At 38.3% G+C, this 265,196-nt stretch overlaps 6 protein-coding genes, 16 long non-coding RNA genes and 3 other non-coding genes across 40 annotated transcripts; 15 read left to right on the top strand and 10 right to left on the bottom strand.

Moving 5' to 3' along the window:
- Positions 1 to 11,767: 11,767 nt before the first annotated feature.
- On the bottom strand, positions 11,768 to 13,024 carry LOC124208774. 2 transcript variants are annotated; one of them, XR_006880588.1, is made up of 5 exons: positions 12,833 to 13,024; positions 12,409 to 12,649; positions 12,092 to 12,334; positions 11,953 to 12,016; positions 11,768 to 11,885 (listed from the first exon to the last, which is right to left on the bottom strand). It is a non-coding gene; the product is annotated as an uncharacterized LOC124208774 (long non-coding RNA). The 2 variants fall into 2 exon arrangements; XR_006880587.1 differs by having other exon boundaries at positions 11,768 to 12,016; positions 12,833 to 12,995.
- A 2,054-nt stretch (positions 13,025 to 15,078) lies between these two features.
- On the top strand, positions 15,079 to 16,679 carry LOC124203288. Of its 2 annotated transcripts, XR_006878495.1 has the most exons (4): positions 15,079 to 15,190; positions 15,379 to 15,615; positions 15,689 to 16,442; positions 16,515 to 16,679. It is a non-coding gene; the product is annotated as an uncharacterized LOC124203288 (long non-coding RNA). The 2 variants fall into 2 exon arrangements; XR_006878490.1 differs by lacking the exon at positions 16,515 to 16,679 and having other exon boundaries at positions 15,689 to 16,494.
- A 6,457-nt stretch (positions 16,680 to 23,136) lies between these two features.
- On the top strand, positions 23,137 to 23,983 carry LOC124209625. The gene is made up of 3 exons (XR_006881007.1): positions 23,137 to 23,374; positions 23,445 to 23,653; positions 23,715 to 23,983. It is a non-coding gene; the product is annotated as an uncharacterized LOC124209625 (long non-coding RNA).
- A 994-nt stretch (positions 23,984 to 24,977) lies between these two features.
- LOC124206195 lies at positions 24,978 to 27,676 on the bottom strand. Of its 2 annotated transcripts, XR_006879610.1 has the most exons (7): positions 27,438 to 27,676; positions 27,021 to 27,359; positions 26,736 to 26,958; positions 26,455 to 26,640; positions 26,257 to 26,347; positions 25,743 to 26,193; positions 24,978 to 25,679 (listed from the first exon to the last, which is right to left on the bottom strand). It is a non-coding gene; the product is annotated as an uncharacterized LOC124206195 (long non-coding RNA). The 2 variants fall into 2 exon arrangements; XR_006879605.1 differs by having other exon boundaries at positions 26,257 to 26,640.
- Positions 27,677 to 31,302: 3,626 nt separating this feature from the next.
- LOC124205310 lies at positions 31,303 to 32,606 on the top strand. The gene is made up of 3 exons (XR_006879283.1): positions 31,303 to 31,472; positions 32,124 to 32,219; positions 32,284 to 32,606. It is a non-coding gene; the product is annotated as an uncharacterized LOC124205310 (long non-coding RNA).
- A 49,887-nt stretch (positions 32,607 to 82,493) lies between these two features.
- LOC124188983 lies at positions 82,494 to 84,800 on the bottom strand. Its single transcript, XR_006872557.1, has 2 exons — positions 84,256 to 84,800; positions 82,494 to 84,173 (listed from the first exon to the last, which is right to left on the bottom strand). It is a non-coding gene; the product is annotated as an uncharacterized LOC124188983 (long non-coding RNA).
- A 32,885-nt stretch (positions 84,801 to 117,685) lies between these two features.
- Positions 117,686 to 118,839, top strand: LOC124188982. The gene is made up of 3 exons (XR_006872556.1): positions 117,686 to 118,210; positions 118,281 to 118,501; positions 118,574 to 118,839. It is a non-coding gene; the product is annotated as an uncharacterized LOC124188982 (long non-coding RNA).
- A 904-nt stretch (positions 118,840 to 119,743) lies between these two features.
- LOC124188981 lies at positions 119,744 to 120,729 on the bottom strand. The gene is made up of 3 exons (XR_006872555.1): positions 120,373 to 120,729; positions 120,082 to 120,302; positions 119,744 to 120,009 (listed from the first exon to the last, which is right to left on the bottom strand). It is a non-coding gene; the product is annotated as an uncharacterized LOC124188981 (long non-coding RNA).
- A 4,874-nt stretch (positions 120,730 to 125,603) lies between these two features.
- Positions 125,604 to 127,852, top strand: LOC124188980 (N-acetylneuraminate 9-O-acetyltransferase-like). Its single transcript, XM_046581918.1, has 4 exons — positions 125,604 to 126,534; positions 126,641 to 126,839; positions 127,008 to 127,236; positions 127,312 to 127,852. Exons 1-4 carry the CDS (start codon positions 126,034 to 126,036, stop codon positions 127,541 to 127,543), a joined length of 1,161 nt encoding a protein of 386 aa, XP_046437874.1. The 5' UTR covers positions 125,604 to 126,033; the 3' UTR covers positions 127,544 to 127,852.
- A 2,233-nt stretch (positions 127,853 to 130,085) lies between these two features.
- Positions 130,086 to 131,368, bottom strand: LOC124188979. Of its 2 annotated transcripts, none has more exons than XR_006872554.1 (4): positions 131,048 to 131,368; positions 130,859 to 131,001; positions 130,566 to 130,777; positions 130,086 to 130,468 (listed from the first exon to the last, which is right to left on the bottom strand). It is a non-coding gene; the product is annotated as an uncharacterized LOC124188979 (long non-coding RNA). The 2 variants fall into 2 exon arrangements; XR_006872553.1 differs by having other exon boundaries at positions 130,859 to 130,987.
- Positions 131,353 to 138,408, top strand: LOC124188977 (dual oxidase-like). 2 transcript variants are annotated; one of them, XM_046581916.1, is made up of 9 exons: positions 131,353 to 131,791; positions 131,857 to 132,106; positions 132,517 to 132,597; positions 132,822 to 132,983; positions 133,349 to 133,536; positions 133,932 to 134,136; positions 134,213 to 134,379; positions 134,456 to 136,190; positions 136,267 to 138,408. In XM_046581916.1, the coding sequence occupies exons 2-9, from the start codon at positions 131,947 to 131,949 to the stop codon at positions 138,144 to 138,146; spliced, it is 4,578 nt and encodes a 1,525-aa protein (XP_046437872.1). In that variant the 5' UTR covers positions 131,353 to 131,791; positions 131,857 to 131,946; the 3' UTR covers positions 138,147 to 138,408. The 2 variants fall into 2 exon arrangements, with proteins under 2 accessions (XP_046437872.1, XP_046437873.1); XM_046581917.1 differs by having other exon boundaries at positions 131,465 to 131,791; positions 131,862 to 132,106.
- A 1,993-nt stretch (positions 138,409 to 140,401) lies between these two features.
- LOC124188976 (N-acetylneuraminate 9-O-acetyltransferase-like) lies at positions 140,402 to 142,252 on the top strand. Its single transcript, XM_046581915.1, has 4 exons — positions 140,402 to 141,219; positions 141,332 to 141,533; positions 141,660 to 141,888; positions 141,963 to 142,252. Exons 1-4 carry the CDS (start codon positions 140,776 to 140,778, stop codon positions 142,180 to 142,182), a joined length of 1,095 nt encoding a protein of 364 aa, XP_046437871.1. The 5' UTR covers positions 140,402 to 140,775; the 3' UTR covers positions 142,183 to 142,252.
- A 2,276-nt stretch (positions 142,253 to 144,528) lies between these two features.
- Positions 144,529 to 144,601, top strand: Trnar-ccu. The gene has a single exon. It is a non-coding gene; the product is annotated as a tRNA-Arg (tRNA).
- A 643-nt stretch (positions 144,602 to 145,244) lies between these two features.
- On the top strand, positions 145,245 to 147,320 carry LOC124188975 (glutamate receptor ionotropic, kainate glr-3-like). Its single transcript, XM_046581914.1, has 9 exons — positions 145,245 to 145,414; positions 145,495 to 145,601; positions 145,672 to 145,759; positions 145,823 to 145,981; positions 146,039 to 146,186; positions 146,279 to 146,499; positions 146,562 to 146,690; positions 146,766 to 146,908; positions 147,002 to 147,320. The coding sequence occupies exons 1-9, from the start codon at positions 145,247 to 145,249 to the stop codon at positions 147,213 to 147,215; spliced, it is 1,377 nt and encodes a 458-aa protein (XP_046437870.1). The 5' UTR covers positions 145,245 to 145,246; the 3' UTR covers positions 147,216 to 147,320.
- A 1,530-nt stretch (positions 147,321 to 148,850) lies between these two features.
- Trnar-ccu lies at positions 148,851 to 148,923 on the bottom strand. The gene has a single exon. It is a non-coding gene; the product is annotated as a tRNA-Arg (tRNA).
- A 1,188-nt stretch (positions 148,924 to 150,111) lies between these two features.
- On the top strand, positions 150,112 to 150,196 carry Trnar-ucu. The gene is given in 2 exon segments: positions 150,112 to 150,148; positions 150,161 to 150,196. It is a non-coding gene; the product is annotated as a tRNA-Arg (tRNA).
- A 5,939-nt stretch (positions 150,197 to 156,135) lies between these two features.
- On the top strand, positions 156,136 to 156,582 carry LOC124208728 (segment polarity protein dishevelled-like). The gene is made up of 3 exons (XM_046606617.1): positions 156,136 to 156,191; positions 156,262 to 156,389; positions 156,450 to 156,582. Exons 1-3 carry the CDS (start codon positions 156,139 to 156,141, stop codon positions 156,497 to 156,499), a joined length of 231 nt encoding a protein of 76 aa, XP_046462573.1. The 5' UTR covers positions 156,136 to 156,138; the 3' UTR covers positions 156,500 to 156,582.
- Positions 156,583 to 157,715: 1,133 nt separating this feature from the next.
- On the bottom strand, positions 157,716 to 158,919 carry LOC124204224. Its single transcript, XR_006878792.1, has 3 exons — positions 158,140 to 158,919; positions 157,965 to 158,077; positions 157,716 to 157,897 (listed from the first exon to the last, which is right to left on the bottom strand). It is a non-coding gene; the product is annotated as an uncharacterized LOC124204224 (long non-coding RNA).
- Positions 158,920 to 160,506: 1,587 nt separating this feature from the next.
- Positions 160,507 to 189,419, bottom strand: LOC124188991 (protein O-mannosyl-transferase TMTC2-like). 2 transcript variants are annotated; one of them, XR_006872558.1, is made up of 11 exons: positions 189,126 to 189,419; positions 172,647 to 173,484; positions 167,876 to 168,944; positions 167,675 to 167,789; positions 167,501 to 167,586; positions 167,173 to 167,417; positions 166,627 to 166,767; positions 166,206 to 166,287; positions 163,137 to 163,315; positions 160,931 to 163,004; positions 160,507 to 160,857 (listed from the first exon to the last, which is right to left on the bottom strand). XR_006872558.1 is itself a non-coding variant. In XM_046581932.1 (10 exons), exons 1-10 carry the CDS (start codon positions 189,209 to 189,211, stop codon positions 162,810 to 162,812), a joined length of 3,036 nt encoding a protein of 1,011 aa, XP_046437888.1. In that variant the 5' UTR covers positions 189,212 to 189,419; the 3' UTR covers positions 160,507 to 162,809. The 2 variants fall into 2 exon arrangements, 1 of the variants encoding a protein (XP_046437888.1); XM_046581932.1 differs by having other exon boundaries at positions 160,507 to 163,004.
- LOC124188992 lies at positions 178,454 to 180,409 on the top strand. Of its 7 annotated transcripts, none has more exons than XR_006872563.1 (7): positions 178,454 to 178,846; positions 178,911 to 179,096; positions 179,158 to 179,210; positions 179,292 to 179,413; positions 179,483 to 179,652; positions 179,718 to 179,909; positions 179,981 to 180,409. It is a non-coding gene; the product is annotated as an uncharacterized LOC124188992 (long non-coding RNA). The 7 variants fall into 7 exon arrangements; XR_006872564.1 differs by having other exon boundaries at positions 178,459 to 178,846; positions 179,158 to 179,201; positions 179,311 to 179,413; XR_006872561.1 differs by having other exon boundaries at positions 178,459 to 178,846; positions 179,311 to 179,413.
- Positions 189,420 to 205,767: 16,348 nt separating the features above from the next.
- LOC124208764 lies at positions 205,768 to 207,024 on the bottom strand. Of its 2 annotated transcripts, XR_006880584.1 has the most exons (5): positions 206,833 to 207,024; positions 206,409 to 206,649; positions 206,092 to 206,334; positions 205,953 to 206,016; positions 205,768 to 205,885 (listed from the first exon to the last, which is right to left on the bottom strand). It is a non-coding gene; the product is annotated as an uncharacterized LOC124208764 (long non-coding RNA). The 2 variants fall into 2 exon arrangements; XR_006880582.1 differs by having other exon boundaries at positions 205,768 to 206,016; positions 206,833 to 206,995.
- Positions 207,025 to 209,078: 2,054 nt separating this feature from the next.
- LOC124203089 lies at positions 209,079 to 210,679 on the top strand. Of its 2 annotated transcripts, XR_006878428.1 has the most exons (4): positions 209,079 to 209,190; positions 209,379 to 209,615; positions 209,689 to 210,442; positions 210,515 to 210,679. It is a non-coding gene; the product is annotated as an uncharacterized LOC124203089 (long non-coding RNA). The 2 variants fall into 2 exon arrangements; XR_006878427.1 differs by lacking the exon at positions 210,515 to 210,679 and having other exon boundaries at positions 209,689 to 210,494.
- A 6,457-nt stretch (positions 210,680 to 217,136) lies between these two features.
- On the top strand, positions 217,137 to 217,983 carry LOC124209621. The gene is made up of 3 exons (XR_006881001.1): positions 217,137 to 217,374; positions 217,445 to 217,653; positions 217,715 to 217,983. It is a non-coding gene; the product is annotated as an uncharacterized LOC124209621 (long non-coding RNA).
- A 994-nt stretch (positions 217,984 to 218,977) lies between these two features.
- Positions 218,978 to 221,676, bottom strand: LOC124206202. Of its 2 annotated transcripts, XR_006879631.1 has the most exons (7): positions 221,438 to 221,676; positions 221,021 to 221,359; positions 220,736 to 220,958; positions 220,455 to 220,640; positions 220,257 to 220,347; positions 219,743 to 220,193; positions 218,978 to 219,679 (listed from the first exon to the last, which is right to left on the bottom strand). It is a non-coding gene; the product is annotated as an uncharacterized LOC124206202 (long non-coding RNA). The 2 variants fall into 2 exon arrangements; XR_006879628.1 differs by having other exon boundaries at positions 220,257 to 220,640.
- A 3,626-nt stretch (positions 221,677 to 225,302) lies between these two features.
- LOC124205344 lies at positions 225,303 to 226,606 on the top strand. Its single transcript, XR_006879288.1, has 3 exons — positions 225,303 to 225,472; positions 226,124 to 226,219; positions 226,284 to 226,606. It is a non-coding gene; the product is annotated as an uncharacterized LOC124205344 (long non-coding RNA).
- Positions 226,607 to 265,196: the final 38,590 nt, after the last annotated feature.

Below are 265,196 nucleotides of genomic sequence, written 5' to 3'. Positions count from 1 at the left end.
AAAGTTGTTATTCACTAGACTTTTTCCTCAGAAGTCAGAACTCCATCTGCGCTTCGACCAGTCAGAGGTATAAAAAGCCGTGTGCAGCGGCGCAACTGAAATCACAACATAATTCAGCATCATTAAAAGAAATTGGAAGATTATTTATACTACAGTAGCTGGTAAGAATACTAGCTCTTCCACACACTTTAATTTTCAGGCTATATTTCCGTCGTTATTTTATCAGAGGATTGCGACATCTATAGTCTACCATGTGCACGACTCGCACGTCTCCTATGCCCAAGTAAATTATAAAAATAAACAAAACACACATGGAATTTTTCCATCATAAATTCCAGTCAATCAAAAAGTTGATCAATCATAACATTATATTCCTAAGCGAATACAATTTTTCATATTTTATAAAAGCAGATGTTGAAGATTTAAAAATTCGTCAGTAAGAACCATTTTGTGTTTAAACTTTAAGCTAAGGTGTCTAATTTAGTGGTATCGTTCAACAGCCATTTTGAGCGTTATTTTTAACGTGCTTTGGTTTAAGTAGCCGTAGTGTGGAAGGTAACTGTTTTTTTTTAGGTGAAAAACCTTTGCTTAAACCCTAAAACGTTATGGCCTACGTAACGGCTTCAAAAGGCTGTAGTATGAGGTATGAACACAGCTCCCGCCGCCCGGTCCCGGTACGTAACGTGGTTGGAGGGGCGCGATCTTCAGAGTGTTGTGGGAAGTAGTACAAGGGGGTTGGAGAGGGGTGCAGAAAAAGTGTTACGTAAAAATAAGAAGTCAAGGCCAATGAAGACCAATAGGCCTGCAATAACAAATAGTTTTGTGCATAATAAAAGTGTTTTTTAGTTTATGGGAAATTGACAAGGTAATATTTTTTTATTTATGACAAAGTCGATGCCATTACATTTCAACTTCATATATTTCATATGGATTCGGGGTTGACGGTTGATGCAGAGGAAATGTTAAATCCCATAAACGCCCATAAAGGTTACTACAGACGTAAGGGAACAGAGTTGGATGGAGAAGACTGGCTCTTTTGGGGGAGAAAATTACTTTGTCCGTTTTCACAGAAAAACCGCACACGTAGTTTTTAAAAAACCATTAGATATCAATTTCCCTTAACCACCACGTCCTGTTTACTTGAGTTTTCTTCCCTAGGCCTCTTTTCGCAGGTTTCAAAATGATGATTAGGTTAAGTGCACCAATGCAATATTATTTTACCTTTGCGAAAAAAGAAAATTATAGTCATAGACCATACATCGTGGTCGAGAACGATGAACAACGGATTTCCGTAACAGTTTAGGGTAGCAATAAGGCGGCATCTGCTTTCGCGATGCCACCGTAATTTTCTATTCTCCTCTTTCTCTTTACTGATTACTGTGCGTGGTTTTGAGACTTGTTTCATTCTATAAAATTCAGCAGCATATCTGTTTGACCGAAAACTATTTTTAGATATAGATATATGGTTTAAAATATTGCGATGAAGTTATTTATAGCGCATAGCCTAAATGTCCTTTCTATGACTAAGTTAAAATGATTTTAACGGAAATTACTTACGTAAAAATAGAAAAAAGTAAAATCCATACCTATTAAGAATTTGTACTCCAATCTATTTGGCATCAATCACATGATAAACAGATTAATTGAGCGATTCTCGTCATCTCGTTACGGAAGCTTCAATTCCTTTTTAAAGATGACAAGCCTTCTTGTAAAAATTTTTGGCGTCGGTTATTTAATAACTAGAAAAAAAAACATATAATAATTGAATGGGAGACCTTTCATAATTTAATGATAAATGAAAAAATAATGATAGAAAAAAAAATTAAATAACTCTCGACCCAGACGGAAGTCTGTAGCTCCATCATGGTTTTCAGCTTGGTTTCCCAGTTCATGTACGGCTACAGCTACACGGACCCGTCGGATCGTGATATATTAGTTCCAGCAGATTGTTGTATACAGTTATATGTTTCAAACTATCGTCACATAGCAGTCTAATATCGTCCTTAACTCAAATAGTCGCGCAGTAAAAAAAAAAAAAAATCCTTAAATAATGAGAGCTTATTCTTTAATCAAACCAACAGTTTGGTTATGCGTTTAATTCATCCCGGCATTTTATTGCATTTGATCTGGCACCCGCATTTTATTTTTCTGCGCGTTTGAGTCTTGCTCTTAAACTACGTATTTAACACATTTTTCTTTTTTTATCGAGATTTTATTCAAAACAATGCTTTGGTTTTCTCCCACCACGAAAATAGCCCAAAACCGTAGCCACAACCTACCCAGATTTGCTTTCATACGCAAATTGTTAAGTAGCTAACCTAGGCTAAAGTGTTAAAGTGAGTTGCTAAAAAGTGGCTAAAGTAAGTTCAGTCAAAATCGGTCAAAATTCAGATTCTGTGGCACATATTTTTATAAACATTCGGAAATCAGGATCGATAACCCACTATCAGCAGTTGAGAAAAACTTGTATGAAATTGAACTGTGTTACTTTTAGAAAGCAAAATATTAATACCAATAAAAAATTATTTAGACAAAGGTTGAGTGTAAGATGAATTTGCCTGATTGCTGGTCTGCGTTGGATTAATGCCCAGCAAGAGACATCCCTGTCGAGGTAATATAGGTTTGCATGTAATAGAAAGTAGCTTAAAATAGGAGAGCATTGCGGGTGGTGGTTTATTATCTTTTCTACATGAGATGATTCGTTAATAGAAAATTATAACGAGTTCTCTGTTGATGACTACATTTTGACGAAAGGTTTTCAAATTGGATGTTGCCTAACCGGTTTGATTCATTTGATACGCTCGTTCTTCACGTTTCCTAGTGACCTAGCTAAATTACTGTTGGCTGAACTACTGCTAACTCTTTTGAGCTGATTCTCATTCAAGCTGAAATAGTCTATTTGTTTTCGAAAGATTGTGAAACAAGAATAGTGAATAAATGCTTCGTGTAATAGCTTGAATTGTATGAAATAGAAAATATGGTTCATCTGATAAGTCTATCGATAAGTAAAAGTTCTGAAATGCGTGTTTGGTTAAGTGGATTACCAGTTAATTGTAAAGACTAACCTTTGTGACTAACACACTTAGCAAAGAAATCCCCAAAGGAAAAGATTTTTACAATATATTCATACCACCTTCAAATTGAAATGAACATTCGGCTTTGGAGTTTTGTTCTAATTGTTCCCAGGCGTTCCCAGGACCTAGAAAAAATATCAGCAATTCTCTTTCTGTCTTATAATATAACTATATTTAAACAGAGTTGTGTACGATGTTTGATCGGACTTTTTAGAATAGCCTACCTAAAAATACTAAAATTCAAAAAACAAGTATAAATAAAAGTAATTTAGCTTATAGGCCTAGGCTTCCCGTGTGAATTCTAAAGTGAAAAACAATTTGGTAATTTTTTTAGGCCCAATACGTCTAGACAGCTGGATTTTTTTTACCCTCTTTTAAACATAGTAAGTTACGCACTTGCCATATATACAGCAGCGCACACTTTATCAGTTAATAATTGGTGGGCTAGTAAGCACTTGGTATGAGGTATCCCAGTATGTCTTCGGATTGGTCAATCTTAGCTAATAAGCGACTGGTATTGTGTGATTGTGTGCCTTGGGTGTTTTTTTTTTCGAATCTCGAGGCCAACAGTAGCCTTCACCAAAGTATAGTCGAGAATAAGCACAGAGAGTGCCAACGGTTAAGCGATAATAAATTGGACCCAGTCACGGAAATCACAGCAGCAGCTACAGACGTCCACACGTACAATTGTACATGCCACTATCTCATTCATAAGTGAAATATAAAGATTGGTCCTGAATAGGCCGGCAGTGCTCATGTCTGTCGGAGCCATTGAGAGTTCATCCGCTGCTAGTTATGATTGGCAGTTGAGAATGATGAGGAGTGCTACCTATGTAGGTGCATGTGCTGTTGCATGAGCGCATGCAACACACGAACTCGTAGTGGAAGATCCGCCAGTGGGAGTAAAATTATGATTTGAAAGGTGGTGCTGATGGAGGCCTTTCGACCGACAAGCTGGCTCCAAGCTTCTCTTTTGAGGAACGGAAAATTCTTGTTTTTTCTTGTCAATTACTAGCAGGCTATGGCAGACAGACCTTGAATCATGACGTGGTTTCTTCTGGAATGACATGATGAGGCTTTGATCAAGCCAGCAGCCAAATTTCACTATACTTTTGACATCATTAAAGTAGACAAAGTTAACCATATCCCTGAAAAAGGCGTGCTGATGCCATGCCCAGAAGCTTGCAGTACCCCTCATAAGTCACACACACAACACACAAAATAAAATAAAAGTATAAAAAACAAAACAAGACAATAGGCAATAACATCAAATAATTTCATGTCTAATGAAACAAGGTACTTATTGGAAGATGAAGTGTGTCTTTTGCAGTCAAGAAGTCGTAACTCGTAATAAGCAACATTATATCATCCGGCGATCACGATTTGTCTGCTTAAAAATTATTAGCTAAATTATTTTTATAAGGAACAAATTTTAAGAAAATCATTTAAGCCCCACTAAACTTCAAGATATATCTTGAAGTTTGGTTTATAAACCAAAATTTATTCGCAAAGGAACATATTCAGCACAACATTTTCATTTTGAAAATACTAACGGATTCTGTTAATTAAATAATTTATATTTAAATAGTTTAGGACCATTTATACCACTTATGACTGATGTTTAGGGTAAACCGGTACTACAGTTCGTAAATAATTTTTTTTTATTGCAGCTATTTTGTCACAGTTGGTAGAAGTTGATAACCCAACAGGATTTGATAGCAAGTGGGAACAGTGATATGCAGGATTTGAGCACACGCAGCTGGACTGCTGGATGGAAATTTTATAAACGTTTTTTATACTTTCTACTTGACATTATAAGACGACCGGTTTTTGTTCTTACGTTATTTTATCAAATATATATTTTAAAATATAAAACGACCATATCTGGTTGATATACTGTCGTGCTGCTATGGGGTGCCGTTGTACCTTTTTACCAACAAAGAAATATTAAGCAATAAATTAAACATTACAATAACTTAAATCAATCGTGATCTTGTATTCTAACAGAAATCTAACATTCATTACACAATTCTAACATTCATTTAACATTAATTAAATACCAATAACGCCGAGGTAACACTCTTTTAATTCAAATAAAACATACAAAATGAAATGTAAAATTAATCAAACCATCTATCGATTAACATTAGAGAAAACAATCAATCTTTCGGGTAAACTATTATTTAAAAAACCATGTATTGGCAAACCTAACATTAAATCAAAAATCATTCGCAATCTAACAGATCAATTAATTGCGATAAATTAATCAATCATGTAATCAAACAGTTTATTTTAATAACAATATAAAGGAAATGGATATGGTAAACATTTTGAAAATGAATATTTAATTCTATTCCATGAATCAACCAATTAACAAATGAAGTGTAGAGGCTAAGCTAAAAATTATAAATAAAGAATCATTAAAATTGTAATGTAGCCTAATTGAAGTTTGAAAAACAATTAAGGAATCAGCAAAGCGTTTATTTGTTGGGTAATTGACTCATTGGCTTTGTAGAATTCTTCTCTGTCAGGCCACTAGAGGCATCATAAAATAACAGAAGTCCGCAGAAGTACTCATACGCACGTAGTAGCCTACTCGTATTATATATACGCGACCGTACGCAACAAGCAAAATTTGTCCCGCTCATATATATGGCGAATTAAAATAAACGTGGAAACTCAGCGAGAGGACTCCAACAACAACAACAACAAAAAACGAACGAACATGGCAGGATTTCTAGATAGTTTCACAAAATTGTAGGAAAATGCATTCATGCATTTTTGCCGTGCCGATATCGAAAGCTATCACCGGAAATCTGGAGAAATTGTCCCATCACAGTTGCGCATATTGGTTGTATTTATTCGTTTTTATATCACGCTCATTTTCTGATACAAAATTGAGTACAAAATATATTTGGGAACGTGGATTTAAAATTTTTATTCGTTATCAGAAAATAATTTTCATATTAAAACAAATGTGAACCAACACGCGCGAATCCCGGGACACGTTCCACCAGTGCATTTTTTAAAATAAAAAATTTTGTTTGATGACTGACGCACCTTGTTTGCTACTTTAAAAGTTGTCCCTGATCTCTGCGTGAAGCCAGTCAATTTCCCGATTCCTTATTTCTGGTACATGTATACGATCTGAAATAATTTTTCGTAAAAATGATGGGGGCGAATGGGGATGATGGTAGATCGCCATTCTAGATATAACGAAGAAATATAATGAAAATCAAGTACAGAAATTAAATTACAAAATTAGAAGTGCAACAGCATCATAATTGGTGATTTGTGTTGCGTGATTCTGACCGCTAGATGACAAAGTTTAAAAAAGGGGCGGGGAGAAAAGAATGGAGGCAATACCATTTGCCATATCCCATATGAGTTGTTAATGCTCCGGGGTTAGTATAGGCTACATTATATCTGAATTTTTGTTTTATTTTTTTATTTGCCCGATTGAATAATAGATAATAGGTTTGATGCAGGTTTACGGAGCTATTATTTTACATTTGATTTTAAGGTTAGGTTTGATTGCAAGTTTGATTTGATAAATCTAATATCCCAGGTTTGACGCTATGTTACCCTTTGATGTTTGTTTAGATAAGTGTTTTATATAATGTTGTTTGTTTAATTCTAGATTGATGTTAAATGATAGGTTTGTTGTTAAAAAGGTACAACGGCACCCCATACCCCATATATGGGGTGCCGTTTTTCCCTTCTATCAGCATACACACGAATAGAAAAATATTTAAACAAAAATCAATCATTGATCAAATGGATAAAACATGAATCAAACCAAATCAAACACGGATTAAACAAAAATCAATGTTTTTAACAGCGATCAAACCACATCTAAGAGAGATCAAACACAATTAATCGATTAACAATTAATGAAATAGAGATGACGTCAATGGTAAGGTTATACTAAATAGCAGTTGCTGATATAAATTTGTAAAAACATAAGAAATCATTTCAAAAAGAGGAAATTGATCAGAAATGCTGGAATCAAACGGGAAATCCAAGAAAAATAATTGAATAAAGATGCGAATAAAATTATTTGTTATTATTAAACTACAATGATGTGGGTTATGTTCCATGAAAGAACGAATGACATTTAAAATTTTTAATCAAACAAAAATATATTTTGAAATTGTAAAAGGAAAAATAAATGAAATAAATAGTACGAGTAACTATAAAACCATTAAATCAAATGGACAATGTTTATTATAAGAAATTTTTGTACACTAAATCTCATAAGAATCGAATATTCAAGTAATCAATTAATAAATAGCGTAAAATAATGCAGTGACCTATAAGCCTGAAATCTCTCTCAGTTTGTCGGAAAATGAAATATGATCGCCAAATTTGGCACGGCTCGCCTTTCTCGTACAATCACCGTCTGTCTAGGCGCTACAACTATATTTGAAAAAAGCTGTCGACATCCAAACCGGTCTTCAGTAAGGTAGCCAGTGTAATTACGTAATATCAATATGAATACCAACTAATAAAACCCTCACAAGGAAATTCCCGAAGCCTTGCCCGGCTGATAAGATTTTAATTAGCCAGCCACTTATCTAGCAATTTTGGGACTAGAACGGGACTATAGAATATGACACGATGAAATTTAGCATGAGGGTTGTCGACAAAAGTCTCCAGCACCAACGAATGACCGTTTCAGTTTCTCGATAATTGGATGAAAGGTGGAGGGGATCGAAATTTGTTGCTTGGTGATTTTATTTACCCGGTATTTACCCATGCAATTTATGTTTTTCATCTAATCGTTGACAGCACCACAGAGCACTGCATTTTTTACGGATTGTTTGTATTGTTTCGTTCGTTCGTTTGTGTGTTTCTTTAAAAAAAAATTTCATATAAGCAGCAAGCATTGACATCAAGGCAGTGACATCGTAGGCTCGAACTAGATGTCCATTTTCGAAGCACCGATCCGTCTTCCTCTTGCGAAAAAAAGTAACCGTCTAAAAGCGGAGAAAAAAAAAACACAAGCTCATTCAAAACCATCGAATGGTTGTTTATATGAACATAAAAAAGGGGACAAATTTCGGTCGTTTATACATATATATACATTTCCCGTACGTAAATTTTTTATTATTATGCTGCTTCTGTTCGTTTATCGTCGACTCGACGAGCATCAAATCGGTGTCCTACTTCTTGACTAAGCCCTTATCCTTTCCGTTCTGTTGAAATCCGTGCCGAACGTTTCGGTCCATGTTTTGGCAGTAAATGCATAGAGAACGTGTCGCTGTGTATCTCGCCCACTGAGCTGACGCTGCGGGACAAGTTCCAGTTGGCCGTGTTGCAGGAGAGAAAATATTTAGCGCATTTGCATCGCACTAAATTTAACTAAAGGGGAACACTTCTTGCAAATTTTAGGCTGAAATTAATTGCGCTAATATATCGGGAAAATCAGTGTATACAGGCCTATGTGAGCGGATGGATATCGGACGGAAGGAAAAAGGCGGACAAGCTTCTATTGAGCTGTGTATAATCGGCATGATACTGTATTAGCCGCAAAAAGGTGACATGAAGCTAAAGGTGACATGACCTAGCGCTAAATATTTACAATGCGTGTTTTATAAATTATATGATAAAATGAATTGCACTAAATTTAGCGCATCGTGTGAATTTTAAAGTAAATGATAAGCGACATGCGCGCTTACATAGCGCTAGATCTATAGCGCGAAAAATTTGACTTAATTATTTTTCGCGCAGTGAGCGGCCTAAAAAAAGCAAATGGGCGACGCTTAGCACTAAAATCGCGAACGGACGCGCGGTAAGCGCTAAAATAACGGACGGGCAAGCGCTACTCTTCCGACCAGTCACCGCAATCGTTTTCATTGTTACGCCTGTTAATAAAATTTGATGCGATGCGTGTTAAGTAGGCCTAGCTTTAAATATATTTTAGCGCTTGCACGTTTCGTAAATAATACGATAAAATGAATTGCTTATTCCAAGATGATGGCGCTATCGCACCGCTCGCTCTCCGCTCCCGTTCCCTGGCTATAAAGGGGGTGAGCGAATGAAGCATTTATAAACCGCTAGGTTGCTGTCTTTTTTAACAACTTGAATTCGAAGTTAAATTATTAATTTTATGGAATCGGTAGAATCATTTAATATTATTCCTTTTTCCACTTAAATAATAAATGTTTCCCATTTTCACGTTAATGATTCTTTCCCTCGATTATTTTGTTAAATTGATTTGATTCATGTTTGATATGAATTTTATTGATTTATTAATGTTTGATTCATGTTTGAAATGTATTTAATTAATTAATTAATGTTTAATCAATTTATACAAATAGTATGGTTGATTTCTTGATATCAAAGTATGAATTGGTAGGTTTAATAATATATCAATGCAAATTTATATGTTTAATGATGACACGGAGTTGAAATAAATTAAACGATAGATATGTTGTATAAAGGGAAAAACGGCACCCCATACCCATACCATATGCTGCTAGCGTATGAGGTAACGTTATACCTTTTTACTAACAAAGAAATATTAAACTATAAATTAAACATTATAATAACTTAAATCAATCGTGATCTTATATTTTAACAGAAATCTAACATTCATTAAACAATTCTAACATTAATTTAACATTCATTAAACACCAATAACGCCGAGGTACTCTCTAAGAAACGCTGTGTTGAAAAAGGGAAACATGACCATGCTTTGAAAATATTCTAAATTCTATGTTTTCAAAACGGAAACACAAAGTTTAAAAAATGGAGTAAATTTCTTTTTCTCATTTTTACCTTCGCGCCACTTTTGACATTAAACCTAATAAACGCCCCTCATTAAACGACACATGATTTAACTAAACATTGCGTTAAGAAAAGGTAAAAATGTTAACTTTTTGCATCTCTTTGGCGGGATGTAAAAAACAAACATTTTGAAACATCAACAAATGAAATAAGTATATATCGCGTGAATTGGTTTGATAATCAAGTTTATTGCAAACCTTATCTTTAGTTTGAATACATCCTAGCAGAAAATTATCAACGGCTTGTTTCCTCCAAATTTCACACAGCGGCGGTAGAATAATTATTCAACATATTTAATAAAAGGCCCATGCCACTCATTTGATATGGCTGCGATGGGTATTGAACTCGGGACTCCCGGGTCCCAGTCCGATGCTGATCCACTGTGCTATTCTAGATGTATATATAGTCCTTCACAATCATGGCATATTAGACGATGGGCGTTGGGACCATTGAAAATTTTTCCGAATATCCAAACATCACTTCCAATTCGCTTCGTAGCACCCATCACACACACCACACAAATGAATTAAAAAACATTATGTGAGCCATTTGGCGACACACTCGATGCATAGATATGCTTAGTCAACTATATCGACGGACAAACTAGATGTATAGGCCATTTCACGCACCGTGCCTATGCACGTTACGTATGTTTAGGCAATACGCATACATATAGCATACGAAAGAAACAGTACCTAATGAAAAGCTTTTTTTACACTAATTGTATTAAAGTATGTTGACTGATAGTACTTTTGGGACTTAAAGTACTTAATCTCTTGAATCGTAGTTATTTGAAAAAGTTGTTTATGGCTTTCTTGAAACTATGTTTGGAATTGTCCCCTCAATGAATTTTTTTTATCTAATAAAATGAATATAAAGAGGATGCAGAGGATTAGATTTTTACCAAATTAAGTATAAATGCATTAGCTGCAAATTAAGGTATTCAACTTTAAAGTTAATTCATTTATTTATGTAGATAAAATTTTGTAAGAATTTCGAGAAATATGCAAATAAGGGGAGGGATAACAAGGCCATGGCTTCCAGCATAGCCTGGGGTTCTTTCGGGGCGGTTAGGTTAAAAACAAAAAGAAAACAAATGTGTTTGGTTGGGGGGAATCATTTTTGTTTCGAAAAAAATTTCTAAACATCGTGTGTCGGAGGAGGTGACAAACAAGTCATGTTTAGATATAGCAAAACATTAGTTTCCTTTTAGAACACAGCGTTTCTTAGAGAGTAACACTCTTTTAATTCAAATAAAACATACAAAATGAAATGTAAAATTAAACAAACCATCTATCGATTAACATTAGAGAAAACAATCAATCTTTCGGGTAAGCTATTATTTAATAAACCATGTATTGGCAAACCTAACATTAAATCAAACATCATTCGCAATCTAACAGATAAATTAATTGCGATAAATTAATCAATCATGTAATCAAACAGTTTATTTTAATAACAATTTAAAGGAAATGGATATGGTTAACATTTTTAAAATGAATATTTAATTCTATTCCTTGAATCAATCAATTAACAAATGAAGTGTAGAGGCTAAGCTAAAAATTAGAAATAAAGAATCATTAAAATTGTAATGTAATTGAAGTTTGAAAAACAAATAAGGAATCAGCAAAGCGTTTATTTGTTGGGTAATAGACTCATTGGCTTTGTAGAATACTTCTCTGTCAGGCCACTAGAGGCATCATAAAATAACAGAAGTCCGCAGAAGTACTCATACGCACGTAGTAGCCTAGGGGGAGACCGGGGCTAGTAGGCCATTTTTTTACACACCCGCTCCTGTGAGTCGTAATTTTCATTGAAATGATAACATTTTTAGCTTAAATGAAACCTTATCATCTTAACTAAAAAGTAGCGTCAAAAAAATTATTAGAAAAGGAAAAATACTTGCCGAAAAATACGTTTTATTGCGACACCTTCAATGGGCAACTTGCCCCAAGGGGCAAGTTGCCCAATGAATTGGGGTAAGTTGGCATTGCATTTTTACACAGCATTTGCGACATTCTACACATACAAAATGTTTTTGCAAAAATCGAATCAGGAACCCATAAACCAACTTTTAAATACATACACTTAATTGAATCTTCTTTTTTAATGCAAAACACTTTAGGTGTCACTTTCCTATCTGTGAAAACCTGTTCGACAAAAGGTTTTCAATTATTATAGCTCAATTTAGTAGGCCACCAGACTGCTCTTTATTTCACTGTTACCTGGCATTAAATGATTTTTCTGTGTGGTTTAAATGAGACACTACAACTTCTGGATGAAATCTCTTGAGTCAACAATTATGGGATGGCCTAGCTAAAGTTTTGTCGATCTTGGTTGGGGGAAAAATTTGGAGATTCATTGTGGACGTAAATTGAAAACTTTCTTACACAGGACAGGAAAACATAAATGTCTGCTGATCGATGGAAATAATGAACTAGTACAGCCATTCCTTCATCCGTGAAAACCTGCCCGATAAAATGTTTGTAGACTCATTAGCTCAATTTAATATTCTGAAGACTGCATTTAGTTTCTTTGTTACCTGGTATAACCTGGAGAAAACACATTTCAGTTTGCAGGCACTTTTTTCTAGACATCTGTTCCAATAATTGAAAAAAATGTCCTTCTTTCTGTCAATGTAGCTTTAGTCTTTACACTTTTACAAACTTCTTCTTGGTAGATAAAATGGGATTCCCACATGTTTACTTCTTTTAAAACCATTTCAATGGCTCTTTAAATTGTAACACTTAAAGTCTTTCCTCTTCAACATAGTTTTTGGTAATCTAAAAAGAAAAAGAAAGGAAATTTTGACAGAGCAACAGACTATAAAAACTGGCCAACTTGCCCCCGAAAAAAACGGCCTACCTACCCCATGGGTAGGTGTCATAGCATCTTTTCAAATTACTTACATTAATGAACACTAAATTGATAAAACTATTTGATTAACAGTTTGCTAAATGTATTACCTTTCTGAAAAAGCAAATCTCTTGCTTGCACACTCAATACCTAATTGATGAAAAGGATATCACTCCGGGAAAAAAAAATTACTGACGGGTGATGAAAAACGTTTTTGGGCTTTAAAAACGTCACGGTTTAAGTGCAGACGAGAAAAATTTTGGTACACACCATCTATCGCTAAAACTGAACACTTTGGCTATTCTGAAAAATTATAAATTTCATGTGGCGCCAAATTAAAGGGAAAAGAGCGACTTACCCCTGGGCCAGCTAACCCCGGTCTCCCCTACTCATATTATATACACGCAACCGTCCGCAACAAGCAAAATTTGTCCCGCTCATATATAGGGCGAATTAAAATAAACGTGGAAACTCAGCGAGAGGACTCCAACAACAACAAAAAAACGAACGAACATGGCAGGATTTCTAGATAAATCCACAAAATTGTAGGAAAATGCATTCATACATTTTTGCCGTGCCGATATCGAAAGCTATCACCGAATATCTGGAGAAATTGTCCCATCACAGTTGCGCATATTGGTTGGATTTATTCGTTTTTATATCACGCTCATTTTCTGATACAAAATATATTTGGGAACGTGGATTTAAAATTTTTATTCGTTATCAAAAAATAATTTTCATATTAAAACGAATGTGAACCAACACACGAATCCCGGGACACGTTCCACCAGTGCATTTTCAAAAATAAAAAAAATTTGTTTGATGTCTGACACACCTTGTTTGCTACTTTAAAAGTTGTCCCTGATCTCTGCGTGAAGCCAGTCAATTTCCCGATTCCTTATTTCTGGTACATGTATACGATCTGAAATAATTTTTCGTAAAAATCATGGGGGCGAATGGGGATGATGGTAGATAACGATTTCTACATTCTAGATATAACGAAATGGCATGAAATATAATGAAAATCAAGTACAGAAATTAAATTACAAAATTAGAAGTGCAACAGCATCATAATTGGTGTTTTGTGTTGCGTGATTCTGACCGCTAGATGACAAAGTTTAAAAAAGAGGCGGGGAGAAAAGAATGGAGACAAAATCATTTGACATATCCCATATGAGTTTTTAATGCTCCGGGGTTAGTAGGGGAGACCGGGGCTAGTTGGCCTAGGGGTAAGTCGCTCTTTTCCCTTTAATTTGGCGCCACTTGCAATCCACAATTTTTCAAAATAGCCAAATTGTTCAGTTTTATCAATAGATGGTGTGTACCAATTTTTTTTTCGTCTGCACTTAAACCGTGACGTTTTAACAAGCAATCCACCACTCAAGTGCACCAAATCCATGGACACCACTTTTTTTCCCATTCCGCTATGGGACCTAAAAATCTGAAATAATTCAGGCATATCCAGTTTTTTACTTCGGATTCACCTGTTGTTGCAGAATTTAAATATTCTCTGTCGTTCGGGAGATATTTATTGTTAAAGTTTGGGTTTTTTCAAATTTTAACAATTTTGGGGGGGTCTTTGGTATCGCTTTATGGGTAAATGCTAACCTTTAAAAAAAAACAAATTCTCTCAAAAGTTTGCTCGTCCATCCCTCAATACGAATCCAAAAGGAATTTACATTCTAGATTAGATTGGCCGAGTTATTCTCAATCTAGTAAAGTGTAATTTTTACAAGTTTCCCACCCAGCCCAGTCGCCATTTTTTATCACTCTCCCTCGCGTTCCTGGTGGATGACAGCCGAAGCATACGAGTTCTCTGCACCTCGGGCTTCATATTGCCGGCCACTAGACTATTTGAAAGGGCCTACAGTATGTCCCCCGGTCTAAAGTGAAGGCCAGAAAAGCGTAGCTTCGGCTGTCATCCGCCAGGAACGCGAGGGAGATTGATAAAAAATGGCGATTGGGCTGGGTGGGAAACTTGTAAAAATTACACTTTACTAGATTGGGAATAACTCGGCCAATCTAATCTAGAATGTAAATTCTTTTTGGATTCGTATTGAGGGATGGACGAGCAAACTTTTGGGAGAATTTGTTTTTTTTAAAGGTTAGCATTTACCCATAAAGCGATACCAAAGACCCCCCAAAATTGTTAAAATTTGAAAAAACCCAAAATTTAACATTAAATATCTCCCGAACGGCAGAGAATATTTAAATTCTGCAACAACAGGTGAATCCGGAGTAAAAAACTGGATATGCCTGAATTGTTTCAGATTTTTAGGTCCCATAGCGGAATGGAAAAAAAAGTGGGGTCCATGGATTTGGTGCACTTGAGTGGTGGATTGCTTGTTAAAGCCCAAAAACGTTTTTCGTCACCCGCCACCCGCCAGTAACTTTTTTTTCCCGGAGTGATTACCTTTTCATCAATTAGGTATTGAGTGTACAAGCAAGAGATTTGCTTTTTTAGAAAGGTAATTCATTTAGCCAACTGGTAATCAAATAGTTTTTTCCAATTTTGTGTTCATTTATGTAAGTAATTTGAAAAGATGCTATGACACCTACCCATGGGGTAGGTCGGCCGTTTTTTTTTCGGGGGCAAGTTGGCCTGTTTTTTATAGTCCTGTGGCTCTGTCAAAATTTCCTTTCTTTTTCTTTTTAGATTACCAAAAACTGTGTTGAAGAGGAAAGACTTTATGTGTTACAATTGAAAGAGCCATTGAAATGGTTTTAAAAGAAGTAAGAAGAGTTACCAATGTGTGAATCCCATTTTATATACCAAGAAGAAGTCTGTAAAGCTACATTGACAGAAAGAAGAAGGGAATTTCTTCAATTATTGGAACAGATATCTAGAAAAAGTGCCTGCAAACTTAAATGTGGTTTCTCCAGGTTTTACCAGGTAACAAAGAAACTAAATGTAGTTTTTAGAATAATAAATTGAGCTAATGAGTCCACAAAAATTTTATCGGCAGGTTTTCATAGATGAAGAAAGGACTATACTAGTTCATTGTTTCCATCGATCAGCAGACATTTATGTTTTCCTGTCCTGTGTAAGAAAGCTTTCAATTTACGCCCACAATGAATCTCCAATTACCACTAACCAACATCGACAAAACTTTAGCTAGGGTAGACTTGTTGACTCAGGAGGTTTTAACCAGAAGTTGGAGTACAGTGTCTCATTTACACACCACAGAAGAATCGTGTTATGCTTAAAAACAAGATTAATTCAGTGTATGTTTTTAAAAGTTGGTTTATTGGTTCATGGGTTTTGTGAAAACATTTTGTGTGTGTGTGTAGCATGTCCCAAATGCTGTGTAAAAATGCAATGCCAACTTGCCCCAATTCATTAGGCAACTTACCCCGTAGTTGGGGCAAGTTGCCCATTTTAGGTGTCGCATTAAAACGAATTTTTTGGCATAAATTTTTCCTTTTCTTAGAATTTTTTGACGCTTATTTTTAGTTAAGATAATAAGGTTTCATTTAAGCTAAAACTTTTATCATTACAATGAAAATTACGACTCCCAGGAGCGGGTGTGTGAAAAATGGCCTACTAGCCCCGGTCTCCCCTATAAGCTACATTATATCTGAATTTTTGTTTTATTTTTTAATTTGCCCGATTGAATAATAGATAATAGGTTTGATGCAGGTTTACGGAGCTATTATTTTACATTTGGTTTTAAGGTTAGGTTTGATTGCAAGTTAGATTTGATAAATCTAATATCCCAGGTTTGACGCTATGTTACCCTTTGATGTTTGTTTAGATAAGTGTTTTATATAATATTGTTTGTTTAATTATAGATTGATGTTAAATGATAGGTTTGTTGTTAAAAAGGTACAACGGCACCCCATAATAGGCCTACATGCGAATGGAAAATTTTACAAAAACCATGAATGACAATAAGAAAAATATAGGCTAAAATAAAAATATGCATTGCGACGACATCAGATTGATTTAAACATTTATCGCAAATACAATGTGATTTTCTGTCAAACAATTATCGGCGCGCACACTGTGAATTAATTATTTCAGAATAATTAAGATCGAGATTAAGATCTATTTTTCTCAGCTCTTATTCAATTACTGTTTATGGCTAGAGCAGAGCTGTTGCACTTCACTAAATGTCACTAATTCCGCTCATCTACTGAAATTCATTCTAACACGAACAGTAAAAGAATCAGATTAACAATAAGTGATCTAATTCATGATAACAAATCAGATTAATATGTAGGCTAATATCGCAGCAAATATTCATTGTGCAACGTAAACCGTAGTACCGCAGTGTCCGCTCTATAGGCGCGCCGCAATCTACATGCTTCTGCCTTGACGTCATGGATCGATATTGGAACTTACACCATCGATTGGCATGTTAACTATGTTATAAAGATTTTGCTCACACTTTCTGAATATTACAACTTACAGCGTTGCTTGGTTACAAGATTCCTTCGGTAATGTCGTTCGGGAATGTTTTTAAACGTTAAGGAGACAGAAAATCAAGGTTAAATAGTAGATAAATACATACTATTATGTTTGGAAAATTTTGTTTACCTTTATTCTCTTAAATTAATTGATTCTTATTAACTAATTGACTAATAATCTGTCAATATTATCATAATATTCGTAATATTCGAAGTCGCACCACTCATAATATTATGAGTGGTGCGACTTAGGTGTGGCGGAGGCTTCGCCCCGCCACCCCACGTCGCACTTCATGTTTAGATTAAGTTAAAGTAACACCTATTACTATAGTAACAATACAATTATATCATGCGGTCACATGTTGCATTACATGAGTCTTGGCTAATAGATAGCGAACTACCATCATACCCATTTTTTCCCTTCTATTAATGTAACAATGATGGTCTAATGGTCATCAACCGCATGGTTCGGGGTTCGAATCTCGATCAAGTCGGAAAAGAAAACTAAATTTTTGAAAAATTTCTCTTAATAAGCTTTCGGAGGTAAATGGAAGGGGAAGATCGGTGGTAACTCTTCACGACCGCAAGAAGATCTTGATGACCGAGGAGAGGACAGAGGAAGAAGGGAGAGATGACCCAGAGCTTCAAAATGAATATAATCTAACATTTTAAAAGTGTTCCTCAACTTCTTGGTTGATGACTAACTGTTAAAAAAGGAGGCATAGACATTTTACTGACAACCAAATTTATTAAAATCAAGATAAAAAATAGTAAACAAAAAGAGTTAATTATAAAACTAAAAGGGTTAAAAAAATAAAAGTGGGAAAATACAAAGTAAAAAGAAGAATAAAGACGAAATCGAAATCGAACATAAAAACCAAATCAAATAATTAATACTCTCCACTCCCATAGCAGAAAACTTGTCTTGCTAGGGAAGATCCAAACTTTTTTTTCTTTTTGTTTACACTGCTGAGCATGCACTGACAGTTGGAAGGTTACGCAAAAAAGCGAATTCACTGCCTAGGATTCGGCAACCAGCTAGGTAACAAGTACGCAAATTAAATTTTTAAAACAGTAATGAAAACAAATGAAACCCCGTTAGGACATGTATCAAATTTTGACAGAATTATGTACAAAATTTGGTGACGATTGGTCATTCAGGGAAGAAACGTATAAAGGATAACTAAATGGACATTAAACCCTCTGAATTTCACTACTAGCTACTACTACCCTACCCCCTATACCCCACACCCTATATTGTTAAGGACCTTCGTATATAAATATACCTCAGGGATAATTTAAATGCCTTACTGGCCAGCTTGTTAGGGTCAAAACTTTAGATTTCTATGATGTTGCCCTGTAAAATTGATCGAAATGGTACTAGGGAAATGGGTAACCCAGCGGAAAAAGTCGCATAAAATCTGATATGATTTCACAATGATCTCACTTACAAAAATCATATGATCCCATATGGAATTCATGTTCCAAATTTCAGGTTTTTGGCGGAAGCGTAGCGCGGAATTTTAATAAAACGTAAATAAAACGGCGGCGGATTGAGCAATTAAGATCGAACAAAAACAGAAAAAAAAGAGAAAAAAATGCAATTTTTTATTTCTTGTCTGAGTTTGATTAGTCATTAGCAAGATTACCCATCTTCATTTAAACAAAAAAAAACCTTAAATTGCTAATATCTCCGTTCTCGAACGGCGAAGCGGGTCGCGACTTGCGTCAATCCGATCCCTTGCTGCGCGCGCAAGTTTCCCGATAGGAGTGGTCCAACAATTAGAAAATAGTTTTCCTCAAGTCTATATTTTTTATTTTATTAAGTCTATTATTTTTTTCTATATTTATTTTCCGATTTTCCCTTTATGGTAAAATTTATTGCACTCCGGAGAACTCTAGTGTCAAAAGAGGCTGTTGGTTTATATTACAGATGAATCTGTTCAAGTACAACCATTTGAGGAAAATGGTTACTTGGTTAGAATAGATTTCAATCCTACAGTTCCTCATTGTTCACTTGCCAGCCTTATTGCCCTCTGCCTGAGAGGCAAGATTCAGAAAAATGTGGTGGAAAGGATCAAATTGGACATAGTAATTGCAGAGGGTAAACATAGCACAGAAGAAGAGAGTAAGTCCTAATACCATATTTAAATGTTCAAAAAAGCTTTCATAAAATATTCTTTTACTTTATTCCCATCCAGTCAATAAACAAATCAACGATAAGGAAAGAGTCGCCGCCGCCGATAGTTGATAGTTGCATAAGAGATGAAGAATAAGAATTTTTTTTGAGAAGAAAAAAAAAAAATACAATAAATTTCCTCAGAGTATTTTGTATTCCATTCCATGAGATCAACTCACAAGTATGAAAGGCACTGCAGAGACAATTTCATCGCACATATACACCCTGGATTGATTTTAGTATAATGTATGTATGTATGTATATTAACATTTATATACCGCACTTTCTCATATAATAACAATACGTTCAAATGACGGTTTAAAAGTGAGCTGTGCTTTAGTGACGGGCAGTTAAAAAGGGGTATGACAAGGTAAAAAAGTGTGTCTTAAGGAGTTTCTTGAAATCTTGGCGACTAGAAGTTGACCGGATAGCTGGTGGAAGTTCGTTCCAGTAGTGCGGTGCATAAGAGATAAACGACCGCTTTTGGTAGGCTGGCTTTGGTGGAGCGTTCTTCTTCCCCCGAGTTCTAGTGGAGGCCACCACACGAAGACTCCTCGCCTCCGCGCGTAAACCTGCACGGCCGGGTACGTGGAGAGCAACGCATTCTTGTAGGTAGACTGGTGCAGTTCCTTGCAGACAGTCGAAGACAAGAAGTAGGACCTTAAAGAGAATCCTGTAGTGGATAGGGAGCCAGTGCAGTCGAAATCTTGACTCTTCAGTGGAAAAAACGCCTCGGTGAATTAGGCGGGCGGCTGAGTCCTGCACCGATTGAAGAGGTCTTAATTTCTCCTTTGAAAGTCCAGCCAGTAAGGAGTTGGCGTAGTCAAGATGTGATATGACAAGCGAGTGCACAAGAATCTTCGTGGCTTCCGTTGTCAGATGACTTCTTATTTTGCCGAGCCGATATAAATTAAAATTTGCGGCTCTTGATATGGCCGAAATTTGACGGTCCATCGTCAGATCAGAGCTTAGGTGAACACCGAGAACTTTCGCTGATGTAGTAGGTGTGACAAGGTTGTCACCAACACGAAATGGCAGTGGAGCTAATTTTCCAGCCAGCTCGGAGGGGGCAAAGTAAAGAACCTCACTTTTTGAGGGATTCAACTTGACCCAGTTGAATGAGAACCAGTCGATTAAATCGCCGGCGCACTCGGACAAGATCCTAAGGGCGTCGAATTGGTCGAGACAGTCACGTGAGAAACCGAACTCGAGGTAGATGGCTGTATCGTCGGAGTACTGCTCGATGCTGATGCCGTACCGCTCAGCCACCAGCCGTAAACAGTTCACATAAATGGTATAGAGTTTAGGACCAAGGACAGATCCTTGGGGGACTCCATACTTAACTTGAACCGGATCCGATTCAACACCATCCACGATCACCGATTGAGTCCGGTTTCTTAGATATGAAGCGATCCAGGCAAGAGGCTTTCCATCAATGCCACAGTGGGAAGAGATTCGATCAAGAAGAATTTCATGATCGATCGTGTCAAAAGCGGCGGTCAGATCGAGAAGAAGAACGACACAGCCATGTCCCTGACTAGCAGCTTGAAGTAAGTCATTCTGAAGTGCCAGTAGCGCGGTCTCGGTCGAGTGATTAGGGCGATAGGCATACTGAGTCGGTGAAAGGATCTCATGGCTGGCCAGATGAGCATCAAGCTGGTGGGCTGCTAGTCGCTCAAGAACTTTAGACAAGAACGAGAGATTAGTTACTGGTCGATAATTAGAGAAAACTTCTTTATCGAGTGCTGGCTTCTTAAGAAGAGGCGTAATGAGACCGTGCTTGAAGATCTGAGGGAAAACGCCGGTCTGGAAAGATAGGTTGACTATGGAAGTGATCGCTGGAACGAGCAGTGGGGCCACCTTCTTAAGGATACCAGTGGGAATAGGATCCAATCCGCAGGATTTTGTGGGGGAGGCAACGATCACACGATGGACTTCCTCGATACTGACGATGGAGAACTCAGTGAGCAGATCAGTCTGTTCGAGTGTCCAAAAAGTGGACCGAGCCAATGACACTGGTTGGATCAATCCTAGCTCTAGAACCAATAAGTTCATCCTTGATTGCGTCTACCTTGTCGCTGTAAAAGGAAGAAAAGGCGTTGGCCAAATTAGCTGAAGACTGATGAGTCGGGAGTGATCGCTCTTTAGAACGACCAAGCCATGAGTCAACAATCTTGTATAGTTTCTTCTGGTCGCCAGAGCAGTCGGCAATAGTAGAACACAGATAGTCGACCTTCACCTTAAATAAAAGTCTTCGATACTCAGAGCGAAGGCACTTGTATGATTCAAAATGGCCTTGGAGGTATCCACCACCACGCCAGATTCTCTCAGCTCTTCGAAGTTTGTGCCGAAACACAAGAATGTCGGAGTTTATCCACGGGGCAGGGTCACGAAGCACCGCGACACTAGTCTTCAGCGGGGCGTGCGACTCCACGACGCCACGAATCTCCTGAAACAGGTCGACAAGCGAATCCAGAGTCGCTACTTGGTCTTGATGAACGAACGCCGGAGCAGTAATTAATGGTAGTTGGGACAGGTCAGCTCGCAGAGAATCCAAGTCGATGGAATTGTAGGTACGGAAAGAAAATGACTTTCTCTCCGTCACCGGACGGCGAAGCCCGACGGAACAGATCACGAGGTGGTGGTCGCTGACGAGGCCAGCTATCTGGACGTCGGAGACAAATTTGCTTCCACTGCGAGTGAGAATGAGATCGAGTGTATGAGCCGCACTATGAGTACGACCCAAGACAAGCTGATTCCAGCCCAACTCTTCGACTAGCTGGTTAAAGGAACGAGCCTTGTTGCAGTTAGAGTCGTCAACATGAATGTTGAAATCGCCGACGATAACTGGCTCCTCGTTGTTGTCGACCGCAAACTCAATTAGAGTACGAAACTCTGATAGAAAAGTCGAAAATGTTGGAAAACCAGGGCGCTCTGGCGGACGGTAGATGACGTAGAGTCGGATAGTTTTGGTAGATGAACTGATCTGGACGCAGAGGAGCTCAAAACTAGTCAGGGAGATGTCAAGGTAGACTGCCCTCACATTAAAAGACGCCCTGAAGACTAGACCGACACCACCACCCCTCTTCTTCTTCGCGATCAGACGAGGAACGTGTAATGACATGTAGCCAGGAGGACATGCCGATTTCAAAATGTGATCACCATGGGTGACATTGAGCCACGTCTCGGTAATCGCAAGGAAGTCGAGCCCTGAGGAGATGATTAGATCGGCTATGTCGTGTTTTCTCTTGCAAACCGAGCGGGCATTAAGTAAGCCGAGCCTGGGAACCGAGACGCGGGGAGGGATCTTCTTCTCTTTAGAGGTAGCGGGCCGAGCAAACTGGTAAGGATTCACGGAGTAGAGAGCACATCTAGCCTCGAATCTGACGACAGCAGCTCTTCCCCCCCCCCGGTAGCTTCTTCTTGTTCGTGGAAAAGAAGATCTGAGAAGGTTGTGCTGCCATAACGAATGATGATTTTTGCAAGGGGTCCAGCTAAGAAGTTCCAGCTGCTCACCAACTGATTTGAGAGCAAGTAATAAATCGCGGTCGATAGGAGGACACATTTGCTGATTGATGTAAACAGTGTGTTCAAGTGGCTCCACTGGCGGTGGAAAAAAGAACCAGAGTGACAGATTCAGGGAGGATTTGAGAACGAAAATTCAGTTGCACTTAGATGGACAGGAATCCAATTAATTGGGCCAAGAAGTGTACGAGATGAAACTGTACAGTAAACCTTGTAAAACACACACGGTAAATATAGGTTAAAAAAGCTAAATCACTAAAACAGGGAGCTACTGGATTGTGCAGCCTTCTCATGGCGCGACTAGCAGACGACGACAATAATAAGACTAGAACAATTACCAAAAAGCTCCCTGGTATATTTATAAATTTTGCAAGTGTTATCTCTGGTAAGAAGAAAAGCATAACCAAAAGCGACAAGCAAGTTTGTTTCCTGAAAGACTTGTAAACTTAAAAAAAGATTACGTGGACATCAACAAGACAATGAAGAGCTTGTGTTGAGTGGTTTACTCAGAGAAGCTTCGGAAGCAGCAGTTTGTCTTGTAAGTTCCTTCTCAACTTCACATAAACATTTAAGAACTTCTTTACGTTAATACAAAATTCTTTTTCCAGACACCAATACCCAAGCTCTTCTGGTTTGATTGTTGATTGATTGTGGTTTGTGCAGTGACAGTTTGCCACAACTTTCCATTGAGTATTGCTTAACTTAACCATTCACTTTGGTTAAAGGAAACTGTATAGCTCGTAATGGAGCTATGTATATGTAATGAAGGGGGAAAAGTTGATTTGAGAAGAACAGACACGCTTCAGTTTGCCCACAAGTAAATATATTTCCTTTTTATTGTTTTTTTTACTAATACATAATTTTTTTTAAATTCATAGTCCCCTTCCTTCCTCATTCTGATCCAAGAGGACCGTCTCTTCATCATCATTCTCTTCGTTAACCTCGTCATTGTAATCCGCCTCATCCTCTGAAAACCAGATTTGGGATCCGTCGATCCCGTCAATCGAAGGATCCCACCCGCCTTCCTCTTCTTCATCTTCACCTTCTCCGTCCTTTCTCTCCTCAGCTTCATCTTCACCTTCTCTGTCCTTTCTCTCCTCAGCTTCATCTTCACTTTCTCCGTCCTTTCTCTCCTCAACTTCATCTTCACCTTCTCCTTCCTTTTTCTCCTCTTCTTCATTCTCTATAGTTAAAATGTTTAAAAATAAATGACTATATTGCTATATAAATAAAAATAAATTTAAAAATGTACCTTTGTAAGTGACTGTGCTGTCCCTCTCGTTGCATAATCTTTTATTCATCGTAGACTCCTCCTCGTCCCTCTTCCTTTTGCGTTGTTCCACTGTAAAATGTGTAAAATAAATGGGAATTAATATAATACAAAAATGTAGGAAAAAAACACAAATTAACTTACCTAAAATGGAGTCTACAACTCCTGCAAAAGGCTCCAATGGTGTAGAAGATGCAGCAGGTAAATCATCGGAAAAAACAGGGAATTCGTCCAGTGAGAGACTCAATTTTTTAGACATGTTGCCTTTGAGTATATCCCATAACTAATCTTGTTACAATTCCGCTTCCCATAAGTAAACTGTTTTAATGTAGAAAACTGCCGCTATGTGCGTGATTGTCTAAATTAAAAATGTGTAATTCCATACATTATTCTCCAGCGATTGTTAAATTTGGTATATAAGTTATTTCATTACAATAATAACATTAAAACCGAAATAATACAAGTTTATGAAGCACGTGTATAGTTTGGCCCACACGAGCGTAGGATTATAGACTTATGGATTATAGACTTATGGATTATGGATTATAGACGCACACTTTTGATTCAGGATGTTGGGGATTAAGTCTTATAGAGGCACGTGCTTGGACGTACAGGAAGTTTAGGAAATGTTGGGATTACTGGGGATTAGGGATTATGGTGGCACGAGCCTATACCCAACCCATACACATTTCTTGGTATGGCATGAACCTATATAAGAGGTGCAGTAGGAAAAGGTTCTTTAATAGAGTTCACCCTTTCGTTCAAGAATGTCGCTTCTCGCTTCTCTCACCAAGTGCAGTGTATTTGAAAGTTATGACGAAATCTTATTGTTGATAAGACAGTTTAAAGAGGAGAACAATGTGTATTTACGTTTAGACAAACCATTACAGACAGTTAAGAGTTGGAATAAGAGTGTTAAAAGTGAAGACAAGAAAATTGATGAAAAATATGTTTATAAAGAATGTACTTACGTGTGTCCCCATTCCGTGTCCCGGAAACCAAGGCAAACCAAAAATATGCGTGTTGAACAAAATATCATGTACTGTGAATGTCCAGTGCGAATTCATTTCAGATTTAATTTGTTTAAGAAAAATTTTGAAATTGTGAAAATGGAACTTGATCATAAAAACCACCCGGTCTCAGAATTGCATATACAAACTTATGCAAGGAAAAGTAAGTAAATCAGAATTTTTAAATTAAATTTTTAAATTACAATATTTATTAAATTTTTAATAATTTTTTATAGGAACATGGGTCCTGAGGCGCTTGAATTCGCAAAGGACACCCTCACCGCTGGAGCTCAACCCACCATCCTCAGGAAAATCCTTCAGGACAAGTACGGAACAAATCTCTTGGGAAAGGACATTACGAACATTAAGCAATCATTACTAGGTAATTTCATTAAATTTGCTTATACTTAAGTTTTAAAAAATAATAATCTCATTTTGTAGGAAATTCCCGAGAGGAATGGCAGGAAACAGCGAAATATCTAAAAGAACTCCAATCAAATCCCAACCACGTAATTAAGGTGCTGCAGAATTCCGATGATGAAGTCAACGCGATTTTCATCCAGCTAGAGCCACAACGAAAAATGTATAAAAATTACGGAACTGTTATAGAAATGGACGGGACTCACGGATCGAACAAATCTGGCTTTGCGCTTTACCACTTGATGATTCACGATAACAATGGAGCTAGTCAACCCGTCGCGTTCTTTTTTATCAAGGAAGAGACAAAGGAAGCTATATCTGAATGTCTGCAGATTTTCACTGAGGTATTACCTTAAAAAGTAAACTATTATAACAAAATAATAATTAATATTTTTAAATTTCAGAACAACGACGTTAAGCCAACGAAAGTCACTGTTACAGATAAAGACTGCGCAGAGATTGCGGCTTTAGCCAATTTTTTTACTGCAGCTACCGGCATTCTTTGTCACTTTCACGTATTGAAGGCGATCGACACTCAACTACAGTAATGGATATTTCTTAGCCTCGAGCAAAAGAATGAAATAAGGCAATGGTTCCGTGCGGCACTTTATGCAGTAACGGAAGAAGATTTCGCCGAAGCCAAGTCGAAACTGCTGACTAAATACGGTATTAAAATTAAAAGTTGTAATCTAAATGAAATGTAATAACTTAATTATGTACTTTATAGGTAAAGTGGTTGCGGCATACTTTGAAGAAAATTGGTTCAACATTTCGGATAAGTGGAGCTATCTCGGACGTCGACACCTACCTACTTTTGGAAACAACACAACAAATCGCATTGAACGGTATATACTTTATAATCTCCATATTACCAAAGTGGGATTAAAATTAAAAAATATTTTCTAGCTATCACCGTACTCTCAAAGAGGTTCTTAAAAAAACAAGCGTCTGCCAGAAGTCATCAGAAGATTGGTAAACCTCGTATTACTTCGCCTGAGTGATAGACAACTTAAACAATCTATTCGAGAAGTACGGTTTAACACAAAGGAGAGGCACCCGCTGCTGGAGAAATTTGCTGAATCAATATCGACTTATGCCTGGAAACTAGTTGAACGAGAAACGGAGATTACGACTGCGAAAACTTATGACTTTATCCTGAATGAGGTAAGTCACTTAAGAAATTTGTATCTTTAAATTACCTAAGAACTTTTATTCATTGCAGGAATTGGCCACATACAGCATTGCTTCTAGTAAAACCACATACTTTTTGAAACAAGATTTAACTGGCTGTACTTGCAAGTTCTTCATGGATTTCGGTCTTCCTTGTCGTCACATAATTAGCTTCCATGTTACAAACAACATGGAAATTCCTGTCGGGGCCTTTGCTGAACATTGGGCTAATCAGTGTCTAGAGGTATTGAACTATTCAAAATTCTTTTGTAAGATTTTAAAATGAAATTCGACTACTTATATACTACTATTACCAAATTTTGTTAAACAGACTGATGATACCGTCCCAGCAAGTGTTTCTTCACCGACTGGAATGCATCACTCCAAGAAGCTTACCAAAAAGCCCATAACTGACAGGGACCAGTACAATATTGCGATGGCTTTTTTTAGGAAGATGGCAGACACACTGAGTTCATTAGCTGAATCAGATTTTGACGAAAAATTACAACTACTACAAAAGATCAATGAAGTAATCAAAGAAGGCAAGTCAGTTGAGTTGATGCACGCTGCGGCTCCTTCTGAACATATTACTCATGTTGAACAGATTTTGGTGCTGGATCCTATTCCGGTTGTGGAAGAAGTCAATAACAATTCTACAAAAGAGAACACGGTAAATAATATATATATATATATTTTTTTGTTACTCCAAATTAATATGTGGTTTTACGTACAGTTATTAGCACCATCTTGGAATGCCCTACATCTTCCAGCAGCTCATCAAAAGAGAGGTCGTCCAAGGAACAACAATGGATACTTCACCCCGGAAATCGGGGGCCAATAAGCCCAACCTTTAAAAAACGTAAATAAACAAATTCTGTTGTCTGCACCCACGCCACCCAGACTTACTATCAATACTTAGAAATTGATAGTAAATAACTAAATACATCTCACTTTTAATTAGATAGAACGATAAAAAGGTTTAATAAAATTAAAAGGGAAACGAAATAATGTATTTAAACCGCTATTTGTGAGGATTCAATCGTTAATTTCATTGCAAATTGCAATCCATGTGCGGAGGCTTGTCAAGCTTCGTTGTGCACTAGGGTCTTTACTATAGCCTACGTAAGTTACGGCCAGCGAACGTACGTTCGCCCCTGCAAAAGTTGGGGAAGTTTCCACCCACCCACCCAACCTAGCCAGAAGGCATCCTGTCCTTCTGGCACAGCATTGCCAGTTTTGAAAGGGGATAGCCAAGGAAAGATTCGAATTCATACTTTAGCAATTTTTACAGTCTGCGAAAATAATTAGTAGCCTAGTGGGAAAAGCGGTGGATTCCCATTAGAGTAGTATTAGGTTCAAACCTGTGCAGGTCTTTATCCATTTTTAATCATTTTTCCTTGTTTTTCCTATATTTTTAAAATGAAATGATGGAATGCCTAGATTCTGTAAAAAATTCAAGTTTTTTCTCATTTTTTAAACAAAATCTGAATTTGTTTTTTTTTCTAAGTCCTTTCCAAAGAAAAGTCCTTGGTTAAAATGAAAAAAAATTTCTCATTTTTTACAGAATCTAGGCATTCCATCATTTCATTTTAAAAATATAGGAAAAACAAGGAAAAATGATTAAAATAGGATAAAGACCTTCACAGGTTTGAACCTAATACTACTCTAATGGGAATCCACCGCTATTCCCACTAGGCTACTAATTATTTACGCAGACTGTAAAAATTGCTAAAGTATGAATTCGAATCTTTCCTTGGCTATCCCCTTTCAAAACTGGCAATGCTGTGCCAGAAGGACAGGATGCCTTCTGGCTAGGTTGGGTGGGTGGGTGGAAACTTCCCCAACTTTTGCAGGGGCGAACGTACGTTCGCTGGCCGTAACTTACGTAGGCTATGGTCTTTACACAGGGTGGTACGGAGAATTTCAACAAAAGGGTGGTACGGAGAACTTCAAAAACTGGGGTGGTACGGAGAAGGGTGTATTTCGAACCCGTAATAAACCCTTCTCCGTACACCCCACCAGACTATGTTGCGTGCTACATAAAATAAATTTTTATCATCATTGGGATCGCCATTGGGAGTGACAAATCCAATCAAATCTAGCTATTTTGGGGTAAGGTAATCGAATTGAGGTTTCGATTGTATTTTAGAAATTTCAAGAATTTATATTTATATTCTATCACACAAGGGACATTCCGCACCAAAACGACAAAACATTGCCGTGCTCACATATCTTAATTAATTTTTTATGATAATTCTTTAATAGGCTTTAAGGTTAAAATAATATTTTTTGCCGAGGGTTTTGAAAAAAAGGATGGGTGGGCGTAGTATCGATTTATATTTTTCGTACCTTGCTGATACCATATTCATTTTAATTGTAATTTTTGGTATTTTAAAGTAAAACAAAAAAAGAAATACTGATCAGAAAGCGTTACCGGAATGATAAATTAATTTTAGAAAAAAATCGCGTCGGTTTTGGTTTGGACGACCCATGTGGCAGTACGATCGATCTTTCCGAACGCTAAAACCCCTAGCTACTTTGAACTATGCGCTAGGTAGGACTCTTAAATTTTGGCTTCGGTTCATTAGTGATTTTTGACTTGCGAGATTTCAATCAGTTTAACAACAGCAAAAAGAAAAAGTGAAGCTGTAACTGTTAAGTCAAAAACCAGACAGGAAGCCGAAGCACCATATAAAATCCAGACGTTTTCTTTGTACTGAAAACTGGGATTTGCTTTATGGTGATTTATCTCGTGACTTTGTTATCGTGACGACCCAGACGAGTAATCACGGGCTGAACGGAGCCCGGTCAACGCTCGTGTCTATTCACTGCAGCTGGCTGAGACTATAAGCTTCTCATCACTGTTAACTGCATCACTGCTTTTCACTTGCAGGACAGTTCAGAGGTCTCTTTTGGGTGCTCTCGACTGATCAGTGATCATTGAGTGTAGCTATCAAGCTTTTCCTCGCTTTTCCTATCCTGTTTACGATGATTTGTACCCGCCATCGCTATATATATCGAATGCTATAGCCGCTAGGCTTATATTGCACTACGACTTCCTTCGTTGGTCGATAAGAACCTAGCCATCTAGTAGTCCTTTTGTTTGTTTCAGTCTGTTTTAGTTTTGTTTTACTGTAAAAGAAAATCCTTGAGCAATTACTGTATACAGTAATTTCTTGCATAAAGACCTATAAGTGTGATTAAGTTGAAATCACTTTCAACTTAACTTTGTTTAAATCTTAAATTTCCATTAAGAATTGATGGAGATATCCGAGTCCGAAGATGCAATAACAATTTGTATGGAGAAATGTGCATATAAGCATTAAAAAATTTTGACAGCGCTTGTTGTTTAACAGTTTTACGCTAATGTAATTGACCAAAATGTCCTATGACGGCTTAATAATGTATGGCGCTGGCGAAGAAACTATTTATACTCGATATCGTCGTTTTGAAGGTTATCCGATGCCAGCAAGAGCACGGTCCTTCCTATCGATAATGCTATAATTTCAATCAAGCCGTTTATATTTTAAAAATGTTGTTGTTTAACAGAATTCTCGTGCCAGTCAACCCGCGCGCCAGCCTTGAAATAGACAAAAATACGTCACGCGTGCTGATCGATAGCGAATGGAGGGGCGTTATAAAATCAAGGAAAAAATCTATACTCAACAAGTTACTGCACTTGTAGTAAAATACAGTTGTATACTTCCGCGTAATAATTAGCCGCAGGATCGATCTCAGCAGACTTCGAGTTTCTGTGTAATGATCGTATTGAGCAATTCAAGCTTTGTCAACTGTCCAACGTCAGATTAAATGGCTGAAGTCTGAGCATGATGTATAGAGTAATTTACTTTGCGAGAAGCTTGTATGGACCTTATTTTTCTTCTTCTTTTCGACGCATATGTGTAGTACAGCTGGGTTATCGCAACTGCGATATTTCTTCACTTTTTAAAATATAAGGCTCCAGATAGCCTCTACACATAAGTAAAATTCCAAGAATGCCAACGGATAAGGACTATATTCTTGTTAGGGTTATTGCACTTGATATATAATTCAACATCACGTAATTTCTTTTTTATGTTGGACCATCCGCCATTTCATAATAAGTTCTATTATTAATTCTTGTAAAGTTCATTTTCTTGTACACTATGGACAATGGAGCCGATGATGAAGAAAAGAATTGAAATGATCTTTGAGACGACAAGAGTCCAGCACACTTTGTACGTCTTACGGAGTGGACCCGCGGGCGGCGGGGCACTTGGGCTGTTGCTGATGCTGCTTGTTGCTGCTGCTGGACATCAAATGAAACCGGCGACCTTTGACTTTATCACAGAGTCTCTCTTATTTCTCTCTCTGTTTCTCTTGGCTGGCCAAAGGACTCATTGGCTGGGAGTCATCCTGATGTTGGCCGGGGAGGGTGATGGACAAGGAGGAGGGCGTTAACGTCTTCTCGAGGCTGCCCCCCCTCCAACCACATTGACCGAAGAAGGAAAAAATGGGGGGCGAAAAGGAAGAAGGAGGATTCAAGGATTTTTTTTCGATTTCGGCGCTGGGATATAAAACGGGGTGGTAGGTCAACTGGTCCCATCCATTATAGCCTGTACAAATGTGCGCGGTGCGTTAGACTCGTTCGTGTTGTTGATGCGAGTGAACCACCCGTCTTAGTAGAGATCTCTGCTACTAATTGATTTTAGTTCAAAGTTAATTCCCATCAGTTATGCGTTCGGCCATCTTTTTGGTCACGGCGCTGGTCGCAGCCTCAACAGCCAGTAAGTTACACGCAAACGTTATAACCGCATCGAATCTTCTTAATCTCTATTATTTTTAAGTTTATTTTTCTGTGAGTTTTTTATAATTTTACATTTTTTGGAAGTGATTAGATCATTTTTTAAATTGTATTCCCACTCGGTTTTAAAAGAGGGTCCGGGAGTGTGTTATTGAAGCGGTTTCGTGATGAGATGAAAATGAATACTTACATAATCTCGATCCGTTCGGTGGATGTCAATCGCGGGCGAGAAAACCGTTTTTATTGTTCTTGGATTTAGAGGTGGGGGCGGTATTTATTGGTTACGAATTTGGATTGAAAAGTTTCGTCTGCTTCATAGTTTTGTTTCAAAGCTTATTTTGATTGAAGCAAATATGACATTCGAAATTTATCTGAAGGTAAAATTCAATTTTGAATTTGAATTATGAATCATTTTTTCAAAGTTTTTTAAACACAATTTTGACTTAAAGATACAGTCAGGCAGAATTCTAAAACACATAGAGCCATTTTCCTGCTCAAGAAATTAACAAGCGTGACTGTATATATCTTGAAACGCATAAATTTATAAAACTTACTTTACTGTTATGATAAAATTTTCATATTTGGTAAATCTAAGCAATTAATTATTTCTAAAAAAATATTTTCGCCCGAAAAGGAACTTGAACCCTTAATATCCGGATTAAAAAGTCTCGTATCATTTAATCTGTTTAAGAAAATATTGTCGTCATCATCAAGGCATGGATCAAGAATGGTAAAAATGGAAAGAAAACAAATTTTGAGCTGAAATGGTTTTCTAACTTTGGTCCTAATGACAGTATTCGTAGCAACTAGCAAGACTATTCCAATTTACGCTACTACTACTACGCCAATGAAAAATATGGACACCATTTCGAAAATTGTACAGCCGTTTATTGTTAAGACAGCCTAATGAATAAACGTGAATAAATCACCGGCCTACTATACAGAGGATTGTGTCTCGTCATAAAACAGGTATACCAAATCATAGCATTGCAATTTCTGTAGAGAATTAATGAGGCTGAAGCGGGTAACTGCAACAATTTTTCTAAGTTTTTCAAGGGTCATTTAATATGAATAGCTAAAAATAATAAAAGAAAAATACATCAATTGGAAATATTAATTGCAGACTTTTCAGCAAATCGTCGCGTTTTCTGTATAAAAGCCTATTGGATAAAAACACTGGCCTCCTGACCGCCCGGGGGTATTGTTGGAAAAATAATTCACTTCAGCATAGGCAAAGGCAATAGCAATAGTATCCATCAACGTAATACTTGCGTAATTCCCATCGCGATTGTACCGTCGACATTACTTTTGTGGACGAATACAACATAAGGAGAAACAACACGAATAGAAGCTGTAAAAATAAAACGTTAAGGCACGGTTTTAGTGCCATGTGTAGAACCTCAAACCAGAACCTCAACTCTAAACCTCAACCCTCAATCTCAACCTCAACCCAGCACCTGGCTATTTTCCGGCGCTATTTTTTCAAAATATTTTGTCAAGAGAGAATTTTCTCCGCTAGATGTCCGCGATGTTGTTGCTTATGTCTTGCAGATGTTGTCGTCGTTCACGAACTTGGATAGACCGAAATCAGTAATCTATAATTAAAAAAAGATAAAAAATTACATTACGTTAAAAAACAATTCTATTGAAGTCTAGTACCTTTAAGAGTACATTCTTGCTTTGCCTAGACAACATTTTGCAGTGGATTCGTCAAGTTGTCCCTCGTGAATTAAAAATTCCCGCATATCGCCTCCACATATCAATTCTAACATTAGGTAGATGGAATTGCGCTTACAGATGCTGGCTTCCAACTAATGATGTGAAATATTAATAGATTGGTCAATATGTAATAATAATAATAATATATTGCATTTCTATGAGGCGCACTTTTACATAAGCACAGATGATCAAAGGCGCCTTTTGGCTCACGACTGAAGCAGGGAAGTAATTATTTATACGCAATACAGAAAAAGTGAGTTTTAAGTGCAGTACGGAAGCGAGGAAGAGAAGAGGCTGAGCGAACAGACACAGGGAGTTTGTTCCAAACAGTAGGTGCATAATTAGAAAATGCTCTATTGCCGTAAGATTTTACATGAATCGAAGGCGGAACAAGATCATAAAGAGCAGAGGGGGCAACGGAGGACCTCAGAACACGACCACCTCGACCGTCGACTACACGGCGAGATATTAGGCTGGACAAGTAGGAAGGAGCACAACGATTGAGGCAGCGGTACGTCAGCACCGCGATCTTAAAGTCAACCCGATAAGGGACTGGCAGCCAGTGAAGCTCCCGCAGATGAGGGGTCATGGCATCGCGTTGTCGGGCTCCGGTGACGACTCGAGCAGCAGCATACAAGACCTTCTTTATAGGTTCCAACCGAGATGACGGGAGTCCGGCGAGAAGAGAATTCCCATAGTCAATGTGAGACAGGACAAATGCGGAGACCAGTTGGACGGCAGCCGATCGTGAGAGGAATTTTCGAATTCTTGCAATCCTGCGGAGGTGGAATAAGGCACTTCTACACGTCTTGTTGATCTGAAGATGCATAGTCAAGTGCTTATCAATGGTGATCCCAAGGTTTCGAACAGAATCGGACGGAGTGATGGACGCATCACCAATGGCAAGAGGAAAATCAGCAGGTTTACATCGGCTGGTCTCCCGAGTACACGACGATTGCATCAGACTTTAAGTCATTGAACTTTATCCGATTTTCTGCCATCCACTGCTTTGTTTCACCAACGCAGGCGGAGAGTGTGGAGAAAGCCCGACGCTGCTCGGAGTAGTCAGGGGTAAGGTGGAATGAAACATACTTCTGGTCGTCGTCGGCATAGTAGTGATCCGTCACACCGTGCTTTAGCGAAATGGAATGGATAGGGCTTTTATACAGAGTAAAAAGGACGGGGCCAAGTACTGATCCTTGAGGCACGCAAAATGAAAGATAAACAGCAGCAGAAGTTACTCCAGAGATAGAAAAAGATTGACAGCGATCGTAAAGATATGACCGAAACCAGGTAAGTACAGAGCCAGTAATCCCGAATCGACACGTGAGTATGCTCAAAAGGATTGAGTGGTCAATGGTATCAAAGGCTGCGCTCTGGTCCAGCAGGGCCAAAACAGCCGCATCACCACTATCCACACTCAGCAAGAGATCATTAAAAACCTTGAGCAATGCCGTCTCCGTTGAATGATTCGGCCTGTATGCCGACTGGACAGGGACGTAGAGATCACCGGCCAGTAAGTGACTTGAAAGTTGCTTGGCAACCACACGCTCGACAAGTTTAGATAGAAAAGAGAGCAGAGATACAGGTCGATAGTTATTAAGATCATCCACACAGAGGCTCGGTTTCTTCAGGAGAGGAGAGACAAAAGCAAGTTTCATTTCACCAGGCAAAATACCGGAGGACAGCGACAGATTCACAATAGAGGCAATAGGAACAGCAAGTACATCTGCAAATTTCTTTAGAAGAGAGGTGGGAATCGGATCACGAGAGGAGGATTTGGAAGGACATTCTTTAATTAGAGCAGAAATTTCACACACCGAAACACATTCAAACGAAGAGAAAGAGGGGACGTCGATGGACACAACAGCATCAGCAGTGGCAGTGGCAGAGGAGCAAAAAGCAACGTCGTCAAGGCTGGCCCTGATATCGGTCACCTTCTTCAGAAAGTGATCACTGAAACGGCTGACAAGATCAGGAAGGGAGTCATGGCGAGGAAGCTTAAGACCCGGCTTCTTAAGAAGAAACGAGTCGACGATATTGAAAAGTGACTTTTTTCCCTCAGCCTCCGCGATCTTTTCGTTGAGGAACGACGACTTCTCTTTCTTGAGCAGATGGCGTTTTTCTTTTAACAGGTTACGGACGATCTCCCTGTCAAACTCGAGTGCTAGACCCTTTTTCTTCCGATTTCTCCATCGACGTTCCGATGCTCTGCACCTTCTTCTGATAGCCAAGACATCTGTAGACACCCAAGGATTTGCCGGCCGGACAGTTATCACCTTCGAACGCTCAGGCGCATGTTTGTCGAGTAGCAGCGAAAGGTCGGCGTTGTATTGTTCAAGCAGTATGTTGAGGTCATCAGATGGATCAGTAAAAAGAGAGAGACTGAGCAAATCAGACATGAAGCAGTCGGCATCAATGCGGTCTAGCTCACGATACGTAATTCTTTTCTGTGGGCGCACAGGCCGATGGGCACGAATGAGCGTATGAATGGCAAAGTGATCTTCTATTAAAGCAGATATCATGCATTCACAGACGACGTTGTCGGAGATACGCGAGATAACGAGATCGAGAGTGTGGCCATCAAGATGAGTGATGCCTTGGATGTGTTGGGAGAGGCCAAAAGAGTCAAGAAGGGTGAGAAACTTACAGCCAGTGGAGTTTCCCGCCACGTCGACGTGAATACTACGACGTGAGTACTAGTAAAAAAATTACGAAAAAAGTACCTTTACAACACCAGGATGATTTAGTATTCTTAACAAATCTAACTCCTTATTTAGTTTCTCGACGAGTTTCTTTTTTTGGAAATTGTTTAAATTCTGAGATTCCCTGGTCAGGCATTTAATGGCATTTTTCCTATTGGTTGTTTTGTTCACAGACAACCACACTTCGCCATATGAACTGCAATAATAACATTTGTTAATAAAAAGTAAATTTGTGCATAAAAGAAAATCTTACCCTTTTCCAAGTTTGCGAACAATAAAAAAATCACGATTCATTTATGTTGGAGAGTTGGTATCGACATGATTTGAGTCTAGGAATGTGAAAGTGTGCCCGTACGGACAGGCTATAGCTATAACATCCCCATTTCCAAGACATGTTATTTTTGCCTTATTGATTCTGACACCACTAATAAATGTTCCATTTGCAGAACAATCTTCTATAAATGTCTGTTGTTCACGTTTGGACTTTTCATCTCTTCGTATAATGCAATGATGGCGACTAAGGTTGTCAACATTGACGTTATAGTCTTGCCTTGTTATATGACAACGTCACAATTCAAACCACGACCAACAGTGTAATAATCTTTACCCTGTCTGATGAAATAAGAACTTTTCCAAAATCTAATATCCTCCGCTAATTTTTTTTAACTTTTGTATGATATTTGTTGTGATAAACTGGTTATTTGATTATGTACTGTTTCTTCAGATACTTTTCTTTTTTACACACCGTTCTAGAAATAGAAAGTGAATCAAGCGAACGAAAATCTATCAATTTGTTGCAGATGAAAAGTTGGATATGTTATAGTCATCGCGGGCCTTTTATAATATTAATATTGCAACAAAGCAATATTGGCTTCAATGATGGACGAAAACAAGAATCTTTGGATGGTAAGCTCATGCAAAATTTTTTAGTTTTGCACATTGCCCATGCCCACGAAAACGAGCATGTAGATAATAAGCTCCTGCCAAAGATTTTCTAGTTTTGCCCATCCTACTGACAAGTCTTGCTAAGAAACAGCGCCAATTATATAACCAAATTATATAGCCTCGCCAATTGACTAATTGACCTTGACGTTCCGCAAGCAGACGGCCTATAAAAAATAACACTGTCATCTGTTAGTGGATCGAGCTTTAAAAACAACTAGGGTGTCTATACAAAAAATCTCCCGAATAGGGAAATTTGAGTCTCCAAATATTACATATGAGAGAAAGAAAAAGTTTTCCTTTAAATTAGAATCAATCGTATCTTCTAATTTCAGAAGCAAACGTTTTCTTCAATTTTAGAAGTTTTCCCTTTTGTTGCTTTTTTGTTACCAATTTCCCCGTAAATAAAAATGATAGTTAAAAAAATTAGTTAACTCACATGTAAAAAGTAATTCTACGTCGAATGGGATAAGTCACGTTGGGATCCGAGGATCATGAGAGCGTCTCACGGTCCCCAAACCTGTTTGCGACACCCCTCGCCCAATTCCTCAGGGACATATAAGCCTAATAGTATTTCAAGGCTGCCAGAAATTTTGCTTCTTCAAATATCTCATTCTTCAAGCGCTGTAAGCCTTCATTGCGTAAAATATATTCAGAAATTTGGTTTTGCTTTTATTCTTTTTTTCCAAAAGGGAAACGTTCCAAGCACGTCCGACTCCGCAGTACATTTCATTTTGATGGTCCTGGGTCGTCTTAAATTTGTTGTAACCAATAAATCCACATCGTAACTTCCAGTTAATGAAAATGAAAACGTTGCAAGCACGTCAAAGCAGTACATTTCATTTTGGTGATCGCGGATCGTCTTAAATCTGTTGTTATCAAACAAATCCACATAGTAACTTCCAGTTAATTTAGTGAATCATCATTCATTACTTCCTCGTCATATTTCGTGACAATTTCTCATTGGAATTCTTTAAAAGAAGTAATTTTTTTCCCTCAAATAGCCGATTGCCTGACCATTAGTTATTGATCAATTATTGCCAATTTTTTCTCGATTATTTGTAACGTTTCAAATTTAGTATAAAGCTTACTTTTAGCTTAATAATATAATTTGTTTTCCATCTAAAGGTTATAATTATTTCGCAAAAAAAAAACAATATTAATGCTGTTTATAGCGCTGCGGAACAAAATTTCTGTCCTGTCTTAAGATTTTTTTACGGATAATTAAAACTAAATCTTTATAAATTTTTAATAATGTTCAACTTTGCCTAGCATCAACTTAACATGATAAAATGAATTACAAGCATCCTTATTAAATTAATTTTTCTACTAAAAAATCATATTCTAGAATCAAGAGAGGCAGCCTTCCCGAAAAAATGAATTTTTTATCTTTCATTTTTTTTTGTGGGATTGACAATCGACGCGGATTCTATTTTCTGTTTCGTTTCGGTTAAAATTTTGATTGAAAATACCGTGTTTTGCTCTATCTCTTCTTAGAGGGCCAGAAAAAGCAATTTTTACCCATCTTTCGGTTGAATCAACATATTTCAAACAACCATTCATTTATCTCTCAAAACCACCCCACACAAAATCTGACGTCTTCCCTATTTACTACTTCCAAATGCCATCCACCTAACAAAAAAGGACTTTCCTGCTTTTGTGATCGAGTTATCTGCTGTCAGCGACTACGGTACAGGATTCCTGCATTCCTGATTTAGAAATCGTCAATTGACGTTCGGTTTACATCACCAAAGTAACTAATCAAATGGCATCATAAATTGCAGATTCCATTTGCTCAACTACAGGACAAAATGTAAAGGAACAAGGTCCAGCCTACAATCCATAGCTGGCCAAGAGAATTTCTGTACTACTCTCTCGACCAACTACAGAAAGTTGACAGAAGAAGAAACGTTGCATGGCCAGCCTTTTAAATGAAATATGAATGAAATATGTTTTGTTCTTAGAATCTGTGTATTACCTTGATTGTAGTGGGGAAAAAGAATTGGAACGAGAGAAGGTGAGAGTGCTTCTTCACTACAGTAGAGTAGGGAGAAAAAAGAGAGAGGAACTAGACTTCTTTTTCTGTACATGAAAACACAAGACAACCTTTGATAGGACATATAGTAAATAGTACACACACAAACGTCTGCAGCCAAAATAAGGTCAAAGTGATGGTTAAAAACAACAAATATGAAGGCAAATTATGAAGGCAAATTAAATTAACCAAGGGTAATCTCAAGGCCTTAAAACCTGTGGAAGAAAATTATTTAAGTTCAAAGGGGCGTAAATTGAGATTTCAGGGTAAGCTTGTGATTGGCAGTGATTGGGATTTCAGGGGGAATGTGCAAAGAATTCCAGGGGGACAGTTTTCCGAAAAAGGACAACTTAACTCCATGAAACGAAGTGGCCTATCGCCTATCAGGAAATTCGCGTAAGCAGCAAGGTATCGAATCATTTACTTTAATAGGTTGTATCTATTTTCAAAAAGGATATATTAATTTAAAGTGGGGTGTTTATGGTTGGTCGGAAAAAATTTGAAGTAATCCACTTTTTCAGAAATATTTGAAGTGGTTTTACTTCAAAATAAAACTGATATTCATAGTCAAAATAGAAAAAAAAATTAAATAAAAAATAAAGTAAAGTAAATTAAATTTATCTGGATAGTGACATCCATTAGTATTTACAACTATTGGCTATTATTAGGTAGCCGAAAAATCATATTGCTTTTCTGACTTTGGATTTCTTGTTTTTTCAGTTTTCAAGAGCAAGAAGTAATACTAAAGGAGTAACGCAGTTTGCAATTAGTAAGCTAGGTAGTGCTTACTGCAAAAATTCTTACTCCACACCCTTTGTAAATACATGCCGCATCTGCTTCGCCACTGTGTGCATCTTCAAAAATTCTAAATTTGATTAATTTCATTAGGCAAACAATTCAAATCAACAAGGGACAAATACGCTAGCAAATATTAATTTGGTAATGCAAAATTCAAATTTTATATGAGATCTTTTACTTGATAAACTGGCTCCGTGGATTTTTCGTTCACTGCATAACACCTAGCTTCATTCAGACATTCTAGATTCTACTAAACAAATTGCCTCAAAGGCACACTCGCAACCTGGTAAACATAATTTTATACACGTAGCGACCGAGAAAAGATTGCTTAGAATCCACGAACATAACGATTTGAAATAAAGTATTAAGCGTTACCATTTGGTTTACACGTCAAACGTGAAAAGATCTTATTCGGATACTATAAATTTCGAAATAGTACAACCAATGGGAAAAAATCAGTCAAGGGGACTAAAGGTTTGATAAAGAGAATTTGGAGTTATATTTAAGAAAAAATAAAGAGTTGAGAAAATAACGTCACTGGTGAGTTCAAAACTTGACAAAACGAGAAAATTTCTGAAAAGTGTCACGAATTTTGAATCGAGGCTTTATGTCATCACAGTTGGTTATAAGTAGGTCAGGTACGTACTCGTGCATTTACACAGGAGGGATAGTCGTACGAAATCATATCCGCTGTTCGACTGCTTGCAGTATTTTGCCACCCTGCATGAATTCTTTCTTCGTCGTCGTCTTCCTCTGAGTACAAAACACTTTAAACGCCCAATAACGTTGGTAAAAAAATATGATTCAATTTCATGTTCGATAAGGAAACAATACTTGCTTGTATAGCCTTCGCTTTATTTCGATCACCAGTCTCCTATATTCAGCTCAATCAACTCTCCGCGTCGAGTCTACGGTCGTGTCATTGACGGAAAATCCTCAAGTTTAGGCCAACCGATTCTTAGATGGAGAGTAATTGTAATCGGAATATTCTTTATGGTTATAACGGCTTGTGCTATGAAATCCGCATGTAGACGGCACGTTTGCAACAGGACAACTAGAGCTGCCACGCTGGAAAAATTGGGTTCAATTTGGGTTGAGATTAAAACTATGGGTTCCTGGCCTGCGACACATTACAAAAAAACTTTTCCATGAGATGACTGAAATTGTGAGAATCTACTTTTTCCGAAGATCTAGCCGTAGCGTAAAGAGCTGAAGAGTCGTAATTGTTGTGTCAGCTAGCGCAGGAGTTCCAAATTTAGACGGTACGTTGGGGAACAGGAAAAGTAGAGCTGCCATGCCAGCTGCAATTGTGGAGCCTGACGGGCATGGGATGCATTTCACTGAATTTGGTGAAGCTGACAGGGGCGCATGCGTTCCCACCTTTCGCGGTCATTGGGGATTGCCTGCGTGAAAGCGGAGAGGGAAGAAGCTTTTATTCTGTTGATCTGTCCACTTTGGCGGCTCAGCCGTGGTTACCAACGCTAATGAGCATGGCATGCGATACCCCTTGGGTCCTTAGGCCAAGCCAAAGGCTTCTGAAGTCGGTCAAGGAGGAGATGAACCCATTATGCAGCGTCCCCGGCTTCCGGTTAGTCTCCTGGAAGTTGTCAGGGCGGTCTATGGATAGCAGGGTTTTTCGTGAGAGGTGGTCGAGCTATTCGTGGGGGCCATAATGGAAAATACGACCAGCGCGTAAGAAAGTGCCTGGCGAAGTTGGTCAGATTAGTGTATGGGAAGGGGTTCAGATCCCACGTCTAATGATTTAATCGTGATAGAAGCTATTTTGTCGGAACAATTCAGATCAAAATCATACAGTACAGTCAATATCGATAGATCCGCCCTGTCCTCCACAATAGAAAGGGTAGAAGGCTTCCAAGTGGGCCAACACACAAAAATGTTATTGTTAATGAAAGGAATTTATAATAAGAAACCACAAGCGGCCAAGTATGACTCAGTTTGGGATGTTGATACAGTTCTGTCATACGGCAAAAGCAAAGAAAATGCGTCTCTCTCACTATGCGCATTGGCGTCAAAATTAGAGACACTCTTGGCTCCGGCAAATTTGTTTCGAGAGTCGGACTTGGCTTCAGTAAATTAAAAATCCATAGTATTCGCGGGAAATAGGATCTCCTTCACTCTCAGTAGACTCCGCAAGGCCAAGAAATCAGGCCAATGCAGTCCTTTTCATTGCGACGGATGTCTGGATGACGAGCTAATTCTTGAAACTTCTTGAAGAAGCAAATTTTTTTCTCCTGGCCTCGTTTTTGTTCCTAGAATGAGAAATCATGAGAATTAATAAAGGACAATGAACATTTTTTCAAAAAATTAAATACGAATTGGTGAGAGTAGTTTGATTTATCTGATAAAGCGCCTTAGAGTAGTTTGCTGTAATATTGTTTCGTTTTTCATGACACGCTCTCAGATGATGGTGTACTGCTGGATAATTTTGGCGAATCTAGAAACGTAATGATTTTTCTCTCCTGATACAATTTTGATGCAGAGACGGGAGCATATTGCTTCTACTAGATGGCTCTTTCTTGGCAATAAATGGGAAGGGGCACCTCCGGATAGAAAACACCGTTTCATATTTTCCACGTTGACATGGCTACTATTCCTCTTTGGAACGTTCAAAACGACCATTTGAAGGTTTTTAATTTTTTTCAAATTGAAGCGGCCGTTTGTCGTACTCTACTAGATCTTTGTACAGACGAACCACATCATCCAATTCCGATTGCTTAAGACATAGTCCGGAATTTCTATTCACCGATGCCGAAGCAAGTTTGTCCACTTCATCCCATCCAGCGATCGAGTTGGAGTCTGTTGCAATATCTTCAATGACGGAAGAATTTTTGGGAGTCAAAAATGCATTAATGGAAGATCCAGTTCCATATTGTTATGATCGTCACCGACTTGCCGACGTTCACACCTCGACGGATTTCCCGGAATTACCTCCCTTTCTGCTTCCCTATTATATTTGTATTTGCTTCACCTTGTTCGACGGAACTCGACGATATAGGATCGTCGAGTGAGTCCTACTTGCTTTTCACCTCTCTTTGACGTTGAGTTAGAGTTCTTTTTTTTTTTCGTTCCTTTGGATTGATAAGGCCACTCTTGTGTACCATCTTGAACTAAGACGACGTCGCCAACAGCTCGGTACTCTTTCTAATAGCCAGGCTATCTTGTTTGACTTTCGTATGTGAGTACCTTACCTTTTTTTGTCTGTCTACATTCTGTTTATTGTGTTGAATCGCATATGTGTAATGGAGCCGGAATACCACAAGTATGGCCGGTGGGACGAGTCCAGGCAGATATGGTGTAGTATGTGCTGGTATAGGACTCGTCGGCGAGTCCAGGCAGACACGGCGTAGTGTGGCCGGTACAGGACTCGCCAGTATTCTGGTTATGTGTAAGTAGTCGGAATACCACAAGTATGGCCGACGGGGCGAGTACAGGTAGACACGGTGTAGTGTGGCCGGTACAGTACTCGCTAGGTTTATGTCAGGAAATAAAGACCGAGCTACAGAGACTATGTTTGTGTTATTTTCTATGTCCTTGTCCCCCGATTTCATAAAAATATTATCATCAATGTCAACTTGAAAAGGCGGTCACTGGGGATAATTTCTTTATCCTCATCCCTTCTTCTATCTTGAAATCCATTTCGTCGACGGAAAGTACTTCCTGGATTGTTTTTCCAGATTCAGAATACAGTTTCTCGATTCCGACCAACTCTCTTATGTACGTTGTAGGTGGATGATAAAGCGGATCTATTGGAGATCCAGTCCTTCCAAGATATCTTTGGAAAGGCTGTAAAATGTTTATTGAATCCTTATATCGAATGGTCGGAACTGTGATTGTGTATCACAGGAAGCCAGACGACACAATAAAATAACCGTTAGCGTTGTATCATTCGCCCCACTTACCGTTGTCATTATATAATAAGTAGATCCCAAGGTAGATTGATTCTGATTATTCCCAGATTCAAATATTTCAAGTATCAATTGCTGGATTTAGAAATGTCCGATGAGATTGACATTCTCGATCGTCGTGGTGGAGAGTTTGGTGTAATTTGGCTCGCTGCTAACAACAATTTGAGACTTCAAGGAAAGGGCTCATTACAAGCTACTTGCATCTTCTGCTCCCAGTGCGAATCGACCGAATTTGGTAGGAAGATGATTTCAGATTTAAAACTTCTTTTACAGTCTTGATTTGAATTAATCAGACTCTGTTTGCAATCAAGAACTTATTTGATATGGAGGAACAGGAATAAACCCAGAACTGAAGGATCTGAAGGATGATTTGAAAATTTATTTGTCAAAAAATAGATTTGTACAGGGTGGTATACACACACCACGGAAAGGGGAAAAAAAGGTTAAACGTGGAAGCGTTTGAAACGCGTGATAAGAGGGGCTGGGTGGGAGGAAACATATAATTTTTGAATGGAAAAGCTTTTTGCGGTAACCCGAAAGAGGGGGGTGAGAGAAAAAGTTTATCCCTTGTGTTATTACATCATCATCATCACATAATTATCATCATCTACATAAGTCTTGTATCAGTTATTTGACTTGTGGTGGATTTCCCTCCCCACTCCACCTTGTCCACCGGTACAACAGAAGCCATTTTCCGATTTTCGGTTCCAACGGCAGGTCGATATGCGTCCATAACTCCATAATAACTCTTTTGCTGGCCGAAAAAGCTTACAAAGTCCAGTATAGACAAGGCCAGGGTGAAATGACGACTGCAGATTGATGTTTCGCATTTAAAATGAAAGAGAAAGAAAAAAAAACAAAATTCGACAGATCAAAGTGACGTTGCTTCCTTAAAACACCGGGTCGTCAACTTCTCCAACTTTTAGTGAACTCCAACCCTATATTTACATTTTTCAGATATTATCGTCATTGCGATGAATTCACAAGAACCCTAGAGCGAAATACCTTTGACGTAGATATCGAATGTTTCTTATCAGTTATCAGTGATGTTGTCCATCGTGCCAATACACTGGAAATTGCCAGTGTCGCTGACTTTAGAATTCTTCAATGTTAGTCCACGATCATATTTAAGCAGCTATTTAGAATTGGTCTCAGATAACAAATCGTGTCTTTATTATTCCGTTGGAACTATCCCTTTTGCGGTGATTTCACTACCGCAAAAGACGGAGATGTTGAGCTTGGGATGGGTCGGTTTGCACGGAATATCAAAGAGAAGCTATACTTGCTGGGCTAGATAGCCAGTATAGTATGGGTCCATCAGAAAGTAAGGTAAAACTGTCCGAGGAGTAGGTACACGTCTTTTGTCATGTCTAATCCGTTTTTCTTATCTGTCTAATCATATTCCGATGAAAATTTGAATAAAACTAAAGGGAATATTTAAAATTTTCAAATTACCGGGTTCTTTCCAACACGAAAATTGCACGAAATTTGTGTCATATTCATCCCAGTACTGATAGATGCAAGTCAATATAATATTTGATCCGGCTTTGATCAACATCCGAAATCATAGGTGGACATTTTGGACAACAAGCCAGATGATGTCATCTGAATGCAATTATCTGACAAGCGAAATAAAGCCAATGAAATATTCCAACGGATACACATCGAGGTCGACTTTTAAACTGTCTCTATACACACACAAATTCCTTCTCCTTTTCACCCCACCAACACCCAAAAAATGAATTTATAATTTATTACGAGTTCACAACCAACTTCAAACTATTTGAATATTATGTGTTAAAAAATAAACTGTGCCTACATAGATTAACATAAATTTGTCAAAGGAGAAAAATGATTGGAAATGAAAGAAATACATTGTTGCAAAATGGCTCATGCGAGTCGAGATTTCTCTTGGGAAGGTTATATAAGATTTATATAAGAGGCTTACGATAGTTATCCTCGATCCTCGATCAACTACAAAAATTATCAACACAGTTAAAACCCTCTGCGTCACCATTTCATTTCTACTGATTTTCGGGTATTGTCTTCTGACAAAGTTTTGGGAGAACGTTTTCATGCTAATGACTCATCCAATCCAACCATGGATCACACTATTTTTTTTTGTATTGCCATTCAATTTACCCACCTTCAACCCCACTGTTTCATCACATGTTCGATGTAATTCACTACTAACTGCAAGACTAGTATGGAAAAATAGCGAGCCAGTAAAGTAAATTAATCTAATTGGCCGAACAGACTGTTTGCGATACCTCCTCACTACAGCGTTTAGTCAATAACTTTTTTTTGTTTAGGATTGATAACGTCGCCCTCAGTTACACGACGACAGATACCACGTGTGATTTTGTAGTGACGTGAACATCAATGGGAAATGGATGACATTCCTGAGTTGGATTTCTTTTTGTCTATTAACAAAACAAAGTGGACCCAGAATTCCAACAAGAGTGAAATGATAAACATTTTGGATGCCAATTCACATAGGGTTGCGTAGGTTTTTATTTTTGGATCTACGCTATAGTTTTGAAATGTTACCGTGTAACATATGCTTTGGTATGTGTCATTATAAATCTGAAAAATTACCAATCAAAGTCATTGCAAGAGCTGGCTACCGCAGTCACAGGTTGAAGAAGAACCAACACTACAACCTCAAGTCGTCATTCACAACCGCAAGTGAGATTTCTCAACTATCAAACTGTACTCCAAGTTACAAAATTGCTTTAGGTTGGCTAACTTAGGAAATAGTTGTTTCGTCTTCGCGACACTTCAAGCACTACTTTCGCTACACGATGTTTGCCGAGACATGGAAAAAATTGCGGACGTGATACCGGACGGTAGCGAAGAAGTTATGTTTAACTTTTTTATCCGTATTGTGAGCGCAGGTGGTGCTTGTAAGGAAGACATCGTTAAATATGCGCATAGATAAGATACCTTCATTTCGGTCGAGGTTCATTTGGCAATGTTGCCAATAGAGTACGCTTGTGTTTCGTTAAAGTATGAAATTGTACATTGGTTGCAATCTTTGTTTCGCACGTTGTAGGGAATTCCTGGATAACATCACATTAGTGCATGACAGTTACGCGGAGCCACTTCAGCATGATGCAATAGAATTCTACCAGCGCTTAATGAATCACTTTCAAAAGGAATTGCCCGCTAAAATGACATCACTAATCGAAAATAATTTATTAACAGTGATTTGTAGAACATACATTTGTGAAAAGTAACTACCAAAGATCCTTGCTAACTAAATTTGTATATGTTAATAGTCTTTCCATTGCTTGTTGACTTAATGTGATATTCCAGGTGATGAAAACCATCATATATCGTGGCAAAAGAGTCGCTGTGGCACTTTTGTATTGAAGAGACTGCGCATTCTTGGGATTGCTGCTTTCAAAATTACTTCAAAAACCAAGTTGTCAGAAAAAATTGTGCAGAGTGCACTCATGAATTTGCTCTAGAACGTAACTAAATTCATCACTTGCCTCCGTAAGTAGCATTAATTACAACGATTCTTGAACTTTGAAAACCACAATTTATAACACCCTGAAAAACGCAGTGTGTTGGTTGTGTCCGTAAAACGTTTTGACGTACAAGGGAAAATCACTCGCCCGATTTCAATTCCAGAAATTTGGCAAATACCGTTGCCTGAAACAACCGATGCCACTTCACCGTCGCGAAGCCGAAGCGTCGGAGGAGAAAGGGTAAGTCAACTATCTTCGTGGAGTTCGAGAGGAAAGAAGACGGCACCAGATTTTTGGAGCATTGCGGAGCTCATCAAGTCAATTTATTCCAGTTACGTGAGATCCACGATCTTAAAGTTGATATTCCACGTCATCGCAGAGGCTACTCGAGGAAATATCTTTCTTAGGGGTTCGAGTTCAGAGCAGTCTTCAAGTCCGGCAGTCTTCAAGTCTGTTTTTTTTTAAATTACTAATTCCTATTCTGTTTTTTAGGTGGCCTCTAGATGACCTCTAATCAACTGAATTTGTATTAATCCAGATTTCCTTTTAGCTTTGTTGCAGCCAGCTCGTCTGTGTCCCACCTTACCATGACTGTCCCTCACCCTATCTATGTGTGTGTGTATTAACCCTGTTGTGTTATAGTTCAAAGGATACTAACAATCAACACCAACATCAAAATGGCCACAGCTACTGCCAGAGGGGATTAGGTAATAAATTTAACCTTTAGCGTAAAATAAATAATAAAAAAGTTCAAATTTAGGTAGTATGTGGGTTCATCAATAAGGAGGGGGAGATTTTCTGCATAGCATTTGGGATTGGGGATGAAGTGAGGGAGAAGATGAGAATACACTGGCTCCAGGAGCATAAGAGGTAAATACGTAAACGGTGTGCTACTTGCCATCGTTTCGTACTTTTTTTTAAAGGATCCAATGCGAGAGTCAAATCGACAACGAATTATTTTTAACACTACGCTAATCGTTCCAGTCACAATAAACATTTAAGACTCGTTCATGAGGAAGAGGGCGTTAAGTCGAAGAGGAAGCAGAGCGTAGGTTTCAGCGTAGAGACGCCATTCTTTTAGTTTTTTCTACGGTGTTACATCCTTCTTTGTTTTCTTGAAAAACGCGATTATTGTTAGCTTGTTGATTTATCTCCAAACAAAATGTCGAATAGAAAAATCACACATAGCCATAGGCTGTTTGTGTTCGTTACACATCATCTCGGAACGTGTTTCAGATTTCATCAGCGGTACGAAAACGGCCAATGTCAGGCGATACTGCAAATATATGGCGATGAATTAAGGAATCAGTCCGCCATTAGTGATACCATCGAACAGGCGAAAGAAGTGTGCCTCCGTTGGTACATTATCTTTCTGTTCAAGGAGGATATCATGACTTGGAACTATCTTCCGGGACCCAATTTTTTCCCCTCTGGCTGACGTGAAAGAAAGGTCTCAAATGTTAAGTATTTTCTTTTTTTACGCGTTATAATCTGTTCATGTTGTAAGTAAATAGTAAGAAAGTTTAAATTTAGGTAGTATGTGGGATTCTGCAAGAAGGGAGAAATTGCCAAGTAAAATTCGAGAACGGGCTCGCGGGAAAGGAAAAAATGAGGATCCATCGATGCGCTGCTAAACAGACATTCCTGAAAAGACAACACTTCTCAGGGATAGAAGTGTCCCTACCATTAAGCTCTTATACCGTGCTTTAATTATCAATTAATCATGCCATCTCTTAAACTGTTGTTTTTTTAACTAGATATCAATGAAAATGAAATATATTTATTTTTTAATGAAGGTTTTCCTTGCGTTTTACAGTAAAATTTACTAAAAAAAATAACCTGACTCTGATGGCACTCATAGAGGTTAACTCGTAACCAGTGTAAGATTGAGTAGAATATTCAAAATCTAAATCAGGTCCTCCAGGACAGTACACACATATGTTTCCAGTCATATTAATGTGAGGACATTGGTGAGGCTTACACATAACAGCGACAACAGTAATCTAAAAAACAATTGTGTGGATCTCATTAAAATTGTAGAAATTGTGTTTTAGAAATGACCTGTATCCCACTAGCTATTTGAATTGGTTTGCCTTCTTGTTTTGGAACCAACATTTTCCTGTGTTGAAGGGGTACTGCAGCGAAAATGTCAACCAACTTGAGAATGGAGAAACACGTAAAATTACCACACATACTTGCAAATTTTGTTGACATACCTTTCTATCTCTCCTTATTCGAGTTTTTTTTACAAATTAAAACACCTTTGCTAAGGTCCACCGTTTTGACATTCGTTTTTTGCAGTCCAATTTGGGTGACCTTAGTCATCGTTCAATAGTATGACTGTATGAACCACATTCTGTTTTTCTTGGAAGGCGAAACTAAGAAAACAAATTTTTGTTTTGGAGAGGTTGTACTACTTTTTCTACGCTGTGAAAGAGAGAGCTTGTTGCAGCAGACGACGAATGGAAACGAATTTTTGATTGTGGCTTTGGTTTTAACTCAGGAGATGGAAGCACTGCTCTTTTTGATTATTATTGGCGATTTGTCTTGTTTTTTTTTATGTTCACGGAAACTGTGTCTGGATCGTTCGACAGCCATCAATTGGCAGCCGAGAATGGTTAACGCTTATTTATTTGATTTCCGTTCTTAATGTCAACGGGATCAGGAAGATAAATGACAGGTAAATGGTTCCGCCCGGCGTCAACATGAATGTGCTGAATCCGCATGAATGCTGAATCGACTGAACTCTGGCAATGTTGGTGGTGGTGGCGGTGGCTCTGCTTCATCACGCGGCGAGGTTAATCCGAGTGTCAAATACCGCATCAGTGGAAGGATATCATTGGCAGCGCATAGCACTGGTATTAGGAGCTATTCTAGCCAAACCGGAATGTCATTCAAGGATGTTGTGGTTCTCTCTTTGATGGCGCGTGTTTGCATGCGGTTTTTTAATTCCGAAAAGCAAAAAAGACGGAAAGAATATCCTCTTCGAATGTGTTCGACAAAAGCAAACCGATTCGTCATATTCGCGCTTCTTCTTATAGTTTTCAAATTATTTAAAGTACTGAAGGGAATTTAATGGAAACTATTATTATTTGAAAACTTGAGTGTGACCTTCATATTTGTTCGGCGTATAACTTATCCCCCAACTCCATCATTCGCATTTTAATTTTTTTTGGGAGAGTTAAAGTCCCCGGAGGTTGTGGTGCTGGTGGTGATGGGCCTGACCTGCTCTTCCCGGGACAATTTGTGAATTTTTTTGGTCGCATTTTTTATTTGATTACAGCGCGGCTTTGACTGAAGAGGGCCAAAAAGGGAAAACATTTAAAAAAACTCTTTGGCCAAAGTTAGAAGCGCGCGGTGGCTCCTTCTATTCGCTTTTTTGATGGCTTCATATTTTGTTTTTTTTCTTCTCCAAAGAGAAACAAAATCGCCGAGAAAAAAAATCGCTGGATTATAGGTGGGTGTGTGTGTCCAGCTTCTAGCTGAACGGCCCACAGTAGTAGATGAAGGGAACACCTGGCCAGGTGTCACTAAATTTCTCCGACTACCAGAACACACCACCATCGTCTTTTGTCTCTCCTCTTTTCTTGTCTACCCGAAAACGTTCCAATAGGGGATGGCGCAAAAAAATAAAAAAATAATAAAACATACTATAAATAAGAGAAAAAAAATAAAAAATATCTTCCAATCATACTATAGTTGGGAATAATTTACTTTACGAGTTATTCACGTCTAAAGTTTCGACTCCGTGGCCCACCTCTAAAACGCAGGAGGTGGCCTATTTATCACGTGATTCTTGGTGCATTAGCGCTGGTCAGTTTTAACCAATGAGAATAGATCACGTGATCGGGGGAACCAATAGAAGCGGGGAACATCTTCATTTCGTCTGTGTCCACAAGGTGTCGCGTCAAGCTTGTAGCAACCTAGTTTTTTTACCGCCATGCGGTAAAAGAATGAAAAGTTGCTTTCAAGGATACGCATTCTATTGGCTGTTGCCGGTCACGTGATCTGCTCCCATTGGTTAAAAACTGACCAGAGCTAATGCACCAAGAATCACGTGACTTTAGGCCCCTCCTGCGTTTTAGAGGTGGGCCACGGAGTCGAAACTTTAAACGTGAATAACTCGTAAAGTAAATTTTTCCCAGCTATAGTATGATTGGGTGATATTTTTTATTTTTTTTTCTCTTATTTTTAATATATTTTATTATTTTTTTTAATTTTTTGCGCCATCCCCTATTCTCTGGCTATTTTGTTTTGTTCTCTTCGTTTGTTTCACGCTGTTATTTCGGCCATCATCGCGTCAATAATGACGTTGTAATCAGGCCCGCCGTTTACATCGGCAATTTCCGTCGGTGGTCACGCGATTTCGACAAAAAATTTCAAAGCTGCTGATGCTAACTACTGCCTCTACAATTTGTCCCTTTTTAGCCGCTCTTTTTTTCTATTTCTCATTTGTTATTAATTCGTTTCGTTGATATAATCCAAGGGGCGATTACAACACAAATCAACAACACAAGGTAAGGACGGGTTATGATATCTTTCCGTTTTGTCTATCCGATATAAAAAAAAGGAGGGAAAAAGAACAAGTTTCTCTTGGGTGTGTAGTTGACGTCGCTGGCGTTTGCCTAATAAAGTTAATCAACGGCCCGCTCCTACCTCCCGTGTGTCTTTTTAGAGAGGACAACGAAGCCATTTTCTGATCAGAGCATCTGAGGGGTGATGCTTTAGATATATCCTTCATCTTGTGCGAGCAGTAAAGAGTCGACGGCCGGGTTCACACAGAGAAATATGCTGCCGTCCAGCAGCAGCAGCTGCGATAGATTTCACTTTGAACTGAGCAGATTCGTTGATTTCACGTTGCCATCGAAACGTGAGAGGCAAAAGAAAAAAAACAAAAGAAAAAAGTGCCCGGTCACTCTCTCTCTATCGGCTCCAGGAGAGATTGACAGAGCGTTTTCATTTCGTCTGCCCAACCGAACAGGATGTGTCGACATAGAATAACGTGCGCGTCCAGCACAGCAAAGCACAACCGGACTCCTTGCACAATGTAATCCACGGAAGTGGGTGGGTGGATCAAGGAGAAGATTTTTTTCTCTTCCTGCTCAATGTAGATGTTTCCACTTCCTGCCTACCAATCTCTCTCTCTCTCTCTAAGCTTCGCCCGTTCCTCTGTCTGCTTTTCTTTGCGCTGGATATGAATGTCGTATGATATCTTTGTCAATATTTAGCTTGGCTTTTCCATGGACCCTTTGATCCTTCCACCGAGTCTCGGGCCACTCACAATTGCCGCGTGGCGGATGATTTCTTGTCCGGCAGGATCGAACACGGTGCAATAAGAGATGGGAGGAATTGAATTGCTCTGATATAAAAGGAGGCATGATTACAACCTTTAAAAATTTCTTTTTTTTTTATTGTTATTAAGGAGAAAAACAAAATTGAGACGCTATTGAATCGAGGCCCGATAAAAAATTACATTTTGGATCGCCTTAACGCTTTTCTCTCAACTCAACTATCTTCGGACGGTATAGCGCCGAACTAATGATGTCGTGTCGAGCGTCGGAATCTCTTATAGATTTCGTTGAAGTGAAAGTATAGAGTCGGGAGCCAACCTCGTTTCGGGGTTTTTCTTTTTTTTCATTCCGAGAGATTTTTTTCTATTTACAAAAAACCAAACATGTTTCCAGAGTCATGATTCTTCCATTACTGTGGACACGCCAATGGCGAGTTTACCCAATGGTTATTTCGATAACAACAAAAACACTAGAAAGAGAGAGAGAAAAAAATTGGCATTAAGAGGTCCGTCAGAAAAGATATTCTCACGTCTTTTTTTCCTTTGTTGTCTCCCGTTTGAAAGAGACTGGACCGGCCAGCGTGAATGTCCTCCCAACAACGGAGCGAGTCAGACAAAAATCTGAGGTATTTAGCCTTAGTCAAATAGCTCGAGTCCTTTAGAGAGTGTACATCAGTTGTTGTGTTTGGGTAGATGCTGATTGGAAAAAATGTTTTGCTCGCTCACGACAGGTGTTGTTGTTGAGTGAGTCTTTTTCTCGGCAGGCGATTAGATCGAAGAGTTTAAAATAATAATTGCCCGTTTTTTCTTCTTCTTCTTCGTGGGCCGTCGCTGCTGCTTCCTATGTCTCTCCGAGACTAATAATAGGGACACACTCCATTACTTGGCCCGTCTCATTGTTGTGCATTTTGTGAGAATTAATTTTATTCTTTTTTTTCGCCCATGGGGCCGCCGTGGCCGGTCGATTCAATAAGAAAATTTTCACCCCTTGTGTGACGTCTTTTGGCCAACGGAGCGAGTTGCTTTTGATTGTTTGAATTGTGAGATGAGGCCGGTTGTTGTTTGAAAGTCCGCGCAAATCTCTGGCCGTCGCTTTGTAAATTCTAAACATAACTGCTGGAAAAAAACTTGCTTCCCCACCCCTTCATTTTTCGTAGTTATTTTTGAATTTGTTTGTTTGCAAGAAAGTCGGCCCGTCCTATTGTGAGAGTTTAACAAGTGACCGTATCTAATGCACAACGGTGCTGTGGATAATAATTATTAAAACCTCGTGTGCGTACGTCAAGCTGCTGGCCGGAGCAGCATGATTTGTTTTGTGTGTGAAGTTTCATTTTTCGTTTTTCGTTGGTTTAAAAATAAAAATTATAGAATTGAATCAACTCGTCGTCGTGGCTATAAGGTCAGTTTGAGATCTGATGATAGCCCAGCAATCTGAGCCCCTTCAACTTTTCTTTGATTATTTTGGTCGTACGTTGGCTGTGTGGGAACAGTCGTCGCAATCAGACGGGCAGTAACGCTGGAGACACTTTGGTGGGGGGGGGGGGGACTCGACACTTTTTGGCTTTTTGACTTTTTATAAATGTGACAATCACTAACCAACACATTGATGGCTTTTCCCCCCCATTTTCATTCGAGTCTCTTTTTTGTATTTGTCTTATATTTTCCCTTCCCCTGGCACTCATCGCTTAATCTTGAACGTCTCGTGTGCACTTGTCTGAGCCCTCTCGAAAGAGAGAGAGAGAGAGAGAGAGAAATTGGTTTCCATAGAGATGGTGCCGGCCCGTCATTACATCTTCACCAGGAGCAGCAGCAGCCGAGATGTAGAGGGGTTGATTGCGTCTGTTTGTGGATTAGGAACTCGTTGGGTCAGGCCATTGCGTGTCTCATTGATGAGAACAAAGTCATTCGATGAGAACTGAAGAAGACGAATAGGACGGAGGCAGGGCAGGGAGCTATAAAAAAAGTATAGAAAGAAAAAAAAAAATATACATAACTCTTTTAGTTTGCGTTATATAATGAGTTCTCATCACGGGGTTTCCATTTTGGTTGCATTTCCAATTTTTGTTTTTTCTTTTTTCACCCGGATTACTTTGGCTCGTTTTTTTTGGGGGGGGGGGATTAGATTTCCTGATCATGGCGTCATCATTTACTGCCGACCAGGTATAGACAGAAGAGTTTGGTCGTTATTGTTTTTTCTGGAACTAAATGTAATTATTACGTTCAGTAGGTGAAATTGCATACCGATTTTATTATTCATATTTTTAATTCTTCTTCTTCGGAGAAGAAAAAAACCAAATTCTTATTTGTTTATTGATTTTCATTTGGCAAAGGGAAAACAAGAAAGAAAAAGAAAATTTTGAAAAAATCCAGTCGTGTCATTGGGACCTGCCCGTTTTTATTTTTTTTCCCTGGTGGGGTCTGAGCTGAAGGTCCGTCGTCGTTGTGTTTCTTTTTTCTTTTTCTTCTTTGTTGTTGACATTGGATGTAAGCATTTCTCAACTGCCACCTGCTGATGGCCAGGTGGCAAGGACGCGGGAAAAGGAAGGTTGTGTGTCCAGTCGGTCCATGTTGTGCTGGTGTAGGTCAGTGTGTGTGTGTGTGCCCCCTAAAATATTGATGAAATCAAATTCCTGAGTGAAAGCGCATCACCGTGACACAAGAAATAAAGCAAACACAATGGAACTGTGAGAAGAACTGCACCATCGGGGCCAGGTCTCTTTACTTATAAATTAATCAGTTTCTTCTATAATAGGCTTCTTTCTTTCTTGCATTTTTGTTTCTCCTGCTGGAATTTTTTACCGAAATCATTACGAAACGTGATTTTTGAATGGGAAAAAAAATTTGATTTTCCCGAACCTTTTTTTTCTTTTTTAACTTTGTAACTGCGCACAAATATAAGAAACAAAAACGAAAAATTCAAGAGTCTGAGTGCCTCATTGGAGTCGTATTGTTTTGTGACGGTTGCTGTTGTTGTTGCCCGGTAATTTTTGTTGTTTGTATTTTTCTAACGGAAGAAAAAATAAATAAAAATGAAGTCTCGTAAACTCTCCTCAGCAAGACGAGACTGTCGAATAAGAAGGGAAAGATATGTTGTTGTTTTTTGGCTTGTTTTTTCCCGATCAGCGGCCAGCAGGTACTGACCCAATAACAGCTTAAATTACATCTGCTAATCCACTGCACATGTACACATATATAAGTGCGACGAGGAACGGGCCAAAGAACAGGAGTAACAACATTTCTTCTTTTTCGCTGGAAACATATGTTTTTGTGTTTTTTTTTAGCGGGCCAGCGGACGAACAGATCCTGTCGCCCAACAAGTCCCCGGGTGATGTGTAGTTTTGCACCGCTGATTATATAAACGAGGCCAGCGTACGTTTTTTGAACGCGATTCCGTTTAGACCACTTCAATTTAGCCGGGCCGCTTTTGGTTTTTTTCTCTACATTTTCAATTTCAACCAAAAGAGAAAAGGAGTCAGACGGACGGTCGGCGTTGGCCATGCGTCACCATGTCAGCAGCTAGCATGTCTTATCTTTTGGTCGAAAAACGGGCACACGGGGGGACAGAGACTTTTCGATCGCCTTAATGAAACGGTCAGAAATTCGTCCCCAAATGAAAAGAATAAAATGAAGGAAAAGGATGGAAGAAAAATCTGGTAAATCCGGTCGAGTCTCTCATTAACTGGAGGCGCTTGCCGAACTCGTGCCTCCCGACGGACGCTTGTTAATTCAAATAGATTTTTCTACTACATACTCTTCTTCCTAGTTGCAAGTGAGTGTGAAGGTGGACCAGAGCCGGCCAGAAAGTTAAAAGAAAAAGAGATAGAGACCTGTCACTGCTTAATTGAGCGAGATATTCCGTTGTTGCTTTAGTGACATGGCTGCCCCAATTGCTTCAGCTGGAAGCTTATAAATAAGTGATTTATTGTTCTAAAGAGAAAAAGAGGGTCTTCCAGAAATCTAATCTGCGTCGGAAAGCAATCGGGCATTAGAAACTACCAGCCTGGGCTATCTTCTCACCTTAATTTAATTAGACAAAACTATCGAAAATGTACATCATGTCAAATGTGGGTGACGTCAAAAAATTTCTGGCGGTGTGTTTTCAACGCGGAAGTTAAATTATTTCAATGCGACGATTGGCTTACCATTTCAATCTTATACAATAACGAATATACAATGTTTTTGTATGTCTCCCTTATATATTCTTTTTTTTATTTATTTTTCAATGTGTAACTTTAGGTGTAAAGCGGAATCGGCGGCGGTCAACAAAGAAAAATAATGACGCAAAAAAGAAAACAGAGAAGACGAATAGGATGCCTGAAAAACGACCCTGTACGTGTTTTTTCTGTAAAGCCGGACAGCACTCCTGGCAAGTCTGTCCAGTTCGAAAGGAATGGTTGGCTTCTAGAGAGAAGATGTCTCATCGGGATTGGATTGCCCGTGAGTAACATTTACATCTTTGTGTTTTCAATTTACATGTCTCTATGTAATGTGGCATATTTTGTGTTTTCGTGATATTGATATATATCTGGTCCAGTCATGTTGCTCTAGCAGCAATTTTTTTAAAAATAATCACATTAATAGATGTTGCTCTTGAAGCAATTTTTTAAAATGTGTGTATTTCAGTGATGTTGCTCTATTAGCAATTTTTAAAAATCTTTTATATGTATAATAGCTGTCTGTGATCACGACGCCGTGACCTACAGGCCATCAGTTGACGAGATGGGGACTCTGCAAAACTTCATAAGCGATACTATGAAAAAACAAGGACCTGAGACGGGTGCTATTTTGGTCATCCCCCCCTACAAAACACCAAACACTTTCGGAACCCATATTTTTAAGCCTGCAATACATCCATGGAGGCAGGAGTACAAAAAGCAGGAAGAGGGAGTCTACAGGAGCGAATATGTTCCAATAAGGGGTTTGGGGCTGGACAAGTTTTTGGCCAAAAATTACCTGGCATCTCTCAACAAATCGGGATTCGGCAGTTTGGGGCCAACCAATCAAAATTGGAAAGGAATTTTCAATCTTTTCGACGAAGTTGAAAAGGAAAATGGCTTGACTCCCAATAAGCGAATTCCCGAGTACATGGTCGACAAGAATGCTTCGATATTTGAAGAAGGAGATAGTTCTTGGTGAGTTTTTATGTTTTATTTTTTTACTTTTATATAACATGACTAATTTTCTTTTGATATTACTTTTTTCCCAGGAATCTTCTAAATCTTAAGGAAAGCTTTACTCCCTACGTGAAAGATCCTGCATTCGAGATGTCTGGTGTGAATTCCCCCCAACTACTAATTGGGCCGGCACAAAGCTGCACGGGCTTGCACGTAGAAAACCTCAACTTGGCTAGTGTCAATTTCAATAGCAATGTAGTGTTATTCTTATTTTACGTTTGTTAGGTATGAAGTAATTTTGAAGACGTTACACGACGAAGAAGAAAAGTACCGTGATGTCAGCACAACTCTAAGAGAAAGTGATGCAATCTGCAATGAGTTGGAAATATTCGAGGAAGAGCAATGGCAATTGCACGAGTCTCTCCGCGACTCCGAAAAAGCTATCGAGGTGATGGCCATTAATATGGGTCCGAAAAGGGAAAATTATCCTCTCTTCTAGATTACCATCGAAAACTGGAATCCTTAAATTTTCTAACCGATAAGGAAGAGAAGATCAAGCGGATTAATGGTAAACTTGTTTCATTTTAATTTCCTTGTGTAGTTCTAACAGATAAATGATGTTGTAGATGTTCGTGAGAAATGGATGTTACTTGATACCTTCGTTGAGACTGAAAAAACAGCATTGGAAAAGAAGGAATTGGAGCGGAAGAGACTTGAAGAAGCTTAAAAAACAGCATTGGAAAAGAAGGAATTGGAGCGGAAGAGACTTAAAGTAGAAAAAAGTTCAAAGGCGTTGGGTACCTTCCTGGACTCTATCGATCTGTCAACAATTTCCCACTTGCCCGCAACATCTTCGGAAATCCCAGCGCTAATTAGAAAAATTGTGTCATCCAGAGACAAGTTGACTAACAACGAAAAATTGCTAGACAACCTTAATTTTGCTGTAAGTGTCGAATTTTTTTTTTAAATTCAATTGTGTTGCTCTTGAAGCAATTTTTTAAAATGTGTCGCACACGGTAATGTTGCTTATCAGCAATTTTTAAAAAAGTGTGATATCCAGAGTTGTTGCTCTAGCAGCAAATTGTAAAAATTTTTTATTTTAAATTTAAAGATGTTGTTCTAGCAGCAATTTGTTAAATGTTTTCAAATGTAGAGATGTTGCTCTAGTAGCAATTTTTTTTATTTTTACGACCGTGCTGTAATTACTATTGCTGTCATTGCAGCAGTTTTTTAATAAACTACCTAACATTGCTATCATTGCAGCAGTGTTTTTATTTTGTTTAAACGTGATTTCCTTTTTGTTTTAGGTACGTGGTTTGCCTTATCCATGTACAGATTCCGACGAACTATTCATACGCTGGAGGATGTGTAGTGACAACATCACATGTAATCACGATCTGTACGTGTTTTGGAAAGATGTATGTATGTTGATTGAAAGACAGTGTCTGTACATTGAGCAAAAAGCGACATTTTTCACTTTGTTAAATTCTGGAAAGAAAGAAATATGTTTTGCGCTTTCCCCAGTCCTTATTCAAGAAGTTGAGGTAAGCACAGCTTTAAAGGTTTTCACCATAGAATGTTACAACAACGTTTTTTATAGGGTTACCTACAGGAACTTCATGTTTACGAAAATGTGACGAAGCATTACCCAATGGAAGATGTTGTTCGTGATTTCACCAGAGAATTTTTCCAGCACCACAGTGAGAAAATGGCAGCAAAGCATTAATGAACCTCATCTAATGAGTGGTGCTTTAAAAACTACTCGTCCCATTCAAACGCCCGTACTCATTTCCTGAGGAAGCATTTGGAAGAAAATGAATCCACTGAAGATCCTGATATGGATAGAACCGCACTGGAAGACGTGAGTGACAAAAAGGCGACCAGGAAAAACTTCTTGGTCACCGATGCCATCAAAAGTGAAATTAGGTAATAGGGTTGTTCGACATATTTTTTACAGTATGGTAGTATGTGGGATTCTCAAAAAAGGGGAAAAGTCGTGGGATATCCCCGACTTGGAATCTCTTTCCTCAAAATCTCCTCTCGGATAGACGACAGAGAGCGAGAGACATCGACCTGTCGATGGGAGAGCGGGACGTGTTCTGCCCTGTTTTTAGAAGAAAGGAAGAGGGGTATGGAAATTGGGGGGTGAGAGGAGGCAGCTAAGAAATTAGGGGGTGCAGCATTGCCACATAAATTTTGGGAGAGAAATGAATATTTAGGCGTTTTATCTGGCAACGCAGCGTGGAGAATCAGGTGCGGGCATGATTATTTTCAAAGATCAAGGAGTAAGAACAAAGTGAGTAAGCTTGCTCTACTCCTTTGTTTGGTGCACGCTTACACTGTTCTTGTTTACAATTGTTCTTACTCCATTATCGTTGAAAATACATATGATACTTGAAAATACAGCCCGAAAAACGCCTAAATAAAACAGACGCTGAAGAGCCCTATAGACCGCCGCCGCATACAAATTGCGTTTGGTTGTGTATACGGCGGCGGCTGAGTGAACTATTGTTGAATTGGAAATATTCAAAGCTGAATAACTTAATAACGATAATATATACTGTAATGGCAAACATATTTTGCAGTCTGAAACTTATTTTAACTATTTTTGTAGAAAAATAGAAACAATTTAGGAAAAATACATAGCTAGGAACAATGAATTTATGGAGGGACTGACAATAAGGTCCCTTGTAAACAGCTTTTCGTGACTTGACGAAATTTTCAGCATAGTCCTTAACGATCACAACACTTAACTTGGCAATATGATGAAAAAAGAATAAGGAACATTTTTTAGCTTTAAAAATAATTTTATTTTAATAACGCAAATTTATTACATTATACTAATTTTTCCAAGGTTTACATTTTCTATAGCATTTTTTTACAGTAAATATTTATATTTTTTCGGAAGGGTTTTGGTTCACTTAAAAATTAATACAAAGAATAAAGTTCATGAAGAGATGCGTGATGCAGTTAATTCCCGGTAACCCCCCTTTTTGTATATCTTGAGTCTTGACTCTACTAAAATTGCTAATGATAAAAGCTCAAATCCGCATGAATTTAAACCTTTTTTTTATGCGCGCACAATTTTTTCGGCGTTGCCAAAAATAAAAAATTGTATACCTTACTTTTTCCAGTTTCAACTCTTTGTTCAAAGCTATAGAATACTGGTACCGCCACTCATATGGCGAGCCCTTCCATTGCTTTTTTTCTCTGGAACTGAAGCCTGCTTGCCTGCCCTGCTCCTTAGCTATAAGCACCTCGGCGGGTGTGTGGGGAAGTAGGTTATAGGCATGGTAATAGGAATGGAGGGAAAAGTGGAGGAGTTGCAAGGAGCGAGATTGATATCTTTGCTCCGATTTTCACTGTAGGTAGTGGTAGTGAATTTACGTGGTATAGGATTTCGACTACGTTTACGTTATCCGTTAAGTTAACGTGGCTTTGAAATTTATACGTTAAGTTAATACGTTAATTAACGTGTTGTTTGAAACAGTACGTTAACGCAAATTTAATGTTATTTTTTACGTTACGTTAAAAAAAAATTGCGTTTCTTTTGAGAAATAATATCCCTTAATAATATCCCCGCAAAAAAAATTTTTCAAAAGACAAACCAATTTTTTTCTTTCAAGTTTTCTCAAACAATATGTCTAAGGCAAAAATAAATTTCAACAGAAAAAGCAACTTGGTTTTTGGTTTCAGCTCACAGAAAATTAAAAAAGTTCAACGATGAACTTATTAATAAATAACGTGAAAATTTAACGTCTAAAAATAATACTACGTTTACGTTGTTACGTTAAGTTAATAACGGAGCCGAAAAAAGGTCCGTTAACGCATGTTTTACGTTATCCGTTAAGTTAAACGTAACATCACTATCGTTCTGTGATTTCCAAGTTCCGACCATCAACTTCAAGCCACCTAGCGTTCAAGATTTCAAACTTTTTGATTTTCGCTATCCAACAAAAATTAATTTTTTATTGTCTGCTGATTCCGATAAACAATTTCAAGTTATTGTTTTTTAGTGATTATTATCTAGGATTAAATTAAGACAGTGAAGATTGAAATTGGCAATGGCTTGGGGTACAATGGGGGGGGAGGGGCTGCGTGTATACTCCGCTGTATACCTAAAGTTCGTGTTAGTTATCTCATCAAAGCGATTGCTATCGAAATAAATGTAGCGCTCAAATTGAGTTCAATTCAAATGCTGAGTTCAGATAGTGATTGAAGCAAGCCGAAATCGATTTGGGTGCGTATCACACTCAAACGAACACAGCTGAATCACACCGATGATTTCATCAAAATCACGAGCCTCATTTCTCGGTGCGTTAAGGCGTGTCGTCAAATCATGTGCGACTTGCTGGTTATAACTTCCGGCTATTATATATACTACCAGAGCAGAACACATACGCCTTTGCATAGTTAGACATGAAAAAATAAAAGAAGATAGACGACAAATGATGACGGTTGTTTTTCGTCTTTGCCATTTCGGCTCGTCAGACTTAATACGGGGGCGACATGTCTTGCTCTGAGCACTACTGGCGCTATGTAATATACGCGCATATGTATACCGGGTCGCTAGCAAACACTGGCGTGATATAATTGGTGGAAAAGACCGCGCGCTATCGCCAAGAGAATGGAAAGCGACAAGCAATGACATTTTCACAGTTTGATGGCCGCTGATGCTGGAACATTTTGATCGTAAAGTTTAGTTGCTCGTTACACAAAACTCCAACAACCCAGCAGCGAAATATAATTGGGACCCGAGTATATAAACCGCACACACCGCGTACTATACCAGAACGTTCTAAACAGCAGTCCGGACAGCTATCTAGCTAGGACACGACGAGAGAAAGAAAGAAAAATGAATCAGAGAGTGAAATGTGTTATCCAACTCGAGTCAAAGGAGATAAAGGAGCCATTGTTTGCGTATACATAGAGCAGCAAAGGCAACTCGATTATTCCCTCTCAAAAAGTTTTGTTGCTCTGCACGACAGCAGCAGCTCTCTGCCAAACTGCTGGCATATAAGTCTCCGTCAAATCACTCACCTGTGCCCTGGTACAAAAACTTTATTGCAGCCCCTCATCGTCAAGCTTCTGAAGTATCTATAGAACGACGAGGATAAAAGCCGGGCCGCAAGCACCTGGAGTTCACGGGGGGTATATACACGAAGCGATATAGCGAAAGCGACAAGTGACGAACCACAGAATAACCAGCACAGGAGCTCTATAAGCTGCATATAAGGGACGAATTTGATAATTGGTAGTGGTTGGGGGCCGTGAGCTCTCACAGCTGTGAAAATCGGCAGTCGAAGAGTCGAAAAAGCGGACACGGATCCAGCGTTTACATACACAGATGCACGACATGTACGTAGGTGCATGTAAAATAAGAGAATATACAAGAGCGGCACAGCAGCACAGTGCAGTAGTGATGCAGTGTATACTACAAAGCGTTGTGCTTGTTAAATCTTCCGCCCGACTGCAACTTCTGCAACTGATTTACATATCGGAATATATTCCCCTCTCTCTCTCTACTAGAATCGTCTGTGTGTGTATCATGTGTTCTTATATATCTATGCCATAAACTGACGATTAATGAGTTGATACCGCAGCAGCAGATCCCGACTGTCGCTGTCAAGGTGTGCGCACCGGTCCGCACGCTGGATGCTGGAGGGGATGACGTTGGAAGAAAGGCGGAATCAAAAGCAGTGGGATGTTTCTGCTTGTTTCTTTCCGTAAGACACACGTCGAAGGAATGGAAAGAAAAAAGAAGGCACAATTATACTGTGCAATCAAAAAGAACCAAAACGCTCAGCTTCATTGAATGAATCAGGTTCAACTATATTTATATATACAAGGCATTATGTTGAGAGAGAAAAAAGACGTTGTCCCGACTAACCCAACCCATTCAGCGGTATCCTACACGTTGCGCTTCTTCCGGTGATTCAGGAGCTATAGGCAGCAATAAGAAGTGTATTTCAAGTTTTAACATTTGTGTTTCGAGAAAAACCGTTGATCGCGTGGTTGATGTGTGTTCCAGCTTCTTTTTTTTATGGCAATTTCATAATTGAAATTTTATCGAGTTATTGACAAATGAATATGTCGAGAGAAAAGTGCACCAAGAGGGAGGAAAAGACAACGCAGCAGCACATTGATGAATGACGGGCTCGGGGAAAATGTTCTTGCGTGTATCGAGTTACCTATTCTTGAAAACTTTTTTCCCATTTTTACACACAGGCAACCGTTGCCGTTGGGAAATATAATGAAACGTTGGCAATCCTTGCAAAGACTATAGACGACAGTATACATTATTAAAATACCGAAAAATGATAACTATGTGTGTAATATTGTAATTGATTGCATTTGGCCTAAAGGCATTCACCATACGAAACCAGCATTTGTAGCTGTTCCTCGTCCTCAGAAAGTATATACAAACGAGCCGGAAGATCTGCATGAATGAATGAATAATTGGGTATTCATTGGATCCTCCAGCATTGCGGATTATTTAAAAAACGGTAATAAGACAAAAAATATAATTAAAAATATAATTTGTGACTGCCACTGAATTAATATTCATAATATGCAACATCTATACAATCCGTGGTGAATTTCCCGCTTAAAATGAACTCATAATTGTCTGCAAGAAGATCATTTGTAAGATCTATTGTGCTAGGTACATAGATAATCTCAGCGCCTGTAATGTTGTCTGTGACATGAACAGTTATAAATTTCCTTCTGTGAATATATGCTCTGTTATGGCAATTGCATCAAGAAGTTCAAGTAACACCTAACAAATAGGTGAGAAATATTTCATTAGTTCGGAGAGCATAGCACACATACATTCAACATTTTGTATAATAGTTTGTGTTTTTCTTTCCAGTTTTCTTTGCTGATGAATTCATCTCTATGTCGACCATTCATGACATCAAATGCAGCATTAAGCAGCCTCACCATGTCCACAGTAGGTTCAGTATTTTTGAATAATTCTATTCCGAGATCAATTCTGTAATATTCGAAACCCGCTGCTGTAAATTCTGAAAAAAGTTTAAAAAAATGTGAAATTCAAATTGGTTAGATCACGTCATTATTTGTGTACCTGAGTAGCTAGTTTAACGGTATTTTTTTTCCACATATTAGGGAAGATATGCACAGGAGTTTATTTACTGCACATTCTTAATGTTTTATTTACTTCGTAACTTCAAAAAGCTTTTTGAAGTGGTAAAAATCTACCTTCTCCCCGCGAAACTAAGATGACGAAATAACAAACCAATTAATTCAAATTTTTACTTCTAATTTGATGTCATATTACAAATGATTTACCTGAACATCTTTGTGTTTAAAATATTCTTCCATGATGTGAAAAAGTGTACTTCATGACGTGGGGAATATCTAAGAGAAAATATATTATGTTTCTTGGATTACAGGGATGTGTTATGTAATTTCAAACTTCTCCCATGTTTCCACTCACACCAACAAATTAAGTGCTCCTTTGTTGGTTTCATGTCCATAACAAACAACGTTCATTACTACCGCGTCTTTATTTTCTTTTTCTTGCCAGTCTGATTAAAACAAAACAAAAATTTACACGAACTAGTAATTGTTCTTGCATTGCGGCCTATGGAGTTTCACCGTTATCATTTCTAGTTTTAGTTTTCCCTTTCAGTTATCTTCATTTCCTATTTATTTAATTTGGATAATTGCATTCCTTAGTTATCACGTTATATTTCAAGTTTGATTTTGCCTCAATATTCATTGTAGTTTATTTATTATTTATTTTTATGTAAACGTACTGTATTTACAAAAAAATATCACCATTTTCTCCCCCCAAGGAAGAATGGAAAGAAAAGCTGAAGAAGAAACTTAGAAGAGACAAAGGGTTGTGTTGTGTTTTCTCTTTCCTCGGGGCATGATAAAGTCTATGTTTAAAAAATGCTAAAACTATTTTTCTTACAAATTTTTAAAATAAAAAATTCTGAAATTTTTCTGAAAAATTAAGAGGTTCATTCAAATCGTCAGGTTTCACACAAAAAATAGGACGATTTGTCAAAGACGCTACGTAGATTAAGTTGATAGTATTAGAATTAAAGTTGGATGAAAATAAAAGGGCCTAATACAAACTAATTTTTTTAGTTCAATTTTGCCCTTTCTTCTCCTATAACGCAGCTGTAGGCCTTCTTACAAACCATTTAAACATTTTAATACTAACATAAAAGCACTCAGCGAATGTGCTTTTGGTTTGTGTGCTTTTCAACAGTGTGCTTCGAAGTACAAATTCGAAGAATTACATAAATTGCTGAGAGTCGAATGAAATTATTACAAGATGTCTGCATACACAAATGTAAAATAGCCGTGATCCCCGAAAGGATGTAGCTAGCGCCAAAGTTAAACGACTAATTGCTGTGGTCCTTAAAAAAGGAAAGCCAGAGTCAAAGTTAAACAATGTGACATCTATTCATATTTTTCACTTATGCCAAAAATATAAAAAACAGAAAACCACGCGATAATTCAGAAAAAATTAATAAAATAACATATTTCAGCTCAACAATCTTTGAGAAGCGAAATCTAATAGATATGTGTTTAAGGGAAATCCACGATTAGATCTCTGGTCGACACAACCTCGTCTGAATGTTCGAATTTAGATAATGACGAGGGATGAATAAATGATGGTGATAACGGACCACTATGGGGAATAATAATTCTTCGTAGGCAAAAAAACAAGGAAAAAGATACCTTTAATGAAAATTAAATCAAGACAATAACATAAAAATATCAAATAAAATAAAACAAGATAACAATAAGGCTGAGTAAGAGAAATTTCACAACATGGTACGAGATGAGATGATTTGAGATAAGGTTAAATACAACTCATTAAGCCTAAAATGTAGGAAGAAACGTACCTTAGACGAAGTTTGTATTGGGGATTGTTATAACTGCGAGTAAGTCACAAGGGACAGATTATGTGTTTTTTTTAATCAAATTGTAAATTTTATGGATTCTCTGGTCGAAAATTCTAAGTTTGATCAATACCAGGAGCATATGTATATCAACAAAAAAAACTATCATGGTAAAGACAGTTGAAGATAAAAAATTGATATGAAGTGCTATAATTAGAACAGCGAGAAGTTTTATTATAATCCGAAAACGTAAAAAAGTGTCTATAGACATTCAATGTTAATGGGTGAATCCTTTTACGGAGACCAATTTCAAAAGTTATTTCTTAATAATAATAACATAATTTTAACAAATCTTGTTTTGCAGCGTGGGAGAAAACTCGCAATCTATTTACTTTTGTCTTTTACAGGTTGTATTTTCCGGTATAGAGAATTACGTTTTCTGAAAAATGGATGTGTATGAAAATCAACGATTCCGAAAATGTGAAATTGTATTTGATTCGGCAAAGCTGCGGGCGGGTCACATATATTTATAGAATCGGGTTATAGTATAGTGCAGACAATTTTTTTCAAATAGTCAAAATTACATGGAGAGGTAAAAAAATGATAAAAGTTTGGGTAAAAAGTTGACTTCGGCTGACCAAACGAAAAAAATTTCCCGTTCTACCCTACTGACACGGCTCATCCGATTAACATAACCCTTTATCGACGTGATCCAATAAAAGTTTTCAACTTCTAGACGCCACGTCAACAAGGGTTAAGAGAGGATTCCCTATAGGGCTTTGTCCCGACAGGCTATAGAGAGATTCAGAGGATCTCGCCACGGATGTCCCGACGGTAGATAAAGGGATAAGATAAAGGTTAAAAGAGGTTGGATTGATCCCAATCACAATTGAAGGGTGGTATATTCAGAATCCTAAGTCCTGAGCCGAGTAACATGGAAGACCCCTGGATTGCAAGAATGTGAAGTGGCCGTTTAAAAGCGTGTTTAAACTTGGTTTAAACGATGAAGATGACAAGAAAAAAAATCAGAGTTTGCCAATTTGCGAAAAAACGTACAGTGGTGGGGGCCAGCATACATTGTTATATATTCTCAAACATGGATCGATTCCACTTTGTTGCCGATGTTTCAGAGAACCAAAATCAATTGACAATTGAGTGTCTATGTACAGATCAATTGAAACATGGCGGTGTGAAAGCGCTGCTCTATGCAGTAATATCATATATATAGCAGAAGAGCAGTGGGAAAAACTCGAGAAAACTTGCGGAAAAAGTGCGTGGAGGATCTATTTGACGAATTCGTCCATTCCACATTGCAAACCTCAGCAAGGCTTGCAGAAACCCGTTACTTCAACAGGGAACTACAATAAAAAAAACTTTACTGGTGCTATATACAATCGCGGCTGAAAGTTTGTATGTTCTCAAATACCCGCCTTTTTACTCTGTAATGGCAGTTTACCATATTCATTTTTTAACCAAAACCCTCTACCCCCTCTTTACTTAACTCTACCCCTTAACAACACTAACTATTTTACCGCGATGCGGCAGAATTTTAAGCAACCTTTTAACGGAAAGCTAAATGAAATTTAAGAATGCTAGATAAGCAAGAGTCCTAGAATTAAACGGTGATGTGATTACTGACGATTAATATAATTTTTGTGTAAACCTTATTCTCTATTCATTTAGCATCAGGTCTGAACTTATTACCTTTTAATCTGCAGCTCATGGTGCTAACTACTAGAGTAATTGTTAATGTATATTACACCATTTCTTACACCACATTCTACAAATTCTTCCACGGTGTATAACTTACCTCGTCTTTGGAAATATTGTCCCCAACTTCTTTCAGATAGTTTAGATTGTAGAACATTGAACACAACACATTTTTCCATAGACTAGCAAATATTTTCAGTTCCTAAATTTATCGAATTTTAAAATAGTTCTCGTTTGGGGAATAAATAAACCCTAGAAAATTTGAGTTCTTTATTAACAATGAGTCTTAGAATTTCAAATCTCCCTATTTAAGATAACATTTTTTGTTCGTTTTTTTCTGTAGAGTGTGGTTGTAATAGTAACATCAAGTGAAAATTTGTATTGATGAAAATAAAAATACTCGGGGTTAGTTATATATTTATTTGCATCTGCTACTTCAAAGCATACATATAGTAGGTTTTCCTAGAGTATAAGGCCGTGCTGAATATCCGCAGGTAACATTCAAAAGTTACATGTCAATCATCTTTCTGTCACTCGAGGCGCGCAGTTAAAACAGTTTTTGGTTTTCAAGGCGCAAAGTTATAACCGTTTCTTAATTCTATGCACGCAGTTCAATTTTTTAAATTATCAGCGCCATCTATTCCTGAAAAAAACATATCATAGCCACCTATTGGTGAAATTTGAACATGCCAAAAAAGCTGTACAGAATCCTTACGGGGAATTAAGTAGGGAAATTGAGCCTTAAGTGAGAAACTGTTAGTTAAACTTTTTTGTTTTGTTTTCATTTTAGGGGTGTTTTAGAAAAGGAAAGTGGTTTGGTTTTCAAGTTCACAGTGAAAGTCAGCTTCTTATTTGAAATAAATTGCAACGTCTTCTGGATCTTATCCGGCTCAATAATGTAGTCTTGTTTTCTATTGGCCATTTTTGCTTTAGCTGCAACCGACTTCTCCGAAGCAAATGGACTCACACAACTAGACCTTGACGGGGGGTCTTTGGGATGTAGAGGAATTTTAGACCTCATGAGTGTTGTGTTCAGTTTTGTTGAATAGGGAGATGACCGGTGAGCCGCGTACCACCCATTTTATTAGAAGAAGACGATTACGACACCATTCTTCCAAACAATTGGATTGTTCTCAGCAAACTTAAATTTCCGTAGGTCATGTTCCGTTAGCATGGTGGCCAATCTAGTCCCCTTGATCAAAAGTGAATTAAGGCGTAGTCCCCGCGTAAATCGATTTGAGACGATTTCAGATTTTTAGATGTGTAGTTTGGGAACACAGCACAAATCACTTGGTTATATACAATCGTCTCAGTGTAATTCAAAACCTCTTGGTGATAATAACAAATTCCGGAAACGCACCCCACTCTGGTGAAAATGTTGAGCAACGCCATACTTACTGCAAAACTGGGGACGCAAAATTGCATTATCGTTGGTTTTAACTCTAGGTTTCAGAAAAATGCTATGAAAAAATTGGAAGGAAGATCGTCTACAGTGAACAGTGTTGGTTTGCTTTCTCGACAAATACCACTGTGCAAACGACCATCGTTCATGATGAGATTGGTGGAGATTTTCTGTAGTCAGCCTGAATGTTGAAGCAGAAATAACGTCTGGTCAACAAATTTGTCAAGATCGAGAAGTTCTTGATTGTTGAAAAAGTCGTTTGTATATATTACAGTTGAATGCAAAGATTGCATACGAGTTTTTATTTTACTTGAGGGCCATCTTTATTGAGCCATCAACTAAAAAATTTTTAATTTTTTTTTTAATTATTCAACTATCCACAAAATGGATTCAACATAAAGTATGTAAAGTGTATATAAATATATGTATGTAAAGAAGTGGGAAATGTTAGAAAAGGTAGTAGGACTAAAGTCTAATTTGACTGAATTGAACATTTTTATTGGTGAAGACATTATAGAATTTACCGGTCTACATTTGTATTGGTTCTAATGGAAAGTGCTGTTTTTGGTTGAAGGAGGAAGTTCCATAATCTAAAAATGGATAACGTTACGTGACATTAAATAGAAATATTGTTAGGAGTTACGTTTCTTTCCAAAACTGAATTTTTTGCTTTCGTATAGTTACATTTTGATTATAATTAATAGAATTAGTTGACAGAACACAGTTGCAGGTAATCTAAAAAGAATATCGTTAAAATTTTAAAAGTATTAATGAAGAATTATAGTAAAATGCAAAACGTAGTTTCAATAACAGTTAGAATTTTTTCCCTGTGTTTTACGACGATATGTGCAAAGTTGAACTGATTTTATTGAATCTGTGATGGGAACGTAAAAATTAGGTAATAAAAATTGAAGTTACTAGCAAAATTTGAAATTCATCATTAAAAAAATTGTCGAATAAACAATAACATTTCATCATGCATTTCCTTCACAGTTCACACAAGAATGTTTTTTTTTCGACCATATGTGCGAAGTTTTATTGAATCTGTGACAGAATTACTAATAGATTTTCCTGTTGTCTCTAAACCTAATTACTAACCATTTTTTGCATTTCTTAAATTTTATAGTGTTTATTTTTGACACATCAAAATTTAGACATTTATACGTCTAAACCTTTGACATAGTGATTAGATAACACAGTCAATCTATAGAACACAGGTAATCTAAATGGAATGTGGATAAAATTTGAAAATGTTGATAAAGAATCATTGTGTAATGCAATACCTAGGTTCAATAACATTTAAAAGAGTTTTGCATTTGTTTCCCGACCATAAGTGCAGAGTTGAACTGGTTTTAGTGAATCTGAAATAATAATATATAGAATAAAATTATGCAAATAAAAAGTTAGACAAAAATTTCAATTTATCATCAAAAAATTTGTAGAAAACACAAAACAACCATGGTGCTCGTTTCATCAATTGTTTGCTTCACAGTTCATACCAGAATTGTTTTTCAAGCAATACGTGCAAAGTTCTTTTGAATATCTGACACAAAAACTAACATATTTTCGTCCTAGTGCCTATGTTGACCGCTTTTGCAGGTTTGGGGATAAAAATCCGCATTTCCTGTGGTAAAATCACAGTTGTGACAATCGTCAGGGGTAGTGGGTTTTAGGTTATTCAATCTAATGGCGTCTATGAGCACAGCTTGAGCACTTTTTCAAAGGCTAGTAGTGACAGTGATGAACAGGGCACTGAGGAAGAGAGTGTTTTTTTTTTCATAAAAAATATCCTTTTAAGTCGTTAATGATGTTTGCCAAAAAAAGTTTTACAAAAGACGTTTAGCAATAACATAACTGCGAAAGATTAACGGTCAAGCTTAGAAAATTGAACTACAGGATGGTATTGCGATTTGGGAAAAATTCAGTTTTCAAAATTGTTTATTTTTCACTTTAATGTAAATGCTCCCCTTGCTGCACCATACACCATCCAAACATCCTCCATGTCTTCATCAAAGTATGAATTTTGGTAAAAATTTCTGGTTGGCCTTAAACGAGTAGGACTGGGAACGATAACGTTGGGAGCATCATCCTCTTTAGCAAGATCCATGGGAAAATTCTCCTCGGCCTCCAAAGTCAGATCTATTACTTCAAAATCATCTTTAAAAAAAATTCACAAAAAATACATATTAAAACAATAAAATCATTCAAATTAGAATTATTTTTCTACCTTATTCAGTCCAATTTATAATATCTGCAAGAAATTGCACATCATCATCTTCCAAAATCATCTCCATCTCATCCGGAACACGATCATTACCAGCCAAAAAATCCATAAATTCCGTAAAATCATTCAGGCTCCTCTCCAGCATGTCTAAAAACTCATCAATGGCGTGGATTCTCTATAAAATTTCATTGATTACGGAAAGCAATAAAGCGAAAATCTTTGAAAAGTAGTGCAAATTTGGAAAAACCGTTCAGTTGCACATGCACTTGTGTTGCAGGTGAGACAAATGAATTCTCCTTCAAGTAATGGTTTTCGATGTAGCGATTATGTTTCAACTGAAGAAAAAGACGAATTTTTGAAAGCAGCAGTTCTTGAACATTTCAACAACTTGTCGCGTGGTTCTTAGCATTAATTTTTTATGTTTGACATCACTTGGAATAGATGTAAAATGTGTTACCGCTTATGAAGTGGGCGTTAAAAATTCTAAAACACAGTTTACGCCACACGACATATTTACATGGTTTTACGATGTGTTTGTTCTCAGGTGTTTTTTGTGTGGTTCTGAAGTTGAGCAAATTTGGATGGATGATTCTAAAAAAATGTTCTTTTTTGACAGTTGTAAAAAAACAAGCGTGTCTGTTTCCACACTTTCTGTTTTTTATTGACGAATCATTTTTTTTACCCAGTTATCGCAATTTACTAACAACCAATATGTGTTGTGCGAATAAACCTATATAATAGTATAATTATTAAAACAAAATTGTATTGTTTTAATAGCAAAGACCTATGCAAGAATTAAACATCAATGTATCAGCTGTAAGAAAGCATGTTATGACACCGATAGCAGGTGTCGTCGATCGAAAAAGTATCAAGACATTGTTGGCGGAAAGCGTTGCTGTGAGAAAGCTTGTGTTACAACCGAACCAAGGTGTTGCTGTCGAACAAATTATCGAGACAAAAAGAGAGGTGATGTGGGGATCTTTCATCCCAAAAACTAATATGACTGAAGCAAACTGTTATCTTAACGTAAGAATACCACAGAACGTTGAAAAAAAAACACCAGAACCAAAAGCAATTCAGCTGGTAAATATATAGACATTATTTAAGTTATGCTGTTGCTTTCTTAAACGTCAATAATATTCTATTTTTGTTATATTCTCTAGCCTAAGCATTCAAATTCTATTACTAAGGCTCAGAGAGTAAGTGTATTTACCACATGGATTCGAAATCACGAATTGAAAGCTAGAACAAAGACAGGTAATTCACGCTTTGTATTTTTCATTTGGTTGGGCTTTGTAAGAACCGTGTGGTCAAGATCAATGAGATATGATATATTTCTCTCTGTTGATCATTCCCTGGAAGAATTGTTGTCAGCAAATCATATTCATTCCTACTCCGTTACTGATGGATGGAAGAGCTTTGAGATTGGAACATAACAAGCCAAGTACGTTAATGACTTTAGTCGTATAAACGCCATTTATTTAATTAACGTAATTTATTTTTATCTTTCTACCTTTATTTCTCTTAGAAATGAGACAGAGATTAGCGGCTAAATTATCCAAACGTGTCAAGGTGCAAATAGATGAACAGCAAGTACCAATTCCTTAGGCTATGTAATCTGTAAGGGAACAATAGCATTTAAATGAAACTTGTTTCGTCGTCGTTTGTTGGGATTTATTCCAAACAATCCCTATGGAAAATCGGAATTCCGATATTGTTCGAAATGTTCTCAGCAAATGTCACTCGTTGAGACTAGCAGCACAGGAAACTGCCTTCTTTGCGTTAGACGCATTGTTATTAGCAGTCGATTCCCATTTCCCGAAACATATAAAGAGATGCTCATCAAATCAGGCTCTGATCTAGAGGACCGAAGACTCTATTATTTCTGTGTATGCGTTCTTCTGGAGGTAAAGGTAAACCCAACAACTTTAGTGCAGTATCTTTTCAGTAGCTTCTGGATTCTGTCATAGAAAGTGAAATAATATAACAATAATAAATATAATATTAAACATAACCTGTGTTGTGCGAACTAGCAGTGCTTGGAAAATTATTAAATCACAACTTTACCCCGCGTTACAAGAGGAAGAAATTTATGAAAAAAGGACATTTCTTTAAGAATATAATTTACTTAAATTTCATTTCCAATACCTCTGTTTTGATAAATTATTGTATTTTCATTTTTTATTAGAAACCAATGCAAGACAAATATTAACTTGATATCTTGGTTTCTTTTTCAATCTAGTTGTTCCCAATTGGTTGGAATTTCTAACGCAACCAGACCTGCATCCAGATTTCCAGCCATGTTCACGTCTTGGAAAAAAAAAAACTTGAAAATACAAAACTAAGTTGACGCTTTCGTTCTTTTGTATTATGGGGGTTAAAAAATCTGTAGCGTGGCCTTTTCTCCGTTCTTTGGGTATTGGGTATGAACCAAATATAATTTTTTTTCGTACCTACAACTTTTCCAATTAAAATTAGTGTGAGCACTGTAAACAGTGTGAAATCCTATTTTTGTAGATACGTAGTCGAATCCAAGAAAAGTAGCAACACATGGAGTTTTCCCTTTATTTACAGAACGCCTAGAAATGCGATGCTACAGGAAGAAGGTTTCATGAAAGAATGTGTACAGCCCTTCGCGACATCCTGGTCATCATCAAGTTTCAGTAGAATGAACCTTCTCTATCCACACCATCAGATGACCATGCTCAATGGAAAACAAATTATTGGGTTGGCAAATTGAGGGAGCGTGATGTGGTCACGTCATCACTGAAAGACATGGAGTAGATGAGTACATTTTATGAACTCAGAACATCAAGGTTCCGTCAATAAGGTTAACATGGAAAACCTATTCTGTGAAATCTGTCATTACTATCGCCCTCAAATAAAAGAATTGAAGAATCGACGGATATTACCGGGTCAATCTTTTCATTGATTTCTGAAAGCGATAGACATGTGCGCAATCCTATTGAAGAACAACGTATCCCAGCTAAATACATTTCAGATCTTTTTTTTATCATTCAACTTTTGAGTTTTTGGAAAGGGGTGGAATAAAACCCTCATCTGTGGTATTCATGCCTTTCGGAGTACACGTTATACCAGGTAAAGGCGTCATGGAAAACTTCACTATATTCACCGGCGAGGTTCTGATTGAGAAAACAAAAATGGATTTGAAAAATGATTCTTTTCGAACCAACAGTAGCGATGTATCTGACTGGAATGCTAATTAGTAAATTTAATAATTTTTTCGGAAGATTCTTGGCACAAGACAAAAAATTTAAATTAAGACTCAGAAACTCGACTAGTTTGGCAATCACTTGGTAGGAAAAAGAAAATTCCACTAAACCACAACTTCATCCAGCCCATTTTATTTTATTGTTTCCATTAAAAGAAAAAAAAAACCCTGAAAGGTATACATATCTCTTTGGTTATGTGTAAGTTTTCAATTGCCAAGATTGAAATTCATCAATTTATTTAATGTCAAAGAAATAAACAATTCAGAACAATAAGAGTTAAAATTCGTGTAAGTGCCCCGACATTGGCGGCCCGTAAACTGTTACCAGTGGCAACGAGCCATGGCCAGTGACACCTAAAGTTAAAAGAGTTCAAATTCCGGATATTTGCATTGATTATTGCCCTATTCATTGAATTGTCTTGAGTGCTCACAAGACGACATAAAACTCACAAAATTGACAAAAGATATGAAGAGATTGGAAAATCAATTCAAGGTCGCGTCCCTCCCAAGGTTTTTTTCCACTCCACCTCTGACTGCCTCAAAATTTAATGTTCGACGGCCCTTCCACGCCGTGGCAAACATACAAAACATCCAGATTCAAACCTTAAAAGTGATTGAGAAAAATTATATTTAAAGATTAACAGGTCGGCATCACCATGTGTTTCATGCAAAACATGGTGATGCAACAGAGAAATAATGTACAAATTTTAAACAGCTCACCTGGAACTGTGAGTAACACTTTGTACCTTGGTCCCACCTTCAAAGCTGAGAGCAGAAATTTGTACAGTTTCTCCCTCATGTTGTCGTTTGGATTCATTCTGAAGTGCTGAAAAAACCAAACAACGTTAGTTTAGATTTCGTTTCAAGTCTATGATGAATTCTATAGTCTACGATGCGTCTGTGATAACCCTATGATAAATTGCATCTCAAATATTACTAAGAACTAAATGAGCTTGCACATACGAGATTCTTATACAACAACGTAACGGAAAAATGTCTTGCTTGATCTTTTGTGAATGAAAATACGACATAATAATAGAACAAAACATAATGTAGACAAAAAACTCCAATTAAAACACTTATAATTGAGTGGATATAGTTGTAATCACTGGGAAAAGGGCAAAATTTCTGTAAAAACTCTCCTGAGTTATCAGCTTAGTTATTTCCACCCACGCTTACAGACTTTGGAAACCTACTGTGCAAGACCACTGTCAGAGGAATCTTCAGAAATATATTTTAAGGAATTAATTCTAGTATGTTATAAAAGTTATTGGAAAGTACCCATAACAAGTAATTTTTTAAAGTTACAGATTTATTGTAAACAATAAAATGATTACTTCTAATTTTGCGCTGGTACAGCTGTCACAGCTGTTGTAAAACTCAAAACTATGGCAGATGACACCACACGTTGATTAGTGAGTTTATGTATTAACAAAAAACCGAATTAAATTAGGGATGGAAGCTTAATTCAAAACGAAATTTAAATGTAAATTTGATTTGAAAACATTTTTACATCTTAACAATCTACGGTACTTAAAATAGGAAGAGACTAAAGACAAAGCCCATCAGTAGACAATATTTTACTCCCATACGTACCCATAGTAAAATAAAGAAAAATCAATAGTTGACCAAATTTGGGAGATTTTCAAATGGACAAATGATTTTTAATAAAAGAATTACATTCTCACATCAGACTTTGAAATGAGTATAATATAATATCAATGCAGAAAGTATTATTAAAAAAAAATTATATTGCCAATTCTGACAAAGAATTCTCCAACAGATATATATTTAAAAAAAGAATTCAAAATTACCATTTTCCCTATGCCATAAAACCAAATGACATGGGATCACAACATTTTTTTTTAACTATTTCAGCAGCAGTTGCGAGCTTCTTGAGATCTCGAATGAAGAAGAAGTTGTTGTGCAATTCTTCTTAGAACGTTTTTCTATATAATTGTCGATGGCAATTGTATCAGTGATGACACCATCTTCAAGACATATCAGCCTACGTTGGGTCAGCATATCTAGCATAGCATAACTAAGACGTGTTAAGGCAGAGGAAATCAACCTTGAAATTAGACTTTCAAATTCCGCATTGTCTAGTATCTAGGGAAAAATGTTGAGGGTTAAATATACAAAATTGTTACGGCCTTGTCTTTCCTGAATTCTTTGTCATGCCTAATCGACGAATAGATGACTGATACTTTTGGATTGTACCACTGATTTTGCTCATGGATTTCAACTTGAACAGTAACAGTGTCGTTTGAGCCTTTTCCAACCTAAATTATAGTTGTGTTGCTACTTGTTACTACTTCGTCCCACGAAGTAGTATTTCAAAGCTTTGGTGAAGTAAGCTGGCTTAATTTGATTTGGATTTGGTTTGATTCTGAAACTATAAAGAAATGACTTAAAATGAAAGACGCAAAACATATATAGCTTGCTTCCAGTGGAAAGTACAACCAAAATGATGAACCCCTGGAAAGCACTTCTTTACAGCTTTAAATATTGCCCTTTTAAAATAGGAAACAATTTCTTCGACAGAAATAATGAGCAACAGATTTTTGATAAGTTTGAAAACCTTCACGTAGTTGACAGCTCTCCGTTTCCTCATCGAACAAAATGCCAACGTGACTTGAACAATTTCGCTGCTTTCAGCTTTCAAAAAGCCGTTAATTGAAAAAAACTTGCGTAAAACCTTTTGTTGCGATTTCAAATGTCCCATCCATGAACCACTGCCGACAGCTGCCTAAAAGTTGACGCTGTTAATTTGTTATGAAGAGATCGTGGCGAAAACGTGATGACGAAGGTCCAGTAATGACAGGAACGTGTGTAAAACGGTCTCCGTATAGTTTCGTTTAAACATTTGTTTTTACTTTGATGTAAATAATAATACATTAAAAATGAAGAGCAGTTAATAATTACCTTCAACTGCACTCCAGTTGATTTTGAAGTTGGGCTCTGTCATGTCGATCTTATGAAATCGATCTTTTTCACGGTTGATGGCCATTACAACATGATTGACAACCGAAAGTTGACATTTCAAAGCAGTTGTCCGTTTCGAAAAAAAACAAGACTTGACGATCTCTCCGGCCGTTGCAAAAGGTTGTTTACGTGATGCCTCTTTTGCTTCTCTGACAAACTCTGATCTCACTTCCGTTCCAATATCTGCTGCGTTGTTATGGGATTGCTCAGCATTATTGCTAAGCACTTCCTAGAATGGTACACTTATTATGTAGACTGTACAGTGGTTCAGTAAGAACTTTTTCAGGGATTTCCGGTAGCACAATTGGGTTTTTAACTGCATCAGACCGGCCAGCACTTCTATTTTCATCACTAACGTAAGAGTTGGTTCGATCACTACCACCGTCACTTTCACTATCGGATTCTAGAAGGGATGCACTGGAGACAAATACGTCATATTCTTCTTCAAATGTTTCCTGAATGCAGATCTAACACTAGCTTCTGTCCGTGGTTCTTGCTGTGATGACTCAGTTGTAGATGAAATTTCATTAAGCTCTTTATACTGTCTCTTGCGGGTGATTGGCTTTTAATAATACTAAACAATTTGGCTAGGCCCGTGGGATCTGTTGTCTTGAAACGCTTTGCCACTTCTGGATGCCACTCACCCCTCTGTAAATAAACAGTTTTTGCAGCTTCGCTGATTCTGTGAAATTCAGACTCGGATGAACCCTTGGAAACTGAAGTATGGGGTTTATCTTGATGGGTGACGATCTTTTCATTCTGATAAGAAAATGAAAGTATAAAGTAGTTAGTATGAAAAGTAAACTTTTTAGAATAGCAAATAGCTAGTAATGTACCATACATGTACCGTGTGTCAACTTTATCTATCAACTGTTGATCGTCATTATTCGATGCAATCATAGAATTGAGCTGTGCACGTATGAAATTAAAATTTAGTTAGTAATGTTAAGCAATTTCGTGTATTCAAGCTTATCGCAATTACCGGTTTTCAAGTAAATTTCTCTGCCTTGGATATGGGACCATTTTTTTCAACTGCTTCACTTGTTTGATTCATTTCTTCATCACTTCAATCGTAGCTTCCACCCGTGGAATTTTTATCTTGATATAAACAAGCAGTTTGACCCTGGCAAAAAGTTAGTGTGAAGACTAAAACACCTTCAATAAAAAATGATGTTATTTAAGACAAAATTTTTACATTTCGGTTGCGGTCACACTGACTAAAGATGACTGTAGAAGCTTCCGCTACTTGTACCACTTCATCGGTAGGAATATCCGGTGTTGAACTATCTCGAGGAATAAATGAATCTAATCCATAGACGTTGTCTAATAGAGTCGAATTGCGCACCAGCATCTACTGAACTAGACGCACTAGGTTTCTCATATGTCTGCATGTAGAACATATAAAGTTAACTATCTTGTCTTCCTTCATTTCAAATACATAGGTTCATTGTAATATTCCTGAAAAAAATCATAACATACATGAGAAAATTTCCATATTCTTGACCATCCTTTTTCCTTATAAATCAGGTTTCCTTAATCAGGATATTGAATGAAAAGGTAACAGAATTAATTAAGGCATTGTGGGTAGTTCAGTTTTTGATTTTATTTTCGCTCTCTCATAGAACTAAATGCCCATTCACCTTGAGTTTTCTTAACTCTTGCCGATGAGTGACTCAATACTCATTCCTGAAGGTGATTAATAGTTTTTTAGTAGTTAAGGCACACGTTGAAAACCCAACAACAATGATTTATGTTTTTCAATAAGCTTCTTTCAATATCCAGCCAACCTTGTTTTTGTCTCGCTCTCTCATAACACTAGGTGACCATTCAGCTTGAGGTTTCTTAACTCTAGCCGATGAGTTACTCAAGGTAATTTATACGTTATTAATATAGTTAAGACCCATTGAAAACAAAAAAAATACCTATTAATGTTTTTCAATAGGCTTATCGCAATATATGAAGCCAACCCTAGTTGTTTCTAGCTCTTTCATAGGACTACTAGGACTAATTCATATGCAATTATTCAGTTTTCTTAACTATAACTGAATATGCCTAAACATGGGAAATCGGTTGCTGGGTGGAAATCAAGATTAAGGGATAATGCAGCTGGCAAATTCAAATTCGGCCAATGCCAGAAACCGTGGAAGAATTCTAGTTGGGCCAAAGAAATTTGTTTGATATACAAATGCCCAGCAGTTTTCTACACCAAAAAACCTATTTGGCGGTATTGTGACGTGTACTTATGGCTATCATTCCAACGTATCGCTCGAAAAATGCTCTATGAGAACAATGGCAAGTCAAAGGAGGGATATAACTGGGAGGCTAAGTGATTATGTAAGTTTTAAAGTTTACAAAAATTTTTCCCTTATATTCATCAAATTTCTGTGTTTAGGTTAAGCTAGTGGTTGCTTCAAATCATTGCCAATCACCTAAATAATTTCTATTCCCTTCTCTAAAACCACTCACAAGCCAGTACCATCAGCTTGCAATGGGCAGATTTCAGTTCCGTTCTCTCAGCCCCTTCAGAAGATAGTAGGAGCAGTTTGTACTGAGGACATTTTTGTTCCACTCTCTCATCCCAGTCAGAAGCCAACTGAAGAATTCACAACTATAGTCATGTCAGTGTCTGGTGGTCTCTTGTCGGCTGAACTTAGTTCTAAGGATCAGTTAGAAAAGGTGACAATACAAACAACCTGACAACAAAAAAAAGCTTGTATGGCTTCCAAAAAGGTGTAGAAAATAAGAATGTAACGGTTATCAACTTTCGCTTTCTATTTATTATTATTTTTATTCGTTACAGTCTTTTACCAATTCGCTCTTTTCCCTCATTATTGTGCTTATTTTCGTTTGTTCGAACGAATTTTTACCATTTTATTATTACTTTTCTGTTTAATACAGCACAACTCAAGGTTTATCTGTACTTTTTCATTTTTAAAATTAATTACTTTAAAGTTTCATATTCAGGTAAACACTTTATCGCAAAAACATTTGTACTATTCGTACTGAAAATCTGATATCCAATCTGCAATAAATCGGTAGTAAACTGTGAGCTGAAATTTGTGTTGGTTTACTCAATTTATATCGTTTAAAAAATACGCAAAAAAAGTAAACAATGAAAAAATGAAGAACGCCATCCGAATTTTTTCGACCCTCTTCTTATCTTTCCCCTTTTCTTCCCCCTTTCCCCCCTTGTTCTACCCTTTCACCCCTTGTTCTACCCTTTCCCCCCGGAAAACCTTTGAGCGTAAAGTCTACCGCCGTGTCACCAAATTTTATAAAGTCTAGTTGGTAGACTCTAATCAATTCTTAAAAGTAAAATGAGAATTTAGTGTGGCTTCTTGGATGCTTTCTGACCGAGAAGCTAGATTAGGTTATGACAAAGAATTCACCACTTATGATTACACTAGTCAAGAAGCCAGTGCCAGAAACCCAGTGGCTTCTTGGATGATCTAACAGTGGCTTCTTGGTACTTACTTCTTGGGAAAGTAGCTTCTTGACCATCTACCGAACGAAAGACAATTAGATTACTTGACATTTGGAATCAAAATGACGATGGATATTGTATTGAATTGAGAGAAAGAGAAATATAATTAGAAATACCGTTTATTTGCAATACCGTTTATTTGGTGCATTACATAAGCTACACATTTATTTGGAAACTTGAAACAGATTTGATGGATCCCACCAAAATTACCTGTATCAAAAGCAATGCGTTATTTACTAACATTTTTCTATTAACTTGATTACCATTTAACAATTTGACTCCTTACAGGGCAATGTGTAGTTAACGCTTGAAGACAGGTTGATCCAAAGGCCAAACTTCAATTCCGGATGAAAAAAAAATGTGAGAATCGATGTTTTAGTTTTTTAAATTGCGGTTCACAATCTTTCAACTATAATATTTTTACCTTTGCTTTCCCTTGGTAAATTGTGCACTATCACTCTTTGTGGTGTTCATGATTTTTTGAAGCAGCCACAACCACATGAGTATGGTCCATTGTATGGTTCATGGAAAAAAAAACTGATGTTCGGATTCCAGATGGAAATGGAGAAGTTATTTTTAAGTGTCTAATCACAAAATTAAAAACGTGATGAAAACACCAAAAAAGGCGAAAGCCACAGAGGTCAATCTAGAGGATGACCAAGAAGATGAACCGACGGTGAAGAAATTGACTAGGAAAAAATACAAGAAGTATACTCAGAGATAAAAGAGCACGTAAGAATGATATCAAAACTGAATGTGGAGGTAGAAAAACAACACAAGAAACTTAAAAAAACAAAAAACAAATGTCCTGACAGTGCCAAAAATCAATCCGGTCTCGCGGCTTGTGCTGAGCAGGTGAAGGCGATCGATTGGTACATGCTTGACCCCAATCAATCCTGTTTATCTGATAGATCCTGCTTACTTTCTTAACCATCTTAAATGGATTCAAGTAAATTTACGACACTCCAGCCTTGCCCCGGCCTTTCTTGCTCAAGTCATTCACTAATAACCCCCACATTATAATATTCCACTAATAACGAACGGTATTATACTATCAACATCATATCACCATCAAACCATCATATTTGCTATTTATTTATAAATAACAAAAAATGTTTTGTTAACAGAGCCACTGATTGGGATGACTGGGAACCAGACTTGGGATATGTTGAGCAATGTGTTCTTGATAATTTGTGCTCAACACCCAACTTTTCCGTGGGCCGCCGTTGCTCCCAAAGCTAGTACGAATTCTTTGAGATCAAGGGAGTGCTCTTTTGCACTCTCCGCTGATATGTCAGCCTTTTACCATCGAATCAATGTCCCGAGTAAGCATCAATCTCTTCAGCGATTCATTTTTCGTGAATTTGGAATTAAGAAGCCGCTACAAACATATCAGATGACAACGTTGGTTTTTGGAGCAGTTCATGCGTAAAAAGCAGCCATCTGGACTCTACAACACGCTGTCAAGGGTCCCATTTGATTCTTTAGTCAGTTGCTTGCAGACAGGCGATCGCTGTAGTAAAACCTCCAGTAATGGAAGCTTCAAAAGCAGCTCCGTTGATACCAGCTTAAATCCAGGCTGAATCAAATTACAAGAGACACAGTTACAAATCATATATACTAAATAACTGCTTGAAAATAGTAGTAAGTTCGTTGCGTAAGAGATGTCCTACCTTAAAGTTGAAGATCAGCAGTCGTCAAAGAAACAGCCGGACGGTGGGTTGGGCGCAGATATAACTCGATAGTTCCAGTTGCGTCCATTCCATTCTTCGGACCAGAATGACATTTTAAGGTTACTATTTAAGTTTACAGACCTGCAACCACAACAAGGAAATAACGAGCATTTTGTTCATCGGGAACTGCACTAATGCCCAACTGTCATAGAAGACGTCTATGAATAGGTGCCATTTTGAAAGTAATGGTGACTACCCTCATACCTCCCTTCTACCTCTAGTAGGTGACGCTACCGCATGTGGGCCCTATTGTAAAATTTCCTTTCCAGTCTTAGTTGGTAATTTTTATGACAGGATTGCTTGCTAGAGCACAGGCTGTGCGGGAGTAAAAAAATATTTGAAATCCGCTTTTTCTCTATCTAGCTTTAAAGTTCCAATGTACTGGTGCTGCTACTACTGTTGACAGTGAGTTTATCATTTTAAATTAATGAGATGCAATTAATGCAAGTTTTGCATTTCAGTTTTTTCCCCCTCAGATGATTCTGACTTCAGCAGAACTGTTTCTTGCTTTAACCATGATTGGATCTTCCGAAGAATAATTATTATTTCAGGGATATCTTAAAGAAGCAAAGACATGTGAACAAAACAAGACGAACGAGACGAAAACAAGAAAGAAATGTTTGACCACCGCTGAGTCGTTTACTGACGGCTGGCGTAAACATTAGCAATGCATGAATGCACTAAGCACTAATTAAAGATCGGAATAGACATCCACAAAGCAGAAACGAGTGAAAAAAAAAACGACAAACCAGATGGACTACTATTTGGATGGAGAGACTAATTAAAAAAAAAAAAAAAGCGCACACCCAGCATTCAATTAATTAAGCTCCAAAACACCCAAGTTTTTAGTTCTTTACGGCGATAGGCAGGGAAGGAGGAAAGAATGAAGCAAGCAAGCTGAACGGTCAATGACTCGATCTCACCTTTGTTCTGCTTGCTTCCGAAAAATTTCTGGTTCCAATCACTTTGTTGTTGGGTGGGCGACTTACTCGCACCGCTGGTCACGGAGACGGCCAAACTAGAACTGGAAAAGTAAAGTAAATAAAATGTCGATGAAAATAATAATCTGACACAACAATCAATTATTCTGAAAATGGAGCACTCACATTGAAGTCGAGGGTTGAATGGCTCGGTTTTGCAAAGTAGCTGACGAGCCGGAACGTTTCATTGAATTGTGCCGGAGTAAATCGCCGCCCCCAAGTGGATAAGGGAGAGGTGAGTGACAGTTGTAACAATCACTTACCGACTACTCTGAGATGCACAAAGAGGCTGTGATGCGGCGTCGTACTGATCTGACATTCGTAGATGCCGCTGTCACGCGGCTGGCTCGAGTGTATTTCCAAGCCCCAATCGGAGTAAGTGTCTGTCAGACTCTCCAGATCGTCACTTTTGAGGTGCTGGACTTGCTGAAACGGTTTACTGCTGCCGCCGTTGCTGCCGCCCGAACCCGATGGCCCGGAATGCGACGCTGACGGCGGCTGCTCTCCGAAATAAGGTTTGTGAACCGCACGGAATCGCTGATCGGACGAGTACGTATGACTGGCCACAGTTAGAAAACTAATCGATAAAAAGAAAGAAAAAATGATCGATCGTTTTATTTTGTAACTGTCAGTCAAGTTTAGTCTTACCTGACGTCACGGTGCCGCACCCAAGACATACCTATATTTCAAATAGAACAAAACAATTCAATAGTTAGATATATAAAAGAATACGGCATTTGAACGTAACAGCGAGATTCTTTGACGCACGTCTGTCGAATTTATATGTCAAAAAGTCTATTTTACTACTAATTTAAATAATTATATAATAAAATATAATAATAATAATTTTTAACTTGACATGTCCTGCCTTTTTCCGGCGAAAAAACAATTTCTTGAGGGAGATGTTATTTCAGGGAATAAAATGTCAAAATCTCTCAGAGATTATGTGTCAGGGATGCCATGTCAGCTTTTACTTTGATTAAGTAATCTCCATTCGTGTTACACTTTAAAATAATTTCAAATATACATGAAATTCTTACTGTACCCATATTATTCTTTATTATATTGATTATTATATTGGTTCTTATACATTAAGCTTATAAAGTATTCAATAATATTATATTCAATAATATATTAAATTCGTTTAATTTTCCTCAAAATTCACACACGGTAAATAATAATGCGCTGGAGAGAATTAAGAAAAAATAAAGAAGAAGAATTACGAAACTAATTTCTGAATTATGCCTCGTGTATTTTGTAAGAATGTAAATAGGAGATTTTTTACTACAATTTATGTAAGAAAAAAGTAAATAGTTTGGTGAAGTAAGCACACACTTCCGCAATTTTAAAGAAACTAATTGCTGCTGATGCCTACTCTCTATCTTACCCACGATACAAGATTTTTGAAGATAAAATTTTGCAAGATGAAGGGATATGAAATTTACTCGAAAAAATCCCCGGAAGATTTTCGGAATTCCGGCCTATTTCTTGTTTGACCTTTTTTGAAAAAGAGATTCGAGAAGAACAGGGTTGGATGCTTTTGTTGTCAGGAGCTATCTGTCAAAGGAATATATTGGGATATTCTTGTCAAGATGGGAAACCATGGAGCATAAAGTTTTCTCAATAGGTAAGTCACTACAGTAAGGCTTAATTTCAAAAGTGGTCTGGCAGATTTAAATAAGGTATTTCATAAACATATTTAAATTAGCTAGAGTTATATTTTTGACGTACAGATGACAAAGACGCTACACAGACAGTGACGTGAAAAATAAGAAAAATACAAATCTACTATGCAACATTGCCAATTTTTTTATATAGAGCTGGACTGCTGGAATTCTTCAAGACGGTTTCCATTGGCCTGCTGCAACGGTTTATGTCGATATCCTCTATCTCCCATCCTCCTACTTAAGAAATTTACACTTTACTCTGCTGCCAAAAAGCAGTAAAAATTTGCGCTTTAAATAAACTGCTCCCTCACCCCTGCCTTCTAATGGGCAACCCCAAAAATTTCGTTTCCACGCCTCTTTATTCAGATGACTTTCGTTGTTCATTGACAAAATTGTTTCATTATGCACAATTTTAACCAGCTAAAAGTTTATAGGCATCTATTGAACAAGAGATTTATTTCTATTTGTGCAGCTTTTTTCAGGTGCAAAATTTTGTCATGGAAAACATTCCTCCAATTATCTTTCTTTTGATAAGTTCTTCATCTAAGAAGAGTCCATTCTTCCAGTTTGCCCTTCAATGGGCTTTGGAAGGGCCATGACGACATCAAGCCTCTTCCTCAAAACTCGCAACTGGGTAACAAAATCTAATAAATATTTTTTATGTCTGCTGCGAGATGGTAGCAGAAAAAAATTTTAGTGTTCAAAAGGAATAAAAGGAAGGAAAAGAAGGATGGGAAATAGGGAGGATCATAAATTGTATTTCCACAGGCCATTGGAAATTGATTTGTCGCGTATTGTGGAGTTGATCAACCTTAAGCTTAACATACAGAAAATTTAGCACATGTTGCCTACTAGCTTTTGTATTTAATTTATTTTCAGCGTTACTGTTTGTGCAGTGTATATACCGCTTGATCTTCAAAATAATAACTCCAGCTAGTTATTACATATGTTTATGAAATTCCTTCTTTAAAATCTTTCATCCCACTTTTTTACACTCTTTTACTTCTCCCAATCTCTGCAAAGACGGAAAATTGGTGTCTACGCTGTTTCTGGTTATTTGGAGGGGGTGTAACGTCGGGAGATGAAATGTCCTCAACTCCTCATTTAACTTGAATATTGCATCCATCGAAGAACAAAGTTATATTTCTACCAGACTAACACATATTTTCAGTAGAGAATCGAAGAGCATCATTAATTGAGGAAATTAGTTTTTGCCAAAAGAGCAACAACCACATTGATTTGTGGTAGTTGGAAAGTATTGCCATATAATAATTATTTTCAATAACTCTGTATAATGCAAGTGAAATTGATATAAAACAAAGAATAAAAACATGGCATCTCAACAAGAAAACATACCTTCAAGTTACTTGTATTTTCCAAAGTAACCCATACCGATTCATCACTAAAACATTGCATTAATTTTTTGAAGCCCCAGGATAAAAAAATAAAATGTTGGTTCTTTTTTCGCTCTTAACGGATGTGTTTACGGGTCTGTTTCTTCTACTTTTATTACACATTTTAATATCTAAACATAAAAGAGATTGTAAGAAATGTATTAATAGCTATATTCCAAAATTACCTTGAAAATCTCGGATAGAAACGAAAGCCATAACATTTCCTTAATTTTTTACATACATTTCCTTTTATTTGGGTGGCAATATATCTTCCTCTGGGGATTAGCTTGAAAATGTGTTCTTCTCTGGTTTCTAATACTTTATGAAAACCTCCGTGGGCATAGAGAGCCACCGAATATTTCACTAAAATTTCACCTCCCACAACTGAACATCAAAGTATTCTACGTACAGGGACAATCGAGGTTGACAGTTTTAGTAAAAGGTCCTTAGCGAATTCAAAACCTTGCAGCTTGAATTGTAAAAAAGTACGTCTTGGATCCAATTGCTGCGAATTCGAATGCTTTTGACTATAGAGGATGCTTGGGACGAGGGAGCTACCAAAAACAGCCTCTCTACCTCCAATTAAAGGTATATTTTGTAGCGGAAGATGAATGGTTAAAAGACGTTTAGGAAGGGTATTATAGAATCAGAACGAGGTACATTAGGGGGAGGGATTAAATGTAAAAACTGTAAACGTTAAAAAAGAGAAACTGTGTTTCTCAATTCCGGGTTATTAAACACATTGTTGCTGCATTATTCACATGCTTTACAGAAAACCCATAACAAGTCGAATTATTAAGTACTTGTGCAAAACACACACTTGAATGAGGCGTTTAACTGAAAGTACAAAAATATGTAATGATGTATAGTTAGGATTGTAAGAAAGTGTATTTTAAATACCAACATTTTAGAATTACATTTAAAATCTTGAACAGAAGCGGTGGGCTTGAAAATGTGTTCTCGACTGGTCTGCATATAATACTAAAACCTCTGATTCTGCTTAGTGATGGTAACCTAGTTTTTTAAAAGTAGGTATAAATATAAATAACTATTTTTTTTAAACTATGCACAACTAAGATACTTATCTAGTTTTTGCTTAAACTATGTACGGTTATTACTAAAACATTAGGTATTAGGTAATAGTAAAAGTAGTAAAAATAACTAGGTAAAGTTTTTAACTAGGTAATTACCTATTTATTTATGTACCTTGTTTGAAAATTGTTCTTCAAATATCTTAAATTTCTAAGGAAAATAGCAATACAAGCTGCAGTACCCACACAAAATCTAAAATTTACCACTGACTTCGATGTTTATTCTCTTTGTGTTCACTCTTTCAATTACAAAAAATATGAAAAAAATTAGGAGTTTATTTCAAATTTCTTATTGAATCAGAAAAGAGTTTGTGATTCTAGTAAAAGTGATGACATTTGTTCTTTTAAACTCCAAGAAGAACCAGATGCATATAGATAGTTCACAGGAAAACAAGATATCACGTCAATTTTTAAATCTAGCAATGGGCTTAAATCTTTATTATGTTGTCGGTGTTACTTGGCTCGGGAAGAGGTGTCAGTTCTAAAAACCCAGTAATTTCGGGAAAGGTAGTGCAACGATACACCAAGCCGTAAACGCCTTTCTGATGGTATCGCTCACACCCAAAATGTCAGTATGACCAGCAATAAATTTAAGAATTGCTCTAGCAGGGGTCTGACACACGAAGAAAGATAACTTAATTGAATAAAAAATTTCTTCGAATTGAAATCTTCAATTTGTAAAGCTATCAGTTCTTCTAGAAATGATTTTATAAAATCTTAGAGGTTTGGTGGGTTTCCCTTACCCATAAAAAGGCTGACAACAAATGGCCGGTTATCAAGTGAATTTGTTACTCTAACTAGAATGGGCCATAATCCAAGGAGTTAGTTTTGAAAATAGAGTTCCATGGATGCTGGTTTTCATGAAACTTGATTCCTTCTTTATCATTTATTTTTTTAATTTGGCAAGAAGACGTTTTTTTAATGAGAAGTGATGAAAATGCTTGCTTCGTCGAGAATATTGTCTATTTTAGAATAGTTATAGAAGAGGTTGGTATGTCGTGCCCTATTTTTTTTTTTAGTTTTGCTACTTATCCTATGCCACTAAGAGAAAGTTTCTATTTCCCTATAGCATTGCAAGTTCTTTCAAAATATCAGACTTGTTGACTAGCAATACATTTTTAAAAAGTTACCGGGTGATTTATTGATTCCTCTTACCACCAGGTGGCTCCCGTTGGTCCAATTGGAGAAAGGGAAATTTGAGGAAGTGACCAATATGTGCTTCACTTTTCCCACACGGTAGAGAATATCCTTTCGGCTTCCTAAATAGAGAAGGCTATGAGTTGATCCAACTTCAGCTTTACGAATATGCTGGAGCTCTACATAAATAAAGCAAATTTTGCAATGCTGCCTATACTAGCTTTAGTATTTTGTTTATTTTCAGCGTTCACTGTTTATGCAGCGTATATGACGCCTGTGCGTCAAAATCATAACTCTAGCTAGTTTGAATATTTTAATAAAATTTCTTCTATCAAATCTGTCAGACCACTTTTGAAACTTCGCCTTTACTTCTCTGAACCTCTTTAGTATACCCCTTTACTTCTCCGAACCTCTTTTAAGACGGGGATGTCATGTCTAGTTGTCTACCCTGTGTTTAGTTTTTTTTTGGTGGGGGGGGGGGGGTCGTTGAGGGTGGATGTAACGTCGGTGATATGCGATGTCCTTATTCTACTTGAATATTGATTCCATCGAAGAATAAAAATATATCTTAATCATACCAAGAAATATTTTCAGCAGAGCATCTATGGGCATCATAGTTTGGGGAAATCGATTTTGACCAATGGAGTGTAACATTGATTTGGGGTAGTTGGGAAGGATGGTCATGATAATAAATTAAAATAAAATGGTATAATACAATTGATTTTGATAGAAAAAAAATAAAAACATAAAACCCTAAAAAGAAACACGAGCGCCTTTATTTATAGTTTCCAAAGTAATCCAAACTGGCTCATTACCAAAACATAGCATTGCGACAAGTATACATTTTATTAAGCTCCAGGATCAAGAAGTAAATAACTGGTTCTCTTATTGCTCTTACCACATGTGGGTCAACCGACCGATGTGGTTTGATAAACATACAACATGTGCCGACCGTCTTCTCCCAGCGTCGTCAAACAGACACGGACATTAGATCTCAACATCAATCCGGTCAGAAAACCATACATACCATATTTTTTGACACGCACATGTGGGTGACGTTTAGGTATTCGATCATTTGTTCTCTATCGTATTTTACGGTAAAGTTGCAACCCAACATCACGGCGTAATCGACAGTGTGTCCAACACTGGTTTGTTGCGGGAAAACACCATCGTCGCTGGACCCATTGTCGATTCCTGTTTCTGCGGTGTTGACGACCGTTGGCGACTGATCATCATCCACTAGACCTTCATTTTCGTTAGCTTCAACGTCGTCGGTGTTTTCGACATTTTCGCCTTTTTAGATGACGGAGGCAGTTTCCTTACGTTGACGTAACGTTTTCGGACGTTTACGCAAACTTCTTCTTGTGGCCTTTGGGGTACCCTATTTTGTAAAACAGTCGTCGCTGCTGGCGTGTTGCTCGCTGGCTTATTTGACGTTGTCGCTTTTAGAGATGGCGGAGGCAGTTCCCTTCCTTTGGCGTTCCAATTTCTTTAACCGCTCAGTTTTTTCATCAAACTCTGCTAGGGTAAAGATGAACTGGATTAGAATGTACTTTGTATTGGGATGCCCTTAAAGCAAGTTTATCACATTCTGTTGTGATCTTGCGATCACATTACACCTATCGTAAAGTAGAAACGGGATGCTCAATGTCTGTATAACAATGTGGTTAAAGTAAGTCAATCAGTCCTTCTCTATCCATTACAGTCGCGCACGATTTTCACATTCAACGTTTGCAGCGTGGTGTTAGGTAACCTGCATTTTCAGTTCAGCCCAATTTTATCCCAGTTACGACATGCCGTTGTTTTGATATTGAATGGGGAATTTGGCGATGTTGGATAAGAATATTTTCCCTCGTTTCCGTAGACCAGCCAAGCCGAGTGTCATGACCACCATTAGCCAAGAGTTTGCACAATTGGGGAAAAGTTATTGAGCAGCCAAAAAAAAAATTCTAAAATCGGTGTGTTAAAAGTAGCCATGATTGACGGAAATAGGTAACAGTGAAACTCGTTCAGTGAAACTCGTTCCTGTTTCTACTTACAGGCTGTAACATATATCCGTCGTCCCGTTCCGCTATCCGATTTAGCCCCCAACGACTCCCAAAATCCGTGTCGCAAGTCGCCGACAGTCCTGCAGTCAACTACGTAAATAAAAATTGCCATGAACTGTTCTTCTAGAACATCATCTAGAATAAGTTTATGTATGAGTGTATAGGCGTCTTCCTTGGACCAACCATTGCCTTTTCCATACATGGCAAATTGTGTTACTTCTAAAATTAATGTAAAATCAAGAATTTTAATTTCTATAAAAAATATACAAATTAAATTACCGCCAGTATAGATTCCCCTTTTCTTGTCTCAGCGAGAAACGTCAGCTATAACATTCACTGTGAAGTTAGTGTTAATACACGTCCAAATTGATCCTACGACGTCACGAACTTTTATGATACAATAAACTTCGACGTATCTTTCCTAAATTAAAATTTAAAAAATTAACAATTTCTATTTGTTCCTAAGATATAGTTAGATTTACGTTAGAGCTGAAAATGTAGATGTAAAGTAGAATCAACACTGCAGGTGATGTGTTTTTCATCGAGATAACGGACAGTACGATTTTCGCAAAAAGAAACAATCTATTTAAGATTTGCTACCTCCATGGATTTAACTTCTGCCACTTTGGTGCCCAGGTGGACTTTTCTAATTTTTGTAAAAATACTAAAATTAATAAATCTTATTACAATATACAACATTTACCATAGTAAATTAACTTTTTCTGATCGTAGGAGTCTTTGTAAAAAATGATGCAAGAAGCCATTGTCCATCCCGGCCACCTCTGCCGCATTCGTGATAGTATGATTCTATGGATTTTGGCATTGACATGTAAAAAACAAACCTTACGTCTAGAACACAAAACATTATTGTCTAATTGAAATAGACATTTAAAAATGTTTAAGCGTTATTCACGATGATTTCTAATTTCCACAAATTAAGACATCCCGTGTATTTATTAGAATTACTAATGACTGCGTAACAAATTTACAACAATGAATACCATAATTTTTTATACCTTCAATTCGTCAGTCATCCATTTTTCTTGAGTCACTTTACACTGATCCACTCTAATCCACTATGATAAAATGATACCGAAAAACCAGATGCAACAAAGAAAAAGTTTTACGCAATTTTCTTTCGTGGTATAATATACAAAGCCACACTGGTTTTGAAATTCCGTTGAAATCAAATCTTTCATTTGTTCCATACCAATGTCATTAGATGTTTTACTTAGCACGACAGTTTAAGATTGCCAGAAACACATGGGAATCTAGATTGAAGAAGGAAACGAAAAATCTTAATTACAATTACCAATAAAGATTTCATTAATATATTTACAAAAAAGGCTCTCTCAAGTGAAGAGATGCAAAAATGTCGCGTTGCGTTTTCCAAGTGGCAGTTCCATTAAATGCAGTTATTGGCACATCAGGAAAAATAGTGCACAGTAAATATAATTTCCCATAATCCTTTCTAATATAAAATTTAATTAAAATCAAATTTAACTGTAATTTTAACGAATTACGGAAAGTCTAAACCCCAGGTTGTTACGCAATGGGCGTACGATTTTTCACCCTCGTTGATGACAGATCGTAAGAGTACACCATTTTGGTAGAGGACATTTAACAAATGTTTTAGCTTATTACCAACACCTTGGTCATTTAAGACAAAACATAATTTTTCTGGAGAGCAAAACAGAAATGAGAAACCTATAAAAAAGTATTGCAATAAAGACTTTATATATTGCAATATTCAATTAGAAAATAACAATGAAAGATATCACCGTCAGGAACACGTGAATCACGTCACTCATTGACGCGTTTCTGACGTAAATGAATCCATCTCAATTGCGTCGATCACAAAATTGTCGAAAATTCCTTTAACCCAATAAATCAAAAATCAATTTAAAAAATAAATAATTGAAATTATCAATTATTTCAATTACTCCATGTGTCTTGAGGTAATTAATCTTGTCAACAATCAAAGCATATTCAACGGAGATACAACTAGCGTTTCTCCAGTCTGAAGCAAACCCGGGATGAAATGGCAAGCATACTACCCACAGCCAGAAGGCATGACTGCCAAACAATCTTTACCAGCTAATACTGCATCGATCACCTTTTTCTGCTGTGGCTTCAAAATGCTAAAAAATTGATAACAATTACTAATTTATAAATTTTTGGCAGAAAATTTAGATTATATGATGAGGACAAATATGGAAAGATTACCTAAATCCGAATAACTCTATTATTGATGAAGCCATCGTACACTTTTCATCAATCGACTTTTGATCATAAAATGAGAGACAAGCTTCGATAGATAGTACATCATCTTCGTCAATCTTTATTGGTGATAAAGAATTATCTTCTTCCATAAAGACACTGCATTGAAAAATGTAAATAGATTTTAATAGATTTTTCTAAGAAAAGCAATTGCTTCATAGTAATGAGACAACATATTGAGATATTACCCACTATCTTCTTTTCCGTCAGCAGAGATGACTCTTGTTGAATTCATAGAGATCCTCTTTTCAAGAAGCTTATTCAACAGTAATGAAGAAGGCACATATTTTAATAATGTCGAAGGGAACAGTGAATTTTAAGCCACAAGATTTACTGCTACGATATGCCTGTCAAGTTCCATCATGTAGTGTTAAACCAGGCGTAAACTGATGAGTAGCAATCAAACTTTTTTATCACAGTGCCCTGAGACTGTAAAACCAACATTAATTAATATGTTACATTTCAACATCAAAAATTATACAATAAACATATAATTTTCTAAATCAAGTCAAATTGTTTTAATAATTTCGATTCCAACACTAAATCAAAATTGGCTAATCAAAGTCGTCTCACAACCTGAGTAGATACTGGAGAAAAATCGTAGTCGTCATCCATCTTCCTTGTTATATTAAAGAACCAAAAATAATATAGCACACGTTTGCTACGCTTTTCAGTTTTGTAAAATAATTCTGATCACACTTGAAAAATCAGTAAAAAGAAATACTTTGAACTTGAAAACCATAGACAAAAACACGATAGACTGATTGCTATTGCAACCAAGCAGTTAACGAGAGAACCCCAGCAAAGAATAAAAATTTAAAATATTATTCTGTTATTGGCGTAAATAAAACTGGACTGCGTTTTAGGAAATCAATAAAACCATGTTTCTTTTTAGACCATCACCTTTTATCTATCCCCTGAGAGACAAACTTCATGAGGGCGATTATCCCAATTGCGGAACTCTGAATTATTAATTTGTGAAAGAAATTGAGGATCGCTGATCCAGTCCGATGGATCCTAATTATGGAATTCCAATCCTTCAGCTTCGAAATTGTTGTCAACAAATGCCTGTAATTATTCTTTGGTTGGCTTTTTTTAAGTGTCGGTCATGAACTATGAGAAACTAGTTGAGACTATTTCTGGATTTAAACGCAATTTTGTATCCAAAATTTTTTTGAACCTTTGTATAACTCCACGTTTTGGACAGCATGCAGCAGGGGTCCATAGCAATAAATTTCGCTTAAATTAAAACTTAATTCTGGTAATAAAACAATTTCAGGCAGGCAGTTGAAAAGTTTAAGTTGTAAAGGTCCAAGCAATTATTGCTAAAACGGTAATTAATCGAGACATTAAATATGAATTTAAAATGTTTTGCTTAAAATGAATGTAAAATTTTTGAGAAACGTTAAGCATGGAGCTAAATATGCAATGAGCCAATGACTAAACGAAAAAAAAATACAAATTACTAAACGGAAACTGCGTGTTTCGTAATCAAAAGGCTATGATAGATCAAAAACTATCAGTCTTTTTTTTTCAATGTTTTTCATTACAGGTCAGATGATTGAACATTTGAAGTTTTGAAAATACATGATGACTCCCCACATAGCAAAAAGATTTCTTTTTTGGCCCTAAAGAGGTCCACTTGTCCAAAAGACGTCTTAGTCGTTAAAAAGATATAATGAGGATATTCGAATTTGTCGCAATTTAAGATGACTTCAAAATTATAACTATAAGACATCCTTTACTTGTCCACTCACGGACATCTTTTTAAAGTCAAATTTGTTACTTAAAACTGATATCCAAATTTGGCGCACTTTAAGGTGACTTCAAAATGACATCTTAGGCAAAACCATCAATGAGAGGATTGTTCATGTGCAAATGAGTCAAAGAGATGCAACCTTTTTCCAAATTTATATCGCTGGAACGTACGAAATTGCGATTTTCCTCGTCTAAGCGTTTCACTAGTTGCTGTAGAGGTTTATCATTTTTTCTAAGATACTTATTCATGAAACCGTAATGATTTTCAAATCTGTAAGCACTAAAAGAGTAAAGGGGTCCAAATCATCGTCAGCTACATGAAGCAGGGCATGAGTATTATAACATAAGAATTTTCTCCATAAAGTCTTTCCGATTGACAAACAAAGCCATTTATAAAATGTATGACTGTTCGTTATCTGTTCTGCACCACTCAGCACACCACAGCAATTTTGTGGCTACATGGAGGCAAAGGAAGTGATCATAAAAGCTTTCGGGAGATAAGGTTTTAGAACAACTACCCCGACATAGTGTAAAAACAGCCGCAATTCTGTAGCCTTCCAGCGACATAAGTGTTTGATTGGCTGTGGTTGCCGTGCAAAATCAATCCTCGAAATGTATTTTCGAAGCGAAACCAAAAATGCATCTACAGAAACTTTAATATGGTCAGGAAGAGAACCCCACGTATTTTTCTGTCCTTCTTTGTTCCAAAAAGAAAACTAAGTAATCTCCGCATAGTTCCGAGATCAAAGAGATGCATAGGATCAATCGGCACATCTTTCAACGTGTCTAAGTAAACAAGGTTTTCTACAACTGATCTCTCGTGATGATGTTCCCGACATTCTTTGTCTCGTAAACTTTGATTAGTCCTGAGAGTTGGCCAGTGTGGCAAGTTTGTGTGTGGCAAGTGCACAAACGCCGCAATTACCTGGCTGGATTCTGCAAATTGGTTGTTTACAACGTGCTGCCCATCCAATCTGCGGCCGAAGTTTTCCAACAGTACGTCAAGTATTACAATTATTACGGTGGCATCATTATGATGACGTTGGGAAAAGCCCGAGAAATCAACACAGTTAGCTGTCCTAGGACAATGTTTCTTAGTCTCTCCATGCTTTTTCATGATTTAAGTAGAGATACCGGAAGTCACATTGATCGACAATCTGAAGATTTCTTCAGCGTGAAGGTATAAAATTTACCCATCTCATTGAGAGTAAACTATAGTCAATACTTAACAATTTGTTTTCTTCATAGGAATTGGCCAAAAAATTTGCGCTTTTTTTTAACTGGACGTGGAAAAAGATCGCGAAGCTATCACTTACCTCCATAGAGATGCCATTCTTTTTGCAACCGACTCTCAAACTCAACCTCCACCCAATTTAGCATTTTTGGAAATCGCGGACGAGTTTACATTTCTGATGCTGAAAGCAGAAAAAATCTCTGTCATAAAATTTTTCTAAGACTCTTTTTTGTATTCCTTGAAAAACAATCCAATTACTGGCAAAGAAGGGGAACCTCTTTTACAATATTTAAATTCTTTGAAAAATTTCTAGCAATCTATAGGTAGGAAAATTTCTTCGTCTGATGAGATTTGGCATCATTCCGAGTGAGGATGCGACGTAGGAGTATTGGGCGAACATTCAAATTGTATTCATGTCTTACGTAAGCAACGTTTGCGAAATGGCAACTGAGCTTCTCTCGGCTTCTCTACCGTTTCCCTTAATCAGCTGATTGTCTTGATTTTTATCGTCATTTGATTTGCCATACAGTGGACGACACCTTTTCTTTCTTCTGTTCAGAATCATAAATTCTGATATTGAATCATCTTTTCCAACTGACAGGTATAAATAGTGTTGTGTATGTTATATGTATTCTCGATTTGATATCTAGAAACGCCGTTTAACTTGGAATGTGCATTCTGGTTTGGTGCACTTGTGTTAATTTGTGTTATCACAGTAATGGCATTCAGTTTCCTTAAATAGAGTATGTAAACCCGATTGTGTGTATTCATGTTGCCATATTTTCAATACATGGCTTTGATGAACATCAGCCCGCAGTTGTTTTGCTGTTGTATGTTCTTTGACTTGTCTAATCCATTTTTATCAATGTTTTGGAAGTTGCTGTCGTAAAAATGAAATCTGGAATTCAATATGCTTCTTATACCCTATCTTTTTAATGAAAAATCTCGAATTGACTGAATCTCTGATTTTACACAATCAGATAGATTTGTAGTTGTCAGTCTACCAAAAAAATTTTGAACGAATTATGCTGAGTAGATGTTTACGTGAAAAACGAAAAATTGAAAATTCACCCATTACAAAAATAATAAAAAAATTGAAATCTCATATTTCTCGTCGATTCTTTAATTCACTAAGGTAAGCAATCACTAGTGAAAATCGACCATTTCTTGTTATTATATGCTCAAGTATCTTTTTATTGAAATAGCCTACTTTTCACTATAGCGATTAAAGCTAGTGGTTTCTTAGCCTGAACAATTCAGAGAAGCGCACTATATGTGGAAATCGTGAAAGTCTATAAATATTTGAGTCGATGTATGGATGTTTGATTTTTTATTTACAAAAGAAATGTGATTTTCTTTAGTGGTTTTTTAATTTGTCTATTACAATGATTCAATTTTCCAACTAATAACAAGTCTATAAAATTAAGTGATACAAGCAACCCAAGATAGTATGGCTAGTGTTAAGACGCTTCTTTTAATTTAAATTTATTTCAAAATAAAGGAATTCTCAAAACTCATTCGGATCAAGTTTTTTTCACGTGTTTTCCAATGTTAAGTCCTTCAACGTGTTTCTGGTTAACAGCTACTGGTTGTATATACGCAGCAAAAAGGAGAAAACAATGAGAGTTCAGCCACGTAATTTATTATACAGATGAACAAATTTATTGGAAAATTGTGGTTTAACTTCTTCTTGGATACATAAATAAAAATTGGAAAACGGATCGACAGAGTAAAATGTTATTGCCAAGATGGGATGAGATGGATTTGAGACGAAATGAAAAGAAAAACAGAAAAAGAAACAATGTGGTCCAATAATTTTATTACGGTATTATGGTCGGAAGTGTTGGAGCAATTAAACGCGTACGGCGGACGCCTGACATTCCAAGGCTTTTTTTGATAGGTGGTCGAACGACATTTCCCGTTCCCGTTGACATCGATTCCTTGTTTCTGGCAAAAGAAGTCACGGTTTCTTGTAGTGGCACATAGATGGATGTTGTTGTTGGAGCTTCGTCACCTCCGAATGGGCCGTCGATGCCTTTGGTAGTTCGTCCAAGGTGCTCGTCATCTCTATGATTTTCTACTTCTTCACCTTCTGCAATAATGTAGTATTTCGAGTATCTCACGTTAAATATGTACACATACATACATGCAATATACATATATATATATATGATATGACATCACCTTCACCAACAGAAAGGGCAGCTCTTCCTACGTCCTTCACACTGTAATAGTGGTTGTAGCTGTTGTAGGCCACTTGTACGGTGGGATGAAGACTTCCTGGATGGGGAAAGGAAATGTGACTTCCATCCGGAAAGAAAACCTTCACAGATACCTGCCGAAATTATATGCATTATATATTATTGATTGATAAAAAGTAATACAAACAAACATTTGATTTAAATTTCGTAAAAAGGCATAGTCAATTGCGTTGACTCTAAAATATTTTAAAAAGACATTAACTTGAAACTACTTTACGTATTTAGAAAAAGAAAAAGAACTCACTTCGAATTCGTTGGAAAACGCAGCAAGCACGTGATTGTCACCGTACGTTCCGTCTTTTCCAAGTTCTTTAACTGTTTGCAAGTAAACAAATTTTATAATGATTTGGCAAAATTTGATTAAAAAAAGAAAACCCAATACCGTATTTGGTAAAGGGTTCATCCGATGTATGAAACTCTTCATAAAGGGCCGGGTGCAATTCCATTTGTTCCACGACGGATTGTCGGATAGAGTGATGGAAGTCCCTAACACCGTAAAACTGGAGTGCCAGAGCAGAAAACAAACAATTTCTTAAAGGAAAAAACAAATTATTAGTCAGTAGGAAAGAACAAATTGTTATTTGTAATGGATATTTACCCATCAGCCGGAACATTAACCAATTCCAAGCCAATAGCTCGCAAAGAGGTCGACAACTGCGTTTCGAATTGCATAAACTTGATGCGGTGCGCTTCGGAAGAACTGGACGAGGGAGAAAACTGACGGGAGACGGACGTGTTAGAGACGGCAGCGTGGCCATCACCAGACTCAAATACCACTGACTGACTGTCGGGTCGCACGTACCCTGAATAAGATAAATGGTGAGATTTTGAAGAAAAACATGTATATGTAATAATACGTGGTGACTAATGACAAGGAAGGAAAAGAAAACGCTCGTGTAAAGACTAACTTGAGCTAGAAGAACTGCTGGACACATCCACATCATTTCCATCCACACATTCAACATCTTCGGCTACAGGCGAAGGAGTCTGGTGAGAGGTGACATTGGAATTGAATGATCCCGTTGGATTGCTGGACTCTTTTTGGGCAGCATCCAGCCAGTCTTCCCACGTTTCACCATTCCAGATTAAACCACGATCATGTGGCAAATTTTTGGATATTTGGCCAGACTTTTCTCCCATATCAACATCTACCAATGTGTTATCTGACACGTTTCGAGAGTCGTCAACTGGCATGCGTACACCTGTTAATGTTATGAAATGTAACAAATTTTATCAAATACATGGCTCTATTGACAATGGCGGGCAGTTTAGAAAATAAGAGGCGGTGAAAATGTTCAACCCACAAAAATTGATGACAGAGAGAGAGAAAATATAAATATTTTCTTGTAATACAAAATTAATGAAAGAAAGTTGCCGAGATGTGCTGGCCCGGCTGCTCCTGCTGTTTGCCCTTTCTTATTTAAATTTTAAAAGATTTAACCAAGACCGCCAATCGCGTGAACTCTCCCACATATCACCGAGTTCATTCCAATTATTTAATAACAAATGAAAACAGAAATGAAATAAATTCAGGTTGAAATTTAATTCAAACTCACAGGTGAGTAGCGGCATGACGGCAAGGCTTCCATCCGTGCAGCATTTCGATTGTCCGTGGCAGTCGTCTTCGCTGGAACACGCGTCTGTTTGTTTATTCTCCGCGGACGTGTCAGGTGGGCATCGGAATTTACGCGGACATCTGCCCGTCACTTTTAACCCGCCTGTTATACGACAAGCCAAAAATATAAAATTACGTGATTAGATTGAAATCAAATCAAATGATCAAAAAATCAAATTAATTGGGTACGAAACGGCCTTTGGAACACCGAAGCCGGGCGTAATGAAAAATGGTCCGCGGAGCCCCAAATGGACAAGAGGAAAAAGGAGGGGGGAGTCACTCACCAATTGTTTGACGTCTTTTCTTGCGGATTTGACCCATGTGGATGAAGTTTACCACATCTATGACTGGGCAGTCATTCCCGTCATCAGACGTTTCCGTGACGGAGGCTTCAGTCATCGATTTACTTTCTGCCACCTTAATATGGACACAAAAAAAAATTTGATTATTAAACTTCAATACGTGCCAAAAAGGGGGAAAAATATCATATGAGCTACCAATTTGGCACGTTCCAGAGCTGCAATTTCTTTGTGGTGGTTACAATCAGTAGGAATCAACGCCTGCGATCGCAATTCTGATACACGTCCTTTCCAAGTAGTTGAGAAAGTATTGTGTAAGAGACTTACGTGATTCCTAATATATTGAATTTTAAATTTTAGAATTTGCGCAAAAATAAATTCTATGGCAAATCAATTCCCAGATCCCATAGTGTTCACCACTAAAAAAATTTCATGCACCTAGTCCGAAAGAGGTTAATTTTTAGCAAATTTTAAGTAAAATACGCAAATTTTAGCAAAACACGCAAATTCTATGTAAAAATAGCAAATTAAAAAAAAATACACAAATTACGCAAAAAATGTGCAAATTAAGCATAAAGACGGAAAAAATAAGCAAATTACGCTAAAAATTGTAAATTAAGCTTAATATACGCAAAAAACGCAAATTTAGGAGTAAAAAATTTACGGAAATCAATCAAAAATTATGCAAAATTTAAGTAAATTACGCAAATTTTAAGCAAAATATTTTTGCTTCGTACACCCGAAGCCCCAGTGGTGAACCCCTCGCCGGATCCTTATAAAACTATTACCAAAAAATAGAATCGTCCGGCTTCAGTTGATCCTTACGTCGGGGGGGGGGGGACGAATTGACTGACTGTTACTGTTGACGTGACTGGTGACTTGAACTCATCAGACAATTTTGCTTTGTCCTTCGTCAACTCTTTGTACATCTTACTGTATTTCTGCTTGGAAATTATGTTTCATTTCATTTTATCCTCGGGAGTTTGTTGCTAGTAAAGAGAAAAATTAATGATTCCCAAAATTGGAAAAGTAAAATCATTAGTTTATTACTTTCCAGGAAATCGCTAGTGGTTTGTTTACAATAGTCTTCGAAACCGAAAAGGCTTTATCAGGGTTTTGCCTCTGATCAGGAAACATTCGTTCGGCACACTGGAAGAGAATTTGCTGGTAAACTCCAGCCGCAGATGGCACTGAAAACGTGTTTTCCATTTTTTTTAGAATATTCCTAATGTTGTCTGTACCATGAAGTATTCTAAAAAAATTATTTCAATTCGCAAATTTTGATTAGTGTCCGTGAACTAAAAAAAAAAACTCAAAAAGCTAATAAACTCTAAAAGCTATACAGTAATCAGTGTCTAAGCTATAACAGCAGGACTGATGTTGCTACTAATCCGGTCTTCACATTTTTCATATCAACAATAGACAATTGCCCAGCGCAACCTTCTAACAAAAATCGTCCAGCCCAAAAACACTTGACAATATCGCGTAATTTCGTATAGCAAAATTGTAGAAAAACAAAGAGAGACTCGGCCACACTCGGCCATATAGATGAGGTTGGAGTGAGTGTTGGGAATTTGCATTTGGAAATGAAACGACTGTAGAGAGTAAGTCTTGTTCTGTAGGGGGGGGGGATAGATGCATGAATAGATAGAGACTCGCTTGTTTCTTTTACACCAAGGCATCCCCCACCAATTCTCAATTGCAATAAATCAAGAACAAACAAAAAAATCAGAAGCAGAAACAGAATACGAGGAGGTTCGGGGAATCTCGGCTCGTTCCCAATAAGGTGGTGCAGACAGCTCGTCTACGGCCACAACGGGTCACGAACGGAGTAAGCTCAGGAAAAGCCCAAAGCAAAAAATCGAGAAAAAGAGATTTATCTATCAGAAGTTGCCCATTTTGCAGCGGCAGCAACAACGGCAGCAACAGTTGATGGAGAGGTAGGACGGCGTGTGTGGCCGCGGGCGGCTAAACGTCGTCGGCTCAAAAGACTGAACGAACAACCACCCAGACCGGCAGACAGACAAGACAGACACACGGCAATAAATATGGAGAAAAGAAACGCCTGCCCCTCCACAACAAAACATAGCTCAATTCACCTTGCGATGATTTGCCACCCAAAAGGAGAACGGTACTCACATTGTCACCGGGTCGAAATTTAAAAACAAAAATAAACACACCAAATTTTACACTCGAACGAGCCGAGCGCACAGAGTTTTTTAAAAGTTTGGACCTCCCGATGGGTACGTACTAAATAAAATAATACAAGTTCTTGTTGCATGTTACTCTCAACTGACGACTGGCCTGTGGTAACCTGCCGGACACTACTACTACTATAACGACAAACCCCAAAAAATATAACAAACCTAACTAACCAAGAAACTAGTCAGTTCTCTAGTTGCTCCCGTTTTCTTATTGTTGAACAAGAAAAAGCGCCGATTGCGCTGTGTCGAGAAAGAGACAATCAGCAGTTTTGGAAAAGAGGAGCGAAATCCATGGTCGGTTCCGCGTCGAAGATGGCCAAAGATGGCCAAAACAACAACAACAACAGACTAGGCGGCCATCGATCCATCATTATGGTGAACATGTGTCTCGCGTCAGATTGGATGGACCGGCCCATCACCACTGCCCACTCAAACAAATCGACTAACCGTTCATTCGACGTTCCATCTACACAGGGTATGGGTGGAGGCCGGAGGACTTGACGTGTCAAATTCTTGGAGGCTTTAGACGGCTGGACAAGCTTGGCCTTAGAAGCTGTTGGAGTCTTGGAGGCTTTAGATTGCTGGACAAGCATGGCCTTGGTAGGGGTTGGAGTCTTGGAGGCTTTTCCTTTTCTAAATTTAGAGAGAGAGAAAAATTTGAATATTGAAATTTATACAAAGTTCTCAGTTACGTAATGGTGAGACAAAAGGTATAGCTCTGTGTATGGAAGTATTTAAAAAAATAAATAAAAATAACGGCAACTGCAACCCACTGAATGACATGCAGTTAATAGTTGCCTAATGTGGTATGTAGATGGGCAAGGGCTGAAATAACAGACGGCCCTGTTTCCAGTCAACAGAGTTGGCAGGGACCCGTAGTAACCAAAAAAACAAAAAAAAGGGGAACGTATAGCCTAGTATTTATTATAAGCCCTTGCATTATGTAACATGACTTGCTAACATACCGTAAAAAATAAGAGATAATTGATTTATTCAACTCGGCTAGTTAATTTTAAAAATTGGGTTGAAAAGCCAAAAATCATAATTGCAAACGCAACCTGGCGGTGAAAAAAGAAAGATGGTGCTGATTACCCGCCAACAGAGTTGACAGCAACAGAAAAAGAAACCATTACTTGTAGTAGCCAAGTATCCGTGTGTGTTTTTTTTTTTATTCTGCCTGATTCAAAAAACAAGTTTGTGTATTGTGTTGGATTAGTTCGTTCCGAAAATGTTCTTACTGGATGCCTTCATCAAAAATTTGCCCACCAATGTTCTTGAATGCATTCTTGGACTCATTTCGCTTTAAAGTGATTTGCAATCTAGCAAACTTTTCTGCAAGAGATGGTTAAATCGTCTAAGGTATTCCATGTCGTCTTTGATTGTTGTTCCAGCTTGCTACAATCTTAATTTTTACTCAAACATTGATGTGGTCATCAAATATCCAATGAGGTTTCATTCAAGTCTCAACGAAAACAACATTCACTGGAAAGCCCTACAGACCACCAGTGACCTAACTACGATATTCAAGACTCAATTCACGTGCTGCCTGCTAAAATAAATTGTGTTTCTTTAAAAATAAAAAAAATTAACTTTAATCTGTTTTCAATTCCCTACACAGATAATTTCATGTATGTATTTAGAGGGTGCTCATTAACCAATACTACATTTAACGACTTGTGAAAATTAAATCTCACAACAAGAAGTTTGTTGAGGCCGCTTCCTACAGGATCCCTATACTTCACCCAAAGCTTCAATCATAAATAATATTTTTATACCATAAATCTCGTTTAAGGCCATCACATGACTGTTTTTAGAGGCATCGACGACGCCTCTGAAGTTTGTTTGCTAAAAACGCTAATAACATCCACGTGTAGAAAATAAATAAAAAAGCTTGCACTTACGAAGGCCTTTGAATTTCACTGATAAAGTCATCGTCCTCCTCCATTGGCGCCATATTTGATGACCGTTTTTTTACAGGAATAAACGCGAGCAAGAGGAACACACTGCAGCATGTGCTGAATTCTACTTATGACCATGAGATTCAATCGTAGGCCGTAGGCGTGATGCGGTTTATCATCGGTGGTCGAATAAAGCACCCACCCACCCCCACCGTGGAGTTCATTTCAATAATCTCTGTAGCTAGATAGCTGTTTGCTATCGGCTAATGGCAAATCTATCATATGGTCCCACCCACCCCCAACAACCTGTTTCCACCACACCACACATTTTTTTCCGCCAACCCACCACGTGTCAACAGAAATAGTCACATTCTGTCGTGCGCCAAGTCAACATTGATTGCTCGTTTAAAGTGAATTTCATTTCTTTTTTCCCTTCTTTGTGTTTGATTGACTGAATGTTTGTTTGCCGATGATTGATGTCCCATTGCTGCAGTACGCCCAATTTTCGTTGTGAACATCTTCGTCTGTGCAGTTCGTCACTTTAGCCGTGTCTTCGCCACCCCACTCGTGTCCAATTGCTATAGTACGCCCAATTTTCGTCGTGAACATCGTCGTCTGTGCAGTTCGTCACTTTGTTCAAGCCTTGTTTTGTTCACACCCGAACCAGTGCATTTGCTACATAAGTGAAAGTCAAACGAGTGACTTTTAGTGCCCGTCACCGTGGCTCTAGCTGGAGCATCGCAAATAAGAGCGGCAATTTCAACTTTTACATTTTCTCCATGAAATTCAAATCCCGAGTCAAACAAAAGTAAGACCTCAGTTCGAAATTGGTCAAGACTCAAGAGTGTGTTACTGTTTTCCGCTTTTGAGTAACAATGATAAACACCAATTTCAAAAGGACGAGAATCGGGAAATAATGGAATGAATCCAACAATGACTGTGAATTGGCTGGTAGAACTCTTGTTCAATTTAAGATCGTTAAAGCCAACATATTGGGTAAGCGTCTGATGATTTGTTGCCCGCCGAACTGTGTAAGTAATCGTAACAACCCATTTTGTATACCAAAATGCCTATAATAACCAGGTTAGACCGCAAAAAGCTGTACTATGTTTCTATCGGTCTGCACTGATGTTCTTGCACTTATGGTAACTCTGGATGAAATCTTTTGAAAATGCGTAGCACCTTATCCCAGTGAATGTGATGCATTTGATTTTCAACTTGCCAAGCTAATTGTTCCTTCAGTGATGCATTACAATTGTTTGGCCAACCTTCAATGTCAGATTAGCTCGCATCTTCACTGCACGAACTGTGCGAAGAAGCCTCTGATGTACTAGAACAGGCTCTACTCGTATTACTTTCACTCACAGTAGAACACATAAGAGAATCCGTCTGGATATCAACATGATATTGTTAATGAAGGTAAAACCAAATGTAACGCAAAAACAACCCTATATACCTCGCTGTAATGTAAAATAGCCTATCACTACAATCAAATAATTCACATTCCCTCAAAGTCGGTGACGCTGGATGATATGTCTGGATGTAGATAACTGTATCGTTAATGAAAAAGCACACACGCACAAAAATCACAACCTAAATACCTCGGTTGCATTTGGAGTTGGTGGCCTAGCACTGTAATCTAGTTCACATTCTGTGAAAGTGTTATTGATTGGCCTTGTTACTTGTGCAGGGGGGATTTCACAAAAATCTAATGAACTCTAACTATCAAATCCATTGGCAAAGTTAAAAAATGAGACTTGTTTGTTACTCTCCCTACGACGTTTCCTGTAGCCATTAGTTATGGAAACAATGTTTGGGCCCCTGTTTTAACAAAAATTAGTTGAGTAAAAAAATAATTTGTATTTTAAAAATTCGGTCTGAACAAGTTATCTGTAAGTATGATTTTCCAAACATGAAAACAGAATTCCGGAAACTAAAACTTAGGCCACTTTTCAGCTTTTCGTCTTTTCGACTACTTTTTTTCTGTTTTTCGTCGCGTGATGCGTTGCAAAATGCATTTTTTTAAAGAAGACCCGTCGAAATTTCCACGGAGAAAAGACAAATGACGTAAACATTTAAGAAGGAATAGTGATCTTTAATTACGTAAACCTAAATGTGGTTACAGTCCACAATTAAATAAAATTTGCGTTTACAAGAATGATTCATGGCCTTCACATGTTTTTCAATCCCATACTTTACTTTGTTAAAGTAGGGAAGTGGTAAGAAACGTTTAAGAAAAGGGGAAATTTTGATAGAATGATTTCAGTATTCAGGTCTAACTAAGTAGCATTACACGTGTATGGGTATTTCACAAAGTGCTCAAATTGGAATTCTGCGTCAAAAAGACAACATTCAAAACTTGTTGTCTTCGAAATGATTTATTTGGTCGTGAAATTTACTGAGATTGGTCGTAACGAAGTGGTTCCAGAATGTTGGACGTTGAACTATGGAAAATGTTACTGGCCAACGAAAGATCCCCAAGAAAAAGTACGTAGAGGCGAATTGCTGAAAACTACTTGGCCTCAACATTCTATACAAAAAATTTCCGCACACACCGTAAGTTATTGTGCGATGTGAGTGTAACAAAAGCTAAATCAGGAGAAGAGAAATTTTGAAGTCTTCATAGGAAACGACGTTCAACTCAGGCTTCACGTGAAAATAGCACATAACACAAATCCCTCCCCCTCAACCCGGGACAGCAGAAAAGTAAAGGTTTCCTTTTGAAATTCTTTCATAAAAACGCATCTATTAATTCCCATTATCCTCCCATTACATGTGCGGAGAGTTAGAGACAAAGAGGAAACAATAGAAACGAAATTTCATAGTTGAAAAAGAACCTGAATCGGAAAAGCGTAGCTTGACTTCCCGTGATATATGTGTGGTATTTGTGCAGGAAAAAGCAAACGTTGCCTTGACTCAAAAGGAAAAATTGTTTATGGATTACTTAAAAGGTAACTTTTTTTGGCCTTGGTCTTAGACCAACAACTTTTTCTCTGTTATTCGTATCTGATTCTGTACTATTAGGCATTGAACATTATGTACGAACTAGAGCACAGTATGTTGTTGATGTGAAGCTAGAACAGCGAGATCAAAGGAAAATTCTCGTAAGTCTTAAAGATTACGAACGAGCATGCATTTCTTCCAGCAACGATTCAAAGATGCTGGACCTAGTGGTAAAAAACGGCACCCTGTATTCCATAAGGATTTGACTATGCCACTTCGTAAGATGAAAGATTATAGAGTATTTGAACAACAACTTGATATGCCTGAAATAAGGAACAATTTGGTAAGCTGCCGTGTCTCTTTGAATGCCATCGATGTATTATAACAATGAGTTACTCTTTTCGTTTGCAAAATTGCCAAACTTAAGATATAAGAGGCACAGGATTTTTAATCCATGGAGGTTAAAAGTTAAAGGCAAACTGTAATAGGTGATTCACCAAAAGGTGTTGTCTACATTTATATAACATTCCAGAAGTGCAGGACGCCTTTTAATTTAACTGTGGTATTAAAAGTATGTACCTTTCGGATTGCACTGTTTACATTCAAAGAGTAGTAAACAAAAATAAAATGTTAAAATTTTTTATTTATCTTTCAAAATTTTTTTTAAAGAAATTTCTAAACCATAGAGCATGGAGGTTGACAGTTGAATGATGCCCTGCACTAACGGAGCTAGAGCCAATTGACAAAGACAATGACAAAGACCAATTGGAAGAGCAACGAAGTGCAGTTGGCGCTAAAAACCAAGAACTGGTTGCAACCCAAGATCGTCTGACGTTGGCTTTGACTGCTTCTTCTAATTTGAACGTATGTTGGAAACGCGCAATGGCTACTCTATATGTCATGCAAAATCACAGTTTTCTTGTCTTGACAGGAAAAAGAAGTACGAAGATTTGATGGAAATTCAGAAAACTGGAATGGAAAAGAAGATCTTAGTACTAAGCAAGCTTGTTGAAAGCGAAGAAACCCGGTGAGTTAATCTTAAATTACTTAAATTCCACGAAATCCTTTTAACTCGTATTAATGAATTGTGTAATTTTAAAAACAGTTTGAATGTAGCAACTCAGAAAGAATGCTCATCAAACGTGTTTTACGATGTAAGCTACAATGTTAGTCCTATCGACCATATTAGAATCGACGAAGTTAACTTAGACGGAAAATACATCCGCCTATTAAATAAGAGCGAAAAGGTAAAAAGGTTTTCTTTATATAATTTTTAATTTATCCTGAAAATTTTTCGTCAATTTGCAGGAGGATGTTTACTTGTGTGTCAGTGCAGGTGTAGAATTCCTTGTCGATTAACCGCCAAAATAAGTGTGAAAAAGAACCATTGTCAAGAGCTTTAAATCCTGAGGCAGGTGAAGGTGGCTCTCACGGTACAGTTAACGAACGAGCATAAAGGTGCATGCAATAAATATGCATAGTTTTGTTTCAAAAGACAATAATAATTCTTTATATTTTGGGCAACAACAAATCCCATCTGCAATTGGGCGAAGCAATTGATCGGGAGTCAGGAGACTTTTTAGACGGTGGTCAAAATTGAGGAAGTAAACTACAAGCCTGATGAGAACCCGTTCAAAATAAAGAAAGAAAAATTGGAAACCGAGAAAGTTGTGATACAGTGTGGTGTTGAAGTGGATGACGATTTCATGGAATAGTTACAAAAGTAAAATTTGAATTCAAATTTTTCCAGAAGAACCATTTACTACCAGTTCACTAACCAAAAGAACTTCACAAACTTCAAAACTGACATTATTTTGTAGTGAACTAGATGATGTATCGATTACATAGTCCATAGACCTAAAGCAGCATTTAACAATAAAAATGTTTATTTCTTGTGAAATCAGTAGCTAATGGACATTTAATTGTTTTTAAAAAATCTGGAAAAAAGGTCACTGTTGTGTCCGGGTTGCAATCGTCAGATTGCGACTTTATTCAAGCAACACAACCAGATTTTACGATTAAGATTACACACAGGAGGGAAGAAACGAAGACATGAAGGGGGAACCTTAACGCACGGAGTCGCGAGCCTGAATAACCGCCTCTAAGCGTCTCTCTCCATTCTCGCCCGTCGCGACCGTCGCGACATCTATTCCCACGTATGGCAACTCTTGAATACATCACAACCCTTCCCGAGCCGACGTACGCTGCCGATGGCAATCAACAGCCGGATGGAGGCTCCATACATAATAAAACAAGGGCGTAGCCCAGCGGCCGTGTACACATATAGCAGAGGAATGTAGATGTTCAAATGGGTACGATTTAGAACATGATGGTTGACCAATAAAACACATTAAAGACAAAAATGAGATGAAATAGACGGGGGGAGGTAATTAGAAAAGTTAACACGGGGCTTGCGCGTTCGGGCGCTCCTGCCCGGGATGGTGGGGTATCCGCTGCCGGCTGCTGTCCGACGTCAGGAGGTTCCGTTGCCATCGCCGCGTGTTGATCGCTCAACCATGATCTATAAATAAGAGGTCTACGAACTGTAGTCTGCTAGACCCGATTTTGACGTTTCGTCTGCTAATTCTTGAAAATAAAATTGGGCATCCGCTTGGTGCTCTGGCTGTCCCGGTCAGTCATACTTTCCATGGGGAAGTATACGGAAAGGAAGGTTTTTTCGCTTAAATTTAACATTTTACGTTAAACTAATTGTTTTATATGAGCATCCATCAACTTTATTAAGTGTATCGTTCATCTTTATTATAATATACAACAGTTATTGACATTTTTCGATGTTGATGTCGAGTATATTTAAATTTTTAGAGCGCTTTTGGGCTGAATTCAGCTGAATTAAACTATTTTTCCTATATTCCGCTGTGGTGTACTGTAACTTTACCAAGGAAAACGTAACATTCATCAACAGCAATGATGATGTACACTAAATATCTGTTTTCGCTCCATTTTTTAAAAATAATTGTTGGGTGCTATTATTTGCGAGATTATTTGTTGCGTATGGTGGGCGGAAACGGCGAGACACGATCTTCACTTATATGATGACAAACTGCTTTTGTAAAAAAAAAAAAAAAAAAACTTAGCTGCTGGTTAGCTAAATAATTTACGATTTCATTGTGCAGTGCGTGATATGGCGGCGGCGGCGCTAAGGCGACGTCTTTGGTAAAAACGTCAGAGAGAGTTTGAATAATATTGGAGTATTTGAATAATAATAATCAGAAATTAATAAAAAAACCCGAATATACTAGATGGCTCGGATTGCACACGAGCGGCGTCACATATTATTGTAAGCGCAGCTCACCCGGCCGGGCTTCAAAATGTACACAGACAATCGGAGGCCAGCCGGAACACTAATGCCATTCCATTACCTATTAAGCTAAATGCGAAGCTATGTAGAAGAAAAGAGAAAAAATAAGAAGGTCCAGCCGTTTTGGTTTGAGAGATTCTTTTTTTTTCTTTTGGCAAGCTACGCCCGCATTAAAGCATAAGATGCTATGTAGTAACAGACATCATAATATGCCTTGTTCCCTTCCAGTCTCTATAAATATACAGAGTAAAGAGCGCTGGCCAACAAGTAATATTATCCATTATTATACCATATAGCCTTACATGCAAGAAATGCATGACTCTCTGTAGCATGCACTCGAATTAATAAAGCGTTCTTCTTATTCTCAGGTCTTAGCCGCCGTCAAACGACTATAATGTAATTTCATATTCCCCATGACTCGCAATGGGATTAGAGATTAAATTGCATAATCGTATAATTGCGCTCCGCCAAAAAGCGCTCTAAAAATTAGAATATTCAAAATCAAAACCGAAATATGTCAATTATGGTTGTATGATATAATATAGATGAACAATACACTTAATAAAGTTGATAGATGCTCATATAAAACAATTAGTTTAACGTAAAATGTTAAATTTAAGCGAAAAAACCTTCCTTTCCCTATACTTTCCCATGGAAAGTATGACTGACCGGGACAGCCAGCGCACCAAGCGGATGCCCCAATTTTATTTTCAAGATTTAGCAGACGAAACTGCTAGCAGACGACAGTTCGTAGACCTCTTATTTATAGATCATGGCTCAACTCTCGTGCCGCAACGTCTTCTTCTTAGGCCGCTGCCTGGACCATGGGGCGGAGAAAACGTCTGTTGTGCCAGAGCACGCTACCGCTGGTAATAAATTTCACGCGGTATGATCGATACTGGCCAACCGCGACGATCACCCCAACCTAGATCCATAATTTTGTGTTGGTGTCTTGAACACGTACCGGCACCCCGACAGGAAGAGGGGAAAGTGGACGAGCTCGTGAATCGAAACGGAATTTTGCGGCTGCGTTCACTTTGGCCTGTCGTTCTCGCACCGCCATAACCTCTTTCCATTGGCTTGTATAGGACGAGGTGTGGGCTGGCACGATAGAGCGGAGATGATGGCCGAAGACAATTTGAGCCGGCGACAGTCCCGTCACGAGCGGCGTATTCCGGAATTCCAGCAATCCAGCGAGAAACTCTTCCGATGATAAATCTCCCGACGGAGCCAGCTTCAGCACCAACTCCTTCACCGCAGCCTCGGTGTGTCCCTTGCTTTGGGGATAGAGCGGGGTGGAACTACCCAACGCTACCCCCCAGCGTTGAAGGGCCGCCTGAAAAATTCCGTCGTCAAATTACGGGCCGTTATCAGAGCGAAAACGCATTGGAACGCCTTATTCCACGAAGTTGCTGATGACGGCTTGCATCACCTCACGAGCTGTTGGGTCGCGCTTCCACTGGTGCACCACTGTCCATCCCGAAATTCAGTTCACATAAACCAGGACGTGGAGGGATTCATGTTGGAATAGGTCAGCAGATACGTCCTCAAAGACGTACGTTGGCAGTGAGTCGGCCATCAGTGGCTCCTGGCCCTGGCTCGCCAGCCGTTCCTGGAAGGTGGCACACCGCTCCACCAACATAGTGATGTCGTTGGTGATCCTAGGCCAGTACTCCGTCTGCTGCGCGCGTCGTTTTGTTCTTACGATTCCCTGGTGAGCTGTGTGCAATTTGGTGAGGACGTTGCGGAATGCGATAAATTTAATTAATTTTAAAATTCATTTATAACATTTTAAAATTCATATTCAATATTTTAAAATAGAATTAACAAAAATAAGTAATAAAAAAAACATTTGATTTATACATGCCGCTTTAGCTTTTCCGCCACACCGGCTTGTAAATGCGGTTATGCTAACGAAACAACAATCCATTTTCTGTTTGAACGTAAACTTTTTGCTCGCCAAAGACTCCTTCTATAGGAATCGGTAGAGGCCAGCTACGGGTGCTGGACACCCTCACTTTCAGAGTTTGCATCATCCGTCAAATTCTGGAAATCCCTCATAACTTACATCACTGCCACTAAACGCCTTGAATTCAAGCGTGCTGTTAGAGCTCTTCCAGCCGATCTACCTCGAGGAATGTCTATATCCACCTAAAACTCTCTGCTGCTAACCCTTCTCGGTTTAGTGTTTACGTCAGTCATCCCGGCTGTTGCTCCTGTGCCCGAATTTTTTTACATAAAAAATCCGTCAGGTCACCGGCAACAGCCTGCAGGAACGGCAAGTGGTTCATCGACGTCCTGAGAGACGTGGAGCGCAAGGACGTGACCAACGTGCAGCAGATGCACATCTTCATCTCTCAGTTCTTCCACAAATTTGATTTGCGCACGACGATGCTCTACATTTGCGAGAACCACTTCCAGCGCATCTCCAAGCGCAGCATGTTCACCGGGCCGAAGGCGGTCAACCATTTTGGTCGACCGGACAAGACCCGCGTTTTCACATATTGCAATCATCTCAAAAATTCAATTGAAAGTTTGAATTCCTTATTATGAATAAAAATAATCACTTCTCATTCATTTTACGTATCGATACAAATTATGTTAAACGGTGCTGTGGGGCAATGCCCCGCGTTGATGCGTTCTCATGTTGCATTCGTCGCAACCATTAAATTAGTAGTTAGTAAGATCACAGATAAACAATTAAACACCCACAGCCAAATTACAGCTAATAAATTCATAAATTCCCCTAGACTGTGTCATCAAACAATGTGTCAACCCTCAATTTACACTACGCTAGATGTCAGCACGCGAAGGACTTACTACAAAGTTGGCTAACGTCCGAAGTTGCCAAGTCGATTAAAGCGAAGAAAAAAGAATTGGACTCGAACTGGGTAATAGCACAGTTAAAAACCATTGGTTGATTCTCTCCATAAGAGAATTAACATGGCCAACTGTCGCCAACATTCTTGCTACCCTTCCTCCGTTTCCTCCAATCTTGGACTATTTTTCCTGACCTCTCGGCCGATCTTGTCCGTCGAGTCGGCCAGCTACGCCAGGCCCGGCGACAGGAACAGCAACATGGTAATGCGCGCACAATTTTTCAGCGTTGCCAAAAATTAAAAAAAATATATACAGTACCCACCACAGGTATTGGATCACCCCGGTCCAAAAAAGGCGTTTCATCCCGCGCGAGATAGGCCTAACGGTGTCTCGCGCGAGAATTTTTAAAAAATACTTTGATTGGTCGTACTAGGTTTATTTTTTTTAGCAGAAAGAGCAGCGTATTTTTAATTTTAAAAAAGTTTTAAGGTTATGTATTTAAATTCATCGTTCATAAATATTGGTCACCCAAAAATTTATCGCATGGCCTGTCCCTACCCGCGGCATGGCCTTAGGATATGGCAGACATAGGATTCCTTCGCGCCTTATTTTTTTCCCTTTCCGATTCCTATCCCCCTGTATCTTTTTTTAATGTTTCCTTGTTTTTTCTATATTTTAAAGCGAAATAGATGGAATGACTAGATTCTGTAAAAAATGCAAGTTTTGTCACATTTTTTACAACGAAATCTGAGTTTGTTTTCTATGGCAAGGACTTAGAAAAAAAAACGTGTTCAAACATGTTTCAGGAAAAATCCGCAAGAAGTCACTAGTGCATGCAAGGGAGACTGCTCGGACGAAGCCCTCATGGAGAATTCCTACAGGGTGGCGTCACCATCCTCTCTATCACTCTGATTTAGTTTAAAAGCCTAATTTTTGTTTCATATTTAATGTAGTCATTTTTAAGTTAAAAACATAATTTATTTGTTTGCCAGCGTTTGTCCCTTTCTTCCCCCCCCCCCCATTTCCACCCCGCGCGCCTTTTTCTCTGATAAACAGAGAAATCGCGCGCTTATGAGGGGGTGACAACCCGGCGTGGGTGGAAATGGGGGGGGGAAGGACTAGAACGGGCAATAAAATCAAAACCGTTTTCAATTCACAATTGACTAGATTAAATATGACGCAAAAAATCTGAAAATGAAGAATGTTGTTCAGCTTGTGAACCTCTTCATTTCAGAGTTTTCCGCGTCAACCTACCTCTAGCGCGTCAACCTCGTTCTTTAGTTATTCCCCTTCAAAGTACCCTAATTTGCATGGAGCACTATAGAGTGTTCCCAAACTTAGGGATCCATTTTAAACCTTCCTATCCCTCCCCTTGATAGGAAAAATCTGAAAAAAATCAGCATATTCCTACATACTATGGTTACGGCCAAAAAAATCATCGCGATCCGACGAAAATTGGATTTTTCGGATTGCAGAGAAAAAAAGCCAAACTTCAAAAGGTTCCCTCTCGCACGCGCGCGCGTTCCCAAACTTTAGGTGGGTTCTGTATCGGGGAGAGGGGGGCTAGTTGGCAGGTGGGGTAAGTTGGCATTTTGTTAGACCATTTACAGACCAAAACAAATCTAGCCTTTTACACCAAATATGAAAGAAAACACCCAGATTGTTCATACAAAATTTCAAAAGTATACGACTTCCCCAACAGGAGCTATAGCAAAAAGAAAAAAAACGGCAAAAAGTTTTTTTTTGCCTCTCAGCACTTTTTATTTTTCTCGTAGTATAAAACTCTAAGAGTGTCAGAAAACCTATATTAGCAAAAAAGAATTAATGTTTGTTTTATTTTTAAAAGAAACCCGACATTTCTACATTAATAAGTTATTTAGTTATCAATTTATTGTTCGAAAAGCACCCTGTGGGGTTAGTTGTCAGAAATTTGGGGCAAGTTGACAAGTGGCAAGGGCAAGTGGGGCAAGTTGACAGATTTTTTTGCAGTTTCTCTCAATTTCACAATTTCGTGTAAATGAACATTGTAAACAAATACGATCAATTCATAGAGAATTGAAATCTGAATCGGATTCATTCATTCATTTTACCAGTAGTGTACTCAAAAAATTCAGAAAAATTCCGAAAAAAGCACCTGCCAACTAGCCCCCCTCTCCCCATTCTTGAAATTTCCAATATTAGTACGCTTTTGCACACATGGTTAAAAGCTCAATTTTTTAAATTAAATACAGAGCTAAATAATTAGAAAAGAGCGACCTGCCCCAGGCCTTTTAGCCCCACTCTCCCCTATATTCCTTCTTGAATCAAAAGTGTTTGGATAAGCGTCGCGATATCCCGAAACCTGTTGTGCAGAGTATAAAAGGATGGATGAATTCGAAAGTTCAATGATTACTGATTCGGGATCTCGCCTATTAGTATGTACCAGCAGAGAAGGAACGTCGTTGACGGCTTTTAACCTGCATTTAACACAAGAGCCAAAAAAGTGGAAGGACCGGTAGGATGAAAATGAAAATTTTACACTAAGAAGCGATACGCATTACATATAGTGCTTCTTTTTATTTATAGTCTGAAGTCTACCCCGTCTACCCGTCGGAAATGAACTGTGTGGGTCTCATTCGACAAGAAACAAAGGTAATTGCTGGCCTTGTTAACGGTAACATGTACATCTTTGAAATGGAAATTATTTTGATACCACAGTGCCGCTTTTGGAGACCATCCGTCAGCAGCGGTGAACTGCATGATTCCTATCATGGACAGTGTCCTTATTACTGGTTGTGATGATGGGAAAATCCGGGCCATTAGTCTATTTTTACACATTGATTCTTGGAGGTAGGCCTAGTGGGTCACCACAGATTTCTAATTGAACGTTTAGACATTTCAACGTGTGGTCACTACATAGCATCTACCTCCCACGACGGACGCGTGCGGTTTTGGAATAATTCTTACTTCGAGGATCCCGAATCCCGATAAAGGTCGACCACTAAGAAATATGTCCGCAACAAGAAAGATTCGGATTTCAGCTCTAAGAGACGCAACAAAGTTGATTTTTTTGCGAGACTTGCCGAACCTGAGCCTATATGGACATGGATTCTGAAACGGAGTCGGTAGTTAGTTCAGACAGCGAAGAATAATTTATACTTTAAAATCTTTACGTGAATGATGTATTCTAAGAGTCGGGACTAATATTACAATCGCAACGTCGAACTGGTCAAAAGTGTTGATGAATTAGGCTATTTATGTTAAACATATCGTTGCAATGAAGGTTTCTGTAAACCTTTTGAGCAATCTTGTTTTCCCTTAGTATCGTTCAGACTACAGCTTCTTACGTACTACGTATAACGTAAATTTGGTTTCAGCAACCGTAACGTGGAAGGCAACCAACTTTTCGTTGTGAAGAAACGGTTGCTTAAACCAAAAATACGTTATACGTAGTACGTAAAACCACGGTCTACCAGGAGAGGTAGACTAACGCCATGGCAGCAGAATAATCAAGGGACTTAGAAGGTTCCTTAAAATGCCGCTTAATCGCGGGCGTAGCTTGTTCACCAGCTGTTGTGTGTGTCTCCCTCTCCCCCCTCCTTCCAACATGGTCTCCACGTACGTACGGGCATGTCCGTACCAAAAACCGTCGCATTTCTAGCCTTCTCATTGGCTCACAGGCCTCAGATGGACAGTCCCTCAGCAGCCAGCATCGCATTGCAGTCGGCAATTGTTTTTTTGTTTTGTTTTCTTTCTCGGTTGTTAATGGCCGCCTGCTTTCATGAAAAATGGATGGAAACGTCAGTTTTAAAAAGGGGCTTACTGCTCGCGAGTTAAGAAGAAATGCACACAGAAGAGGAATAACTAAAATAAGAAAGGAAGATAAAGCTAAAGCCCAAGGTGAACCCTCGTCAAGACCTCGTTGTTTGGGTGCTTTGCGTTCACCAGAAAATAGTGAATCTACAAAAAGGAAGAAAACAGCTAAATCATTAGCTACAAAGAAACCTCGCATGGATAATCCTGATAATAGTGTTAGTTCTCCTTCTGCAAATGTGTTTTCAACTGCATTGGAAAGTGATATTACCCAACTTGATGATAGGTTTGATGTTTCCTGTCAAGAAAAGCTTGCACAAAGTGAGTTTTAAGTTATCTTATTTGTTATCCATCGTATTCTTTTTTAATTTGTTTTTATTCTTGTGCCCAGGTGGTGAACAATTGTTGAAAACTTTATGCGTATTATGCTTTTCATTTAGGAGGCTATAAACTCTCACCGGTTAAGCTCTCCTAGAACATGATTGGATTGATTGGCCATTTAAATGCTGTTTGAAATCAATCACTCTTTATCAATGAGAATGGATATTCTACTACGGATACATGGTTGCTGGTTTATGTGTGTGGATTGATTAATCACCAATATTGAGCTAGGTATCTTGTCTTAATTTCATTATGTTGTTGATTTGTGTTGTCCCCTCTATTAATCTGTTTTTCTTTTTGTAGTTACGTGACGCTCACGGCAAAGTCTTCGTTTTCATTACAACACTACATGATTGCTGGGAAGGTGAAGACTTACCAAGCTGTTTTTAGTTCCGTCTTATTATGGAATCCTGAAGAAACTTCGAAAGTTGCGTCTACTAGATGGGATTGATTAATTAATTTCTTAGACTAGAAGTACGTGTCATATCTGTCATTCTGTGTTGTTCAGTTAACAAGGCTTGTCGCTCGATTTCACGCGAATAATTCATGAGAAATACAAATTTCGTAACACACAAATGTATTGTAGTTTGTACTGTAGGCTAGCCGTGTAAGACCCAAACAGTAGACGATAGAAAAGATGAGCTATTAAAATAATTATAATCTTAAAGATAATCACTATGCACATAAAATCAACTGTTTTTGAATTCATATGTGGTTTCCTCATGAAAAATGGAGTATGGTTCATTTTTTTCTGGCGGAAGCCAGCATAGCGTTACGTAAACAGGGGTTAAAAATCGTTCGGGGTAAATTACACGTATATACATACACAATAGACTGTTTTTGAATACATATTTGGGTTCCGCGTGAAAAGTTGAGCATAGAACACTAGTTTTATTATTATTGGCGGCAGCCTGCATGGCATTTATGGGCATCAGCGTGAAAACTCGTTCAGCGTTAATTATATGTACATGCGTATAAAATAGGGGGTTTTTGTATTCATATTCGGATTCCGCGTAAGAAGTTGGGTATAAAATATTGTTTTTTATTGTTGGCGGGAGGTTGCATAGCATTTATGTGCGTCAGCGTGAAAAATCGTTCGGCGTGAATTACAGGTGCAGGCATGCCATGCAGGCTGCCGCCAATAATAATAAAACTAGTGTTCTATGCTCAACTTTTCACGCGGAACCCAAATATGTATTCAAAAACAGTCTTTTGTGTATGTATATACGTGTAATTTACCCCGAACGATTTTTAACCCCTGTTTACGTAACGCTATGCTGGCTTCCGCCAGAAAAAAATGAACCATACTCCATTTTTCATGAGGAAACCACATATGAATTCAAAAACAGTTGATTTTATGTGCATAGTGATTATCTTTAAGATTATAATTATTTTAATAGCTCATCTTTTCTATCGTCTACTGTTTGGGTCTTACACGGCTAGCCTACAGTACAAACTACAATACATTTGTGTGTTACGAAATTTGTATTTCTCATGAATTATTCGCGTGAAATCGAGCGACAAGCCTTGTTAACTGAACAACACAGAATGACAGATATGACACGTACTTCTAGTCTAAGAAATTAATTAATCAATCCCATCTAGTAGACGCAACTTTCGAAGTTTCTTCAGGATTCCATAATAAGACGGAACTAAAAACAGCTTGGTAAGTCTTCACCTTCCCAGCAATCATGTAGTGTTGTAATGAAAACGAAGACTTTGCCGTGAGCGTCACGTAACTACAAAAAGAAAAACAGATTAATAGAGGGGACAACACAAATCAACAACATAATGAAATTAAGACAAGATACCTAGCTCAATATTGGTGATTAATCAATCCACACACATAAACCAGCAACCATGTATCCGTAGTAGAATATCCATTCTCATTGATAAAGAGTGATTGATTTCAAACAGCATTTAAATGGCCAATCAATCCAATCATGTTCTAGGAGAGCTTAACCGGTGAGAGTTTATAGCCTCCTAAATGAAAAGCATAATACGCATAAAGTTTTCAACAATTGTTCACCACCTGGGCACAAGAATAAAAACAAATTAAAAAAGAATACGATGGATAACAAATAAGATAACTTAAAACTCACTTTGTGCAAGCTTTTCTTGACAGGAAACATCAAACCTATCATCAAGTTGGGTAATATCACTTTCCAATGCAGTTGAAAACACATTTGCAGAAGGAGAACTAACACTATTATCAGGATTATCCATGCGAGGTTTCTTTGTAGCTAATGATTTAGCTGTTTTCTTCCTTTTTGTAGATTCACTATTTTCTGGTGAACGCAAAGCACCCAAACAACGAGGTCTTGACGAGGATTCACCTTGGGCTTTAGCTTTATCTTCCTTTCTTATTTTAGTTATTCCTCTTCTGTGTGCATTTCTTCTTAACTCGCGAGCAGTAAGCCCCTTTTTAAAACTGACGTTTCCATCCATTTTTCATGAAAGCAGGCGTGTTGGGAATATAATGACTCCCAACAGTGATCGACACTTTACTATTGTTATTTATGTGTAATTTGTAGGGACCTCAACAGAGGGCCCCAATTTTACCCACTCTTCCCACTCAATCTATTGTTCCCTAACCTACTCAACCCTAAACTAGCTATCGAAATCCCAAAATGATGTATATAGATCAGTGTGAAATATAAGGATCTACTAGCAACAACAAAAAAGGTGTCATCTCTCTTATCTCATTCTTGGAAGTTGAACGGTCGACACCGCCAACAAGAGTTCCATTTCCAACATGGTCCTTCGAACATTTGTTTTCTCCAACCAGTGTTAAGTTTATCCTATCACACTCAAAATTTTCTCTCGTTCTTTTTCCTTTGATTGTCATCGTCGTCACCTCTCGTAAAAATTTTTTATGATGGCTGATCAATCACTTATCAGTATTCTTATCTCTTTCTCTGAATTTAACTTAATTATTCTCGGGGTCTAGTAAGTAAATAGACCCCCTTCAGTCAGTAAATTAAATTTGCTCTCTCTTGAATTAAAGCTGAAATCTTTCAGAAATTTCGTAAAATTTAAAACACATTTTCTTAGTCAAAATTTTGAGGGGTGAATTTTTTTTTCACGCAAACTATCATCGCCTAAGTTGATTATTCTCTCTATTCTCTCGTTCATTAATTGAGCTCTCTACCTCTTCAACGTGTTCACCTCGTGTGAGCCCTAGGCGATATTCCCTCTCTCTCTCTATTGATAAGCCCCACGGCATTGTCATTGTCAAACGAATCTCAGCTGATTTGGGTTGACTTCCCGTTCCTTTAAACTGGGATAACACGGGAATCTCTTCCCTTTCAAGAATTTTTGGGGGGGCTTGCTTCCCTACCTCTTAGATTGGGAAAAACGCGGGAACGAGTTCGCCTCGTGTGAGCCTCAGGGTGAAAAGACTTTAATAGTTTCTCGATCTCTTTGCTATGGCCTTCTGCCATTTCCCGAAACAAATCTCTCTCTTATAATTGTTTGCACTTGTATTATTTAATTTCAATACTGGTGCGTGAATATCTCTCTGTCTCAGAAGACACAACGCTTCCTCTGAGTAAAAAAAAAAAGAAGAAAAATTTTCTCTCAATTTGGGCTTGCTTCTCTTCCCCTTTAAAACTAGAAAAAGCGGGAACCCTCCCTACCCCTTCAACGTGTTCGCCTCGTGTGAGCCTTAGGGTGAAAAAACTAAAAGCTCTCTATCTCTATTTTTCAAAGGCCTTCCGCCATTTTCAAAACAAATCTCGCACTCATTCTTACGCTCTTGCATTTTTTTTTGCGTAAAGAAAAATCCTTCCCTCTTTCTCAGAAGGCATAACGCGCCCTCTGAGTACAAACAAAAAATTGGGAATTAAAAGACGCCCTCTTGCGTCAAAAACTCTTTCATTCTTTTTCTGAATTGTTATTATGCCGTTGTACAATTGTGCGGAGCTTGGAAATTACCCTAGCTCCATAAATCAATTAGTTCTTGCAGATATCTTCACATAAAGAAATTCAAATAAAGTGGAAAAGAAAGCAGGATATAATTCGGCACCACGAATCTCCGAAGACCGAGCAGAACAACAAAAAAGGCTAATCAACTCAATCAAAAATTTTTTTTTAATTATCTCCTTCTTCTCGTACTCAACAGCTCTTGTGGAGCCAGTTGTATCAAGAATGGCTCCGAAATTCGCAAGAACTATAATCAAAAGGCATCTCACCCGCATTATCAACCTCGCCGAAGCGTACGAAACAACCGTTATGACGTCGGAAGCATTCAGCGAAGCCGAAAAACTAGAAAAAAAGCTAAATGGATTCCACAAGACTTATGAGATATTCTCAATCAGGATCCTAGAAGAAGAAGATTATATAGACGAAGCAACGTTCGAAGCAGACGTCAACACCATGGAACAAACAGCAGACGAGGTTAGAGCCGCCAGAATAATCGTCAAGACGAGACGGCGGGAATGGTCAAATGCTGAAGAAGTGAAAAAACGTGAGGAAGAACAAAGAATCAAAAACGAAGCTGAAGAAGTAAAATGGCGCAACGAACTCGAAGCCCGCAGAGTGAAATGCGAGAAAATAGTTCTCGAAACCAAACAACTGATGGCAAACCAGGCAGCAAACCCAACAGTCAATCAAGATCAACTAATTCGTGACATAGCCATTCAGAAAATAACAGCCATCTATTCAGTGCCCGTAGTCACTCCAGGAGCTGTCAACCAATTGCCAGCCGCCTTTCAAAATCTGAACTCACTACAACCAGTGATTGATCTGAAGGATGTCGCAGCTCTGCGAAACCTTCAATTTAAAATAGAACCACCCGATTTAAACCTCACCACATCTCAGTTTGCAGCAGCGTATATTCCAGACCCAATTCAACCAGTTAAGTCGTCGCTTGCGACAGAAAGCTGTTGTGTTTCAAACTTCCCTTCTTACCAGTCAAAAGAAAATATCCAGAAGGAAGGAATGGAGACTGGAACGACCAGTCTTCCCCACCCACCGAAAAAAGGAGACTCACTCTCGGAGTCTCCGGATGGGCCAGAAGGATATCCAGACAACAAAAGGTTTGAAAAGGATGAAATCAAAGAAAATAATTCTTTTGTTTTGAAAATAGAATACACAGCAAAACTGGATGGAGCAAAAAAAAACCCAATGGAAGAGGAGGCTGGAAGTACCAGTGTCCAACAACGACCAAAGAAGGACTATCAATCTCAGAGGTTCCGGTCGTATCCATTGAAGATGGTATGGAAGCAGTGGAGCCCGAAATTCTCTCGAGCTCCTCTAGCAACCAAAAAACTGCCTGCACGCTCAATCAGCAAGAAGCTCCAGCATTTCAAGCAGAAGCTCCTTGTTCTCTCATTTTTCAAGAAGCTCCAGCTACACCAGCAGAAGCTCCTTGGTCTCTCATTATTCAAGAAACTCCTAGTTCTCCAATTTATCAAGAAGCGTCCTCCAAACTGGCAGAAGCTCCTTGTATTCTCGATTCTGAAAAAGCTCAAGCCAATCAGGCAGAAGCTCCTCGCTCTCTCATTCAGCAAGAAGCTCAAACTTACCAAGAAGAAGCTCCTTGTACACTCAATTGTCTAATAACTAAAGATTCATGCATTAGAATTACGCCAGCTGACTCCAAAGAAGAGGCTGATTCTGTTCCTTTTTTTCCCCCGGGAAGGCCAGCTGCATCGCTGGAAGCATTGAAAGAAGATCGTCAACAAGCCGCTGCATTTGTCAACTCAACAAGTGCAGCAAGTAACCAAAAAGTCGTTCCGAAGTTTAGATCACCGTGCAGTCAAGCAACAAATCTTCCGGAATTCACTACTCATCAACATTTACTGGAGCCAGTAAAACCAGCTCCTCAACGCATCACAAGGTCACTAATCAAAGAAGAAGATTTCATCGACCAGTCGTTGTTCTCAAAATGGTTAACCCAGGTACCTAACAAAAACGTTTCACTCCAACTAAAAACTATTCTTATGTTGAAGACCATCAAAGAAAATTCCAGCACACACCAATCGGTATGGGATCCTGGTGGCAAACTTCCAAAGAGAGTCAGCCAACTCTCACTCGGAAACAAATGGAATGGACGATTGACTGAATCCGGAGCCAGTTGACGAAACAGCTCCTCGTAATCCAGGCCATCCATGTTCACTCAAATTCTCAATTCATCACAGCTCTCCTATCCAACGGATAATCAAGTCGATCAGGATGTCGAGCCAATTGAACGGGCTCTGCCGGGGAGTATGTTGGGAATATAATGACTCCCAACAGTGATCGACACTTTACTATTGTTATTTATGTGTAATTTGTAGGGACCTCAACAGAGGGCCCCAATTTTACCCACTCTTCCCACTCAATCTATTGTTCCCTAACCTACTCAACCCTAAACTAGCTATCGAAATCCCAAAATGATGTATATAGATCAGTGTGAAATATAAGGATCTACTAGCAACAACAAAAAAGGTGTCATCTCTCTTATCTCATTCTTGGAAGTTGAACGGTCGACACCGCCAACAAGAGTTCCATTTCCAACAAGGCGGCCATTAACAACCGAGAAAGAAAACAAAACAAAAAAACAATTGCCGACTGCAATGCGATGCTGGCTGCTGAGGGACTGTCCATCTGAGGCCTGTGAGCCAATGAGAAGGCTAGAAATGCGACGGTTTTTGGTACGGACATGCCCGTACGTACGTGGAGACCATGTTGCCTCCTTCTATGTATTCGGGGAATTCCACCCTAAGCCTCCAGCGGCAATTGGCGGCAATGGCAGCATTGAAGAGTTGTGACCAAGCTACGCCCACGATCCAAGCGGCATTTTAAGGAAGCTTCTAGGTCCCTTGATTATTCCGGCTGATCAGAGGGATAGGGCGTTAGTCTACCTCTCCTGGTAGACCGTGGTAAAACGCTCAAAAACCCTGTAGTCTGAACGTGGCTTTATGGTATACATACGCTAAGTATATTGTGTAAAGTTAAAGTCGATCGACAAGTTATTTAAATTAGGTTATCAATCAAATACGATAATAAATAACGAGAGCTACAATTTGCAAAAGAAATTTTTTTCTGAAAAAACGCATTTTAATTATCAAATTTTTCCGGAAAATCAGCTATTTCCAACGGCGATAGGTTTTCGGCGTCAGATGCAGACAGCGCAACGAAAGCTGCAACAGAAACGAAGTGAAAACAGATAGCAGAGTCTAGCTATAAAGCAATAAAAATTCGTTGCTTGTCCTTGAAAGTCAAACGTGAAATAACGGACATGTCCCGAAGCTTACGGCGCTGTTGAGTTGAGTTTCTGAAATGCTTTGGACCACATTTATTTATGCTTGATGTCGGTGAATGCGGGTGAATGTATCCACGTGTAGTGGATATACCCATTGATCTCATAAATGGTTAAGGATATTTGTTTCGATGATCAATGCAAACCGCCATGAACAGTGACAAGGCATGAAATTAATTGTGTTGACGAGGGCTCTTGCGGCTACACAGAGTCTCCGTATTAAGAGCGTTTTGTTGTATACAACACACAACCCGTATGAAATCCAATTCCGCATTCAACACAACAGGAGTAAAAATAGAACGCTTTCGGCTAGAAAAGTTTACGTTTGCTTTCAGAAAATAGCATTACTTATCAAACAATTTAAACCTTAGATATTTTTTCGTGGTGCACAGTCTGCAAACGGCGTTGCGTAAAATTAGATACCCACAGACGGACGTGAACAATACAACCAGCTGATCAGTTATCTGACTTTTAATTTTTTCGTTGTTATTCTTAAAGAAACCACGGTAATTGTAACATGTTTAACCTAGAAGACAATCGCGAATCGCTTGCACCGAAGCGTATACACTATTTCAATATGTCCAACTTGCTGTACTATTTCAATCCGAAGGATTTCGTCATCACATCCAAGTGCAACGTATTAATGTTGTTGGTCTTATTCAAATTGGTATTGGCCGTGATTATTGTGACCATTTGCACCCGAAATCATGTACAGTCAGGAAAAGAACTTCCGCTTTGCTTGGGGAATTTACTAGACAACCGGGAACACCATTATGCAAAAGATTCAGATGGATCGTACGATAACAGTCGAATGATATCAAAATTGGGATCGTGCCAGCTGACACGTTACACTTTTGAACGAGTAGTTTCCTGTTTTAATGCGCTTAGTGAGCGACATTACTTAGCCCAGAATAACTCTTCTAATAACCTTAATGTCGTCAACAGATTATATAAAAATTTACACTTTGCATTTATAGGTGATTCCAGGATGCGTCAACAATTTATAAACTTTCTCAAGGTAAATGCGATATAGTCAGTAAAAAAGTTTTTAACAAAATTCTAAATAAAAAAAATTTATTAATTAAAAAAAATCCATCAATTTGACTAATTTTTTTATTTGTTAGATTATTCCAGATTACGATCGGAAATCAAAACCGAGCCCCCTCCCATTTGTTTATCACGGTAATATGGAAGTTACAAGTGAAATACTGAGATTGCGATTATCCTTTCAATGGCAACCTCTCGTTAATGACACGATTATCGATACGATACGCCAGTGGGCAACTGATAGTCAAGCTGATCGACCAAACTTGATTTTTCTAGGTATAAACATCTCTGTAGAAATTTGTCGTCGTGAATTTTTTAAGCCTAAGCTAAATGAATTTTTGTATAATGTGTCATCAGTCATAAACTGACGCCATTCAAATAAAATTTAATATTACCAGACAACGTAAACAACATCTTAAATAAGATTATATGTCCGATTAACAGGTATTGCTTTGTGGTACATGATTCAAACACCCGGGGAACATCAACCTTTCCAAAAACAATTAGAGCGACTCGCTCCGTTGCTCAGTCAGTTGGCGAATGTCAGCAAGGTTATTTGGCTTAATCAATACCCAGTCATGGAAACGTATGGCGATAATGGCGCTGTGAACACGGCGATTTTTTCGGAAAAGATCAATCATTACAACGAAGACGCTCGGTCTGAACTGCAGCAGTGAGTCCAATGGCGGAATGAATTAAACACAAATCTATATAGATGTAACTAAAAATGCCTTTCTTATTCTTTCAGGAGTTATTTACCAATCATATGGGATTCAAGTAATTCGTTGGTTGAGGAATACATCCGCGGATGCATTCTCTTTCGGCAGCGCGTGCAACTTGGGATGTATCTGCTCACGGATCCGGATTATTCGTACATTAACTGCAACGACCACACACACCCGGCTTACTCGGCCCTATCGCAAGCCACTCAACTTCTTTTACACGACCTTTGCGACGCTCGAAAATTATTCTCCCCGTGACATTTGAAAATTGAGGATCATATTCAATTTTAGTAGCCTACATATGTATCTTGCACTCACATTCGGATTGTGAGCGCTATATCGACTTTTCCTTTGGTAAATGGAATCTCAAACTTTAGCAAGACCGTCAGAATCACATACAGTAGGCTACCAATTGGCAGCTATTAAATTATAATCCCAGGTGATATGGAGAAAAAAGAGAAAAACACGGAAACAGGAAACCTCTACTAATTTACTTTACATCCAGAAGGTCTCTTCTTTCTAACGCGAAATTATAGCGCTGTACCTTGCAAATTTTTAATACAGAAAGAAACGGAGACTTGATCAGCAAATTTTCATCAGTGATTTTTTTATTAAATAAATCCACTGATTCGGAAAGTTTATTCCGGTTAAAATTATTTTTTTAAATCGGAAAGGAGAAGGTCCTAAGGAGAAGAAGGAACTAAGCATATTAGATCCTTTCTGCTGGAGTGTCCTTCTCAAAACATACGCTGTCAGTTTTCAATTATATTGGAAAATTCGTTGTCGAGTTACGGTATTTTAGTCATATGTGAAGGAGAAATGGTAATATTATCTTTCGTTGTTTGTTTTTTTATTTTTTACCTTTTTTTTAACTATTGATTTTTTATTTGAATTCCAGAATCAATCGCGTCTAATAAAATTACTGATGGAATCGTTGCATGCTGGATAAAGATGTCCCTGATAATTGCAAAACGTGCTCGCAATTTTTGTATCTCCTATCAGCTTATGCAAATATGGTATTTACTTATTTAATTATCTATTTATTTATAAAATTAGTTTTTAAAAAATTTATTTTCAATGGAGTTGACAAGTGTCAACATTTATTTCAACTGGGTGCTTTCCGTAAGCTCCTAGTGTTTGTGTTGGGAGCGGACAGAGTTGGATTCAATCCTCCATCACCAGTTTTATCCCCCCGAGAAAATAATTCGAAGCCAACACCAACCGGACAAAAAAGTCTTGCCAAGCCTTTGCCAGCACCTTCCCCTACCTTTGCACTGTAAAGAAGTTGGAGTCAAACGCAAGCAAAGGATTTCCATGATCTCCATACAACGATGGCAACAATGATCCTTCATTGTGATTTGCATGCCCTTCCAGCATCACAACATCTGACAATACTGGTAGGCTTCCTACACCCCCGGAAGTAACATCAGTGCTGTATGCCTGTATGGTCAAAGTTCCGTATTTTACTTTCAGCCAGAAAAAAAAGGAAAAACATAGATTGAATGTTATTTACGATAAATTGTGCTAATCATCCAGGATTTAGTCGTTGCGTGTTGCCATTTAAATAACATAAGTAGTGAATCATCATTAATCTGAATGCTGTTGTATATTGCCCGGGGTCAGCTAGATTTCTCGCGGACTCTGCGATCTATGACTAGATTTAAGAAAAATTAAGTAACTCTGTGTATTGTTTATGTAGCACCAGTGCGCGGTTGTTTCGGGATCATGAATTGAAATTTGGCACAGCTTCTCCAAGAAATTTTGGTACTTAATGACCATTTTTCGTCTTAATTTATTATCAAGGACTTATTTTTTTTTAAGTACTTCTGCCTTTCATGAATCTTCTAGGTTTTTGAGGATGGTCTGCAGTTTAACCGACTTCAGTGCGTTATTGATGGTTTTACTGACAAGGACGGCCAGTCTGTTGAAGGCGTTTTAGGTAAAAATAAAAATTAACAAATAGCATGTAGTCCTTAATTTCAACAGTTTTTTCGCCAATAGTGTACGCATTTTCTCTTTTTCTTCTGTTAGTCCTTTTTAGTTCTGTTAGTCTTGCAAATCGCCTTCAAATTGCAAAAGACTACCTGTTGCAATCACCATATGCAAGTGGTTAAATTATGGTTAGTTAATTGGTTGAAGCAAAAAATTAAGCAAAGCTATTGGTCATCCCACGCTGATCTAAGCAATGAGATTCCAACACACGAATATTTCAACGAACATCTGCTCAGGTAGACAAAATTTATTGCTGTGTTAATTCTTAAGTGATATTTTACTGATTTTTTGTCCTTTTAAAAATTAGGTTACATTGGAAGAGGCTACAGCACTTCTGACCGAGTTTGAGTCGTCGTAGTTGGTTAGCGCAGTCTATTGAAACTGATGAGACATCTACTACCCAAGAATCTACTTCTAAATCAAAGTGTCGTTTTAGCTTAAGTGCCTCTTGAACTGGCCACGAAACTCACTTCAAGTTGGGTATAAAATGATGCTAGCAATTGTCGATGTTGTGAATTTCATAATTCTTGTTGACAAAGCGCATTTGCCTTTTGTTAAACAGTCCAAATCCTCCCCCAAAAAACTGTCTGAACATGTGCCAATTACATGTCCGCCTCGGTTAAGACACACGGATGTGAAACCCTTTCTTTGGAGATACGAATTACCTTCTAAGTAATGAAAAAAAAAAACAGTTTTAGGAACTAATGACGAAGCTCGTTTTTCTTTATAGAATTTCATTTTATCCAGAATTTATTGAATAATTACGTAAGTGAAGGCGATTGTAAAAAAACAAACAATAAAAACAAACAACCATTTGAATTCTTTTTTATTTGTTGTATTTCAGTGAGATGATTTGCATTTTACGGTTAACGAGGTTTCCGCCCCGCACGAAAATTTGTTTCAGTTTCAAATTGTTTTACGTCAGCCCGTTCTAGAAAAGCTTGCCTTCCCAAAATCAAAATTTTTTTGCCTATGATTAAAAGATTTCAGATCTTCCGCAATCCCTTCTTCTGTTTTAAATCGATCCCAATCCAGCTTTGATTTTTCCAATGTACTGAGCTTTGCTTTTTTACTTGATAATTGACTGGTAATGCTAGAAAGGCCACCGGATTTTATTTTTAAGTAGGAAGGTTTTTTCCTTTCATTTATTGGGAATTTAAAGGTCCAGTTTTCTTAACTTCTTCTGGGATTCTAAATGTAATAATATTGAAATTAGATTACACAAAAAGTGTGTGATCCAGGTAAAGCCCAGTCACTTGAAATGCATATAGACGTATAAAAAAATTACTCAATTTCTTCTCCAGCAAATTTTTACAGGTTGTAGATTTTGTAGGTTTGGTTACAATAGGTGCAACAGTCTCTTTTTGCTTCTTTTGTCAGTTTGTGTCAGTTCCCTCCTTGAAACTAGCCCACATACAATCAATCCTTTGTTTTTTATCTTCATCATTATTGGTATTTTTAAATTTATCTCCTTTGTCTGGTTCTTCAGAAACTGTTGTTCTACAAAACAAATAAAATGACAATGTAAGGCACAACATAAAACCATAAATAACGAATGAATTATAGTTATAGATAGCCTACTTATTTGATTTATTCTTTTTTAAGGGACGTTTTCTCTTTTTGGAAGAGCTTTGTTCTACAGTCATCACTTTCATTGCTTGAAATTTGTTCAGCTTCATTGGATAATTCTTCAACATCACTCTCAGTCACCTGGAAAATGTAAACTAAGATATTGTGATATAGCCTAGGTATACACTTTGGAGCAATTACCTGTAGGAATGTAATCATCATCACTGGAATCTGAGTAAAAATCTTGTTCATTCAATCAATCGCTTAACAACAACTAACTCATCACGCGAGACTCGAGTTTCTATCCACGATAACGGATAACCGTTCGCAACTGAACACGATCCACACTGTAGACAACAGTCAATTTTCGCGCTCCTAGACCCTCAGGTGAGCTGGGGAGTGGGTGATGGCCTCGGGTTACCACCTTCCCCAAAAAATGAAAATGAAAAGCTCTTTAAGAACGTTCATTGGCATCTAGCGGAAACTCATGAACTAAACTTCAGTGCGTCGACCACACTGGAATGATTTGTTTCTCCTTTATTCTTTTCCATGACAATACGGATTAACGCAAGCAGACGAATTTGTAGGCCTACTCATTTCTCAAGTTTAGATCTTTCGGCGTTTCTGCCATTGGAGGCGGCTAGTTTAGTAGTTTTGTTGAAGCTTAAGTTCAGACTGCATTGTTGGATATTCAATACCGTCAAGACTGTCATAGTCTTCTCTCTCAGGTCTCAGCTGTTTCATTTCAAGAAAAGATCTAAAGATGAAATAATTGTTTGCAAGTGTGAGTGTTTCTACGAGCTTGCCCTGATTGAGTGTTTTCTTGTCTGTTTTGTTATATTTTTTTGGGAGTGGGGGTTACGAAACATTCTGACTCAACATTGACAAGGTGACTGATCGTCAGCAGCAGGGCACCAATCCACTAACCAACCAACCATTGACAAGGTAAATTAATAATTTTCATTTGTCGTTTCTGCTCAAGAGTAAACATTATTTGTGTATTTGTGTAGAAAAGCCAATCATAGGAAGGAAAAGTTAGCGATAGCGTGTCGTACTAGTAATCGGTCAAGCAGTGATCGAGTTTCCCCCACGTTCACGCCATGGATTGTACAGCAGACCGCGGAAGATCAACACCTCGCACCGATAAGTGGCCTAGACAATGCACGACCAGCATCGTAACAAAGGGCACGATCATGTGGTTGGATTATGGATTACTCATGTTACTTCCCTTCTCCCAATTTGTTGGACAGACACATGCAGGTGAGTTTTCGTTGGTTTAATTCCATTTTTTCTTTTGGGTGAAAGCGAAGAGACATGTGTGGCAATTGTAAAGAATTTTAGTTTGGCACTAAGGACATAGGTAAAGAAGATGTGATAAAGAAGTGGTCTTTATCTGTGCTAAGGAGTCAAAAACTAAATTCAACGATTATTTTATCTCGAAAAATAAGTAGAGTAGAGTACTCGTTCTAAAAAAAAATCTGGTTTTGCACAATATTTTTATAAATGTATGCTTTAATCTGGGGCAATCGATACAGGTAGATTGCTAATAAGATTACACACGAGAGTGCTTTAATGTTAATACCGGTAGGTGAAATCCGTGGGCATTATCTCCTTTTTCGCAACCTCTAATGTAATACTAAATTCTTGTTTTTGTTTTTTTCTTTTGACAGAACGGATTAAGGGCACCTACGAAAAACCACGATACGATGGATGGTACAACAACTTGGCTCATCCAGATTGGGGATCAGTCGGTAAGTTAACGGTCTGAATTTTTTTTTTTTAATTAATAGCTACCAATGCATTTTTTTTTTCTATTCTATTCTTATGCTGTTGTTCACTTCAGTTTTCACCTGAGCGAATAGCTTAAAAGTAAAATTTTGAAATCTAAATGCCTTAAATGTGTAGATAACTTTTTTTTAAATTATTAATAAAAATGTTTTGGAACTAAATCAAATTGTTGCCATTTGTATTGCAGACAGTCACTTGACGCGCAAAGTCCCAGCTACCTACGCTGACGGTGTCTACATGATGGGAGGAGATAATCGGCCCAATGCAAGGAAACTCAGTGAACTCTTCATGAAAGGTCCCGATGGACTCGGCTCTGTCATGAATCGCACCGCTCTTTTCGCTTTCTTCGGTACGTGTTTATTACTCTGTTTTGTCCAGAAAAGAAACGCACTTTAGCAAACATTTTCTAAGGTTTGATAAGGGTGAAAACTTTCAAAATCTAAGGCTTCCTACCAAATCGCTAAATGCTGTAAAAATTACGACATTTTATTTTTCTATTTTTAAAATGAATCAATCGACATCAATCTAACTTGACTTGATATGCAAATTGCACTTGGTTTTTACGAAACTATGAGTGACTCTTTTAGCTAGATCACTATCGAGGTTCCCTGTGTCTACGTTCGATTGTTGGCGACAACTTTTGATTGCCCAATAGTGTTAGGTCATCGATCAATTTCTTAATGTATGTCGTTGTATTTTATTTTTTTATTGCAGGACAACTGGTATCTTCAGAGATCCTGATGGCCAGCGAGTCGGGTTGCCCAATTGAGATGCACAAAATTGATATCGAAAAGTGTGACGAGATGTATGACGCAGAATGCACAGGAAAGAAATTCATGCCATTTCACCGTGCCTGGTACGACCACAAAACAGGACAAAGCCCAAACAGCCCCCGGGAACAGGTATACCAGAGATAATCGCTTACTCTTTTCAGTGATTTCCTAATACCTCCAGTAGAATCAAATAAAAATACTCAAGGGAAGTTAGCCATCAAATGCATATTTGGGAAATCCCATCCCATCCAGATTTATTGTATCTAGTTCAAAATGGTGATGGCAAGAGCCTTTGGGGCTACTTTACAGTTTACATCAGCAACCGAAACGAAAGACTTGCACTTCACTTTTGTTTATGGGTTTTTCGAATAATTTTTTCAAGGGAAATTATCTCATTTAGGATAGCCCCTGACACACTTGAGTCAATTTCTTTTTATGTGCGAGAACTATTCGCATGAGATCCATCGTCAAGTTATTGAAGGCAATAGTAATCGAATTACATAAATTGGCTTTTTGTCCCTTAGATCAATCGGATGACCAGCTGGATTGATGGCAGTTTTATCTACAGCACAAGTGAGGCCTGGGTGAACGCCATGCGGTCATTCACGAACGGAACTTTTAAATTGGGCGATTCGGAAGGAATGCCCCCACGAAACAAGGATCGTGCACCTATTTTCACTGCTCCTGCTCCACACATCATGAGAATGACTAGTCCCGAAAAAATGCTTCGTAAGTAAACAAATTATTGACGGTAATTGGATTGGAGATGTTGAATGAATGAATTATTCACGATATGTTTATATAGTACTCGGAGATCCCCGGACCAATCAAAACCCAGCAATTCTTGCTATTGGCGTTCTCTTTTTCCGCTTCCATAATTTGGTCGCTGGTAAAATTCAACAAGAACATCCGGAATGGTCGGATGAGCAAGTCTTCCAAAGGGCTCGTCGTGTAGTGGTGGCAACATTGCAAGTACGTCTAAATCTTGATGGATGGTACCATCATTCAAAGCATTTGTTGTAATATTTTTATTTTTGTATGTCTGTAGAACATTGTCGTGTACGAATATTTACCGGCCCTGATTGGTGAATCTCTCGGCGAATACGAAGGCTACAAAGCCGATGTACACCCTGGAATCAGCCATGTGTTCCAGAGCGCTGCCTTCCGCTTCGGTCACACGATGATCCCTCCCGGCCTCTACAGACGTGACGGTCAATGCAATTTCAGGTTGGGACCAAACGAGACGCCAGCCATTCGACTTTGCTCGGCCTGGTGGGACGCTGTCGAAATTTTGGTCAACAATTCCGTCGAAGAATTCATCCTGGGCATGGCCTCGCAGCTGGCCGAACGAGAGGACAGTTTACTCTGCTCCGACGTACGCAACAAGCTCTTTGGTCCCATGGAATTTTCCCGTCGCGATCTAGGAGTGCTCAACATCATGCGCGGTCGAGATACCGGCCTGCCGGACTACAACACGGCCCGCCGCAGCTTCCACTTGAGACCCATCACCAACTGGACTGACATTAATCCGGCGCTAGCCGTTCAGCAGCCTCAACTCTTCCCAAAGCTGGCCGAGCTCTATGGAAATGATTTGTGGAATGTCGACATCTACATCGGAGGAATGTTGGAGTCAACCAACGGACCTGGTCCACTTTTCACGGCCGTCATCAAGGAACAGCTGGGTCGAATCCGCGACGCTGATCGCTTTTGGTTCGAAAACAGCGACAACGGCATGTTTACGGCCAGCGAAATCGAGGCGATCCGCCAAACGACCTTTTACGACGTGATTCTCAGCACGATGAACATCAGCGAAGGGGAGATCCAGCGGAATGTGTTCTTCTTCCGTGAAGGCGACCCGTGCCCGCAACCGACTCAGCTCAACGCTTCGCTGTTGACCCCCTGCAACTTCTTGGCCGGCTACGACTACTTTGCGGGCAGCGAAGTGCCCTACATCTACGGCTGTCTCCTCTTGGCTTTCGTGCCGATTATCGCCGCAGGCGCTGGCTACGGCGTCGTGAAATTGCAGAATTCCAAGCGTCGCAAGCTCAAGGCCCATCGCGAAGAAAACAACAACGGCAAATCGGTGGACAAGATGGTCGTCAAGGAGTGGCTGCATTTGAACCATAAGCGACTGGTGAAGGTGAAATTCGGTCCCGAGGAGGTGTTTTACACGGTGAACCGCAAAGGTGAAAAGCTGCGCAAGGTCAACTTCAAAGGCGTCGAATTGCTGACGATTGAAGTCACGCAAGACGCCCGCAAGAAGCCGATGCTGTTGGTGCGCGTGCCGCGCGACTACGACCTCGTCCTGGAATTCGACTCAAACGCGTCGCGCAAGCGCTTCCTCCACAAGTTGGAGACGTTCCTGACCAGCCACAAGAAGCACCTGGAACAGGTTCCCACCTACCGCGAGCAGATGCTGTCAAACGCGGAGACGCGGGAGCGCCGAGAGAAGCGGCTGGAACATTTCTTCCGCGAAGCTTACGCTTTGACTTTTGGTCCCAAGCCGGGCGAGAAGCGCAAAATGGAGGAGGTGACGAGCGACGTCGTCATGGTCATGCGGACGTCTCTGTCACGCAGCGAATTCGCCAGCGCTCTGGGCATGAAGGGCGACGACGTCTTCGTGAAAATGATGTTCAACATTGTCGACAAGGACGGCGATGGTCGCATCTCGTTCCAGGAGTTCCTCGACACCGTCGTCCTCTTCTCCAAGGGCCACACTGAGGACAAGTTGCGCATCATTTTCGATATGTGCGACAACGATCGCAATGGCGTCATCGACAAAGGTACGTTCGCATTAGCTTAATTGGTCAGACTTTTGATTGGCCCTCGAGATGAATTGATTTTTTATTTACCCAACAGGTGAACTTTCTGAGATGTTGCGCTCGTTGGTCGAGATTGCGCGTACCAACAACAGCTTGAACAACGACCAGGTGACGGAATTGATTGACGGCATGTTCCAGTCTGCCGGCCTGGAACACAAAGACGCTTTGACCTACGATGATTTCAAGCTGATGATGCGCGAGTACCGCGGTGACTTAATCGCCATCGGACTCGACTGCAAAGGCGCCAAGCAGAACTTTTTGGACACGTCGACTAACGTGGCCCGTATGACCAGCTTCCACATCGACGCCGTCCAGGAGCGCCACCGGAACACGATCCTGCGCAAGTGGGACGAGCTGACCACTTTCCTGGAGGCCAATCGCCAGAACATTTTCTACCTGTTCGTCTTCTACGTCGTGACGATCGCCCTTTTCGTCGACCGTTTCATCCACTACTCGTTCATGTCCGAGCACACGGATCTGCGTCACATCATGGGCGTCGGCATCGCCATCACGCGTGGCTCAGCCGCGGCCCTTTCCTTCTGCTACAGCCTCTTGTTGTTGACCATGTCCCGCAACTTGTTGACCAAACTCAAAGAGTTCTCGGTGCAGCAATACATTCCGCTAGATTCTCACGTTCAGTTCCACAAGATCTGCGCCTTGACGGCCTTCTTCTTTTCGATGTTGCACACGGTCGGTCACGTCGTCAACTTTTACCACGTCTCGACGCAACCCATCGAACATTTGCGCTGTCTCTCCAAGGAAATCAACTTGCCCAGCGACTACAAGCCCACCATCACCTACTGGCTGTTCCAGACTTTAACGGGACTGACGGGCGTGCTCCTCTTTGTGGTTATGATCATCATCTTTGTCTTTGCCCATCCCATCATTCGCAAAAAGGCCTACAACTTTTTCTGGATGACTCACAGTTTGTACATTGTCCTTTACATCCTGTCCGTCTTGCACGGACTCGGCCGGCTGACAGCCTCGCCCACCTTCTGGGTCTTCCTCATCGGACCGGCCATCGTCTACACCCTGGACAAGATTATCAGTTTGCGCACCAAGTTCATGGGCCTGGACATAATCGAAACGGTCCTACTGCCGTCCGACGTCCTCAAGGTGAAATTCTACCGCCCACCCAATTTCAAGTATCTTTCCGGCCAGTGGATCCGTCTCTCGTGCACCGGAGTCAAGCCTGAAGAGTTCCACTCGTTCACGCTCACATCGGCTCCTCACGAAAACTTTTTATCCTGCCACATCAAGGCGCAGGGACCTTGGACGTGGAAGCTGCGCAATTACTTCGACCCTAGCAACTTCAACCCGAAAGAGATGGATCCTAAAATCCAACTCGACGGTCCATTCGGTGGCGGCAATCAGGACTGGTACAAGTTTGAAGTCGCCGTCATGGTGGGTGGAGGTATCGGAGTCACGCCCTACGCTTCCATCCTCAACGATTTGGTCTTTGGCACGTCAACCAACCGCTACTCCGGCGTCGCCTGCAAGAAGGTCTACTTCCTGTGGACTTGCCCGTCGCACCGCCACTTTGAGTGGTTCATCGACGTCCTGAGAGACGTCGAGCGCAAGGACGTGACCAACGTGCTGGAGATGCACATCTTCATCACTCAGTTCTTCCACAAATTCGATTTGCGCACGACGATGCTCTACATTTGCGAGAACCACTTCCAGCGCATCTCCAAGCGCAGCATGTTCACCGGGCTGAAGGCGGTCAACCATTTTGGTCGACCGGACATGACCTCCTTCCTCAAGTTCGTTCAGAAGAAGCACAGTTACGTCAGCAAGATCGGCGTCTTTAGCTGCGGTCCGCGACCCTTGACCAAGTCCATCATGAGCGCTTGCGAGGAAGTGAATCAGGGCCGCAAGCTGCCCTTTTTCATACACCATTTCGAGAATTTCGGTTAATCACTGTGAGGAGATAACCTTGTCCTAAACTGCGTCATGTACATTTTGTTTATAGAAGAGTTTCTTTAATTTCTTGGAATCTTCATTCTGTTTGTCTTCTCATTAGCGTCGTGCTGCTTTTGTTATTAATCGCGTCTTTTTTTTTCTGTATTGTCCTGATGGTGGACGCACTTGTCATTTTCCCCCCTTTTGTGCATCCCTCGATTCGCCTGTCTGTCATGTTATACTTGGAAAATAAAAGACGTAAGGAATGGTCATATAATAAGTTACTTTTGATTTGCAGAGTGCATTTTCTTGAATTTTCAGGTATGATACTAATTCGTGAAGCTGAAAGCGCCAACGGGCAAACTTGGTATTAGAAGAATAGAATTGAACTCAGCACTCGATTGCATTCAGATTCGAGTATTATTGATTCATGTACTGCAAATGTCGGATTTTTTGCCACTTTCATCTCCTACCTGCGGTAACAGAATTGCAATAAAAAAAATGCTATGTATCGAGTATAATCGTTGCGTGCGTCAGTAACGTTCAAATTTATTAATTTCTATCTGGCAGATGGTATAGTGTAAGTTTATAACGAAACTTTGAAAGTCGAAAGGAAATACGAAGCAGTTATTTATCAGGTGTGATTCTGTGATCGTATCGTACACCTAATGAACTAAATTTACCTTATACTAAGTTGATGAAGCTTCAAGCATGGCGATGAAAACCCAAATGACTCCTTCCAAGTTGCAGTTAACGCCAACGAAAATGACGCCGACGAAAATTTCACCTATTCGTCAAACGGTGGTGGTCAGTCGATTGATAGTGGCACTGGCACCGGCAGCGATATCAGCGTCGCATCAGCTCTACTTAATCCCGGCAGACGAAGTCGTCAAGAGTAGTACTGGTAGCACAAGTAGCAGTAGCAGTTGTGGCGATACCGATACTGCCGGTCTGTACTTTGGGATTTGCGCTTCAAACAAAAAAATCTGCAGCAAAGATGTTCTCATCGCTTGTTAAGCTCTAGAGTTACTCGTCTAGAGGTGCGAGGAACAAAATAGCTTGCAGTTTTTTTTTCCTTTTCCCTATGTTAAAGCCTTAAAGGTAAATCTCACTTGATAAATGTCTCTGTCTTCTATGTCTGAAAAGAAAAAAAAATCCGCATGCTGAATTTAAATTAATTTTGTTTTGTAATTTGAATGTAGTTTGTACCAGCAGTGGAAAGTTGAGCGGCCTGTTATTTCGTGGAATTAAAAAAATGCAGGCGTGACTTGTTTTATGAACTCTGTAATCCAGCAGTTATATCTTATCCCAGGCCTCAAAGAAACAATTTTGGCTATCGATGATGAAGATTCGGACGAAGATACGCTTTTCTCCAGTTTCAAATAGTTACAGGTATATATTGTTATTGAAGTATTTAAGCATGGAAGTTTATTGAAACTATTTTCGAAATTTCTTATAGGATTCCAAACTTCAGTACTATGTCCCAGAGTGAAACTTAAGCAAGCCCGTCAGAATCACCATACCAATAATTGGCAGCTATTATAATCCCATGTAATGCGGAGGAAAAGTGAAAATCACGGAAACAGGAAACCCAGAAAACCTCTATTAATTTTCTTTTAGGCACATCCGCAACATCCACTCATCCAGACGTCGTCTCACAGGTACGTATATTGAAGGTCTCTTCTTTCTTACAGGAAATTAGCGCTGCTGCTGTACCGTGCAAATGTCTAGTACAGAAAGAAACGGAGACTTGAATGTCAGCAAATTTTCATCAGTTTTCTGATCAGTTTTCTGATGGTGCGTATCTAACCAAGTATAGTGATTCACTGATACATTTTTTAAATTTAATAATTCCACTGGTTTGGAAAGTTTATTACGGTGACAAACACATTTTTTAAAAAGCGGAAAGCGGCGGAAAGCTAGCATAATAGTTGGCCATCATGACCAAATTGCCTGCTAGGTAAAAGTTATAAACAATTCGCTGCCCTTGAAAGTCGAACGTGGAATAGACGGTTATAAAAGTGCTGAAGAAAGCTAGAGTCCTATATAGCTTCCCTATTCGTCCTAGGATACATGAAAATTCAGCGCAAACACATCACGACGTTTTAAACCGAAGATAGTAGATTTAGGTTCCTCAATCCTCTTACATATTTTGGGCCGTTTTTATTTTTGCTTGTCGATGGATGTCAAACAGTATTCTCACGTTTGGATTTTATTACCCACCCAAAAAGGGTCCAGAATATCTTTTTCAAAAGAGTTGGATGTAAAACACCATAAATAAATTATCCAAGGCCATCGAAACTTCCGAGAGAAAGAGATCCTGCTGCAGTTGCGTAGAAGCTGCCGAATACACAAGTCACCGTATCTAGTAGAGAGGGTGGCCACAGAACTCAGGATTTGTACTAAATATGTGAAATCGAGTGTGAATAATACAAGCGTGATCCCCAATTATGTGCCACTTTAAAATCAACAGTTAATGTTCATCTTTCAGCAGGCCAATCGGCTATCCGCCGGGTATTTTTGATGTAATAAATCGGCAAAGAAAATTAAAACTGCGCATCATGTATTCCAAAATCAGTGAAAAGGAATCTAGAAGACAACCGTGATAAGTTTAATTACTCAGAACCACATATACTATTTTAATATGCCCAGTTTGCTGGGCTTCTTCAGTCGGATGCGTTTCAATACCACACCAAAATGGAGTGTGTTGCTGCTGGGTGTATTCTCATTGATATCGGCCGTGATTATTGTGATCCTTTGTAGCCAAAACCGTCATTTTCAGAAGTCAGGCAAAGAGTCTCCGCTGTGCTCTGGGAATTTACTGGACAATCGGGAATACCACTTTGCCAAACAAGCTGATGGATCGTACGATAACAGTCGAATGATGATTTCCAAATTGGGATCGTGTCGGCTTACTCGTTATACTTTTAAACAAGTTGTTGGCTGTATTGATTCGCTTTATGAGCGACATTACTCAGCCCGGAATTCATCTAATAATCAGAATTTATTCAAAAGACCCCAAAAGAATTTGCATTTTGCATTTATAGGCGATTCTAGAATACGACAACAATTTTTCAACTTCATCAAGGTAATACAGTATGCAATAATATTTTCTCGTGAAACAAGTCTTGGACAAATAAAAAAAGCGGTGAAATGCTAATGCTTGGTTATTAAAAATGGTTTTATTATTTAATTATTAGTTGATTCCAGACTACGATCATAAATCAGTACCGAGACCACTTCCATTTTTTGGTTACCACGGTAATATGGAAGTTACAAGTGAAATACTGAGACTGCGATTATCCTTTCAATGGCGACCTCTTATTAATGACACGGTCATCGATACGATACGCCAGTGGGCAACTGACAGTGAAACTGATCGACCAAACTTGACTATTTTAGGTGATATTTTAGTATTTAGTAGTGAATTCTATAACTGAATCAAAGTAATAATCACTGATCATTCGATTAAAGCAAACAATATTAAAGTAATTTTAAAAAATAATATTGTAAATTTCTCATCAAAAGGTGTTTCTGTGTGGCACATGCTGCAATCCCAAGGCGCCGATTTCAAATTTTACCAAAAACAATTACAGCGACTCGCTCCATTCCTCAGCCAGTTGGCAAATGTCAGCAAAGTAATTTGGCTTAATCAATACCCAGTCGTGGAAAAGTTTGGAAGCACTGGCGCTATGAACACGGACATATTTTCGGATAAGATCCATCAGTACAACGAAGCCGTTCGGTCTAAACTGCAGTGAGTAATATAATTTATCGCAGGACCAAACGCATATAAAAGTATAAATTCGTCTTGAAATTGATTATTTTTAGGAGTTACCCAGATATGCGAATCATATGGGATTCAAGTAATCCATTAGTTGAGGAATACATCCGTGGTTGCGGTCTTTTTCGAGAGCGCTTGCAATATGGGATGTATATCGACTCAGAGCCAGATTATTCGTATATTAACTGCAACGATTTCACACACCCAGGTTATTCAGCCTTATCGCAAGCCACTCAACTTCTTCTAAATGATCTTTGCGAAAAATAATATCCTAGCTATAACATTGGAATAATACAGGCGTTCAATTTTTTTTTAAATACATCTTTTTTAAAACCCATTTAAACTCCCGCCTTTTCTTTTGGTAAGTGAAATCCTATACCACTTGATTAACCCTCGCAACTCGAAAAGTAGCAAAGGGGGGGGGGGGGTGTAAGAGAAGGTATTTCCTTGGGGATTGATAATATAAAGGGGAAAGAACAATCAAGAGGGATGTGGCTACTGTCAACCATACAGAGCAGCTGGCCAGCTGGGGAAGGTCATCATCAAGAAAGGTGAGAGGACAGAGTGGGACCTGCAGCGGCCTCGATGTTTAAAAGTTGTTTATGCGAAACTTGTCTTTTAGTCACTTATCTGAACTGACGTGCCAGTCTTGGTCTCTCTCCAATTTACCATAACAGAACTTAAAATCCACCAAGAAATTTGAATCTTCAATCCAATAGTGTTATAGAAACGTGTTGTTTTGTTTCGCTCAAAATTTCCAGTAAAATGAAGCTCTCGGTAATTGTGGTGTCTACTATCATTTATTGTGCAATCATCTGTGTCGTTAGCGCATCGCCCCAGATTACCGTCATCGCTCACATGACCAACACACCGAACGCTATTCGCTGGGCTCTGGAACAAGGCGCCAACGGAATCGAAATGGATCTGAAGTTTGACGGCACTCGTCCCGTCCAGTTCCACCACGGGGCTCATTGTGACTGCACTTGTTTGCTTCAGTTTTTATCGATTCAAGATCACGGATGCAGATCACTAGGCGAGGGCTGTTCCGGCTCCACCAGTGTCGCAGAAATGACGGACTTCCTGGGCAGCTCCGAGATAACATCCTCTCATCTGGCACTCATCTACATCGACGCCAAACTGGAAAAATCCATCCGAAATTACGCCCAAGCTGGAGCCAACGTAGTGCGGATGATTAACGAGAATGTCATTTCACGGGGTTATCGCGGTCAAATTCTTCTGGGTTGCTCGACCGTTTCACGAGTTGATTACCTGCGCGGGGCTTTACAGGAAGCACAACATTCCGAATACGTCGATCGCTATTTCTACACAATCGACAGCGAAGGAGATAACGCGGAAAAAGTCTGGGATAATTCTCTTCAATTGAGCACCAACAACGTCGTGTACACCACCGGGATAACGTCTTGCTTGCCCAACACTTTCTACAAAGCCATCCAGTACAGTCTCGACACGAAGGCTTACGTTTCGATCGGAATTTGGACCATTGATAAAAAGTCTTCCATGAAAAGTTACGTGAATGCTGGTGTTAATTTCATTTTGACCAACAGACCCAGAGCGGCTGTTGAAGTGATCGGCCGTGATAATATTCCTCCGCCCGGATTGGCTTTCACGCCCAAATCCTTTGACCCTTCGCTGTTGGCATTAAATTCGTTTTTCGAATGCGACTGCACTTATTTCTATCGGATTTCAGGGGGAGGTTGCGCCGTCACAAAGTCAGCCCCACCCGATCACGCTTGTCGGTGCACGTATAAAGGTTTTTGGACTTGCAGCGGCCAGACAACCGAATGTTCCGACACGAACGACCGTCTCTGTCGATTACCGGATGTTTCCAAAGAGGCTTGTTTGTTGGGTGGTGGTGACTGTAGTGGATATTTTTAATTCATCTGCTATTTAGGACCTGTAAAAATAAAGCTCAGATTTAGCAGCTCAGCTTTAAGATTTTTCTAAATTGTGATGCGTGATGTGCTATGGATTATTTAATGCTATCCGCTTATATGTCCTTTTTGAGTAGAAATTCGAAGTAAAATTATTATATTTCATATTTGTGTTTAATAAAATAATGCTATATCTCATTTACCTGCGTATTACCTGCAATACGATTGGACAAAGCCGTATTACAATTGCGTCCATAAACTTAAGCCAGACAATAACTGTTTAAGGTCATTTTGATTTCCCGGTAGAGTTTGGGATGCGGTACCAGAATTTCTTCTTACATCCTGTCGAGCCTATTTCAATCGATTTCAATCACAAATTTGTACCTGTGTTGCACACGGAGTTGTATTCCTCCAAGCTTGGCTGTTTCTTATTCGACTGACGTTTCCTCGTAACTGCGTCAATCTTCTTTTGTGTCGAAAATTTCCCTGTGGAAAGAGAATTACAAAGCTGGCATGATCCAGTATAGCCCCAGTGACACGGAATATGCGTCACCGATAGTGACAGCGCACTTTTCAAACAAATTTTCTTTTTCAATGAAATTTTTTTTTACGGTCGTAATCTTCAAAATTTCTTGGAGTTAACACTTGATAGTTTTATATACTTTACATTATTTATTTGGTGCATTCTTGATTAGTTTACTAGGTGAACAATCCTGAACAAGCCTCTGTGGCCTAATGGATAAGGCACCGGCCTCCTAAGCCGGGGATTGCGAGTTCGAGTCTCGCCAGAGGTAGTACAATTAAAATTTTATAAACATCGCTCACGGAGCTGAGCTTTCCACTACGTTAATGAAATATAAGGCGATCGCCGATCGGCTAGTGGAATAAAAGCTGAAAGCAGACAGCTAAATCGATTTTAATTGGATTCGAATTTGAATTTTGAAATAATCGAATTCGCTTTGTGTAACTGAATCAGTAAATAAACAGTAGATAGACGAAACCGCCGGCGGTTGAAGGTTATATTGTGCCAATAATTTGAGCTTACCGTTATCTTTCTACCATTTCGAGTAACAAAAGAAACATTGTTTGGCGAGAGAAAATAAACACAGCAAACCTAGAGCAAGACCCAATCGCGTTTTTCCTGACTAACTCAAATTAGCAATCTATATTCATAATTGTTCGAGACGACATGGAGAGGAAAGCAATAACCTCTGTTAGCATGCACGACGATGAACACAATAGCGCCCCATACCTGTTTGTTGAGTTAATGGAAAAAACAATTTGTGATGACGAGCTACAGTCAATAGCTCTACAGACTACAGCATATAGCGAGTGTCATGACAATCGGAATACAACGAAATGGAACTCAGTGTTGAGACTATATATAAGTGAGGTGTACGAATAAAGTGACCAGTATTCTCGGAATATCATCGCGAAGGATGACCACCAAGAAAACGTTCTTGCGCTTTCGTTTACTATTACTATGTTTGTATTTCAGATTTTTTGTCATCACTAATTGTTTCAATCCAGCGGAAGAAGGCAACATCCCGCCTAAGATATTTCGCAGCAGTTTACAAGGGAAGGAGCTCAGGATCGTCACCGGCCACGTAATAAGACAAAATTAAATAATAATAAGGCGATGTAAAGATGTATGACTCATAGCAAAAATGTTTCGATGTAATTTCAGTTTCCACCAGTGATTTCCATTTTACGGAATTCCTCCGGCCACATCATTGGGTATTCAGATCAACTGTACCTTCAATTTCTTTACTTGGCTAAGAAATTAAAGTTCACGTGAGTATATAACATTTCTTTCGGGAGATAAATTTGTCGAAAACGATCGATACTCAAACGTTTATTACAGTTATAAAATATTCCCTGCCGCTGAGAATACCAACGGAGTCAAAATCAATGGATCCTGGAATGGAATAATCGGAGCTCTAACCAAAGGCGTACTTAGCCATCTTTCATGTTGCATAGCTTACTTGGTGGCTATCGCTTTTGTCATTTCGCAGGAAGCTGATTTCGGTTTAGTCCCAGTGGCCGTTTCGCTGGAGCGGTACGAAGCTATAGAGTTCTGCGGTAGAGTAGGAGGAGACTATACGGGCATTCTAATTAAATATCCCGAGGGTAGAATTTCATTCACTAGCGCATTCGACGTTTTCTCTACAGGAGTAATAAATTCTACGAAATTTTTAATCTTTCAAAAATTAACATTTACGAATGTCTAGATATGGATCGGATGGATTATTTCCGGAGTTGTGGTCGTTGCAGTTTCCACTGTTCTGGCTTACTTTTCAAAAAGATTGGGTATTAGAGTTGGAGAAAATAAGGCTGCAAGTATTGGGTGGTACTTGTATGGTACCATCCTTTCCCAAGGTTACATGTTCATATTGAATCGACAGGCCGTGCAGCATTGTCTGCCATTATAACAATTCAATTGTCTTAGCCTAAATATTTTTTGGTTGAAGGTAGCAACTTCCCAACGAACCAATTCAAACAGCAGAAACTTCTCGCTGCTGTCTGGTGTTTCGTGGCTTTTGTCTTCGTCAACATATACAATTCCACTTTGACTTCATACATGTCAGTGAGATACCAAAAACCAGTTGTTAATTCATTTCACGATTTGGCGGCCATCCCGTCCTACCAGGCGACTATACTAACTGGATCCATCCAAGATATGGACTTGCTGGTCAGTTTAACTACGGTAGCTTTGTCATAAATTACTTATTTAGAAAATTCTTCATGTTGCAGGAAACAAATCTCGAGTATATGAAAGTCATCTACGAAAAAATCAAGAAATGCTCATCGGATTGCAGGAAATTCACCTTTCCGGAAATGGTTAATCCTGTTGTACAGAAGGACAACTACGTTTCGATAATAGTAAACATAAATTTTCCACAACAGAATTATTGTATTATTTTTTTTTTATTTACTTTTCGCAATTTTCGTCATCAGCCATGGAGAGTTGGTAATTCGTATTTGGATAAATACAACGCGAAAAAATGCCAGTTAGCTATGGCGTACGAAAGAACTTCGTGGAAGCCCATGTTTTTTGCAGTCCCAAAGTCCAGTCCGTACATTGAGGAAATTAATCGAGAGTAATACTTTCTATTTAATTGCTTTATTATTACTCATAAACAGGTGTTTATTTAAAGTGTATAATTAATTCCTGTTCTATATCGTTGATTCAGGGCCATGTGGTTCATAGATGTGGGACTTAACGGGTATAACAAGACACCCAAAAAACTGTGCCAGTTGAATTACAACAGTAACGGCGTGTCGAGCAAGACATTTAGCAGCCGTATGATATTGGAGCAGTTCTACTTACCATTCCTCATTCTTTTCGGTGGCTACTTATTGGCTTTTATTCAGTTCTGTCGGGAAAAGCTATACCCAATTCGTTAATGGTATCCAATTAGTTATAACTGAGGAATATTCTTTAAAAAAAAACTCGAGTTTAGGTTATAATCATAGTATACACGACGCAATTTATTAAATACACGAGCAAGCTGACGGAAACAGTTTTACATTATGTAATGAAGTATAAAACTTAGAGCTTATTGTATTATTTATAGTTGAAACATCTGAAATATCGTCCGGATTAGAATTTACGTTATAAAACACTATTACCACTGCAGATTTTATAACTCGAACATTAATACTCGTGATTTATTTATTTGTCTAACTCCGTGTCTCTCTCAGATTCCTTGTTGATCACCTTGCGAGATTGGCGTTTGATTAATAAAAACAACACCTTATTTTTTGGGTTTTACCGAGACTAATGGATGCAAGATATCCCTTCAAAATGATCTAATTACGGTGCCCGTCTCTACCGATGTTAATGACTTAAAATGATCTTCATGAACAGAAACATACAGTAGGCGCCCACTGTATAGTGATCTCTCTCTCTATTCTCTATCTAAAATTTAAAAAATGTTTCTATTCCTCGTTGAAATGGGGAGATTTACTATCACAAGGTCTCATATATCCAACGAAGTATGGCCGTTTATTGTTCCCCTACTAGCGTGCCTTTTCCCCCCCAGGAAAAACTTTCACTTTCTTTGCCCTCACCTTAGCCCCCCCCCCCCCTTTACTTTTTTTTTGAAAACAGAAACGGCCTGGCAACAAGCACTGTGGGCCTATATTCATTGTTTAGTTTACAGATAGTAGGCTGCGGTTGACGTGGCTGGCTCAGGACTCAGGAGTGTGTAGCTCTACTCATTTGGAAAAAAAAACAAAAAAAAAACAGCTTCACTCGTGTTCTTTTTCCGTATTTCATTCGACAAAATAATTTAGACCATATACATATATCGCGATGGGAAATACGCAAAGATTACCTTGATGGATACTATCGCCTATGAAGTAAATTCTTTTTCCAACAGTCTGGAGCAATTTGCGCATGTTCGTCTCAAACAAACGGACAATACTCGTCATCATACTAAGTCGGTCTCAAATAAGAAAACTGTGGAGAACTGTTCGGTACGTTGTACATTTGCTACATCTGGTGGGACTGAAACTCGCAACCGCAATCTCCGGCAGATCCCCGGTATAGCAGGCCCGCTTCCTTATCCATTAGACCATAGAGGCGGCGATTGATATAAAGTTTGCAATTTTTAAGTGGAATTTTTTTTCTTAACTAACTACATTTAAGCGCTGATGATGCACTTAGTGCTGATGATGATCTTAGATTATTTTGAAAAGTCTTGATTGAAGTAAAGTCGGGCTTGAATTTTCAGATTTATTTTATCCGCTTTATATTTTTTAACAATAAGATATAAAAATATATAGGCCTATATATTTTTAGATTCGAGAATTCTATATCGTACTTCGTACATTAAAAAAATCAATCACTCTTTTAAAAATTAAATGAAATTGCTTCATGGTTTTTCATCGCTCATTAAAGGACTGATTTTGCTACTTTAAAAATGCTACTCATCTTAAATAAGCGTTGAAAAATTAAAGAATCGATAAATTTATCCAAGTCAGCCTGATTAGATAAAAACCGTTCAGTCTGTGCAACATAAAAAATATTAATTATAGTACCTCTGGCGAGACTCGAACTCGCAATCCCCGGCTTAGGAGGCCGGTGCCTTATCCATTAGGCCACAGAGGCAGCTATAAATTTCGTTGATTTATTGGTTTAAATAAAAAAAAGCAGCTAATTCTGATTTTGATTCGTTTTCCCTACCAAGAAAATTCAGTCGTATAATGAAATAGGAGAAAATTAAATTTCTAGTTACGAAGAACATCGTCTGCCATCGCATGTACATGCTGGAAAACTGTAGTGCGACTTTCACTCTTCCCGTACAAGGCGGACCGGTTTGCTGCAGGCAATTAATTGTGTAATTCCTATACTGAGCCAAATAACTTAGTCTGTAGAATATCTAGCTATTGAGACTAAGCTGTTATTTTTTAAAAAGTGAAAAATGTACAAAAAGTGCTGGACAGGAAATAGGAGTAGGGAAATAATACATCCGTGTAACTTGATCTGAAAGATAAATAACGCGCGGCCTAGCGAGCAAAGTGCTATGGTGGTAATGCGCAAGTGGGATTCGTTGAACTCGCTGAATGGATAGCCATGGGCAAATCTCATTAACCTAGTTCTTATTAAAATATTCGATTTAAATTTAAAATTTATGCTTGACATTATGACAACTAGGCCTACTCACAAAAGCTTACGCCATTCCGAAACAATTGAAAAATCCTGATCACTTGCGACGGAAATTATCCAGCAATGGCATTGGTCCTTTATTTGTTCGTTTGACACTATTCATTAGATTATTATTCAGGACATATGTTACCTAAACACGCCTTAACAAATTTAAATTAAGAAAGATTGCACTTTGTAAAAGATGAAAGTGTAGCCATGACAACGTCCATGAAATCAAAACCAGTTAAAGCTGATAATGCCGCACTTGGATATAACTCAGAACATACTGTTCAAACAATCACCTGTATTTGTACTGTTGTTTCCGTAGATTACCTAATTATGGCATGGAAATGTATAAAGTTATTTGTACTTTTCTCTCTGAAATCTCTGTCTGATTTCACTTTTTCTTAGATGAAGTAGGCTACTAAAGGGAAATACAATATAGTCTAGACTTGCAGCGGACTTGTATAGTAAAATAAAGTCCAAAACGATTTTCGTTTTAATTGAATAATTGGCATCCAAAGTATAATGTCGAAAGGAAGGTTTTTTACTTTTTTACGGACGAAAAGTTTTTTTCTTTCTAAAAGTCTTCTTCTTTTTTCGGTTCAGTCGTTCTAACGGTATATGTACAAGACTATCATTCCTTGACATGTTCGTGTGGCCTAATGGATAAGGCGTCGGACTTCTACATATGAAGGCGATCCGAAAATTGCGGGTTCGAGTCCCGCCTCGAATACTTCTTTTATCAACCATTTTTTCAAAGTTTTTTTAACACAATTTTGACTTTAAGATATATATCTTGAAACGCATAAATTTAAAAAACTTACTTTACTGTTATGATAAAATTTTCATATTTGGTAAATCTAAGCAATAAATTATTTCTAAAAAAATATTTTCGCCCGAAAAGGGACTTGAACCCTTAATCTCAGGATTAAAAAGTCTCGTATCATTTAATCTGTTTAAGAGAATATTGTCGTCACCATCAAGGCATGGATCAAGAATGGTAAAAATGGAAAGAAAAAAAATTTCGAGCTGAAATGGTTTTCTAGCTTTGGTCCTAATGGCAGTATTCGTAGCAACTAGCAAGATTATTCCAATTTTTGCTACTACTACTATGCCAATGAAAAATATGGACACCATTTCGAAAATTGTACAGCCGTTTATTGTTAAGACAGCCTAATGAATAAACGTGAATAAATCACCGGCCTACTATACAGAGGATTGTGTCTCGTCATAAAACAGGTATACCAAATCATATTCATAGCATTGCAATTTCTGTAGAGAATTAATGAGGCTGAAGCGGGCAACTGAAACAATTTTTCTTAGTTTTTCAAGGGTCATTTAATATGAATAGCTAAAAGTAATAAAAGAAAAATACATCAATTGGAAATATTAATTGCAGACTTTTCAGCAAATCGTCGCGTTTTCTGTATAAAAGCCTATTGGATAAAAACACTGGCCTCCTGACAGCCCGGGGGTATTGTTGGAAAAAGAATTCACTTCAGCATAGGCAAAGGCAATAGCAATAGCACTTGATATGTATTTAAAAAGGGTCATATCCAGAAAAGTTGCTCTAGCAGCAATTTTTAAAAAAGTGTTTTATCCAGAGAAGTTGCTCTAGCAGCAATTTTTTTAAAAAGTGTTTTATCCAGAAAATTTGCTCTAGCAGCAATTTTTTTTAAAAGTGTTTTATCCAGAAAATTTGCTCTAGCAGCAATTTTTTAAAAAAGTGTTTTATCCAGAGAAGTTGCTCTAGCAGCAATTTTGTAATTTATTGTGCTCTCGTGGGTTTTCAAAATGTTTCAATTATTTGTAGGAACAATGGAAGATTTCGAAATGGCTTCAAATGTTGGGAAAAAACTTAGCCATAAGGAACAAAAATAGAAAATATATAATGCTGAAGAAATGCAGAAGTGGAAGAGAAACAAATGTAATCGGAATAATCGGAATAAAATCAGAAAAGCACAAACCCAGGAGATTGAGAGGCTGAAGGCGCTTGATATTGGGTTGCATGGATGCAACAATTAGAAAATAGGAGGGAAGCGGTAAAGTTAAGATGTTTTTTTCATTTTTAAACTACTATTGACATATGTTTGCTTTCTGTCGTGTAGCTGCTCAACGAAGGAAAAGAGAACATGGCGGCTGGAAAAGCGGCAGCTGCAAAGAAAAAGTTTGTGGTAGCACCCAGTGGGACCAAAAGGTTGCTGGATGGCAATTGTGAGGCATCATGTTCGAAACGCTACAGAGAGCAGTCGGAAAGTGAACTGGCAACGAAAGTAAGTGATTCAAACAAATGTAATGACTGCAACAATTTGTTAATTTTTATTTGTTTAGTCCTTGGCAGAGTACGAGAAAGCCAAAGCGAACCTTGAAACTCTGTTAAAAACGTGGGAGACGAAATTGTCAAAGTGTACATCATCAGAGCTACCAGGCCTCTCAAAGGACGCTGTTGCCATAAAGGAAGCTTTGATTATTGTTACGAGAAAGTCAGCAGATAGGCTCTAGGCTGTTTCATTTTTGACTTTTTTTTGAAATTTTGGGGGGACGCTCGGATTATATGTTCTTATGATATAATGAGACTATCCACCAAGTTTGAGCTAAAAAAAATAAAATTTGATATGCGCGCCTGTCGATTTTCTCCAAAAATTGGCATTTTTCGCATTTTTTTCGAATAACTTTTTTTCCACTAGTTATTTTTTTCACGACGCTTGCACATAAGTTTCTAATCTTGTTATAGACCTGCACACCGAATTTCATCAAAATCAGAACAAATTATATATACGCGCCGAGCCAAAACTCTATATTTCCTTGTTACATTTGAATAGGTAGGCAAAAAACGTTAACGGACAGATAAGCCAGACTTTTTAGTAACATCAATTTTTTTTCTGTAGTCTTCAACTACCTGCAACAGAAATTCCTGTTCTTCAACAGAAAACTTTTATCTTACACCCGTCCACGAACCTTCCCACCCGGAAAACCAAAATTCCCTGTGATTTATCTTAATACCATTGATTACCCCAAGCAATTACTTGATTTCATCGGACCAAAGAATTGGCTTCTTTTAAATTTATTGAATTTAAAAGGGAAACGTCTCGATTGGTTACAAGCTCTAGTTTCTTTTTGGGAAAAAATGTTTGGGTACCGAAGGGTAAAAATAATGGTTCGATTACTAGAAGTAGTCAATGATTGCGCGGAAAGAGCTATAAAATTGATAACTGACTTTAAGGAGGCTCTGTTGAAGAACAGGAATTTCTGTTGCAGGTAGTTGAAGACTACAGAAAAAAAATTGATGTTACTAAAAAGTCTGGCTTATCTGTCCGTTAACGTTTTTTGCCTACCTATTCAAATGTAACAAGGAAATATAGAGTTTTGGCTCGGCGCGCATATATAATTTGTTCTGATTTTGATGAAATTCGGTGTGCAGGTCTATAACAAGATTAGAAACTTATGTGCAAGCGTCGTGAAAAAAATAACTAGTGGAAAAAAAGTTATTCGAAAAAAAAATGCGAAAAAATGCCAATTTTTGGAGAAAATCGACAGGCGCGCATATCAAATTTTATTTTTTTAGCTCAAACTTGGTGGATAGTCTCATTATATCATAAGAACATATAATCCGAGCGTCCCCCCAAAATTTCAAAAAAAGTCAAAAATGAAACAGCCTAAGGCTCACACATGCCAAAGGAAAAATGCTTAATGAAGAGGAATTAGCTTTGAGGCAGATATTTGCTGATTATCGGAAGAGGTATGCCATTGTTGAAGAAGACTTGGAATTTAAACATGCTAGGGTATTTGTTCCAACAGACGTTAGCTGTTGGCTAACTGAAACAGAATTGCAGCTACAGTAAGTTACTTTTAAATTTTATGGATTTCTCTTGTATTCATTTTTATTTTCACCACCATAGAGCCCTCCAACAACCTTTGGCCAGCCACGACGTAGAAGTTGGCATTTCTAAATTAAAACAACAAAGCATTGCCGCAGCTTCGAAATCCAACATTTTTTATGAAGAAGACATTCACTTGTCAATAGAGGCTGAAGAACTGGCTGCTAGGTATTTTCCTTTGTTTCCCCCTTTAATGTAGTGTAATTCTTATTTTACGTTTGTTAGGTATGAAGTAATTTTGAAGACGTTACACGACGAAGAAGAAAAGTACCGTGATGCCAGCACAACTCTAAGAGAAAGTGATGCAATCTGCAATGAGTTGGAAATATTCTAGGAAGAGCAATGGCAATTGCACGAGTCTCTCCGTGACTCCGAAAAAGCTATCGAGGTAATGGCCATTAATATGGGTCCGAAAAAAGGAAAATTATCCTCTCTTCTAGATTACCATCGAAAACTGGAATCCTTAAATTTTCTAACCGATAAGGAAGAGAAGATCAAGCGGATTAATGGTAAACTTGTTTCATTTTAATTTCCTTGTGTAGTTCTAACAGATATTTGATGTTGTAGATGTTCGTGTTCGTGAGAAATGGATGTTACTTGATACCTTCGTTGAGACTGAAAAAACAGCATTTGAAAAGAAGGAATTGGAGCGGAAGATACTTGAAGTAGCTGAAAAAACAGCATTGGAAAAGAAGGAATTGGAGCGGAAGAGACTTGAAGTAGAAAAAAGTTCAAAGGCGTTCCTGGACCTTCCTGGACTCTATCGATCTGTCAACAATTTCCCACTTGCCCGCAACATCTTCGGAAATCCCAGCGCTAATTAGCAAAGTTGTGTCATCCAGAGACAAGTTGACTAACAACGAAAAATAGCTAGACAACCTTAAATTTGCTGTAAATGTGGAAATTTTTTTAAAAATTCCATTGTGTTGCTCTTGAAGCAATTTTTTAAAATGTGTCGCACACGGTAATGTTGCTTATCAGCAATTTTTAAAAAAGTGTGATATCCAGAGTTGTTGCTCTAGCAGCAATTTGTTAATTTTTTTTTTAAATTTAAAGATGTTGCTCTAGCAGCAATTTGTTAAATGTTTTCAATTGTAGAGATGTTGCTCTAGTAGCAATTTTTTTTATTTTTACGACCGTGCTGTAATTACTATTGCTGTCATTGCAGCAGTTTTTTAAATCAACTACCTAACATTGCTATCATTGCAGCAGTGTTTTATTTTGTTTAAACGTGATTTCCTTTTTGTTTTAGGTACATGGTTTGCCTGATCCATGTACAGATGCCGACGAACTCTTCATACGCTGGAGGATGTGTAGTGACAACATCACATGTAATCACGATCTGTACGTGTTTGATGTACAGACAGTGTCTGTACATTGAGCAAAAAGTGACATTTTTCACTTTGTTAAATTCTGGAAAGAAAGAAATATGTTTTGCGCTTTCCCCAGTCCTTATTCAAGAAGTTGAGGTAAGCACAGCTTTAAAGGTTTTCACCATAGAATGTTACAACAACGTTTTTTTATAGGGTTACCTACATGAACTTCATGTTTACGAAAATGTGGCGAAGCATTACCCAATGGAAGATGTTGTTCGTGATTTCACCAGAGAATTTTTCCAGCACCACAGTGAGAAAATGGCAGAAAAGCATTAATGAACCTCATCTAATGAGTGGTGCTTTAAAAACTACTCGTCCCATTCAAACGCCCGTACTCATTTCCTGAGGAAGCATTTGGAAGAAAATGAATCCAATGAAGATCCTGATATGGATAGAACCGCACTGGAAGACGTGAGTGACAAAAAGGCGACCAGGAAAAACTTCTTGGTCACCGATGCCATCAAAAGTGAAATTAGGTAATAGGGTTGTTCGACATATTTTTTACAGTATGGTAGTATGTATCATTTTGATTCTATTAAATCTCTGGTCTTCTTCGACTTATGAAACGCAGCATTGGAATCTCTTTCCTCAAAATCTCCTCTCGGATAGACGACAGAGAGCGAGAGACATCGACCTGTCGATGGGAGAGCGGGACGTGTTCTGCCCTGTTTTTAGAAGAAAGGAAGAGGGGTATGGAAATTGGGGGGTGAGAGGAGGCAGCTAAGAAATGAGGGGGTGCAGCATTGCCACATAAATTTTGGGAGAGAAATGAATATTTAGGCGTTTTATCTGGCAACGCAGCGTGGAGAATCAGGTGCGGGCATGATTATTTTCAAAGATCATGGAGTAAGAACAAAGTGAGTAAGCTCGCTCTACTCCTTTGTTTGGTGCACGCTTACACTGTTCTTGTTTACAATTGTTCTTACTCCATTATCGTTGAAAATACATATGATACTTGAAAATACAGCCCGAAAAACGCCTAAATAAAACAGACGCCGAAGAGCCCTATAGACCGCCGCCGCATACAAATTGCGTTTGGTTGTGTATACGGCGGCGGCTGAGTGAACTATTGTGGAATTGGCAATATTCAAAGCTGAATAACTTAATAACGATAATCTATACTGTAATGGCAAACATATTTTGCAGTCTGAAACTTATTTTAACTATTTTTGTAGAAAAATAGAAAAAAATTTAGGAAAAATGCATAGCTAGGAACAATGAATTTATGGAGGGACTGACCATAAGGTCCCTTGTAAACAGCTTTTCGTGACTTGACGAAATTTTCAGCATAGTCCTTCACGATCACAACACTTAACTTGGCAATATGATGAAAAAAGAATAAGGAACATTTTTTAGCTTTAAAAATAATTTTATTTACGTAAATTTATTACATTATACTAATTTTTCCAAGGTTTGAAAATATGTCAAATGACGATGCCGTTCGCGTTTTACGAGAAGTTGTCCAGAAACCTAGGTAAGCATAACTGTTTTTTGCTTTCCAACTTAACATTTAGTACATTGTGTTATTTATTTGCATCTGTCAGCCCAATCAAACTTGTAGTCGCCAAGTGTTGGTATCCTAATCCAAAAGGATATTTCACTTTACCCCGTACGGAACCCGTTCGCCCTATTGATCCCGGTGCGTGGGTTGCTCACACGGAAGCAGCAAGAGGTGATTGTCGTATTTTAAATCATAAATTGGCAACCAACAACAAATCTAACGTCATATTAGGTGGAACACAGTATCCGAATCGTCCGCCATCTGTGGTAAAACCAGGCTAGTCGCGGGGCAATATGTATTGCTTAGTCCACAATCGTGGCTGCTCTTTTCCTTATGGCAACAAGCAGTCGAGGTTCCCGGAATGGCCACTAGTGTCACCTTTTTAGGTGAATAATCAAGGGTGTCGGTAAAGTGCAGGGTGCAGGTGCAGGTTGGACGGGGGGTAAGTGCGGAGTCTGGAGTCTGGAGCCGCCAAAAGTTTTGGTTTTGCAGAATTCACGTTGACAACTTTTCAAAATTTAACGAATTAATTTTAATTAAAAAAAAATTTTTCAATGTAATTAAATTATTATCTGTTATTGTCTGTATGCATGAACCAATTTATTGCATACAAATATTAAACTGAACTCTCCAGTGTTTTTACTTCAAGTTGCTCGAAGGAAGGTTTGAAGTGCCGATAATGACCGACTCGTCGGATGTCTACTGGGGCAGTCTATTTTCGTTCCCTTATAGTTTTGAGTCTAATTCTGGGTTAATAAATGGCGGCAAACCGATAAAAGCATCTATCTATATGAGAACTACATCTCGCCTGAATTTTAATAAATTCCCGCAAGGGAAATCTGCCGAAAATGAGGCTCAAAGATGATTTTCTTGGAATTTTAGCCGCCAAGAAGCTGGTTTTTATTTAAATTTAGGGATAAATAGCTAATCAAAAATAGTTTTAAAAAGTGAAACAGATAGAGTATAAGAAAGACAACAACATACTGAAAATTGAGCAACTTTCTTTGGTTTTTAAGATACGAATAGGGGTAAAAAACAAAAAAATTAAGAGAGCGCGGAAGAAAATATTCTTTGGCCGTCGATTACACATGCTTGTGTACATATTAGGCTGATTCTGACTGCATATTTCGATTATTTCGATTAGTATGTTGTTGTCCTTCTTATACTCTATCTTTATCACTGATTAAAACTATTTTTGATTAGCTAGTAACCCCTCAATTAAATTAAAAACCAGCTTCTTGGGCTAAAATTCCACGAAAATCATCTTTGAGCCTCATTTTCCTCAGATTTCTCTGACGGGAATTTATTAAATTTCATGCGAGATGTAGTTCTCATATTGATAGATGCTTCTATGGGTTTCCATATTTTATTTACGCAGAATTACGCTCAAAACCATAAGGGAACGAAAATAGACTACCCTAGTAGACATCCGACGAGTCGGCCAGTATCGTACTCCAAAACCTTCCTTCGAGCAAATTGACGTAAAAAACTGGAGAGTTCAGTTAAATATGTGTATGTAATAGATTATTCGTTCATGCATCACAGACTTCCAAAACAAAATTTAGTAATTTGTTCATGGCTCGATTGTTTGTGAACTCCGACAAAATCTGCCTCATTGGCACATCGTTGCTCGCCACATTCAGCACAAGTGAACTGTGGGAAATGAAGATCAAATCTGCCTGCATGGATAATAAAACAAAAGATAATATTTTAAAAAACATGAAAATAAGCAAAATAAACACATACCGTCTTTTGTAATGATCACTACTCTCTTTTTACCAGCTGTAACTGTATAAGCTATTAAACACTTACACTTCTTGCAATCAAATAAGGCTGAGAAGCATAAGGAACTGGGATATCTGCAGATAAATTTTAAAATTACAATGCAATAAACATGATGAATTACTTTTATAATACACACCTTAAGTCACAACATCACCACACGAGATAAATTCTCTGGCTTGAGAATCATGGAAGTATCTTCATGGTACGCAGGTGAAATGGTTCTGATTTGTGAAATAGTTGATCACATTTTTCACATCTCTTCTTTCGACAACTGCTACAGCAAATGTAGTGCTGCAAGACTGGATCTTGGCAATCAGCACACCAAGAAGCTACAAAACGTTGTGAAGAGACGAAAGCTTCAAGAAAATTCTGCTTAACAGATGCCCAGTCTTGGTGGATTTCACTCACTCTGTGAATCCAGTCTGATTTAGGATTCAAACTTTCTTCGGCTTCCTCTGCAATGTAAGACTCTTGGCTTTCAATGAAGTTTACTTTTCATTAACATGATTATAACGATCTTCAGCAACATTGTCAACTGCTGATGGTATACTAGACTGAGACTCAACTAAAGAGCCGTTCAACGTATTTGGAATATTTACGGTTGAAGTGCATGATGGTTCTGCTGTCACTTCAGTATCACTTTTCTTCTTTTGATTCGAAACTGAAGGAGTGGTTTTTTTCTTTTGATAAAGACCACGTAATCGCATTCCTGTTCCCGCGGAGGCACTTAATATACGATCACGCCTTTTTTTTCGTTTAATCTGTCACTTCTTTCTTGTGACCTAAGGAACGATACAAGATCTTTTTGAATTTCTTTGCTCATAGCCATAGCGTCCAAATTACGTTACGAAAGAAGCAGGGCGTCCCTAAACTGCGAAAGCGAAACGCGAATCGCGAAACGTCTAAAATGCGAAACAGCTGTGCGAAACGGACCCAAAAGTTGGGACTCTGTTTCGCATTTTAGTCTTTGGGTCCGTAGTACTAAACTGCGAAATCAGTGTGTGCGAAACGTCGCAGTGTAAACGTCTTGGTAGCAGACGACAATGGACGCCATCAACAAACGAGTTTCGTCATTTCGTGCACCTTATGGCCGGTCTATTTGTGTGTTGACCATGAATACGGAATACCTTGAATGCAATAGGTGTTTTTAATTAAAAGATTGGTATAAAAAAATTAATGAGAAATTAAATTCATGTATCAATCATATTAACATTCTTAATTTTAAGGAAAGTTTTAGCCGATTAAATTTGAGCTTGATTTGGAACATGGGAGGGTTGGGAGCTTTGATTTTTAGCTTGATTTAAGGCACTCATGGCCGATTTTTGCCTTGATGCCCAATTTTTCTTTGAGCACGTAGCCTACTAGTTGATTTAAATAATTTAATGTAATGTATAGTAATCCCTGTGCCATTATCTAATATATTATTATTTACAAATATAAATATCACCATACCGTGCTGCTCTATGTCTTTTATTTGTTTAATCATAAGATGCGCATTAAAACATACAGGGGTAGTGGCGAAGAAATCGAATTTGATTGCCCCCCCTTCCTCCTTTAATGCCTCATCATAGCGGGAGACAATGAAAAATGGTGGCAATCTCCGTCAATTTGGACCTCTGTGGGGAAAAGGAAAACTTTTTGTTTCGCAAGATGTTTCGCTCTTTAGTATGCCCTCCGGCATTTGGTCCCGCGAAACGGTCCCAAAGTTTTGGTCCGTTTCGCACAGCTGTTTCGCATTTTAGGCGTTTCGCGTTTCGCATTTCGCTTTCGCAGTTTAGGGACGCCCAAAGAAGCAGACAACGTAAATAATAACAAAAAAGACAAGCCCTATCGGCCACTTCGCACACTTCGTACCCTGTTCCGGCCACAAGCAAAAGTGTAGCCGTGATTGTGGACTAAGTAGTACATATGGAGTGAGACCATGTTCCAAACGACTTGTTTCCTGACCCAACTCAACCCAACCCACACCAACAGATGGCGTTGTTCCTCTCAGTGAGACTGTGTTGGTTGGATAGGAAAGTTGTTTATTTCATTAATGTCTTATACGTTTTTTTTCTTAGAGTTAAACAATTAGGAAAATGATCATCTTGTGCAAGACAAGGTTTTACATGGAGCCGTCGCATTTAGATTTTTATATTGCGACGACATCATAATTATAAACTCGAATATGTGTTTTCGTGTTTTATTAAACTGCCGTTAGATGGTTCTGAGTTCTAACGCATTGCTATAAAGCCGTGCTATATAAACACAGCCTATTATCTAGTCAACTCGGTCTACTCTACTGTTTTCTGTTTGGTCACGCCTATTGCACTCCGGGGTCCGGAGCGCTCTAGTGTCAAAAGTGGCTATTGCACTCCGGAGTCCGGAGTCCTCTAGCGTCAAAAGTGGCTATTGCACTCCGGAATGGAAATATGTAGTACTTTCATTTGGCGACCGATGGCATTATGTTTCTGTGTTTTGAAATTTGAATGGTTTAGATTTGAATTCTTTGGAAATTCAAAAGTTAAGTTTACAAGTCTTTCACGAAACAAACTTGCTTGTCGCTTTTGGTTATGCTTTTCTTCTTACCAGAGATAACACTTGCAAAATTTATAAATATACCAGGGAGCTTTTTGGTAATTGTTCTAGTCTTATACTAAAATCAATCCAGGGTGTATATGTGCGATGAAATTGACTCTGCAGTGCCTTTCATACTTGTGAGTTGATATCTCATGGAATGGAATACAAAATACTCTGAGGAAATTTATTGTCTTTTATTTTTTTTCTTCAAAAAAAAATCTTATTCTTCATCTCTTATGCAACTATCAACTATCGGCGGCGGCGACTCTTTCCTTATCGTTGATTTGTTTATTGACTGGATGGGAATAAAGTAAAAGAATATTTTATGAAAGCTTTTTTGAACATTTAAATATGGTATTAGGACTTACTCTCTTCTTCTGTGCTGTGTTTACCCTCTGCAATAACTATGTCCAATTTGATCCTTTCCACCATATTTTTCTGAATCTTGCCTCTCAGGCAGAGGCCAATAAGGCTGGCAAGTGAACAATGAGGAACTGTAGGATTGAAATCTATTCTAACCAAGTAACCATTTTCCTCAAATGGTTGTACTTGAACAGATTCATCTGTAATATAAACCAACAGCCTCTTTTGACACTAGAGTTCTCCGGAGTGCAATAAATTTTACCATAAAGGATAAAGGGAAAATCGGAAAATCAAAATATAGACTTGAGGAAAACTATTTTCTAATTGTTGGACCACTCCTATCGGGAAACTCGCGCGCGCAGCAAGGGATTTCAGTTTGAGCCCAAATATGCGATAATAATTAATAAACAAAGAAGATTCGTCGATAAGGCCTTATATTTTCAAATAACCTTTACTTACAGTTAATTAACTATAAAAAGAAAGATTTTGTTCTTTTTTTTTCTTTTTTGTATTGCATTTGTATGTAACCCAGGGGGTGTCCGTATTCATTGTTTTTACAACTATACTATTTCTCAAGTCGACAGACTTGCCGTGTGATCTCTGCTGCTTTGACAACATATTGAGCAATTCAAATCATTTCGTAAATGTAATCAATTTCAATTCTATAACTAGGTGGCGCGCAAAATTGATTGAAAAATTGATTGTGATTGCGATCTAAATTTTCCACTTGATTGAAATATTTTTTTATTTTGATTGGGTTCGTGATTAATAGAAGATTCCTATCGTGGCAAGTCTGCTTCTAGAAAGTATGTGTTGAGCTTCTAGAAAGTATTGTTTCACCTCAGCATCCTTTGAAGTTGTTTTCGATAAATACATAATAATGCATCGGCTCTTTTAAAAAGTGTATTTTATTTTGATTTTTGTTCTGAACACGTAGCCGTGTTCTGATCAGCCATTGGTTTGACAACAAAATGACGAAGGACTACATTAAGGAAAGTATTGCTTTTCTTTCATATGAATCGAATTTGTTAATAAAGTGTTGATACGTTGATACTTTGTTTCTGTCTAACCAGCGGGAAATGTGGATTTCATGTAACTTGCTTCTTTTTTGTTTTGTTTTTTCTTTGGTTCTTTTGTCGTAAAAGTCTTACAAAATTCCCCAGGACATCATTGTTTTAGTCGCAAAACTTTTAAAACAAACAATTTTAAATAATTTGAACGACGAAGAAAAAAATCGTGACAGACTACATTTGGGTTTACGTACATTTTGATTTTTTTATTGTTTTGTTTTGTTTGTTTTGTTTTTTTGTTTGTATTTTTGTTGTTTTTTTTTCTTTTTGTATGATTTTTTTTATTGAACTGGTCCCAAATTTGAATACGAACTTTTGAAATATAACATTCTAAAGTGGCCGAGAAAAATTAACTGTATGAATCTCTAAAAAATCCATTTATAGCGGTTTAAAGGCAAATTGTGGCGAGGAAGAAATTTATTTCTTTAATTTATATAGCGCCTTTTTATGTGGGAATAAATACTACAGAGAGCAAGAAACTAGTCAGAATGTCAGAATTAGTCACTGACAGTACCGGGTTCTCTCATTCTTAGCAAAGTGCGCAAGAGTTGGTGAAAACTGAAAAGGTTTACGTATCATCAGCATACGTGACAGGGAGTTATGTACTAATACACATCGTACAATATTCTATCACAGGTTCGATTGGTTCGACTCTCCTCACGTCTTTGTCATGGGAAGAGCATGATCAGCGAGCCATCGGCCAAGGAAAAATGATAATCCACAGTGCCCAGTCTTCTGGGGGTACACAGCACGCGATACAAGGGTCACCATCACGCGAGTTGGCGTGTCATCTCCGTCGGGCCCGCACCATTCACTAAGGGGGAGACGAATGAGAGGAAGAGGACACGATACCTTTCTTCATCAACAGGTGACGTAACTTCTGCAAGTTCATCCGAGTGATGTGATCGTCTGGTTTGAGCCGTAAAGCTTCTAGATAACTTTGCTCGGCTTCTGTTAACTTGCCATTGACGTGAAGCATCGCACCCAAGTTCATGTGACTTGTCGCTTCCTGTAAACATTTATTTGTTTTATTTAGTATTTTTCTTTTTCATTAAAATAAAAACGAACATCCTGTGGTGAAAACAGGTGGAATGTATATATGTTATGTCTATATTTTTTTTCCAAACTTGGATAAACTTACCAAAGGCCGGATTTTAACGGCGGATCTGTAATACTGTTCAGCCTCCGAGTGCCTGCCTGCTTGGCGAAGCGTGTTGGCTGCGTTAAAAACGGTTTCATATTCAGTTGGCGCGAGTGAAGCAGCTCGGACGTATTGCTCTGCCGCTTCGGTGTGTCTCTCACATTCCGATAAATATTGACCTGAATTGCCAAAAATTGGTCGAACAAAATCGTTAGCAATTGTCTGATTTTATACAAATTTATGAATTTACACATCTTGTTCAATAACCAACAAAAGTTTTTCTTCTAAATGGCCACGATGTCTACATTGCTTATTGCTTATCACCTTTTTCTTTGAAAAAAAATATCGACCACGGTGCATTTCCCGGTTTGGTTGCTTAAGACGAACTGGGAAAGGCTATTCGGGAAAAATAAAATGTAAAGATAACTGTAACTGTGGCGGAGTTATTTCGCACCCATACTGAACTAAGGTTTGTTACGCGGTAAGTATGATTCATACAGCAATAAATGTTGTCTTTGTAATTCTTTTAAAGGATCTTAATCGAAAATATTTGCTCGGAATTTTTATGGAGGATGATGCTCTTTTTGGCGCAGAGAATATTAAATATATAGGACTCATTTCATATTTCATAATTGCTTGGCTATAATAACAACATTCGTACGGTTCGGCCAGGGGTTAGAAAACAAGGAATTAGGCTCTAAAAACATGTTGCTTCGGATGTCGAAAAGTAAAGAGAGGGTTTATTTTATTTCGACTTTTCTCATGGGTAGTGGTGGGATATAACTTGGAGCGATGGTGGGCTGGGTGGAAGCAATTTGTGAGGCGCCAGGGCTGTGCTTTTGGAAAGAAACTTTCAGCTCACCATACCCGCCTGAAGACCCTAGTCTCACGTTATGCTCCTCTAATGAGCATCACTCGTCTGTCATTAAGTCGAACAGTCACGTTTTTTTTCTGCTGCTGCTGCTGCTGCTGCTGTTGTTGTTGTTTCATCCTATCCACCTTTTTTCTCTCTTCTCGCTCGGTTTCTTCTCGTTCTTTCTCTCTTACGACCTTTCTCCTTTTCACATACAAGAGATTTCTTCGCTTTCTCACCTCATATCCCTCCTACTCCTACCGCATCGTGTGCTATGTGACCAATAGCTTTCTTTAGGTTACATCCCCATCTCCATTAAAAAAGGAAACTTTATGCATGCGCCTTCGGGTGGGTGCATGCGTAAGTTAAGCTAAATTATTTCCCTCACGAATTTCTAGGCTTCACAAGCTGCACTGCGTTCGATTCCTAGATCACGGCTGAACTGACCAAAATTGCTGTTCACTGATCCCTCATAGTTTTTAGGCGAGGCAACGTCTGTTGGAATGGAAAAATATCCTGTGAAAAAAGCGATCACTCCTTTTTTGCTGCTTAAAAGAATTCTTCCGTGCACTTTTCAAATGGTATTAATACATTAAGTAACATATATTTTATCTCGGATGAATGAGGTACGAATACGACTACAACATATTGAGTTTTAGGCTGTTCAGTTGCCGTTAAAAAAAAGGTTCATCTCCTGGTTCTTTATTTTATTTTATTTTTTTTTTTATTTATTTTTTTTTATTTTTTATTTTTTGGTTTTTTGTTTTTGTTTTTTTTTTTTTACTTTTTTAGCCTCCCGCAGTTAACGAGGAGGTTTCTTTATGGTAAATTCTTCAGAGAAGTGTAATAGAGACCGCCACGGTCGTCGCCGCCGTGAGTCCACCCAGCAGTCATTTTTATTTGCCGTAACACTGAGAATTCGATTACAAATCAGCGCCCGTGCGAAGGAAGAATTTACTGGTTCTACTTTATTTTTAGTCGAATTTTCAAGCTTAGTACTCGGTTCCGCCCCGTTTGTAAAAACCAGAATATAAATTTAAAGTTGCAAGCATGAAATTTTTTGAAAAAAAAAGGTTTAGGTCTTGAAGAATTTGGACCTATTTTTGAGTTGGAAGTGGTCGTTGATGAGAAAACGGCTACAGAAATAATGCGTTTTAACAAATATACGCATCATATTCTATTGCAGTTCTTAAAAAAAATCCTGAAACTATTTTGCCTTAAGTGGGTAATCCAAAGAAAGCGAAAATGCGTGGCTGATTGCAATAGACGAGCCCGGACTTTTAAATCTTAAAGCTTCTCATAACGACAGGATGTCAAAAGAGCCAGTATCCCCCATCAGTTTTTTTTAGTCAATGCGTTTGCATAATGGAAGTCGACATGCGATTACCGTAGACGTCGATGAGGCTGCTACTGGACTGTGCGCGTAAGGGTCTAATTGAGCCCCTTGACGAATTACAGGATTGCGTGTATATGTGCACCTACCCCACAGAAGTTTTCTTCCTTTGCCCCCCCTCTCTCACTCGACTGTCAGTGAAATTATTTAAAAATATTATACACATTAATAACGATTCTCTTTAAGATCCTCAGGGAGCCCCGAAAGAAAAAAAGAATTTCTCAATGGCAGGTATATCAAAAATACATTTGTTGGCGCCAAATAAAATTTTTTTCTTTTTTAAAGATGGTCGAAACCGACACCAAATAGTTTTGCCATCCAGATTTATTGTGGCGCAAAGTTAGACAAACGAAAAAAAAAAAAATCGCTGTTGCGGCTACAAATAATAAACAAGTCAGCTGTCTATAATTTCGCTATACATAAGAACAGGGGCTCCTGTTTCTGTTTTTCAGAGTTCTTTTAATTATTTTTGGCGCACCGTGCAAACGAGACGCAGACAGATGCTCGTGAATATACACTCTAATGTAGAGCTAAGAAGACCCTTGAGCTCAAAAAAGAAAATTCTCAAGTCTAACCTTTTCTCACACTGACTGATTGTTGCTTTTCTTTTATAGTTTTTCTTTTTTCTTTTTTTACTTTTTTTTGTGGCCACGTCGTACAAGAATCTTAATGCTTCAGGACACGTAATTCCTGTCAATTAAATATCAATTTTCCCCGAGTTTTTCTTAAGCATTCTCCGTACAATGTGCACCGAGTTACACGTCTGAGAATTCTTAGTGTACAAGAATAATCTCCCGGAGGTGTAATAGTGGAGTTAACTCACCGTAATGCTGATAGACGGTCGAATCGTTGGGTGACAGGGATTTCGCACGCAGGAACATGTCCTCAGCCTCGCTGAGACGATTCTGAAAGAAAAAAAAAGGGATGGTGTGATTTTTTAAATGAATATGCGATAAGATTTTGGAAATCAACGCACGAACGGCGCGACAAGGAATAATGAATTAATGAGTAAACGCTAGTCGTTTCCCAAGTTATACACACACAGAAGAAGGTGGACAAGGGATGAGAAGACTTTGCGGACAAGCCCAAACAGTCAGGTCAGATCACAGGCAATCCGTCCCCAAAAGAAGATGTTATCTGATCTGAAAATTCTGGTATATTTTGAAGGAAGCGAGACTCCCTACACGCTTTTTTTTTCTGCCCCAGGTTCCAATTAAAGTGACGGTCCTCATAATTAAGCTTACCATTTTGGTGAGAAGTTTCCCATAGGTCAGATGAGCCGGAATGTGATCGGCTTTAGCGCGGAGGGCTTCACGGTACCAGTGTTCCGCTTCCTTCAGCCGATCCAGCTTAAAGTAGGCTTCCCCCAGCATGTTGTACAGCGACTACACGGATGAAACAAATTCATTGTTAAATATGACGATCGACAAAAGAATATCACTTGAGTTTGCTGGTTTGAGAGAAAAAGCGATTTAAAATAATATTCTGGTTATTGCGCTTTTGGTTACGAGAAAAGAAACCCGCGGAAAAAAAAACTAAGAAATTGGACATAATTATTAGGGAAGACAATGGATGAGTATTATCAACAAAAGCAACTCTGACTCTAGAGTAGACGTGTAGACTTGAAAATATGCGAGGCAAACAAGAATGAGACTACACAACAACTTGGACATAACAGTGAGCTGCAAGAGGGCTAACGATAATGGCGCAACGGCAGCACTTTCTTAAGGCTGTGCTGCTGCTCACAGCAGCTCACACGACTGCAATTTCTACGGGATACGTTACGTCACCTGGGGCTGGTAATGTGTCGGCATGCGTTGAATAGCCTCGTTGTAGACGTCGATGGCCTTTGTGTACTGGCCATCGTCAGCGTGAAGACGACCCAGATTGAAAAGGGCCGAAATCTTGGTGGTCTCGTGGGTCCGTGGGTCCTTCAAGCCGGATCCGTCGAGCTGCGAACAGCGTCTGTACACCTCGATCGCCTCGTCTTTCATGCCCATCAAAGCCAGGACTAGACCCATGTTCAAATGAGCCACTGAAACGGTAGACAACAAATATGTATAGCACTCTCAGCCGTATATGACTTCAACGTTAAATCAATAACTGGATGGGACATACTGGCCATTCGAGGACGATAGTGAACCGCCGATCGGTAGGATTGTATAGCCTCTTCGTAACGTTTCTGCTCTTGATACAATATACCCCTATAAATAGTGATACACCGTTCAATATTCAATTAGAATTTCCACATTCGATTGGTAAAATAGACAAAAGCTAAAGAAAAACAATTACAAATTATAATGGACGTCCGCCATGTTATTTCGATAGCTGAGAGCCTTCTTGTAAGCCTGTTCGGCTTCATCCTTACGTCCGGTCGAACTGAGTATGTTTGCTAAATTTCCGTATGCTGCGCAAAGGAATTAGACCCCCCAAAATCAACCGTTAATATGTCAAATGGCGTACATACGTATTGCAGGATCATTAAGGACAAACCTTTTGGAGGATTGACGCTGATTCCCGAGCGGTACAGAGTTTCCTCCGTGTGCCAGTCTCGGTTTCGCTGGATGGTCCTGGCCGAGTAGACGACGAGTAGAAGAACAAATGCCCAGCGAAACAGGAGCCGAAGAGAGTTGCTGGCTTGCATCTGCTTCCACCTGTGTCGCTCCTTGTGCTGCTGCTGTTTGAGTCGCACTTGCTTCTGGCGGAGGCAGTCGTCGATCAGGTGGAAGCCCAACGCCACCAGGAGGCAATAGCCCATGGACGGGATGTAGAGGACTCGCTCTGCCACGACGAAACCCACGTAGAAGAAGAGATTGGTGGCGGGGATGAAGGGCAACACCAGCATCGACAAGGCTATCACAGTCAAATCCACTCCGCTCTTCCGGCCGGCGCCAGTCCCGTCCACGTCGACGGAACTGTTGGACGACCATCTCGTCCTCTCCGATCGAAGCGAGGAGCTACTGCTGAGACTGCCGCTTGTGCTGCCGTTGCCGTTGCCGTAGCAACCCACAGCCGACGACGGCGACGAGTAGCAGTGGACTCCCAGAACGGCATCCGCCACCGACGGGACGCATCCGTTGGTGCCTCGCACTAGCGAAGAGGAAGACGAATCGCCCGGCAGGGGCGAAGAGATCAAGTTGCCACTGAGAACCGAAGAAGCGGAGCCAGGAACGGGCGAGGCGGAAGCCGAGCGCAGATCTCCACAATTGTCGTCAAAGTCCCGCCGCCGGAACAGGGCGTTCCATCCGAGATAGGCTAGAGTCAAGTAGAAGATGGCCGTGGCCAAATTGCGGATGTCCGCCAGGCTGTGGATCAACGGGATGGCCTCCATGGACCAGTCGAAGCTGAGGACGGTGGGCTGGACGAGTAGCCACAAGTTGAAGGCCGGCAAGTAGAGGAAGGTGAGAGTGCGGGTCAAACGCGACGGGCAATCGGCCGACGGGTTGTCGGCAGGTGCGAACTCGGGCGCTTTGGAGCCCATTAGCTGCAGACGGACGGCCACCATCAACAGGGTGCCCATGAAGAGAGTCGACAATCCTTCAGATAGTCCTCGATACTTTTCCTGTCAAAGAAAACAGAAAGAAAATTTATTATGGACATTCTGGACTATGCGGTGTAATGCCCATAGCTAAAGCCTACTTTAATATACATTAAGTTGTATCTAAATAAATTTTTTACTTCAACTGATTATAAGTTTTATGGATTTCGTCCAGACTAAAAAAAAACAAGAAATGGTTCGTCGGGGTTTTTTTTTATATCGTCATCCGGGTAATCTTTTCGTTGCCTTTTTCTTCTCCAAAGTAGATGCACATACCATTTACCTTTGGCTTATTTTTAGCTACAGGTTGACACAGAGTATAGACAGCGATTAGATTGAATGCATCACGGAAATTGGCCAGAGTACGGTATGTAGACGCCGCAAAGAGAAGCGGTGACTTCTCCATTTTTCCCCTTTTCGTTTGGCGGGGTGTTGCTGGGAAGTGCTTAAAAATCGTTGCGAACCCGGGTCAGGAAATAAAGTAGAAGAGAAACATTTACACTAGCAGGAATCGCTACTGCTGGCGCTGTTGAAACTAATGTAGGCACTCACTGGCCACACGCGTTGTGAAATTATTTGTAGTTACTTTTTTTTCGTTTCAGATTTTTTAAAGAAATAAAAAAATTGAGACAGTTTATAATAACAGTTCATAGATTTCCTGATCGTGTGAAAACGGAAAATCTGCCGTGTCAGTGTGTAATGTCTTCCCAATCAAAATAGGTTTAGACTTTTTTTTTAAATCGGCCTATACAGCAACATGATCACCGATGATCACCAAATGTAAAATCTTTAAATTGTGCTTAAATCCGAGAATTTGCGCAACGAATTGCTCGGTGGTTCAATTATTGTTCACGCTATTATATGACATCATGTAGAAGTGTAGAACCACCATAACATTAATGACGACCGTCGTTCCACCCATCTCCACACCCATGTTGATTCGAAATGGACGCGGCGGAATTGTTATTTAAGCAGTATCAAATTGTTAAGTTATTATATTTGGAGATGCTGGGTGTTTCTCTGTCAGCGTATCTAAAAAACTGTCAAATTAACTCCGGATGACTCCATCATTTATTACTTCAAAAAAAGGTAAGTGGGTTTCTACAATTTTAAATTTTTCCTCAAAATAAGAAGACGGGGTTGCATAAGAAACTGGTGAAACTCTTTCGTCCACAAAAGAAAAACAAACCAATATAAATAAAAAGAAAAAAAAAAGAAAAAAGAAGGTGCAATAAAAATGGAGTCGACAGAAGGCCGCGTTTCTCTCAATCTCGTTCTCGCTAAACTGAAAGCAAATCACGGCAATTCTGTTGATTGAAAAGTGGCGTATATTTCTCTCGTCTGGTCTCCGGGGGAACAAAAATAAAAGGGCAGGGAAGAGCTATTGAGCCAGTCGAGAATATGGAAATGAGGAGGAAAGTGACCGTGACTAGTATACGCTGAGTGAATTAAACAAAAGGAAAAGCCTACGGCTTTATTTCTTTTTCTTTCCCTCCCAACTGCTTCGCGTCTTCTTCCAGCTTATGCCCAGTTTACCACACCATCACCCTGGGTCCTCGAGTGTATAGTATTAAAGAAAACAGAAATAAGTAAAAGAAATAGAACTCTCTGCTTGTGCGCTGCCGGCTGCTGTTGTTGTAAGGAAATCGTTCCAGACAGAACTAAGGGCTACCGCAAATTAGAGTTAATAGGGAGAGAGACCCGAGATACATCCGTCAGCTCTCTTTTTCTTTTTCTCTCAGCGCAGACGTGATGTTTAAAAAAATAAAAGACAAAACAAAAAAATTAAAATATATACCATATGGCATTCGCTTGTTGGCTCGCACTAAAGAAACCGCTTTTATGGGGCGAGGGATGTTTTTTTTTTCTTCTCCCTTATATATACCAGAATATTATAACCATTTGTTATGATCAGTCACCAACGTTTTTAACTCCCGAACGTTTTTACGACATCACGCGAAAGTGGCATTTTCGCTGCATCGCGCACTATAAAATTTTAGTCTTTTTTTTCTCGTCTTTTAATAAGTAAAAGTTCATTACGAGACAAGCAGTTTCATGGTTCTAAAATAACCCGAAAGGCGTGGTTTTGGTGTCACGTTCTCTTGTGTGTACCGGCCATTAAATTAATCATTTATTCCTCCCTCTTTTGCGCGTTCCACTTTTTCTTGTATCTGACTAACCGTTATTACTCATTGAGAATTATTGGGAGGAATATTTCAGATATAAATTTGATACGAATTTAAATAACTAGACGGTACATACATTAGTATAGTACTTCCTGTTTACGGTATTCATTTTGATGGCGATTCTTCATAATTTCTTCAAAAGTTATTTGAGTGAAAGCAGAAGAGAAATAAAACGATTGATTTGAAGAAGGAATAAAACCAGATTTGGTTGCTCAAGCCTGTTCGACAAGTCGTCGCCCAGAAATCATGTTTGTTCAACTTTTTGGGTGAATGTATAAAATATATAATCTGGCTGGCTTCGATATAGTGTATACGGTAATTCATTTAGGCTAATAAATGTTGTCCATTAAATATTCGTCATCAATTGAGTACTATACACTGCAAAACCAAAGATAACATTTGGCTTGAAGTTTTTATTTACTGTGAGGCCTGTGAAAATGAAATTAACTCGAGTTTTTTTTTTCTTCTTCTTCTTCTTTACCCAAAGGGAGCTGAGGTGATTGACCATACAATAAATATTTGTTGAACGCCGTGATAGAGCTAGACATCTGGTGTTGGCCATCGATCATTCCGAAATTCTTTCGGCTGGCCACCGAAGAATGAAAAATGGGGTGGGCTTCGTTACGACCGTCTATTTCGTCAGGTGGCAATGATGATGAATCTCTAAGAGATTTCCCTTTTTGTGTGTGTAGTCTGCCTCGGGCTAGGAAAGGAAAGCTCCCAAGTCTCTCTAATAAACTATCTCACCAATATATATATATATATAGTATATAAGACCGCATGAGAGCATACTTAAATCAATCAAGCGACACGAATTCAATTTTTTTTTTTCATTTTCCTTTGACCAGTTTTTTTTTCTGTGAAGAAATAAGACGTTGACGATGAATTTATCTGCTTTGTAATGATGTCAGAATATAACCAGTACGACGAGTTTTTTTTCTTCTTTTTTCTTTTTAAAAACAAAAACAAACGTCTGCGGTCGATCTGCCGATCAGATTTTCGGTTTTGGGCTTCTGGCGTTAGCTTATAGTTCGATCGTATAGTAAAAACCGTGTCTCATTCATCTTTTCTCATCTGAGGTAATTGGTTTTCCATGTGAACTGGCCATTTTCACTTGTCGCTAGAATTTCGACGCTACAGTGAAATTTATACAGTGAACTTTCTTTGGCGAAAAATGATAAGAAAAAGGCTTGTATGGCAATAAGGCAAACTCGTTTTGCCTTTGATGATTAGACGTCAAAAGCAGCTAGCTCCTTCGCTCATTATAGCTGGTGGTACAGTGTTTTTTCGGTTTTTTCGATGACGGAATCTTAGATGACAACTGATGGATATTGAAAGGACGGACCCAGTTTGACAATGCAAATCAATCGTCTGGTTCTAATGAGGTAAAAATCGAAGGCGCCATAGGATAACAAATTCCACCGCTACACAACCCAGTTTCTTTTTTATTGGCTAATTACATAACTAAACTCAATTCCATTAGATAACCAAGGGCGATTAGATCATTACGTATATACATAGTATAGCCTATTAGCCTTACCTGGAACAGGACGGACGAAAATAAATCCTTAGGCTTGAGTCGAGATTGAACGAAAACGTCGTAGACGGCGCAGACGGCCAGAACGGTGATGCCGTGCTCCTTGGTGAGCATGGAGCAGGCGGCGAAGAGGAGCGTCACCAGGAGCCACAGCCACTTTCTGGCCACCAGAACAGTCAAATTGGGTCCTCCACATGCCGGCCCGCCGCTTCTTGGCAGGGTGTTGGGTCGCAGTAATTCTCCGCCAACTTGATCGTCGCCATTCCACTTGATGGACGTAAAGATTGCGGCCGACAGGAACGAGCGCAGCGGCGGCAATGAACTGCCGCCGCCGCTACCGTGGCTGTTATTGTTGCTACATTTATGGCTGGAAATTGATCGCGTCGATTGGGTCCTGATTAGCTGCTGTCGGCGCAGGTGGGCCAGGCCGGAGCGAACGGCCGTGTAGCGTCGGTACGAGAGGAAGGCGAGAATGAAAAAGACGGCGGCGCCGATATCGGCCCGCCCGACGATGCCGGCCACGGCCTCGGTGTGGATGGGATGGGCGGCGAAGAGACAGCCGGCGATGGCCGTGGCCAGCCCAGCTTTGGGGGGTAGGAGGGAGCGCGCCAGGAGGGTGAAGAGGGCCGTGGCCAGGCAGTGGAGCACGACGTTGAACAAATGATATCCAGCTGGCTGCAGCTCGTGCAGCCAATGGTTGAAACGGAAGGAGAGAACACAGAGCGGGCGGTAGGACTTGTGCGAGCCCGAATGGGTCAGCGGCGTGCCCCAGAAGTCATTGAACAACAAGTTGATCCACGGCGTCGACGGATTCACATCCGGATTCGTTTTGATTGCCCGGCTGTTGGGAAAATAAGAAAATAATGGAGAATTAAAACGTTGGAAAATTAAAACGATCTTATTTTTTTTTTTTTTAAGATAGCATCCGTTTTTCCGGGGAATTATTGCAACTAGCTATTGATTTACATTTGATCAGCATTTGATAGATTTGGTCTCTAGGTGTTCACTCCTGAGAGCGTGGGTATTATGAATGAATCTCGTGAGCTAAAGGCGCCAAGATGGCTGCGCACGATTTCCCAAATCGAATTGAAAAAAAAAAAAAAAAAAAAAAAAAACGAACAAAATTTCCAAACATGATGCGGGTCATTTTTTCGCCCGTCTGTGGGAAATGTCCAATGGGTCATCGAGCGCCGGTTAAACAAGATTTCCATTTATTTTATCATCACTGATGCTGATGGGTTGAGGCGTATTTCTTTTGTTTCCCCATATATATACATATCTACTGTCTCAATGTAGAGGTCTAAGCTAACGACTTAAGAAAAAGAAGTGACAGAGAAATGAACATCTCGATCGGCTTATAAGGTGGGAGAGCTGATGATGCGTAATATAATAACAGCGAGCGCAATGATGCAGTGCCCGGCGGACATCATCCGTCTGGATTTTTTTCCCCCCCATTCGTGCCGAGCTGCTGGCAGCTACTGTATGCATCGAGGGCTCTCCGAAATGATGTCTTTGAACAGTTTCAAAGCCGAGAGCAATGAGCTTTCAAGCACTGGCTTTCTTATATTTATATATATATATACTATAGATCGCCTACTATGTAAATTGGAGGGGAGAGAAAAAGAAAAACAGTAGTTGGGATTTATTTCCCATGCCATGCAAGCCCATATTTATCATTTTTCTTTTATTTATTTGACTTTAAAGTTCATTTTTTGTTGTTGTTGAGTCGGTGGGCGTTAGGGTCATCACTAATGAACTTGGTTGATTTTCACGTTAGTAAAGTTTACTGTTGTGTATACTAGCTTTGTGGCTATTCGCTTTGAAATACTTTCTTTTGATTTCCTGGTATTTTTTTCTTTTGTAGAAAACAAAGTGAATTGGTCACATTCCACAATCAATTCCATACGCCAATGCAAAATAGGTTCGACTAAAATCCTGCTTTTCTGGCGTCCGGTTCATTTTGCTGATAAGGATTTTTTGGGGGGGGGGGACGAAATATGGTGTTTGTGTTTTCTGTTGTTTAGACTTAATTGCGGTACTGGTTTCCCCCCAGCCACCCCACCAGCCCTCCCGTTTTCCTTTCTCTTCGGGCAGACCCGACGATCATTTGTGGAGATTCATAAAAGCCGAGAGACACCAAGACGTATCAAACGATTATAACAACGGTGTGGAAAACCGGATAAATTGAATCTATATATCTCGAACAAATCTGAAGGCAACTCTACTACTACTTCTACTACTACTGGGGGTTTGGGGTTTTTTTTGTTTTTTTTTGTTTTTACAACAGGACGGCGGTTTATAATACACGCCACGTCATTTGCGTGTAGAAATAAATAAATAATAAAAATAAAAAAAAGAGTCCACGACCGTGGAATGTGCACGATTTCTTGGCCAAGACCAACCAATAATCTCTCAGCTGAGATGGAGCTATCAAAACCGGATTGGCTGCTGTGCGAAATGATTCAAAATTTCTCGGTTGTTGTGACATGAGATGTCGATTACCCACCACCATTAGAGACTTATGTTGATTAAGTTAAAAAAAAAACAAAAAAACCACCGACTAGGTAAAATTGCACGGCTGGAAAATCTCGTTCCGAAAAAAACAAAAAAGAAAACAGGTAAGAATAGTTCTTCGTGGTAAGAAGAATACAGGGAGGGAGAGGAGGGTTGTTGTGTGCGCGGGTGAAAGAAAAGAAAAAACCCACAGAAGAAGAGGAATCGACGGCGAAGAAGAAGAAGAAGCAGAAGAAGAAGAAGAGGAAGAAGAAGAAGAAAAAAAGGCGATGGGATGAATGCCGAGGCAGAAAAAAGAGAAAAGAGTCTGGCCCCGTTGCGGAGCTGCGCGACCGACTCCCCTGTAATTAGCGTCGATGAACGGCCAAGCCCCCGGCGCTATCCACTCTTCTTCTTCTTTCTCCCATTTCCCTTCTCTTTACTTACATTTTCTTGGCTTTTTACTTTTTTCTTAGATATACCTTTCCGTCTTATTTTTTTTTCTTTTCTTCACATCTTTTTTTTTCGGGGGTAAAAACAAAACAGGAAAAAACCACGAAAAAAAAAATCAAAAAAATCAAAAAAGCAAGAAGAAACACAACAAACCCAAAAAAATATGGTGGTGGTTCACATACGTTTCACTTCAGAGGGCCCCCTTTTCTTTTTACAGTGTCTAACTGCTTCGACAGCTCGGCCATCGAGAGCTAGAGGTTTATATCAACGTAGATATATATATATACGTGTATGTATATGTATTCGACTGGAAGAAAGAAGGAAAAAAAAAGGCAAATGGTGTGTGTGTGTGCTGTGCATCTATCTTCACGCTTCCGGGCATCCGTCAAAGAGGCGCGCCGCAGCGAGCGCAAGTCGACCTTTTTTTATTGGAGCTGTGATGCTCGGAGCAAGTTGATCAAGCTCTTTTCACGGCTCTCAGCGCAGGTGTGAACCATTCGGGGCACTTCCCATTTTATTGGGCATTTTTCCGTTTATTACTTTATTATTCGAGATTTATTTCACTGTGTGATCATGTTATTTTATTTTTGCTTAGTCCTTTTTCTTTCTTTTCTTTCTTTCCTTTCTTTTTTTTTCTTTCTTTCATTCTTTCTCAACAACCTTATTTTCTATTGCTCCGAATCCAACCTATACTCTTTTACATACAAACATGATCGCCTTTTCTATATATACTTTGATCTTTCTACTTTTTCGAAATCGTTTAGGTCGATAACTTTTATTTGGATTCAAAGTCCGGATGAAATTCGTGACTCATAATATATTTTCTATAAGATGACAATAAATGTCTTTCAATAAATTGTTTCTGTCTGAAACAACCTATACTTTAGGCTACTCATTCGAAAAGAATGAATGGACATAGTATAATTACTGATTATTGCCATCCTTCTGGGTTTCCAACTTATTTCTTGCAAAACAAAATCAAACAACAAATATCAACATTCTTTGGCTCCATTAAAGAAGCATCCTAACTGTAACATCGCGAAGAAAATAAATTTCACCCGAATCGATATCAGACGGATCAGTTCACTCTAAACTGCCAATAAAAATCCGCATTTATTCCAATTTTCAATGAAGAACTCGCAGGAAAATTAAAATTTGATTCCTTTTGTTCTGCTGCCAGCGTAACTAAAATAAAATTCACGATCTATCCACAACTGTTGACAGCAATATCAAACAAATGAAACATAAACAAATCTAATAATATCAAGTAGACCTAATTCAAATAGTGGTAGAATTTCGTCTGTGGTATTCGAGCGATTCCATTGCCTTCTTATAGCAGTAGGACAAGACCTTGTAGCTTTCAACAACGAGTATCCACGTCTCATTTGGCTAGATTACGTAACACATCAGTCTGAGACCACCGTTGAAGTGGGAAAAAGCGCCGAAAAAATTTAATATGAAATAAGCTCGGACAGAAATGTGTTATGATATATAAGCGGTGTTGAAAAATATCGAAGGGATTGGAATCAATCGAAAAACAAAAAAAATGCCCTGACATCAATAATACAAAGTCCGGTTGACGTCGCCTGCTTTTCACACCCCATTTGAATCGTTGATGAGGAGCGCAGACAAGAGAGAGAGAGGGGAAGCGAGATGGAAGAAATGGTACGCATGAATAACAACCATCAAGCCCAACACGTTAGACACACACAGCACACACACACACTGAGGAGAGGGGGGGGGGGGTTCAGAGAATGCTTGCTGGACGTATCTATTATTTCACTGTGTCCAGGGCCAGACCGCTAGACTCAATCGAAAAAGAAAAGAAAGAAAAAAAAATAAGGAAAAAACAACGCTGCCATTATAGGAGTTTTAAGTGCTTTTACGTGTCAGCTTCACCGGATAAACATTTCAATTTATTACTCGTTCAGCTTTTCCCACTTTAGTCCCTATCTGCCTTTTTTCCGACCCTTTTCGAGATATGTACTCGGGACTCTAGATGTCCACGTCTGTTTGCCACATGAACTTGTAAGAAGACAAAACAAAAACTATTCCAAGTAACAGATTAGCGCCGATCGCGCGACTCTCTCCATCAGACTTTTTTTTTTACCTTTACGAAATTTTTAGCCACCATCGGCTAGATTCCACACCGTCAAAGTGATTTTACAACGGAGCTACAAAGGAATATTTTCCACAGATAGATCATTATGCATTCGGTCTAATGCGTAACAAATCTGGAGTAAAAATAAAACTTGCGCAATATTAACTGTGACATACTATAAAGTGTTAAGGAGAAATAAATTTTCATGATCGAAGTTGAATAGATAAATTCAGTAATAGTCTATTTTTAGCGCAAAAATATTATCATTTCCTGCAGTTTAATGTTTGTTTTATTCAATTGATGTAGATTTGTAAGAGGCCACAATATTTTATACTGGAAATTGTTTCTAACGGTATCCGGGTATGATTTAGATTCAATCAAGCGAGGATGAGTTCATTTTTCAATGAATATAGTAATTCAAAGAGTTGAATTTTAAACCTTTGCATTGCCAGCGAGGCACTCTAACCACTTCACTGTGGCTGACAAAGTTGGGATTGTTACATAACCTTCATCACTCTATATTTTACTTGTCTTAAACTTTAAACTCCATATTATTGCAGGGATAGTGCAATAACGGGACTAAGTAGGCCTACCACCTAACTTGCACTTAACTAAATTAACGGTATCGATATTAAATTAGGTGTGTTCTCTAAAAACAATGTCCATATGTCCAAACGTCTTTGGGTATACCCCATTCTTGCACCATACCTTAATTATTTGTCTAGCTTTATATCGTAATTTGGTATTTGGATATATGTCGTCGTGGCTGTAATTCATCAACAGTCCGTTTTCTTGTTCGACGTCTAAAATAGCAGTGCAAGTGAGAACATTTTCTATGTCCAAATTTGTCAACTCTTTCGTGCACTTTGGGGTGGCATGGCTTCAGCCTCTGAGAAAACAGTTGAATAACTTGACTTTAGACTACGTGATGATGAGAGGCGTGATTTAACTACATAAAGTCAAAAATACTGCTCATACTTGTGATTGTGATAAACAAAGAAAGCAAATTTGAAATTTCGTGTCAAACTGTCAAGGGATTCTGTTTAACATCACGTCGACACTTAGCTGTCATCTGTCAATTTGGCTACAATCTCGGATCGGTTAACCATAGGATCGGATCTTTTTTCTACATTCTTCTATTACTCAATATTATAAGGTAGGACAAATTTAAGACGAGGACGTTGTATTGTGTTATTTATAAAATATTTTCGAAAAATTAGTCCAGGTCAAATTCGTATGTGTGAAGTTAATCTGTACACATGAAGTCATTACAGGAAAATACGACCGTCAAAGAAGATTAACATAATAATTTGTTACTGTTAGCACTGTTAGTATTCAAAGATGTATTAATCAGGTGTTCAGTTCAACAACATCACTATGGAGGAGACTCCTCATATTCTCGTTAGGTATACTTTGGTTATAGAAAATGGAGTTTGTTTAATTTAACCATACCATTTCTATTTGCAGCTGGTCCTGCAGTTATCAGGTACAAGCTAGTGACAATTTGCCTGGTATTAAAAGTAAACACTTGCTATCTTGTAAAATTTAATCGAAACTATTTATGGCTTAAATTTATTCATGTATACATTGTCCTCAATCAGTTGTGTTCATTTTTTACAGGGGATTGAGTCTTTGTCAGAGGGCATCGTTTGCCACCAGTCAATGTTGAACAAATTGGCCGGTAGCTGGGAATTCATTCATAACTTTGAAATTTGACAAGCAGGTAAAAGTTTCATTTGTCTAGTTTTGCGGTTGAAAATTTGTTGTTTACTTGATTATTGTGATTCTTTAGGCTGTTTCTATCTTCGACTAAGCTAAAAGAAGTCATTGTATCATCAGCCCTTACTGATGAAATTCTTTTGAATCCCACAATAACTATGACCACCATCTAGCCTTTCCAGTCAATGAGCTTCGAAAATTAGCAAGCTGTCTGAAAAAAGGGGGAAAACGACTAGGGCTCAAGTAAAGATTCTATTAATCCAGCAATAGAATAGTTTGCTGATGATTTTTATTAATTTGTGATTCAGGACTTGTTCTCTGATGTGATCCCCATTAGTACTGACACCAAACTCCCTGCTTTGTTGATCAAACAATTGGTTCTGAGTGGAAAACTCACTGAGATGGAAGCACATTTATGATTCTTGTCCTACCCTACCATCTGAGCAACTGTTCACCTCACGGGAGAATCTCTTGAAAGAGAGCCTCAACATAAAGATCAAGTAGGATTGACGTTACATTTTATCCGATTTTATTATAATATTTTTCTAAATTGGTTAATTGTAAAAAATAGGGAACCGATACCATCAACAAGTACATCATAGCATCATAGCATGTCGTGCAAGTCGTCAAAGATCCACACTGCGTACTCCAACTTGATGCCTGCTTCACTCTACGTAACACCAACTTGATCCCTGCCATTGAGCAATATGAGCATCTTATGGAAATACGCATCTTGAGCATCTCACGTCAAAAGCGGCTCCGTTCTTCACGCTGTCAACCTCACGTAATCTTTGCTCTGCAGGCTGCAGCCCATCGTCACCGTTAACCGCAACAATTTCTTGCCTGCTATTCTCTCCCTGATTCTGAATGCCACCGAGATCCGTGTAACCGCTTTCGTTCACCTTGTTCTGCCGGTCTGCGTTCATCCCACTTTCCTCGAGCTGTTATCTTTCCCCGTGTCTGTTATTTGTTTATAAAAATACAATCATTTGCTAACAAACCTCTTTCGTATTTCTTTGTTAATATAAAGATAAAATGAAAGCGCTAATGTACGCAAACTTTCATGTTAAAATTTCTAATAAAATCTATCTTAAAATCTAAAAATTATCCAAAAATGATGCATTACTTTCTATAAAAATCTGAGTTCAGTGAACGCTTTTTGAACGGATTCAAAAAATGACTCCAAATCTAGCTCAGAAATAGAGAATTGGGTCATATACTGCGTTCTTGAACTATGGTTTGCCGCATTTCTTTTCACTTTACAAACGCGTTCCCGCCAAATTGCACGCGTTTTAAATGGAATTAAAATGCATTCCCGAACAGATTTTACCTCCACGGGCAATTTTTTGGGGGGTCATGGATTGTTCACAGTTGTTGTTGTACATGCAACTGTTGGTTGGATTCGTAGGACAAAATCTTCACGGTTATTAACATCGACATGTCAACAGAAGTGAAGGAATTTAGCACCTGCTACAATGACTGCGACCACGGCGATGGATGACGAAGCACAGTACAGTATAAAGTTTCTTCCCTCACTGCTGCTCAATTCAGTCAACTCAAGCTATACTCTTCCATTCCAAAATCAGATTTTTTTTTCTCTTTTGAATTATTCGCTAAAATTTCCAAATCGAACACAAAATGGCCTGCATAGTAAAAACCTTTCAAAGATGTGGACACACTTTGGTGGCGTTCATTTTGATAATTTATTATTATGTTTTGGGCTCCATAAAGTCTATTCAAGCTAAATAATGTATCTTTTTCAAAAACACTAAGGCCTTTCTATCAATCCTGATGCGAATCAATTAATGTGAGGATTCCGGTGATTGCGCAGACGATTCCCAATGATTTCTCCTTGGATTTCTCACGCGGTCATAAAGGCATCACTGCTGCGTAATTCCGCACCTGGCAGTAGGGTATATACTACATATACAAAAGATCTCCAAACGTACATATAGATGTTGCCTCAAGTCAATCGGCCAGAGACGGCCAGAGAGAGGTTCGCCGGAGGAATGAGCTGCGGGGCTCTCAATACGACTTCAATTGCTGCATTTTTTTTACTTGAATAAATACGGATAACCTCGCGGTTTGGTTGGGTCCGTGCATCGATTTTCTGACGGAAAAGGGCGTCCCTTTTCAACGTCCACTTAATCAAGACCGATGGTGGCGACCCTCTCTCCCTCAAGGCACATTTCTACCTCACAGGTCTCATCACCTCGGGCCGACAGACATCGCTACGTGCATTCAAATTACACTTACTTCCCAAGGCCAATCCAATTTCTCTTTTCTTTCAATTTTCCAATATTGAACAAACGCAACGCATTTCAGCGCCGAATTGTCGGGGGAGGCAAACGAGAAAAAGTCGAAAAAAAGTCGCACAACTGAGCCGATTGGCCGTTTGTTCTCTATATTATGGCAAATCAACTTGAAGATTCAATAAGGGCATGGCCGCAAAGGCTAAATGGCCAACAGAAGCAAAGCAAGGGAAGCAAGGAAACACCGCACGACATTTCATTTTAAATGGCTGGCGCATTTAAGTAGCTAATTGAAAAACAAGTTTATCCACCACTAACATAAATCATTGGCTATCTCTCGGCAGCTCATCTGCCTCTGCGCTGATGTCATCACATGCAGGACGCCTTCCAGCTCTATACAGACGTTTTTCTATTTTCTTCCAAAGTTTAAATGAGTGGCTATTGCATAAGATGCCTCATGCCTGCCAGTCGTTTTGGCCTTAATGTGACAAACCTTCACGGAACTCTAGTTTTCTTCTCCAGCACCAGCAGGTTATATAAGACAAAGAAATGATTGTTCTGTATATATTCCCGAGCGGAATCAAAATAATGACAAATGGCTGGAAGGGAATCAAAATCAAGAAAAAAGAAAAGAGAAAAAGAAAAGAAAAAAGCGTAGGATATGATGAGCGGTTGCGAGCAGAGCTGATGGCGGCCAGGAGGCATCCGCCAGTAGCTTATGCACAGCTGGGGGATCACAGTTAGGGGCGGGATCGATGAAAGTCTAAGCGCTCTACAACTGCACAGCCAGCTCAGGTGAGTGATAAACACTGGTGTTGCGCTCGGTGTGGCGTTACGTCACGGCGGAGTCAAGCTGGGCTGCCGTGCCGTGTGTGGTGGCGGTGGTGGTAGTTGGCCGAACGCATTGGTGTAGAAAAAGTGATGCTTTGATGCTGTCTATTGAGACTCCTCCCTCCACTCCGCCTTCTTTTTCCAGCGTATACCGTCTCGAATGCCCACGAATGACACTTCTTCTTCGCCCACTCAATCACTCGGCTGTCGTGCTGAAAGCATAGCCCAGTGTATCCACTATCCACACTTTTAAAGATCCGTTTGGGTCTCTCTTTCTTTCTCTCTCTCTCTCTCTTTCTCGGCTTGGCTGTGTGTTGCCTGCTGCTCGGTCGGTCGTATCAGTTTTATGTCCATGTTTCTTCCATTTAATGGAATTCTGGCCACCTTTATTTGACATCCCTCCTCGACGACGGAGACGGAGCGGAAACAAATCTTCGTGCAACGAGTTCGGCTCAATCAATCAAGTTCCTCGCATTGACAAATTCCCGTTTTCAAAAGTCAATTGGGCATCTTTTTTGTCTTTTCTTTCTCTTTTTTTCTTTTTATCCTCGTCCTAATAAATAAACGGCCATTTTTTTTTCGACTTGGTCTAACCCAGCCAACTGTTTTTTTTGTTTTTTTTTTCAGAGGTGTGTAATCGCCGAGTAGTCATCTACATGTGAACCCGAGTTGCCAGCCGACTGGAAAAAAAGGGCGAAAAGACAGCTTCCAATTTTTCTTGTTCGGTTTGCTTTCGATCGCTATCCCAACTGTAATCGATTCTATCTGTAGTTGAAATCAAAATCGGGGAGAGAGATAGATTTCAATGCCGTTGGAAAAGAGGAATTCTTTTCCACCCTTGAACCTGATGGGTTGTGACAGCTGAACAAGCAAGCATAGTGCACATAGAAACTACTACACAGTATGCTTCAACGCACAACATCGTTCAACAATATCGAATATCAAGTCGAAAGCAATTCACTCCTTTTGATGGACTGGTATTTGGTTCAATCCGTTACGAATCGCGTCAGACTAGTCTCAGGGGCCATGTGAATGAATCGGTTCACTTTAACGGACGTTCTATAAAAAAACAAAAAGAATATTTACTTGTATCGATTTGTCGGTGATGTTGTTGCCTTACACAAGATTCTTATCGTATCAAAGGCTAGGCTTCGAGGAGCAATTGAAATCATTTCCTTCCAAAGTAGAAAGATTGCGGCTCTCTCGAATATTTGATGCATAAAATAGGTATAACTGCCGCGATGTGCGGTGGAATGGCTACAACATATGTCTTTTCGTACTTTGTTCCCTATTATTTTAGTTTGAATGCCTACACTTTACTTTTAAAAGTCAAACATGTTTTGACAGGTGACGACGGAGATGAACAAAGTTCCAAATCGGCAGATCGTTATTGATATAGCTATTTCACTGTTGAACAACTCAGTCGCCACTTATTATGAAAGCTGTTGATGTTGTCAACAACACACACAAACCCCAAAACAGATTTCAAGAAAAAAAATGGGGAGCGATGACCAATGTGACAGTCATGCCGTGGAACTGTTGAAGCGAGAGCGTAAAACGTCATGATGGCACGGTAAGCCAGTTTTCGTTTCCCCCCGTCAGTTGATATGAACACTGAACATGCATACCACCCACCGCGCTTCGTATATTATTTCGTTGCTTCTTTTTTTTATTTTTAGAACATCAGATTTAAAAAAAAACAGTGTTTTTTTTTCTTATAATAAATGGAGAAAACGACGAAATTAGAAGAACTTCCGAGCGAAAATAGATTGGATTGCGCGGAGAGAAAGCCAATTGCCGTCGGATTTTCGTGCAACCGGTTTATAATGTATGAACAAACGATAAAATAGAATTACTTAAATTTTTGGATTTTAAATTTGGCTCAGGGTTCATTACAGTCTGCCGTTGCGAAAGTTTCTATCACATAACAAAATGAACTTCAATTTCGGCATGAAAAGTAAAGTTCTTTGAGCTTCAACTATAAGATGTTAAACACTTGAATACAACCTATCATTCTAAAATGTTCTTAATAATGTTCGAGCTTGATTTGATCGACGAAACATTGATGGCAATAGTTAGTATATAGTTAGCGGTGATTTATCGAGCAGATATCGACGGACAATGTGAATGATATTGGACGCCTCAAACTCTGCCCGAAATCAAGACGTTTGGCTCCAAGTTGAGACGTCTAATACCCGAAATAAAAGTGAAGAAAAAGTTGTCAGGAGTGTAGCTAGCATTGACATACAATGGTTCGTACGTGTAACACGGACTAATGTGTCGAAAGCTTTAGGAAAATAGCTGATCCTTGTATCGATAAAAGAACCTATCGGCATTAGAATGCGAATGTCTGGCCTAAAGATGATCACTCACGGATGACCTGGGCTGGAAGAAAACAACTTAAAAACAAAAGAAAATCAAGCCACACGAGTTATAATAACACATAGGAAGAAGCGCGGAGCCATTTCTTATATAGGGTAAAACAACGAATTCCGGACAGCATCTCGGATACGCGAATGCCGGACAAAAAAGTCGATTTTTTCAATTTACAATTATAAAAAAACGACGAAATATTAACGAAAACTAATGAATGAATTTCAAAATATGACAGGGGATACACAATTGAGCCAAAGGGCATATAAAAATACGCTGTATTAATTGAGTTATCATGAAATGAAATTTCTCAATTTTTCTATACGGCTGACAACTTTGGCTCTGTGTTGTCAGTTAGTAAACATATTTTACGGGGTAAGGAATTTCTAAGGTTAAAACAAGAAAAATCCCTTAACTAATTATATCAATCGATAGAGAATTGAAAGATCTACAATATTATATAAGGTTTTGTCGTTATTTTTAAGAATTTGCTTAAATATCGATGAAAATAGAAAACAGGCCAAAACGCGAATGTCGGACAGCTGACGCGAATTCCGGACAGAAAATTTTGAAAAATTTCGATTTTCTGTTTTTTAATATGTCTATACATCAATCGACGCAGAATTGTAAGGCGAATCGATTGATGTGCAATGTTTATAAGTTTTTTTGTATAGTTTTTCCATTATTTAAAAAAAAAGATTTGAGCGACAAGAGGATCGAATCTTAGCAGATCCAAAAAAGCTGTCGTCATAATTTTTCTTTCCCGTTCCACTTGTTTATCAATATATTTAAAAGGCGTAATAATTCAGTAATTTTAGTGAAAAAATTTTTGAAAAAAATCGAGCAGTTAGTTTTATAATGACTACCATTCCCCAAAATGGTGTATCTTTCGTCCGGAATGTTTCTTATTGTAAAATAATTAAAGTCTTTGTGATTTTTAATTTAATTCCCTTGCCCGTAACCCCATTTTGCTTGAAATTCCCCCAAAAATGTTCGAAGGGCGTAAATTTTTTTTCAAAATCACTTATATGTAGCGTCAGTCTTGCTCCCATAAGGAGCCATGATGCGAATTCCGGACAGACTACATAGTCCGCTCGGTAATCGATCTTTATAGTTTTAGACAAGTATCGTTATGGCAGTGTGGGTTAAGGTCCGCTTGTAAACGTGTAGGTTGAACGTTCAAATCTCATAACTGCAATAACGTTAAAATTAAATAGCGTGATGGTAACAGTTAAGATTATTTTACTTATTTCAATAATTGTTACAATTATGTATTATTGAATATATTTATGGTTTAAGTAGAAGCCATTATTACGTATGAACCTAGCTGATGTCCATATTATTTTTGTTTCAATATGTCTGTTGCTTGCTTTGCATTTCTAATTGTATGTACGACTAAAAGATTTTACTAAATCTTTTAATGCAGATTTACCCTTTGCAGGTATCGAACGTCAGTCCTTCCGCATGGTAGGCAGATGTTATACCGCTGTGCTATGTTGTTATAGATACGACGGATAAAGAGTAATGCAGTGTCAGTCATATTTTTTCCGTCTGCTGTCCAGAATTCGCATCAAGGGCTTTATGGGGAAAGAACCTTCATTAATTAGACGAATTATATTAACGTCATGTTACCATTATGCAGCTAGACATAAAGAGGACTTAATTCTACATTTATTGATACCAATTTTTCTATAAAAATCTTAACTTAGAAATTCTAAGAAAATTTTCAAATTTCGGTGGTTTTCGGACATTCGCGTCACGTATGGGCGACTTTCTACTTTAATTTCTCCAGAATTCCAATACGGATTTCAATTTCGTTTTTTGTTTTAGAATTCTAGGCCTATTTGTTCTTGTGAAATTTAGTAAACGAAAGGGATTTTCAAAATATTAATTTTATGTTGTTAAGTCGTTTTGATCCCAGGTCGAAAAGTCTTGGCAGACGAAAACAGTTTTTGACAGCTCAATGTTTTGATTTTTTAAATCGAAATATCTCATAATACTTTCATTGCACTGTACTATATGTCTTAAGCAATTTTACTAAGAATTAAAAACTGCATCGATTGATATAATTAGTTTTTAAAAATATTTCTGTCCGGAATTCGAAAAAATGTCCGGGGCATTCGCGTTTTGTCCGGAAATTCGCATTTCGGGTTTACACACAAACGCCATAAGTCGGATCGCTGTCCGGCATTCGCTGTTTTACCCTAGTTTGAGAGGGGGGGCTGTTGTGTGAGAATGCACGCAGCTTCGTTTGGGAGAAAGAAAGAAAAAAAGAAGAAGAAGAGAAGACGAACAGGGAGCATCAACAACGCGTCCTAAACTGGTGAGTATTGGAAAAAGCTAAGAAAGGTGACGTGTGACCCTTAAAATACTCTACAAAAAGCTCCAGCTCTCGCATTAGAAGGACACGAGCAATTAATCTGATAGTGGGGAGAGGGGAAGATACTTTTCTTTTATTCTCTGGGAAGAAGAAGAAGACGAAGAAGAAGACAAAAAAAAAATGCTGAGAGAAAAAAGAAGAAGAAGAAGAAGAACTCTCGGAGGAGAGAGAGTGAGAGGGAGACGGGAAGGCGCTAGCTGGCACACACCTATAAAACCCTCGCGAGCCGCGCTCATGGCCTTAGGTGAGGAATGTCTTCGTCTCTCTCCTCTTCTTTTTTTTTCTTATAAGAAACTTTTCGTCGAGTTTCTCCTTTCTTTTTTCAAATGACACAAGACTTCTTCTTCCTGACAAAATGTCTTAAAATATTTTGCTGATTGCTTTGCTCCCGAAGACAAATTTTTTGTCGGTCGCCGGTACGTTAATTACAAACAAAACATCCATGATCGAATATAAGCGACCCACCGACGGCGACAGTACGCTTAGATTTTCCCGGACCTGTTGAGTACGTGTGTTACCTTATTAATTTATTAGATTCAATAAGTATCTCTTCCGAGGAAACGGGAATTGAATGGAAAGGAATCCCTGCTGGGGGATATGCGATGTGAGCGTGGTAACTTGATATTGAGTTGGCAGCATGATTAATTTATGAAATATTGACTGGAAACAATTTGCCGTGTTGGACGTGTGATAGGTTATAGCCTTTTACGCCGTCAGGTGTTGACATATCAAGGAATTTAATCAGTTCGGTCCAGGAATTTGTCTGCGCTTGAACTTGGATTGAAAGGAAATTTTTTAGGCCTGGCACCTCCCGGGATAATTATCACGTTTTTTCGTTTGTTTTCTTTTGTCGAAGAAAATAGGAACAAATGATTTAATGCCGCTAGAATTTCTGTAATTGATTTGAGCTCTAGCCAATAAAGTGGGAGAGAAAAAACCCGCCGGTCTGTTTTCATAAACCGATAAATAAAATGCGAATTACGTCAAATGGATTCCTCGGCTTAGATTTAAGAAAAAAAAAGTACTTTTTAATTGACTTCTTTAACGTCGGGCCATTTAAGAACAATGGCTCTAAAAAAATGAACAAGACAGAAGGAAAAAAGAAAGAAAAAAAAAAAGGGAAAAAATGGGTGACAACCCGTCGTTACATTAACGGCTGTAACTAAACTTCTTTCTCTTTCGCTGTGTGCCCTCCCAGTGTGTGTATTCCTCCTGCTGGGCCAACAAACCCAAAAGGTGCTGTGCTGTGTGTGTGTGTGTGTGCTCCTGTTGCTGCTGCTGCTAAGACACACAAGTGTTAAGTGCTGTGAATTTTGTCAGCTTCTCAGCGGGTGCGCACACAGATTGAAGGGGAAAGCCGGAAAGCCCTTTAGTGCTGTCTGCTGTGCGCTTATACAAGAAAAGAGCTCCGACGGTGGCGGCGGGCTTTGATTCTCTCTCCGTGCCGATTTTACGCTCTCATCAATTTAATCAGTAATACTCAATTTGGACTCTCTCTCTCTCTCTCTCTCTTTACAGCATCAACAGAGGTGCATTAAAACCAAAACAAAAAAACAAAAAAAAAAAACTTTTTTTAAAAACTGCGACGGCAGTTTTTCTTTTCTTTTGGTTGTTGGAATCGTTTTACGTTTTAACAGCCTCAATAGAAGACGTGTTACTCTCTCGGAAGTGAGCAGCCATATAATATGCCACCCTCATCCGTCAGAAGAGAGCAAATGCCGCGATCAATTTAACGGTACACTAAACCACTTAACTGACTAAATATTTTGACACGGCCAGTCAAAATAAATCAAATGAAAAGACAAACCAAAAAAAAAAGGCCAAAAATGTTCGACTCTAGATGAATGATAAATATTGTTTGTGTTTTTCTAGTTCCTTACCTGTCATCGTATGCAAAATCGGCGTGCAACGTATTGTAGTAGAGGAGGAAGGCCGCCAAAGTACAGAGCACCACTGTTTGATCCATAAGAGGAGGGCCATGCTCACTGCTGGAGCGAGGCGGCCAAACTGAGCTCGGGAACGTCGACACCAGACATCTCCTCCCCACTTGCCAGCCCCTTAGTTCACCGCGTCGCCACTTTTTACCTGCTGCTGCTGAGGCTTCAGACTCCTTACTAGCCACCTTGCTAGCTGGCCAGCCAGGGCGACTTTGAAGATAGCAGTGCCTTGGCTGCGTTTTGGCCTTTCCTCTTTCACGGGCGCCTCCATAAAATTTCAAAAAAAAAAGAAGAAAAGAAGAAAAAGAACTTCAACATTCAACCTCTTTTTCCGCACCACAACGTTATATAAAGCCATCCGGCAACACTGTAGCCGTCTTATTTTTTTACACGCAATACCCAGCACCAATGAGGCAATGACCCAAAAAACACTCACTCCTCCCTCTCTTTTCCTCCCCCCCCCCCACATTTCCCCCTTGATAGTCTTGAAGACATAAAACCGAAATTAATTTATTTTCGTGGTGTATACAAAATGTATATGCGTAGTATATCCGGTCGATAGTTTTGAGTTTTAACAGCTCGGTTCAAACCGATGATGGGTTCAAACTGACTGCGATGTAATATCGATGTTTAAAATAAATCAGAATATCCCGTAATTCACTTTAGATTCTCGCAGGAAGATTTTTGCATTCTGTGTGCATGGGGATGTTTAAATAGTAAAGTATACCATCTAATTATTTCATTGACTGAATTTAACTCAAAATAATCAGAATGATTTAGGAATTGAAAGATAGCAACCTGACTGCTTCTCGATCAGTCGAATCCTTTTATTTTAAACGCATCACAATTCAAATGAAAACCATCACGCTCGTCCGGCCGCACAATATTTCTCAGCGCATAAAGAAAATTCGTTTCATTTCTTCGCGCTATGTATTTGACCAAAGTAACCTCGATAAACTTGAGAAACTAATGTATCAAGGGAGCGAACAAATAAAATTTTATTTTCACCTAGCTATCAAAAAGTCGGAGACTAAGTAGTGGCTTGTGGAAAATTCCCATTTTTGGATAGAAAGGCTATCAGTGGTTTCTTAACCGGTTTGCTTAATATAATAATATATTCCTCTCATACTCCTTTTTTTCACCATACTTTTTCCAAACTGCTACCAAATAAAAACTGATGGAAATCCCTTAGCGGTGGGAAATTTTTATAAGATTCAAAAATAATTTACGATTGAATTTGACCCAGGCAGCACTATTATATGTATAAGCTTATAAATTTTTTTTTGTACCGATGACGAGTAATATTTTTTCGCATTTTAGATGGGAGCTCAAATATTTTAGCGAACAGCAACAAAAGCCAGAAATATGCTTAGAGCGAGCTGAATATATCCCATCTCACGAAAACGGGCATTTCTTTTTGACGACCGGTGTCAATTGCGGTGGCAGCAACATCTTTACCACGACTTCAGTCGAGTTTTATGGTCGTTAATCGTTATATTTATTGCTTTCAGCCTCCTGCTTGATCCGTTGGATTTTCTTTTACCACGATAGTTTATTGTTTTTATATTTGCGCTAGAAAAAAATGTTGCATCACGACAGTTGAAGATCAAACCAGACAAATGACTACACCAAATCGATTTAAAACGAAAATTTGGATATTACATAGTATATCTAAAGCTATTTATGTGTTAGATGTACACTGTGTGCTATATTGCTTCTCCTCTCTACTCACATTTGAATTCTCGTTTCCAGATTTATGCCGGGGATATTTGCCATACGCCATTTTGCGACGGATTCCACCACCCAAGCCACTTTGTTTGGTCAAGACCGGAAAGGCCTTGACGTTCGGACAAAATTAATCTGGAAATTAAATCGCCTAATAAGTTAGAGCCAATGAAAATAAAGAGCGAGAGAGAGAGTGACGAGAGAGTTATGAACAGTTCAAACTTGATGTTTACTTGCAGTTATTTAGACCTATTATGGTTAAACCAGGCAGCGTTGCTAAGGGAAGTGCCAATCACTATCGAGAGTCAGATTTATTCTAATAAACTTTTAACTAATTAAAAAATGACTATTTATTCACATTTTCCTTCGTCAAAAGCGGTAAATATTTTCCGAAAGAATCGTGCAAATATGTAACAGTCTATGAAAAGTTCACGAACAAACACTAAACTTTATTTATTAAACTACGATAGGATGCACAATAAGGCATGGTTGAAGAAATGTTCTAATCAAATCTAGATGCAACAACTTTTTATTTTAAATTGACTTTTAGGCCTCTAAGCCCTGTATATAGATTATTTAATAAAACTGGTAGATCTGAAGGTGAATTTGTATTTTTGTATTTTTAAAATGGTACTATTAACAAATCAAATCAAATCAATTTGAAGTACTAATTGAAAATGTTACGTACCGTATTATATATAAACTAGATGTGTAAATTAACGCTAGCTAGCGCTTAGTAACGAGTGGATGCATTTCTACCGACAATTTTTTTCTTGTGACGGCTATTTCTGGCCTTTTTATCATTCTGGGAATGAGTAGGCCTGCTAACTACTACTACTTTATTCTCTTATATCCCACTAGGAGGAGAATATTATGGACGCTAAACATTTGGTTGATTATTACAAAAGATATCGCTATAATTGTGGAAGTTTTCTCAGTTTTCTCATCGTCCTTAGTCCGTAGTACACTAACGATTTTATTTAAAATATGTAACAGTTGTGTAATATAACATCAATGAACTCTTACAATATTTGTGTTTGCAACTATAAGGAAAGAATTTGATTCTTTTCCATTGATTTCAATATTTTCAATTTACATGCTTTGCTTAATGTAATGAAATATCATACGTAAATTTATGACGCTAGCGTATGTCAACCTTCACAGACGAAGGTGATTTTTTGAAGCTCAACTGAAAAAAAAATTGACGAACCTAATTGACATTGCGTGACTGAGATTCCCTTGATCCCCTTGATAAAGGCCAAGAGCAGATTTTCAATTTGATTCTACTGTGCTACGCATTATTGCACTCTTCGCTCTACTGTTTCTCAGTAGAACCGAAATCTCCCTCCCCTCTTGGCGCTCAATGAGACCCCAAGAGCGCCGCCTTTTTGCTGTTTCCTCTCGGAAATCCAATCATCCTCAATTTCTTTGTCGAGGACGAGTGGGAGAGAGCTGGAAAATAGGAACGCCGAGAAACGATTTAGGTCGTCTGTGAACTGAAGCGCTTTTAAAAAAGTTAGTGGATTCCACAAGACTACTAGCTACTGCATGTTGTTGATATTTTTCAGATATATCAGTAATTATTATGCTGCTTGAATTTTTTGAATTGCATTCAGAAAATATAGGGTTGCTACTACTCTTTTTATCATTACTTTTTTAAATTTAAAATTAAATCGTACATCGTCTTATAAATAAATGTGGTCGGTTTTATTAAAGCGCTCAGATGTATAATAAGGTAGGCCTTTCGAGTTCTCGCTAGTTGCGAACGTTAAATAACATTCGGTCAGCATTCGGTCGTTGCAAACGTATTCTTCGTCGTTAAGCCCGTCGTTCTGACTATTGCTATATGCGTGATCCATCCTTTCTAACATACTTTTTTTTTACAATTTTGGCGGACCGTAGTCGTATTATTCCACTTCTGGAGTTATATGCTGTACTCAAATGTTGAATGTGTTGCTGATGTGTGCTTCATTGAGAATTTCTTATTTTACAAAAACCTTACCATAGTTACCAACCAACCTACTGTTCTTATTCATAAAAAATGTATTTTAATTCAAATTACCTCTTAAGTCTTAAAAAACAAAATGTTGCTGGTATCAATATTTTTGTGTTTAAAAAAATATATAGCCTATCTGTAGACAGTTGCAACTGGTTTCACCACTTAACCGGCACTTATTATCTCGAAGTTTTAGAACTTTTTTTTTACAGCAATCTCTTTGCAGCTTTCTCGATATCCCTTTACCTTGGAACTCAGAAGCAGCTGGTGAGATGATAGAGGGCGAAATGGACGCAACATCTTTTGTGTCGGAAATAAAAAAAATAACTCTTTGTGTTCCAACTGTTATTTTCCCATTAGCCAAATCAATGCCACGGACGCACCGAGTTTTAGCCAGCCTTTCACTCTTGTTACTGGATGGTTATAATTGTTGACTAGTTTACTGCGCGCTTAAGTTCCGACTCATTAATATTTAGTTTTATAATGATTACGTTTTCAAATGAATACTTACCGTACTTTATCTCAAAATCGACAATTTGTCAAATTCAACTTCACGAAAGATCAAATGCATCTACCGGTACCAGTTTTTAATTCAATTTTTCATTCTCGAGAGTAGACCAACTCTGATTTGTCGTTCCTTGCCATCCGAGTGTTCCATGTGGTTTTGAAATTGCTCCATTCATATTCTCGAAATTATTAATAAATAACTAAATTATTTTTTTTTCTACGAGTTCCTACATCAAGTGTTGTTTTTATAAGATATCACCAATTTTGATTTCAAGTTTAATTGGGTAATAATAATTTTAAAAAAATAATAGCAGATACAAGTCATACAACAAAGCTTATAACTTACCTCTTATTATTTACTAGGCCTAGATATCTTCTAAAAGCTAAGCCAATGTTTTTCCAGACTAGTAAATTTTTGAAAATTCATTTGATTTTATAATACTGTCTTTACGATTTCCCTAACATGCTCTCCCCAGATAATTCCTTCTCTGCATCGCCTGCAAATGATTATATGCATGTCAAACATTTTGTATTTTGTGTTTGCCTTCGAGATCCGTGTTGAGTCGCATGAACATTTTTTGAATAGCTATAAAGTTGTTATTCACTAGACTTTTTCCTCAGAAGTCAGAACTCCATCTGCGCTTCGACCAGTCAGAGGTATAAAAAGCCGTGTGCAGCGGCGCAACTGAAATCACAACATAATTCAGCATCATTAAAAGAAATTGGAAGATTATTTATACTACAGTAGCTGGTAAGAATACTAGCTCTTCCACACACTTTAATTTTCAGGCTATATTTCCGTCGTTATTTTATCAGAGGATTGCGACATCTATAGTCTACCATGTGCACGACTCGCACGTCTCCTATGCCCAAGTAAATTATAAAAATAAACAAAACACACATGGAATTTTTCCATCATAAATTCCAGTCAATCAAAAAGTTGATCAATCATAACATTATATTCCTAAGCGAATACAATTTTTCATATTTTATAAAAGCAGATGTTGAAGATTTAAAAATTCGTCAGTAAGAACCATTTTGTGTTTAAACTTTAAGCTAAGGTGTCTAATTTAGTGGTATCGTTCAACAGCCATTTTGAGCGTTATTTTTAACGTGCTTTGGTTTAAGTAGCCGTAGTGTGGAAGGTAACTGTTTTTTTTTAGGTGAAAAACCTTTGCTTAAACCCTAAAACGTTATGGCCTACGTAACGGCTTCAAAAGGCTGTAGTATGAGGTATGAACACAGCTCCCGCCGCCCGGTCCCGGTACGTAACGTGGTTGGAGGGGCGCGATCTTCAGAGTGTTGTGGGAAGTAGTACAAGGGGGTTGGAGAGGGGTGCAGAAAAAGTGTTACGTAAAAATAAGAAGTCAAGGCCAATGAAGACCAATAGGCCTGCAATAACAAATAGTTTTGTGCATAATAAAAGTGTTTTTTAGTTTATGGGAAATTGACAAGGTAATATTTTTTTATTTATGACAAAGTCGATGCCATTACATTTCAACTTCATATATTTCATATGGATTCGGGGTTGACGGTTGATGCAGAGGAAATGTTAAATCCCATAAACGCCCATAAAGGTTACTACAGACGTAAGGGAACAGAGTTGGATGGAGAAGACTGGCTCTTTTGGGGGAGAAAATTACTTTGTCCGTTTTCACAGAAAAACCGCACACGTAGTTTTTAAAAAACCATTAGATATCAATTTCCCTTAACCACCACGTCCTGTTTACTTGAGTTTTCTTCCCTAGGCCTCTTTTCGCAGGTTTCAAAATGATGATTAGGTTAAGTGCACCAATGCAATATTATTTTACCTTTGCGAAAAAAGAAAATTATAGTCATAGACCATACATCGTGGTCGAGAACGATGAACAACGGATTTCCGTAACAGTTTAGGGTAGCAATAAGGCGGCATCTGCTTTCGCGATGCCACCGTAATTTTCTATTCTCCTCTTTCTCTTTACTGATTACTGTGCGTGGTTTTGAGACTTGTTTCATTCTATAAAATTCAGCAGCATATCTGTTTGACCGAAAACTATTTTTAGATATAGATATATGGTTTAAAATATTGCGATGAAGTTATTTATAGCGCATAGCCTAAATGTCCTTTCTATGACTAAGTTAAAATGATTTTAACGGAAATTACTTACGTAAAAATAGAAAAAAGTAAAATCCATACCTATTAAGAATTTGTACTCCAATCTATTTGGCATCAATCACATGATAAACAGATTAATTGAGCGATTCTCGTCATCTCGTTACGGAAGCTTCAATTCCTTTTTAAAGATGACAAGCCTTCTTGTAAAAATTTTTGGCGTCGGTTATTTAATAACTAGAAAAAAAAACATATAATAATTGAATGGGAGACCTTTCATAATTTAATGATAAATGAAAAAATAATGATAGAAAAAAAAATTAAATAACTCTCGACCCAGACGGAAGTCTGTAGCTCCATCATGGTTTTCAGCTTGGTTTCCCAGTTCATGTACGGCTACAGCTACACGGACCCGTCGGATCGTGATATATTAGTTCCAGCAGATTGTTGTATACAGTTATATGTTTCAAACTATCGTCACATAGCAGTCTAATATCGTCCTTAACTCAAATAGTCGCGCAGTAAAAAAAAAAAAAAATCCTTAAATAATGAGAGCTTATTCTTTAATCAAACCAACAGTTTGGTTATGCGTTTAATTCATCCCGGCATTTTATTGCATTTGATCTGGCACCCGCATTTTATTTTTCTGCGCGTTTGAGTCTTGCTCTTAAACTACGTATTTAACACATTTTTCTTTTTTTATCGAGATTTTATTCAAAACAATGCTTTGGTTTTCTCCCACCACGAAAATAGCCCAAAACCGTAGCCACAACCTACCCAGATTTGCTTTCATACGCAAATTGTTAAGTAGCTAACCTAGGCTAAAGTGTTAAAGTGAGTTGCTAAAAAGTGGCTAAAGTAAGTTCAGTCAAAATCGGTCAAAATTCAGATTCTGTGGCACATATTTTTATAAACATTCGGAAATCAGGATCGATAACCCACTATCAGCAGTTGAGAAAAACTTGTATGAAATTGAACTGTGTTACTTTTAGAAAGCAAAATATTAATACCAATAAAAAATTATTTAGACAAAGGTTGAGTGTAAGATGAATTTGCCTGATTGCTGGTCTGCGTTGGATTAATGCCCAGCAAGAGACATCCCTGTCGAGGTAATATAGGTTTGCATGTAATAGAAAGTAGCTTAAAATAGGAGAGCATTGCGGGTGGTGGTTTATTATCTTTTCTACATGAGATGATTCGTTAATAGAAAATTATAACGAGTTCTCTGTTGATGACTACATTTTGACGAAAGGTTTTCAAATTGGATGTTGCCTAACCGGTTTGATTCATTTGATACGCTCGTTCTTCACGTTTCCTAGTGACCTAGCTAAATTACTGTTGGCTGAACTACTGCTAACTCTTTTGAGCTGATTCTCATTCAAGCTGAAATAGTCTATTTGTTTTCGAAAGATTGTGAAACAAGAATAGTGAATAAATGCTTCGTGTAATAGCTTGAATTGTATGAAATAGAAAATATGGTTCATCTGATAAGTCTATCGATAAGTAAAAGTTCTGAAATGCGTGTTTGGTTAAGTGGATTACCAGTTAATTGTAAAGACTAACCTTTGTGACTAACACACTTAGCAAAGAAATCCCCAAAGGAAAAGATTTTTACAATATATTCATACCACCTTCAAATTGAAATGAACATTCGGCTTTGGAGTTTTGTTCTAATTGTTCCCAGGCGTTCCCAGGACCTAGAAAAAATATCAGCAATTCTCTTTCTGTCTTATAATATAACTATATTTAAACAGAGTTGTGTACGATGTTTGATCGGACTTTTTAGAATAGCCTACCTAAAAATACTAAAATTCAAAAAACAAGTATAAATAAAAGTAATTTAGCTTATAGGCCTAGGCTTCCCGTGTGAATTCTAAAGTGAAAAACAATTTGGTAATTTTTTTAGGCCCAATACGTCTAGACAGCTGGATTTTTTTTACCCTCTTTTAAACATAGTAAGTTACGCACTTGCCATATATACAGCAGCGCACACTTTATCAGTTAATAATTGGTGGGCTAGTAAGCACTTGGTATGAGGTATCCCAGTATGTCTTCGGATTGGTCAATCTTAGCTAATAAGCGACTGGTATTGTGTGATTGTGTGCCTTGGGTGTTTTTTTTTTCGAATCTCGAGGCCAACAGTAGCCTTCACCAAAGTATAGTCGAGAATAAGCACAGAGAGTGCCAACGGTTAAGCGATAATAAATTGGACCCAGTCACGGAAATCACAGCAGCAGCTACAGACGTCCACACGTACAATTGTACATGCCACTATCTCATTCATAAGTGAAATATAAAGATTGGTCCTGAATAGGCCGGCAGTGCTCATGTCTGTCGGAGCCATTGAGAGTTCATCCGCTGCTAGTTATGATTGGCAGTTGAGAATGATGAGGAGTGCTACCTATGTAGGTGCATGTGCTGTTGCATGAGCGCATGCAACACACGAACTCGTAGTGGAAGATCCGCCAGTGGGAGTAAAATTATGATTTGAAAGGTGGTGCTGATGGAGGCCTTTCGACCGACAAGCTGGCTCCAAGCTTCTCTTTTGAGGAACGGAAAATTCTTGTTTTTTCTTGTCAATTACTAGCAGGCTATGGCAGACAGACCTTGAATCATGACGTGGTTTCTTCTGGAATGACATGATGAGGCTTTGATCAAGCCAGCAGCCAAATTTCACTATACTTTTGACATCATTAAAGTAGACAAAGTTAACCATATCCCTGAAAAAGGCGTGCTGATGCCATGCCCAGAAGCTTGCAGTACCCCTCATAAGTCACACACACAACACACAAAATAAAATAAAAGTATAAAAAACAAAACAAGACAATAGGCAATAACATCAAATAATTTCATGTCTAATGAAACAAGGTACTTATTGGAAGATGAAGTGTGTCTTTTGCAGTCAAGAAGTCGTAACTCGTAATAAGCAACATTATATCATCCGGCGATCACGATTTGTCTGCTTAAAAATTATTAGCTAAATTATTTTTATAAGGAACAAATTTTAAGAAAATCATTTAAGCCCCACTAAACTTCAAGATATATCTTGAAGTTTGGTTTATAAACCAAAATTTATTCGCAAAGGAACATATTCAGCACAACATTTTCATTTTGAAAATACTAACGGATTCTGTTAATTAAATAATTTATATTTAAATAGTTTAGGACCATTTATACCACTTATGACTGATGTTTAGGGTAAACCGGTACTACAGTTCGTAAATAATTTTTTTTTATTGCAGCTATTTTGTCACAGTTGGTAGAAGTTGATAACCCAACAGGATTTGATAGCAAGTGGGAACAGTGATATGCAGGATTTGAGCACACGCAGCTGGACTGCTGGATGGAAATTTTATAAACGTTTTTTATACTTTCTACTTGACATTATAAGACGACCGGTTTTTGTTCTTACGTTATTTTATCAAATATATATTTTAAAATATAAAACGACCATATCTGGTTGATATACTGTCGTGCTGCTATGGGGTGCCGTTGTACCTTTTTACCAACAAAGAAATATTAAGCAATAAATTAAACATTACAATAACTTAAATCAATCGTGATCTTGTATTCTAACAGAAATCTAACATTCATTACACAATTCTAACATTCATTTAACATTAATTAAATACCAATAACGCCGAGGTAACACTCTTTTAATTCAAATAAAACATACAAAATGAAATGTAAAATTAATCAAACCATCTATCGATTAACATTAGAGAAAACAATCAATCTTTCGGGTAAACTATTATTTAAAAAACCATGTATTGGCAAACCTAACATTAAATCAAAAATCATTCGCAATCTAACAGATCAATTAATTGCGATAAATTAATCAATCATGTAATCAAACAGTTTATTTTAATAACAATATAAAGGAAATGGATATGGTAAACATTTTGAAAATGAATATTTAATTCTATTCCATGAATCAACCAATTAACAAATGAAGTGTAGAGGCTAAGCTAAAAATTATAAATAAAGAATCATTAAAATTGTAATGTAGCCTAATTGAAGTTTGAAAAACAATTAAGGAATCAGCAAAGCGTTTATTTGTTGGGTAATTGACTCATTGGCTTTGTAGAATTCTTCTCTGTCAGGCCACTAGAGGCATCATAAAATAACAGAAGTCCGCAGAAGTACTCATACGCACGTAGTAGCCTACTCGTATTATATATACGCGACCGTACGCAACAAGCAAAATTTGTCCCGCTCATATATATGGCGAATTAAAATAAACGTGGAAACTCAGCGAGAGGACTCCAACAACAACAACAACAAAAAACGAACGAACATGGCAGGATTTCTAGATAGTTTCACAAAATTGTAGGAAAATGCATTCATGCATTTTTGCCGTGCCGATATCGAAAGCTATCACCGGAAATCTGGAGAAATTGTCCCATCACAGTTGCGCATATTGGTTGTATTTATTCGTTTTTATATCACGCTCATTTTCTGATACAAAATTGAGTACAAAATATATTTGGGAACGTGGATTTAAAATTTTTATTCGTTATCAGAAAATAATTTTCATATTAAAACAAATGTGAACCAACACGCGCGAATCCCGGGACACGTTCCACCAGTGCATTTTTTAAAATAAAAAATTTTGTTTGATGACTGACGCACCTTGTTTGCTACTTTAAAAGTTGTCCCTGATCTCTGCGTGAAGCCAGTCAATTTCCCGATTCCTTATTTCTGGTACATGTATACGATCTGAAATAATTTTTCGTAAAAATGATGGGGGCGAATGGGGATGATGGTAGATCGCCATTCTAGATATAACGAAGAAATATAATGAAAATCAAGTACAGAAATTAAATTACAAAATTAGAAGTGCAACAGCATCATAATTGGTGATTTGTGTTGCGTGATTCTGACCGCTAGATGACAAAGTTTAAAAAAGGGGCGGGGAGAAAAGAATGGAGGCAATACCATTTGCCATATCCCATATGAGTTGTTAATGCTCCGGGGTTAGTATAGGCTACATTATATCTGAATTTTTGTTTTATTTTTTTATTTGCCCGATTGAATAATAGATAATAGGTTTGATGCAGGTTTACGGAGCTATTATTTTACATTTGATTTTAAGGTTAGGTTTGATTGCAAGTTTGATTTGATAAATCTAATATCCCAGGTTTGACGCTATGTTACCCTTTGATGTTTGTTTAGATAAGTGTTTTATATAATGTTGTTTGTTTAATTCTAGATTGATGTTAAATGATAGGTTTGTTGTTAAAAAGGTACAACGGCACCCCATACCCCATATATGGGGTGCCGTTTTTCCCTTCTATCAGCATACACACGAATAGAAAAATATTTAAACAAAAATCAATCATTGATCAAATGGATAAAACATGAATCAAACCAAATCAAACACGGATTAAACAAAAATCAATGTTTTTAACAGCGATCAAACCACATCTAAGAGAGATCAAACACAATTAATCGATTAACAATTAATGAAATAGAGATGACGTCAATGGTAAGGTTATACTAAATAGCAGTTGCTGATATAAATTTGTAAAAACATAAGAAATCATTTCAAAAAGAGGAAATTGATCAGAAATGCTGGAATCAAACGGGAAATCCAAGAAAAATAATTGAATAAAGATGCGAATAAAATTATTTGTTATTATTAAACTACAATGATGTGGGTTATGTTCCATGAAAGAACGAATGACATTTAAAATTTTTAATCAAACAAAAATATATTTTGAAATTGTAAAAGGAAAAATAAATGAAATAAATAGTACGAGTAACTATAAAACCATTAAATCAAATGGACAATGTTTATTATAAGAAATTTTTGTACACTAAATCTCATAAGAATCGAATATTCAAGTAATCAATTAATAAATAGCGTAAAATAATGCAGTGACCTATAAGCCTGAAATCTCTCTCAGTTTGTCGGAAAATGAAATATGATCGCCAAATTTGGCACGGCTCGCCTTTCTCGTACAATCACCGTCTGTCTAGGCGCTACAACTATATTTGAAAAAAGCTGTCGACATCCAAACCGGTCTTCAGTAAGGTAGCCAGTGTAATTACGTAATATCAATATGAATACCAACTAATAAAACCCTCACAAGGAAATTCCCGAAGCCTTGCCCGGCTGATAAGATTTTAATTAGCCAGCCACTTATCTAGCAATTTTGGGACTAGAACGGGACTATAGAATATGACACGATGAAATTTAGCATGAGGGTTGTCGACAAAAGTCTCCAGCACCAACGAATGACCGTTTCAGTTTCTCGATAATTGGATGAAAGGTGGAGGGGATCGAAATTTGTTGCTTGGTGATTTTATTTACCCGGTATTTACCCATGCAATTTATGTTTTTCATCTAATCGTTGACAGCACCACAGAGCACTGCATTTTTTACGGATTGTTTGTATTGTTTCGTTCGTTCGTTTGTGTGTTTCTTTAAAAAAAAATTTCATATAAGCAGCAAGCATTGACATCAAGGCAGTGACATCGTAGGCTCGAACTAGATGTCCATTTTCGAAGCACCGATCCGTCTTCCTCTTGCGAAAAAAAGTAACCGTCTAAAAGCGGAGAAAAAAAAAACACAAGCTCATTCAAAACCATCGAATGGTTGTTTATATGAACATAAAAAAGGGGACAAATTTCGGTCGTTTATACATATATATACATTTCCCGTACGTAAATTTTTTATTATTATGCTGCTTCTGTTCGTTTATCGTCGACTCGACGAGCATCAAATCGGTGTCCTACTTCTTGACTAAGCCCTTATCCTTTCCGTTCTGTTGAAATCCGTGCCGAACGTTTCGGTCCATGTTTTGGCAGTAAATGCATAGAGAACGTGTCGCTGTGTATCTCGCCCACTGAGCTGACGCTGCGGGACAAGTTCCAGTTGGCCGTGTTGCAGGAGAGAAAATATTTAGCGCATTTGCATCGCACTAAATTTAACTAAAGGGGAACACTTCTTGCAAATTTTAGGCTGAAATTAATTGCGCTAATATATCGGGAAAATCAGTGTATACAGGCCTATGTGAGCGGATGGATATCGGACGGAAGGAAAAAGGCGGACAAGCTTCTATTGAGCTGTGTATAATCGGCATGATACTGTATTAGCCGCAAAAAGGTGACATGAAGCTAAAGGTGACATGACCTAGCGCTAAATATTTACAATGCGTGTTTTATAAATTATATGATAAAATGAATTGCACTAAATTTAGCGCATCGTGTGAATTTTAAAGTAAATGATAAGCGACATGCGCGCTTACATAGCGCTAGATCTATAGCGCGAAAAATTTGACTTAATTATTTTTCGCGCAGTGAGCGGCCTAAAAAAAGCAAATGGGCGACGCTTAGCACTAAAATCGCGAACGGACGCGCGGTAAGCGCTAAAATAACGGACGGGCAAGCGCTACTCTTCCGACCAGTCACCGCAATCGTTTTCATTGTTACGCCTGTTAATAAAATTTGATGCGATGCGTGTTAAGTAGGCCTAGCTTTAAATATATTTTAGCGCTTGCACGTTTCGTAAATAATACGATAAAATGAATTGCTTATTCCAAGATGATGGCGCTATCGCACCGCTCGCTCTCCGCTCCCGTTCCCTGGCTATAAAGGGGGTGAGCGAATGAAGCATTTATAAACCGCTAGGTTGCTGTCTTTTTTAACAACTTGAATTCGAAGTTAAATTATTAATTTTATGGAATCGGTAGAATCATTTAATATTATTCCTTTTTCCACTTAAATAATAAATGTTTCCCATTTTCACGTTAATGATTCTTTCCCTCGATTATTTTGTTAAATTGATTTGATTCATGTTTGATATGAATTTTATTGATTTATTAATGTTTGATTCATGTTTGAAATGTATTTAATTAATTAATTAATGTTTAATCAATTTATACAAATAGTATGGTTGATTTCTTGATATCAAAGTATGAATTGGTAGGTTTAATAATATATCAATGCAAATTTATATGTTTAATGATGACACGGAGTTGAAATAAATTAAACGATAGATATGTTGTATAAAGGGAAAAACGGCACCCCATACCCATACCATATGCTGCTAGCGTATGAGGTAACGTTATACCTTTTTACTAACAAAGAAATATTAAACTATAAATTAAACATTATAATAACTTAAATCAATCGTGATCTTATATTTTAACAGAAATCTAACATTCATTAAACAATTCTAACATTAATTTAACATTCATTAAACACCAATAACGCCGAGGTACTCTCTAAGAAACGCTGTGTTGAAAAAGGGAAACATGACCATGCTTTGAAAATATTCTAAATTCTATGTTTTCAAAACGGAAACACAAAGTTTAAAAAATGGAGTAAATTTCTTTTTCTCATTTTTACCTTCGCGCCACTTTTGACATTAAACCTAATAAACGCCCCTCATTAAACGACACATGATTTAACTAAACATTGCGTTAAGAAAAGGTAAAAATGTTAACTTTTTGCATCTCTTTGGCGGGATGTAAAAAACAAACATTTTGAAACATCAACAAATGAAATAAGTATATATCGCGTGAATTGGTTTGATAATCAAGTTTATTGCAAACCTTATCTTTAGTTTGAATACATCCTAGCAGAAAATTATCAACGGCTTGTTTCCTCCAAATTTCACACAGCGGCGGTAGAATAATTATTCAACATATTTAATAAAAGGCCCATGCCACTCATTTGATATGGCTGCGATGGGTATTGAACTCGGGACTCCCGGGTCCCAGTCCGATGCTGATCCACTGTGCTATTCTAGATGTATATATAGTCCTTCACAATCATGGCATATTAGACGATGGGCGTTGGGACCATTGAAAATTTTTCCGAATATCCAAACATCACTTCCAATTCGCTTCGTAGCACCCATCACACACACCACACAAATGAATTAAAAAACATTATGTGAGCCATTTGGCGACACACTCGATGCATAGATATGCTTAGTCAACTATATCGACGGACAAACTAGATGTATAGGCCATTTCACGCACCGTGCCTATGCACGTTACGTATGTTTAGGCAATACGCATACATATAGCATACGAAAGAAACAGTACCTAATGAAAAGCTTTTTTTACACTAATTGTATTAAAGTATGTTGACTGATAGTACTTTTGGGACTTAAAGTACTTAATCTCTTGAATCGTAGTTATTTGAAAAAGTTGTTTATGGCTTTCTTGAAACTATGTTTGGAATTGTCCCCTCAATGAATTTTTTTTATCTAATAAAATGAATATAAAGAGGATGCAGAGGATTAGATTTTTACCAAATTAAGTATAAATGCATTAGCTGCAAATTAAGGTATTCAACTTTAAAGTTAATTCATTTATTTATGTAGATAAAATTTTGTAAGAATTTCGAGAAATATGCAAATAAGGGGAGGGATAACAAGGCCATGGCTTCCAGCATAGCCTGGGGTTCTTTCGGGGCGGTTAGGTTAAAAACAAAAAGAAAACAAATGTGTTTGGTTGGGGGGAATCATTTTTGTTTCGAAAAAAATTTCTAAACATCGTGTGTCGGAGGAGGTGACAAACAAGTCATGTTTAGATATAGCAAAACATTAGTTTCCTTTTAGAACACAGCGTTTCTTAGAGAGTAACACTCTTTTAATTCAAATAAAACATACAAAATGAAATGTAAAATTAAACAAACCATCTATCGATTAACATTAGAGAAAACAATCAATCTTTCGGGTAAGCTATTATTTAATAAACCATGTATTGGCAAACCTAACATTAAATCAAACATCATTCGCAATCTAACAGATAAATTAATTGCGATAAATTAATCAATCATGTAATCAAACAGTTTATTTTAATAACAATTTAAAGGAAATGGATATGGTTAACATTTTTAAAATGAATATTTAATTCTATTCCTTGAATCAATCAATTAACAAATGAAGTGTAGAGGCTAAGCTAAAAATTAGAAATAAAGAATCATTAAAATTGTAATGTAATTGAAGTTTGAAAAACAAATAAGGAATCAGCAAAGCGTTTATTTGTTGGGTAATAGACTCATTGGCTTTGTAGAATACTTCTCTGTCAGGCCACTAGAGGCATCATAAAATAACAGAAGTCCGCAGAAGTACTCATACGCACGTAGTAGCCTAGGGGGAGACCGGGGCTAGTAGGCCATTTTTTTACACACCCGCTCCTGTGAGTCGTAATTTTCATTGAAATGATAACATTTTTAGCTTAAATGAAACCTTATCATCTTAACTAAAAAGTAGCGTCAAAAAAATTATTAGAAAAGGAAAAATACTTGCCGAAAAATACGTTTTATTGCGACACCTTCAATGGGCAACTTGCCCCAAGGGGCAAGTTGCCCAATGAATTGGGGTAAGTTGGCATTGCATTTTTACACAGCATTTGCGACATTCTACACATACAAAATGTTTTTGCAAAAATCGAATCAGGAACCCATAAACCAACTTTTAAATACATACACTTAATTGAATCTTCTTTTTTAATGCAAAACACTTTAGGTGTCACTTTCCTATCTGTGAAAACCTGTTCGACAAAAGGTTTTCAATTATTATAGCTCAATTTAGTAGGCCACCAGACTGCTCTTTATTTCACTGTTACCTGGCATTAAATGATTTTTCTGTGTGGTTTAAATGAGACACTACAACTTCTGGATGAAATCTCTTGAGTCAACAATTATGGGATGGCCTAGCTAAAGTTTTGTCGATCTTGGTTGGGGGAAAAATTTGGAGATTCATTGTGGACGTAAATTGAAAACTTTCTTACACAGGACAGGAAAACATAAATGTCTGCTGATCGATGGAAATAATGAACTAGTACAGCCATTCCTTCATCCGTGAAAACCTGCCCGATAAAATGTTTGTAGACTCATTAGCTCAATTTAATATTCTGAAGACTGCATTTAGTTTCTTTGTTACCTGGTATAACCTGGAGAAAACACATTTCAGTTTGCAGGCACTTTTTTCTAGACATCTGTTCCAATAATTGAAAAAAATGTCCTTCTTTCTGTCAATGTAGCTTTAGTCTTTACACTTTTACAAACTTCTTCTTGGTAGATAAAATGGGATTCCCACATGTTTACTTCTTTTAAAACCATTTCAATGGCTCTTTAAATTGTAACACTTAAAGTCTTTCCTCTTCAACATAGTTTTTGGTAATCTAAAAAGAAAAAGAAAGGAAATTTTGACAGAGCAACAGACTATAAAAACTGGCCAACTTGCCCCCGAAAAAAACGGCCTACCTACCCCATGGGTAGGTGTCATAGCATCTTTTCAAATTACTTACATTAATGAACACTAAATTGATAAAACTATTTGATTAACAGTTTGCTAAATGTATTACCTTTCTGAAAAAGCAAATCTCTTGCTTGCACACTCAATACCTAATTGATGAAAAGGATATCACTCCGGGAAAAAAAAATTACTGACGGGTGATGAAAAACGTTTTTGGGCTTTAAAAACGTCACGGTTTAAGTGCAGACGAGAAAAATTTTGGTACACACCATCTATCGCTAAAACTGAACACTTTGGCTATTCTGAAAAATTATAAATTTCATGTGGCGCCAAATTAAAGGGAAAAGAGCGACTTACCCCTGGGCCAGCTAACCCCGGTCTCCCCTACTCATATTATATACACGCAACCGTCCGCAACAAGCAAAATTTGTCCCGCTCATATATAGGGCGAATTAAAATAAACGTGGAAACTCAGCGAGAGGACTCCAACAACAACAAAAAAACGAACGAACATGGCAGGATTTCTAGATAAATCCACAAAATTGTAGGAAAATGCATTCATACATTTTTGCCGTGCCGATATCGAAAGCTATCACCGAATATCTGGAGAAATTGTCCCATCACAGTTGCGCATATTGGTTGGATTTATTCGTTTTTATATCACGCTCATTTTCTGATACAAAATATATTTGGGAACGTGGATTTAAAATTTTTATTCGTTATCAAAAAATAATTTTCATATTAAAACGAATGTGAACCAACACACGAATCCCGGGACACGTTCCACCAGTGCATTTTCAAAAATAAAAAAAATTTGTTTGATGTCTGACACACCTTGTTTGCTACTTTAAAAGTTGTCCCTGATCTCTGCGTGAAGCCAGTCAATTTCCCGATTCCTTATTTCTGGTACATGTATACGATCTGAAATAATTTTTCGTAAAAATCATGGGGGCGAATGGGGATGATGGTAGATAACGATTTCTACATTCTAGATATAACGAAATGGCATGAAATATAATGAAAATCAAGTACAGAAATTAAATTACAAAATTAGAAGTGCAACAGCATCATAATTGGTGTTTTGTGTTGCGTGATTCTGACCGCTAGATGACAAAGTTTAAAAAAGAGGCGGGGAGAAAAGAATGGAGACAAAATCATTTGACATATCCCATATGAGTTTTTAATGCTCCGGGGTTAGTAGGGGAGACCGGGGCTAGTTGGCCTAGGGGTAAGTCGCTCTTTTCCCTTTAATTTGGCGCCACTTGCAATCCACAATTTTTCAAAATAGCCAAATTGTTCAGTTTTATCAATAGATGGTGTGTACCAATTTTTTTTTCGTCTGCACTTAAACCGTGACGTTTTAACAAGCAATCCACCACTCAAGTGCACCAAATCCATGGACACCACTTTTTTTCCCATTCCGCTATGGGACCTAAAAATCTGAAATAATTCAGGCATATCCAGTTTTTTACTTCGGATTCACCTGTTGTTGCAGAATTTAAATATTCTCTGTCGTTCGGGAGATATTTATTGTTAAAGTTTGGGTTTTTTCAAATTTTAACAATTTTGGGGGGGTCTTTGGTATCGCTTTATGGGTAAATGCTAACCTTTAAAAAAAAACAAATTCTCTCAAAAGTTTGCTCGTCCATCCCTCAATACGAATCCAAAAGGAATTTACATTCTAGATTAGATTGGCCGAGTTATTCTCAATCTAGTAAAGTGTAATTTTTACAAGTTTCCCACCCAGCCCAGTCGCCATTTTTTATCACTCTCCCTCGCGTTCCTGGTGGATGACAGCCGAAGCATACGAGTTCTCTGCACCTCGGGCTTCATATTGCCGGCCACTAGACTATTTGAAAGGGCCTACAGTATGTCCCCCGGTCTAAAGTGAAGGCCAGAAAAGCGTAGCTTCGGCTGTCATCCGCCAGGAACGCGAGGGAGATTGATAAAAAATGGCGATTGGGCTGGGTGGGAAACTTGTAAAAATTACACTTTACTAGATTGGGAATAACTCGGCCAATCTAATCTAGAATGTAAATTCTTTTTGGATTCGTATTGAGGGATGGACGAGCAAACTTTTGGGAGAATTTGTTTTTTTTAAAGGTTAGCATTTACCCATAAAGCGATACCAAAGACCCCCCAAAATTGTTAAAATTTGAAAAAACCCAAAATTTAACATTAAATATCTCCCGAACGGCAGAGAATATTTAAATTCTGCAACAACAGGTGAATCCGGAGTAAAAAACTGGATATGCCTGAATTGTTTCAGATTTTTAGGTCCCATAGCGGAATGGAAAAAAAAGTGGGGTCCATGGATTTGGTGCACTTGAGTGGTGGATTGCTTGTTAAAGCCCAAAAACGTTTTTCGTCACCCGCCACCCGCCAGTAACTTTTTTTTCCCGGAGTGATTACCTTTTCATCAATTAGGTATTGAGTGTACAAGCAAGAGATTTGCTTTTTTAGAAAGGTAATTCATTTAGCCAACTGGTAATCAAATAGTTTTTTCCAATTTTGTGTTCATTTATGTAAGTAATTTGAAAAGATGCTATGACACCTACCCATGGGGTAGGTCGGCCGTTTTTTTTTCGGGGGCAAGTTGGCCTGTTTTTTATAGTCCTGTGGCTCTGTCAAAATTTCCTTTCTTTTTCTTTTTAGATTACCAAAAACTGTGTTGAAGAGGAAAGACTTTATGTGTTACAATTGAAAGAGCCATTGAAATGGTTTTAAAAGAAGTAAGAAGAGTTACCAATGTGTGAATCCCATTTTATATACCAAGAAGAAGTCTGTAAAGCTACATTGACAGAAAGAAGAAGGGAATTTCTTCAATTATTGGAACAGATATCTAGAAAAAGTGCCTGCAAACTTAAATGTGGTTTCTCCAGGTTTTACCAGGTAACAAAGAAACTAAATGTAGTTTTTAGAATAATAAATTGAGCTAATGAGTCCACAAAAATTTTATCGGCAGGTTTTCATAGATGAAGAAAGGACTATACTAGTTCATTGTTTCCATCGATCAGCAGACATTTATGTTTTCCTGTCCTGTGTAAGAAAGCTTTCAATTTACGCCCACAATGAATCTCCAATTACCACTAACCAACATCGACAAAACTTTAGCTAGGGTAGACTTGTTGACTCAGGAGGTTTTAACCAGAAGTTGGAGTACAGTGTCTCATTTACACACCACAGAAGAATCGTGTTATGCTTAAAAACAAGATTAATTCAGTGTATGTTTTTAAAAGTTGGTTTATTGGTTCATGGGTTTTGTGAAAACATTTTGTGTGTGTGTGTAGCATGTCCCAAATGCTGTGTAAAAATGCAATGCCAACTTGCCCCAATTCATTAGGCAACTTACCCCGTAGTTGGGGCAAGTTGCCCATTTTAGGTGTCGCATTAAAACGAATTTTTTGGCATAAATTTTTCCTTTTCTTAGAATTTTTTGACGCTTATTTTTAGTTAAGATAATAAGGTTTCATTTAAGCTAAAACTTTTATCATTACAATGAAAATTACGACTCCCAGGAGCGGGTGTGTGAAAAATGGCCTACTAGCCCCGGTCTCCCCTATAAGCTACATTATATCTGAATTTTTGTTTTATTTTTTAATTTGCCCGATTGAATAATAGATAATAGGTTTGATGCAGGTTTACGGAGCTATTATTTTACATTTGGTTTTAAGGTTAGGTTTGATTGCAAGTTAGATTTGATAAATCTAATATCCCAGGTTTGACGCTATGTTACCCTTTGATGTTTGTTTAGATAAGTGTTTTATATAATATTGTTTGTTTAATTATAGATTGATGTTAAATGATAGGTTTGTTGTTAAAAAGGTACAACGGCACCCCATAATAGGCCTACATGCGAATGGAAAATTTTACAAAAACCATGAATGACAATAAGAAAAATATAGGCTAAAATAAAAATATGCATTGCGACGACATCAGATTGATTTAAACATTTATCGCAAATACAATGTGATTTTCTGTCAAACAATTATCGGCGCGCACACTGTGAATTAATTATTTCAGAATAATTAAGATCGAGATTAAGATCTATTTTTCTCAGCTCTTATTCAATTACTGTTTATGGCTAGAGCAGAGCTGTTGCACTTCACTAAATGTCACTAATTCCGCTCATCTACTGAAATTCATTCTAACACGAACAGTAAAAGAATCAGATTAACAATAAGTGATCTAATTCATGATAACAAATCAGATTAATATGTAGGCTAATATCGCAGCAAATATTCATTGTGCAACGTAAACCGTAGTACCGCAGTGTCCGCTCTATAGGCGCGCCGCAATCTACATGCTTCTGCCTTGACGTCATGGATCGATATTGGAACTTACACCATCGATTGGCATGTTAACTATGTTATAAAGATTTTGCTCACACTTTCTGAATATTACAACTTACAGCGTTGCTTGGTTACAAGATTCCTTCGGTAATGTCGTTCGGGAATGTTTTTAAACGTTAAGGAGACAGAAAATCAAGGTTAAATAGTAGATAAATACATACTATTATGTTTGGAAAATTTTGTTTACCTTTATTCTCTTAAATTAATTGATTCTTATTAACTAATTGACTAATAATCTGTCAATATTATCATAATATTCGTAATATTCGAAGTCGCACCACTCATAATATTATGAGTGGTGCGACTTAGGTGTGGCGGAGGCTTCGCCCCGCCACCCCACGTCGCACTTCATGTTTAGATTAAGTTAAAGTAACACCTATTACTATAGTAACAATACAATTATATCATGCGGTCACATGTTGCATTACATGAGTCTTGGCTAATAGATAGCGAACTACCATCATACCCATTTTTTCCCTTCTATTAATGTAACAATGATGGTCTAATGGTCATCAACCGCATGGTTCGGGGTTCGAATCTCGATCAAGTCGGAAAAGAAAACTAAATTTTTGAAAAATTTCTCTTAATAAGCTTTCGGAGGTAAATGGAAGGGGAAGATCGGTGGTAACTCTTCACGACCGCAAGAAGATCTTGATGACCGAGGAGAGGACAGAGGAAGAAGGGAGAGATGACCCAGAGCTTCAAAATGAATATAATCTAACATTTTAAAAGTGTTCCTCAACTTCTTGGTTGATGACTAACTGTTAAAAAAGGAGGCATAGACATTTTACTGACAACCAAATTTATTAAAATCAAGATAAAAAATAGTAAACAAAAAGAGTTAATTATAAAACTAAAAGGGTTAAAAAAATAAAAGTGGGAAAATACAAAGTAAAAAGAAGAATAAAGACGAAATCGAAATCGAACATAAAAACCAAATCAAATAATTAATACTCTCCACTCCCATAGCAGAAAACTTGTCTTGCTAGGGAAGATCCAAACTTTTTTTTCTTTTTGTTTACACTGCTGAGCATGCACTGACAGTTGGAAGGTTACGCAAAAAAGCGAATTCACTGCCTAGGATTCGGCAACCAGCTAGGTAACAAGTACGCAAATTAAATTTTTAAAACAGTAATGAAAACAAATGAAACCCCGTTAGGACATGTATCAAATTTTGACAGAATTATGTACAAAATTTGGTGACGATTGGTCATTCAGGGAAGAAACGTATAAAGGATAACTAAATGGACATTAAACCCTCTGAATTTCACTACTAGCTACTACTACCCTACCCCCTATACCCCACACCCTATATTGTTAAGGACCTTCGTATATAAATATACCTCAGGGATAATTTAAATGCCTTACTGGCCAGCTTGTTAGGGTCAAAACTTTAGATTTCTATGATGTTGCCCTGTAAAATTGATCGAAATGGTACTAGGGAAATGGGTAACCCAGCGGAAAAAGTCGCATAAAATCTGATATGATTTCACAATGATCTCACTTACAAAAATCATATGATCCCATATGGAATTCATGTTCCAAATTTCAGGTTTTTGGCGGAAGCGTAGCGCGGAATTTTAATAAAACGTAAATAAAACGGCGGCGGATTGAGCAATTAAGATCGAACAAAAACAGAAAAAAAAGAGAAAAAAATGCAATTTTTTATTTCTTGTCTGAGTTTGATTAGTCATTAGCAAGATTACCCATCTTCATTTAAACAAAAAAAAACCTTAAATTGCTAATATCTCCGTTCTCGAACGGCGAAGCGGGTCGCGACTTGCGTCAATCCGATCCCTTGCTGCGCGCGCAAGTTTCCCGATAGGAGTGGTCCAACAATTAGAAAATAGTTTTCCTCAAGTCTATATTTTTTATTTTATTAAGTCTATTATTTTTTTCTATATTTATTTTCCGATTTTCCCTTTATGGTAAAATTTATTGCACTCCGGAGAACTCTAGTGTCAAAAGAGGCTGTTGGTTTATATTACAGATGAATCTGTTCAAGTACAACCATTTGAGGAAAATGGTTACTTGGTTAGAATAGATTTCAATCCTACAGTTCCTCATTGTTCACTTGCCAGCCTTATTGCCCTCTGCCTGAGAGGCAAGATTCAGAAAAATGTGGTGGAAAGGATCAAATTGGACATAGTAATTGCAGAGGGTAAACATAGCACAGAAGAAGAGAGTAAGTCCTAATACCATATTTAAATGTTCAAAAAAGCTTTCATAAAATATTCTTTTACTTTATTCCCATCCAGTCAATAAACAAATCAACGATAAGGAAAGAGTCGCCGCCGCCGATAGTTGATAGTTGCATAAGAGATGAAGAATAAGAATTTTTTTTGAGAAGAAAAAAAAAAAATACAATAAATTTCCTCAGAGTATTTTGTATTCCATTCCATGAGATCAACTCACAAGTATGAAAGGCACTGCAGAGACAATTTCATCGCACATATACACCCTGGATTGATTTTAGTATAATGTATGTATGTATGTATATTAACATTTATATACCGCACTTTCTCATATAATAACAATACGTTCAAATGACGGTTTAAAAGTGAGCTGTGCTTTAGTGACGGGCAGTTAAAAAGGGGTATGACAAGGTAAAAAAGTGTGTCTTAAGGAGTTTCTTGAAATCTTGGCGACTAGAAGTTGACCGGATAGCTGGTGGAAGTTCGTTCCAGTAGTGCGGTGCATAAGAGATAAACGACCGCTTTTGGTAGGCTGGCTTTGGTGGAGCGTTCTTCTTCCCCCGAGTTCTAGTGGAGGCCACCACACGAAGACTCCTCGCCTCCGCGCGTAAACCTGCACGGCCGGGTACGTGGAGAGCAACGCATTCTTGTAGGTAGACTGGTGCAGTTCCTTGCAGACAGTCGAAGACAAGAAGTAGGACCTTAAAGAGAATCCTGTAGTGGATAGGGAGCCAGTGCAGTCGAAATCTTGACTCTTCAGTGGAAAAAACGCCTCGGTGAATTAGGCGGGCGGCTGAGTCCTGCACCGATTGAAGAGGTCTTAATTTCTCCTTTGAAAGTCCAGCCAGTAAGGAGTTGGCGTAGTCAAGATGTGATATGACAAGCGAGTGCACAAGAATCTTCGTGGCTTCCGTTGTCAGATGACTTCTTATTTTGCCGAGCCGATATAAATTAAAATTTGCGGCTCTTGATATGGCCGAAATTTGACGGTCCATCGTCAGATCAGAGCTTAGGTGAACACCGAGAACTTTCGCTGATGTAGTAGGTGTGACAAGGTTGTCACCAACACGAAATGGCAGTGGAGCTAATTTTCCAGCCAGCTCGGAGGGGGCAAAGTAAAGAACCTCACTTTTTGAGGGATTCAACTTGACCCAGTTGAATGAGAACCAGTCGATTAAATCGCCGGCGCACTCGGACAAGATCCTAAGGGCGTCGAATTGGTCGAGACAGTCACGTGAGAAACCGAACTCGAGGTAGATGGCTGTATCGTCGGAGTACTGCTCGATGCTGATGCCGTACCGCTCAGCCACCAGCCGTAAACAGTTCACATAAATGGTATAGAGTTTAGGACCAAGGACAGATCCTTGGGGGACTCCATACTTAACTTGAACCGGATCCGATTCAACACCATCCACGATCACCGATTGAGTCCGGTTTCTTAGATATGAAGCGATCCAGGCAAGAGGCTTTCCATCAATGCCACAGTGGGAAGAGATTCGATCAAGAAGAATTTCATGATCGATCGTGTCAAAAGCGGCGGTCAGATCGAGAAGAAGAACGACACAGCCATGTCCCTGACTAGCAGCTTGAAGTAAGTCATTCTGAAGTGCCAGTAGCGCGGTCTCGGTCGAGTGATTAGGGCGATAGGCATACTGAGTCGGTGAAAGGATCTCATGGCTGGCCAGATGAGCATCAAGCTGGTGGGCTGCTAGTCGCTCAAGAACTTTAGACAAGAACGAGAGATTAGTTACTGGTCGATAATTAGAGAAAACTTCTTTATCGAGTGCTGGCTTCTTAAGAAGAGGCGTAATGAGACCGTGCTTGAAGATCTGAGGGAAAACGCCGGTCTGGAAAGATAGGTTGACTATGGAAGTGATCGCTGGAACGAGCAGTGGGGCCACCTTCTTAAGGATACCAGTGGGAATAGGATCCAATCCGCAGGATTTTGTGGGGGAGGCAACGATCACACGATGGACTTCCTCGATACTGACGATGGAGAACTCAGTGAGCAGATCAGTCTGTTCGAGTGTCCAAAAAGTGGACCGAGCCAATGACACTGGTTGGATCAATCCTAGCTCTAGAACCAATAAGTTCATCCTTGATTGCGTCTACCTTGTCGCTGTAAAAGGAAGAAAAGGCGTTGGCCAAATTAGCTGAAGACTGATGAGTCGGGAGTGATCGCTCTTTAGAACGACCAAGCCATGAGTCAACAATCTTGTATAGTTTCTTCTGGTCGCCAGAGCAGTCGGCAATAGTAGAACACAGATAGTCGACCTTCACCTTAAATAAAAGTCTTCGATACTCAGAGCGAAGGCACTTGTATGATTCAAAATGGCCTTGGAGGTATCCACCACCACGCCAGATTCTCTCAGCTCTTCGAAGTTTGTGCCGAAACACAAGAATGTCGGAGTTTATCCACGGGGCAGGGTCACGAAGCACCGCGACACTAGTCTTCAGCGGGGCGTGCGACTCCACGACGCCACGAATCTCCTGAAACAGGTCGACAAGCGAATCCAGAGTCGCTACTTGGTCTTGATGAACGAACGCCGGAGCAGTAATTAATGGTAGTTGGGACAGGTCAGCTCGCAGAGAATCCAAGTCGATGGAATTGTAGGTACGGAAAGAAAATGACTTTCTCTCCGTCACCGGACGGCGAAGCCCGACGGAACAGATCACGAGGTGGTGGTCGCTGACGAGGCCAGCTATCTGGACGTCGGAGACAAATTTGCTTCCACTGCGAGTGAGAATGAGATCGAGTGTATGAGCCGCACTATGAGTACGACCCAAGACAAGCTGATTCCAGCCCAACTCTTCGACTAGCTGGTTAAAGGAACGAGCCTTGTTGCAGTTAGAGTCGTCAACATGAATGTTGAAATCGCCGACGATAACTGGCTCCTCGTTGTTGTCGACCGCAAACTCAATTAGAGTACGAAACTCTGATAGAAAAGTCGAAAATGTTGGAAAACCAGGGCGCTCTGGCGGACGGTAGATGACGTAGAGTCGGATAGTTTTGGTAGATGAACTGATCTGGACGCAGAGGAGCTCAAAACTAGTCAGGGAGATGTCAAGGTAGACTGCCCTCACATTAAAAGACGCCCTGAAGACTAGACCGACACCACCACCCCTCTTCTTCTTCGCGATCAGACGAGGAACGTGTAATGACATGTAGCCAGGAGGACATGCCGATTTCAAAATGTGATCACCATGGGTGACATTGAGCCACGTCTCGGTAATCGCAAGGAAGTCGAGCCCTGAGGAGATGATTAGATCGGCTATGTCGTGTTTTCTCTTGCAAACCGAGCGGGCATTAAGTAAGCCGAGCCTGGGAACCGAGACGCGGGGAGGGATCTTCTTCTCTTTAGAGGTAGCGGGCCGAGCAAACTGGTAAGGATTCACGGAGTAGAGAGCACATCTAGCCTCGAATCTGACGACAGCAGCTCTTCCCCCCCCCCGGTAGCTTCTTCTTGTTCGTGGAAAAGAAGATCTGAGAAGGTTGTGCTGCCATAACGAATGATGATTTTTGCAAGGGGTCCAGCTAAGAAGTTCCAGCTGCTCACCAACTGATTTGAGAGCAAGTAATAAATCGCGGTCGATAGGAGGACACATTTGCTGATTGATGTAAACAGTGTGTTCAAGTGGCTCCACTGGCGGTGGAAAAAAGAACCAGAGTGACAGATTCAGGGAGGATTTGAGAACGAAAATTCAGTTGCACTTAGATGGACAGGAATCCAATTAATTGGGCCAAGAAGTGTACGAGATGAAACTGTACAGTAAACCTTGTAAAACACACACGGTAAATATAGGTTAAAAAAGCTAAATCACTAAAACAGGGAGCTACTGGATTGTGCAGCCTTCTCATGGCGCGACTAGCAGACGACGACAATAATAAGACTAGAACAATTACCAAAAAGCTCCCTGGTATATTTATAAATTTTGCAAGTGTTATCTCTGGTAAGAAGAAAAGCATAACCAAAAGCGACAAGCAAGTTTGTTTCCTGAAAGACTTGTAAACTTAAAAAAAGATTACGTGGACATCAACAAGACAATGAAGAGCTTGTGTTGAGTGGTTTACTCAGAGAAGCTTCGGAAGCAGCAGTTTGTCTTGTAAGTTCCTTCTCAACTTCACATAAACATTTAAGAACTTCTTTACGTTAATACAAAATTCTTTTTCCAGACACCAATACCCAAGCTCTTCTGGTTTGATTGTTGATTGATTGTGGTTTGTGCAGTGACAGTTTGCCACAACTTTCCATTGAGTATTGCTTAACTTAACCATTCACTTTGGTTAAAGGAAACTGTATAGCTCGTAATGGAGCTATGTATATGTAATGAAGGGGGAAAAGTTGATTTGAGAAGAACAGACACGCTTCAGTTTGCCCACAAGTAAATATATTTCCTTTTTATTGTTTTTTTTACTAATACATAATTTTTTTTAAATTCATAGTCCCCTTCCTTCCTCATTCTGATCCAAGAGGACCGTCTCTTCATCATCATTCTCTTCGTTAACCTCGTCATTGTAATCCGCCTCATCCTCTGAAAACCAGATTTGGGATCCGTCGATCCCGTCAATCGAAGGATCCCACCCGCCTTCCTCTTCTTCATCTTCACCTTCTCCGTCCTTTCTCTCCTCAGCTTCATCTTCACCTTCTCTGTCCTTTCTCTCCTCAGCTTCATCTTCACTTTCTCCGTCCTTTCTCTCCTCAACTTCATCTTCACCTTCTCCTTCCTTTTTCTCCTCTTCTTCATTCTCTATAGTTAAAATGTTTAAAAATAAATGACTATATTGCTATATAAATAAAAATAAATTTAAAAATGTACCTTTGTAAGTGACTGTGCTGTCCCTCTCGTTGCATAATCTTTTATTCATCGTAGACTCCTCCTCGTCCCTCTTCCTTTTGCGTTGTTCCACTGTAAAATGTGTAAAATAAATGGGAATTAATATAATACAAAAATGTAGGAAAAAAACACAAATTAACTTACCTAAAATGGAGTCTACAACTCCTGCAAAAGGCTCCAATGGTGTAGAAGATGCAGCAGGTAAATCATCGGAAAAAACAGGGAATTCGTCCAGTGAGAGACTCAATTTTTTAGACATGTTGCCTTTGAGTATATCCCATAACTAATCTTGTTACAATTCCGCTTCCCATAAGTAAACTGTTTTAATGTAGAAAACTGCCGCTATGTGCGTGATTGTCTAAATTAAAAATGTGTAATTCCATACATTATTCTCCAGCGATTGTTAAATTTGGTATATAAGTTATTTCATTACAATAATAACATTAAAACCGAAATAATACAAGTTTATGAAGCACGTGTATAGTTTGGCCCACACGAGCGTAGGATTATAGACTTATGGATTATAGACTTATGGATTATGGATTATAGACGCACACTTTTGATTCAGGATGTTGGGGATTAAGTCTTATAGAGGCACGTGCTTGGACGTACAGGAAGTTTAGGAAATGTTGGGATTACTGGGGATTAGGGATTATGGTGGCACGAGCCTATACCCAACCCATACACATTTCTTGGTATGGCATGAACCTATATAAGAGGTGCAGTAGGAAAAGGTTCTTTAATAGAGTTCACCCTTTCGTTCAAGAATGTCGCTTCTCGCTTCTCTCACCAAGTGCAGTGTATTTGAAAGTTATGACGAAATCTTATTGTTGATAAGACAGTTTAAAGAGGAGAACAATGTGTATTTACGTTTAGACAAACCATTACAGACAGTTAAGAGTTGGAATAAGAGTGTTAAAAGTGAAGACAAGAAAATTGATGAAAAATATGTTTATAAAGAATGTACTTACGTGTGTCCCCATTCCGTGTCCCGGAAACCAAGGCAAACCAAAAATATGCGTGTTGAACAAAATATCATGTACTGTGAATGTCCAGTGCGAATTCATTTCAGATTTAATTTGTTTAAGAAAAATTTTGAAATTGTGAAAATGGAACTTGATCATAAAAACCACCCGGTCTCAGAATTGCATATACAAACTTATGCAAGGAAAAGTAAGTAAATCAGAATTTTTAAATTAAATTTTTAAATTACAATATTTATTAAATTTTTAATAATTTTTTATAGGAACATGGGTCCTGAGGCGCTTGAATTCGCAAAGGACACCCTCACCGCTGGAGCTCAACCCACCATCCTCAGGAAAATCCTTCAGGACAAGTACGGAACAAATCTCTTGGGAAAGGACATTACGAACATTAAGCAATCATTACTAGGTAATTTCATTAAATTTGCTTATACTTAAGTTTTAAAAAATAATAATCTCATTTTGTAGGAAATTCCCGAGAGGAATGGCAGGAAACAGCGAAATATCTAAAAGAACTCCAATCAAATCCCAACCACGTAATTAAGGTGCTGCAGAATTCCGATGATGAAGTCAACGCGATTTTCATCCAGCTAGAGCCACAACGAAAAATGTATAAAAATTACGGAACTGTTATAGAAATGGACGGGACTCACGGATCGAACAAATCTGGCTTTGCGCTTTACCACTTGATGATTCACGATAACAATGGAGCTAGTCAACCCGTCGCGTTCTTTTTTATCAAGGAAGAGACAAAGGAAGCTATATCTGAATGTCTGCAGATTTTCACTGAGGTATTACCTTAAAAAGTAAACTATTATAACAAAATAATAATTAATATTTTTAAATTTCAGAACAACGACGTTAAGCCAACGAAAGTCACTGTTACAGATAAAGACTGCGCAGAGATTGCGGCTTTAGCCAATTTTTTTACTGCAGCTACCGGCATTCTTTGTCACTTTCACGTATTGAAGGCGATCGACACTCAACTACAGTAATGGATATTTCTTAGCCTCGAGCAAAAGAATGAAATAAGGCAATGGTTCCGTGCGGCACTTTATGCAGTAACGGAAGAAGATTTCGCCGAAGCCAAGTCGAAACTGCTGACTAAATACGGTATTAAAATTAAAAGTTGTAATCTAAATGAAATGTAATAACTTAATTATGTACTTTATAGGTAAAGTGGTTGCGGCATACTTTGAAGAAAATTGGTTCAACATTTCGGATAAGTGGAGCTATCTCGGACGTCGACACCTACCTACTTTTGGAAACAACACAACAAATCGCATTGAACGGTATATACTTTATAATCTCCATATTACCAAAGTGGGATTAAAATTAAAAAATATTTTCTAGCTATCACCGTACTCTCAAAGAGGTTCTTAAAAAAACAAGCGTCTGCCAGAAGTCATCAGAAGATTGGTAAACCTCGTATTACTTCGCCTGAGTGATAGACAACTTAAACAATCTATTCGAGAAGTACGGTTTAACACAAAGGAGAGGCACCCGCTGCTGGAGAAATTTGCTGAATCAATATCGACTTATGCCTGGAAACTAGTTGAACGAGAAACGGAGATTACGACTGCGAAAACTTATGACTTTATCCTGAATGAGGTAAGTCACTTAAGAAATTTGTATCTTTAAATTACCTAAGAACTTTTATTCATTGCAGGAATTGGCCACATACAGCATTGCTTCTAGTAAAACCACATACTTTTTGAAACAAGATTTAACTGGCTGTACTTGCAAGTTCTTCATGGATTTCGGTCTTCCTTGTCGTCACATAATTAGCTTCCATGTTACAAACAACATGGAAATTCCTGTCGGGGCCTTTGCTGAACATTGGGCTAATCAGTGTCTAGAGGTATTGAACTATTCAAAATTCTTTTGTAAGATTTTAAAATGAAATTCGACTACTTATATACTACTATTACCAAATTTTGTTAAACAGACTGATGATACCGTCCCAGCAAGTGTTTCTTCACCGACTGGAATGCATCACTCCAAGAAGCTTACCAAAAAGCCCATAACTGACAGGGACCAGTACAATATTGCGATGGCTTTTTTTAGGAAGATGGCAGACACACTGAGTTCATTAGCTGAATCAGATTTTGACGAAAAATTACAACTACTACAAAAGATCAATGAAGTAATCAAAGAAGGCAAGTCAGTTGAGTTGATGCACGCTGCGGCTCCTTCTGAACATATTACTCATGTTGAACAGATTTTGGTGCTGGATCCTATTCCGGTTGTGGAAGAAGTCAATAACAATTCTACAAAAGAGAACACGGTAAATAATATATATATATATATTTTTTTGTTACTCCAAATTAATATGTGGTTTTACGTACAGTTATTAGCACCATCTTGGAATGCCCTACATCTTCCAGCAGCTCATCAAAAGAGAGGTCGTCCAAGGAACAACAATGGATACTTCACCCCGGAAATCGGGGGCCAATAAGCCCAACCTTTAAAAAACGTAAATAAACAAATTCTGTTGTCTGCACCCACGCCACCCAGACTTACTATCAATACTTAGAAATTGATAGTAAATAACTAAATACATCTCACTTTTAATTAGATAGAACGATAAAAAGGTTTAATAAAATTAAAAGGGAAACGAAATAATGTATTTAAACCGCTATTTGTGAGGATTCAATCGTTAATTTCATTGCAAATTGCAATCCATGTGCGGAGGCTTGTCAAGCTTCGTTGTGCACTAGGGTCTTTACTATAGCCTACGTAAGTTACGGCCAGCGAACGTACGTTCGCCCCTGCAAAAGTTGGGGAAGTTTCCACCCACCCACCCAACCTAGCCAGAAGGCATCCTGTCCTTCTGGCACAGCATTGCCAGTTTTGAAAGGGGATAGCCAAGGAAAGATTCGAATTCATACTTTAGCAATTTTTACAGTCTGCGAAAATAATTAGTAGCCTAGTGGGAAAAGCGGTGGATTCCCATTAGAGTAGTATTAGGTTCAAACCTGTGCAGGTCTTTATCCATTTTTAATCATTTTTCCTTGTTTTTCCTATATTTTTAAAATGAAATGATGGAATGCCTAGATTCTGTAAAAAATTCAAGTTTTTTCTCATTTTTTAAACAAAATCTGAATTTGTTTTTTTTTCTAAGTCCTTTCCAAAGAAAAGTCCTTGGTTAAAATGAAAAAAAATTTCTCATTTTTTACAGAATCTAGGCATTCCATCATTTCATTTTAAAAATATAGGAAAAACAAGGAAAAATGATTAAAATAGGATAAAGACCTTCACAGGTTTGAACCTAATACTACTCTAATGGGAATCCACCGCTATTCCCACTAGGCTACTAATTATTTACGCAGACTGTAAAAATTGCTAAAGTATGAATTCGAATCTTTCCTTGGCTATCCCCTTTCAAAACTGGCAATGCTGTGCCAGAAGGACAGGATGCCTTCTGGCTAGGTTGGGTGGGTGGGTGGAAACTTCCCCAACTTTTGCAGGGGCGAACGTACGTTCGCTGGCCGTAACTTACGTAGGCTATGGTCTTTACACAGGGTGGTACGGAGAATTTCAACAAAAGGGTGGTACGGAGAACTTCAAAAACTGGGGTGGTACGGAGAAGGGTGTATTTCGAACCCGTAATAAACCCTTCTCCGTACACCCCACCAGACTATGTTGCGTGCTACATAAAATAAATTTTTATCATCATTGGGATCGCCATTGGGAGTGACAAATCCAATCAAATCTAGCTATTTTGGGGTAAGGTAATCGAATTGAGGTTTCGATTGTATTTTAGAAATTTCAAGAATTTATATTTATATTCTATCACACAAGGGACATTCCGCACCAAAACGACAAAACATTGCCGTGCTCACATATCTTAATTAATTTTTTATGATAATTCTTTAATAGGCTTTAAGGTTAAAATAATATTTTTTGCCGAGGGTTTTGAAAAAAAGGATGGGTGGGCGTAGTATCGATTTATATTTTTCGTACCTTGCTGATACCATATTCATTTTAATTGTAATTTTTGGTATTTTAAAGTAAAACAAAAAAAGAAATACTGATCAGAAAGCGTTACCGGAATGATAAATTAATTTTAGAAAAAAATCGCGTCGGTTTTGGTTTGGACGACCCATGTGGCAGTACGATCGATCTTTCCGAACGCTAAAACCCCTAGCTACTTTGAACTATGCGCTAGGTAGGACTCTTAAATTTTGGCTTCGGTTCATTAGTGATTTTTGACTTGCGAGATTTCAATCAGTTTAACAACAGCAAAAAGAAAAAGTGAAGCTGTAACTGTTAAGTCAAAAACCAGACAGGAAGCCGAAGCACCATATAAAATCCAGACGTTTTCTTTGTACTGAAAACTGGGATTTGCTTTATGGTGATTTATCTCGTGACTTTGTTATCGTGACGACCCAGACGAGTAATCACGGGCTGAACGGAGCCCGGTCAACGCTCGTGTCTATTCACTGCAGCTGGCTGAGACTATAAGCTTCTCATCACTGTTAACTGCATCACTGCTTTTCACTTGCAGGACAGTTCAGAGGTCTCTTTTGGGTGCTCTCGACTGATCAGTGATCATTGAGTGTAGCTATCAAGCTTTTCCTCGCTTTTCCTATCCTGTTTACGATGATTTGTACCCGCCATCGCTATATATATCGAATGCTATAGCCGCTAGGCTTATATTGCACTACGACTTCCTTCGTTGGTCGATAAGAACCTAGCCATCTAGTAGTCCTTTTGTTTGTTTCAGTCTGTTTTAGTTTTGTTTTACTGTAAAAGAAAATCCTTGAGCAATTACTGTATACAGTAATTTCTTGCATAAAGACCTATAAGTGTGATTAAGTTGAAATCACTTTCAACTTAACTTTGTTTAAATCTTAAATTTCCATTAAGAATTGATGGAGATATCCGAGTCCGAAGATGCAATAACAATTTGTATGGAGAAATGTGCATATAAGCATTAAAAAATTTTGACAGCGCTTGTTGTTTAACAGTTTTACGCTAATGTAATTGACCAAAATGTCCTATGACGGCTTAATAATGTATGGCGCTGGCGAAGAAACTATTTATACTCGATATCGTCGTTTTGAAGGTTATCCGATGCCAGCAAGAGCACGGTCCTTCCTATCGATAATGCTATAATTTCAATCAAGCCGTTTATATTTTAAAAATGTTGTTGTTTAACAGAATTCTCGTGCCAGTCAACCCGCGCGCCAGCCTTGAAATAGACAAAAATACGTCACGCGTGCTGATCGATAGCGAATGGAGGGGCGTTATAAAATCAAGGAAAAAATCTATACTCAACAAGTTACTGCACTTGTAGTAAAATACAGTTGTATACTTCCGCGTAATAATTAGCCGCAGGATCGATCTCAGCAGACTTCGAGTTTCTGTGTAATGATCGTATTGAGCAATTCAAGCTTTGTCAACTGTCCAACGTCAGATTAAATGGCTGAAGTCTGAGCATGATGTATAGAGTAATTTACTTTGCGAGAAGCTTGTATGGACCTTATTTTTCTTCTTCTTTTCGACGCATATGTGTAGTACAGCTGGGTTATCGCAACTGCGATATTTCTTCACTTTTTAAAATATAAGGCTCCAGATAGCCTCTACACATAAGTAAAATTCCAAGAATGCCAACGGATAAGGACTATATTCTTGTTAGGGTTATTGCACTTGATATATAATTCAACATCACGTAATTTCTTTTTTATGTTGGACCATCCGCCATTTCATAATAAGTTCTATTATTAATTCTTGTAAAGTTCATTTTCTTGTACACTATGGACAATGGAGCCGATGATGAAGAAAAGAATTGAAATGATCTTTGAGACGACAAGAGTCCAGCACACTTTGTACGTCTTACGGAGTGGACCCGCGGGCGGCGGGGCACTTGGGCTGTTGCTGATGCTGCTTGTTGCTGCTGCTGGACATCAAATGAAACCGGCGACCTTTGACTTTATCACAGAGTCTCTCTTATTTCTCTCTCTGTTTCTCTTGGCTGGCCAAAGGACTCATTGGCTGGGAGTCATCCTGATGTTGGCCGGGGAGGGTGATGGACAAGGAGGAGGGCGTTAACGTCTTCTCGAGGCTGCCCCCCCTCCAACCACATTGACCGAAGAAGGAAAAAATGGGGGGCGAAAAGGAAGAAGGAGGATTCAAGGATTTTTTTTCGATTTCGGCGCTGGGATATAAAACGGGGTGGTAGGTCAACTGGTCCCATCCATTATAGCCTGTACAAATGTGCGCGGTGCGTTAGACTCGTTCGTGTTGTTGATGCGAGTGAACCACCCGTCTTAGTAGAGATCTCTGCTACTAATTGATTTTAGTTCAAAGTTAATTCCCATCAGTTATGCGTTCGGCCATCTTTTTGGTCACGGCGCTGGTCGCAGCCTCAACAGCCAGTAAGTTACACGCAAACGTTATAACCGCATCGAATCTTCTTAATCTCTATTATTTTTAAGTTTATTTTTCTGTGAGTTTTTTATAATTTTACATTTTTTGGAAGTGATTAGATCATTTTTTAAATTGTATTCCCACTCGGTTTTAAAAGAGGGTCCGGGAGTGTGTTATTGAAGCGGTTTCGTGATGAGATGAAAATGAATACTTACATAATCTCGATCCGTTCGGTGGATGTCAATCGCGGGCGAGAAAACCGTTTTTATTGTTCTTGGATTTAGAGGTGGGGGCGGTATTTATTGGTTACGAATTTGGATTGAAAAGTTTCGTCTGCTTCATAGTTTTGTTTCAAAGCTTATTTTGATTGAAGCAAATATGACATTCGAAATTTATCTGAAGGTAAAATTCAATTTTGAATTTGAATTATGAATCATTTTTTCAAAGTTTTTTAAACACAATTTTGACTTAAAGATACAGTCAGGCAGAATTCTAAAACACATAGAGCCATTTTCCTGCTCAAGAAATTAACAAGCGTGACTGTATATATCTTGAAACGCATAAATTTATAAAACTTACTTTACTGTTATGATAAAATTTTCATATTTGGTAAATCTAAGCAATTAATTATTTCTAAAAAAATATTTTCGCCCGAAAAGGAACTTGAACCCTTAATATCCGGATTAAAAAGTCTCGTATCATTTAATCTGTTTAAGAAAATATTGTCGTCATCATCAAGGCATGGATCAAGAATGGTAAAAATGGAAAGAAAACAAATTTTGAGCTGAAATGGTTTTCTAACTTTGGTCCTAATGACAGTATTCGTAGCAACTAGCAAGACTATTCCAATTTACGCTACTACTACTACGCCAATGAAAAATATGGACACCATTTCGAAAATTGTACAGCCGTTTATTGTTAAGACAGCCTAATGAATAAACGTGAATAAATCACCGGCCTACTATACAGAGGATTGTGTCTCGTCATAAAACAGGTATACCAAATCATAGCATTGCAATTTCTGTAGAGAATTAATGAGGCTGAAGCGGGTAACTGCAACAATTTTTCTAAGTTTTTCAAGGGTCATTTAATATGAATAGCTAAAAATAATAAAAGAAAAATACATCAATTGGAAATATTAATTGCAGACTTTTCAGCAAATCGTCGCGTTTTCTGTATAAAAGCCTATTGGATAAAAACACTGGCCTCCTGACCGCCCGGGGGTATTGTTGGAAAAATAATTCACTTCAGCATAGGCAAAGGCAATAGCAATAGTATCCATCAACGTAATACTTGCGTAATTCCCATCGCGATTGTACCGTCGACATTACTTTTGTGGACGAATACAACATAAGGAGAAACAACACGAATAGAAGCTGTAAAAATAAAACGTTAAGGCACGGTTTTAGTGCCATGTGTAGAACCTCAAACCAGAACCTCAACTCTAAACCTCAACCCTCAATCTCAACCTCAACCCAGCACCTGGCTATTTTCCGGCGCTATTTTTTCAAAATATTTTGTCAAGAGAGAATTTTCTCCGCTAGATGTCCGCGATGTTGTTGCTTATGTCTTGCAGATGTTGTCGTCGTTCACGAACTTGGATAGACCGAAATCAGTAATCTATAATTAAAAAAAGATAAAAAATTACATTACGTTAAAAAACAATTCTATTGAAGTCTAGTACCTTTAAGAGTACATTCTTGCTTTGCCTAGACAACATTTTGCAGTGGATTCGTCAAGTTGTCCCTCGTGAATTAAAAATTCCCGCATATCGCCTCCACATATCAATTCTAACATTAGGTAGATGGAATTGCGCTTACAGATGCTGGCTTCCAACTAATGATGTGAAATATTAATAGATTGGTCAATATGTAATAATAATAATAATATATTGCATTTCTATGAGGCGCACTTTTACATAAGCACAGATGATCAAAGGCGCCTTTTGGCTCACGACTGAAGCAGGGAAGTAATTATTTATACGCAATACAGAAAAAGTGAGTTTTAAGTGCAGTACGGAAGCGAGGAAGAGAAGAGGCTGAGCGAACAGACACAGGGAGTTTGTTCCAAACAGTAGGTGCATAATTAGAAAATGCTCTATTGCCGTAAGATTTTACATGAATCGAAGGCGGAACAAGATCATAAAGAGCAGAGGGGGCAACGGAGGACCTCAGAACACGACCACCTCGACCGTCGACTACACGGCGAGATATTAGGCTGGACAAGTAGGAAGGAGCACAACGATTGAGGCAGCGGTACGTCAGCACCGCGATCTTAAAGTCAACCCGATAAGGGACTGGCAGCCAGTGAAGCTCCCGCAGATGAGGGGTCATGGCATCGCGTTGTCGGGCTCCGGTGACGACTCGAGCAGCAGCATACAAGACCTTCTTTATAGGTTCCAACCGAGATGACGGGAGTCCGGCGAGAAGAGAATTCCCATAGTCAATGTGAGACAGGACAAATGCGGAGACCAGTTGGACGGCAGCCGATCGTGAGAGGAATTTTCGAATTCTTGCAATCCTGCGGAGGTGGAATAAGGCACTTCTACACGTCTTGTTGATCTGAAGATGCATAGTCAAGTGCTTATCAATGGTGATCCCAAGGTTTCGAACAGAATCGGACGGAGTGATGGACGCATCACCAATGGCAAGAGGAAAATCAGCAGGTTTACATCGGCTGGTCTCCCGAGTACACGACGATTGCATCAGACTTTAAGTCATTGAACTTTATCCGATTTTCTGCCATCCACTGCTTTGTTTCACCAACGCAGGCGGAGAGTGTGGAGAAAGCCCGACGCTGCTCGGAGTAGTCAGGGGTAAGGTGGAATGAAACATACTTCTGGTCGTCGTCGGCATAGTAGTGATCCGTCACACCGTGCTTTAGCGAAATGGAATGGATAGGGCTTTTATACAGAGTAAAAAGGACGGGGCCAAGTACTGATCCTTGAGGCACGCAAAATGAAAGATAAACAGCAGCAGAAGTTACTCCAGAGATAGAAAAAGATTGACAGCGATCGTAAAGATATGACCGAAACCAGGTAAGTACAGAGCCAGTAATCCCGAATCGACACGTGAGTATGCTCAAAAGGATTGAGTGGTCAATGGTATCAAAGGCTGCGCTCTGGTCCAGCAGGGCCAAAACAGCCGCATCACCACTATCCACACTCAGCAAGAGATCATTAAAAACCTTGAGCAATGCCGTCTCCGTTGAATGATTCGGCCTGTATGCCGACTGGACAGGGACGTAGAGATCACCGGCCAGTAAGTGACTTGAAAGTTGCTTGGCAACCACACGCTCGACAAGTTTAGATAGAAAAGAGAGCAGAGATACAGGTCGATAGTTATTAAGATCATCCACACAGAGGCTCGGTTTCTTCAGGAGAGGAGAGACAAAAGCAAGTTTCATTTCACCAGGCAAAATACCGGAGGACAGCGACAGATTCACAATAGAGGCAATAGGAACAGCAAGTACATCTGCAAATTTCTTTAGAAGAGAGGTGGGAATCGGATCACGAGAGGAGGATTTGGAAGGACATTCTTTAATTAGAGCAGAAATTTCACACACCGAAACACATTCAAACGAAGAGAAAGAGGGGACGTCGATGGACACAACAGCATCAGCAGTGGCAGTGGCAGAGGAGCAAAAAGCAACGTCGTCAAGGCTGGCCCTGATATCGGTCACCTTCTTCAGAAAGTGATCACTGAAACGGCTGACAAGATCAGGAAGGGAGTCATGGCGAGGAAGCTTAAGACCCGGCTTCTTAAGAAGAAACGAGTCGACGATATTGAAAAGTGACTTTTTTCCCTCAGCCTCCGCGATCTTTTCGTTGAGGAACGACGACTTCTCTTTCTTGAGCAGATGGCGTTTTTCTTTTAACAGGTTACGGACGATCTCCCTGTCAAACTCGAGTGCTAGACCCTTTTTCTTCCGATTTCTCCATCGACGTTCCGATGCTCTGCACCTTCTTCTGATAGCCAAGACATCTGTAGACACCCAAGGATTTGCCGGCCGGACAGTTATCACCTTCGAACGCTCAGGCGCATGTTTGTCGAGTAGCAGCGAAAGGTCGGCGTTGTATTGTTCAAGCAGTATGTTGAGGTCATCAGATGGATCAGTAAAAAGAGAGAGACTGAGCAAATCAGACATGAAGCAGTCGGCATCAATGCGGTCTAGCTCACGATACGTAATTCTTTTCTGTGGGCGCACAGGCCGATGGGCACGAATGAGCGTATGAATGGCAAAGTGATCTTCTATTAAAGCAGATATCATGCATTCACAGACGACGTTGTCGGAGATACGCGAGATAACGAGATCGAGAGTGTGGCCATCAAGATGAGTGATGCCTTGGATGTGTTGGGAGAGGCCAAAAGAGTCAAGAAGGGTGAGAAACTTACAGCCAGTGGAGTTTCCCGCCACGTCGACGTGAATACTACGACGTGAGTACTAGTAAAAAAATTACGAAAAAAGTACCTTTACAACACCAGGATGATTTAGTATTCTTAACAAATCTAACTCCTTATTTAGTTTCTCGACGAGTTTCTTTTTTTGGAAATTGTTTAAATTCTGAGATTCCCTGGTCAGGCATTTAATGGCATTTTTCCTATTGGTTGTTTTGTTCACAGACAACCACACTTCGCCATATGAACTGCAATAATAACATTTGTTAATAAAAAGTAAATTTGTGCATAAAAGAAAATCTTACCCTTTTCCAAGTTTGCGAACAATAAAAAAATCACGATTCATTTATGTTGGAGAGTTGGTATCGACATGATTTGAGTCTAGGAATGTGAAAGTGTGCCCGTACGGACAGGCTATAGCTATAACATCCCCATTTCCAAGACATGTTATTTTTGCCTTATTGATTCTGACACCACTAATAAATGTTCCATTTGCAGAACAATCTTCTATAAATGTCTGTTGTTCACGTTTGGACTTTTCATCTCTTCGTATAATGCAATGATGGCGACTAAGGTTGTCAACATTGACGTTATAGTCTTGCCTTGTTATATGACAACGTCACAATTCAAACCACGACCAACAGTGTAATAATCTTTACCCTGTCTGATGAAATAAGAACTTTTCCAAAATCTAATATCCTCCGCTAATTTTTTTTAACTTTTGTATGATATTTGTTGTGATAAACTGGTTATTTGATTATGTACTGTTTCTTCAGATACTTTTCTTTTTTACACACCGTTCTAGAAATAGAAAGTGAATCAAGCGAACGAAAATCTATCAATTTGTTGCAGATGAAAAGTTGGATATGTTATAGTCATCGCGGGCCTTTTATAATATTAATATTGCAACAAAGCAATATTGGCTTCAATGATGGACGAAAACAAGAATCTTTGGATGGTAAGCTCATGCAAAATTTTTTAGTTTTGCACATTGCCCATGCCCACGAAAACGAGCATGTAGATAATAAGCTCCTGCCAAAGATTTTCTAGTTTTGCCCATCCTACTGACAAGTCTTGCTAAGAAACAGCGCCAATTATATAACCAAATTATATAGCCTCGCCAATTGACTAATTGACCTTGACGTTCCGCAAGCAGACGGCCTATAAAAAATAACACTGTCATCTGTTAGTGGATCGAGCTTTAAAAACAACTAGGGTGTCTATACAAAAAATCTCCCGAATAGGGAAATTTGAGTCTCCAAATATTACATATGAGAGAAAGAAAAAGTTTTCCTTTAAATTAGAATCAATCGTATCTTCTAATTTCAGAAGCAAACGTTTTCTTCAATTTTAGAAGTTTTCCCTTTTGTTGCTTTTTTGTTACCAATTTCCCCGTAAATAAAAATGATAGTTAAAAAAATTAGTTAACTCACATGTAAAAAGTAATTCTACGTCGAATGGGATAAGTCACGTTGGGATCCGAGGATCATGAGAGCGTCTCACGGTCCCCAAACCTGTTTGCGACACCCCTCGCCCAATTCCTCAGGGACATATAAGCCTAATAGTATTTCAAGGCTGCCAGAAATTTTGCTTCTTCAAATATCTCATTCTTCAAGCGCTGTAAGCCTTCATTGCGTAAAATATATTCAGAAATTTGGTTTTGCTTTTATTCTTTTTTTCCAAAAGGGAAACGTTCCAAGCACGTCCGACTCCGCAGTACATTTCATTTTGATGGTCCTGGGTCGTCTTAAATTTGTTGTAACCAATAAATCCACATCGTAACTTCCAGTTAATGAAAATGAAAACGTTGCAAGCACGTCAAAGCAGTACATTTCATTTTGGTGATCGCGGATCGTCTTAAATCTGTTGTTATCAAACAAATCCACATAGTAACTTCCAGTTAATTTAGTGAATCATCATTCATTACTTCCTCGTCATATTTCGTGACAATTTCTCATTGGAATTCTTTAAAAGAAGTAATTTTTTTCCCTCAAATAGCCGATTGCCTGACCATTAGTTATTGATCAATTATTGCCAATTTTTTCTCGATTATTTGTAACGTTTCAAATTTAGTATAAAGCTTACTTTTAGCTTAATAATATAATTTGTTTTCCATCTAAAGGTTATAATTATTTCGCAAAAAAAAAACAATATTAATGCTGTTTATAGCGCTGCGGAACAAAATTTCTGTCCTGTCTTAAGATTTTTTTACGGATAATTAAAACTAAATCTTTATAAATTTTTAATAATGTTCAACTTTGCCTAGCATCAACTTAACATGATAAAATGAATTACAAGCATCCTTATTAAATTAATTTTTCTACTAAAAAATCATATTCTAGAATCAAGAGAGGCAGCCTTCCCGAAAAAATGAATTTTTTATCTTTCATTTTTTTTTGTGGGATTGACAATCGACGCGGATTCTATTTTCTGTTTCGTTTCGGTTAAAATTTTGATTGAAAATACCGTGTTTTGCTCTATCTCTTCTTAGAGGGCCAGAAAAAGCAATTTTTACCCATCTTTCGGTTGAATCAACATATTTCAAACAACCATTCATTTATCTCTCAAAACCACCCCACACAAAATCTGACGTCTTCCCTATTTACTACTTCCAAATGCCATCCACCTAACAAAAAAGGACTTTCCTGCTTTTGTGATCGAGTTATCTGCTGTCAGCGACTACGGTACAGGATTCCTGCATTCCTGATTTAGAAATCGTCAATTGACGTTCGGTTTACATCACCAAAGTAACTAATCAAATGGCATCATAAATTGCAGATTCCATTTGCTCAACTACAGGACAAAATGTAAAGGAACAAGGTCCAGCCTACAATCCATAGCTGGCCAAGAGAATTTCTGTACTACTCTCTCGACCAACTACAGAAAGTTGACAGAAGAAGAAACGTTGCATGGCCAGCCTTTTAAATGAAATATGAATGAAATATGTTTTGTTCTTAGAATCTGTGTATTACCTTGATTGTAGTGGGGAAAAAGAATTGGAACGAGAGAAGGTGAGAGTGCTTCTTCACTACAGTAGAGTAGGGAGAAAAAAGAGAGAGGAACTAGACTTCTTTTTCTGTACATGAAAACACAAGACAACCTTTGATAGGACATATAGTAAATAGTACACACACAAACGTCTGCAGCCAAAATAAGGTCAAAGTGATGGTTAAAAACAACAAATATGAAGGCAAATTATGAAGGCAAATTAAATTAACCAAGGGTAATCTCAAGGCCTTAAAACCTGTGGAAGAAAATTATTTAAGTTCAAAGGGGCGTAAATTGAGATTTCAGGGTAAGCTTGTGATTGGCAGTGATTGGGATTTCAGGGGGAATGTGCAAAGAATTCCAGGGGGACAGTTTTCCGAAAAAGGACAACTTAACTCCATGAAACGAAGTGGCCTATCGCCTATCAGGAAATTCGCGTAAGCAGCAAGGTATCGAATCATTTACTTTAATAGGTTGTATCTATTTTCAAAAAGGATATATTAATTTAAAGTGGGGTGTTTATGGTTGGTCGGAAAAAATTTGAAGTAATCCACTTTTTCAGAAATATTTGAAGTGGTTTTACTTCAAAATAAAACTGATATTCATAGTCAAAATAGAAAAAAAAATTAAATAAAAAATAAAGTAAAGTAAATTAAATTTATCTGGATAGTGACATCCATTAGTATTTACAACTATTGGCTATTATTAGGTAGCCGAAAAATCATATTGCTTTTCTGACTTTGGATTTCTTGTTTTTTCAGTTTTCAAGAGCAAGAAGTAATACTAAAGGAGTAACGCAGTTTGCAATTAGTAAGCTAGGTAGTGCTTACTGCAAAAATTCTTACTCCACACCCTTTGTAAATACATGCCGCATCTGCTTCGCCACTGTGTGCATCTTCAAAAATTCTAAATTTGATTAATTTCATTAGGCAAACAATTCAAATCAACAAGGGACAAATACGCTAGCAAATATTAATTTGGTAATGCAAAATTCAAATTTTATATGAGATCTTTTACTTGATAAACTGGCTCCGTGGATTTTTCGTTCACTGCATAACACCTAGCTTCATTCAGACATTCTAGATTCTACTAAACAAATTGCCTCAAAGGCACACTCGCAACCTGGTAAACATAATTTTATACACGTAGCGACCGAGAAAAGATTGCTTAGAATCCACGAACATAACGATTTGAAATAAAGTATTAAGCGTTACCATTTGGTTTACACGTCAAACGTGAAAAGATCTTATTCGGATACTATAAATTTCGAAATAGTACAACCAATGGGAAAAAATCAGTCAAGGGGACTAAAGGTTTGATAAAGAGAATTTGGAGTTATATTTAAGAAAAAATAAAGAGTTGAGAAAATAACGTCACTGGTGAGTTCAAAACTTGACAAAACGAGAAAATTTCTGAAAAGTGTCACGAATTTTGAATCGAGGCTTTATGTCATCACAGTTGGTTATAAGTAGGTCAGGTACGTACTCGTGCATTTACACAGGAGGGATAGTCGTACGAAATCATATCCGCTGTTCGACTGCTTGCAGTATTTTGCCACCCTGCATGAATTCTTTCTTCGTCGTCGTCTTCCTCTGAGTACAAAACACTTTAAACGCCCAATAACGTTGGTAAAAAAATATGATTCAATTTCATGTTCGATAAGGAAACAATACTTGCTTGTATAGCCTTCGCTTTATTTCGATCACCAGTCTCCTATATTCAGCTCAATCAACTCTCCGCGTCGAGTCTACGGTCGTGTCATTGACGGAAAATCCTCAAGTTTAGGCCAACCGATTCTTAGATGGAGAGTAATTGTAATCGGAATATTCTTTATGGTTATAACGGCTTGTGCTATGAAATCCGCATGTAGACGGCACGTTTGCAACAGGACAACTAGAGCTGCCACGCTGGAAAAATTGGGTTCAATTTGGGTTGAGATTAAAACTATGGGTTCCTGGCCTGCGACACATTACAAAAAAACTTTTCCATGAGATGACTGAAATTGTGAGAATCTACTTTTTCCGAAGATCTAGCCGTAGCGTAAAGAGCTGAAGAGTCGTAATTGTTGTGTCAGCTAGCGCAGGAGTTCCAAATTTAGACGGTACGTTGGGGAACAGGAAAAGTAGAGCTGCCATGCCAGCTGCAATTGTGGAGCCTGACGGGCATGGGATGCATTTCACTGAATTTGGTGAAGCTGACAGGGGCGCATGCGTTCCCACCTTTCGCGGTCATTGGGGATTGCCTGCGTGAAAGCGGAGAGGGAAGAAGCTTTTATTCTGTTGATCTGTCCACTTTGGCGGCTCAGCCGTGGTTACCAACGCTAATGAGCATGGCATGCGATACCCCTTGGGTCCTTAGGCCAAGCCAAAGGCTTCTGAAGTCGGTCAAGGAGGAGATGAACCCATTATGCAGCGTCCCCGGCTTCCGGTTAGTCTCCTGGAAGTTGTCAGGGCGGTCTATGGATAGCAGGGTTTTTCGTGAGAGGTGGTCGAGCTATTCGTGGGGGCCATAATGGAAAATACGACCAGCGCGTAAGAAAGTGCCTGGCGAAGTTGGTCAGATTAGTGTATGGGAAGGGGTTCAGATCCCACGTCTAATGATTTAATCGTGATAGAAGCTATTTTGTCGGAACAATTCAGATCAAAATCATACAGTACAGTCAATATCGATAGATCCGCCCTGTCCTCCACAATAGAAAGGGTAGAAGGCTTCCAAGTGGGCCAACACACAAAAATGTTATTGTTAATGAAAGGAATTTATAATAAGAAACCACAAGCGGCCAAGTATGACTCAGTTTGGGATGTTGATACAGTTCTGTCATACGGCAAAAGCAAAGAAAATGCGTCTCTCTCACTATGCGCATTGGCGTCAAAATTAGAGACACTCTTGGCTCCGGCAAATTTGTTTCGAGAGTCGGACTTGGCTTCAGTAAATTAAAAATCCATAGTATTCGCGGGAAATAGGATCTCCTTCACTCTCAGTAGACTCCGCAAGGCCAAGAAATCAGGCCAATGCAGTCCTTTTCATTGCGACGGATGTCTGGATGACGAGCTAATTCTTGAAACTTCTTGAAGAAGCAAATTTTTTTCTCCTGGCCTCGTTTTTGTTCCTAGAATGAGAAATCATGAGAATTAATAAAGGACAATGAACATTTTTTCAAAAAATTAAATACGAATTGGTGAGAGTAGTTTGATTTATCTGATAAAGCGCCTTAGAGTAGTTTGCTGTAATATTGTTTCGTTTTTCATGACACGCTCTCAGATGATGGTGTACTGCTGGATAATTTTGGCGAATCTAGAAACGTAATGATTTTTCTCTCCTGATACAATTTTGATGCAGAGACGGGAGCATATTGCTTCTACTAGATGGCTCTTTCTTGGCAATAAATGGGAAGGGGCACCTCCGGATAGAAAACACCGTTTCATATTTTCCACGTTGACATGGCTACTATTCCTCTTTGGAACGTTCAAAACGACCATTTGAAGGTTTTTAATTTTTTTCAAATTGAAGCGGCCGTTTGTCGTACTCTACTAGATCTTTGTACAGACGAACCACATCATCCAATTCCGATTGCTTAAGACATAGTCCGGAATTTCTATTCACCGATGCCGAAGCAAGTTTGTCCACTTCATCCCATCCAGCGATCGAGTTGGAGTCTGTTGCAATATCTTCAATGACGGAAGAATTTTTGGGAGTCAAAAATGCATTAATGGAAGATCCAGTTCCATATTGTTATGATCGTCACCGACTTGCCGACGTTCACACCTCGACGGATTTCCCGGAATTACCTCCCTTTCTGCTTCCCTATTATATTTGTATTTGCTTCACCTTGTTCGACGGAACTCGACGATATAGGATCGTCGAGTGAGTCCTACTTGCTTTTCACCTCTCTTTGACGTTGAGTTAGAGTTCTTTTTTTTTTTCGTTCCTTTGGATTGATAAGGCCACTCTTGTGTACCATCTTGAACTAAGACGACGTCGCCAACAGCTCGGTACTCTTTCTAATAGCCAGGCTATCTTGTTTGACTTTCGTATGTGAGTACCTTACCTTTTTTTGTCTGTCTACATTCTGTTTATTGTGTTGAATCGCATATGTGTAATGGAGCCGGAATACCACAAGTATGGCCGGTGGGACGAGTCCAGGCAGATATGGTGTAGTATGTGCTGGTATAGGACTCGTCGGCGAGTCCAGGCAGACACGGCGTAGTGTGGCCGGTACAGGACTCGCCAGTATTCTGGTTATGTGTAAGTAGTCGGAATACCACAAGTATGGCCGACGGGGCGAGTACAGGTAGACACGGTGTAGTGTGGCCGGTACAGTACTCGCTAGGTTTATGTCAGGAAATAAAGACCGAGCTACAGAGACTATGTTTGTGTTATTTTCTATGTCCTTGTCCCCCGATTTCATAAAAATATTATCATCAATGTCAACTTGAAAAGGCGGTCACTGGGGATAATTTCTTTATCCTCATCCCTTCTTCTATCTTGAAATCCATTTCGTCGACGGAAAGTACTTCCTGGATTGTTTTTCCAGATTCAGAATACAGTTTCTCGATTCCGACCAACTCTCTTATGTACGTTGTAGGTGGATGATAAAGCGGATCTATTGGAGATCCAGTCCTTCCAAGATATCTTTGGAAAGGCTGTAAAATGTTTATTGAATCCTTATATCGAATGGTCGGAACTGTGATTGTGTATCACAGGAAGCCAGACGACACAATAAAATAACCGTTAGCGTTGTATCATTCGCCCCACTTACCGTTGTCATTATATAATAAGTAGATCCCAAGGTAGATTGATTCTGATTATTCCCAGATTCAAATATTTCAAGTATCAATTGCTGGATTTAGAAATGTCCGATGAGATTGACATTCTCGATCGTCGTGGTGGAGAGTTTGGTGTAATTTGGCTCGCTGCTAACAACAATTTGAGACTTCAAGGAAAGGGCTCATTACAAGCTACTTGCATCTTCTGCTCCCAGTGCGAATCGACCGAATTTGGTAGGAAGATGATTTCAGATTTAAAACTTCTTTTACAGTCTTGATTTGAATTAATCAGACTCTGTTTGCAATCAAGAACTTATTTGATATGGAGGAACAGGAATAAACCCAGAACTGAAGGATCTGAAGGATGATTTGAAAATTTATTTGTCAAAAAATAGATTTGTACAGGGTGGTATACACACACCACGGAAAGGGGAAAAAAAGGTTAAACGTGGAAGCGTTTGAAACGCGTGATAAGAGGGGCTGGGTGGGAGGAAACATATAATTTTTGAATGGAAAAGCTTTTTGCGGTAACCCGAAAGAGGGGGGTGAGAGAAAAAGTTTATCCCTTGTGTTATTACATCATCATCATCACATAATTATCATCATCTACATAAGTCTTGTATCAGTTATTTGACTTGTGGTGGATTTCCCTCCCCACTCCACCTTGTCCACCGGTACAACAGAAGCCATTTTCCGATTTTCGGTTCCAACGGCAGGTCGATATGCGTCCATAACTCCATAATAACTCTTTTGCTGGCCGAAAAAGCTTACAAAGTCCAGTATAGACAAGGCCAGGGTGAAATGACGACTGCAGATTGATGTTTCGCATTTAAAATGAAAGAGAAAGAAAAAAAAACAAAATTCGACAGATCAAAGTGACGTTGCTTCCTTAAAACACCGGGTCGTCAACTTCTCCAACTTTTAGTGAACTCCAACCCTATATTTACATTTTTCAGATATTATCGTCATTGCGATGAATTCACAAGAACCCTAGAGCGAAATACCTTTGACGTAGATATCGAATGTTTCTTATCAGTTATCAGTGATGTTGTCCATCGTGCCAATACACTGGAAATTGCCAGTGTCGCTGACTTTAGAATTCTTCAATGTTAGTCCACGATCATATTTAAGCAGCTATTTAGAATTGGTCTCAGATAACAAATCGTGTCTTTATTATTCCGTTGGAACTATCCCTTTTGCGGTGATTTCACTACCGCAAAAGACGGAGATGTTGAGCTTGGGATGGGTCGGTTTGCACGGAATATCAAAGAGAAGCTATACTTGCTGGGCTAGATAGCCAGTATAGTATGGGTCCATCAGAAAGTAAGGTAAAACTGTCCGAGGAGTAGGTACACGTCTTTTGTCATGTCTAATCCGTTTTTCTTATCTGTCTAATCATATTCCGATGAAAATTTGAATAAAACTAAAGGGAATATTTAAAATTTTCAAATTACCGGGTTCTTTCCAACACGAAAATTGCACGAAATTTGTGTCATATTCATCCCAGTACTGATAGATGCAAGTCAATATAATATTTGATCCGGCTTTGATCAACATCCGAAATCATAGGTGGACATTTTGGACAACAAGCCAGATGATGTCATCTGAATGCAATTATCTGACAAGCGAAATAAAGCCAATGAAATATTCCAACGGATACACATCGAGGTCGACTTTTAAACTGTCTCTATACACACACAAATTCCTTCTCCTTTTCACCCCACCAACACCCAAAAAATGAATTTATAATTTATTACGAGTTCACAACCAACTTCAAACTATTTGAATATTATGTGTTAAAAAATAAACTGTGCCTACATAGATTAACATAAATTTGTCAAAGGAGAAAAATGATTGGAAATGAAAGAAATACATTGTTGCAAAATGGCTCATGCGAGTCGAGATTTCTCTTGGGAAGGTTATATAAGATTTATATAAGAGGCTTACGATAGTTATCCTCGATCCTCGATCAACTACAAAAATTATCAACACAGTTAAAACCCTCTGCGTCACCATTTCATTTCTACTGATTTTCGGGTATTGTCTTCTGACAAAGTTTTGGGAGAACGTTTTCATGCTAATGACTCATCCAATCCAACCATGGATCACACTATTTTTTTTTGTATTGCCATTCAATTTACCCACCTTCAACCCCACTGTTTCATCACATGTTCGATGTAATTCACTACTAACTGCAAGACTAGTATGGAAAAATAGCGAGCCAGTAAAGTAAATTAATCTAATTGGCCGAACAGACTGTTTGCGATACCTCCTCACTACAGCGTTTAGTCAATAACTTTTTTTTGTTTAGGATTGATAACGTCGCCCTCAGTTACACGACGACAGATACCACGTGTGATTTTGTAGTGACGTGAACATCAATGGGAAATGGATGACATTCCTGAGTTGGATTTCTTTTTGTCTATTAACAAAACAAAGTGGACCCAGAATTCCAACAAGAGTGAAATGATAAACATTTTGGATGCCAATTCACATAGGGTTGCGTAGGTTTTTATTTTTGGATCTACGCTATAGTTTTGAAATGTTACCGTGTAACATATGCTTTGGTATGTGTCATTATAAATCTGAAAAATTACCAATCAAAGTCATTGCAAGAGCTGGCTACCGCAGTCACAGGTTGAAGAAGAACCAACACTACAACCTCAAGTCGTCATTCACAACCGCAAGTGAGATTTCTCAACTATCAAACTGTACTCCAAGTTACAAAATTGCTTTAGGTTGGCTAACTTAGGAAATAGTTGTTTCGTCTTCGCGACACTTCAAGCACTACTTTCGCTACACGATGTTTGCCGAGACATGGAAAAAATTGCGGACGTGATACCGGACGGTAGCGAAGAAGTTATGTTTAACTTTTTTATCCGTATTGTGAGCGCAGGTGGTGCTTGTAAGGAAGACATCGTTAAATATGCGCATAGATAAGATACCTTCATTTCGGTCGAGGTTCATTTGGCAATGTTGCCAATAGAGTACGCTTGTGTTTCGTTAAAGTATGAAATTGTACATTGGTTGCAATCTTTGTTTCGCACGTTGTAGGGAATTCCTGGATAACATCACATTAGTGCATGACAGTTACGCGGAGCCACTTCAGCATGATGCAATAGAATTCTACCAGCGCTTAATGAATCACTTTCAAAAGGAATTGCCCGCTAAAATGACATCACTAATCGAAAATAATTTATTAACAGTGATTTGTAGAACATACATTTGTGAAAAGTAACTACCAAAGATCCTTGCTAACTAAATTTGTATATGTTAATAGTCTTTCCATTGCTTGTTGACTTAATGTGATATTCCAGGTGATGAAAACCATCATATATCGTGGCAAAAGAGTCGCTGTGGCACTTTTGTATTGAAGAGACTGCGCATTCTTGGGATTGCTGCTTTCAAAATTACTTCAAAAACCAAGTTGTCAGAAAAAATTGTGCAGAGTGCACTCATGAATTTGCTCTAGAACGTAACTAAATTCATCACTTGCCTCCGTAAGTAGCATTAATTACAACGATTCTTGAACTTTGAAAACCACAATTTATAACACCCTGAAAAACGCAGTGTGTTGGTTGTGTCCGTAAAACGTTTTGACGTACAAGGGAAAATCACTCGCCCGATTTCAATTCCAGAAATTTGGCAAATACCGTTGCCTGAAACAACCGATGCCACTTCACCGTCGCGAAGCCGAAGCGTCGGAGGAGAAAGGGTAAGTCAACTATCTTCGTGGAGTTCGAGAGGAAAGAAGACGGCACCAGATTTTTGGAGCATTGCGGAGCTCATCAAGTCAATTTATTCCAGTTACGTGAGATCCACGATCTTAAAGTTGATATTCCACGTCATCGCAGAGGCTACTCGAGGAAATATCTTTCTTAGGGGTTCGAGTTCAGAGCAGTCTTCAAGTCCGGCAGTCTTCAAGTCTGTTTTTTTTTAAATTACTAATTCCTATTCTGTTTTTTAGGTGGCCTCTAGATGACCTCTAATCAACTGAATTTGTATTAATCCAGATTTCCTTTTAGCTTTGTTGCAGCCAGCTCGTCTGTGTCCCACCTTACCATGACTGTCCCTCACCCTATCTATGTGTGTGTGTATTAACCCTGTTGTGTTATAGTTCAAAGGATACTAACAATCAACACCAACATCAAAATGGCCACAGCTACTGCCAGAGGGGATTAGGTAATAAATTTAACCTTTAGCGTAAAATAAATAATAAAAAAGTTCAAATTTAGGTAGTATGTGGGTTCATCAATAAGGAGGGGGAGATTTTCTGCATAGCATTTGGGATTGGGGATGAAGTGAGGGAGAAGATGAGAATACACTGGCTCCAGGAGCATAAGAGGTAAATACGTAAACGGTGTGCTACTTGCCATCGTTTCGTACTTTTTTTTAAAGGATCCAATGCGAGAGTCAAATCGACAACGAATTATTTTTAACACTACGCTAATCGTTCCAGTCACAATAAACATTTAAGACTCGTTCATGAGGAAGAGGGCGTTAAGTCGAAGAGGAAGCAGAGCGTAGGTTTCAGCGTAGAGACGCCATTCTTTTAGTTTTTTCTACGGTGTTACATCCTTCTTTGTTTTCTTGAAAAACGCGATTATTGTTAGCTTGTTGATTTATCTCCAAACAAAATGTCGAATAGAAAAATCACACATAGCCATAGGCTGTTTGTGTTCGTTACACATCATCTCGGAACGTGTTTCAGATTTCATCAGCGGTACGAAAACGGCCAATGTCAGGCGATACTGCAAATATATGGCGATGAATTAAGGAATCAGTCCGCCATTAGTGATACCATCGAACAGGCGAAAGAAGTGTGCCTCCGTTGGTACATTATCTTTCTGTTCAAGGAGGATATCATGACTTGGAACTATCTTCCGGGACCCAATTTTTTCCCCTCTGGCTGACGTGAAAGAAAGGTCTCAAATGTTAAGTATTTTCTTTTTTTACGCGTTATAATCTGTTCATGTTGTAAGTAAATAGTAAGAAAGTTTAAATTTAGGTAGTATGTGGGATTCTGCAAGAAGGGAGAAATTGCCAAGTAAAATTCGAGAACGGGCTCGCGGGAAAGGAAAAAATGAGGATCCATCGATGCGCTGCTAAACAGACATTCCTGAAAAGACAACACTTCTCAGGGATAGAAGTGTCCCTACCATTAAGCTCTTATACCGTGCTTTAATTATCAATTAATCATGCCATCTCTTAAACTGTTGTTTTTTTAACTAGATATCAATGAAAATGAAATATATTTATTTTTTAATGAAGGTTTTCCTTGCGTTTTACAGTAAAATTTACTAAAAAAAATAACCTGACTCTGATGGCACTCATAGAGGTTAACTCGTAACCAGTGTAAGATTGAGTAGAATATTCAAAATCTAAATCAGGTCCTCCAGGACAGTACACACATATGTTTCCAGTCATATTAATGTGAGGACATTGGTGAGGCTTACACATAACAGCGACAACAGTAATCTAAAAAACAATTGTGTGGATCTCATTAAAATTGTAGAAATTGTGTTTTAGAAATGACCTGTATCCCACTAGCTATTTGAATTGGTTTGCCTTCTTGTTTTGGAACCAACATTTTCCTGTGTTGAAGGGGTACTGCAGCGAAAATGTCAACCAACTTGAGAATGGAGAAACACGTAAAATTACCACACATACTTGCAAATTTTGTTGACATACCTTTCTATCTCTCCTTATTCGAGTTTTTTTTACAAATTAAAACACCTTTGCTAAGGTCCACCGTTTTGACATTCGTTTTTTGCAGTCCAATTTGGGTGACCTTAGTCATCGTTCAATAGTATGACTGTATGAACCACATTCTGTTTTTCTTGGAAGGCGAAACTAAGAAAACAAATTTTTGTTTTGGAGAGGTTGTACTACTTTTTCTACGCTGTGAAAGAGAGAGCTTGTTGCAGCAGACGACGAATGGAAACGAATTTTTGATTGTGGCTTTGGTTTTAACTCAGGAGATGGAAGCACTGCTCTTTTTGATTATTATTGGCGATTTGTCTTGTTTTTTTTTATGTTCACGGAAACTGTGTCTGGATCGTTCGACAGCCATCAATTGGCAGCCGAGAATGGTTAACGCTTATTTATTTGATTTCCGTTCTTAATGTCAACGGGATCAGGAAGATAAATGACAGGTAAATGGTTCCGCCCGGCGTCAACATGAATGTGCTGAATCCGCATGAATGCTGAATCGACTGAACTCTGGCAATGTTGGTGGTGGTGGCGGTGGCTCTGCTTCATCACGCGGCGAGGTTAATCCGAGTGTCAAATACCGCATCAGTGGAAGGATATCATTGGCAGCGCATAGCACTGGTATTAGGAGCTATTCTAGCCAAACCGGAATGTCATTCAAGGATGTTGTGGTTCTCTCTTTGATGGCGCGTGTTTGCATGCGGTTTTTTAATTCCGAAAAGCAAAAAAGACGGAAAGAATATCCTCTTCGAATGTGTTCGACAAAAGCAAACCGATTCGTCATATTCGCGCTTCTTCTTATAGTTTTCAAATTATTTAAAGTACTGAAGGGAATTTAATGGAAACTATTATTATTTGAAAACTTGAGTGTGACCTTCATATTTGTTCGGCGTATAACTTATCCCCCAACTCCATCATTCGCATTTTAATTTTTTTTGGGAGAGTTAAAGTCCCCGGAGGTTGTGGTGCTGGTGGTGATGGGCCTGACCTGCTCTTCCCGGGACAATTTGTGAATTTTTTTGGTCGCATTTTTTATTTGATTACAGCGCGGCTTTGACTGAAGAGGGCCAAAAAGGGAAAACATTTAAAAAAACTCTTTGGCCAAAGTTAGAAGCGCGCGGTGGCTCCTTCTATTCGCTTTTTTGATGGCTTCATATTTTGTTTTTTTTCTTCTCCAAAGAGAAACAAAATCGCCGAGAAAAAAAATCGCTGGATTATAGGTGGGTGTGTGTGTCCAGCTTCTAGCTGAACGGCCCACAGTAGTAGATGAAGGGAACACCTGGCCAGGTGTCACTAAATTTCTCCGACTACCAGAACACACCACCATCGTCTTTTGTCTCTCCTCTTTTCTTGTCTACCCGAAAACGTTCCAATAGGGGATGGCGCAAAAAAATAAAAAAATAATAAAACATACTATAAATAAGAGAAAAAAAATAAAAAATATCTTCCAATCATACTATAGTTGGGAATAATTTACTTTACGAGTTATTCACGTCTAAAGTTTCGACTCCGTGGCCCACCTCTAAAACGCAGGAGGTGGCCTATTTATCACGTGATTCTTGGTGCATTAGCGCTGGTCAGTTTTAACCAATGAGAATAGATCACGTGATCGGGGGAACCAATAGAAGCGGGGAACATCTTCATTTCGTCTGTGTCCACAAGGTGTCGCGTCAAGCTTGTAGCAACCTAGTTTTTTTACCGCCATGCGGTAAAAGAATGAAAAGTTGCTTTCAAGGATACGCATTCTATTGGCTGTTGCCGGTCACGTGATCTGCTCCCATTGGTTAAAAACTGACCAGAGCTAATGCACCAAGAATCACGTGACTTTAGGCCCCTCCTGCGTTTTAGAGGTGGGCCACGGAGTCGAAACTTTAAACGTGAATAACTCGTAAAGTAAATTTTTCCCAGCTATAGTATGATTGGGTGATATTTTTTATTTTTTTTTCTCTTATTTTTAATATATTTTATTATTTTTTTTAATTTTTTGCGCCATCCCCTATTCTCTGGCTATTTTGTTTTGTTCTCTTCGTTTGTTTCACGCTGTTATTTCGGCCATCATCGCGTCAATAATGACGTTGTAATCAGGCCCGCCGTTTACATCGGCAATTTCCGTCGGTGGTCACGCGATTTCGACAAAAAATTTCAAAGCTGCTGATGCTAACTACTGCCTCTACAATTTGTCCCTTTTTAGCCGCTCTTTTTTTCTATTTCTCATTTGTTATTAATTCGTTTCGTTGATATAATCCAAGGGGCGATTACAACACAAATCAACAACACAAGGTAAGGACGGGTTATGATATCTTTCCGTTTTGTCTATCCGATATAAAAAAAAGGAGGGAAAAAGAACAAGTTTCTCTTGGGTGTGTAGTTGACGTCGCTGGCGTTTGCCTAATAAAGTTAATCAACGGCCCGCTCCTACCTCCCGTGTGTCTTTTTAGAGAGGACAACGAAGCCATTTTCTGATCAGAGCATCTGAGGGGTGATGCTTTAGATATATCCTTCATCTTGTGCGAGCAGTAAAGAGTCGACGGCCGGGTTCACACAGAGAAATATGCTGCCGTCCAGCAGCAGCAGCTGCGATAGATTTCACTTTGAACTGAGCAGATTCGTTGATTTCACGTTGCCATCGAAACGTGAGAGGCAAAAGAAAAAAAACAAAAGAAAAAAGTGCCCGGTCACTCTCTCTCTATCGGCTCCAGGAGAGATTGACAGAGCGTTTTCATTTCGTCTGCCCAACCGAACAGGATGTGTCGACATAGAATAACGTGCGCGTCCAGCACAGCAAAGCACAACCGGACTCCTTGCACAATGTAATCCACGGAAGTGGGTGGGTGGATCAAGGAGAAGATTTTTTTCTCTTCCTGCTCAATGTAGATGTTTCCACTTCCTGCCTACCAATCTCTCTCTCTCTCTCTAAGCTTCGCCCGTTCCTCTGTCTGCTTTTCTTTGCGCTGGATATGAATGTCGTATGATATCTTTGTCAATATTTAGCTTGGCTTTTCCATGGACCCTTTGATCCTTCCACCGAGTCTCGGGCCACTCACAATTGCCGCGTGGCGGATGATTTCTTGTCCGGCAGGATCGAACACGGTGCAATAAGAGATGGGAGGAATTGAATTGCTCTGATATAAAAGGAGGCATGATTACAACCTTTAAAAATTTCTTTTTTTTTTATTGTTATTAAGGAGAAAAACAAAATTGAGACGCTATTGAATCGAGGCCCGATAAAAAATTACATTTTGGATCGCCTTAACGCTTTTCTCTCAACTCAACTATCTTCGGACGGTATAGCGCCGAACTAATGATGTCGTGTCGAGCGTCGGAATCTCTTATAGATTTCGTTGAAGTGAAAGTATAGAGTCGGGAGCCAACCTCGTTTCGGGGTTTTTCTTTTTTTTCATTCCGAGAGATTTTTTTCTATTTACAAAAAACCAAACATGTTTCCAGAGTCATGATTCTTCCATTACTGTGGACACGCCAATGGCGAGTTTACCCAATGGTTATTTCGATAACAACAAAAACACTAGAAAGAGAGAGAGAAAAAAATTGGCATTAAGAGGTCCGTCAGAAAAGATATTCTCACGTCTTTTTTTCCTTTGTTGTCTCCCGTTTGAAAGAGACTGGACCGGCCAGCGTGAATGTCCTCCCAACAACGGAGCGAGTCAGACAAAAATCTGAGGTATTTAGCCTTAGTCAAATAGCTCGAGTCCTTTAGAGAGTGTACATCAGTTGTTGTGTTTGGGTAGATGCTGATTGGAAAAAATGTTTTGCTCGCTCACGACAGGTGTTGTTGTTGAGTGAGTCTTTTTCTCGGCAGGCGATTAGATCGAAGAGTTTAAAATAATAATTGCCCGTTTTTTCTTCTTCTTCTTCGTGGGCCGTCGCTGCTGCTTCCTATGTCTCTCCGAGACTAATAATAGGGACACACTCCATTACTTGGCCCGTCTCATTGTTGTGCATTTTGTGAGAATTAATTTTATTCTTTTTTTTCGCCCATGGGGCCGCCGTGGCCGGTCGATTCAATAAGAAAATTTTCACCCCTTGTGTGACGTCTTTTGGCCAACGGAGCGAGTTGCTTTTGATTGTTTGAATTGTGAGATGAGGCCGGTTGTTGTTTGAAAGTCCGCGCAAATCTCTGGCCGTCGCTTTGTAAATTCTAAACATAACTGCTGGAAAAAAACTTGCTTCCCCACCCCTTCATTTTTCGTAGTTATTTTTGAATTTGTTTGTTTGCAAGAAAGTCGGCCCGTCCTATTGTGAGAGTTTAACAAGTGACCGTATCTAATGCACAACGGTGCTGTGGATAATAATTATTAAAACCTCGTGTGCGTACGTCAAGCTGCTGGCCGGAGCAGCATGATTTGTTTTGTGTGTGAAGTTTCATTTTTCGTTTTTCGTTGGTTTAAAAATAAAAATTATAGAATTGAATCAACTCGTCGTCGTGGCTATAAGGTCAGTTTGAGATCTGATGATAGCCCAGCAATCTGAGCCCCTTCAACTTTTCTTTGATTATTTTGGTCGTACGTTGGCTGTGTGGGAACAGTCGTCGCAATCAGACGGGCAGTAACGCTGGAGACACTTTGGTGGGGGGGGGGGGGACTCGACACTTTTTGGCTTTTTGACTTTTTATAAATGTGACAATCACTAACCAACACATTGATGGCTTTTCCCCCCCATTTTCATTCGAGTCTCTTTTTTGTATTTGTCTTATATTTTCCCTTCCCCTGGCACTCATCGCTTAATCTTGAACGTCTCGTGTGCACTTGTCTGAGCCCTCTCGAAAGAGAGAGAGAGAGAGAGAGAGAAATTGGTTTCCATAGAGATGGTGCCGGCCCGTCATTACATCTTCACCAGGAGCAGCAGCAGCCGAGATGTAGAGGGGTTGATTGCGTCTGTTTGTGGATTAGGAACTCGTTGGGTCAGGCCATTGCGTGTCTCATTGATGAGAACAAAGTCATTCGATGAGAACTGAAGAAGACGAATAGGACGGAGGCAGGGCAGGGAGCTATAAAAAAAGTATAGAAAGAAAAAAAAAAATATACATAACTCTTTTAGTTTGCGTTATATAATGAGTTCTCATCACGGGGTTTCCATTTTGGTTGCATTTCCAATTTTTGTTTTTTCTTTTTTCACCCGGATTACTTTGGCTCGTTTTTTTTGGGGGGGGGGGATTAGATTTCCTGATCATGGCGTCATCATTTACTGCCGACCAGGTATAGACAGAAGAGTTTGGTCGTTATTGTTTTTTCTGGAACTAAATGTAATTATTACGTTCAGTAGGTGAAATTGCATACCGATTTTATTATTCATATTTTTAATTCTTCTTCTTCGGAGAAGAAAAAAACCAAATTCTTATTTGTTTATTGATTTTCATTTGGCAAAGGGAAAACAAGAAAGAAAAAGAAAATTTTGAAAAAATCCAGTCGTGTCATTGGGACCTGCCCGTTTTTATTTTTTTTCCCTGGTGGGGTCTGAGCTGAAGGTCCGTCGTCGTTGTGTTTCTTTTTTCTTTTTCTTCTTTGTTGTTGACATTGGATGTAAGCATTTCTCAACTGCCACCTGCTGATGGCCAGGTGGCAAGGACGCGGGAAAAGGAAGGTTGTGTGTCCAGTCGGTCCATGTTGTGCTGGTGTAGGTCAGTGTGTGTGTGTGTGCCCCCTAAAATATTGATGAAATCAAATTCCTGAGTGAAAGCGCATCACCGTGACACAAGAAATAAAGCAAACACAATGGAACTGTGAGAAGAACTGCACCATCGGGGCCAGGTCTCTTTACTTATAAATTAATCAGTTTCTTCTATAATAGGCTTCTTTCTTTCTTGCATTTTTGTTTCTCCTGCTGGAATTTTTTACCGAAATCATTACGAAACGTGATTTTTGAATGGGAAAAAAAATTTGATTTTCCCGAACCTTTTTTTTCTTTTTTAACTTTGTAACTGCGCACAAATATAAGAAACAAAAACGAAAAATTCAAGAGTCTGAGTGCCTCATTGGAGTCGTATTGTTTTGTGACGGTTGCTGTTGTTGTTGCCCGGTAATTTTTGTTGTTTGTATTTTTCTAACGGAAGAAAAAATAAATAAAAATGAAGTCTCGTAAACTCTCCTCAGCAAGACGAGACTGTCGAATAAGAAGGGAAAGATATGTTGTTGTTTTTTGGCTTGTTTTTTCCCGATCAGCGGCCAGCAGGTACTGACCCAATAACAGCTTAAATTACATCTGCTAATCCACTGCACATGTACACATATATAAGTGCGACGAGGAACGGGCCAAAGAACAGGAGTAACAACATTTCTTCTTTTTCGCTGGAAACATATGTTTTTGTGTTTTTTTTTAGCGGGCCAGCGGACGAACAGATCCTGTCGCCCAACAAGTCCCCGGGTGATGTGTAGTTTTGCACCGCTGATTATATAAACGAGGCCAGCGTACGTTTTTTGAACGCGATTCCGTTTAGACCACTTCAATTTAGCCGGGCCGCTTTTGGTTTTTTTCTCTACATTTTCAATTTCAACCAAAAGAGAAAAGGAGTCAGACGGACGGTCGGCGTTGGCCATGCGTCACCATGTCAGCAGCTAGCATGTCTTATCTTTTGGTCGAAAAACGGGCACACGGGGGGACAGAGACTTTTCGATCGCCTTAATGAAACGGTCAGAAATTCGTCCCCAAATGAAAAGAATAAAATGAAGGAAAAGGATGGAAGAAAAATCTGGTAAATCCGGTCGAGTCTCTCATTAACTGGAGGCGCTTGCCGAACTCGTGCCTCCCGACGGACGCTTGTTAATTCAAATAGATTTTTCTACTACATACTCTTCTTCCTAGTTGCAAGTGAGTGTGAAGGTGGACCAGAGCCGGCCAGAAAGTTAAAAGAAAAAGAGATAGAGACCTGTCACTGCTTAATTGAGCGAGATATTCCGTTGTTGCTTTAGTGACATGGCTGCCCCAATTGCTTCAGCTGGAAGCTTATAAATAAGTGATTTATTGTTCTAAAGAGAAAAAGAGGGTCTTCCAGAAATCTAATCTGCGTCGGAAAGCAATCGGGCATTAGAAACTACCAGCCTGGGCTATCTTCTCACCTTAATTTAATTAGACAAAACTATCGAAAATGTACATCATGTCAAATGTGGGTGACGTCAAAAAATTTCTGGCGGTGTGTTTTCAACGCGGAAGTTAAATTATTTCAATGCGACGATTGGCTTACCATTTCAATCTTATACAATAACGAATATACAATGTTTTTGTATGTCTCCCTTATATATTCTTTTTTTTATTTATTTTTCAATGTGTAACTTTAGGTGTAAAGCGGAATCGGCGGCGGTCAACAAAGAAAAATAATGACGCAAAAAAGAAAACAGAGAAGACGAATAGGATGCCTGAAAAACGACCCTGTACGTGTTTTTTCTGTAAAGCCGGACAGCACTCCTGGCAAGTCTGTCCAGTTCGAAAGGAATGGTTGGCTTCTAGAGAGAAGATGTCTCATCGGGATTGGATTGCCCGTGAGTAACATTTACATCTTTGTGTTTTCAATTTACATGTCTCTATGTAATGTGGCATATTTTGTGTTTTCGTGATATTGATATATATCTGGTCCAGTCATGTTGCTCTAGCAGCAATTTTTTTAAAAATAATCACATTAATAGATGTTGCTCTTGAAGCAATTTTTTAAAATGTGTGTATTTCAGTGATGTTGCTCTATTAGCAATTTTTAAAAATCTTTTATATGTATAATAGCTGTCTGTGATCACGACGCCGTGACCTACAGGCCATCAGTTGACGAGATGGGGACTCTGCAAAACTTCATAAGCGATACTATGAAAAAACAAGGACCTGAGACGGGTGCTATTTTGGTCATCCCCCCCTACAAAACACCAAACACTTTCGGAACCCATATTTTTAAGCCTGCAATACATCCATGGAGGCAGGAGTACAAAAAGCAGGAAGAGGGAGTCTACAGGAGCGAATATGTTCCAATAAGGGGTTTGGGGCTGGACAAGTTTTTGGCCAAAAATTACCTGGCATCTCTCAACAAATCGGGATTCGGCAGTTTGGGGCCAACCAATCAAAATTGGAAAGGAATTTTCAATCTTTTCGACGAAGTTGAAAAGGAAAATGGCTTGACTCCCAATAAGCGAATTCCCGAGTACATGGTCGACAAGAATGCTTCGATATTTGAAGAAGGAGATAGTTCTTGGTGAGTTTTTATGTTTTATTTTTTTACTTTTATATAACATGACTAATTTTCTTTTGATATTACTTTTTTCCCAGGAATCTTCTAAATCTTAAGGAAAGCTTTACTCCCTACGTGAAAGATCCTGCATTCGAGATGTCTGGTGTGAATTCCCCCCAACTACTAATTGGGCCGGCACAAAGCTGCACGGGCTTGCACGTAGAAAACCTCAACTTGGCTAGTGTCAATTTCAATAGCAATGTAGTGTTATTCTTATTTTACGTTTGTTAGGTATGAAGTAATTTTGAAGACGTTACACGACGAAGAAGAAAAGTACCGTGATGTCAGCACAACTCTAAGAGAAAGTGATGCAATCTGCAATGAGTTGGAAATATTCGAGGAAGAGCAATGGCAATTGCACGAGTCTCTCCGCGACTCCGAAAAAGCTATCGAGGTGATGGCCATTAATATGGGTCCGAAAAGGGAAAATTATCCTCTCTTCTAGATTACCATCGAAAACTGGAATCCTTAAATTTTCTAACCGATAAGGAAGAGAAGATCAAGCGGATTAATGGTAAACTTGTTTCATTTTAATTTCCTTGTGTAGTTCTAACAGATAAATGATGTTGTAGATGTTCGTGAGAAATGGATGTTACTTGATACCTTCGTTGAGACTGAAAAAACAGCATTGGAAAAGAAGGAATTGGAGCGGAAGAGACTTGAAGAAGCTTAAAAAACAGCATTGGAAAAGAAGGAATTGGAGCGGAAGAGACTTAAAGTAGAAAAAAGTTCAAAGGCGTTGGGTACCTTCCTGGACTCTATCGATCTGTCAACAATTTCCCACTTGCCCGCAACATCTTCGGAAATCCCAGCGCTAATTAGAAAAATTGTGTCATCCAGAGACAAGTTGACTAACAACGAAAAATTGCTAGACAACCTTAATTTTGCTGTAAGTGTCGAATTTTTTTTTTAAATTCAATTGTGTTGCTCTTGAAGCAATTTTTTAAAATGTGTCGCACACGGTAATGTTGCTTATCAGCAATTTTTAAAAAAGTGTGATATCCAGAGTTGTTGCTCTAGCAGCAAATTGTAAAAATTTTTTATTTTAAATTTAAAGATGTTGTTCTAGCAGCAATTTGTTAAATGTTTTCAAATGTAGAGATGTTGCTCTAGTAGCAATTTTTTTTATTTTTACGACCGTGCTGTAATTACTATTGCTGTCATTGCAGCAGTTTTTTAATAAACTACCTAACATTGCTATCATTGCAGCAGTGTTTTTATTTTGTTTAAACGTGATTTCCTTTTTGTTTTAGGTACGTGGTTTGCCTTATCCATGTACAGATTCCGACGAACTATTCATACGCTGGAGGATGTGTAGTGACAACATCACATGTAATCACGATCTGTACGTGTTTTGGAAAGATGTATGTATGTTGATTGAAAGACAGTGTCTGTACATTGAGCAAAAAGCGACATTTTTCACTTTGTTAAATTCTGGAAAGAAAGAAATATGTTTTGCGCTTTCCCCAGTCCTTATTCAAGAAGTTGAGGTAAGCACAGCTTTAAAGGTTTTCACCATAGAATGTTACAACAACGTTTTTTATAGGGTTACCTACAGGAACTTCATGTTTACGAAAATGTGACGAAGCATTACCCAATGGAAGATGTTGTTCGTGATTTCACCAGAGAATTTTTCCAGCACCACAGTGAGAAAATGGCAGCAAAGCATTAATGAACCTCATCTAATGAGTGGTGCTTTAAAAACTACTCGTCCCATTCAAACGCCCGTACTCATTTCCTGAGGAAGCATTTGGAAGAAAATGAATCCACTGAAGATCCTGATATGGATAGAACCGCACTGGAAGACGTGAGTGACAAAAAGGCGACCAGGAAAAACTTCTTGGTCACCGATGCCATCAAAAGTGAAATTAGGTAATAGGGTTGTTCGACATATTTTTTACAGTATGGTAGTATGTGGGATTCTCAAAAAAGGGGAAAAGTCGTGGGATATCCCCGACTTGGAATCTCTTTCCTCAAAATCTCCTCTCGGATAGACGACAGAGAGCGAGAGACATCGACCTGTCGATGGGAGAGCGGGACGTGTTCTGCCCTGTTTTTAGAAGAAAGGAAGAGGGGTATGGAAATTGGGGGGTGAGAGGAGGCAGCTAAGAAATTAGGGGGTGCAGCATTGCCACATAAATTTTGGGAGAGAAATGAATATTTAGGCGTTTTATCTGGCAACGCAGCGTGGAGAATCAGGTGCGGGCATGATTATTTTCAAAGATCAAGGAGTAAGAACAAAGTGAGTAAGCTTGCTCTACTCCTTTGTTTGGTGCACGCTTACACTGTTCTTGTTTACAATTGTTCTTACTCCATTATCGTTGAAAATACATATGATACTTGAAAATACAGCCCGAAAAACGCCTAAATAAAACAGACGCTGAAGAGCCCTATAGACCGCCGCCGCATACAAATTGCGTTTGGTTGTGTATACGGCGGCGGCTGAGTGAACTATTGTTGAATTGGAAATATTCAAAGCTGAATAACTTAATAACGATAATATATACTGTAATGGCAAACATATTTTGCAGTCTGAAACTTATTTTAACTATTTTTGTAGAAAAATAGAAACAATTTAGGAAAAATACATAGCTAGGAACAATGAATTTATGGAGGGACTGACAATAAGGTCCCTTGTAAACAGCTTTTCGTGACTTGACGAAATTTTCAGCATAGTCCTTAACGATCACAACACTTAACTTGGCAATATGATGAAAAAAGAATAAGGAACATTTTTTAGCTTTAAAAATAATTTTATTTTAATAACGCAAATTTATTACATTATACTAATTTTTCCAAGGTTTACATTTTCTATAGCATTTTTTTACAGTAAATATTTATATTTTTTCGGAAGGGTTTTGGTTCACTTAAAAATTAATACAAAGAATAAAGTTCATGAAGAGATGCGTGATGCAGTTAATTCCCGGTAACCCCCCTTTTTGTATATCTTGAGTCTTGACTCTACTAAAATTGCTAATGATAAAAGCTCAAATCCGCATGAATTTAAACCTTTTTTTTATGCGCGCACAATTTTTTCGGCGTTGCCAAAAATAAAAAATTGTATACCTTACTTTTTCCAGTTTCAACTCTTTGTTCAAAGCTATAGAATACTGGTACCGCCACTCATATGGCGAGCCCTTCCATTGCTTTTTTTCTCTGGAACTGAAGCCTGCTTGCCTGCCCTGCTCCTTAGCTATAAGCACCTCGGCGGGTGTGTGGGGAAGTAGGTTATAGGCATGGTAATAGGAATGGAGGGAAAAGTGGAGGAGTTGCAAGGAGCGAGATTGATATCTTTGCTCCGATTTTCACTGTAGGTAGTGGTAGTGAATTTACGTGGTATAGGATTTCGACTACGTTTACGTTATCCGTTAAGTTAACGTGGCTTTGAAATTTATACGTTAAGTTAATACGTTAATTAACGTGTTGTTTGAAACAGTACGTTAACGCAAATTTAATGTTATTTTTTACGTTACGTTAAAAAAAAATTGCGTTTCTTTTGAGAAATAATATCCCTTAATAATATCCCCGCAAAAAAAATTTTTCAAAAGACAAACCAATTTTTTTCTTTCAAGTTTTCTCAAACAATATGTCTAAGGCAAAAATAAATTTCAACAGAAAAAGCAACTTGGTTTTTGGTTTCAGCTCACAGAAAATTAAAAAAGTTCAACGATGAACTTATTAATAAATAACGTGAAAATTTAACGTCTAAAAATAATACTACGTTTACGTTGTTACGTTAAGTTAATAACGGAGCCGAAAAAAGGTCCGTTAACGCATGTTTTACGTTATCCGTTAAGTTAAACGTAACATCACTATCGTTCTGTGATTTCCAAGTTCCGACCATCAACTTCAAGCCACCTAGCGTTCAAGATTTCAAACTTTTTGATTTTCGCTATCCAACAAAAATTAATTTTTTATTGTCTGCTGATTCCGATAAACAATTTCAAGTTATTGTTTTTTAGTGATTATTATCTAGGATTAAATTAAGACAGTGAAGATTGAAATTGGCAATGGCTTGGGGTACAATGGGGGGGGAGGGGCTGCGTGTATACTCCGCTGTATACCTAAAGTTCGTGTTAGTTATCTCATCAAAGCGATTGCTATCGAAATAAATGTAGCGCTCAAATTGAGTTCAATTCAAATGCTGAGTTCAGATAGTGATTGAAGCAAGCCGAAATCGATTTGGGTGCGTATCACACTCAAACGAACACAGCTGAATCACACCGATGATTTCATCAAAATCACGAGCCTCATTTCTCGGTGCGTTAAGGCGTGTCGTCAAATCATGTGCGACTTGCTGGTTATAACTTCCGGCTATTATATATACTACCAGAGCAGAACACATACGCCTTTGCATAGTTAGACATGAAAAAATAAAAGAAGATAGACGACAAATGATGACGGTTGTTTTTCGTCTTTGCCATTTCGGCTCGTCAGACTTAATACGGGGGCGACATGTCTTGCTCTGAGCACTACTGGCGCTATGTAATATACGCGCATATGTATACCGGGTCGCTAGCAAACACTGGCGTGATATAATTGGTGGAAAAGACCGCGCGCTATCGCCAAGAGAATGGAAAGCGACAAGCAATGACATTTTCACAGTTTGATGGCCGCTGATGCTGGAACATTTTGATCGTAAAGTTTAGTTGCTCGTTACACAAAACTCCAACAACCCAGCAGCGAAATATAATTGGGACCCGAGTATATAAACCGCACACACCGCGTACTATACCAGAACGTTCTAAACAGCAGTCCGGACAGCTATCTAGCTAGGACACGACGAGAGAAAGAAAGAAAAATGAATCAGAGAGTGAAATGTGTTATCCAACTCGAGTCAAAGGAGATAAAGGAGCCATTGTTTGCGTATACATAGAGCAGCAAAGGCAACTCGATTATTCCCTCTCAAAAAGTTTTGTTGCTCTGCACGACAGCAGCAGCTCTCTGCCAAACTGCTGGCATATAAGTCTCCGTCAAATCACTCACCTGTGCCCTGGTACAAAAACTTTATTGCAGCCCCTCATCGTCAAGCTTCTGAAGTATCTATAGAACGACGAGGATAAAAGCCGGGCCGCAAGCACCTGGAGTTCACGGGGGGTATATACACGAAGCGATATAGCGAAAGCGACAAGTGACGAACCACAGAATAACCAGCACAGGAGCTCTATAAGCTGCATATAAGGGACGAATTTGATAATTGGTAGTGGTTGGGGGCCGTGAGCTCTCACAGCTGTGAAAATCGGCAGTCGAAGAGTCGAAAAAGCGGACACGGATCCAGCGTTTACATACACAGATGCACGACATGTACGTAGGTGCATGTAAAATAAGAGAATATACAAGAGCGGCACAGCAGCACAGTGCAGTAGTGATGCAGTGTATACTACAAAGCGTTGTGCTTGTTAAATCTTCCGCCCGACTGCAACTTCTGCAACTGATTTACATATCGGAATATATTCCCCTCTCTCTCTCTACTAGAATCGTCTGTGTGTGTATCATGTGTTCTTATATATCTATGCCATAAACTGACGATTAATGAGTTGATACCGCAGCAGCAGATCCCGACTGTCGCTGTCAAGGTGTGCGCACCGGTCCGCACGCTGGATGCTGGAGGGGATGACGTTGGAAGAAAGGCGGAATCAAAAGCAGTGGGATGTTTCTGCTTGTTTCTTTCCGTAAGACACACGTCGAAGGAATGGAAAGAAAAAAGAAGGCACAATTATACTGTGCAATCAAAAAGAACCAAAACGCTCAGCTTCATTGAATGAATCAGGTTCAACTATATTTATATATACAAGGCATTATGTTGAGAGAGAAAAAAGACGTTGTCCCGACTAACCCAACCCATTCAGCGGTATCCTACACGTTGCGCTTCTTCCGGTGATTCAGGAGCTATAGGCAGCAATAAGAAGTGTATTTCAAGTTTTAACATTTGTGTTTCGAGAAAAACCGTTGATCGCGTGGTTGATGTGTGTTCCAGCTTCTTTTTTTTATGGCAATTTCATAATTGAAATTTTATCGAGTTATTGACAAATGAATATGTCGAGAGAAAAGTGCACCAAGAGGGAGGAAAAGACAACGCAGCAGCACATTGATGAATGACGGGCTCGGGGAAAATGTTCTTGCGTGTATCGAGTTACCTATTCTTGAAAACTTTTTTCCCATTTTTACACACAGGCAACCGTTGCCGTTGGGAAATATAATGAAACGTTGGCAATCCTTGCAAAGACTATAGACGACAGTATACATTATTAAAATACCGAAAAATGATAACTATGTGTGTAATATTGTAATTGATTGCATTTGGCCTAAAGGCATTCACCATACGAAACCAGCATTTGTAGCTGTTCCTCGTCCTCAGAAAGTATATACAAACGAGCCGGAAGATCTGCATGAATGAATGAATAATTGGGTATTCATTGGATCCTCCAGCATTGCGGATTATTTAAAAAACGGTAATAAGACAAAAAATATAATTAAAAATATAATTTGTGACTGCCACTGAATTAATATTCATAATATGCAACATCTATACAATCCGTGGTGAATTTCCCGCTTAAAATGAACTCATAATTGTCTGCAAGAAGATCATTTGTAAGATCTATTGTGCTAGGTACATAGATAATCTCAGCGCCTGTAATGTTGTCTGTGACATGAACAGTTATAAATTTCCTTCTGTGAATATATGCTCTGTTATGGCAATTGCATCAAGAAGTTCAAGTAACACCTAACAAATAGGTGAGAAATATTTCATTAGTTCGGAGAGCATAGCACACATACATTCAACATTTTGTATAATAGTTTGTGTTTTTCTTTCCAGTTTTCTTTGCTGATGAATTCATCTCTATGTCGACCATTCATGACATCAAATGCAGCATTAAGCAGCCTCACCATGTCCACAGTAGGTTCAGTATTTTTGAATAATTCTATTCCGAGATCAATTCTGTAATATTCGAAACCCGCTGCTGTAAATTCTGAAAAAAGTTTAAAAAAATGTGAAATTCAAATTGGTTAGATCACGTCATTATTTGTGTACCTGAGTAGCTAGTTTAACGGTATTTTTTTTCCACATATTAGGGAAGATATGCACAGGAGTTTATTTACTGCACATTCTTAATGTTTTATTTACTTCGTAACTTCAAAAAGCTTTTTGAAGTGGTAAAAATCTACCTTCTCCCCGCGAAACTAAGATGACGAAATAACAAACCAATTAATTCAAATTTTTACTTCTAATTTGATGTCATATTACAAATGATTTACCTGAACATCTTTGTGTTTAAAATATTCTTCCATGATGTGAAAAAGTGTACTTCATGACGTGGGGAATATCTAAGAGAAAATATATTATGTTTCTTGGATTACAGGGATGTGTTATGTAATTTCAAACTTCTCCCATGTTTCCACTCACACCAACAAATTAAGTGCTCCTTTGTTGGTTTCATGTCCATAACAAACAACGTTCATTACTACCGCGTCTTTATTTTCTTTTTCTTGCCAGTCTGATTAAAACAAAACAAAAATTTACACGAACTAGTAATTGTTCTTGCATTGCGGCCTATGGAGTTTCACCGTTATCATTTCTAGTTTTAGTTTTCCCTTTCAGTTATCTTCATTTCCTATTTATTTAATTTGGATAATTGCATTCCTTAGTTATCACGTTATATTTCAAGTTTGATTTTGCCTCAATATTCATTGTAGTTTATTTATTATTTATTTTTATGTAAACGTACTGTATTTACAAAAAAATATCACCATTTTCTCCCCCCAAGGAAGAATGGAAAGAAAAGCTGAAGAAGAAACTTAGAAGAGACAAAGGGTTGTGTTGTGTTTTCTCTTTCCTCGGGGCATGATAAAGTCTATGTTTAAAAAATGCTAAAACTATTTTTCTTACAAATTTTTAAAATAAAAAATTCTGAAATTTTTCTGAAAAATTAAGAGGTTCATTCAAATCGTCAGGTTTCACACAAAAAATAGGACGATTTGTCAAAGACGCTACGTAGATTAAGTTGATAGTATTAGAATTAAAGTTGGATGAAAATAAAAGGGCCTAATACAAACTAATTTTTTTAGTTCAATTTTGCCCTTTCTTCTCCTATAACGCAGCTGTAGGCCTTCTTACAAACCATTTAAACATTTTAATACTAACATAAAAGCACTCAGCGAATGTGCTTTTGGTTTGTGTGCTTTTCAACAGTGTGCTTCGAAGTACAAATTCGAAGAATTACATAAATTGCTGAGAGTCGAATGAAATTATTACAAGATGTCTGCATACACAAATGTAAAATAGCCGTGATCCCCGAAAGGATGTAGCTAGCGCCAAAGTTAAACGACTAATTGCTGTGGTCCTTAAAAAAGGAAAGCCAGAGTCAAAGTTAAACAATGTGACATCTATTCATATTTTTCACTTATGCCAAAAATATAAAAAACAGAAAACCACGCGATAATTCAGAAAAAATTAATAAAATAACATATTTCAGCTCAACAATCTTTGAGAAGCGAAATCTAATAGATATGTGTTTAAGGGAAATCCACGATTAGATCTCTGGTCGACACAACCTCGTCTGAATGTTCGAATTTAGATAATGACGAGGGATGAATAAATGATGGTGATAACGGACCACTATGGGGAATAATAATTCTTCGTAGGCAAAAAAACAAGGAAAAAGATACCTTTAATGAAAATTAAATCAAGACAATAACATAAAAATATCAAATAAAATAAAACAAGATAACAATAAGGCTGAGTAAGAGAAATTTCACAACATGGTACGAGATGAGATGATTTGAGATAAGGTTAAATACAACTCATTAAGCCTAAAATGTAGGAAGAAACGTACCTTAGACGAAGTTTGTATTGGGGATTGTTATAACTGCGAGTAAGTCACAAGGGACAGATTATGTGTTTTTTTTAATCAAATTGTAAATTTTATGGATTCTCTGGTCGAAAATTCTAAGTTTGATCAATACCAGGAGCATATGTATATCAACAAAAAAAACTATCATGGTAAAGACAGTTGAAGATAAAAAATTGATATGAAGTGCTATAATTAGAACAGCGAGAAGTTTTATTATAATCCGAAAACGTAAAAAAGTGTCTATAGACATTCAATGTTAATGGGTGAATCCTTTTACGGAGACCAATTTCAAAAGTTATTTCTTAATAATAATAACATAATTTTAACAAATCTTGTTTTGCAGCGTGGGAGAAAACTCGCAATCTATTTACTTTTGTCTTTTACAGGTTGTATTTTCCGGTATAGAGAATTACGTTTTCTGAAAAATGGATGTGTATGAAAATCAACGATTCCGAAAATGTGAAATTGTATTTGATTCGGCAAAGCTGCGGGCGGGTCACATATATTTATAGAATCGGGTTATAGTATAGTGCAGACAATTTTTTTCAAATAGTCAAAATTACATGGAGAGGTAAAAAAATGATAAAAGTTTGGGTAAAAAGTTGACTTCGGCTGACCAAACGAAAAAAATTTCCCGTTCTACCCTACTGACACGGCTCATCCGATTAACATAACCCTTTATCGACGTGATCCAATAAAAGTTTTCAACTTCTAGACGCCACGTCAACAAGGGTTAAGAGAGGATTCCCTATAGGGCTTTGTCCCGACAGGCTATAGAGAGATTCAGAGGATCTCGCCACGGATGTCCCGACGGTAGATAAAGGGATAAGATAAAGGTTAAAAGAGGTTGGATTGATCCCAATCACAATTGAAGGGTGGTATATTCAGAATCCTAAGTCCTGAGCCGAGTAACATGGAAGACCCCTGGATTGCAAGAATGTGAAGTGGCCGTTTAAAAGCGTGTTTAAACTTGGTTTAAACGATGAAGATGACAAGAAAAAAAATCAGAGTTTGCCAATTTGCGAAAAAACGTACAGTGGTGGGGGCCAGCATACATTGTTATATATTCTCAAACATGGATCGATTCCACTTTGTTGCCGATGTTTCAGAGAACCAAAATCAATTGACAATTGAGTGTCTATGTACAGATCAATTGAAACATGGCGGTGTGAAAGCGCTGCTCTATGCAGTAATATCATATATATAGCAGAAGAGCAGTGGGAAAAACTCGAGAAAACTTGCGGAAAAAGTGCGTGGAGGATCTATTTGACGAATTCGTCCATTCCACATTGCAAACCTCAGCAAGGCTTGCAGAAACCCGTTACTTCAACAGGGAACTACAATAAAAAAAACTTTACTGGTGCTATATACAATCGCGGCTGAAAGTTTGTATGTTCTCAAATACCCGCCTTTTTACTCTGTAATGGCAGTTTACCATATTCATTTTTTAACCAAAACCCTCTACCCCCTCTTTACTTAACTCTACCCCTTAACAACACTAACTATTTTACCGCGATGCGGCAGAATTTTAAGCAACCTTTTAACGGAAAGCTAAATGAAATTTAAGAATGCTAGATAAGCAAGAGTCCTAGAATTAAACGGTGATGTGATTACTGACGATTAATATAATTTTTGTGTAAACCTTATTCTCTATTCATTTAGCATCAGGTCTGAACTTATTACCTTTTAATCTGCAGCTCATGGTGCTAACTACTAGAGTAATTGTTAATGTATATTACACCATTTCTTACACCACATTCTACAAATTCTTCCACGGTGTATAACTTACCTCGTCTTTGGAAATATTGTCCCCAACTTCTTTCAGATAGTTTAGATTGTAGAACATTGAACACAACACATTTTTCCATAGACTAGCAAATATTTTCAGTTCCTAAATTTATCGAATTTTAAAATAGTTCTCGTTTGGGGAATAAATAAACCCTAGAAAATTTGAGTTCTTTATTAACAATGAGTCTTAGAATTTCAAATCTCCCTATTTAAGATAACATTTTTTGTTCGTTTTTTTCTGTAGAGTGTGGTTGTAATAGTAACATCAAGTGAAAATTTGTATTGATGAAAATAAAAATACTCGGGGTTAGTTATATATTTATTTGCATCTGCTACTTCAAAGCATACATATAGTAGGTTTTCCTAGAGTATAAGGCCGTGCTGAATATCCGCAGGTAACATTCAAAAGTTACATGTCAATCATCTTTCTGTCACTCGAGGCGCGCAGTTAAAACAGTTTTTGGTTTTCAAGGCGCAAAGTTATAACCGTTTCTTAATTCTATGCACGCAGTTCAATTTTTTAAATTATCAGCGCCATCTATTCCTGAAAAAAACATATCATAGCCACCTATTGGTGAAATTTGAACATGCCAAAAAAGCTGTACAGAATCCTTACGGGGAATTAAGTAGGGAAATTGAGCCTTAAGTGAGAAACTGTTAGTTAAACTTTTTTGTTTTGTTTTCATTTTAGGGGTGTTTTAGAAAAGGAAAGTGGTTTGGTTTTCAAGTTCACAGTGAAAGTCAGCTTCTTATTTGAAATAAATTGCAACGTCTTCTGGATCTTATCCGGCTCAATAATGTAGTCTTGTTTTCTATTGGCCATTTTTGCTTTAGCTGCAACCGACTTCTCCGAAGCAAATGGACTCACACAACTAGACCTTGACGGGGGGTCTTTGGGATGTAGAGGAATTTTAGACCTCATGAGTGTTGTGTTCAGTTTTGTTGAATAGGGAGATGACCGGTGAGCCGCGTACCACCCATTTTATTAGAAGAAGACGATTACGACACCATTCTTCCAAACAATTGGATTGTTCTCAGCAAACTTAAATTTCCGTAGGTCATGTTCCGTTAGCATGGTGGCCAATCTAGTCCCCTTGATCAAAAGTGAATTAAGGCGTAGTCCCCGCGTAAATCGATTTGAGACGATTTCAGATTTTTAGATGTGTAGTTTGGGAACACAGCACAAATCACTTGGTTATATACAATCGTCTCAGTGTAATTCAAAACCTCTTGGTGATAATAACAAATTCCGGAAACGCACCCCACTCTGGTGAAAATGTTGAGCAACGCCATACTTACTGCAAAACTGGGGACGCAAAATTGCATTATCGTTGGTTTTAACTCTAGGTTTCAGAAAAATGCTATGAAAAAATTGGAAGGAAGATCGTCTACAGTGAACAGTGTTGGTTTGCTTTCTCGACAAATACCACTGTGCAAACGACCATCGTTCATGATGAGATTGGTGGAGATTTTCTGTAGTCAGCCTGAATGTTGAAGCAGAAATAACGTCTGGTCAACAAATTTGTCAAGATCGAGAAGTTCTTGATTGTTGAAAAAGTCGTTTGTATATATTACAGTTGAATGCAAAGATTGCATACGAGTTTTTATTTTACTTGAGGGCCATCTTTATTGAGCCATCAACTAAAAAATTTTTAATTTTTTTTTTAATTATTCAACTATCCACAAAATGGATTCAACATAAAGTATGTAAAGTGTATATAAATATATGTATGTAAAGAAGTGGGAAATGTTAGAAAAGGTAGTAGGACTAAAGTCTAATTTGACTGAATTGAACATTTTTATTGGTGAAGACATTATAGAATTTACCGGTCTACATTTGTATTGGTTCTAATGGAAAGTGCTGTTTTTGGTTGAAGGAGGAAGTTCCATAATCTAAAAATGGATAACGTTACGTGACATTAAATAGAAATATTGTTAGGAGTTACGTTTCTTTCCAAAACTGAATTTTTTGCTTTCGTATAGTTACATTTTGATTATAATTAATAGAATTAGTTGACAGAACACAGTTGCAGGTAATCTAAAAAGAATATCGTTAAAATTTTAAAAGTATTAATGAAGAATTATAGTAAAATGCAAAACGTAGTTTCAATAACAGTTAGAATTTTTTCCCTGTGTTTTACGACGATATGTGCAAAGTTGAACTGATTTTATTGAATCTGTGATGGGAACGTAAAAATTAGGTAATAAAAATTGAAGTTACTAGCAAAATTTGAAATTCATCATTAAAAAAATTGTCGAATAAACAATAACATTTCATCATGCATTTCCTTCACAGTTCACACAAGAATGTTTTTTTTTCGACCATATGTGCGAAGTTTTATTGAATCTGTGACAGAATTACTAATAGATTTTCCTGTTGTCTCTAAACCTAATTACTAACCATTTTTTGCATTTCTTAAATTTTATAGTGTTTATTTTTGACACATCAAAATTTAGACATTTATACGTCTAAACCTTTGACATAGTGATTAGATAACACAGTCAATCTATAGAACACAGGTAATCTAAATGGAATGTGGATAAAATTTGAAAATGTTGATAAAGAATCATTGTGTAATGCAATACCTAGGTTCAATAACATTTAAAAGAGTTTTGCATTTGTTTCCCGACCATAAGTGCAGAGTTGAACTGGTTTTAGTGAATCTGAAATAATAATATATAGAATAAAATTATGCAAATAAAAAGTTAGACAAAAATTTCAATTTATCATCAAAAAATTTGTAGAAAACACAAAACAACCATGGTGCTCGTTTCATCAATTGTTTGCTTCACAGTTCATACCAGAATTGTTTTTCAAGCAATACGTGCAAAGTTCTTTTGAATATCTGACACAAAAACTAACATATTTTCGTCCTAGTGCCTATGTTGACCGCTTTTGCAGGTTTGGGGATAAAAATCCGCATTTCCTGTGGTAAAATCACAGTTGTGACAATCGTCAGGGGTAGTGGGTTTTAGGTTATTCAATCTAATGGCGTCTATGAGCACAG

Source organism: Daphnia pulex, chromosome 2 (genome assembly GCF_021134715.1).
Source record: "Daphnia pulex isolate KAP4 chromosome 2, ASM2113471v1".
In the NCBI taxonomy this organism is placed as follows: Eukaryota; Metazoa; Arthropoda; class Branchiopoda; order Diplostraca; family Daphniidae; genus Daphnia; species Daphnia pulex.
Note: the sequence above shows the minus strand (reverse complement) of the source record. Positions and strands in the feature narration are given on the sequence as shown.

Excerpts from the sequence above, each read along its gene's own strand:
- LOC124188976 (XM_046581915.1), top strand. The coding sequence starts at position 140,776 with ATGCCCAGTTTGCTGGGCTTCTTCAGTCGGATGCGTTTCAATACCACA. Across the intron at positions 141,220-141,331 it reads AATTTTTCAACTTCATCAAG|TTGATTCCAGACTACGATCA; the intron begins GTAATACAGTAT and ends TTTAATTATTAG. Across the intron at positions 141,534-141,659 it reads ACCAAACTTGACTATTTTAG|GTGTTTCTGTGTGGCACATG; the intron begins GTGATATTTTAG and ends TCTCATCAAAAG.
- LOC124208728 (XM_046606617.1), top strand. The coding sequence starts at position 156,139 with ATGTCAAATGACGATGCCGTTCGCGTTTTACGAGAAGTTGTCCAGAAA. Across the intron at positions 156,192-156,261 it reads GAAGTTGTCCAGAAACCTAG|CCCAATCAAACTTGTAGTCG; the intron begins GTAAGCATAACT and ends TGCATCTGTCAG. Across the intron at positions 156,390-156,449 it reads TCACACGGAAGCAGCAAGAG|GTGGAACACAGTATCCGAAT; the intron begins GTGATTGTCGTA and ends ACGTCATATTAG.
- LOC124188980 (XM_046581918.1), top strand. The coding sequence starts at position 126,034 with ATGTTTAACCTAGAAGACAATCGCGAATCGCTTGCACCGAAGCGTATA. Across the intron at positions 126,840-127,007 it reads ACCAAACTTGATTTTTCTAG|GTATTGCTTTGTGGTACATG; the intron begins GTATAAACATCT and ends TCCGATTAACAG. Across the intron at positions 127,237-127,311 it reads GCTCGGTCTGAACTGCAGCA|GAGTTATTTACCAATCATAT; the intron begins GTGAGTCCAATG and ends TTATTCTTTCAG.
- LOC124188991 (XM_046581932.1), bottom strand. The coding sequence starts at position 189,211 with ATGGATCAAACAGTGGTGCTCTGTACTTTGGCGGCCTTCCTCCTCTAC. Across the intron at positions 167,418-167,500 it reads CTATCGTCCTCGAATGGCCA|TGGCTCATTTGAACATGGGT; the intron begins GTATGTCCCATC and ends CTACCGTTTCAG. Across the intron at positions 163,316-166,205 it reads GACCGTCTATCAGCATTACG|GTCAATATTTATCGGAATGT; the intron begins GTGAGTTAACTC and ends TTGGCAATTCAG.
- LOC124188977 (XM_046581916.1), top strand. The coding sequence starts at position 131,947 with ATGGATTGTACAGCAGACCGCGGAAGATCAACACCTCGCACCGATAAG. Across the intron at positions 132,984-133,348 it reads CGCTCTTTTCGCTTTCTTCG|GACAACTGGTATCTTCAGAG; the intron begins GTACGTGTTTAT and ends TTTTTATTGCAG. Across the intron at positions 134,137-134,212 it reads TAGTCCCGAAAAAATGCTTC|TACTCGGAGATCCCCGGACC; the intron begins GTAAGTAAACAA and ends ATGTTTATATAG.
- LOC124188975 (XM_046581914.1), top strand. The coding sequence starts at position 145,247 with ATGACCACCAAGAAAACGTTCTTGCGCTTTCGTTTACTATTACTATGT. Across the intron at positions 145,760-145,822 it reads TCGGAGCTCTAACCAAAGGC|GAAGCTGATTTCGGTTTAGT; the intron begins GTACTTAGCCAT and ends GTCATTTCGCAG. Across the intron at positions 146,909-147,001 it reads ATTGAGGAAATTAATCGAGA|GGCCATGTGGTTCATAGATG; the intron begins GTAATACTTTCT and ends TCGTTGATTCAG.